Raw genomic sequence first — 288,358 nt, 5'->3', positions numbered from 1 at the left:
GTAAGTTCTAGTAATTCAACTGGGTTTACTCCCTGGTAAATGGGGTTAGGATTGCAGTCTAATTTACCGGCCTTGCTTGCCCAGCTCTGTAAATGGGAAAAAAAGGATACTCTATTCAACTCTGAAATAAATCCAGCTTGCATAACATTAGATCACCTCGTTATTCCATTAGGTAAGGGAATATAGGAATAGAAGAATATAACAGTGTTTATAAAACACATTAAAAGCATTAAAAAGATCACCAGTCACACAGATGCACAAGTGGGGTAAAAGAGCATGAATTGTGGTAATAAGTCACAGGTTTCGTTTTGGCTAAGGCTTTGCACCCAAGAAAAACATTTCATTCCCCTGGTACAGCATTAGGTGCATAGAGAAAATTGGTGTTTTGCTTTTTAAGAGGTGACATGGCCAGCTGGAAAGGTTTACAAAGTAAGGATGGAGCAGGAGAGGCTGGAAAGAGAGGGACATTTTGAAAAGTGGTCATGATGAATAGTTTTAGATGCCTCTAATAGTTGATCGTACTAGACTTGCATGAAAGGTGTTGTTGTTGGAGTGGGTCTTTTTAATGATACTGTTATTGATGTGTGTTTTTTGCCCTGGACTCATTTGGAGGGAAGAGAAGAATTTAAACTGAATAGATTGTATGTTAATAATAATCTGCATCCCACCCCCTGTCCAGTTTGGAACTCCACATGGAATCATGGAGCTTTCTAGGTTCCACAATACCTGAGAGGGCACTTAGAAGAAATCTGCCAGTAGCTCTCTGCATCTCGCTATTCCATAGTTGAGATGCTATGAACATTCAGAAATCCATCGTATTCCACACGTCTCTGTAAGATGGTCATTCTAATCACCAGCACTCCAAAGTTCACCGGGAAGTGTTCTGCTCATGACAATGGGATAAAAGGCACCCACCGTTCAGTAGATCACTGCCAATCCATCCTGTTGCAGAAAACAGATTGAGGGTATGAACTGCAATGTGTATCGAGTACACAACGTACTGAGGCAGACAGACATGGATTTGCCAGTATGTGATTGAATCCCACTAGGAAAATAACAACAATCTATGCCCTACAAATGGCAAATACACAGACCAAAAGAGAGGGTGCATGTATGTGTGTTTTTTGGTGAAAGAAAAAAATCCATATGGCTATGGTAAAGGAAATTTTGTGAAAAACAGAAAAAAGCATATGATTTTTGAGGGGGGTAAGAGTTCAATACCTGTTTTATTCCATTTTATGCTTGTGCTGGAAAACCACAGGCATGAACACATGGTATTCAAGGCATGTCTGAATTTGCCTACATGTCAGAATTGCCTGCATAACACCATGGTGGCAAACTAGGCAACTAAACTAAGGTGCCAAAATTCCAGGAGAACTTGACCCAGCAATGCAAAAATGTTTTGGAAAGTGAGCTGCTGCCTGCACTTTCTGGGGAGGTGTGTGGTTGGGCAAATCTCCTGTGTTCCAGAGAAGGCAGTCAAGAGATTTCTTACCTCTTTTTGCTGCTCAAGTCCATGGACACCGACTTAATGGGAAAGAGTAAAGAAGTGAAGGTTTTATACTCTTCAGTTGTCCTTATTTACCAGCAATAGTCCCACCAAGATACCTTTTACATTTTCCACAAGGGTTTCTAATTGCCTGTTGAGATGGTAAACACAACCAAGACCCACAATGAAGTATTGCTGTGTGTAATGCTTCTGCTCACTGTTCCAGCCTGCCATCCATCTATCTTCCAGGATATTGCCTTCCATTCCTCCTCCCCTCTCCAACAGCCAATCGGCATTCCGTTGTTGCTAAGCACCCTAAATCCTTATTGGGCTACATACACACCATACACTTAAAGAACATTAATATCACTCCCTCCCCCAAGAAAAAAAAAAAGAATCCTGGGAACTGTAGTTTGTTAAAGAAGAAGAAGAGTTTGGATTTGATATCCTGCTTTATCACTACCCGAAGGAGTCTCAAAGCGGCTAACATTCTCCTTTCCCTTCCTCCCCCACAACAAACACTCTGTGAGGTGAGTGGGGCTGAGAGATTTCAAAGAAGTGTGACTAGCCCAAGGTCACCCAGCATTGCATGTGGAGGAGCGGAGACGCGAACCCGGTTCCCCAGATTACGAGTCTACCGCTCTTAACCACTACACCACACTGGCTCTCCAATGCTCAGGATTCTCTGCAACTGTTAAAGTGGTATAATAGTGCTATAACTGCATAGTGTAGATGTGACCACAGTTCGGAAGGGTGCTAAAGCTGGTTGTTGTGTTTGGCTGTCCAGTGTGCTATAAAGGTCCTGAGTGTGCTATAAAGTGTGCTATAAAGGTCCTGAGAACCATGGCTCTGGGAGAGGCCATGTGCTATAAATGTGCTGCAAATGGTCCATGCATACACAGGTTGCTCTGCCAGTGTGCTATTAAATAACTACATAAATAAATACTGTTATGCTGCCCAGCATAAGATAAGACATGGGAATGGGAGCTCCAAAAATAAAAATGGGCCTGGCTTTAATAAAGGGGAAAGAGTTGGATCTTCAAAACTGAAAGGTTCTCAAATACTCTTAAAAACACACACAGGGATGTTACATAAGAATATTGAACTAGAATATTTCACACATTGGTGCCGAGAGTACTAATGTGGTTTTTAAAATAGAACTTTCAGTCTAACACCTTCTGTATCCTTGGAACTAGTTTTTGGTGTTTGTTTGGGAGAGTATATTTTCCGCCGGTTATACATTTAATTCTTGATGTTGGACAGGTGTTTGGGTATAAACAAAATCCCTGTTTATCCTCAGAGCAGAGTTGTCTCTGTCAATAAAGGCTGCCCTGTTGTCTTGTCAACAAGGGACCCTGAACAAGAAAAGGATTCCACCCCCTCCTGCTTTTCCTGCTCAGACTGCTAAGGAAGCCAGCCCACAGAGACAATGATTTTTTATGTTGTCAAACCAGCAAGGGGGCACAGAGCACTAATTTATGGCAATTCATCTCTGCCGTACATTGTGGTGGTCACCAATGGCAAATATGAAAGGGTATGGTGATGTGCCTATATGAAGAAATTAGTATTGTCCTCCTGGAACACTTCTCTATGCTCAACTCTAGCCAGATCTCCCCCCCCCCCTCTCTCTCTCTCTCTCACACACACACACACACACCAGGCTTCTAAAAACAGCAGCTATTAGGGCTATCACAAAAGGTTAAAGTGTCAGGGCTCCTCTGTTTCCCATCTTGTGATTTAAGCACCAGTACTAGAGTACTTCAAGGGACGCGGGTGGCACTGTGGGTTAAACCACAGAGCCTAGGACTTGCCGATCAGAAGGTCAGCGGTTCGAATCCCCATGATGGGGTGAGCTCCTGTTCCTCGGTCCGAGCTCCTGCCAACCTAGCAGTTCGAAAGCACGTCAAAGTGCAAGTAGATAAATAGGTACCACTCCGGCGGGAAGGTAAACGGTGTTTCCGTGCACTGCTCTGGTTCACCAGAAGCGGCTTAGTCATGCTGGCCACATGACCCGGAAGCTGTACGCCGGCTCCCTCGGCCAACAAAGCGAGATGAGCGCTGCAACCCTAGAGTTGGCCACGAGTGGAACTAATGGTCAGGGGTCCCTTTACCTTTACTTTTTACTAGAGTACTTCATGTCTGCAGCTAATAGCATCAGTTCAGCAATGTGTAACAGCAACTAAGAAAGAAGAAGTAGGGCATGAATGGGCAACCTTCAGCCTATGGGGCCAAATCTGGCCCACTTTATCCAGCAGATTATTTTGGCATTAATCCAAAATGATCTTGAGAGTGTCTCATTTCAAAAAATACAATAAAATAAACGAGCCACCTTCCTTCTTGCTATCAGAAGCACAAGGTGGCTGTTGTTGTTGTTTTATTGAATTTATATACTGCCCTATACCCGCAGGTCTCAAGGCGGTTTACAGAATAAAATCAAAATATAAAACCACAAAACACACACACCACATTTTAAAAGGGCACAGTATGTTAATCAAATAAACCAAAAGCCTGGTTAAAAAGGAACGTTTCTGCCTGGTACCTAAAGGTGTATGATGAAGGTGCCAGGCAAACTTCCCTGGGGAGAGCATTCCACAGACAGGGAGCCACTGCAGAGAAGGCCCGTTCTCGTGTTGCTGCCCTCCAGACCTCTCAAAGAGGAGGCACACGAAGAAGGGCCTCAGAAGATGATCTCAGGTAGGTCCATATGGAAAGAGGCAGTCCTTGTGGTATTTGGGTCCTGAGCCATTTAAGGCTTTATAGGTCAAAACCAGCACTTTGTATTGAGCCCAGAAACTAATTGGTAGCCAGTGCAGTCGGTTAAATTTAAGATGATGTAATGTATAATTAATGCCTGTAAACCAAGGATGCTAAACAATAACTTGTGTCTCTTTTGTTTAGGGTTGTGGGGGGGGGAATCATTACACATTAGTAAATTGGGTATTTTGTGTGCAGACATATTGAGTGACATAACTGGAAGAGAAACAGCAGATCAGAAAGAAATCTAAAGGTGCAATTCTAACCCTAGATCAGCCAGGAGGAGCAAGTTAGGATCTAGTGAATTTCTGGCTTAGGTGGGCTCTGCTGCTGTATGTCCCCAACCCCAGCTCAGTGGGAGACACACTGGCATAACTCCCTCATCCCAGCTCAGCAGACTCAGCTGAGCCCAGAGGATTTTATGCTGGTGTAAACCCTGAAAAATGGGTGGTCCAGGGATGGGGTGGGAGCAGGATTGAGCTGGGGAGGCACTTGAATCCTACAAGCAGTGGCGTAGTGTGGGTTGTCAGAACCCGGGGCAAGGCAAGTAATTTGCACCCCTAACCCGTGGATTTGCGTCCCCTAACCCGTGGATTTGCGCCCCCTAACCCTAACCCCCAGATGTTGCGCCCGGTGCGGCCGGCCCCCCCTGCACCCCCCACGCTACGCCACTGCCTACAAGACCTGATCCTTGCTGTCTATGTGGCTCATTTCACATGGCCTGAGAAGGCAAGGCTATGATTGACTCCAGCTACAAAGGCTGCTGCTGAAGGTACCTAGGTGAGACCATCAGGGTAGGGTGTTGCTGTTATTGTTTAACTTATATGCTGCTTAATTCCAGTTCTGGGTTCCACATTTTTAAGCAGAGCATTAACTAGAGCACACCCAGAGTAGGGTGATCAGATGGTGATGCAACTGTCAAAGTAACTGTCATTGAGCAGATTGGCTCCACCATTAAGGCCCTCTGAAGCCTGTTTGCAGGTATGGTTTGAATTCAAATCACACCTGCAGATAGACTTCAAAACAGTTCACTGACAGCAGTTATCAGAATACATAGTAATCCAGGTGAGATGTGACTAGCCCAGTGTGGAGGCAAAGCCTCATGGAGCTGTGCACACTTGGTTTAATTGAGACTTGAAGATGCTGAGACCAAGATAAAACTCATCTTTGCTTTCCAGTATCACCACATTGTCCTCCCATAATCTCTAACCCGTTCTTTTTGATGGTGGTTGCATATGTAGTTTTGATTGAAAACCTCCTCTTCCGTTAATGATCTTAACAAGGTGGTTTGCATCTCATTCTTCTCCCTCTCTTTAATTTGGGGGGAAGGGAGCCCACCACTCTTTCTAAATTATGCAATAAAATGAAAAACCACCTTAATTAACCTCCATAATTTGCTTCTCTTCACAGTTAATTTTAAACTTATGTGGTGAAATTGAATCAACCTTCATTGCTTATTACCTGCTGATTTAGGTTATTAAATTCTGTTCGTCATCACATCAAACAAAGAGGTCTCGTCCACTTCCTCATGACACACTCAAGCTGATGTGGAAATACCTTCAGCTTGCCAATGTACATTTAATGTTCTTCATGTACAAACATGACATTGTTATAAGCAGCCAGTGTGCTATGGTTCTTAAGTGGCACCTTGCCTTTTAAGCAGGCCCCAGTGAATACACAGGTGACAATGGTAGCCTCCCTTCCCTAAACCCCATGGGGCAGGACCATAAGGGGGATCCCTGAATCTTTGACTTACCTAGCCCCCTTCCTCCACAGGGAGGCATAAGAGGCCTGGACTTGAGTCTGCGAAGGCAAACAGCTTGGAAAACAGGCACCCCAGGAGAGGGGTGGCATACAAAACCTCAAAGTGGTTTGCAAAAGGAAGAAAAATATAACATGATCAGTAACCTCATCCTAGTTAAATGGTTGTTTTTAAGACATTTAAAAAATAACGATGAGCTAAAAAACAATTAAAACACATGTCGACATTCTAAATGTCTGGATTCTACATAGACGAAGAACTGGTGATACTCAGAACCCCCCACCAAGGAGGCAAAACACATATATCCCTCCCAAAACCAAATAAAACACTAAAAAAAATTGAGGATACAGATTTTACAGATTCTAAATTTTACAGATTTTAAATGATTGTACCCCATGCTACTTATGTTGGTCTATGACCATAATAAAGATTTGATTGATTGCTTCCGGTGCTGCCGCCATGGCGAACAGCGGATCCCACAATAGCGGGTGCCAGCCGTGCAGCTAATTAAGGTTAATCTGGGAGTAATTATCCTTGCAAGCCCCCCCCCAGGTTGGGGGGGAGAGCTTTCACTTGCGGATCGTCCAATAACTGCCTCTCGCTTTGATGAAATATGGGGGCAGGGACACAGAGGGTATAGCACTGCACATATTGGAAACTCACCAATGTGGTCGCCATGAGCAGAGGTACTTCTGTTTCTTTTAAGATGGATCTGAATTTGGACTTAAGAAACAGACGTGTTCTGATGAAGGAGAAAGATTACCTACTAAATGAATCAGCCACTGAGTGCCAAGGTTTTGATCTGGAGAGGACTCTCCTCATAATTGGAACGCTACGTAAGTGAAGGGGAGCCTTTTTTCTCTTTTTACATATATTTGCTGTCTATGATTTGGCAAGCCTTCATTGAATGGATTACAACTATATACGGAATGCAAGAGGGATTCAACAAGAACGTATAACTTTCTTTACGGAGTACTTGAAAGTATAGACTGTGTGAAATACTGTGGTGACTTCTGACATTGCCTACTAAAGAGGATTCTAATTCTGATTTATTATGGTTTTGGTGAGACACCAGCTCATTAGAAGGTTGGAAAGGACCAAAGGAGACAAATGCTGAAAGTAAGCCAGGAGTCATGGCCAGACGATGGAGTGCTTTTGGTTTTGGAGAGGCAAAACAGAGAAGTTGTGGCGTGCCAAGTAATGAGTTCTTGGAGGAGAGGCAATGTTGAAGAGAATTGATTGATTACAACATGAAGGAAAAGAAGAAGGTAAACAAATATTTCACAAAGATAAACACAGGATATGAATTCCCTCTGCAAGTTAATGAATATAGATTTATTAAATACGACCAAAAGTCATCACACCAGTGGCTGCTAAAACAAAGGCTTAAGATAGGAATTGTGGTATTTGGACTAATTAAGAGAATTGGAGCAGGACCAATTGAGTGTGTTGTGAACCCCAGGGCTGGACTAGTTGGTAGTGACTCTCCAGGATTTCAGACCAGCTTTCTTCAGCCGTACCTAGAGATGCCAAGGATTAAACCAGGAACCTTTTGCATGCAAGAGAAGTGCTCTGCCACTAAACCACAGGCCCTTCCCACTTCAATACTCCTCTAACAGTAACTCAGAGCCCTGAAAAATATAAGACAAATTCTGTTGGGTGAACTTTTTTCCACTCCACACTAAATGTCAGTATATCCTAGGGTAGTAAAATGACCACAAACAAAGTCATGTATCAAAAGAAAGCCCTGGTGCTTAAGTTTCTGGATCAGTTGTTGTTTGAGAAAAGGCTATGTGACATTTTTCATCCCAATACATTAACTTTGGGTGGGACAACAGTAGTAAAACAAATTTGGATTACAGTGGTACCTTGGGTTACAGACGCTTCAGGTTACAGACTCCGCTAACCCAGTAATAGTAACTCGGGTTAAGAACTTTACTTCAGGATGAGAACAGAAATCACGTGGTGGCGGTGTGGCAGCAGCAGGAGGCCCCATTAGCTAAAGTGGTACCTCAGGTTAAGAACAGTTTCAGGTTAAGAACGGACCTCCAGAATGAATTAAGTTCTTAACCCGAGGTACCACTGTATTTGGAGTTTGTTTTTTTGGGTCCCATGCTCTTTTTGGTTTTTAAAAAGAAATGTTTGCCTGCAATATTATATCAGTTTTGTTAGAAAGAAAGAAAACTTACCCCAACAGGTTACATTGTCTGGGACAAAATATGTTCAGTTGACTTTCTTGGGATTTTTTAAAAAAATACTTTTTGTGTACTGACAGAAAAATGGAAGCGTTAAATGGCTGAAATTTGGGGACATTGCTCCTCTGCCAATATATAGAAAGACTATATTTCAAGTCTGCTTTTACTGAAATTCTGTAATCCAAAAGTACCAGAGATTGTAATTTTGCCCCCTGAGTTCTGGGTTGTGACTATGTGAGTCTATTTTCGTGCAACCTTATGCAAAATGCTGTCTGTAAGCTAGAAAACCACAATTTCTGCAGCATCCCTTTTCTTCTTGGAGAGTACCAAACAGCAGAAATCTATTGAGAATTGATGCACAATTTTCCACCAGAGCCTTTGAAACCTGTAAAAGTTGTTCATTTCCCCTTGAGGTGTCCTTCATCTGAGAAATCACTTTCCAGATTTTTACGGCATATTGTGAAAGTGTGCAGTGTATTTCCTTCTTTTTTGCCTCAAGCGTTTTAGATAGGGATTATCTAGTTAAAGGGAATGAGGTTTTATGTTATCTTATGACTCATCCTCTCTAATCTTATTCATATATACAGAAGTTTGCTTGATGAAAAGGAGTCTGGATGTGGGCTATAGGAAATGCATATAGCTTCTTTCTGACTCTCATTGTCTCCATTATCCAGTGCATAGCTGTTAACTTTTCCCTTTTCTTGCGAGGAATCCTATTCGGAATAAGGGAATTTCCCTTTAAAAAAGGGAAAAGTTGACAGCTACGATCCAGTGGGGAGAGGGGATATAGGGATTTCCCCCACCATGAAGTCGGATGGTCCTCCCACCACTTTAAAGATTTCTCAATGTTTGGCTTCATCCCTTTAAGATATTTTGGCATTGACGGAATTATTTTGTTTGCTTCAGAAAACAAATCCAATAATTTCTCATTCCTCAGCCATATTCCTTTCATTGGCAAGCGGTGGGTGTGTGGAAACCCTCCTTTAAAAAAATAATAATAAAAAATTAGTAATATTTTTTTTATTTATACCCCGCCCTTCCCGGTTTAAAAACCGGGCTCAGGGTGGCTAACAGCAAATATAAAACATTGATTAAAATGTGACTTTAAAACAGCATAGAATACATAAAATGCAGCATCAATATCAATAAAATTAAAAAATTCAGGGGTCATTTTTGGAAAAACAAAAAACCCAGTCAGTAGACACTGAATGATCACCAGGGCTAACTGGCCAAGTTGGTCCTACTAGGGCCAGCAAGCAAACCAAGGAATAATTTAAATGTAGGGTCTCACAAAGGGTTTCTTCACAGAAGAGGAAAGGGAAAAGGGAATAGAGGATCAGGCTAATTCAAATTGAATGCCAGGCGGAATAGCTCTGTCTTACAGGCCTTGCGGAAGGAGTCTTGCAGGGCCCTAGTCTTGTGGGACAGAGCATTCCACCAGGTCGGAGCCGTCACTGAAAAAGCCCTGGCCCTGGTGGAGGATAGTCTGTCTTCCTTAGGGCCGGGGACCTTTAAACTATTATTATTCATGGACCTTAGGGTCCTCTGCGGGACATACCAGGAGAGGCGGTCCCGTAAGCACGAGGGTCCTAGGCCGCATAGGGCTTTAAAGGTCAAAACCAGAACCTTAAACCTGATCCTGTACTCCACCGGGAGCCAGTGCAGCTGGTAAAGCACTGGGTGAATATGCTCCCATTGCATATTTAGTAGCATTAAAGCAAATCTCACTCACAGAAAATATCAATTAAATATTTTCCTGGACTCTTTCAGTTCTGACTAGCAATGGCTAAATATCTCTGTTTCAGTTTCTCGTTATATTCTGTTCCGCATCTTTTGAAAATTCACCAACAATTCATTAGTGCTGATGTATCCAGCTCCTTCGCTGACCAGGTGGGGCTCGCTAGCTAGGTGTGTGATTCCTCAGCTGGAGTAGGCTTGGAGCAGGTGAGGGTCACATGCCTCATGAAACCCAGATGCTGCAATCAGCATGCAAAGTACAAAAAGGAACCAGAGGTGCTGTGTCTTGGCCATGTTGGTGGACCTTGGCATGGATGCTCCTGGATCTTTATGGGACTGTGGTTTAGGTTTGACTCTGGATTGTATCCTGACTGCTAGGCTTCAGACTTGGCTATTTGGATTGGCCCTGAACTGAATTTCCTGGACTTTGCTTGTGTGGCTTTGAACTTGACCTACTGACTCGCTGCCAGGTAGGCCAGGGGTTCAGGACAGGTGGTGATTGAAGACTCTGGCAATGCTTAGGGGATGGTGGGCAGCGGGGAGAAAGACATCAGTCATGGTGGTAGCTGCTGGGGCACATGAACCCTGGCAGATGCCTGAGTATGCTGGGTGCTAAGCTTGCCTTCACAGTGCTCATAGACAGTGCTGAAAAGGGGAATAATGCTGAATTTGAAGACAAGATTTGTTGAAGAAGAAGAGTTTGGATTTGATATCCTGCTTTCTCACTACCCGAAGGAGTCTCAAAGCAGCTAACGTTCTCCTTTCCCTTCCTCCCCCACAACAAACATTCTGTGAGGTGAGTGAGCCTGAGAGACTTCAGAGAAGTGTGACTAGCCCAAGGTCACCCTGCAGCTGCACGTGGAGGAGCGGGGAAGTGAACCCAGTTCACCAGATTACAAGTCCACTGCTCTTAACCACTACACCACACTGGTGGCCCATAGCTTGCCACTGTGTATATTTTGGCATGCAGGAGTACCCAGGGAAATTGGGAAGTCCACAACCCTGGGTCAAATTAGTAAGCTAACTTCTCAGTCTCTTACTTTGTTCTTATTGTTCCTTTGCTGCTTGTTTTGGCCTTCTGGCTGAGTTATATGAGCTGATTTATTTGCTCTGTATCCATCCTCCTTCCAGGAAAAGTGTGAGGCTAGACCTATTGCAATTCTAGTTTTGGAAAAGACTCTCCTCCCTGAAAGAGAGGGGAGTGGTTGTGGGCGGGAGCCCGAGCACCGCCCAGCAGGGGGCGTTGCCCCCTGCCTCCAGCTCACCTGGCTGGCGCTCACGCCTCCCCCGATGGCCACCCAACCAGGTGCCGTGGAGGGGGCGTGTTCAGCAGCCTTTTGCTGCAGCGCCAGTCTCTCCCTGGCCTCATTCCTCTCGAGGTGGTGTTTGAAGTTGGTGCACGAGGTTCAACACGCGGCCTCCTGTGCGAGGACGTGCAGTTGTCCGAAACTACCGTGACAGTGCGTGTACGTCAGTCCAAGACTGACCAGGTGGGTAAGGGTGTCCTAGTTAAGCTCACGGCATCGGCACAGCAGGGCCCATGCCCGGTAAAGGACACTAGGCGGTACCTCTACCTCAGACCGCCTGGCCCGGGTCCGTTTCTGGTCCACGAAGATGGGTCACCCTTGTTGAGGCACCAATTCACCAGAGTGCTTCGCAAGGCTATTGAGGCTTGTGGTCTATCCTCCCAAGAGTACGCTGCACACTCCTTTAGAATTGGCGCCGCAACCACGGCTGCGCACCTGGGGTTACCAGCGGACAGGATCAAAGAGATGGGCCGGTGGAAATCCAATGCTTATAAGTCTTATATTCGCTAGTATGCGACCTGCCGCTTTACCCTACTTACCCGCCTTTTCTTTTCTGTCTTTTACCCCTAGTTATGCTCAGAAGAAGCGTGTGGATTTGCGGCCACAGTATAGTTCATTGGGCCCGCGTACGAGCGGTGAGCTGCGGCCTTGCATCCAATCTTGGCCTTCCACATGGTGTTCGAGTTTCCTGGTTATCGAGAAGAGGCATGCGTTGGGAGGAGCTGATGCCATTGCTGTGGGAGAAAGTAGCCAAGTTCGGCCCTCCCGACATCCTTGTGATTCATTTGGGGGAGAATGACCTCGCTAACAGAAGGAGTGTGAACTTGTTGTGGAGCATAAAAAGAGACTTGAATGCATTTGCAGCCTTCAGAACGACGGTGTTCTGGTCCTCCTTCCTGAAAAGAACTGTTTGGCGCGGTGCGCAAAGCTGTATGGCCATTGAAAGAACCAGGAAACTCGTAAACCGGGCAGTAGCCCGTTGGGTGCGCTTTATGTATGGCCAAGTCATTTATCATGACCGTATCCGGATCGGCGACCAAGCTTTATACCGGAATGACGGTGTCCACCTATCGGATTTGGGGAACGACATTTGGTTAGCTAGTGTCATCAAAAGCATCTGGGATTGGTTGCAGCTTTGAGGGTATTGGCGGCGAGCCTTCGGCTCGGGTGGCGGTTAGGCATTGGAATAATGCTAGGTGTGGCCATCGCCTATGCCTTCAATTTTTAGGGGTATTCCGTTAAAGGAATCTGGCGGTCGTGTATTCTGTCCGATGCCTGTTTGGCGGGAGGCCATGGCACGACCCTCGGTGACAGCAGGGGTGAGCCTATAGTTGGATTAGCATCAACAGGCTCCACCTACTGGTGAATAAACCCACTTGTTTCGATCCAATGCCTAAGCCAATACCTTTTTCATTGCTGTAATCAATAAAGTTGTGGCCTTTTCTAGCCCATCAACCTTATATCACTTGTCCTTGTGTCTTCATTTCACTTCGCGGGGGTCGGGTCATCGAACCACAACATTAGCTTGCTCCAGACATGCTTCATTTATTTGTATTTGTTTATTACCATAACTAGTTGCTTTTGTACATTTTTTAAAATAAAAAAATAGTTTTTATTAAGGATTTTGTTGCTGCAAAACAGACAAGTAAGCGGGAAAAGTACAATTGGGGGTAAAAGAGGAGAGAGATGGGGTGTGTGGTGTTTTTTCCTGTTGACGTTGTGAGAGGTTAGGGAGTCCAGAGCGTAGTTGGTTGCAGTGTGGCTTGTTTGTATGTGTATGTTGGAGTAGGCTGTTGGATCTGGTTAGCCATATTCAGTGCTTTTTGGGGGAGAGGGACGTAGGGGTACGCATACCCCTAAACATTTTGTGAATCTAAGTTTGGCCTCATTGAGGGGCAGTATTTCAATATGAGTAGGAAAATTAGAGTATCCCTAAAAAATTTTTTTCAGGGAAAAAAAGCACTGGCCATATTGATTTGTATGCTGTTATGAGGGATAAGTCATTGTCCAGTTATGCTGTGTATGTGACAAAGGGGAACCACACTGGGGTGAAGGCATCCTCCTTTGCTTGTCCCTGTGCTAGTTTAAGTTTGTTGGATAAGTTTTCTAGTAGGGTGGTTTCCCATATCCTTTTAGTTACCAGTTTCTTTTCTACATTATGTTCCACCAACATCAAAAGACCAGTAAAAACAGCAGCAATGTTAGAAGAGAATGAAACAGCAGCGGCAAAATAAAGAGCACTAAAATCCCTTGGTAAAGCACACTAAGGTGAAAGTACTAATTCAGGATTGGCAAGTAAAACTAACGGAATATGCTGAAATGGCAAAATTGACAATGAAATTGAGGAATAGATGAAAATGAAGAATTAAGGAAGAATGGAAGGACTTTATTGTATATATACAGAAGCAATGTACACAGGTTAATACACTGGCAGGGTTTTAAGACTCCTAATTTTATTATGAATGGACAATAAGTAATTTAAATGGTTAAAACTTTATAATGGACATTTAGCACATTGATATACAAGGGAACCAAGGAAGGGAATAGGGGGAAGTCAATCTGCTTTGTTTTGTTTTTGTTATTACTGTTTTATTTTTGTTATTGTTGGAAAACTAATAAAATGTTATGGAAAAAATGAAAATACTAATTCATGACCCCAGAAGAATACAGATTGGCATAAAATTTGCATTTGCTAATTCATGATCTGAAAATGTAGATAGAATTACTATAGTTGGCAATACAATGCACCTCCCCATAGTGCGGGAAGCCCGTGCGTCTGCTCGCTCTGCTGACTGGATGGTACCTGTGGCTTGACATCTTCAAAGTTCCTTCTCTCCCTTCCTAAGGTTCTTTATCTGTGAACCAGACTTGATCCGGGCAGCCCTTCCGACAGAGGATGCCCTCAAGCAGAGGGCATCTGCCTACTATAAATGGCCACGTTACAGTAGCAAGCTATAAGGCCCGGACTGCCTATAGATTTAAATAACAGCTTCTGCAGCATCCAGCCGTAACAAAATCAGGACAACTGTGACTTGTGCATAGCAAAGAGGACGTGCTGTGCAGCACAAATGCTGGTAGGTTACTGTAACGGGCCTCATGTGCCAGCTGCCGTTGTCCCCAAGTGGGGTCAAAATGGGAGATGGAAGTGGGACCATGAAAGTTAAATGAATGCTGCTTGCTTCACATGTCAAAATACAGTGCTTTGCAGTATCCTGTGCGCTCTGGGACTTTAAAAGCCCTAGAGGAGGCCCAGAGAAAGGAAGATAAGGATAGCAGGACCAAATGAGGAAACACGGGCATATTAAAGACAAGACTCAAGATTCAGCTTTAAAGCCACCTCGGTGCAAGAAGCACAGAGAACTGGAGGCTAAATGTTCCTTTTTTGCTTTTGAGAGTTACAGAAGGAAAAAAATGAATTGTAGGGGGTGGGGGTGGTTTCGATCAAGGTCATTAAAATAATTATAGGGTGGAAAAAAGCACCTTTCAGTTTAAGTTATGAGTTGGTACTTGCAAATTCACGCATGTAGCAAAAACATGGAACTTGTAAGTTAAGCTTATTTATTTCTTAGATTTAGATACCACTCCTTGTGGTAAGATCTTGGGGCAGTTCGCAGAATCAACAGTTTGTTGCCTTAGAGTCCATGTCATGCAGGCAGACTTTCCATTTCTTATGCTGTGCTCACTAAAATCCACACCATACATTAGGCCACTTTGCATGCACATAGAATTTGTGTGTGACTGAAGGCAATCTGATTGAAATTGCGCAAGTTAAATCCAAGCAAGGCAGAGAGCTTAATAGTACATATGTACCTAATAAACACCTACATATCCTCCAACATTTCTTCTGTGAAAAGAGGGATATCCTATTGCATGATAATTTTATTATTTACACCCCACCCATCTGACTGAGTTGCCCCAGCCACTCTGAGTGGCTTCCAAGATCTATAAAAACATAATTCAGCATCAAACATTTTTTAAAAAACTTCCCTCTGCTGTGCTGCCTTCAGATGTCTTCTAAAGGTTGTATAGCTACTATCTCCTTGGTTCAGGTCCATACCCTCCAACATTTATCTGATGAAAATAGGGACATTCTAAGGAAAAGCGGGACATTCTGGGTTCAAATCAGAAATTGGGACGGCTTCTGTAAATATGGGACTGTTCCTGGGAAATGGGGGTGTGTTCCTAGGCTGTGTACTCACTATATAATTAAAAAGCACCTCCCAAAGAATCTTGTGAACCATAGTTTATCCCTCACAGGAGCTACAATCCCCAGATCTCTTTAGAAACTAGCTTCCAGGGTTTGTTTTTGAGGAGAAATGTCCTTTAAATGTAAGGTGTACACCCAGCCCTAGTGTTAAAAATGCTTCAGATAAGAGTGTGTGGTTCTGAGGCGATGAAAAAGAATTACTTCCATAAAAAGTGCCTACTGAGTTTGTGGCTGGTGTGAAATTTGAACTCTTGACTCCTCCCCACTCCAGCTCACCCTCTTATGCACCACACTACACCTGCTCCGGGGACGCAGGTGGCGCTGTGGGTAAAACCTCAGTGCCTAGGACTTGCCAATCGTATGGTCGGCGGTTCGAATCCCCGCGGCGGGGTGAGCTCCCGTCTTTCGGTCCCAGCTCCTGCCCACCTAGCAGTTCGAAAGCACCCCTAAGTGCAAGTAGATAAATAGGTACCGCTTTATAGCGGGAAGGTAAACGGCGTTTCCGTGTGCTGCGCTGGCTCGCCAGAGCAGCTTCATCACGCTGGCCACGTGACCCGGAAGTGTCTTCGGACAGCGCTGGCTCCCGGCCTCTTGAGTGAGATGGGCGCACAACCCCAGAGTCGGACATGACTGGCCCATACGGGCAGGGGTACCTTTACCTTTTTACACCTGCTCCCAAGAAAAAGCGGAGTTGAAAACACGGGATCATGTAGCTCAGTTGGTTACAGTGAGGTGCTGTTAACGCCAAGGTTGCAGGTTCGATCCCCATATGGGACAGCTGCATATTCCTGCATTGCAGGGGGTTGGACTAGATGATCCTCAGGGTCCCTTCCAACTCTACAATTCTGGAAGCCTCTGGAAAACTAATATAATTCTGCAAGATGAAAGAGCTATCCGAGTGAAAGCATTGCTGAAGCATCACACCGTTTTCTCAGTTGCACGTTAAATTCTTGGCACCCTTTGCAAACAAAAGCGTTTTAGCATTGCTTTGCTAAAACAAGAAAACCGCAGGAACGGTTTGCATATTGTATGTGGAAGCTGCTGGAGGGGAGAGCGTTCTTGTGCTTGGTTTCCACAGGCATCTTGTCAGCTCCTGTGAGAACAGGATGATGGACCAGATAAGCTTCCAGGCTCTTCTTTTGTTCTTTTATAATAAATGACCAAAGGGATGGATAATAATAAGAAGCAATTGCCTTGCATCACTGGAAGGAAACTGTGGTAAAGCATAAAGGCACACATGGATGGAAGGGTTATACTTAAGACTTTTTAAAAACAAATATTCAGCAGCAACCAAGAATGAATGGTGCCTTAGGCTGTTTCAACAGATCTTCTTTTGATTGCAGTTTTGTTACTTAAGTTGCATTGTATATTCATTCAGTACTGATAGAAGCATTAAAAAAATAAAATAAAGTGAGGCAGAGATGGGTCAGCCAGGAGCATGGCTGAAGATGAGGGGTGGGGGGAGGTTGTATGGAAGCTGCAGAATTGGTGTCTCATTCCTTGGGAATGCTGCTTGCCCCAGAAGGAATCTGCCCTTTCCCAAAGTGTCTGAGCTGCCCTGATGAAACCAAACACTAAAAACTCCCTCTCGGGGCTGCAGTATAAATGGCAAGTGAGTCTGAAAAGGAAACGGATGCTCTGGATTCTCTGCCTGCTGCCCTCCCGTGCTTCCAGCACTATATACTGTACCTCTGGTTAGATGGAAACAGATCACTTTGTGTCCTTGTGTAAGGCAGGGTCTGAGTAATTAGAACTGGACAGGAACTGTCCTCTTATATACAGGTCACCTAGTTCAATTCAGTATACAGTGTTACCTCGGGTACTTAATTCGTTCCGGAGGTCCGTATTTAACCTGAAACTGTTCTTAACCTGAAGCACCACTTTAGCTAATGGGGCCTCCTGCTGCCGCACAATTTCTGTTCTCATCCTGAAGCAAAGTTCTTAACCTGAAGCACTATTTCTGGGTTAGCAGAGTCTGTAAACTGAAGCATATGTAACCTGAAGCATATGTAACCCGAGGTACCAGTGTATTCTGCTCAGCCTGCTACTTACAGTTTTGCAGACATTGGTTCTAAGGAGGAAGGCTTTCCTTGACAACTCTCTCCCTGCTATAATAATAATAATAATAATAATAATAATAATAATAATTATTAATAAACCTTTATTGTCACTACACCACCTGTGCGCAGTGAAATTAAACGAGCCCCCCCAATATACACTCAGTCTTGTTCGTTCTCTGTGTGCTTGTTGGAAGTCAATTACACCACTATTTTTTCCCATTCAGCAGCCCACGGATAAAAACTGTCCTTTAACCTGTTGGTGCGCCTGACTATACTTCTGTATCTCCTGCCCGAAGGTAGGAGATTAAAGAAGTGCTGGCCAGGATGTGAGTCGTCCCTAAGAATTTTCCTCGCTCTCCTGAGGCAGTGGTCTCCCGTGATGTCATCTAGCGAACTCTGAGGACAACCCAAGGTTTCCTGTACAAAGTCCCTTCCCGCCTTCACAAGCAAATATGGGCTATGTGACAAAATAACAACAGACCAGCCCCCTGCTCTGCTGTGATCTAGATCCAGGCTGCCTATTAAAGTAGGATAATTTGGGTCACTCTGATTACATTGTTTCTTTCTGCACAAGAATTTTCCTCCCCCTCAGCTCAGCTTCTGATATGGGAATGTGACCAGGGTGACTAAACATGACTTAGTCTGCAATCCAAGGCACACTTACCTGGGAGCAGTGGCGTAGCTCAGTTGCCAGTGCCTGGAGCTGTGTGGAAGGGTGGATCAGAGCATGGGATAATAATAATAATTAACAACAACAACAACAACAACAACAACAACAACAATAATAATAAATTTATATTTTATAATTTATACCCCACCCATCTGGCTGTGCTTCCCCAGCCACTCTGGGTGGCTCCCAACAGAATATTAAAAACACGATAAAACATCAAACATTAAAAACTTCCCTAAACAGGACTGCCTTCAGATGTCTTCTAAAAGTCAGATAGTTGTTTATTTCCTTGACATCTGATGGGAGGGCCTTCCACAGGGCGGGTGCCACTACCAAGAAGGCCCCCTGCCTGGTTCCCTGTAGCTTCACTTCTCACAGTGAGGGAACCACCAGAAGACCCTCGGAGAAGGACCTCAGTGTCCGGGCTGAATTATAGGGGTGGAGACTTCAGGTATACTGGGCTGAGGCCGTTTAGGGTTTTAAAGGTCAGCACCAACACTTTGAATCGTGCCCGGAAACATACTGGGAGCCAATGTAGGTCTTTGTTAGCCGCCATCCATCCTCCAACCGCCTCCAGATACTCATGCCTCCAGCCAACTCCTAGGGGCCAAGAGGTCTTTGGTCCCCCCAATAAAATATTTGAGGGGCACAGGGGGCCCACCAAGTTGATGGGCATTGCCATCCAAATGTGTGTGCACCAGGTCATGTAATCAATTATGTTTGGTGGTGCTTACCTGGGCCCCCACAACATTTGATTCAAGTTGGCACCCCTGGGTGAGAGGGAGGGAAACAGATGGAGTATGCATTCAACTGCCTAATGGTGTCCGCATAACCTAGGAGATCACAGCCACAGAAGAGTCATTCCATTGTCTGGAGATGTCACTTCCTGGTTTACATGTAGAAGCCTTTTTCAATGGAGCCCAGCGACGGAAGCATGCAGCTATATTGAAACAGCATCGGGTATTGGAATTTTGTGCTCTAACAATTTTGTGCCCAGGACAGCTGCCCCTGTGCCCCCCCATACTATGCCACTGCCTGGGATTAAGTCCCATTAAACTCAGTAGGGCACCCCTAAAACTGCCCTGCCAGCTTTCCATATTTTACCAAAGGAACATGGAGCCAAACAATGGGGTAGCAGTGTTGGGAAGGCAGACACATATAAATTGGCTCTGAGTCGCATCGACAGCTATGTGGAAGTGTGGCTTACTTTCAAATGAGTGTAGAGAACTGGGGACGCAGTCCATTCAATGCTAGCAGGGAACAGCAGGAGGTATCATTGCAACACATCTTTGACAATGCGATGCAAGTACTAATAACATAAAATAGCAAGAATATTGCAAGAATCTCACCCTACACATATTAAATAGATTTTAGGCAGATTTTCTCCTAAGCCTTTGTGTGGGAATAAGTGATGATATATTTGTATAAATATTAGTTGTCTCCTGACCTTTACTGCAATATATCCTAATTACATCTACCCACCCCTCCTTCCAGCCCCCAAAGAACTAAAATGAGTTTATTAAGGATGAAAATAAAGTTAATGTTGCACAGATTAGGTTATCCGCTGCATTTTATTATTAATTCATTTTTACAATTAATCAAAGGATGCAGATTAGCGATCTCATATTTTAGGATATACAGAATTGCTTCTTAGAATGTCGCCTTAAGCCAAGCTGTTTCCTTGGCAGCTGAAAATGAAGTACAGCTGCCCTTTAGGTCATAAAAAAAATAAGCATCTTATTATTGCAGTAACCTACATTAACACAAGTGATTCTTCTAATAGAATCATAGAGTTGGAAGAGACCACAAGGGCCATCGAGTCCAACCCCCTGCCAAGATAGTAGTATACACTGATGGAACCAGGCAGTGTCAGGCTGAGGTTTGGGAATGTGGGCAACTGCAGAGGATTGTCAACCTTTTTAACATCTTATTTATTTAACAAAATTGACATACCACTTAATGGAACAAAACACATGCACATAGTTTACAGGACAGTCTAAAAAAATCACAAGTCAAAATTGCACGTTTGGCCAGACTTGCTGGAACAGAATTTCTTCCGAAGAGGAGTTGATTGTTAAACTACTGTGGAAGATGTAGTTCTGTGAGAGGAATAGGGGTCACCTAACAACTCTCAGATGCATTGCAGGGGATTGGACCAGATGACCCTCAGGGTCTCTTCTAACAATGACTGGGGCAGCCACAATGACTGTGTTCTACCTTCGCTGTCGGAGGCAGTGCGACTCTGAATGCCTGTTGATGGGAACCGCAGGTGGGCCGAGTGCTATTGCACTTATGTCCAATGTGCAGGCTTCCCACACGTGTCTGGTTGGTCACTGTGATAACAAGGATGCTGAACTAGTTGGTCCACCGGCCTGATCCTGCTGGCTCATCTCATGCTCTTATCCTTCCCTAAAACATCACTGCACTTTTCAGGTGTCTCAATTCCCTAAGTGGAACCACACCATAATTTGAAAACCATGTGAGACTTTTCCAGTTGTTCCTAATATCAGTATCCATGTGATATTGCACGCTAACAGAAGTCTCCTCAGATGTTTTCCCCCAATTGTGTCTTTATTGAATCCCGCTAGAATGCTTTGCTGTGATTGCAATCTATTCCTTCCGTTTCTCCCATCAGCTACCATCTTCGTTATCATCTTTTCAAATTTGATTAGCATAATCTTCACTCCATCCTAAATTAATTAAAAATATTCATTTATATTATTCCAGTGACAGCCCTCAGGGGATTGGTACATTTTGACATGATACCATTGATAATTGCTGTCTGTGTGATTCTTAGACCGTTGGGTGATAAATGAAAGCGGGGAAATTAATGGGAAGGGACAGAAGGGAGAATAGACGTTGAAGTTATAAGTGTAACGTACATAAAATGTTATATATTTTGAATATGTTTCAAAGCCTGTTACAAAGGGCTGGCACTTTCCCACTGGGGTGGGATAAATTGAGTCTTATGACTGAATCACAAGGTGTTTTTCCTGACTCATGCTCATGAGGTGTAACCTGAGCTTCTCTGTGTTTATATACCATCTGAGAAGCAGTTTGCTCTGTTGTTTTTTAGGTGGTGTCTGGGGTGCGTGTGTGTGTGTGTGTGTGTGAGAGAGAGAGAGAGAGAGAGAGAGCGCGCAGAGAGACACAGAAGCATTCACTTCTAAACATCATGCACTCACTCTGGAATCAGAGAGAGAGATTTACCGGACTTTGAAATACTGAGGCCCATTGCTAATATGCAAAGTAGCATTTTGTTGTTTTGCAACAATTATTGTTTGTTGGCTGGCATCCATCTGTCTTGGGAGACAATGGAAGAGTATGTCTTTGCGGGTGTAGTCAAACCCCAGGAGAGCTACAGTGCCTGCTATGGCTGAAGAGACCAATGTGGGGGACGGGGATGGGATAGACATATTTTGTTGCAGATGGAGGCATCCAGTTGTGCTGCTGCAGATGCACCATGGTGTTTCTTCTTTCTGCACTGCTCCTAGTGGTCATTCCTTCTCTGGTCACTGCTGTGGATAGACTACCTGACTGATTGTCTCCAGCCTCTTGATAGCCTGGTCTAGTTCCTCATAAAACCAGTCCTTAGTCTGTATGCCAGAGCACATAATGTGAGTGTAGAGTAGATGTTTAAGATGAATATGAGCCAATCGTGGGATAGGCAGGAGGACTTCTCCAGCATATAAGGGACAAGGCAGTCCATCAAGTATCTTGGCCCTAGACCATTTGGAGTTTTACAAATGAATAGTGATGTTTTGAACTTGGTTTGGTAATTTAATGGCAGCTTCAGCCTCGGTGTAGTTTGCCATTGACCAAATTCTGAGCCACAGCATTCCTCACTAGCTGTAATTTCTGAACAAACCTCAAGGCTAGCCTTATTTCAAATGCATTGCAACAGTCCAGCTTAGAGGTTGCCAATGCCAGTACCATTCTGGCCAAGCTGTCCCTGTTCAGGAATGGCAACAGCTATGTACCAGCAAAAGCTGGAAAAAAGCCACTGGGCATACCTATGCATCAAGTGACAGTGATGGATCTAACTGTACTCCCAAGCTATGTACCTGCTCCTTCCGGGAGGCTGCAGCCACATCAAGAACAGGCAACCTGCCAGTTTCCTGAACTTAATATCCCATTTGTTTAATCCCTAACCTGTTTGTTTGCATTTCTTATTTCATTTGCAAAAGTATCTCACTATTTGAATCTATACATTTCAAGTTTTAAAATACATTTTTCTCTTTTTTCCACTCGATTTTTTTTTAAAGTGCATATTTAGAAAGTTTGTTTTTTTAAATGCAATTTAGAGAAAAGGGCACTCTTACTATCACATATATAAAAGCAGACATACTAGAATATTAAAAGCAGCAATTAATTTTACAGCATCATGCAAGCACCTTCTCTTTGTGCATTACTTAATGCTGACATCCCTTTAAGTCTGCATTTATTCTTGCAAATCCCATACACTTTCAATGGTACAACTGGTTCTTGATAACACAGCAGACACAAGTGTATAAAAATTTCAAGTTGTTTAGTCGCCCACTCAGTGCTTCAGACCATTTCCCATGTTGGAACAGGCTCCCTCCTCCTCTTCCTCCTACAATATTTTCTGACATCTGTTCCATGAAGTTTATTGGCTTTAGAGGCCACTCTTCTTGCTCCTGGTTGCCCTGATATACCCCACTCTACAAATCAACAATATGCTTTGGGGGACAAGCCTTGTGTCACCGTGTCATCTTTGAACTGTTTGTGCAGTGGAGTGTACGGCTGCAGTGCTATGCAAATGATAAACAATAATGAAGTTAGGCTAGAAGTCTGCTCTCTTTTTAACACCTCCTACACTTGGTGATTAAGTACTGGGATCAGCAACATGCCACAAGCGCGATGAAGATAGATTTTCTAGCAAGAAACTGAGCTCTTATAGAGAGAGCTAGTTAGCAGTGTGCAGGCTGCTCCACCCGTCAGTAATCAATCTTAGCTGTAACAGAGAGGGTGATTGACGAGGTGAGTAGAAAGATGTCTCCACTAACAAATCCTTCTTTTGATGATATGGATTAGGTGGTGCATATTTTGGGCAGTCAACATGGAGGAAAAAACCTACATGGAATAACACCTGAAGAAGTTGGTAGGCCGTGGTGTTAATTTCCACCAGTTCCATATGTGTATAAAGCAGAGGGAAACTGACAGCTTATGTAACATTGATCTCCTGAATCCATATTCCTTGGACAACTGTAAGCATTATTTCACCTAAGGATAGCCCTTGGATTTGGTAATATACTACTGCATCTAATATAGTCAAAGGTTTAGATGGCCACAAACATGGATGGTGGTAGCAATAGCAACTTGATTGAATGGTTTTAAAAGAGAATTGGGCAAATTCAAGAAAGTTGAGGCTATCCATGGCTATTAGCTAGAATGGCTATGTTCTCTCCCCACTACTGAAGGCATGATGGACTTTGAATAGCAGTTTCTGGGAATCCCAGGTGGGGTAATGAAATGAATGACCATTCTGAAAAACCATAATAAAGTTCTACAAGAATGCCCATGCAGTTCTATCCCTGGCCTAAGAGTGCCCTATAGCATTGCTGGGTAACCCTGAAACCAGCTTTCATTGTTGCCCAAACCTTAACATTGCTTCCTTAACCTAAACATAATTTCTCACCTATTGAGAGACTTTGGGCGTTGTGAACTCCTTCAACCAAGACCTGGCCCATATACAAACTTCTTGGGTGTGTTGAGTCAAGTGTAATACTCTGTTGGCCCAAAGCGGTGCCAGTAGATCACTGAGTTGTATGTCATGCTGCCTTTACGTAATTCCTTGCAGATAGAGAGGAAACTACTGTCATGGAATGGGAGTGGCAGGTAACAGCTAATGTACTGTTTGAAGAAGTAGCCTAAGATGACAGTCAAGGCATTGAGGAAGTGGTTACCTCTCAGAGAAGTCTGCCAGTGTAGGTTCAGCAGTGAAGAGACTGAGTCTACAGGGAATAATCAAATTGGACTCTTGGTAAAACACGAAGCAGAGTAAAGCTGCAACATTCTTATCCCAAGCCGTGAACTGGGTTGGAAGAGCCAGTATTGGCATTTCTTATTTCTGTGGTAGGGGGAGGTAAGACAAGGCTGTTGTGGCCCCACATATTCTCATTATGGTTTTGTTTGGAATATGCCCTTTGGTGTCATGAGAGTTTTCAAATGGAGGCCAAAAAGGGCAGCACTGCAGAGCTGACTTTACAGTTGTGATATCCTGGGAGGGCCAGGTATGATTCTTGAGAACTACACAGAACTATGCAGATCACTTCTAGTCAAGATGGGGGTACACATACAAAATGGCAGGTTTGGGTGCAAAGGAGGCTAGCTGCCAACAGCTGACTTTCGGAATCATCACACTGTACACCACTGGGAAAAGGCACAAACCAAGTCGCCTACTGGTTTTATTTTGCTTTTTAACAGTAGTCAGCAGTTTCTTCTTCTTCTGCTGGGGGAGAAGCAATTTGGTCATATTCCTGCATTGCAGGGGGTTGGACTAGATGACCCTAAGGGTCCCTTCCAACGCTAAAATTCTATGATTCTGTGTGCTTGAGTAGCTAGGCATGACAGGGGCACTAACCTAGCTGATTGGAAAATGCTACAGTCTGGCCCCCGGTGCTACTCAGAGGTTTGCAGGCAAGGACCTAATTAAGAATATTACCAAGTTGAATTGAAGAAAGTCACAGGCCCATAGCCATAGACATTTGTGATGACAATGCAAGGACCCTAAAGGAAGACGTATATAATTTCAGAGATTTTTCTTGTTTTCACCCTATTTGCTTTCTTAGATTTTTTTTTATCATACTTTGTAGCCTTTTCATATGTCTAAATTACAAAACAACAACAACCCCCAACCTGTGGCTAATGTGACAATATAAGATTCTATCGTCCTTTTTGTAGATAGGATATATCTGTTGGGATACTGCCAGGGAGATAAAGTCCATCTTGGCCCCCAAGCTCGGTGCCGGACGATCCATCGACCTCCCATAGTCAGGCAATATCAGCAATTCAGCGACACTAAGCCTCAGGCTTAGTGCACACTATATCAGCAGAATTCACACAGCAGGAAGTTGCACAAGCAGAGAGCAGAACATGCATATTTACAGTTTATTAGGCATTGGTCAGAACAAAGAAATCATGACCGTCTCCTCCGACTGCTCAGGCAAAACAGGCAAAAACGAAACGAACTTACAACATAAACATCCTGTGAGACAGGAACTTACGCAGGCTGTTATACAAACATCCTGCTCCCTTTTAAGGTGGAACGGAAATATCCTAACATCCTCCCCCTTTCCGTGTAACCAGTAGTACCTGTGGTTCAACCCAATTGCAACCTTTGTGCGTAAACCTTCAGTTGTTCTCTGTTAACAACCTTAGACAACAGATCAGCAGGAATTTCATTTCCTGGCATGTAGGACACCTGAATGAGTCCTTTCTGAATACACTCTCTTGCACGATGTAGCTTAATCTGCAAGTGCTTGGTCCTTTGCTTGCAACTCTCTGAGTTCAGCAAAGCCAAACAAGATCTATTGTCTTGATACACATGTATAGGACATTTCACAGAAACCCCAATGTCCTTAAACAGTTGCATCAACCATTCACAATCAATGAGTGAAAATGACAGAGCATTGAGTTCTGCTTCACAGGAACTTAGGCTAACTGTCGTCTGCTTTTTGCACAACCAGTCAAACAGGCAGTGGTTGTACATGTAGCATACTCCAGAAGTGCTTGTACCATCCGTGGTGTCACTTCCAAAACTTGCATCTGCAAAGATTTCAAGACCTCCAGTCTTCTGACTGGTGAACCTCAGCCTGTAGTGCATAGTCCCTTTCAAATAGCGGGCTATGCGCTTCAGAGCTTTCCAATCCTGAACAGTAGGATTGTTAGCATGTCTGCTAAGCAGGTTAGTGCTTACAGCAATGTCAGGTCTTGAACATCTAGCAATGAAATTCAACTTGCCTAGAATGCATCTGTACAGCGTTGTGTCAGAAAACGCTTCAGCAGTACTGTCTACCTGGTAACCCGTCACCATCGGTGTGTCTGCTGGGTTTGCATCAACCAAATTCAACCTGGTTAATACATCAGCAATTTTCTGTGTTTGGTGTACCAGAAAATTACCTGCTTAGTCCCTCTCCACCTGCAGAGAAAGATAGTTGGATACCTCACCAAGATCCTTCATGTCAAAGTGCTCCTTCAGCTGAGCTAGGGTGCTTTGGTAAAAAGCCTGATTCTTCCAAAACATCAGAAGATCATCAACAAAACATAAACAATACAGTTTGTTTTGCCCCTCCTCCTTGACAAACACACATGGATCAGCTTTGCCCTGGTGAAAACCTAGAGAAAGCAACGTTTCAGTGAGTTTTGTGTTCCAACACCTGGCACTCTGCTTGAGACCATATAAGGATTTCCGCAGTTTACAGACCATTCCCTTCTGTATCTGCATCCCGTCAGGTGGGAGCATGTACAGCTCCTCCCCCAAAATCCCGTACAAAAAAGCTGTATTTATGTCATGATGGGAAACACGCAGTTTCTCCTCCGCAGCGATCTTGAGCATCAGCCGAATGCTCTCATATTTGACCGTGGGTGAGTAGGTCTCGTGGTAATCCTGCCCTGGTACCTGTGAAAAACCTCTGGCAACCAATCTGGCTTTGTGTCTGACAACCTTGCCATTCTGGTCTGTCTTGGCCTTGAAGACCCATTTGCTGCCAACCAGTCTCATCCCTGGGACTACCGGTACCAGCTCCCAAGTTTGGTTCCTGTTCAAGGAATCAACTTCAGCCTTCATGGCTTTAAGCCAAGGCTCAGCATCTTTAGAGGTTAACTCCTGGACCTCTTTGAAGCTTGAAGGTTCCCACACCTTCTCTGAGCTACTAAGAACAGCAGTTGCCATCTTAGCAAACTCATCAGCAAATCTCTTTGGAGGTTTGCCTTTGGTCGCCCTTTCAGACCTGCGAACCAGACGCAAGTCTTCTGGACTCATCTCCTCTTTCTTAGGAGAAAAGTGACCAATGGTGAACAGTGGTTCTTCCAGTTCATTGTCAGACTCATCAGATGGTCTGACTGAGGCCTTTGCGCTCTTGTAGTCTGCTGTGTCATCACTGTCACTGACAGCAGCAGCAGCGCCGCCCACTGAACTGGAATCCGAACTCTGATCATCATCATCATCACCATCATCATCATCATCCTCAGTTTCCTCAGCTTTCTCAGCATGATCTGCTTTCTTCACATCACCTTCGTCCTCCTCTGGGTAACTCTGGAAAATTCCCACATTTTCCCCCCACTTAGGATTGTACTCAACACTCCTTGTGAACTTTATGGATTTAGAGTCAGTCATCCATACCCTGTATGCACCTTTTTCGTACCCCATGAACAAACCATGTGCCCCACGCTTCCCAAGCTTGTTGCTTTGTGGGGTGTGTACCCACATGTCAGAACCAAAGATTCTCAAGTGCTTGACATTAGGTTTCTTACCAAACATCTTCTCATAGGGAGTGCAGCCAATAGGTGATGACAGTCTCCTGTTAAAAGAATAAACAAAATTCGCCAGAGCCTCCCCCCAAAACTTCTCAAGGAGATTGGCATCATGCAACAAGGTTTTTATCCCTTGCAGCAACGTTTGATTTGCTCTCTCCGCAAGCCCATTCATCCATGGCGATCTAGGCGTTGACAAATCATGCTGGATTCCCTTCTCAGTCAGGAAAGCTTCAAACTGCTGAGAAGTGAACTCCCCGCCCCGATCAGTAAACAGACAGCCAATACGTTTACCGTGAGCATTCTCCAACCAAGCACAGAATGCCTTGAACTTAGGAAATGCTTGCGATTTCTGCTCGAGCATAAACACATGAATGTACCTGGAAAAAGAATCAATTAGAACCATGAAGTACCTTGCTCTACCCAAAGAGGGCGCTAGAGGGCCTACCAGGTCTGCGTGAACTAGCTGGTAGGGTTTGGAAGCCTGCCTGCTAGACTCCTTGCCTTTTGGAGCAACCTTCACCTTGTTCTCTGCACAAGATACACATTTCATGTGATATTTACAAGGTTTGATGTCCAAACCTTCAACCAACTCAGGCATCTTGGCTAGCGCTTGCCAAGAGAGGTGACAAAATCTGCGATGTGCATCGTGAATGCAACCTGCATGAAGAACCTTGTTAGTTTGTGCAACACAACAAGAATCAGCATTAGACACAGCAACATCATCATAAGTTAGACAGAACAAACCATCCAACAACTTTGCATGCAAAAAGTCCTCTTTGCCTTTTCTGATGACACAGACAGTCCTCTTGAAGGTAATTTCAAAACCACGCCGATTTAGCTGTGGGACACTAAGCAAATTGTCCGCAGCTCCTGGAACAAAAAGTACATTACTAATGGTAGTATGCAGACTTTCAAGCTTCACAGTCCCAACTCCTGCAGCTTGCAAAGTCCTTCCATCAGCCAGGTGGATCTCTCCATCTTGAGGTGTGAAGGAGATGAACAGATGGCGGTCTTTGGTGATATGGCGCGTGCAGCCTGAATCCACAATAAACCTGGCTTTGGCTTTTGCCTTTGGTGAAGCAGTGCCAGCAAACAAAACCTTGTTTTCCACTGGCGTGGGCTTTTGCTGCTTGCCCCCCTGCTCCTGGCCATCAGACTTGCCTTTAGCCTTTGGTGAAGCTGTGCCAGCAAACAAAGCCTTGTTTTCCACTGGCGAGGGCTTTTCACCCCCCTTCTGCTTCGGGCCATCTGCAGGCTTTCGTCTCTGTTTACTTCTGGCCTTCCGGCCTCTGCAAAGTTGACCTTGGCTCCCATGGGAAACAGAGCTCTCAGCTGCCGACTCCTTGGCTCCCCCTGGAGGCTGGAATGCTGCCTGGGATGACATCACAGTCAGCTCCCCCTGCAGCTTGCAACAGGTGCCCTCGGCATCCCTGCATTCACTCGCATTCTGGGAAACAGCCAGGACCTCCGATGCAGTCAAACTCTGGGCTGGGATGACTGGCAGATGGGCTATCTTCAAAGCATTCCACATCTGACGTGCAGTCGTGTTGCCAGCTAGCGTAGCAATTTCCTCCAGAGAGACGGACAAGACTATTACGTCTATGGCTCTCGAATTCTGAGCCTGCCATTTCTCTGTCTGAGGATCTGGAGTGGCTTCAGAGACAGTATGCCAGACTCCAAACTGACGCAGCAAACTCTCACACCATTTTGCCCAGCTCTCATAATTGTCCCGATTTAATTTTGGGCACTCAGCAGCTTCAGAGGCTTGGAAAAACTCCATTCCACCTCTTAACGCCAGCCGTGAGTCTTCTTCACTTCAGAGACTCCTTATCTTGGCACCCATAAATCACGAAGCCTGCTTGGCTCGGTTCCCAGGCCAATTAGGCCAGCCGGACATCAAAGAGGCTGCCGCGGCAACAGAAAAGCCTCTGCTTTCGCTTTTCCCACACATACCTCAGCAGTCTGTCGCAGTCTTACTCTCCTGCAAGTGCCATGAATCTGGGCCCATAACCTGTTGTTGGGATACTGCCAGGGAGATAAAGTCCATCTTGGCCCCCAAGCTCGGTGCCGGACGATCCATCGACCTCCCGTAGTCAGGCAATATCAGCAATTCAGCGACACTAAGCCTCAGGCTTAGTGCACACTATATCAGCAGAATTCACACAGCAGGAAGTTGCACAAGCAGAGAGCAGAACATGCATATTTACAGTTTATTAGGCATTGGTCAGAACAAAGAAATCATGACCGTCTCCTCCGACTGCTCAGGCAAAACAGGCAAAAACGAAACGAACTTACAACATAAACATCCTGTGAGACAGGAACTTACGCAGGCTGTTATACAAACATCCTGCTCCCTTTTAAGGTGGAACGGAAATATCCTAACAATATCTTCTTCCACTGTCTTTTTACTTTAACCTTGTTTGTAACAATTGTACAGCACAATGCTGGTTTATTAATATAAACCGTAAACCTACAGCAAAAAATAGTAGCATATATAAGGAAAGAAATAAAAATGTGAAATGACATGTTTTTTGATACTGTAAACTGTGTATGTTTGCTTACCCATTCTTTATACATATTGTGTTGGTTGAATCTGTATTTTGCTGTATTGAAAATGGATAAACAGTATTTTAAACAAATAAGGGGAGATTTGCAGTTGGCTGATACCACTATAATCAGCTCCCCAAAAGTAGAACATTCCAGTTTCAGCTCGACAGAGCAGTGTTGTATGATGGTCAATTTCTCATCTGAGGTGGGGGTCATTAAGATATGTGGTGTCCTCTAGATAATTTTCTCTCTACACTGTATCAGTATGTAAATATATATAAAAGGAACCTAGTCCCCCCCCCCATTTAGCCCCAGAAGACACAACTATTGCCTTCCTTTCCAGCTTCAGATGTTGTAAGATCCATTATTTCCAGTTTTAAGCTAATGATGAAAAAAGGTGGGAAGGCAGTTCTTGCCTGGCTTTTAAAAAGCTATAAAGCCTTGGAGCATAAATCTACCATTTACTGGAATACTTTCTCTTTTTTTCATGTTTCTAAAAGGCAGCACATCATCAAGGCATTTCCTAACGCCCACGTGGCAAGATGCAGACTTTTCACTTATTCTAGTGCTGGCAGGCTTCTGGGACCTCACATTGGTACAAATAAGATAGCAAGCGATGAATTATTGTAGCCCCCAAATCAACCTAAGGCCAGTTGAGCTTTGGAGACTCCCATGGACTGATTGCAAAACTGCTCCTTAATTTCTGTTTCCAAATTGGGGAGCAACCAAATGAATGCATAAAACAAAGCAGGCTGTTCTTTGGAGGAGGAGGAGGGAACAGAAATGTAGAACAGATATGAAGGCTGCGCTTTCAGTTTTCTACAGGGCTCCCCAAAGGCTCCTCAGATTCCATTTTCATTTCTGTTTTCTACAGCTTTTTTCTACACCGCTGCTGCAGCAAGGCTAGATTTCAGTTTCCTCTATGTCCAGTGGAAATTCACAACTCTGTCCACAGCCCAATTCAAACACAGGGCCAGCCCTACCATTGGGCAGTGTCAGGCAGCAGGTGCTGAGGGGGCAGGAAGCACTGCAACCCACTGGAGGGCAGAGTTGTGTATGTTCATGTGGCCTGCCCTACACCCCCTAAGCCAGGCATGTCAAACTCCAAAGAGACTGCAATCTACTCACAGTATAAAAAGACCAGCTGTGATCTACCCATTGTCATTGCCAGGAGTTGTTTGGCCAAAAGTGGTCACTAAACTTCATGTCGCGATCTACCTGTTGGACATGCCTGGCCTAAGCTAACCAGATGCTCTCAGGTGCATTAGACTTAGAGGATGCTGTCCCATCACCAGTGTTGAATTCAGCTTCAGTCCAGTTGGCTTCTGTGCATGCAATGGGGGACAGGACCATATTGCCCTTTGCCTCTGGTAGCAAAGTGTCGTGCATTGGCCATGGTGCTTCGGGTCAGTGTGTTCACTGTCAATTTAGAACCAGACCCTAAACTTACAAACTAGGAATTGCCTCTGAGTTGCCCTCCTGTGAGGGAGCCAGAGCAGAGCAGAAAATTCTGATTTCTTAGCTAATTGTACACAGGAATAGAAAACAACAGTCTTGTCACTTGTGTAGAGGTTCTTGGTTCATGCTCATAGACTGGGATTTTTGAGTGGGTGACAATGTAAGACCTGCTGCTCTGTGAGCAAGAACCCAGAGTGGAAGGCGGGCAACATCAGCTTTGATTTGCCCTTTCTACTACTCTTCCATGTTTCAAAGGAACTAAACAATTCTTCACATGAAGGAAAGAGTTCCCCGCCCCTTTAGTTTCTTCATTATTCTGTAAACTTTTAGAAGTTCTATTTTTTGTAAGAGCATGAGAAGAGCCATGTTCTCACAATGGCCAACCAGATGCCTGAAAGCAGGACCTGAGAGCAACAGGGCCTCCCCTTATCATCCATGAATGTGTGACTTGTTCTCTCCCTCTCTCTCTCTTTCCCCAGTGATTTGTGTCTCTATCTTGGTTACAGTCTTTCCATTGTAAGCTTTTGAATGGAACGTTTACATCTTAAGGATTTTGCGGGAGCCTGAGAAGACTCCAGTCAAAAAGCAGGATACAAATATACTAAATACGTTTTTCTGGCCTTGGTCCAGGTGCTATGCCTGAACAGGAAATTTAAGTCCATGAAAGAGGCAGGGGGGCATGAATGCCCACCTCAGTCCCATCGCCTCTGTGATTGTTGGCTCTGCCCTCTCTTCTCACCCTTCCTGTGTTGACTGAAGAAGTTCTCAAGAGGGCTGTATAATCACATTTGCTTGATGTAGGACCCTTGATGTGTGGAGATTTCTGCTCACACTGAACTGAATGCCACTAGAAACCTCCTTTAGTTCAACATGGGGTGTGGGGTGTGTGGGGAGGTCACAGATTGAGTGGATGGTGATGCTGGTGGCAACAATGATGCGCACACCTTGTGCCCCCTACAAAGGTTTATATATTGCAGAGATGGAGCTCTCCAGGGTTGTTGGAATGTAACTCCCACCATCCCTAACTATTGGCTATGCTGGCTGGCACTGATGGGAGATGGAGCCCAACAACATCTGGAAGACCACAGGTTCCTCAGCCCTGATACAGTATGTGTTGCTGTAATGCCACAATGCGGGTGGTGCTGTGGGTTAAACCACAGAGCCTAGGACTTGCCGATCAGAAGGTTGGAGGTTCGAATCCACACAACGGGGTGAGCTCCTTTTTGGTCCTAGCTCCTGCCAACCTAGCAGTTCGAAAGCACCTCAAAGTGCAAGTAGATAAATAGGTACCGCTCTGGTGGGAAGGTAAACGGTGTTTCCGTGTGCTGCTCTGGCTCGCCAGAAGCGGCTTAGTCATGATGGCCACATGACCTGGAAGCTGTACGCTGGCTCCCTCAGCTGATAAAGCGAGATGAGCACTGCAACCCTAGAGTCGGTCACGACTGGACCTAATGGTCAGGGGTCCCTTTCCCTTTACCTAATGCCACAATGGGGTTTTCCTATCTTTCCCTAAACTGACAGGTGTCTTAGATGACGTCCACAGACTCTGATAGGAGAGGGACTCCTAGAGCACCAAGCCAATCTCCCCCACTTTTAAAAGCATTCTGATCACGACTTGCTGGATAGGCAAAGCCATAGCAATGACCTCATTCACGTGAGAGCTAATTCAGGAACTGAAACTCAGCCGGCAGGGCATACAAATGACTTTATGAAATGATTTAAGGGTTTAAGAAAAACACCAATACAGTCATCCGCCCATCTTTCAGCCAGGCAGATATGTCCACAGATGCTTCAGAGACTGATGTCATGCTAGAGCACCAGTCCCCCCCATCCCACTCCCACCTTGGGAATCAAGTATCCCCTGCAACAAGGTTCTACAGATGGAGCTGCTGGTTGTTGTTTTTAAAAACTCAAAACCACAATCCAGGGTCTCCTTCCAGCCAACCATCTGCCACTACCATCCTTTTAAAACCACGTGGCCCTACCTCCCAAGCACAAGAGCCTTCTCTTTTAATGACTGAGAAATGCTGTACCTCCTTATTTATATTTTTGGCTACTTCAGGCATATCAACACTCTCAGCTCCTGGACCGGATCCATTCTGCATAAGCCTGGCAATGGTATAAAGCTTGCTCAGCGAGAGCAGTTTCCAGAATAGCACAACCTCTCAATGGTCAGGCATGAATGCAGCCCTTTCTGTAACCAGGTGGTTGGCACAATCCCTAAGAACACGGCTGCAAATAGCCTCTGTTTCCTCTAAGAGATCTAAGGAGCAACTCCCATGTGCAGACATGAGTGATTCATTTACACAATGACACAGAAAAACAGACTACCTTTCGATTTATGAATGGGCTATTCTTTTTTGTCAGGCTCCAGAACAGAATGGTCCCCCCCCCCGCTAATTGCTCCCTGCTTTTATGTATTCACTCACTACATATATGCACACACGTATTACTTAGGGTTCAGTGTTTGGACGTCATTAATATGCTTCCAAAAATGTTTCTTCAGTTCTTTATATTTGCACATTATTTTTGAAGTGGGGGCCACCACTGCTTTTAAAAAGAAGCCAGTATGACAGATGAAATTTGGGTTAAAATCTCCACTCAGTCATGAAGCTGACCTTGGTCACAGGATGCCTTATTAGAGAAAAGTCTTGATTTAAAAAACGACCACCTATACCTGTTCCCTGAAAAAAAAGCTCTGTTTTGTTTACATGTGGAACTGTCCCTACAATCAGAGTTCTGTACACTTAGCTGCCTGTCCACACAGCTATGTTCATCTGCGGTTTCCTCAAGAGAAGCTGAAAATAAAGTGATGCCCTGGGCAACAGAAGCTTATTTCTCAGTTTTACAATATGGAATTGCACAGAAGTGATTTTGGTTTGAGGTGTGTGGTAGGGATGGGCAAATTTGTCAATTTCAGTTTCTCACTTTTTTCAATCATAAATTCAATCTCTCCACATTTCCACATAAGTTTGTGAATTTTTTTTTAAGTACGCATGAAAATTCACCAGCATTTTGGTGTGAATTTTAACTGATATACCTATTTCCCCTAATGTGCCTTTTCATAATATGAACTTTTATACACACTTTAGCACACACATTTTTGCATATATTAGCCTGGCTGGAGGATTGCAGTGCAAAATTTCGAGACCTGACAGTTTCACAGGATGGCAGTGTTTCAGTTTATGTACTGTTTTGGAATGAGAGAATTAGATAGGTCCACCTGTTAAATGCAAACTCAATTGCAACCCTCCCCTATCCCTGGAGGGCACACACACAAAAAGAGTAGGAAACTGGAGTAAAATGAAAGGCCTATCTTATTTCACCAGGCCAGTGTGTTATTGATTAAATGATATCCATGCCAGTTTTTTTTTTAGTTAGCTTTATTTTCTCACAGCTTACACATGAACCACTTGCTGAAGTGCATAGAAACCATATTGCATTTTCTTGGGCTTAAAGGTCAGAGATGTTGTATTACATGACATCAGCACAGGCAGTATTTTAAGAACACATACAAGCAATATTTCCTTTAAAACATATATTTTACATAGCAGAGCTATTATAGATCTTTTGCTTGTTACAGAACACCCTGGAGAAACAACAAATACTTGTGAAGGTGATGCGCAAAAGGTGGGATTTTAGATTTAACTGAACAAAATGCTTATTTCATATACTTATAAATACAACTTAAGTCTCCAAGTGGTATACAAAACAACAAATACAATATCTACATAGCAAGCAGTGAAACTGAAAAACTACAGTATAAATACAATGCAATAAAAGAATAAAATCCCTTTGAAAAGCAGCAGTGGAGGAAGCCTTTCGGGCACCTGGGGTGGAGCACCCAGGGGTGGGGTGAACCGCCAATAGGGGCTGGATGAACCGCCCACAGGGGTGGGACCAACTGCCTGTAGGCACCCATAGGGAGGGAGGAGACAGGGGTGCGGTGCCCATAGGGATGGGGTGTACGGCGCCCATAGCCTCGTCCCATCCACTGTCCGCTCGCTGCCTCCCCCCAGCTGTAGGGCAGCTGAGGCCCAGTGGCATGCCCTGTCCTGTCCCTATAGGTGTCCTTATCAGTGCGGTGTCCCCGCCCCCGGTGCAATCAGCACGGCAGCAATCCACCCAGGGGGGATTTTGTCCCACCCCTCAGGGATGACACTTGGGGCAGACAGCCCCCACCACACCCTTCTTTCTCCAGAGAGCCAGTGTGGTGTAGTGGTTAAGAGCGGTGGACTCACAATTTGGGGAACTGGGTTCGCGTCTCCGCTCCTCCACATACAGCTGCTGGGTGACCTTGGGCTAGTCACACTTCTCTGAAGTCTCTCAGCCTCACTCACCTCACAGAATGTTTGTTGTGGGGGAGGAAGGGAAAGGAGAATGTTAGCCGCTTTGAGACTCCTTAAAGGGAGTGATAAAGCGGGATATCAAATCCAAACTACTACTTCGCCGCTGCCGCCACTGGTGAAAAGCATAGCAGCACACTTGGAAAACATCCTAAGGGATGTTAGGAATCTCTTCCTCCTTCAGTTTCCCTCTTGCCAAGGCAGGCAGTTCTTGATTCACAACATACATACAACACTCACCCCAATAACACATACACACCACAACCAAATGCTTACATCTCTACAAGCTGCAAGATACCCACCACTCATCCAGTTATCACCCACATCACCCTCACATATTCAGCAATATACACAAACACACCATCCTTCCCAATATCCATTCAATACCTTTCTCTCATTCACCAAACTACTATTGCCAGTCTCTCTCGTCACTCTAGTAAATATGAGCATAGTGGTATAGTAGAAATGAGTGATCTGTAGTCAGTGCTCCCCCTTAAAAAAATGTTTAGGGATACATTTTGACTCAAGACGATCACCATTTTATAGTTCAAATCAGGGGAAAATAAATACAGTACTGTAAATGGAGAAAAGTACAAAGATTTTCAAAATGTTTAGGGTTTGCGTACCCCTGCATCTCCCCCCCCCTGAAAAAAGCACTGTCTATAGTAGTTCCAAAGCTATGATGTCTCTTGGGTGACCATTTATTCTGTCTGTTTTAATTCTCAGTAGTTTTTACAGGGGTTTACACACACACAGCACCACACCCATTGGGAAAAATGCATGTACAATTATGTACAAATCTATAGTGTAGATAGGGCCTATGCCTTGACTGGGCTGGGCACACTTGCCTCAAGCAGAAAAATGTATTTTCAATTGTGGCAGCCACACCTCTGAAATGCCCTCACTAGAAAAATTTGCCTGACAACATCTCCATTTTTCCATGTAGCAGGCAAATAAAATCTTGTTATAAATAAATCCTTCAGTACTGGGTGATGGGATAGCAGAGTAGAAATGTATCAAAGAAACAAAGATAATTAAGACAATTATAGAAATATCAAATGGTATAGTTTTTTAAGATAAATATTTCTATCTAGCTGGAATCAGACAGGTGTCTAAAACAATGAAGCACAGGTTTGTTTTCTTTGGCAAACAATCTCATAAGGAAAGAGATATTAATTTTATTTTTTCACATTTGTCATGGTAATCATATCTGCCATCATTTCACAAATATTTGTTGACAAGTTCATTGTTCTGAACTCAGCATATGGATTTTCCTGAAAGGACTATGGTACTGTGTAGGCAAAAACTGCCAAATCATTGTTAAAACATTATCTTAAAAATCCAGTGCTCATTTTAACGTTGCCTGAAGCACAATATTTTATAAATACGATCACATATTGAAAAAATATTATCCTACTCCCACATAACATCTGCAGTATCACAGAATTCTGTGTTTGTGTGCAACAATAATGCTTGTTATTTCTGCTGAAGTTCTCAATAGCAATAGAAAACTACAACATGGCTCATTTCTCATTCTCTGTGCTCCCACTCCAGTCTTCATCCTGGAATGGAAGGTTTTTTAAATGCCATATTTATTATATTCATAAACCATGTATTGGAGACCTTGATTTATTGCTCCATTTCTCATCACTTGACAACCCATAGTTGGAAAGGTTAACTGTCTCAATTGAACAACAAAATATAATCTGTGGTGTGATTGCTCATTTAGACATACAAGCTAATTCTTGCACCCATCCAGTGATACACTTCCATGTGTGATGAGGATAAAGACACTTTCTCTCACCTTCTGTTTTGCCTCCAGTTCTCTCCCCCCCCCACAACATGGAATTCTATTTTGTTTTGAAATAAAGTTTTATTAAAAAATAGACAACAAAATAAGAAGCATATGCATTACAATAAGATCATGAAAGAACTACAAAGTAAGTAGCTGTGTTGGCTCATAAGAAATAGACCAATTAGGGCAATACCTTTATTTAAAGGTAAAGGAAAAGGACTCCTGACAGTTAAGTCCAGTCGCAAACAACTCTGGGGTTGTGGCACTCATCTCCCTTTATTGGCCAAGGGAGCCGACATTTGTCTACAGTTTTTCCGGGTTATGTGGCCAGCATGACTAAGCCACTTCTAGCAAAACCAGAGCAGCACATGGAAATGCCATTTACCTTCCTGCTGGGGCAGTACCTATTTATCTACTTGCACTTTTTGGCATGCTTTTGAACTGCTAGGTTGGCAGGAACTGGGACAGAGCAACAGGAGCTCACCCCGTCACAGGGATTCGAACCACCGACCTTCTGATCAGCAAGCCCAAGAGGCTCAGTGGTTTAGACCACAGTGCCACCCGCATCCCGCTTACCTTTATTTAGCTCACCCAAAGGTCACAAAATAGTGTGCTGGGTTTTTTTTTTTTAATTCTCCAGAACTCTTCATCAAGCTAGATGGTAAACAGAGCAAGGGTGTGGAAGAGGAGGGGGGAAATCTGGTTAATGTTGAAGTTGTGGCATCTGCATTTAGTCACAGCCTTAAGCTGGAATGTAGGAGGGAGTAGCAGACATTCAAAGGAGACTGTTCAGGGCTGTGCAGGTTTCAGGTTGCATCAAAGGTTGCTTCTGGGATGAAGGAACATGCACTGCTGGATCCTCCTGATTACTACCTATAGGATAAGAGGAGGCCAGATTTGTATCAGGGGAAGGTCCATGGCTCAGTGGTAGAGCATCTGCTTTGTATGCACAAGGTACCAGGTTCAATTCCCAGCATCTCCAGGTAGGGCTTGGAGAGATCCCAGCCTGAAATCCATTGCCAGGCAATGTGGACAATACTGAGCTGGATTGACCAATGGTATAAGGGAGCTTCCTATTAGGCAGGAGTGGGAAATCTAACCAATGACTATGAATGCAGGTGTCGAGTTGGAAACAATGGGTTGATTTCATTGGGTCTACTCTGGCTAGAATAACCCAATGAACTCGTCAGTAAATATTTATGAAATGATAGCAACTGTGATAACTTGAAAAAATAACATTTGTAATCTTCTCTCTCTCTCTCTCTCTCTCTCTCTCTCTCTCTCTCTCTCATTTCATTATTTGTTTCATTTATCCTATCACAATTGGGAGCTGTACAGAACTTCCCACCTTTTTTATTCTTCTTCTTCTGAGGAAAAATAGCCACAGTTTATTGTGAAGTTGGGTAAGAATGTATCAAAGGTCATAACTGCCTACAGGGAGATTTTGGGTGAAAATTATAGTTCTGCTTATTTCCATTTCTGATATGAATAGGTAAGGACTTGTATAGATACTTTGCTGAGAAGTGTCATCTATTTCATCAAAAAGAATGCACAGGACTTGTAAATACAATTTTTTAGATGTTCTGAAACTGCTAATACTCACTGTGCAGTTGCTATTTCCTTGGGTATTTAATACAGAATCCATATTTACAATTGCATTTGTAAGAACTTAGTCAGGGTCACTCCAGTGCAGAATATCATGGATGTTATGAAACCCTGTCCAAAACGGAAGCTTTTTTTTGACATTCCTCTTTTGGCTTGAGGACGTATCCAGTTTTGCAGATGCCCTGTAGAGCTTCATTTATGCCAGGATTCAACTATGGCATATTTTTTTTATAATGCCAGATTTCAACTCTGGAACATCTGAAGTATGAATAAATAAAACAGCCCCTGAGCAGATGAGAAATGTATTTCACTCAGCTCCAAGTAAATAGCTATAAAGAACCCCCACATACCTGGGTTTAGAGAACCCGAATTTGGGGTCCTTGTGTAGAAAGTTTTGGATCTGTTCCAAAAAAAAAGAAAAAAAGAAAAAAGACACAAAAGGTAAGTGATGGATCAGGAGAAGAAAAACATGCAAACTCAAACATCGGTTCTTTGTAGAATTTCAGAGTTCTTATAACAGGCAGTTTATTTCCTGGGGTAAAATCCTAAAAGAAGGTGAACAACTAACTTTGGGGGGCCCTCATGCATGTTCACTTCATCAAATCTGGCCCTCTTTGAAAAAAGTTTGGACATCCCTGTGACTTATAATGACCAGTTTGAATGAAAACTGTTCAGGGAGAGGAAGGGCCAAATAGAGCTAGTATCTCAGCCAAGTGAATGGGATGTGGCCCCTGCTGCCTCATTTGTGCCTCTGCTGCAGCCAGATAGAAAGGCTCAGGCATGCCTACTCTAGGGGACCAAGATGTCTTCAGCCCCCTCAAAATTTTTTGGAAGGGGTTCAGGCCTCCTCAATGTTAAGGGGGTGTAAGAAGCCAAGTGAAGAGCCCAGCTTCAGTGTCCGGCTCCTCCAGAACGCTCAGCCTCCTCTAGACGGTGTGACATCAAACACACACAATGTGCACAATGGGTCAGCATGAAGCCGTTTTTCATTGTTTTGCTGAAATGTTTAGAACATGCAGCAAACTGGGGAGGAGATGTTTAGACCTTAGCAAATGCTCTTAATAACAATGCATCCCCTGGAAAATGCTTACCGGCTGGAGTTATCTGTCTCTCTGGGTAGTGGGCTGAAGACCTATTTATTATTGTTGTTTAATGTATTTATTTCCTGCTCTTTCTCCCAAATTGGAATTCAAGGCTACTCACAATATTTATCAACATCATTATAAAATACAAATAAAAACAAACTAATTAAAAACATTAATTAAAGGACAGTATAAAACAAATTTAAAGTAGAGTTTTCCCTGACAGTAGCCCAGTGGTCAGCATTGTACTCACCAGCATTATACTCAATAGCTTTCAAGGGCTGAGGAAGTTGCCTGAGGAAGCAGGTTTTAGCCTGCCAGCAGAAGAAGGGCTTTGTTTCAGTGAGATATATATTGGATATAGCACTATATAATCCAAGAAACTATAGAGTTTATATTACTTAAGAGGAGAAGATTCCTCCACAAATCTTCTGTGCAAGGCTTTTTTCCAAGCTGAAACTCACTAGAACTCAGTTCCGGCACCTCTCAGGTGGGCACCATTGCCATTATAAGAGAACAAGTGAAGCGTTCATGGTGAGTTCCAGCACCTTGTTTTCCAGAAAAATAGCACCAGGTAGAAGGATAAAAGGGAAGAAGTTATTTGCACTTCTCCTTTGCTCAGAATGGATGGGAGGGCAAGTGGCCAATTCTGGCATCCATTGAAATGTGGGGATGTTTAAAAAGAGTGTTCAGCGTAGGAAAAGCTGAGCAAGTGCAAACAGGAATGGAGCAGGCAGAACAGTCTCTTGTGCATTGTGGTTTCTTAAGGAATATTTACCAAGACCTTTCACTGGCATCATAGAAGTCTCTGGTGGGCACACTGAAAGCTGTAGTAAATATGTTGTCTGGCCTGTATGCAAATATTAAGAAATTTGTTGATTTCCTGCTTGCAAGACTGGTTTAAGAGCTCTTCAGCAGGTCAGATAAATGTTGCTAGCAGTTTTGGGTTTCTTTTAGTGGTGTTTTGTGAACTTAAGGCCATAAGAGAACCCAAAACCTAGATTCACCCATCCCTAGGAAAGAATATCTGTTCCGTTGAATTTCCTGTCTATCCTGCAGTCGTTTGGATCAAAGTAAAACCTTTTTGTCAGTCACCCCCAGTTCAGACTCCCATTAGCATATATATGAAGCTTGGACTTTTTGCTCTAATGTGCATTGCTTTACACTGCCTTACATTGAAAAGTATTTGCAATGCCCATTCACCCAGCTTGGAGAGATCCATTTGGATCCATTCCCAATCCCCTTGAGTTCTTACTATCCTGAACAATTCATGTCATCAGCAAACGTGGCCACATCGCTGCTCATCCATAATTCCAGGCCATTTATGAACAAGTTTAAAAGCAGAGGTATAAATGATGATCCTTGAGGGACCTCATTTATTACTTCCCTCCACTGTGATAATTTTCCATTTATTCCTACTATTTGATTCCTATTCTTTAACAAGTGCTAAGCGAAACTGTCCTCCTGTTACACGTCTGTTACCCTTATTTGTCAAGTGATGTACTTTATTGAAAAGGCTGTGCAGAGACACCCTGATCTGCCCTGTGGCCCAATTCATGGCCCATGGATTGGGCAAACCTACCCTGCACTGCCCTAGGACCACCTGTCCACATCCAGGCCCAGAACAACTTGGGAATGTGACTAATTGTGTAGTATCATAGATAGGTTTCATGGGGTGGGGGCAAGAGCGGTGCTGTGTCTTCTGCCCTACTCCCTGCTGAGAGCAGCTGGGTTCAGTTTATTGTCATTTCCTGAATCCCTCCCTCCAATCTCTTTTAAAACTGTTTTTACCACTTTTACCACTTTCCAGTCTTCAGGTATAGAGGGACTAGTTACATATTTCTGTTTGGAGATCAGCAATTTCACATCTGAGTTCTTTGGAAAACTCTTGGGTAAATGCCCTCTTGACCCAGTGCAGTGATGATTTCAGAGTTGCTAAGCACTATGCCCCCTGACAGACCTTTCCTCATTCAAGCTGAACCATGCTGAAAACACTTTCCCCCTCTGCAGAAAAATGTATGTTTCTATACAGAGTAAATTTCTTTAAATCTTCACCCGGAGTTTTACTGCATGCTGATTATTCAGTGCTTGAACAATGAAATGAGAAGCAGCTCTAGCAACCACCTACAGCAGCCCATAGATTCCTAACTATTCATTTCACAGTTGTTAATTTTTGCTCAAACGTCTCAGCAGAGGCACATAGGTGAAGTGTCTCAAATCTATTTCAAACAAGACAATGCCTCTGTGCCCTCTCCTTGGGTACGAGTGGAATAACGGGCCCATTAGAGCTGCACAAATTTATGTTCAAGGTTGCCCAGGGACATCTAGGAACACTGTGTCCAGAGTTTCACTGTGACCATTGCTGCATCCTGTCCTGCAGAACTGTGTGTCTGGAAATTATTCAGCTGCGTCAGGGTAGACCTGACCAGGACACCGAGGTTTAAATGTTTGCTTCATTAAATCTCCTCCTGTGAAGCAAGAGCAAGAAGTGCAGATTTGTGGAGGAAGTTAGTGTTATAGAGAAGAAATGCCTTCAGATGGGAACATACTGAACAAGATTGCTCTGAACCTCATTCTGCTGGTATATATAAAAGAGGCAGTCCCAAGCGTTTTATCTGGGCCTTGCTGAGTGTGACCAAGGCCACATTCACATTATATATTTAAGAAGTAGAAGAAGAAGAAGAGTTTGGATTTGATATCCCGCCTTTCACTCCCTTTAAGGAGTCTCAAAGCGGCTAACATTCTCCTTTCCCTTCCTCCCCCACAACAAACACTCTGTGAGGTGAGTGGGGCTGAGAGACTTCAGAGAAGTGTGACTGGCCCAAGGTTACCCAGCAGCTGCATGTGGAGGAGCGGAGACGCGAACCCGGTTCCCCAGATTAGGAGTCTACCGCTCTTAACCACTACACCACACTGGCCATGGTATCACTTCAAACAGTTGCGGCTTCCCAATCCTGGGAGCTGTAGTTGTTAAGTGTGCTGAGTATTGTTGATGCCTATTCCCCCACAAAGCTACATTTCCCAGAGTGATTTAACAATCATTTCCGCTGCACAGGAATCTCTGGGAATTTTAGCTGCGTGAGGGGAACAGATATCTTCTTCTTTCTTTCCTTGTTAAATATTTTTTATTAGTTTTCAATTTTATAACTTTACTCCCAATATATGCCACATTGTATCAATACCATATTATCCCTCATGATTCTCATGATTTGTTTCACAGTGGTACCTCAGGTTAAGTACTTAATTCGTTCCGGAGGTCTGTACTTAACCTGAAACTGTTCTTAACCTGAAGCACCACTTTAGCTAATGGGGCCTCCTGCTGCCACCGTGCCACCAGAGCACGATTTCTGTTCTCATCCTGAAGCAAAGTTCTTTACCTGAAGCACTATTTCTGGGTTAGCGGAGTCTGTAACCTGAAGCGTATGTAACCTGAGGTACCACTGTATTTAGGAACCAGAAGAGGGGGTGGAGGGAAGTCTGGGGATTTGTGGGTGGGGTAAAAATGTTTTCTCTTTAGTTATTCTTTAATGTTAATGGGAACAGATATATTCTAACAACTCTCAGCACCCTTAAAAAACTACAGTTCTCATATTGGTGGGTTTTTTTGGAGGGGGGCTATGACGGTTCAAAATGGTATCATAGTGCTTTAAATCTATGCTGTGATTGTGGGGTGGGCTGGGGCAGTGACAAAGGCAGAGGTCCCTTCAGTGGGGTAGGTAACAAAGAGGGACACCGGAAGCTCTCTTACACCAAGTAAGTCCATTGGCTCTTCTTGTTCAGTACTGTCTAGAACCTGACCAATAGCAGTTCTCCAAGTTAGGGACATAGGAAGCTGCCTTATACTGAGGCAGACCAACAGGCAATCCAGCTCAGTGTTGTGTACACTGACTGACAGCAGCCCTACCTGGAGACGAACCTGGGAATTCTGGCATGTGAGGCAGATGGCTCTGAGGCAGTGAGCTATGGCCCTTCCTCTAAGTTATCAGATGGGACCCATTGGAGGTGTCATAGATTGAACTTGGGACCCCTTGCATACAAAGGATGTGCACTACCCCTAGGTCCATGAATAAGGGGCCAGGGCATTTCTTTTTTGAATGTTTTAAATTAATTTTTATATAGCATGAAAAAGCAAGGGCAAAATGAACATACACAGAGCAGAAAATATAAAAGCAAGTGCAGAATCCAAAGCATTCCACAGCTTTTCAAAGAATGTGAAGAAAAAGAGCTAGCCAAATACTGAAATTATTATCTAATTGGCTTTATCCAGAGCTGGCTGTGTGTGGGAGGAGGCTTCCTTGTTGGATCAGAACTATTAACATTGCCAATGCATTTCTAAACAGCTTATAAAAGCAGTGTCCATACAAACAATCCATTTCAGCAAAATACTGTTCCTTCCCATCCAGCTTTTGGGACCAAGATTTTGAAGGGGAAAAGCAACTGCCCAGAAAAAGAAGGAAAAAACAAAAGCCTAAGAAATGCAATCAGCAAAGCTTTGGATCTGACAGTGCTTTTGTTTTAGATTCTTCTTCTCACATCCATTTTGGATTTCTCTGTCCATAAATATATTGATATATTGAAGTATGCAGCTTCAAATGTCACATTTTTCTCCTTTAATTCACAGCCCAAGAAAATTTCTGAAGTGTTAAAGCTGGGATCAACAAAAGAGAGGATATTCACAAGATGACAGATTCTGCATTTTTTTTAAAGAGAAAAAGACATTATGCCTTTTATTGCAGTAAAAAGAAACCAATATTCTGAAAGGATTCAGAGTTGAATCTTGCAGCTTTCACACAAATTACACAGGTGTCTCAGCATCTCCAGAATTCTATTACCAATGTTTTATATATTACACAGCTCTGAGAACATGAAATGTGTCATACAAATTTAACTGCTTGTAGTTACTGTTTCAGAAATCATACCATCCATTTTTGTACTTTGGAGGGAAACAAACTTTCCAATGGGCTGAGCCTAGTTTTAAGTTTTGGATCTCCTATTATATTTTACTGATGGGGCTGGAGGAGACTCTTGAGAGTCCCATGGACTGCAAGAAAATCAAACTTATCCATTATTAAGGAAATCAGCCCTGAGTGCTCACTGGAAGGACAAATCCTGAAGCTTGAGGCTCCAATACTTTGGCCACCTCATGAGAAGAGAAGACTTCCTGGAAAAGACCCTGAGGTTGGGAAAGATGGAGGGCACAAGGAGAAGGGGACGACAGAGGACGAGATGGTTGGACGAAGCTACCAGCATGAGTTTGACCAAACTGCGGGAGGCAGTGGAAGACAGGAGGGCCTGGCGTGCTCTGGTCCATGGGGTCACGAAGAGTTGGACATGACTAAATGACTAAACAACAACAACATTATATTTTCAGTTACACAAGGCTGTGGGGGCTTTTTTTCTAGATAAAAAAAATATGAGAAAGGTATTTAAATTACTAATGATTGATAACCACAAAGTGTTTGGGGTGTAAGAAAGGTTTAGTGCACATAATTTGGATGGAGATCTCTAAAACCATGAGGGTATCCTGTACTGCAGTGTGGCATTAAAGCATTTAAGAATCAGTTCACCAGATTTAATTCTGAGGATATGGTAGAAATAGTTTCTCTATTGTCAAATATATAATGTGGACTATGACTTGTCCTATAGCTCATGCAATTATTTAAATCAGGGATCAGAAACCTTTACTCCATCAGACACAGCCAGCATGCTCAATGGTCAGAGATGGTGGAAGTTGGAGTCTACCAACATCTTGGAGGCCTGCAAGTTCCACACCCCAGTGGTGGAGGAAGGGTGTGTGGTGGGGGTGGTCCATCCCAGGTGTCATCCCTGAGGGGGGTGACATCACCGCCCCACCCCCCTGGGACGCTCGCCATCCACTGTGGGTGGCACCCCCCTGGGATGCTTGACACGGCACCCCCGTGAGCAGCTAGCCCCACCCCTGATTTAAATCTTCTTGTCACATGGAAGACAGAACATGCCTCTTTTCTCCTGCTCCAGAGGGTAGGACACAAACCAATGGCTTCAAGTTATAAGAAAGAAGATTCCAACTTTGAATACCAGGAAGAACTTCCAGACAGTAAGAGCTATTTGACCATAGAATGGACTCCCACAAGAGGTGGCAGACACTCCTTCCTTGAAGTTTTTTAATCAGAGGCCATCTGTCATGGATGCTTTAGTTGAGATTCCTGCATTACAAGGGGTTGGACTAAAAGACACTCAGGATCCCTCCCAATTCTACAGTTTTACAGTTGTACAGGCACAACATGCTCTAGCATGTCAAAATATATCAAGGGATGTTTGGTTGGACTAAATGAGCTTGGAGAGAACAAAGCTTATTTACTTCTATCAGAGTGGAGCCTCTCGTAATTTTTTGTCTAGGAGTGAAGAACACACTGCTACACAGATTAAAATGACACACCAGCCAAGATTAATGTGATTGGAAAGCAGCACAAAACTTCCTAGACTACATTTTTTTTTAATGTTCGGTTATAATTCAGAAACAAGTAGATTAAAATTTGAGCATCTTCCCAGAGAGTCCCAGACAAGATGTCCCCAACTCTGATGACAACATTATACACTTCGGCATTGTGTTTCAACAGTGCATTCTTGGCTGCATCTGGATGCCACATGAAGATGGGGCTGGAAGTCCTGTCTCCTAGAGAGATAGAAAGGCACCTGGCTGGACTGCCATGTATCTTATTGATCTGTGGACAAAGTGGTGGAATGCTGTAAGCTAAAGGTAAAGGGACCCCTGACCATTAGGTCCAGTCATGACCGACTCTGGGGTTGCGGCGCTTATCTCGCTTTATTGGCCGAGGGAGCCGGTGTACAGCTTCTGGGTCATGTGGCCAGCAGGACTAAGCCACTTCTGGTGAACCAGAGCAGCGCACGGAAACACCATTTACCTTCCCACCGGAGCAGTACCTATTTATCTACTTGCACTTTGACGTGCTTTCAAACTGCTAGGTTGGCAGGAGCAGGGACCGAGCAACGGGAGCTCACCCCGTCGCGGGGATTCGAACCGCTGACCTTCTGATCAACAAGCCCTAGGCTCTGTGGTTTAACCCACAGCGCCACCCACTTCCTGGTGGAATGCTGAGGGAAAGGTTAATAAATGGGTGAATAGGCCAGTGGAGGTAGGCAAGTTAATCATGCCCCTGTCTCCTTCCCCACTGCACTTCATGCCCTGCTCATCTGGAAGCCCAACAGATGATGAAAAATGCTCATTTCCCAGATAATAGAGCTGGGAGGATTTGCATGCCTGATTTTGATTTTCCCTCCCAGACCTCAGTGATAGAGTGCTGTAGGATGGGCTGACAGTTAATAAACAGACTGGAGAGAGAGTACAGGAAGGACTAGCTTTCTGTGGGGAACCTGCAGCACAAATCAGTCAATTTCAGTTTCTCAGCATTCCAGTTCATCCCATTTGCATATCAGTTTGTGAATTATTCTTTAAAAAACGTCTACACAAACATTTTCATGCGTCTATGTGGTCTAAACCACAAAGCCTAGGGCTTGCCCATCAGAAGGTCACTGGTTCGAATCCCCGCGATGGGGTGAGCTCCCGTTGCTCGGTCCCTGCTCCTGCCAACCTAGCAGTTTGAAAGCACGTCAAAGTGCAAGTAGATAAATAGGTACCGCTCCGGTAGGAAGGTAAACGACATTTCCGTGTGCTGCTCTGGTTCGCCAGAAGTGGTTTAGTCATGCTGGCCACATGACCCGAAAGCTGTATGCCGGCTCCCTCGGCCAGTAAAGCGAGATGAGCGCCGCAACCCCAGAGTCGGTCACGACTGGACCTAATGGTCAGGGGTCCCTTTACCTTTACCTTTATGTGCTCACATCTCCATTTTACTCTATTTTTACACAAGAAATTTTGACCCTAGGCTTGGGATTCTCCATTTTGACTACGTATTATTTCTTGTCTTCTTTTTAGTGATGTCTGCTCAGCCCTCCTAACTGGGGTCTGCACTAGGTACGGAAGGCCATTTTGATGGGAATTCTTATGCACCTGGGCCCAGCCTTGCTTGACATAACACTGCTTTTGCCAATGCTATTTTTCTAGAAAAAGAGGTGCTGGAACTCACCATGAACACTTCCCTCATTGTCTTAGAATGGCAATGGTGCCCACCTGAGAGGTGCCAGAACTGACTTCCAGCTGGGGAAAAAAGCCCTGGCTTTTATCCTCCAGAACAATCAGGATTCAAACATTGGTGCCTGGGCAGCAGCAAAAAGCTTGCTCAGAATTGTTTTCATATGTTTAAGGTCACAAATAACATGTCAAGGGCAAATGAGTAAGCAGTATGCAAGTTGAAATAATTTCATTTAGAGTAATAACAGACGGTTGCTACTGAGTGCTTGTGTGAAGCATAACTATAGCACAGCAGCACCCAGCAGCTGGAGAACTAAATATGAAATCCATTTTTCTCTGGTCTACAAAGTGGGCATAAATGACCCAAACATATGACAGGTTTGTTAATTAAAATACTGGCAGACTTCCAACAGGACTACTTGGAGGTTTATTATAATGAAAGCTGTTTCCCAGTCTACTATGCATGGCAAATTACCATATGTCATTTCACCAGTCTGGAGAAAGAGGCTTCTTAATCTTTCCACCCCTTTATTAATGAAAAATGTGGAGGTTCGTTCTCCTGCTTAGTTTGTTTTATTAAGGAGAGTAGATAAGAAAATAGTCCTGGTTTCTGTCCTATACTTATATATAAAAGTATTTGTGTACCACCTTCTCTCAAAACATCAGGGCAGTTTAAAAGCTGTGCAGAACAATTGTTAAAATGACTGGCTACCCAAGAAAATCTTAAACAACTGCATAGGCCGTCTTCAAAAAAGGGCAAAAAGTCCAAGTGTAGGATGTTTGCAGAATCTCTACTGGAAGAGCAGTTCATAGCATGGGACTGATGACACTCAATGCTTGACTTCTCTTTGAGGCCATTTTGACCTCTCTAACATGGGGGACAAATAATAGTGCTCCTCCATTTGAACTCAGGGGTCAAACTAGGATATAAGGACTCAGGAGGTCCTTAATATATCGTGGACTTAAGTTATTCAGGGTTTGTTATATCAATACCACACAGTCCTTTCTGCATGCAAACAGTTTGTTCTAATACAAGGTTTCCTCATGCATAACAAATGTCTTTTCCCTTGACATTCTCATTCCAACCATTATAAATATTTGTTGGAGATGTCTGGAAGGCCTGGTGTATATACCACAGTTTTATTGAGGTGCAAAGTCTTTGTGTACAGCGAATAGCTGGCCAACTGTTATTGCACACACAATATATAGTAAAGGTTGGATCTGAAGGACGTTTGGTCACATGAGATGTGTACTGATAGCCTACAGGTGCATGACTGTGGTATTTTATTGTTGCTAAATAATGGCACGTCCATGTTACATTTTCACTGATGTGCTGTATGGTTGCCGCGAGCTTCTTAAATCAGCAGTAATGAGGAAAACAGGAGGTGGCATACAATTAAAATTAGGTTTGAAAATATGGTTGGGAGATGGTGCACTGTGTCGAAATTCCACTAACACACTGCACCATGTAGGAGTAGCTCTTCCTGTTAACTGCAGAAGGGTCAGATCCTGTGTGGTGATGCTTTGTGGGAAAGCAAGAATGAGAGGCCTGGTGGGAAAGGCACCCCCTACCTTCTCCTGTGAAGATGTGCTGTCTGCTAGGATCCTTGTTTTATGGTTTCCCCTTCCTGTCTGGTGCCCTGACAGCCCTGGATGGCTCTGGGCCACTCAGCCCAATGCGTAGTGATCAGGTTTCTCAGCCCAACTCGAATGAGGTCCAGGTGTCTCTGAATAGGCTTTTATTTGGCTTGGGATTCAGGCCTCAGTTGAACCCTGTGCCATAGCCCTTGCCTCTATCATTTCTCCTATTAAACCACAGAAGCCAAAGCTACAAAAACAAAACTGGCCTTACTCCAAAATCAGTCAAAAACTGAGAGGCCTGATCTACCTGGTGCTTGATCTACTGCCAATCACTTTCAGTGATGATTGGCATGTCCCTGACCTCTGCCACCATCTCCTGGTACTTGATCACGTCATACTGATGGATGGATAGTTCCAATTAGCAAACTGCTTCTTTAGCTGCCACAGGAGGTGTTAGCACTAAAAGAATTAAAACACCAAGTCCTCATCACATATGAACAGCTCTTCAGAGTCTCACCATTTCCCGACAGTTTTCCACATGGGGCAGGCAGCGCAGCCCGCAGATTCCTTTTACTTTTCATTGGAGGAAAACAGCAGCATTAAAGCATGTTAAGAATAACTTTGTATGGGGATTTGGAATATAGTGACGAATCCCCATGTGATTAAAGCTGCAAAATACATGCAAGATCGTAGGTGCTCTCTTCAGGCTTCTGAGCTCATAACACAGACCCTTCACTAGATCAAAGCAATTTAAAAAAAAGAGAAATGAGTGTATGCAAGCAGTTTCAAAACTCTCACAGTTCTCCTGCTGTTACCGACACTTTTGATGCTCTCCTTTTTATTGTGGGAAGATGCATCTCATCTTCCTACGCTCCCCCCTTCTGCAAAGCAAATAACTATGATCACACACGGAGCTTTCTTGGAAAGATTGCACATAATAACCCAGATAAGATAAGAGTGTCCTTTCCATTTAAATTATATGTTCAGGTTTTTTAAATAAATCTTGGAATGACAAGAAGATCTTTCCCCACTGTGGCCTGTATTTTGCAACAACCCATGGACTCAGAGGTCTTGCTCAGGTGAGCTGGGGGGGACAGAGGAGAATAGGTATGGCTGAGGAGGTTTGGGGATCACCCCTCCCACCCGGAACAAGCCATGGCTTGCACTGCAGCATGTGCTAAGCCACATGAAGCATCACACAACATGTGTCACAGCTTGGCACATGGAGGAGGAGGAGAATTGCTAGGAGGGAGCTTCTGAGAAGCATAAACAGGACTGTCAATAGATGGAAGGTGGAATGGTATGTGCTGCTGTGGTGAAGATACAAACTCAGCTCCTTTTATTACTAACAAGGGATGTATTCCTCTGGGACCGCTACTAATGAATTTCCAAGAAGAATGAATGTTTTATTCCAAATTTAATTAACTACTTTTTACTAATATCTTGAACCGAGCTGAACTTCTTTAACAAACTAAGGATGAAGATATGGGTATTTTGCTAGTAATTAAGGATGAGAAAGTAAGAACAACTAACTGATTAAAGGGTTTTGCTTGACTGGACTTTACGTTATTAACAAATTCTCAGTGTGAGCTTATCCCTAACACATTTGAGCCACCACTAACCTTGCTCTCAATATTTTATTTACCCGCTCTGCAAGATTAATGTGCACAAAGAATTATAAGGACTATATTTTTCCCTTTATTCTTGGAATTACTGTTTGAATCTAAAAGAGGATTTAGCATTTTTAAGAAGACTAACCAGGCAATCTTGCTGGCTAGCAGAAGGACATGACTAAATAGTGGAGTCCTGTTGCTCATGACAGTTGGGGCAGAAAGTGGGGCAGCCCAGGGCTGGTTGCAATGCTTGGTCTCAGATTGGGCTCTATGCCATCAAGTGATAGCAGTGGGGCTGGCAGTGGGGCTGGCTCAGGACCTGACAGATCCTGGACCAACTCAAACACTCCCTGGCCCTAGAACATCCCAGTTTCTGTACTTGGGCCTGCCTGCTTCGTAGGCAGAACTGGTAACTCCATGGATACCTCCTCCTTATCTATGCCCTCTAAGCTAAGGAGGTTTTGACTGCTGCATCACTGGCCTAATACTACTATTTTGCCTTTTGCTAATTTATTATTATTGAGTGTTGCTTTTGGTTAATCAACAATTGTGTCTTGTTGACATTTGGAGAGATAATGTGCTCAACCATTTGAGCAGAGTTTTACAGTTAATCTGCTGGATAGCTGACCAAATTACTATTTAGTTCTTTTAATATTTAGCTAGATTACTATCCCAGCCAACAAAAAAAACCCATTCTTTATTAATTATATGCATATGAAGAAGATGTCAGGAAAAATTAGGGGAAATTCCACAGTCAGGTAATGAGACCGAAACTTTGATTATCCAATGGGAAGTAAGGATTTATCATCAGCTACATCTTAACATCCAGTTTAGTAAGGTGATATGCCTGGATAGCTCACTTGGTTAGAGCGTGGTGCTGATAACACCAAAGCTGCAGGTTCAATCCTCGTATGGGACAGCTGCGTATTCCTGCATTGCAGTAGGTTGGACTTGATGATCTTCAGCTTCCCTTCCAACTCCACAATTCTATGATTCTATGACGTCATTACTCAACTGTGATGCTAATAACTTTGCTGCAACCATGGCAAGCTGGCTGGATTCACGAATGCATATATTAATGTACATAGACCAAACAAGGATTTTTCAAAAAGTGTAGAATTTTTTTAAATATTTGTAAAACGATAAACTAGATAGATTATATAATCCAGAAATCTGTGGCTATTATTAGTCTAACAGACAAATAAACTAATTTTAACAGCATGAAGTTGCCCTACCTATTCTAGCTGCCACCACAAATTGGGATTTGCCCTAAGCTAAAGAGACTGGATTCATAACATATATTGTTCCCCTCAATACATTGTCATAAAGTTTTGCTTGCAAAGGGGGACTCAACAAAGCTGTCTGTTAACTCTGATGATGACTCTTGCTTGCCTGGGTGGAAGCTAGATAGGATTGTTTGAGCAAGTGTAGACACTAGCCTACTGTACAAGGGTAAAATTCAATTTGTTGCTCCACCCACTTCTGCCCCAGGCCACACCCTCCATGGGCATATGGCTGCTGGAAGGTTGCCCAGAAGACTGAAAAAGGATCCCCACCCCGTTCTAGAATCTAGTGTTACAGCTGGTATTTATTCTAATAGTATGTCACAGCTCTGACCCAGATTGAAGCAGAGCATCAGATTTCAGTAAAGCCCAAACTGTGTTGCCAGTAATACACACACACACACCTCCTTCTATATTTCTCTATATATGATCTATATCTATATATTTTATCAACATCTATGTTTGCATTCTCCCACGTAGTTTCAAGAATATAATATCTTCTAAAACTTTGTAAGATGCTTTGATCCACAAGAGCAAATGTGGGTTGTTGTTGTTTTAACTTAATAGTAAAGCAGTAAATAGCAAGAGACCCTCTCACACTCTTGTTTGCACTTAGCCTCTCCCTGCTCTCACTAAGCACTGTTCCTCATTTTAACTGAACGCTGGCAGATTTATTTTTTTAAAAAGAGCATTTTAAGCAAAAGACATGAACCGGGAAGTGACAGAAGTACAGTCTTTTGGAATATGAATTTTATTTTTCGGAACTAACTCTGCTAGAGGCACTGTTGCTTCTTCAAGGCTAATTAATCAGCACAGGACAAGAGGGGGATGTCCATCAGAATGCCTTGTGACCATTATGCTAAAAGTTCTTTTTCTTTTTCTGAAGGTACAATGTCTTTCACTGGCAAACCTTAAAGACTGTCACACATGCCCTTTCCATTAGAAGACGTCACATCTAAACACTTCAAAGCCCAATGTAGTCCAGGTAAGCTGAAGTATTTGGATTTTAACCCAACAGTCATTGACTTCACAGGCATGTCTTGAGTTTGATTAGTTGCAGCATTCAGATGACCACCTAGTTTAGAATGTTGCTGCAAGGCAGGCTCATCCAAAGATTTCACCCATCAGTCGAACAAATCAGTCGAAATTCTGGGACACATTTCACATACAGAAGCAAGCTGACAGATCAACCTTAGTTCTACACGGAATACAGTCATACCTTACAAATGCTTCAGGTTGTGTTTTTTTGGGTTGCGGATTGCCGAAAACAGAATGGGTTACTTCCGGGTTTTGGCAGTCGCACATGCGCAGAAGCGCTAAATCACGCTTTGCGCATGCACAGAAGCACCGAATCACAACCCGTGCGTGCACAGACATGCAGACGCGGGTTGCAAACGCTGTGGGTTGCGAACGTGCATCCCTCAAGGATCATGTTCGCAACCCAAGTGTCCACTGTACAAGACAGCATCCTCCACCCCACCTGAGGTGAAAATGCTAGTTTGGGTAATGCAGGCCAGGCCATATGGCACACACAACTCTGTTGTTGCCAGATGGTTCTGGAAGGATGGTGGTGGGACTGTTACTGCTGCCCCCCCCCACTTCGCCAGTGCCTGGCAGTAGGGCCAGTCCTGGAGCTGTGGTCAAGCTCTGTCCAGAGAAAATAATTTATGTCCCCATTTTGAGACAAAGAATGTGAAAAGTGGGATACAGATGAAAAAGAGTTAGCATTAAGGATGAAAAACCACAAAGCAAAGGAGATTTAAAAAAGGGTGAAAGGTACGTATGAGGATATAAGGCTGTAGTACTGAGGCCTATAATAGAATAGGCATATTTTACTGCTAAGTGGAAAAGAAAGAGATACTTTGATACAGGGGTTAATAACTCCTTTTTTCAGTACCACATGCCCTCGTGGGCAACCCTCCAAAGTTGGGGTGGGGAAGAGGAAAACACTGCAGCTGCTTGAAGTAGGATTTATCCCAAGCTCAATGTGTGTTGCAGCAATTCCTTCCTCAGTGGCACATTTTTTACACACTTCTCCCGAGGTGCATGGAAACCTATTGGGGCAGTAGGCTACACAGATACCCCAACAGGCACGTTCCACCCTCCAACGAGTCAAGCAAGGACATGCTCCAGCAAGGGAAAGGCACCCGAGGAGAGCATGGAATGGGATTGGTTAGGTCTGAGGAGAATACTGAAGCCTGGACAGAGATGGGTCATGTTTGGCTCATAGGCCAGAGGTTTTCCATGCTTGTCTTAGGAGGTGGGATGGGCAATGAAATGGTGCTTAAGAAAGGGATAATTTTTATCCCACCTAACACATCCAGGGTAAACATACACGGTTTGTCATGCACCGAAGTACAGTGGTACCTCTGGTCATGTACTTAATTCATTCCAGAAGTCTGTTCTTAAACTGAAACTGTTCTTAACCTGAAGCACCACTTTAGCTAATGGGGCCTCACTTTAGCTACCGCCACACGATTTCTGTTCTCATCCTGAAGCAAAGTTCTTAACCTGATGTAATGCGTATAGGTTGCTCGTGCGTAAGCTGCCGCCTCTCCAGGCTAAATTGCCTTGTTAAACCTTTCTGACTGGACAGCCCTTCTCACCGTGGCTGCCTCAGTCGCTAGCAGAATCCGTCAGTGGGCGTTTCTTAAACCTCTCCCAACATAAAAGTTGTTTGACGCCCAGTCTCCTCCTACTCTCACTGCGCGGAAGCCTTCTGCGCAGGGAGGGCGTGGGTAGCAGAGGACCTGTGCTCTCCCCGCTGGTGTCCAGTGAAGGGTCCTGGTGCCCTCTTCTCCGATTCCCCCATCTGCCCCCCTTTATTCCTGGTGTTGCGCTGATTTGCTTCCCCCTCTACTGAGCTGCCTCTCTCCCTGCTTGGCCCTTCTCCAGCATCATCTGAGAGCCTTCTCTTTGCCTCTAGCTCCAATGTCAGTTCCCTGACACCTGAGGTATTATTTCTGGGTTAGTCTGTAACCTGAAGCGTATGTAACCTGAAGCACATGTAACCCAAGGTACCACTGTATATAATGAAATGCAGTATATGAATATTACTGTTAATGACAATGCCAGTTTATGTATCCACAAAGCAACCTATGAGGTAAAGTAGGCTGACTGACTTCTCATTATCCCTCTGAAGGCAGCCCTGTTTAGGGAAGTTTTTAATGTCTGCTGTTTTATCGCTTTTTATTATTATCATTAATAAAATCAGAGTGGCTGGGAAACCTAGCCAGATGGGCAGGGTATAAATAATGAAATAATAATAATAATAATAATAATAATAATAATAATAATAATAATTTGTTGTTGTTGTTGTTGTTGTTGTTGTTGTTGTTGTTGTTGTTGTTGTTGTTTTAATGGCTTTGGAAGCTTTCCTTCCAGTGCAAATATCATCAAGCGGAGAGGTGGGGGTTTCATTGAGGACAAAGTATGTAGGAGAATGTGGGGGGGGGGGACCATGACATGACATCTAAGCCTTGCCTCCAGGTGGAGGCAGTATGCTTCTGAGCTGGAAGAAGAAGAAGAGTTTGGATTTGATATCCCGCCTTTCACTCCCCTTCAGGAGTCTCAAAGCAGCTAACATTCTCCTTTCCCTTCCTCCCCCACAACAAACACTCTGTGAGGTGAGTGGGGCTGAGAGACTTCAAAGAAGTGTGACTAGCCCAAGGTCACCCAGCAGCTGCATGTGGAGGAGTGGAGACGCGAACCTGGTTCCCCAGATAACGAGACTACCACTCTGAACCACTACACCACACTGGAAAGCATAAGAAGGAGAATGCTCTTGTACAGAGCTCCTGCTTGCTAGTTTCCCATAGGCATCTGGTCAACCAATGTGAGAACAGGATGCTAGACTAGATGGGCCACTGCCTGATCCTGCAGGCTTTCCTTATGCTCCAAGCCCAATACTCTAATTCAGGGGCAAGGAACTGGATTTAGCTGGATACGTGTCTTACTCCCCGTGGACCAACTTTGGTGGTTGCCCACTTGTCAATCACCTGACGTCACAATGATGTCAGGTGACCTGCATGGTTAGAAACCAAGCTGCATGAATAAAGGCACCAACCTGCTGATTGGCAGTGCTTACAAAGTGATGGTTTTTTTCAGGCACCGAAATTCAGGGGACTATTCGTGCTTGCAAAGCATGGTGTCCAAGTGCCACTGATCAGTGGTGCCAGTGTGGTGTAGTGGTTAAGAGCAGTAGACTCGTAATCTGGGGAACCGGGTTCGTGTCTCCGCTCCGCCACATGCAGCTGCTGGGTGACCTTGGGCTAGTCACACTTCTCTGAAGTCTCTCAGCCCCACTGACCTCACAGTGTTTGTTGTGGGGGAGGAAGGGAAAGGAGAATGTTAGCAGCTTTGAGACTCCTTCAAGTAGCGCTAAAGTGGGATATCAAATCCAAACTCTTCTTCTTCTTCTTCCTGTAAACTCCACTTTTCAGCAGAGAGCTCTGCCTTTCCCTGCCCCAGGTAGGGCAAGTGGACATGGCTTGGCCCAAATACCCTAGTAGGTCTAATTAGATTTGCCACTTCTCTAACTGCTATACCTATAACACCAGCATGGTCTTTCAGATATCACCTTTGCCCAAGGGACCCTGCTTTCCAACCAAAATCAAATATCAGATCCGGCATGGCCTTCTTAGCAGGAACCAAGAACTCTCGGTTTCTCTTTAATACCTTGAAAATATTAAATGCAAAGTAAAGTGAGCAGAGTATGGAAATATTTCTCTGGAGGAAGCCAGACCGTCATTCCATTACCCCTTTGCTCAGATTAAGTGGGGTAGGGGGTCAGGAGATAAATCTTTTAAATACCACCACAGTCATTTATCTGCATGATTTAGCAATCCCCAACAGATTTTCCTGTCAACAAGATACTGCATCTCAGCCGGGCGGCCTTTCCTAGGTGCAAAATATCCGTGCAGATAAAGTCATGCAATTAAAATACAAAATTACACAACAGTGTTTGTATTAAATTCTGGTGGGGACACTTGCATTAGTTAGAACTTATCTTGCTTAAAGAGTTAAATGCTTCCATCATGAATCCCACGCTACCAATAAAATTGGTAATGTGCACACATTCTGGAAGCCCCAGGTGATAATCTGATTATATAAACATGGCGAGTGCCAAAGAATATTAAACTGAAGCTCAGAGTTAATAAGTTTTTCAATTACCTTCTGATTTTTTGTTTTCGCTAGTCAAAGGTGCTGCTTCTATTATGTGGGGATCACAGTGCTTTAATAATAAGGCAATGTAAATACTTTAAAACCTATTATGCTTGGAAATGTGTATTAAAAAAATCTCACCATTTAAAATATGTTGTTCGGGGTGAAACAAATTGGTGTGGTGTGGATGGAGTAACACATTATCATGTCTTCTTTAATATGAAAGAAAATATATATTATTAAATTATGTTAAATTTAGATCATTTATCCAAAGATCACAAGGCAGTTTACAACATAAAAACACAAAATATATAATCCCCTGCTGCACAGACACAGTTTAAAAGGCCATAGATTATCTAATCAGCCGATGACCTATTTGAAAGGAATGTTTTTGCCTGGAGAGCATTCCACAAACGGGGAGCCAACACAGAAAAGGCCTGTTCTTGTTGCCAGACCTGACAAACATTGCATCCCCCATCCTGCTATCGTGGCCTATGGGATGGAGACTTTCAGTAAAAGGACAGAAAAAGCACTTTATTGCCCTTCACCTCTTCATTGTATGCCTCTTGGCCTCTGCTTTAAGTGTCTAGCTCCTTCAGAGGTACCAGAGAGGGCAATCTGGGAACTGAGGCATTATGGGCCCAAGGAAGCCCTCCTGTCATCCGTGCTCATCAAGATCTGAGCCAAGTCCACTCACTCAGACCATCTCTCCTCACTGGCTTCTTTCGGTAGAACTCACCATGCATGATGGCAGCAGGGAGGAGTCTGTGGTTTCTGGTCAGTATCTAAACTAGTCTCCACTCTGCACAAACTCAAAAGGAAACAAGTTCTGCAACAAGAAGAGATGGATTCTGGAAGCTGCATACATTATTCAAATTCAGCCAACCCGCATGATCGTTCACAATTTTATGTGAGGGTTTACATGGAATACCCCATGGGTAGGCAAACTAAGGCCCAGGGGCTGCATCCGGCCCAATCACCTTCTAAATCCGGCCCGCGGACGGTCCAGGAACCAGCATGTTTTTACATGAGCAGAATGTGTCCTTTTATTTAAAATGCATCTCTGAGTTATTTGTGGGGCATAGAAATTCGTTCATTTCCCCCCCCAAAAAATATAGTCCGACCCCCAAAACGTCTGAGGGATAGTGGACCGGCCACCTGCTGAAAAAGTTTGCTGACCCCTGGAATACCCCCATCATGTATGCTTGACCCTCCTTAATGGGCTCTCCAGGGCCTCATACCCAGAGGCAAAAGGGCTTCAAAATCCCCTTCTTCTTCTTCTTCTTCTTCTTCTTCCTCCTCCTCCTCCTCCTCCTCCTCCTCCTCTTCCTCTTCCTCTTCCTCTTCCTCTTCCTCTTCCTCTTCCTGCTCCTCCATGCACTTTAACTAGCAGCTTTCCACCAAAACTGTTGGGAGGTCCTGCTTGGTCCCAGTGGCGAAGGAAGCCACTCAGGTGCCTGGGTCACCGTGCCCAGGGGTGGGGCGCGCCACCCATAGGGGTGGGGTGCACTGCGGGGCCTCCAGAGTCTGCCTGCCTCCTTCCACTCAGCCGCCCTGCAGCTGGGGGTGGGGGGAGGCAGTGGGTGGACCCAGGAGAGACGTGTGGCTTGGGTGTGCTGCTGGCCCTGCAGTGAGTGCCGCCTGGCATTTTGTCACCCTCCTCAGTGGTGACACCTGGGGCAGTCTACATCCACTGCACCACCCTTCCTCTGCCCCTGCTTGGTCCATACCCCTCTTGACTTTAAATCTCTGCTGGTAGGCATCTCCCCTTGCATGACTTATTGAGTAAAGTGAGCCAAGAGACCTGGTCCTATGGCCACAGTGACAGGGCTGCATCTCCCTGTGACATCACACTTCCAGTTGGATTGGGAACACCTCGCTCAAATGACTAAGGTACCCTTCACTGCAGTGCCTGGTTGCAATCTGTCAGAGGGATCAGTCCTGAGATACAGCCTAGGATTAGATCCCAGATGTTTCTCATAATTTATTCTGCTTTAAAACAAATGCTAATATTTTCAGGAAGCTTCCCCCACCAACCCACATTGCTGTGGTTTTTTTTTTGGGGGGGGAGGCTTTGGTAGAATTGCAGCAGACATAAGTAAAGGTAAAGGGACCCCTGACCATTAGGTCCAGTCGTGACCAACTCTGGGGTTGCGATGCTCATCTCACTTTATTGGCCGAGGGAGCCGGCGTACAGCTTCTGGGTCATGTGGCCAGCATGACTAAGCCACTTCTGGCGAACCAGAGCAGCGCACGGAAACGCCATTTACCTTCCCGCCGGAGCTGTCCCTAGTTATCTACTTCCACTTTGACGTGCTTTTGAACTGCTAGGTTGGCAGGAACAGGGACCAAGCAACGGGAGCTCACCCAGTCACAGGGATTCGAACCGCCGACCTTCTGATCGCCAAGTCCTAGGCTCTGTGATTTAACCCACAGACATACAGATTTTCTAATTCCTAATGTTCCTTCTCGAAAAACTGTTTGAGTTGCTGTTTGGAGAAATGATTTGGCCTTTCTCCTTTTTTTGCTGCTTCCTGCCTTGATAATCTTGAACACTGCTTTCCATAAATTGGTCATTTTCTTATGGCCATTTGAGCCTTCCTCAACTTGGTGCCCGCCCAATATTTTGGACTGCAATACATAGGCTGTCGGAGGCTGATGGGAGTTGCAGTCCAAAACATCAGGAAGAAACCAGGGTGGCAAAGGCTGGGTTACTGATTATGACACTGTCTTTTCTGATACAGTGGTACCTCTGGTTAAGAACTTAATTCGTACCAGAGGTCTGTTCTTAACCTGAAACCGTTCTTAACCTGAGGTACCACTTTAGCTAATGGGGCCTCCCGCTGCCGCATGATTTCTGTTCTCATCCTAGGTTAAAGTTCTTAACCCGAGGTACTACTTCTGGGTTAGCGGAGTCTGTAACCTGAAGCATTTGTAACCCGAGGTACCACTGTAATGTGTTTGATGAGAAAATGGCCGCCTTATGGTACACACATACATTCTATCTACACTGTGAATTAGACATGGCAACATTTTCATCGTCTCTGAAAGGCTGCTTAGAACTTACAATGCATGTGCTTTTGTAAAGGAGGAAAATCTTTAATACAAGTATTTTTTTTAAAAAACCCAACAACATAAAAGGAAATTGTGGCTGACTGGAGTTTGCAGGGTGTGCTTGCTTTGCAGCACATAGCTCTTTGATTTCACTTCACAAGCTTGACTGCCTAAAAGTAGCAGGCAATTTGGATAGTCTTCACCTGTTACACTCTTAAACATAAGAAATGACCCAGAGGACACCCAGAGACCCTCCATCAAGCTGCATCTGCTTGAAGAGGGACAGGAAAAGAGAAAATACACCTCATTTTAAATGAATATTTTCTAAATGATGCAGTTTGAGAGACTGCCGCATATAGGAAAAAGATAACTTGCAAAGATTTATTTCACAGTCAATCCATTGCTTCAGATACCTTGTAAATACTTACCTGGCCAGACTATCCCTGACCCATGAGACTAGGCCCTAAACCCTTGATTTATTTCTTTTTATAAGCTTTTATATTGTTGTGTTATTAGCTTTAGGTCACATTTTCATTGTAATTGTTTGGTTTTATATCAGAGATTTAAAACCATTTAAGGCTTTTAAATGATTTAATTAATGCATTTATTTATTTATTTATTTACTTACTTACTTACTTAATAAAATAGTGCTTGCATTTTAAACAAGCCCCTTTTCATTGAAAAGCCAAAACCTAGTGTCCCTCACTGTTTCAAAGGGATCAAGACATTCTCTTCGTGCTAAAATGCCGCCAGCAGTAATGCATAAAATAGGGCTAGCTAGTGTTCTTTCCCCACCCCAGCCCCACCCCCCACATCCCATTCTTGCCACTAAAACATTTGCCGGAGTGGCCTAGATATCTGGGTTTATTTTGAGCACAGATGAAGATCTTTAGTTTTTAATTAATAATACATAGCTGTAGAATCTGAAAGGCTATCTATAATTCATATATCAGTATCTCAGAAGAAGTCATTCATACATTATATATTCAGACAAGGCGGGGGGAAATCCTCTCTTTTATTTCAAGTTATTCTTTTGAATAAGGAACCAATTACGGTTTTATCGCAGGCCCTCCCTAAAAGTAGAGCGGATTGACCTCCAAGTTTCACAGCTCTCGGTTGTGTCCACACAGGCATTACAAAACCAGCAAGAAGTATATCGCAGCAAAAAAAGATAAATCTCCCGTCTGTGCTTGCAAGGCTCTCTGAACAACTTTCAAAAGGCTCACTTCAAATGCACAAGGGGCATGGAGAAGCTGTGCAGAGACAGGTGAGAAGAGTGAAAAATCAGAGCAGGGGTGGTTGGGGAACATTTTGCAGTCCAAGGGCTGAATTCCCTTCTGGGTGACCTTCTGAGGGCCACATGGCAGTGGTTGGTTAGGGTCAGGAGAAAAACTGGATCAAGGTTGCTTTTGTACAATAGGTTAGCTTGTGTACATGCTTACCTCACCCTCTCAATCCTCCATCCAGGCAAGCAAGTGGTATTCTTAGAGTTTCAGGACACATTCCAGCCAGGCAAAAGCACTTGGGTGTGAAGCAGGACCAGTGAAGTATGTGGTCTGGGCCAGACAGCAAAGCCTGGAGAATCCAAATGGGACAAACTAGCTATTGGGGGAGGGGAGAGAGACCCTCCACTTAAGGATAGACCTACATTACTAATGTCATGTACAGTTCGACCCTTTAAGGGAAGGAGTGTAGATCAGAAGTAGAGTACATATTTTGCAGCAACTCAGCCTATGTCTGGAGGAACCTTGGAAAGACTCCCATCTACAATCCTGGAGAGCCATTGGAGAATCAAAGTAGGCAATTTGTTGTTGTTGTTTAGTCGTGTCCGACTCTTCGTGACCCCATGGACCAGAGCACACCAGGCACTCCTGTCTTCCACTGCCTCCCGCAGTTTGGTCAGACTCATGCTGGTAGCTTCGAGAACACTGTCCAACCATCTCGTCCTCTGTCATCCCCTTCTCCTTGTGCCCTCCATCTTTCCCAACATCAGGGTCTTTTCCAGGGAGTCTTCTCTTCTCATGAGGTGGCCAAAGTATTGGAGCCTCAGCTTCAGGATCTGTCCTTCCAGTGAGCACTCAGGGCTGATTTCCTTAAGAATGGATAGGTTTGATCTTCTTGCAGTCCATGGGACTCTCCAGAGTCTCCTCCAGCACCATAATTCAAAAGCATCAATTCTTCGGCAATCAGCCTTCTTTATGGTCCAGCTCTCACTTCCATACATCACTACTGGGAAAACCATTTGTTGGCAAGGTGATGTCTCTGCTTTTTAATATGCTGTCTAGGTTTGTCATTGCAAAGTAGGCAATACTGGTCTACAAAGACCTGTTATCCGACTCAATGCAAGGCAACTTCCTGCGCTTATTTAGAAATATGCAAGTTGTGAACAGGGTGAGTAGGAAGCCCAGGCCAAGAAAAGTAGTCTTAAAAGCAGCAGACTTTCACAAAAAGTAACAGTGCGCAGACAACACCTCTCTTAGGCTACTTCTCGCCATCTAGCTGCAAAACCTCTTTCTACTTCACCGGACATATTCAAAGTTGCTGAACTCTTTCAGATCCCACCAAAAAACCACATGTGATATGTCCGCCAGCTAGCTGCTTACCATCAACCTTCAAAGGCAATTTAGTAGCAACCAAGTTGATAACATGGTCACTTGGCACAACACAATAATATTCCTCCATATTGCATCCCTGCTGAAAGACCTCCAGCTTAGTTTTTTCTGGGCAAGTAAGTCCTTAGCGTATATCGTTGTATACCATAGCAGAAGTGACTTGATAGCATTTATGTTTTCACAATATTAATGCCTAAACCACAAAAAAGAAGAAGTGACAGCATTTGCTCACCTAGCGGGACATCTCACTTCTCTTTTCTTCCGCATCGCTGTTTCCTTGCAAATAGTTATGACTGTGTACCGTAAAAGGTTTTCACAGAAGTTGAAGACCATTGTGAGCCACACATACAGTGAGAGATTCCATAATGTGCTGCTAGCAGGTCAGTCACCACACAGAGCAGAGCAGTCCCACACTCAGCAAGAAGAGCAAGACGAGGCCTACAGCAGTTGTCTCCTGGCGCCACAACAGCAGCACACATTAATTAGGCTGGAAAGGAGGCAGAGGTGTTTCAGCTTATTAGTATGTAAGAATCAATAGGTTCAAAGAGGCCTGACAAGAATTCAAGAGTCAAATATAGATTAGTGTCAAGACATCCGATACGGCTTCCTTGACTTCTTTGGGTATTCTGAGCTGTCTGGAACTTCTGCTTATCTGAGGTAAACTGATGAACAACCACAGAAAATATTCTCCTGCGCACCCTTTGTTTCTTTAGGCCAGTCCTAAAATTAAGAGTCCTTCCTCAGAAGGAAGCATTCTGGCGGAGGAGGCACGGGAAAATGTCTGTGTCACCATCACTACTTTTCCTGGGTGGTTAGTCATTCTTAAAAATGTAAAGTTACTTTAAGTAACTTTTTTTTTAAAAAGGTAGCACCATGTGAGTGGGGCCAGTCAGCTGGCTTCTTCCCACACAGTGATTGCCCAACCAGGATCGTGGAAAAGAAGAGTAGAGGGTAGCCATGCCTATGTGATAGTTTCTCAGGAAGATTTCAGCAGCATTGTGGATGAAAGCACAGAAAACATCAATTCCCACACTACTGTTGTAGTGGGCACCACCACTGTTTAGAATGGGAGTGAAATCTACTTTGAATTAGGAGCCCAGTACTCCCTACTTTAAGCAAGAGAGGGAGATGCAGCATTTTCTCAGATTTTAAGGGATAAATAAGTTGCATGTTCTGTTTCTGTCTGTAAGTGTCTTTACTTGCTAAGAGGAACCTCAGTCTCTATCCAGCCACAGACAAACCAAATGAAAGAAAGAAAAAGTTAACATTCTGGATCGACACGATTGCTTTACCTGCAAGTGGCGGCATCCTGTCTTATCTTTCTTTGTTCTGCCTGATCAGTGAATAGTTCACATTCCCCTGGTCCACTTCAAGTCTATGTAGCTGTCAAAGCAACATCTTGACTTTTACTCATATGACAGGTTTGGGCACGTTGATGAGGGCTTCCCAGTTGCCATAACCTTTGCTTCCTCCCCTAAGGTCATTCACAGAATGCGATACATGTTTTTGCTGTGCGAGCTGTACAAGATTATTGGGCTCTCAAGCATGTCACTTATGCTATGTATGTATTTAAGGTCAGAGGAGACCACAGAAATATTTATTTATGGCAACTCTCTAAAGGAAGATTGCAACATTTCCTTACTTTTCCACATCCTCAGTGCAGAAGAGATAAAAAACAAGAGGTTGGTTTGCTTACTTAAATTTTCTCACAGTCTATTTTTAATCTTGTTTTGGAATCCTTGAATTGCCCCAAAGTCATGTTTTGTTGGTGGCTCTCTATTTATTTCTGCAAAGTGCCATGCTTGCTGATGGTATATAGGCCATCACGTGGACTACTGGTAATTAGGACTAATTAGTGTAATGCCTTGGTAGGATGGATGGGTATGAAGTAGCATGAAGCTTGAAGAATAGGCTGGGGTTCTTAACATGGGAGATCACAGGCAGGATTTAATCTCTGGCCCAAAGAGAGAACCTCAAAAAACCCAGCCAGAACAGCAAACAACCTTTTCAGCAGCAATAGGTCAGAGTGGGTCATGCAATATACAGTATATCCTCCTGACTGCTTCTAAGGTCAAGCCTGCATTCTGCTATAAGCAACCAGGAAACTATGTTGCTACTGTACCAAGATCTCATCTTCCTTGGCTTCCCTTTACTCCCCCCCCCCACTTGACCAGAGCTTGTCCTGACAGCAAGCAGAATAACTTGCTACATTTTGTATATGGTGGTCAGAAAGCTATAACTGGCAGCAACTATCACTGGCACATGTGCCACTCTACAAGCCAAGTGAATTATACCCTGGAAGGATCTTAATTCATGGTGATCTACATGTGACTTTCTATTTGTGTCCTCCATGCAGAAATGTTTTGTGCTAAGCAGCAGCAGTTCTCAGTTTGGCCCTGGCAGCTAATGGCAAACAAAAATACTGGAATGCAGCCAATGCAACCAACCCCACCCACCCAATATGCCTGCATCTAATTTATAGGTAGCCTCTGCCCTCTCACTTTTGCTGTGTTGTTTAGTTGTTTAGTCGTGTCCGACTCTTTGTGACCCCATGGACCAGAGCACGCCAGGCACTCCTGTCTTCCACTGCCTCCCGCAGTTTGGTCAAACTCATGCTGGTAGCTTCGAGAACACTGTCCAACCATCTCGTCCTCTGTCGTCCCCTTCTCCTTGTGCCCTCCATCTTTCCCAGCATCAGGGTCTTTTCCAGGGAGTCTTCTCTTCTCATGAGGTGGCCAAAGTATTGGAGCCTCCAGCTTCAGCTTCACAATCTGTCCTTCCAGTGAGCCTCACTTCTGCTGTTCTCTCCCTAACTTAAGTTCACACCCAAATATGTGGTAGAATCAGCAGGGGATGGCGTGGTGTGGCTACACTGCCCACCTGGCCTCCACCTGGCCAAGTTGCTGCTTCATACTGGGGCAGAAAGGAGGAGTGCAGTGGCAGCGCAGTCAGCAGACTGCAAACACGCTGCTCCTGCCATTACGATTGCACCATGTCAACCACCATACCTTTCTCCAACCTGATATGGTGCAATGAGTGAGCCGGATGAAGGTCAGGTGAGTGGCAACACCGGCCACACCATCCACTGCTTGGAAAGTTCACATGCCCTCGGAGTTCCCTGCTCTCACTAGGGAGCACCCATTACTCCTCACGATAGCCCTCATAACAAAAACAATAGTGGGTAGCACCCTGCTTTGCTAGTTTTCCAAATATTCAGCCCAAGTCTGAAATGCCTATTTGTGTGGAAGGGGAATCACATGATCATAACGAGAGGAACTGAACTAGGCTTCAAGGAATGAACTAAAGAGTTGATAACCATATTATGTAACAATCTAATTATTATATGCAGTGGATTCCTGTCATCTTCTAATTCTATCATAATTCTACTGAAAGAAACTCTTTTGTCTGTCTGGTGTGATCTATTCCTTATACACCTAGCGTGCCTCTAACTAATGATTTTGCATTCCCCACTCCCTGCGCAGTTGCTCCGTACTTTTTCAACGGTTGATTTTTAGCTCCATTCCCTGCTGGAATGGAAAAACAAAACCTAAATCAAATTAAGAGAACAAATATGCAATCCTGAGAAGAAGGTGTTGGGAACCTTTTGCCCTCCCATCAACCCAACAAGCATGGCCAAATGGCCTGGGATTGTGGTAATTGTAGTTCAGCTGGAGCATCAAAGGTTCCCAACACCTGCTTAAAAGGAAGCAAGGTCCGCTGAACTCAATGGGACTTACTGCTAAGCGACATTTAGGACTGGGCTACAGAGGCACAGTTGGCTGTATAATTGGATCAATTCAGCTGCAAAGCCAAAGGCCTAAAACTTCAGGGTCTCCAATCGTGCAGTCAGTACCTACATATATGCAGTCTACCTAGCAGTTGGCTTCATTCACACATCACACTGGACATAATATTCCAAGGGCAATTGCACTATAGTTTTGTACAATGGCATTCTGAAATTGGCAGTTTTATTCTCAGATCCTTTCTTAATGAAACCACTTAATTCTTAGCACATTTATATATATGGGAGCAAGAGCTGCAGTAGTCCATTGCCTGATCCCTCCTCACACAGTTCATCTTTAACCCATTGTTGATAATGCCTGGTAGTGTGTCTCTTAGGTTTTCAGGCCATTTCCATCCCTACCTGGAGATAATAGGGATTGAACCTGGATAAAAAAGCAGATGTGCTACCAGTGATCCAGGGCCCTTCCCCAATACAGAAGCAATATGCTTCCTAGAAGCTGATTTCTTAAGCGTATACCTCCTCTATTCCCATTTCAACATAGGGAATTAATATAAGGCATAATAGCCTGGAGGTGCTAAATCATTATGATTTTGAACACCTTCTAAGGCAGAGCATTAAAATTGCATGGCTGAGATAAAGATCCTTTTCTACAGGAGGGAAGACGTCCAAAGTCCCATTCAGTCTTTGTGCTCTTTAAAACGTTTTGAATAATGTAACATGTTGAATTTCTGGGATTAATGAAACCCGTAACCTGTAACCTAGATGATGATCACATTAGCCTTCACTGACCTTGTGCCCTGTAGATGTTTTGGTCTACAGCTTCCATCATCCTTGAGCACGAGCCATGCTGACTGGGGCTGATGGAAGTTGTTGTTGGCATCTGTCTATCTGTCTCGAGAGACAATGGAGTGCGACTCCAGGGGTGAAGTCAAATAGCCGTGTTAACAGCACCAAAGTGACCTCCTCGGGGTGCAATCCTGTGTGCATGGAGGTCCTGGGCTGCCCAGACAACAAGACCCCCTTCTCAGTCTCATTGAAGTGGTTGAAAGGAAAGCAGGGCAATACGTTTGGCACCAACTTAACCATAGGATTTGCTGGAAAGAGGCGTACAATATGCCATCCAACTGCCAGCAATGATGGTTATCACAAATATACATATTTGTACATCCTTGATATGGGCGTTGGGAGGAAGCCCAACAAACCAACAGTGTGTGAGGCTCTCTGGAGAGTGATTTCACTTCTGCAGTGAAGCAAACTTCCCCTTGAAGAGTCAAGCCGGGGGCAGACTGTGAGGAAGTGAAGCGCCGGTGATAGGAGCTGCATCAGTTCAGCTTCTGTAGCCTATACTTAGTGGAGAAACTTCATAGCAAGCCTTTCCAGGCATCTTCTTTGGGTCTGCTTCTGCCTCCACCTGCTCTTCAAAGAGGGAGGGATAAGGTCTCACCCACCAAGGGGACAACAATGGCTGCCAATTCAGGTGGGTGCTGCTGCTAGTGCAATATAAGCCTATGCATTGAGATGGAGGGGAGGCAATGTTTACTAGGAAGTACATCCCATTGAATTCAGTGGTACTTGCTTCCAAGAAAATCTTTTTCAGATACTATTATTCTTCATGGTTTCTAGGAATAGATATATTTATCAATTTACGTTCCCTCCATTTCTAATTTTCCCAATCTCAGATTCAGTTACCGTATCTACATTTATGCAGCAATTTGTGAATTTTGCTTAAAACTATTCTCATGAAAATTCACCAGCATTTCCATGTGAATTTCTTCCAATCAAATATGTGTATATTTGAAAGCAATTTCACCTGATATAAAGAATTTTGAAATGTTAATTTTTCTAATCTATGCATTTATATGCACACTTTAAACTAGTTTTATGCATTTTTGTACACATTACGTGGCTGGAGAACAGTGCAGATTTCAAAGCATGGTAGTGTTTGGTTGGCATCTTGTTTCAGAAAGTGTGAATTAAGTTCCCCTTAAAATGTGAACTTAATTAAATTTCTCCTCCATACCTAAGTACCTGAACCTCGCTCCATGGTGGGGTGGGGTGCGGGGAGAGGACACTCCTCTGGACTTTCCAGTAAGGAAAATAGTGATGGAGATAAAGGCATTAGATTAATGCTGTTTGGAGGTATAATTTGGCCTCCTGAGAGTTATCAGCTGGAGTTGGGAAATAAATAAATCACTGACCCTCCACCCATCACTCCAATCTCATAGTGGTCCTCCAAAGAAAATGAACTGGTGACGATGACGTTAAAGACAGAAGTTGGAAGAGAAAGGACAAAAAGGGGACAGCTGTGATGCCAAGAGATAACCTCTGCCAGATATTTTCCAATACTGTAGTCCTTTTCTGGTTTGCACATTTTCTTGGCAGTTTAAACATATGTATTTAAAAATGTATTCTTAAGAGAAAACACACACACACACACACACACACACACACACTTAAATACATATTAAAACACACTTTAAAAAGGTATTTTGAGTTCTTTTTCAAAATGGCAGATTGTTGTGGATATGGAAGGAATGGAAAGATGGGTGGAAATTTTGAAAATGACACAGGTAGGAAACAGATTCACCCATCACCAGTCAATTCAGAGTACTTGAAGAAATACAAATATTTTCCACTTTCTTGACACTATGAGTGCAATAATGACTGGAAGTGAATTGGACAGAGATGATTAAGGTGCTGATGTTAAGCTGGGATTTGGCCGATTTGCTGGCTCCTCAGACACTTAGTGAATAGTTCTTACAGGATCCATTTTGCCTATTTAGTGCTCTCTGTGCACCACAGAGCAGTCTTCACAAACTGGTCTCCTCTAGATGTTTTAGACTACAACTCCCATCAGCCCTAGCCAGCATAGCTGTGCTGGCTGGGGCAGATGGGAGTTGTTGTCTAAAACTTCTAGAGGGCACCAAGTTTTTGCTGAAGGCTTCCATAGAGGTTGTGGCAACAGCTAAATAGATCCTCCTTTCCCAGGGTTTTTGAAAAACCTAAGGCCAAAGAGACCTCACACCTGCATAAGACTGTGCTAGGTTGTTAGCAGTAAGTCATTTCTTTCCCTTCTTTGCTCTGGAGGTGAAATGGTGTCTTGGACACCTGAAATATATATTGATGAGACACACTCAACTTTTGTGGTTGTTGTTTGCTTTGAACTTTTAGTATTGCATTTTAAATGGTTGACATATAATAATAATAATAATGTCATCCATGTATCCATTTTGACTGTACAACAATCAACATTGCAAGGCAGTCGGACTTCTGGGTTAGTGCCATCAGCTAATGGCGGATTCCCTCCGAGCTCCGGAGGGAATTGGCTCCGCAGGATTCGGGTCTTGCCGCTGCGGCGACGCGGGGACCCTCAGAAATCACAGGCGCTGAAGCCTGTGAACTTGGTGACTCGGCGGGCACCATTTGCGCCCCCCGACCCGCGAAGGAGCCTTTTTAAAGGCTTTGGAATGGGGGACGGGGTGAGCGGCGCGGTGCTGAGAGTTGACTGCTTCTCCTGCGGAGTGAAGCCGCATGCCATGGTCGGAGAGCGCTGACTTCTTCTTGTGAACAATTGGACTCTAAAAGTAACAACCCGTGAGTAATACGGAAATTGGATTTGTAAAGAATTTTTTTTTTTAATTAGGCACGATCGGGGAAGGCGCAAACAGGAAGTCCGTCTCCCCGTCTTATAAATAATCTAAAGCAAGGACTAGCTAACTAAGGTCGAGAGAATTTCTTCTTCTTTATTGGGTAAAAGACATTAATTTCACGATTTGGCAGTATAAGTAATTTCACTGGAGGATAAGAGCTAATTTTGAGAGCTGAAGTGCCACCCCCCCGGACCTGGGAGTGATCCGCGAGAGAGCCTGTTGAGGAGATATAGAAGAGTTTGACAGCTGTCAAATTAGCTGTCAAGAAGGGAAAAGAGAACTTTGTTTCTGCTATCTCTGCTGGATATATTTGCTACAATTTGGTTATATTTTGTGGAAACAAGGAAGAACTGATACAAACTAACTTGATTTTTGGATTTGAACTGGAAGGAAGATAAAGTAACCAAAATCCCTCTAGAGGGGATTTTGGGACATTCCAAGAATGGCTGAAGGAGGAAAAATTCAAGCTAAATTGGACAGAGTGTTTCTTCTCTTGGGAAAGTTACAAGGCCAAATTGATGTTTTGGCTACAAATGTTGCAACTCTGGACTTAACAGTAAACAAATCCATTGAATTTGATAAGGACTTGACTCATGAAGTCCATGCAGCTGGACAAGAAGAGAAACTTGAAAGATTTGAGAGTGTGGAGAAAGAGATATATGTTGTTTCTGGAGGAGATGTAATGTTGCAGATGACAAAGGAGAGCCAGAGGCCTGACATGATGGCTACAAAGGAAAATAAGTACTGGATGATGAAAATCTGTTTTGAATTGAAGATTGAAGAATGAAGAGATCTCCTTATGTGGAGATCTGAAGACCTATGGATTACAAATTTGATTAAGGTGAAAGTTGGAACTTTTGGGACATTTGGACTTAAAATGAGTAAGAAACAAGATTCAGGCTCCACTTTTAAGTATGGAGGTCTGGCTGGAAGAAATATGGACCCTATCGGGACAGAGCTTCTCCGAGACTACCAAAAAAACTGGCAGAGAGGAATTGAGAGAGAATTAAGAGCCTCGGGCGTGAGGTCTCCAGGCTGATAGTAGACTAAGACCGATGGACATTTGTTGGGGATTGAAACCGGGAAAGGGTGGGGTGGGGTTTGGGAATCCAAAGGGTGCAGAATACTAATCTGTTTTTTTTTATTTTGTTTTGTTATTAGTATGAAAATTGGGGAATTCGTGGAAGGGAATTTGGGTCGACTTTAGAAAAAAGTTTTAAGAATGAGCACTGATGTTTAAATACTGATGTTTATAAGTTAAAATTGGTTTTTTTTTAATGAATTAAATATAAAAAGGTCAAAAATTGGGGACAAGAACTTGTTGAATTAATAATTTGAATTGGAATATAAGAAGGGGAGGTGTGGGGAAGTCAGGGAAATATGTTATTGAAAATAAGGATTGTAAACTTTATGTGTTTTTAACTTTTTTGTTTTTTCCTTTTGGATTTTTTAATGTATAAAGGTGGAAAAACTCAATAAATATCTTTTAAAAAAAACATTGCAAGGCAGTCTTGCATACAAGCACCCCAAAGTACAATGATCACAGTGTTCCACATTTTCAAAACCACAATTCAGGACATAGTAATTTGCATTCTTACTAAATGTGAATCCTTTCAGTTTCAAAAATGTTCATGTGATGTACCTTTTCAGTGACACTGTAGCCACAAGGGAACTGCTTTCCCATAAGCAGCTCTTCTGCTGTACAAGTGTGATATTTTAAAAACTGAGTCATGTGGCGGAGGCCAATTATTTGGATAGTCTCCATAGAAAAAGAACCTCCATCGTTCTGTAATTAGCAATTCTGTTCAATATCCGGTAGCCTGTAGGTTCAGCCCAGGCAGTCAATAAGATCCAGATTCCAATCGAGAGACGACAGAGCATTAGGCTCCAAGGCAGAGGCCTGCCCAGGGGCGCAGGAATGGGGGCACGGGGGTGTGGTTCGCTCTGGGTGCCACCCTGACAGGGGGTGACAAAATGGCTGGTGGCCCTGACTGTGGGGCCTGTAGCGCACACAAGCCACGTGTCTCAGCAGCCACAGGCTCCGCACTGTCCACCAACTGCCTCACTCCCCCAGCTGTAGGGGGGCTGAGGCCCCACGGCACGCCCTGTCCGTAAGGGCGCAGTGCACCCCATCCTGTCCCTCCCTAAGGGTGCCCATAGGGACGGCACAGGGCACACGCCACCCATAGGGAAGGCACAGGCCGTGCCATCCCTATGGGCACTGCCCCCTGCCCCTGGGCATGCCACCCCAGGCGCCCGAGAGGCTTCCTCCACTGCTGGGCCTGCCACTTTTTGAAAGAGGTGGAGCCTGAGAGCATGTTCATAATGTCAAGGCATCAAAGACTTTAGTCTGGTCTGAAGCATTACCAGAGCAAGTTGCTCACTGGCAGGTCTCCTTGCTGTTCCGTGCCCAGTGAACTGAAGAGGCTGGGATCACAAGAACTGAAGAGGCTGGGATCACATTTTAAAGGCTCTCGAATGAAGCTCAAGGGCAACTTTTTGAAATGTGAAAGTGATGCTTGCCCTATGCTTTTCTGACTGTCCCTCGAGCACCCCCTTTAAATTGGAGATATACATTCCTTGGCTTTTAGTTGGAGTTATTTACTGATCATGCTTCAGACATTTAACTTTAAGACCCCCCCTCCATAAGCCTCAGAATGATAGGGCTGGCAACGTTGTCCTTGGCTTTGTGCCAGGCCATTGTCCCAATAATTTGGCTCTTTGGCTCCTTTATCAACAGGGATCCTTGAAAGTTATCTGGAGTGAAGTCATCAGAATTAACCTTTCAGCAAAAGAGTTATAACAGAAGGCTTTTAAAAGAGAATACTTTCATTAAGTAGGCAGTCTCTAGGGACAAATGGCTATAATGTTTCCTTAAACTAAATGAATGTAACTGGCATTAATGAATAACAGTGTGACTTTAACCTAAAGTGAGTATTATTGCACATTTATAGTGCAGAAGAATGAGTTATTTGTCCCCGGGCTGAGTCTGTCCAGTCCAGCCACCAGACTCGAAATAGGCAATCATCACATGAATGCAAAACACAGTTGCCTTTCTCACTTACTTCTAAGGCTGAGACAACGTCTCTAAAAATGCTGTGTGGAAAAGGCCCCATCGCCTATGATTTGGATGGGCACACTCGTTTCTGTTCATAGCTTTTGAGGATTTTTGAGCGCTTCGAAAACCTGGGAAACTCTGTCCATTAATCAGAGGCAATATAGTCAGATAAGCTCTCAATACCTTCAAGAAATGCATGCAAGGGCTCATGGGATTGCACAAGCTAAGCCTGTCCCTCCAGGTGCTGTGGTCATCCTCTTCTTCCCACACATTTGGCACATGTGAGGGGGGACTCTGTGTAGGGGTGTTCCAACGTGTGTTTGTAGAATTCTTGCCCATAAGAAATCTAAGATCTGCCCTGATGTATCAAAACATGCTAATGTGACACTGGCAGGGCCCATGATCCCCTCATATCTTTGAGGAAGCCTCTGAAACCCCCTACATGACATGCTAAATGTGACACTGGCAGGGCCCATGATCCCCTCATATCTTTGAGGAAGCCTCTGAAACCCCCTACATGACAATGGTGTCCCCATGACATCATTTTCCATTTCCATAAAAAACAATGGCCTCTCTCTAGACTGTAGCAAATTTGCTGGAGCAAATTTCATTCAGTATTTTTTGTTACATGTTGCAATTATGAGAACGTGTCAAATTAAAGATTTCCTGTATTGATAGCTTTCCTAAGGATAAGTAACACACAGTCCCATACTCTGCATATTTATTTTATGCAGGTGTAAATGTTCACAAGGCTTAGGACGGATGAAAATGTTGATTTTGTTTTCTCTCAGTTCCTTGTTTTTTCAATCTTATATTATTCAGTCCTCCACGTTTCCACATCAGTTTGCAATTTACTTACTTACTTACAAAGTCCTCATGAAAATTTGTCAATATTTTTGTGTGAATTTCTCCTACTACATGCATTTTGCTATTTCTCCTGTTATACACAATATAGCTTTTTATGAGGTCATTTCCCCTAATATAATGCAGTTTTGTATGTTATTTTCACTAATATATGCATTATTATAGCATATTATAGTATAACTGTTTGGGTACATGAAATCTGCAGAAGTTTTAGCTGGAGAACTGCACTGCAAAATTTGGATGTGTGAATTTTGAAAGACAGCTGTGTTTCAGAAAATGTGGATTTTATAAATTCACCTTTAGCTGTGATGTGAATCAAATCCTCACCACCATCCCTAGCTGAGGACATCTGGTTTGGAAACACTACTGGTTCAGCCATAGGGCTATTTTGCACTCGGCTCTGTGGTACATGGACTCCAGGGATCTAGTAAATAAGCAAAGGAGATCCTGAAAGCCTGAAGTCTGCCCATGCCTGGAGTATAGGATTGTAGCCCAACAGTGCAATCCTATACATGGATTGCTTACTCAATAGCAAGTCCTAGTTCATTCAATTGTCTCTGTAATTTTGGTACAACTGAATGTGCTCTGTAAATAAATCTGAAGCATACATAATGACTCATCTTTTATGACATCCATCTTCAGTTTACATGAGAGGCAATGACAGAATACTTCACTAATGGTTATGCCACACTTGAGTTACTGCTTCTCACCACCTTCATGAAGATAAATGTCATAATCGCAACAGCCAGACATCAGACTTACCTTGTTTTGTATTGTTTTTCAACCTAGAAACATAGTCACAATTTTAAAAAGTCGGTAATTAAAATTCAGCTGCTTAACTGTTTTAATCTGCATCTTGGAACAGAAGTCCAGAGTGTTTAGCATGCCCTGAATCAGGGATAGGAAATCACTCAAGATACTAACTTTTGGAATGCTGCATAAATGGAGAACCGTGACCCTCCAGACATTGTTGGACTACGATTCCCATCATCCCTACCTACTGATGAGGCTGATGGGAGTTGTAGTAAAAAAAATATGTCTAGAGGGCTATGGCTGCTCAGTCTCATTCTCTGTGTAAAGCCTCTCCCATTCATGTAGCTGCATAGCTCCATTGTTGCTCCCATCCTGGTCTGGGTACAGCTAGAAACCTTGGCTCATCCTCACTGTGTACTTGCATAACACAGAAGGAACATTAGACCTTTAGCAAGGTGTGCCACTTACCCAGTGGGCTATACTTTCCCTGCAATCTGGCCCATTGTATGGAAGCGAGTGAGCACACACTATTTCTCCCTTTTCACCCAATGCACCAACAATGCCTTTGCATTTCCAAACATGGACAAGGAGTGTTCAAATGCCACCTGCACTGTGCCAACATAGAGATGAAAATCTCACGGCTGATTTACAAGCAGTCATTTTCTCCTAGGTGATTCCTATGTGAATCTTAGGGGATTCAGACATTCTGTTCCCATAGGTACACCTGGGGATGGTGGCAGCAGACATGGCCCATTGGATGGCTATGTACACCTTCTCCACTCCACCAAGTGGACCAGAAATGAGATGTATTCTCTGTTCTGGCTCTATGTAAAACTGGAGTTAGAATGAAACATATGCTATTTACATACTTGCTTTGACCAGATTCCAAGAATTACGCAGGCCATTTCTATGTAGTACTGGAGATCAGATGCACACTCCTGTGTCTGCAAAAACTTCCCTAGTTATCTGAATGGAAGTCACTGACTTAAACCTGTACCTGTTCAAAGTTCTGAAGAGGGCTTCTTTCAGATTTACCATTTGAAGTCAGGCGCAAGTGATTTTTCTTTTTAAAAAGTTGTGAATTAGAAAATAAAACAATAACACAATAAAACAAAATAAAATCATGCTCTCTTGGGAGAATAATAAACCCAGTTTCAAAATGGTCGTGCCACTAATAACGGAAAGAATATGGAAATGTGTGAGAAATTCTTACTTTACTTCAAACACTGCACATTTTATCTTAGGACTTCTGTGTTCTATGTCATTCTAACCTCAAAAGGAAGGTCAATTCCTGTGGGTGGGTGGGTGGGGTAGATAGAGATGTTGCCATCCTCCAGCTTTCTTTGTTACTGTAAGTAGGAAACACAATGCATGCTTTTAAATTAGCCCTATTAGAGATATATTGTTTGAGACTCCTGAGGATGGAAATGCCCCAACATCTTTAGCTCTCTGATCACAGACTGATTTGAAATATTTTATCAGTGCTTATTAAGAGTCACAATTTACTGCTTTGATTTTCTGTAGATTACCTGTCTGGGTGTAATGAATAGATATGTTCATTATATGGCTGAGTTCCAGAGAATGACCTCAATAATGCACACGAGAAACAACATTAGTTATCAAATAGCTTTCTAAAATTGATCTCTTCATCAAAAAAATCATTTAAATTAGAAGTTTAGTATTCTGAGATACAATTAAACTACGATATACCTTAGAGAGGTACAATTTCCAGAGCTTTCGGGGAAGAGGGATTGATTGTTAAACCACACAGAGAACTGTAGCTCTGTGAGAATAGGAGTTTCTTAAGAATGCTCATTGTGAAATATTTTAATTATGTTTGCTCATTGTAATTTCTTAGAACCTAAGTCTGATGTCAGAAAAGATCTGATACAAGACAAGATTTAGAATTAATAATCATAAGTGCAAATATTCTCCTTAAAATTCACAAGCTATAATGTCGTGCTTCCAATAATTGTACAATTATCCCCTTTCTACGTGCTTCATCTTGGAGAATCCAGTGGTTTCACTGCATGAAGAGCTGACTCTAGAGTAGTCCCACATATGTCAGACCCTCTAAGTGTCCCTATTTCCCAGGGATGTCCCTGATTTAGAGCAGCCGTTCCAGTTTCTGATTTGATCCTGGAATGTCATGCTTTTCCTTAGGATGTCCCTGTTTTCATTGGAGAAATGTTGGATGGTATGGAATTATCCAACACACCCGCCTCCCAAGCCGAATGAAGACAATCCTATATAAGGAACTTTTTAAAAATGTTTAATGTTTTATTATGTGGCTGGGGAAACCCAACCAGATGGGCAGTGTATAAATAATAAAATAATAAAATAAGAATTATGTTTTTATATGTGTTGGAAGCTGCCCAGAATGGCTGGGGCAACCCAGTAAGATGCATGTGAGGTATAAATAGTAAAATTATCATTATGGAAAGGGACATCCCTATTTTCATTGGAGAAATGTTGAAGGGTATGATACGTAAAGAGGATTTTAATTAACCAACTGCTACTGTGTTTGCCAAGGAGCAACTCTTGGTCTATTAAACTCTTAATGACTTGTTGTCATGGTGGGAATGGATTGGGATAGTCCAGGGGTCTGCAACCTTTAAGACAAAAAAAGCCACTTGGACCCGTTTCCGGAGGAAAAAAAACTGGGAGCTGCAAAACTCGTCATTATAAAAATAACTTTTTTGTCACTTTTTTATTATTTCTTTGTTTGACACCTCAGAATTACTCCTCCTCATAGAAATAAACGTTAAATTAACAAGTTACCTTTTTGTGTGTGTGTGTTCTTCACTCCCCTTCAAAACAGTGACCAGCGTACATGCCCCCTTTGAATGCAGTGACCAGCGTACATGCCCCTTACAATGTAGCAGGCGGGCGGGAAGGTGACGTCGGGACGGTGCGTGACTAATGCACGCACCGCCCCCATGCGATGTCACAGCCAGTACAGCGCCCGCCACAGTGGGGAGTGTCGGGGCGCACAATGCGCCTCCTCCCCTCGCTAGTATCCACCCCAGAGCAAAGGTGTAAAAGAGCCACATGCGGCTCCGGAGCCGCGGGTTGCAGACCCCTGGGATAGTCAGATTCAACCCCTAAACTGTTCACAATTTCATCTCTAAAACCAGACTAATCATTTGCCCCCCAAGTCATAATTATGTAATAAAAAAGAAGCTAGCGGGTTAAAATTAAGACACAACCAATAAAAGAAACAAAAAAAAAGTCTCAAAGAAAATAGGGCTTCCAATGCTATCTCTAAGTGTCAGAGTTTGAATTGTTCTCTTGTAGCTGCTTTCAGAGGGACGCGGGTGGCGCTGTGGGTTAAAGCCTCAGCGCCTAGGACTTGCCGATCGTATGGTCGGCGGTTCGAATCCCCCGCGGCGGGGTGCGCTCCCGTTGCTCGGTCCCAGCGCCTGCCAACCTAGCAGTTCAAAAGCACCCTCGGGTGCAAGTAGATAAATAGGGACCGCTTACTAGCGGGAAGGTAAACGGCGTTTCCGTGTGCGGCTCTGGCTTGCCAGAGTAGCTTCGTCACGCTGGCCACGTGACCCGGAAGTGTCTGCGGACAGCGCTGGCTCCCGGCCTCTAGAGTGAGATGAGCGCACAACCCTAGAGTCTGTCAAGACTGGCCCGTACGGGCAGGGGTACCTTTACCTTTACCTAGCTGCTTTCAGAAAATTTGTCTTGGTTTCAAGCTGTCATGACAGAAAAATAAAAGTACAAGTCGTGTCAGTGGTTCAGTTGGTGGAAACGATAATTATAACAAATGTTTGTTTGCTGATTTCCTCAAACCAAGGTTCTGGCCCACTGTCTCTAATAAAAAACTCCAGTTAAATTTCATACTTGCTTTCTGCATTTGTAGCTCTGTAATGTTATTGCTGAAGGCTTTCAACCAGTTCTGTTCACAGATCAAGATTAACCAATTTTAGAAAGACTGAATCTAATTTTTACTAGAATTCATCAGCTGCAACTCGAAGTGACTGAAGTGGGGCAATATATTTTCTGTGGAAGCATTCAAGGCAGCTGCTATATATGTTAGCTTTTAAATAATATTCTTTTCTGCTAAGAGTACATTCAGTAGAGTTTGTATATGTTTATGCATTTGCTTCATTTATTGCTGATTTTTCAGACTAACTATAGTATAAATCAATCATCCAATCTTTTCCATCTACTTCACCCTCGAGACAATAAATTCCCGGAAGCAATAGCGATAGGGTTTTATGCATGTTGCATAATGTGCCACACCAGTGAGTTTCTGTACTGGGGCTACTCATGCTTTGCATTTACATTTTGCATTTACAAGATGTGGCTGAAGTCTCTTCAAAAGTATTTACAAATGTGGAACAACATAGATAAATTATAGCCCAGGAACACTGCTCAAATGCATCACTGGCCAATGACAAGAATTTATATTGGTAGAGGTGGCTTTCAGTCAAGATGAGAAAATGACAGAAGCAAGCCAGGAAGGATAACAAGGCATAAACAAAGATACTTTCTTACCGGGGAAAAAGTGTGACTGGTGGCAAGTTCATTATCAGCATTTCCCAGTAACCTTCATGATTCAAGCAGAAGCCAGAAAACAAGTAGAACCCAATAAAGATAAACCAGAAGAGTACCTAAATAAGTATAGTGTTTCCTGTTAAGATGATTAAAATCAATCAGAAGATGAGAATTACCTGGAACAGGTCTAGGAACTAAAGTTTGCAACAGTCTATGCTAACTTCAGTTGTATCACTGTGGCCAGAAGGAATAAACCACTTAGTATCTTACAGTCCAGAATTTACCATCTAGAAGTTACCAGTTTCTCTTCCTTTTCTTTCCACTGACTGTATATATCTCAATGGACTGAGCCACTCTGCTTCCATCCAGATTCTGTGCTGACATCTTAGGCAAGTTGTTTTTCATACAGCCAAAAATATATCTACTATAACTACATTCCAGTATACAATTGTACTGATGAGCCACACTTAGCAAGCCACAATAAATGTAATACTGGTCTGAAATATCCCTGGATGCCTCACGGTGTTAGTTTTGTTTTTCCCTGAACTGAATATACAGAAAGGACACTACAGTGGTAGTAGCAATGGCGGCTGGTGCCCATTGGGATTATAGAGGTAGAATGCAGGGAAACCAGCAGCAGGTGAAGCCAGAGTCAATGACAGGCAGAACCAATTAATTCAAGTTTTGTCCCCGTCATCCCTGCTGAGTCCTACAAGGGGGAACACAGAGACTAAGGAAGAAGAGGAAGTTGACAGCCAATGCCACATCTTGAACTGCTTGGAAGAAAGAAGGCAGATAGTTGGAGGCTGTCTGGGGGCAGGCAGAGGTTGGTGGGCTGTGACTCATTTGCCCTAATAGATCAGTCTCCACTGGGTAGTAGTGATACACATGTGGTTATATCATTTGTATTTGTGCTTTGCTATGTTCATTTAAAGCATCCCAACTGTGCAGGAAAACTCAGGAACCAAGAAGACCGAAACTTCAATAAAGAATGGGGAAAATTTATAATTTACTTGAGAGACCACTGTAAGCAGATGAAAACATTAGCAGGATTGTAATAACACTTGTGATGTAGAAAATATTGTGGACAAAATGGAGAGATATAAAATTTGGATGATGAAATAATATGCAGTTGAAAAGGTTCATAACAGGACCCAGGGAGGGGAAGGTGGGGAGTCTAGAGATTCGGAGAAATCTCTAAATATGGATATGTATTTTGTATTGTAACTCTACACTTGTAAAATCAAATAAGAATTAATTCATAATAATAATAATAATAATAATAATAATAATAATAATGGCATCCAAACTGTGGACTGCTTCCCTGCTGCTGGCTGTTCTCTACTGCTCTGCTACTACTGAATGAGACGGTTTGCCTATATGTGTGCATACACACAGCTTTGGACCTCATTTGACCTAATATTTGACCTTAACTTTCATAGGCTGTGGTCGAGAGAGACGTTGTTAGCATACACCAGAAGTTGAGCAATGACAGTGCTGAACGTCCCTGTTTGAGATTTCCACACTTTAGCAGCTGCCACAGAGAAAGCCTTCTCCTGAATTTCAATTCGTTTCACTTTTGAGGGTGGTGGAACTACCAAGAGAGTCCCTAAATCAGGATGGAGGCAATCTTTCAGCTATTTGAAGCCTAAGGCATTTAGGGTGTTAAACATCAATGTGAGCACCTTGAATTGGCCCTGGTCCTAATCTGGCTCACCCATCCACTGGGCACTAGTTAAAGAAAAGGCAGCAGCAGCAGTAGCTATGCAAGAACAGATTGTGGGATGAACATGCCTCGTTTGGGCCAATCTCAAGTCCCACTTGATGGACGTGTGTCATTGGTGCTGGGATGCAATCATAGTGGCAGTGAGCTAAGTCAGTATCACTTTCATAAGATTAGCCTCTGCAACTCTCTTTCTGCCTTTAGCATGTCAGAATTTTTTCTTCTCATTGCACTGCCATCCTCTGTTTAAAGGAAAATAGTGGCTTAATAAACAAAATCAAACCAAGCAGAAGACCTAATTCTGAGAGATGTTAACTACTTCATCTAGAATTCAACCTGCCCTTCCCTCTCATTGGCTACATTAGGAAGCAGAGAGATAGTAGCCCTCAAGACTAGCCTTCTGGTTGTACTTAAACATCGTGGCTTCAAATTTTGATTTAATTTAATCAGGGAAGAGTTTGTAGTTTTCATTATCATTCTTGTGCAGATCTAAGAGGAAAGTTTCTGCAAGTGTGGAAAATCAAATCAAATAGGGAGATGTCTGCCTTTATATGCAATTTGATCTTCCAAAAGTAATTAACTGATGGAAGAAATTGATATGGTCAAGCCAACACCTATTAAAAGTTTATTATTTTAATGTAAATGGGTAGGGATTAAGAACCATGGCAGAAATCATGGAATCACATGAAACACTGAAGGTCAAAATAGCTCAGTCAGTAGAGCATTAGATGCTAAATCTCAAAGTTGTGTGTTTGAGCCCCATGTTGGGCAGAAGATTCCTGCATTGTGGAGGGTTGGACTAGATGACCCTTGTCATCCCTTCCAACTCTACAATTCTGTGATTCTGTCTACATGCTATATAGAATGAATAGTGTGCGAACATGTTGCCAGAGCTTTAAAATATTGAATGTGAATGTTCCAAGGCAATTTAAATGGAGCTTTCACACTGTTAAACATGATGATGGACTTACTAGATACAAATAAAGTCTTGTATCCAGCGTAGAGGTTTATATGAAAGTGCCATGGACTTAAGAATTTCAGCTTGTGCCACAAAACAGTATTCTTCTCTCCTCCCCATGCTCCCTAAATCTGTTCTAGGGGTTCCCCTGTCTCTCTGGAGTAGGACTGGGGAGGGCACAGTGGCATGTGTGGGGAGGAGAAAAGGGAAAGTCCTGTTGTGTAAGCATAGATGCTTGTGTTGATGGGCACATTGGTTGAATACTGCCCAAACAAATCTAATCTAAACCGAAGCAGCAGTTTAACTCTTCCTTCCCTAGGCATGATCCAAACTTAAATCTCTCCTCTCCCCAGTCCAATGGCAATTAGCATTAGAGACAAAACTCAAATTAGTTCCAGTGGGAGCTTTTCCCCTAACACTGATTGCCACGTGAAGGGATTTTCATTGGGATTGCAGTTGCTGAAAAATTGCTAAACTTCTTTTTCATGTGCACTGCAGTCTTGCTGAAAATAATGTCTACGTTTGTATTAATACTAATGAAATATAATGACAGATACATATTTAAAACAGCACGTCATTTGACCTTTACTTTGCAGGGCTGCACCAAGACATTTTGCTGTCCAAGGCACAGGCAGGAGGGTGCCTCCCCAATTCCATGTACAAAAACTGACCAGACTAGCAGCTTCAAAACTAGCATTGGTATCTCCACTGCACTTGAAAGCAGCATGTTAGCTTAGGGGGGCACAGAATGGCTTGTCCATTCTGTGCTCCCAGAAATGTCAGCTCAGGAAGTCACCTCACTCTGCCTAATGATAGGGCCAAATTTCTGAGAGTAACAAGCTCTGAGGTGAGAACTGTGTCCAGGTGGACACAGATTGGCCTTGGGGTCAGCCGACTAGATGGTCTGGCAGGTTGCTACTGCCTAAGTAATATATGTTGGAAACATCTTGTATTCAGAGCACTGTCTGTAAGGTTCATGGGGAAGCAGTGTGTGAATGGTGGAAGCTACTAGAAACTCCGGTTCAAGATGCACACACACACCCAGCTGTTGGCTATTTGCAGTATGGTAGCGCTGCAGAGAGCTTGCTGGGGAGACCATGCATTAAAAAGGGACTCAAAAATAACTTAAACAAGGTTTTAATAAGAAAAACAAAAACTCCATTTACACTAAATACATCAACAAACCAGACCCAACCACCAACCCATCCCCCAGGGTAATGGGAGAGCTAGGTGCTGCTCCTTATATACTACACTCAATTGCTGACACAGCTTAATCAATACAACTCAGCAGCACCTGCTATGTTTCACAGCTGTAAAGCTGGGTCTCATTATTTTGCTCTGGCCCTTGCTCTGGCCCCTTAAAGACATACACATCAGGTTGGAACAATGATGAACATTTACATTTAAAGAAACCATTCAACACCAGCACCTATTGAAATTCACACAACCTCTTTTTGTCCCAGATTTAAAGCCGGACCTTCAGCACTGACAATGTGGAACCAAGTCCTAAGCTGACTCCAATTCTAATTCCTAGTCCACAAAATCAAAACCTACTCGTTGAAAATACACACAGGAAGCATGCCAGGCAGAAAATCCCAAGGACACAATGCACATGAATTATTACACTTTGTAGAGTGTATCAGAGTGCACTTAGTAGTCCTTTCGAGCTGTTCCCTTCCACCCAGTATTGATGACTGCTGGCTGCATAGCCTGTTCTTTAGCTATTTGGTGGGTAATAGGGTTCCCTCTCCATACCACAATTGATCAGTGTTAAAGTCACTTTGAAATCACCACATTTCTTTTCTAGATCCTTGAAAATACAGAAGGGATGATAGTGCTACCATTTGTGAGATAATTTAACAAGCAGCATGTCTTATGATAAGGGGCAGCTCTTGGAGGTCAACGGGTCATGCAAGAAGCAAGGGAAGTGGTCCCAAAACTAGTGACTATATGATTAATATGGATTCCACTGTGTGCCGATTGATATGAACTTTCTGTCTGTGTTGCTCTATCTGTGATGCCCCATTCACACAGAGAAGCTATCACTTGAAGTTGCAATACACAAGTGATGGTTGTGCAGCACTGATAATCGAGTGAGCATGCAAGTGTGAATTAGACTTGAGACTTTGGATCTCAAGCCTTCTCCTGCATCTTTCATTGACTCGCCCTTAGTTGCTATCAGAAAATGGGTTGTAGAAAAAGTCTTCTTAATACCACTTACCATGGAATTTACCATTTCCATGACTGCCATAAACTGGCTTGATGCCCAGGACTGCACCTGAGACCTTCTGCATGCAAAGCTGATGTTCTACCACTAAACTATAGCACTTTCCCCAGATATGGAATGGCTCAGTTGGTAGAGCATGAGACTGTTAATCTCAGGGTTGTAGGTTTGAGCCACATGTTGGGCAAAAGATTCCTGCATTGCAGGGGATTGGACTAGTTGAACTTCAGGGTCTCTTCCAACAATTCTGTGGTTCTGTGATATGGAAAGCAACCACTGGGTGCTTGGAAGTGAATGTGTCCATCTGCACCTTTTTCAACCAGACTAACAGGAAAAGGCAATATTAATCGAGTTACTTTTCTTTTCCATTCTATTCATCTTGCATATTAAGAAGTATTCTCTCTGGCTGAGAACCAGGAACTGCACGCTATCTAAGGAGGAGGAGAAGCAACCTTACTTCTCACCACTATTTTTCATCCAAAAAGTAAACACATGTATGCTTCTAGCATCTCTAGGCTGGTGGACTGTTAGATGGCAAATTCATAAAGCAAAACCGAAATCAATTTAGGGTATGGGTAGAATAACCCAAAGCACTTTAGCAGCGCTCTCGGATAATGGGAAATGATGCGGGTGGGGGGTCTAAGTCATATGGCTTCAAAGAAATGTGCCACTAATGGAAAGGAAGATGATTAAAGGCTGCTTATAAAACTTCAGAGTGCTCTTAGTAATCAAGCAAGGTGCTGGCTGGAGAACACTGCTTTCTGGAGCCAAGACTGCTGTGTTCTTATGTTGGGAAATTCTTTCTTTAATCTTATAAAGACATGGGTGATTGAGTTTATAGACTTTTTAATGCATGGGAGAAATGCCTATAGCATCATGGTAGAGCATAGGGATGGGTGAGTCTGTGGATTTTGGTTTATCTCAGTTTTTTGTTCCTCCAATCTTAAGAACGGTTTTCCACATTTCCACATCAGTTTACAAAAGTTTGTTGTCTTTTTAAAGAGAGCCCTCATGAAAATTCACCATGTGCATATTTTTGTACGCAACTTTGTCCAACGTACACATTTTTACCAAGTAATTGCTTCCAATATGATGCGTTCTGTATATTATATTTGGTGATATATGCACATTATTGCCTATAGCATCATGGTAGAGCACAGTTTTTTTGTACATATTATAGGCATTTTATATTATAGGCATTTCTCCCATGCATTAAAAAGTCTATAAACTTGGCTGGAGAACAGCATTGCAAAATTTGGAGAAGTTCCAGTTTGGGAGGACTGCTGTGTTTCAGTTTGTGTATTGTTTTGGAAAGTGCAAGTGAGATAGGTTTGCTTTTAAATGCAACCTACATTGAATTTGTGGCCCATCCCTAGCTGCCGGCCTGCTCCCATCACCTCCTATATCCCCTGCATATATCACAAAAGAAAATGCTCATGTATTTCCTCAACGTCACAGAATCAATATTTCTTTCTGAGCAATGGTTAGATGGCACATTTGGTGGTTCTGTTATATTACGCCTTTATGGGTGGCCGCGCACCAGTAACCTAGAGAATGCTTTACCTTGTCAGAAAGCTCCTATTATGCTCTGGATGACAGCACACAATTGCCTCTTGTTCCTCATTGCAGAACTAATAATACATTTTTATTCCACAGGGCTTCCAAGTACAAAACAGATGAAGCATAGCTTAATTTTGTCAAAGTGTGATAGGTTCTATTAAGTTTTAAGAGGGCAACATTCCCCTTAACTTACATTTTATACATGAAATGCAGGAGTTGCCTGTTACTGCAGCAGCAGCATGTAGAGGTCAGTGCTGAAAGAAGAAGAAGAAGAAGAAGAAGAGTTTGGATTTGATATCCCGCCTTTCACTCCCTTTAAGGAGTCTCAAAGCGGCTAACATTCTCCTTTCCCTTCCTCCCCCACAACAAACACTCTGTGAGGTGAGTGGGGCTGAGAGACTTCAAAGAAGGAAGAATTAGGGGACCATTACTGAAATCCATTGTCTACCCTTCCCCATTTTTTAGCCCTCTTTAGCCTTCAAAAACTCTAGTTAATGGGCCATCACAAAAGCTTGGGGTGATCCTCCTTTGCCTGTCTCCTGTAATTCAAACAATGGTAGATGATCCTTTATTCAGTACCTGGAATCTTTAGGTAGGTCTCTTGTCTGAAATCCTGGAGAGCCAATACCCATTGGGCAGACAATACTGAGTTAGATGGACCAATTCTCTGATGGGTTTAAGACAGCTTCCTATATTCCTGTGTTCAGTGGGGCTTAAGTCAGTGTTCCCCAGTCTTGTGCCCTCTTGTGGACCACAACTCCCATCTGCCTTAGCCAGCATGGCCAATGGTCAGCGTTGATGAGATTGGCAGTCCTAAAGATCTGGATGGCATGAGGTTTTGAAAAGCTGGTGTGTGGGATTTCAGACATGCTTACCTAGCAGTAAGCCCCGTTAAACTCAATAGGACTTGCCTCTGAGGAGACATGCCTAGGCTAGTGCATATTCCTACACGCAATAATGTGTAAATATGTCCTATTATATTATAGTTGCAGTTAATTATGTGGCATGAATCTGAACTAGCTATATGACAATTCTAGTAGAATTCTACCACCAGTAACCAAGTAAAATGACAGTATTGTAGTCAAGAGCAGGGTGTATTTCATGACCTCTTTTTAATTTTCTTTTTTAAAAAACCTTTACAAAACATGGCTTTGGGCTGCTTTTCTTCGCTGTCTCCAGCTGTGGTACAGTGTGACAATTGCTGTGGGAGCACAGTCCTATTATGCTTCCTGCAGAAATAAGCCTGGAGCAATTGAACTACCTATATTCATTGTTGTGTCACATTGTGCCATGCAACACATTGTTAATGATCAATAGACCTAGTGCAGCTAATAGGCTCTTATTCTCTACAGTAGCCATGTCACAGGTAAGATTATGCTTCACATGTCACTTCATTTTACCTCCACACAATGCAGCCAAGCTCCCAAAAATAAATAAATGTGAAGCCTGTCTGCTTTAATTTAACGTGAGATTATTAAAAAAAAATGTTTATATGCAGACCTATAAAAAAGGAGCACAAGACATCCCAGGAAAAGTACAGTCCAGAGAAGGAACTCAGGATTAACTCTTGTCTGTACAGTATTGTTCATTTTCAGTTTATTGTGAAAAATCTCACTGCCTTGCGTCAAGGAGGAGTTCCAATTGCAGCTGTCCTGCTTTAGAATCTTGTCAGGCTAGAACAGGGATAGGGGTGGGGATCAATTCAGGTCACATTTAAAGATGAATCTACCTAACTCATACTTCTTCAAACAATACAAACTGAAACACAGGGCATCTTTTGAAATTCACACTTGTACATATTTTACAGTGCAGTTCCCCCAGCCATGTAATATGTACAAAATGCATACAATACGTGTGGGTATCATTGCAAAGAAGCATGTGTGTATTAGGAGAAATTTTTACAGGAACACTGATGAATTTTCACGAGGGCTTTAAAAAATAATTGCAAACCGGTGTGGAACTGTGGAGACCTAACGTTAATATTTGATTGTTATTTTTTAATGAGAAACTCACTTCCTGCCTGCAAGCAAAGAGGATCCTGGGAAAAGCTTCACAAAAGCTAATGCATGAGCTTCAGCAACCGCCTCCCTTTTAATATTCTGAGAAGCCCAGAGCCTGAACGTTCACTTGTACTGGAGAGGATGAGGCCCTTCAGATGCCTCGACCTTCTGAGCACAGTGGCCATTTTGGCATCCCAACCCCACTCCCCAAAAAGGAGAATGCATCAACAAAAAAGAGAAGAGAGATTTATATGAAATTTGTGTGTGTTAATATATAGATGCAAATTAAGAAATACCTTAATGAGTATAATTTCACCAGAAATAAAATATGTCTCACCATAGTGGGGAAGACTAGAATGGCTGGGGAGGCCTGGCAGATGGGTGGGATACAAGTAATAAATTTGTTGTTGTTGTTGTTGTTGTTGTTGTTGTTGTTGTTGTTGTTGTTGTTGTTGTTGCTATCACCAGGTAATCTGTATGCCTGCTCATTCTGTTATTTAGATGTTAGCTGTTGATGGGCAGCTTGAAGACTCCTGGCTCTTATGGTTCTTTACTTTTAAACTGGACATGGTTTCGGCATCCATTCAACTAGAGGACTGTCAGATGACAGCCTTTCAAACAAAATACAGCCATCTCTCACTGTGCATGACCCATACAGCTCGGTCTTCCAACAGAAGAGAATAACTGGTAGGGTCAGGAGGAATTGTTTGGTGCAGCTGCTGCTGCTGCACTCATGGTCAACTCATTCTGGCTAATAGTATGTCTGCCCTGGATTTTGCCCAAGATGAAATTCAGTGTGAATTTGGAGGTCCTTGCTCAGGTGAAAGAAAGCTTAGCAAGAGACTTTGGAAGGCTACCAGCATTGCTCAGTAATATTCAACTGCCAGTCCGGTTAGCAGTTGTACATGGACTGGAAGCTGCCATTTTGTCCTTCACCATAGGCAGCAAAATCCCCTGGGCTCAGTATGGTATTTTCTAAAGATCACCAATGTCAATGGATATATCAGGTCTGATCCAAACATGGCAATTTTTCATGCAAGTTTCAAGCTAATTTCTTCATGAATGGAATGCGTTTGGGCTTGTGTGAACCAATCTTTAATCGCATCTGAAATTATTAGCCACTGATATAAAGTAACACTGTAAATCTTTTTCTTTTTCTTCTTCAGAAAATGCACAGAGCAGTCTTGTTATTATCCATGAAGAAGATGCAGAGGAATGGGCACTGTATTTAAAAACAATTTTCAAGCATCTCTTATCAGAGGACAGAATCTTGCTTTACAACATGGGATCTCCATTCATTCACCCCCTGGGATTGCCATCCCTGGGATCTTACAGATGTAAACTGCTGATACTTTCAAGTGGACTTGTTAATTGTCTGAACAAAAAGAAAAGACGTTTTCTGGACAAGATCCTTCAGCCTCCTGAAAGGGTGGTTGTTTTGCTTTGTGGGATTGAAAGTTCAGACGCTATCTATCAAATACTGAATATAGACCCACACAATCCATTGATTACCACTAATCATGATCCAGAAGTCTACCTTGCAGTGATTACTGGCATTATTCAACAAGGTAACATCTTTCTTTCTTTCTTTCTTTCTTTCTTTCTTTCTTTCTTTCTTTCTTTCTTTCTTCTTCCTCGTCCTCCTTCCTCTCTCTTAAAAATCCACTTTATTTTCAGGGACTGGGGCACAGCAGATAGGTGTGCTTCCACATTTTTTGAGAGAGTCTTAAAATATTCTGAAGCTCAGCAGTTGGCTCAATAAATAGTTTAAGCCTAATGATGATTTATTTGTTGTATGGTTTTGTCCCAATAAGCAGGAATGGTTTTTATATTCTTTCCATCTCAAAAGCAACTTTGATGTGATTTGCATATATTACAGTAACATGGAAGGTTGGGGGGGGGGAGAGAAGTGAACTGAAAGAACCTTTTATTGGAATTTTGTAAAAAAAAGAAAAAGAAATGCATGTATACATGCACACACTCTTTTCTTGCATTTTTTTTGTAATTCAAACAATGGAGAATTCCTAATTAGGTGTCACCAACCTTTGAAAGTCACATTTGGATTTTTCAGTGATGGGGATTTCTGGACACTTTTCTCCTCACTCCCACAGATCACCCATCCTTGCCCAAGAGAGTAAACATGCAGACAGATGTGTCACTTTGTTTTTTAAAGAGAGCTCAGTAAAACTTGTATCCGATAGAATTCATCTGAAAGAGGAAGTGGGAAAGAAGGCCACTCGTCTCACTTCCTCTGTCAACTCTATGCATTTTCAAGGGAGGAAAGGGTAACAGAACTCATCATGACTAAGGGGACAGTGAGTGGGGAGCTCAGAGGCTTCGTAGGCACCAGGTGAAGACCTGAAGTGCACCATTGGACTCTTTAGAACTTCCTTGTTATTAGTGGGCATGGGGCGGCTAACAAGGGCATGGACAGTCTGAGCTTCTCACAAGTGTGGATGTTAGGGGTGTGTTGTCAGCAATGTGTCCCAGCTCCCAGTGATCATGTGGTGCTTTCTTTGATTCAGTCATGAAAGGGGCTTAGGAATAAACAGTGATGGAAGTAGCAAGATGCTCCATAATCTGAGAAGTCCCTTTCTCTTGTCTCACCCCAGCCATGCCTCAACACTCAGTGGGACTCATGAAAAAGCCACTCCTCCTGATGTTTGGGAGCAGACAGGATAGAATGGGAAGTCATCCCTAAGATATTCTAATGACCTAAGCCATTTAGGGCTTTTAAAAGAATATCATTAGCAGTATGAATTGTGCTTAGAAGCAAATGGGCAACCATGCAAATTGGACCCAGGGAAGTGAGCTCACCAAGATCTTTGCAGCTGAATTCTGGACCACATGAAAAGTTCTGAAAACTTTTCTAAGGTAGCCCCATGGTTGTCCTTAGTTCTTACATAACGACTCAATTGGCCACAATTGTGCATATTTTATTTACCCCTTTTCCTGTTGCAGAAGAAACCTAATAACTTAGGAACATAGGGAGCTGCCTTATACCAAGTCAGGTCATTTAGCTCAGTACTGTCAACAATGGCAGTGGCTCTCTGAAGTTACAGACAGAAGTTTTCCCAGCACTACATGAAAATGATGTGGTTTGAACTTGAGATCTTTTCCATGCAATGCATGTGTTATGTTACTAAGACACAGTCCTCTAGGTCTTCATTCTTCAATATTTGGAATATATTCTTCATATGATAGTTGCTGTTGTTATGTAAGTTGGCAAGTCTAGCTAACTCCTGTGCTTGGTTCTCTTATATAAAATAATAATAATCAAAAGCTTCAAATATTGCACAAATTTGTACAATATTCCAGCAATACTATAAATTGCATGAATGGCCAAGTTCACTATAGATCAGTGATGGCCAAACTTGGCTCTCCAGCTGTTTTTGGACTACAACTCCCTAGCTAACAGGACCAGTGGTTAGGGATGATGGGAATTGTAGACCCAAAACAGCTGGAGGGCCGAGTTTGGCCATCACTGCTATAGATGATAGAAACGTTTTCTTTCCTCTCTACTTTTGCAGCATAAAGGATTATAAGTGCCAGGAACTTTAAACAATATGTCAACTAAAAAAGGTAAAGGGACCCCTGACCATTAGGTCCATTCATGGCCGACTCTGGGGTTGCGGTGCTCATCTTACTTTACTGGCCGAGGGAGCCGGCGTACAGCTTCCAGGTCATGTGGCCAGCTTGACTAAGCAGCTTCTGGCGAACCAGAGCAGCGCACGGAAACTCTGTTTACCTTCCCGCTGGAACGGTACCTATTTATCTACCTGCACTTTGATGTGCTTTCGAACTGCTAGGTTGGCAGGAGCTGGAACCGAGCAATGGGAGCTCACCCCATCATGGGGATTCGAACCGCCGACCTTCTGATCGGCAAGTCCTAGGCTCTATGGTTTAACCCACAGCGCTACCCAAAATATCAAATCATTATATTGTAACCATATCCCCTTAAAATTACTATAGAGCAGTAAATGGTTACCATATATCCAGATATTTCCTCAAGTGTATCCTAAATGTATTATATTTAAGTTTTTAAATATAAGGCAAAAGGCAAAATGTGTCTCAAATTAAGTACCTCTAAGTCAATGGAAGATTTTAGCATTGGTCTAACTCTCTCCAGTTCAGATCAATGGGACTTAAAAGTACTTAATGCTGGCTATAAAAAAATGTGTACTTCATTAAAAATGTAGCTTCCCAGTTTAAAGTATTCAGCCATGCTTGAAAACCAAAGATGTCACAGGAAAAGGAACTAATTGTGATGTATCTTCATTCTCTCTGCACCACATCACCCCTGCTATAGTAGGAATACGGATAGTATCCATCAAGAAACTGCAAAAGGACTATATGAACTAAGAACATTTTAGTAACACTGCAGATGCATAAAGATTAGAGTTGCTCACAAATGTCCCCCAAAAGTAGTTCAGACATGGGGGGTGGCAATAGAACTGTCTATGCAAATCCTTACTTTTCTTCTCCTATGCCTTATGGTTAAATTCTTGTTGAAAATACTCTTGAAGCATATAGTTAAAGATTTCTGATGTGTATCTGTTGGCTGAAAGAGGAAAGTATTTACATGCAGTAACAAAGTGAAATAGACTTTGTCTCCCCCCCACCCCCAGTTAAAATACTTGGCAAGCATGTTTTCTTTTTCCATATGCAAAGGGCCCGTTCTGTGAGCCTAAAGGTAAATTAATGAGAGCGTGTGCAGTACAAATCGTTCGGCAACATCCAGCCCATAGCTTCTCATTATGGGTTTTTCTTGTCCCTTGAAAGCTTGCTAGAAAAAATATTATGAGTATAAAAGAAGCACTCAAAAGCCATAAAAAAGCATTTTAGTTTGCATGTGCATGAAGACTAGGTCCATTTGTCCCAGTTTAATGCTAGAATACGCCCAGGGAAATGTAGGAATTATGGGTCCACTTGACCTGTAAGAAGCTTGCAAAGCACTGCATGTACCTTAATTTCCCAGAATGGTGGTATACATAATGTTTCTGGTAAAATAATATTCTGCATGCTATTTCGTTCCAGCAGTAACTTGGAATGAGAAACTTGGAGGACCTGTAACAAAAGCACTGGCATATTACCTTGAAACACAAGCAGGGTTTACTTGCCTGGCTGTTTAAAACTGGATGTACCAAACTCCTGCAGCCATAACATCCTGAACATGTCTGATCTTAGAAGCTAAGTCGGATTAGGCCTGGTTGGTACTTGGATGGGAAACTGCTTGGGAACACTGAGTGCTTTAGGCTAGGCATAGACAAGAGAATAGTTTAGTTATTGTGGTGGGTTGCCATTTTTGGCAGCATCTGAACATACAGTGAAATTTCTAGTTCAGTCTTCCTGAGAACAATGGAAGAGCCCTGCTGGATCCTATTTCCCACAGGGGCAAAGCAGAGGCATTTGGGAAGCCCAGGAGTAGACAATAACTCTCTCCTGTTGTTGTCCCCCATCAATGGGTACTTTCAGGTTGGAATGCTTGAACAATTTGCTCTTTGTGGTAAAGGTAAAGGGAGCCCTGACCATTAGGTCCAGTCGCGGACGACTCTGGGGTTGCAGTGCTCACTTTACTGGCCATGGGAGCCAGCGTACAGCTTCCGGGTCAGGTGGCCAGCATGACTAAGCCGCTTCTGGCGAAACCAGAAAGGTACACGGAAACACCGTTTACCTTCCCGCCGGAGTGGTACCTATTTATCTACTTGCACTTTGATGTGCTTTCAAACTGCTAGGTTGGCAGGAGCTGGGACTGAGCAATGGGAGCTCACCCCTTCACGGGGATTCGAACTGCCGACCTTCCAATTGGCAAGCCCTAGGCTCTGTTGTTTAACCCACAGCACCACCCGTGTCCCGCTCTTTGAGGATTCCAGTGCAAACACATCTGATCAGCAGCTCTTGGACTAATGTCTAAATGACAACACAATTATCATTTGGATTTCACATTTCTCTGAATTTGGGGGAATAAGGACCGTAGCAGAAAGTCCCAGGCATCTCCCTTGGCACCTCCAGGTAGGACTTGGAGAGACTTCTACCTGAAACCCTGGAGAGCTCCTGTCAGTCAATGTAGACAAAGCTGAGCTAGGTGGACTCAATATAAAGCAGCATCCTATGTCCTTCCTGTGTGATGCAGTTCTTGGCTCAAAGCCCCCTACAAATAGTGTAAGAAACAAGAGAGAGGGGTGCAATCAATTAATTAATATGCCACAACTGCCAAAGTGGCTTCTAAGTGGGTGACAAGTATAAAAGCAGCTACAAAAAAATGAAAATAAAAATAAAAATAGAAAGATGCATAATAAGAACACAAATAAAACAATTCAGTTGAAACATTAAAATAAACATTCGCAACTAAGGTTTATGATAAGACAAGTCTATTAAAACAGTGTAACAATTTAACAATAAAAATAGGAGATGGGGTAATGCTGATCTGGACAAAATGCTGGTTTGGGACACTATATGCATTTAGAATATGCATGTTTTCTGAGAAAATACTTCAGAAATGCTAATTTTCTGAGAATATAGGTTAAAATGCATATTTAAATAGGAATTTCATTCTTCTGTCTCTGACTCCACCTTCTTTAAAGCTTTTTCTGAAATAAAAAAACAAAAACAAAACCCAAATCTTGGTTCCCGCCCCCCCATCTCCAAGAATGCAGTTCATTTTGACTAGAGAACCTGTCTAATACACAATTGCTTCTTGTTCTAGCTGCATTGTCTTTTTAAAATAACCTGCTTGTCACCAAACTTTTATACCTCTTAGTTCCGAACACGAAGAAAATAACTTTGCACTGAAGTGAAATGAATCATCTCTCGGGGTTGAGAGAAAAGCCAATTATATACCCATGGGATATATTACCAGAAATTACAAACATTACCTTGAATGCTAAATACAGATAGTTACTTAGAAGCAAAAAGGTTTCCTTTCTCGATTGACATTTCCCCAAGTTTCTGGCTAGAGAGTTTAATTGTGGAGGAGGATTATTAAGAAAGAGCCTTGCTTTTCTACATTTTTATTCCAATCGTCTTTTGAAATGTCTACAGGAGTGCAGACATACATGTGGATAGATTCTCAATGCAAGAGAAGAAATCCCCATTAAGCCAGGCCCCCCTCTCTGTGGAGGAACTTTTGAGGGAAGTCTATAGGATCTGCAGTCTAGGCCCCACCAATGAACTTTTGCACATTCTGCATGTGAAAGAAGCCTATGAGGCCCGAAGACTAGGGTGGGGAAGAAATTAGATCCAGCTGGCATTTAAAGGTGCTTTGTTCCCTAGAAAAATGGTGCAGGAACGTTGCCCTGTCCCTCCTGCTTCTGCACCAGCAGAAGGAGGAGGGCTGCTCTGTGGTTAATGAATGAGGAAGACGGCTTCCCTGAGCACCAGGTCTGCAAACTGCCTGGTTCCTCCTGCTTGCGCAGGCAAGCCGAAGAGGCAGGGCAGTTTGCAGGGCTAATGCGCAGGGAAGACTTCTTCTCGCACCTCAGCTGTTAGCCCAGGAAGCCGAAGAGCCTCATTAAAGCCCCACTCTGGCTCATGACTAGACCCTCTCCAGAGCCCACAGAGGATGTCCTCTTTGTGCTCCAGGGAGAATCTTCTCGTGAGCCAGAGGCATGGCTGGGGAAATGTGCTGGAACCATGTTCTGGTGTGTTCCGGCTGATCAGAAACCCTGGCTCTATCTGAGTTACGCTTTCCAAAACAATATGCACACTTAAACATGGGCATCTTTCAAAATCCACAATTCTCTGAATTTTGCAATGCAGTTCTCAAGCCAAGTAATGTGTACAGAAAGGCATATGCTAGGGTAATGTGTGCATAAATGTGCGTACAGTCATACCTCTTGTTACGTTTGCTTCAGGTTAAATCTTTTCAGGCTGCGTCCCGCAGCAACCCAAAAATACTGGAAAGGGTTACTTCCAGGTTTCTCCGCTCATGCATGCACAGACACTCAAAATGACGTCACGTGCATGGGCAGAAGTGGTGAATTGCGACCCGCGCACGCGCAGACATGCAGACATGTTGCGAATGGGACTCCGGAACGGATCCCGTTCACAACCAGAGATACCACTGTATATTAGTGAAGAGAACATACAGAAATGCTTTGCATTGGGCTGAAACTATAAATATTAGGAAGCATATGCTTGACAGCAGCGGGTGGCACGCGGTGGCGGCACATGGCAGTGGCAGGGCCATTGGCTGGGCACCCACAGCAAAAATATTGTAGGTTCCAGGGCCCCCTAGAGTTGGTGCCAGTACCCTGGGAATTCCCTCGGGGGCTCCCCATCTGGTTCCTCCCACTACTCCTCTACAACCAGCCAGTTGATGACAGTCTGCATAAGCTTTCTGCAAGAAAATCAGAAGGAATGCTCAATAAACAGGTCACACATAGAAGTCCCGAGTAAGGTGGACTAGGGTTATTATCGCCATATTGCAGATGAAGCCTGATGATGGATGACCAAGGGTCATCCCAGAGAGTTCATGGCTCAGCTGGTCCCTAAATAAACCAGGGATGTCCAGCTCATGGATCTTGCTCTTAAACAAAATGCTCCAACTGGCACCCAGACACCCTTGTTGTCAAAATATCCATTTCTTGGTGAATAAATAACTAGAAGATTAATTTGAAAGAAGAAAGTATGCTTTTGTCCCCATGCTGCCAGCAAAGTGTCAAGTTAATAAACATTACATAGTGATGAGAGGTTATGAGATACTGGGATTAAGGAGCAGAGACATGGGATAAAGCACACCTTTTGAACTGTGTTTTCAGAAGTTTGATTGGCTTGAAAACTGAGCCAGCATGAATCACTTGGCACTCAAATCATGATATAAAGAGAAACAGGATCCTCAGTGTTGGCTCAGCAAAATGTCGCCATAGTTATGCAAGCTCAGAGCATTGAAAAAGAGTTTGCAGAAAGCTTGCATTTTCCCTGTAAAAAACAATATCCTATAAACATATGCAGGTGGGACTTGCAAGAAAATCCTTGACGTCTTTCAATTCCAGCTGGTCAGTACAAGAATTTTATAACTAAGAAATATTGCCTTAATTAACTTTCTCCCTACCTGCTCCCGATCCCCTTTTCCTTTCTGTCGTTCAGATTGTGAGCCTGACTATCTTATCCTTGAAGTTTACAAGTCTCTCTCTTTTGGACAAAAAGTGGGATAAAATGATGCTTTGAATGCAATACATAGATAAAATGTTTCAGCGCAAAGTCTCTGTTCTGGATTTCAAAGAGGCATGGCTGGTGGTGCAGTTCGCCTTGGGCAGAGCTGCATTGCTGACTAGGTTTTTCCGTGCCATACATCTTTGTTAGTTGCCAAGAGGGAGAGAGGGGGAAGGAGCATTGAGTTTGGGGCAATGTGGGTGCAACAGTGAATGTGGTGGATTGGCTGAGGTCCCTGCTGCCTTGCTCCCCCCTCCCCCTGCTCTACCCCTTAGGATCTGGCCATGACACTTGTCAAGGCTTCGGGAAAGCTATTCCTTCCCCGGTTGCAGCAAGAGCAGAGAAAACAAAGCAGAGTCCTTTTTAATGAATTTTATTCAATCCTAATAGCAAGAGAGGGACGCGGGTGGCGCTGTGGGTTAAACCACAGAGGCTAGGGCTTGCCGATCAGAAGGTCCGCAGTTTGAATCCCCGCGACTGGGTGAGCTCCCGTTGCTTGGCCCCTGCTCCTGCCAACCTAGCAGTTCGAAAGCACCTCAAAGTGCAAGCAGATAAATAGGTATCGCTCCGGCAGGAAGGTAAACGGTGTTTCTGTGTGCTGCTCTGGTTCGCCAGAAGCGGCTTAGTCATGCTGGCCACATGACCCGGAAGCTGTACGCCGGCTCCCTCGGCCAATAAAGTGAGATGAGTGCTCACCCTCTTGAGTCCAATCCCTGGCAACACCTGACATTAGGAAGCAAGGTCAGCAACACAGCCCTGTCTGGGTTGCCCCACCAGCTGCTAATTATTCTGACCATTCCATTCCCTCTCCCTACTTTATTTTTATATTTATTTTTCTCCCTACTTTATTTTTATTTTACTTCCTACTGCATTTGAGTTAGTATTTGATAGCTGCAGAGCATGCTCTGTCTCTACTGGGCTGCTTTTTCCCCTGAAATTTTTTGCACTGCTTCAGTCCTTGGGCCTCCCTCAAGCCTGTTGATTTCGCCCTCTAGTGCATTGAATGGTGCAGTTTTGGCTACATAATCAATGCCACTTGCCACCTACAATAAAATAAAATAAATGATGTTTGCCCCTATATTTCTGCAACAGAATAAATATATATATATATATTTAAAAATTTTCATAGCCCAGTAAAGAATGGTGAAATCTGTTTTCTGGAAACATACATTAGCTAACTTGTTTCCACATTTGCTAGAAACAAACACACTAGAAACTATGAGAGCAGGGACCGCTTCTCAACCAAGGTCAGACACTTAAATGCTAAGTATTAACAAAACCGCAGTGTTTAATTTCCCGCAGTTTCTTGGCAAAGGAGAAGGATAGGGAGCGAATCAGAGCAGGCGAGGCCCAGCAGAGAAGCTCCTATGGCAGCAGGGACCCCCTTCTGAACCAAAGTCAACTTTTTAGTTTAGTAAGGTGCTATTTGTAAAATTGCAATGCTGAAGTGTCTTCAGTAGTTTTGCAAGGGAAGAGGATGGGGAGGAAACAGGAGCAACTTGGCCACACCACTGTGACTGCTCATTGGCCATGCCCTCATGACACCCTAGGAGCCCAACAGGTCTAGTGAGCACCACCCACCATGACTGGTGGGCCCCATAGCACTTCCGACATTTTACCTTGGATCAGCAGCTACAATGCAAGACCTCTGTGTGTTTTTAAAGGCATGTGTGAGTAGCAGGGATTGTGAGCCAATCTTGGTACATGTCCTCTACAGCACCATGTCATTATTTTAGAACAAATTCACACATTTTGAGTGCGCACAGGTAAAAAATACCCAACGACCACTAAACACTTTAATCCAAAAACATTTCTTACTGAAGTGTGAAAACACTTCTTACTGAAGCATCTGCCTCCTTCCAAGCACCACCTAGTCTGATCACTTGTTGCACAGTCAAGGAAAAAGAATATGGTTTCTTCTCCTTCTTTAATTCCCTTTGGGTAGCATCATGTGTAGCAGAATGTGTTCTTCTGGGTTGAAATAGCACAGAGTCTCCTTTGTATACGAGAGCATTTTGCTGGCATGAAGCCATCAGAGATAGTTGTTGTGTGCATGCCAGAGAGCTACTCCACATATTAGAGTGAGTAAGAGTTGCGGAATGAAATCTACACTGACATAATGTTTTAGTGGCTTCAGTGACTGCCAAATAGGTTGCTGACTATTCAAATGGATTGCATATAAAGACCTGAGTGGCTAGGACTCCAGTGGATCTCGTTTGTTATGAGCAGCAGGAATTGCCCTACCCATTGTCTGAACCAGAGGCTCCCAAGCTGTGGTCTGCAGACGATCAGTGGTCCATGAGCTTCACTGGGGTGATCTGCAGTGTGTCTGCATGAAAAAGTAACTGTGAATGGTGGGCACAACACATTCAAATGATTTTAATTGTATATTTATTGCTTCTTTAATTTCTTATATTTATATTCCATTTGTCCAACAAACTATTGGTCTGCTCTCCATAGGAATACAGGAAGCTGCCTGAGAATTGGACCATTGGTCCATCTAGCTCAGTTTTGTCTACATTGACTGGAAACAGCTCTCCAGGGCTTCAGACAGGGTTTCCCAAGCCAGCTTGGAGATGCTGGGGATTGAAATTTGGAGTTTCTGCATGCAAAGCAGATGCTCTATCACTGACCTACAGCACTTCCCCTTGATATAGAAAGCAAACTCTGGATGCTTGGAGATGGATGAATTGGTCTGATCTTTCCCAAGCCAGCTAATAGGAAAAGGGTCCTATTAATCCAGCCAGTCTCCTCTGCTGCATATGAAGGATTTTCTCCTGAGCACCATTTCTTTCTTTCTTTCTTTCTTTCTTTCTTTCTTTCTTTCTTTCTTTCTTTCTTTCTTTCTTTCTTGTTGTTATCTGATTTCTAAAGAGCCCCAGGCAGCATTGAATGAAACCCAACAGCAACCAAAGACTTATGGATAAGAAACAAGGGTTTTTACATGACTCCGTAGATATTTATGGGCCACAGACATTTAAAAGCTTATTTCCATGAAAGAGTACCCAAGCATTCCACCTTTCCGTCTCACACACTGAGCTTATGGAAGAGTGTCAGTTCTGTTACCACTGAGAAGCCACTGCCCTTTTACTCACACTCTGGGCATTCTCCAAAACACCCCCAATTTCACCACCAGTAAATGGGGCAGTGAAATTGGGAGGGGGGTCAGTCTAATCTTAGTTCCTCCTCCCTTCTATACCCCAGGTTATCTTGTATACCACAAGTGGACCTGGTCATGGGTCTCTCCAGTACTAACAACCTGATCCTTCACCATCTAGTAAAGAGTGGTATGAGAGGTTTGTTATTTAAGGGATGCTTCAGACCTAAGTAGTGCTACTTGAGAATGTACAAAAGCAGAGTTGGTGATCTGGAGGTAAAGGACCTTATATTTAGAGGGAAAGAAATGGATGTAATGGTATGCTCTTTGTGAACACTTCAGAAAATAAACAAGGGAAAGGCTTTCAGTGGGGTAGTTGTGTTAACCTGTTTTAGCAGCAAGAGTCCTGTTAAAAGATTAGCAAATCACTATGAAGACCAGTTTAGGAAGGAAAGTCCATTGACTAATGAGGAAATGTAACATCATGCAGTTTTTCTTAGGCTCAACTGCATCAGAATGAGAGAGAATCATGCTTGAATTCTCCTTTACACAAATGCCTTCCTGCACATGGACAATTATGGACACAGGCTAGCTTAGAGTGCTTCTCTCTGAAACACTAGTTTCTGGTATGCAGGCAGAGAATTTTTGTGTGTGAAGGAAACATAAAACGTGTGATACCCATACAGGAGTCTGATATGGTACAGTTCAGAAGAACCTGTATTGCATGATTCTGTACTGCACAATCCTGTCTAGATCAGTTTAGGGTTTAGAATTTCAAACCACTGCTCAGTAAACAGACATTCATGTACCTTACTTTCCAATTACTTCAGTGGCTTCATATCCATGCAGTTGTATTCAGCATTGCATCTTTAATTAGATTTTTTTTTGGGGGGGGGGAGGAATTGGGATGCCTTTTTGCCTTGGAATCAGCCAAACCTCCTCATGTGATTGATGACATTTATCTCCTACAATTCTCTCTATTTGATTTGCAGATGCTGTTAGTTTTGTTTAAGCCTTTGGCAGATGCCATTAGGTTAATGCGCTTCCATAGTTCAGTTTGCCCTAATATAGTGTTGAGAAAATGAAATTGGGTCGATGTTTTTCCATGACTGTGCCTGAACAGCAATTTCATACAACAAGTACCTCTGCTTTTGTGACACCTGTACCCATTGTTTTACCATTGGGCCTTAGGGCTGTACTCCTGATAACTGAGACAATGGTGGATGGTGGGATGGTGCTGTGCTACTCACCTGATTTCCATCCAGCTGAGTTACTGCAGGATTGCAAGTCAAATTATTCTCCAGGTGATGGAGACAAGGACTCTGAAGCTGAAGGGGAAAGGCATGGAGGGCCAGCTCCAGAAGTAATGCTATCCTCTGGCTCTGATGACTCTACTATAGAAGACCCTGGAAAGCCTGAGTTTCTCTTGCTCCATTGTGGTAGCAGGCCTCTGGAGAGGGATGTGCCTTGAATCCAAGCAGCATCTTGCAGCACAGGTGGTGGTAAGAGTTAGGCTGCACCTGCTGCTATCACTATTTAAGGGCTCAGTTTCAGCTTCTCATTGCTGGGGAAGCATCAGAGCACTGTATCTGTCTGAGTCTAGCCTGAACCCCCCTTTGCCTTGAGCCCAGCAGGAACCTCACCTACATCTGGTTGACCCTCACATCACAGAGAAGGGCACCTGGATAAAGAGGGGCAGGGTGAGATCAGCATGGTGCAAATGCAATGACAGAGACAATCTGGCACTCCTGGAGGCCCAATTGCACCATGCTGAACTCAGTGCCACTGCGTCCCTCCCTCTCTGGTGTGCCGCAGCAACTCAGTCAGAGGACAGGTGAGTGGCAAAGCCCTACCACACTGTTTGCTGTTATACACAGATTACTGCTGAAATCATTACAGCATACTCTGTGGTGCCTATTTTTCAGATGGACTTTTTTTTTTTAAGGGCCAACACCAAATGAGTGTTTTGAAGCCTCTTACCAGTTTGGCTCATCCCTAGTTTTGATCGTCTTGAAAACCACAATGCATTGCTTGCCTTTCTGATGCATTGTCTTTTTGCAGCTCATGCAGAGGTCAATATTTATGGGTACCGGAAAAGCAGTCCAAAATTTTACAATAGTCTCTTTTTGTGTGAAGTTCCAGAATATATTCATGCTTCGTATTCTCAAGAGTGCCTGCCAGACAAACTGATGCTCCTGCTCCTCTCCTCTGCTCCACAGAGATATTGGCTGGTAGAAGGACTGTGTGGGTGTGTGGCACATTTGGTATGTGGTGACATTAATATGTATGCATGGTGACATCACAGCATCTCATTTCTGGCTCATGACTGCAAAGCAATTTTAATAAGGCATGGTGGATGTGAAATTTTTTGGACGTTCAGTTTGTGGCGTGATCTGAGCCTGAGATGAAATTTTCTAGAGAGTGTTCAAAGCAGCCCTTGCCTTACCAAATGTATTTTCAGTTAAGTGTTGCAACTTGTTGGCTGGGATGTGCATGGTCACAACTTAGTGCACCACCCAAATACAAATTCTATATTGGATTCTGCTGTAAAACTTTCCCAATTAATCTGACTTCTTTCTGAGGTGATAATATATGATATATACTTAAGCATAATGAGCACTGTATCACACAGATATGAATTTGGCCACTGCAAAGGGAAGCATTTGATATTTCCCCGGCATGTATTAAACTACTAGGTGTTTTTCCACATATTACATTGAGTTCAGAGGATTTGTGGCATCTAATAGTGTTTGACTTAGGTGTTGCCATAAAAGTTCATGAACATTCTATGTGACCTATGCAGTACGTACATTCTGAACATGTTCTGGCTATGTAAAGAGTTTTGTTGTTGTTTAGTCATTTAGTCATGTCCAACTCTTCGTGACCCCATGTACCAGAGCACTCCAGGCACTCCCTGTCTTCCACTGCCTCCCGCAGTTTGGTCAAACTCATGCTGGTAGCTTCGAGAACACTGTCCAACCATCTCGTTCCCTGTCATCCCCTTCTCCTTGTGCCCTCCATCTTCCCCAACATTAGGGTCTTTTCCAGGGAGTCTTCTCTTCTCATGAGCTGGCCAAAGTATTGGAGCTTCAGGATCTGTCCTTCCAGTGAGCACTCAGGGCTGATTTCCTTCAGAATGGATGCGTTTGATCTTCTTGCAGTTCATGGGACTCTCAAGAGTAGCACATAAATATTCTCCATATTCTGAACACTAAAGGGTTAGGGAAAATAACCCACTGCTCTTCATGGCAACAGTGCTACCTATTTCGTTCTGGGCAGGGCTTCAGAGCCAGAGGAGGATTTAGGGGAGCATGACCGGTTCGTTTACATTGAGCGTGGAGCCTTGGGGTTGTGACAACTATGCTGTAGAATGGAAGGTGAGAGGTGGAAGACTGTTGGTTTCATACAGGATGTTTCTGAAATTTGAGAGCCCAGTGTCCACTCCTGTGGGAGCTAAGAACAAAGGAAGAGTTCTGCTGGATCGATCCCAAAGGCCCATCTATTCCATCTCCGTATTTTCATAATAGTCAGCTAGAGGCCCCTGGGAAGCCTGCAAGCCGGGCAGGAGCCCAATATCTCTCTCCCTTCCGTTCTCAAACAGCAAATAATAGGTGGGGAGCCCCACTGCTTCCAGCAAATACAGGAGTTATAATATACATACAGTAAAATCAACTGCTCACTACAGGGTCTCTATTTTAATTAATTGGGAAGTTGTGTGCATCCAGCGAGTTCCTACTGTGCTCTATTGGTGTTTCAGGTAGTGTAGTGCAGTTTGATCCTTGCATAGTGGACACCCTCAGCGTAAAGCTGCCTGCTTGCGGGGTTTTGATGGAGGGAGAGCTGCTGGGATCAGACCTGCAGAGCTTTTAACAGAGTACTAATGGCTTTGCTCTCTGTTCAGCCGCAGCTGCATGACAGCTGCAGATCATCTTGTTTTGGGCACCCACCTTCTCTTTTGTTGTACTTGCACTGCAGCTGCAGCAGCCGTGCCCCCCAGCACTTCACAGGTGAAAGCAAGGATATGCTTTTAGCACTGGTGCTCATACCAAGGATCACTTTGCAAGTCCCACCTGCTCCAGGTTTGCACATTGTTCAAGGCTCTTCTCAAGTTCTGTATGTTGTATTCATCTACCGTAGCATTGGGAGTCTCTTTGGGGTAATGGGGTTGGTTAAATCTATTGAACAGCAATATGTTCTAGGAGCACAACACTGATTGCTCAGGTTTGGGGATGCTTCCAGAGGGGGACCTTATATCACAAATGGGCCATTCAGTTCTGATATTTTTTTCTGTGTATGTGTTTTACACACCTAACACCTGCAACCAGTGCATTGTTTCGTCATCAAAGGTCCATGAATCATGGTTCTGCTGAGTAGCCAGTGTGGTGTAGTGGTTCAGAATGGTGGACTCATAATCTGGTGAACTGGGTTCGATTCCCCGCTCCTCCACATGCAGCTGCTGGGTGACCTTGGGCTAGTCACACTTCTCTGAAGTCTCTCAGCCTCACTCACCTCACAGAGTGTTTGTTGTGGGGGAGGAAGGGAAGGGAGATTGTTAGCCGCTTTGAGACTCCTTAGGGTAGTGATAAAGCGGGATATCAAATCCAAACTCTTCTTCTTCTTCTAGACAGTTGTCAGTTGTGGCTGTTGCTGATGTGATATTTGTATTGGGCACCTCTGACACCTGTGGTGCACACAAGCAGCTTGTGGAGGGGGAAGAGTCAGATCCCTAGCTCATCCTTCTCCCTTTGCCCACTCCCAAACCCAACACCAGGTAATAGTCCAACTTTGGAGGTATGGGTAAGATATTGTGCTAGGCACTGAGTACAGGGGCAGTTTCTAAGGACAGGGAACCTGGGAACCTTCAGATATTGTTGAACTACAACTCCTATCATCCCTGACCATTGGCTATGCTCGTTGGAGCTGATGAAAGTTGGGAGCCCAACAACACCTAGAAGGCCACAGCTGCCTCATCCTTCTCCTAAAAGGAGAGGGAAGTTGCCACTGCTAACATAGTGACCAGATCTGTGCATCTCTGTTCCATCATGCAAATCAATTAAGCAATTATTTCAGAGGCAGAAAGAAAGGGGAGAAAAGTCTAATAAAAACAACAACACCCCAGGTAAACGAAGCAATCCTCAGAGCAGCAGTTAAAAATTCTTAATAACTATCTCCTACCTCCTTTCTATAACCCCAAAATATCCAAGAGCCTCTGCTTATCAGATAACCAGGCTTGCATAGCATTCTGGCAGTTTAGGTTTTGATGTGTCTAACCATTTGCGGTGACCTGTGCTCTTGAATAATGAAGGCTGCATATGAGGACGTGATGTGTTTCTCTTCCTCAAGACACTAATTGGATGAAAAATGCTTACACCTGGTAAAGCGAGTGGACTGGTGCAATAGACTCCTTTTGTGCATAAAGCAGAGCTCATATCAGTACCAAATTTTATTGTTGGTATCGCCCATCCACACAAAAATGTAATGGTTGATCTCATAGACATACACAATACAAAGATTCTTTTCAAGTTATCCATGTGATTTTTTAATGCATGTGCTTCGAGAAAGAGAAAGAGAAAGAGAGATGTTTTATGCTTGGCAGTAGACCTAAGTGCATTTATGGGCATGCTGCAGGCTGGTGGCCCTCTTACATTTAGAAATATGGTGGCAATGCGTCCCACTTTATAGAAGGCAACCCTCTGTTTAAAGGTGCCTTCATAAGGGGCTGTCTGGTCCAAGCTCAGTTTAAAGATAAAGGACCTCTAGAAAGGATAGCAAGAGGGGCCTTGAAGCTGCCCATTAACAGTTAGCACTTGGGCAGTAGACTGAGCAGGTGGACCAGGCCAGTCTTCCCCAGTATGGTGAGAGGTTTGTTATATACATTTAAATTATAGTAATGATGTCTAGATTTGCATTTATATCAATAGCTAGTAAACGAACGTTTTATGCAAATCTGTACTCTCCCGTATCCTTCATTTTCATGGTGTGTAAATGGCTACTCTGTTTAGAAACAGTGTAACACACACAAAATTATACGTAGTTTTAATTTTAAAAATATTCTCTTCAGTGCTAAAATATCTCTTTGCTTCCCTGCGTGGCTGGGCACTCCGCGCCACAGCAGGGCCTCGATCGCAAACTCCATTCCGCATGCGGATCGCGACGGAGGGGGACAGGTCTGCAGAGGCAGGAGGGGCCGTGGGGGTCGGTGGCAGCTGCTCCTGCCATGAGGGCTGCAGGGTCCCTTTGGTGCCCAGGGTGGCCTCCTTGACCCCCAAGGCCAGGCCAGCCCCGCTGGCAAGGGAGGGTGCCTTCTGGCCACCTGACCCCAGCCAAGGCAGCCTTGGCTTCCTCGGACATATCCCACCTCCAGCGAGGGCCCACTGCTTGGTGGGCAGAGACCTGGCTTGCTCCAGTGCTAATGGCTTAACCCCACAACTATTGCACAGCATCCCAGCTGGGCTCCCCGCCAGGCCCTGCCCCTCCTCGCAAGAGAGTCGTTCGCTCCCTGCAGGAGGAGAGGGGGTGCGTGGACCTCGTGGTTGCCCGTTAAGTGCTGACAACTCCTCTTTCCCTACGGAAACCTCCCAAGGGGTCGCCCCCCGGAGCCACAAAGAGGGCAAATTAAAAAGCAGACAGGAGCAGCCCCAGCAACGCCTTGTCCTTTAGGCATGCGGGTTGGGAGGATGTGGCCAGCTGGCTCCGAGGGGCATCGGGAAAATATTGCACGGGGTGGTAGGGGGAGAAAGGCGGCCTCTGGAAGGGCCATGGGAACAGCAAGTTGATTCTTGGAGGGGAGCGGAGGTGGAAGAGGATGCCGACTTTGAGAGAGTGGCATCCTGGGGGTGGGGTGGCTCTTGGGACGGGGCAGAAGCGGGCGAGCTGGCTAGCTCTCGGAGGCCACCTGGCACGTGGCATTCTGGTCTGTGCAAAATCGCTTGAGCGGAGGCGCGCCGGAATCCTCCTCTGTGCCAGGCACCTCAGCCTCCAGAGGAACCGGCTCTTCTTTCGTGAGAGTTGGAGGCTCATCGGCTACTTCAGAGGGCGGAAGGGCAGGCTCTTCCAAGGGCTCTTGCCCCAGCGTGGGCGGCTGAGAGTCGTCAGCCTGGAAGTCGGAGGCGTGGCTGGGGCTCATGGACTCACTCTGCTGGGGGCTGGGGGTGGAGGCCAGGCTGCTGTCCGCCTTGAGTGGGTAGGTGTCCAAGAGGGAGCTCTGGTTGCTGTTCTCATCCTGGAACTCCAGAAGGAGCGAAGAATTGGCCGCCCCTTCAGCTGGGAAGCCGTAGTCCATGGTTAGTTGCACTCATAATGGCATTTTTGTCTCATTCAAATAGCAGAGGCCAATGAGCTTCATGAAGCCTTCTTGCTTTTGATTCTGATATTATTAACATTGCCATCATCAATACAGTTGTGGAATATGCTCCGCAGTAGTGCATGTTGGCTGCCTTAATTCTGGAGAGTCTTAGATCACAGTAATTGATATCCGTTAGCTTCCTTCCATGTAAGTGTGCTTATGAGCTCAGCCAAAGTGCTGGAAGACTAATCATATGAGGGGAAGCTTATGGAAATGGGTATGTTTTTTTAAAGGAAAGAAGAATGGATGTGTGTGCGTTGGCAGCTTTCAAATACTGAAAGGATGCTAGAAAGATAAAGCAAAACAATTGTTTGCCCTCTGCACTGAGGATGTGACTAGGAGCAATCAGTTAAGCTACAGGAAAGCCAATCTGAGTCAAACATTTGGAATTCTGTTTGTACCGTAAGAGGAACTTAACCACATTGTGGAATCCCTGGGTACTTTCAAAAAAAGTTTGGAGAAGGCACATTAGGAATTTTTAAATTTTATAACAAATAAAAATACAAATCTCAATCTTCATATTATATACATTTATTCTCCCTCCCCTCCCCCTGGACTTCCCTCAACTCGCCCTCTACTGAATTATCTGATTTTATTTATTGTCTCCTGCATTTTTTATATGTAAAAGTAACTTCCCTTACCATTTCTTTAAATTATATGTTACTGTAATAAAGTTGTGAACGTTTATTCAAAACCTGCCAATGAATCCAGTCCGTTTTGTTGTTTCTGCAAATAGACTGTAAATGGTTCCCAGACTCTTTTAAAAAGTCCTTTTTGTCCTTATCTCGTAGTTTATCTGTTAGCTTAGCCAATTCTGCATAGTTCATCAGTTTTTCTTGCCATTGTTCCTTTGATGGTATCTCAAATCTCTCATTGGGAAAATTTCAAAGGTAGTCTCTCCTTTTTTATATTAGAATTCTATGATTAAAAAAATAATAATCATAAGGAATTTATGCAATATGTCCATTAAGCTTAGTCTGAGTTTCCCTTCTGAGTTCACTGGCATTTTTCTGTAGTTTATAATGGAATGAATTGATATACAACAGTTAAAATTATTCTTTACACAACTATCTTCTCATTTCTTTTCCTTTTTAAACTAAACTTTTCTCTTTCAAGTTGGGGTTATTCCATTTACGCATCACTTCCCATTCAAAAAGTTCCAAAGTGATTTACACAGTGAAAAATGCCTTAGAAACATATAAACATGAAAAACTGTTTTAGGAGGATAGTGGTGTACTGTTGCTACTGCCCAGAAGAAAAAACAAACAGACTAAATTGCATTTGCCTGGTGCCAAAACAATGTCAAGGTTGCAGCCAGGCACACCCTTAAATGTGGGGCAGGGGGTGGGCTTCTACAGAGAATCCAATATGCAACAGATTTCAAAAATATTGCATTTTTTTCTGTTTAGAAAGAAAATGTTAACCTTTACCAGAAAGGAAAGAAAAATGATACTGAATTATGGAGCAGCCTAATGTCTTTTACTATTGCATTTGATTTGCATTTTTAGAAAACAGCACTTTCTATTGAATTCCCTTAAGTCTAAATCATGTAGGAAACACTTTCCTCCTTTAACAATTCTGTGTCAAGCCACTGAAACTGTGGACCTAAGTTCATCTTGTCTCTTAGTTTCAATATGTCTCCTCTGTGTAGGATTAACATTGGCAACAAGCTTGTGTGTATATAATAATAATAATAATAATAATAATAATAATAATAATAATAATTTATTATTTATATCCCACCCATCCGGCTGGGCTTCCCCAGCTACTCTGGGCGGCTTTCAACAAAATATTAAAATACAGTAATGCATCTAACATTAAAAACTTCCCTAAACAGGAAGCTTTTAGCTTTTTAGCAGTCGTCACAACTTTGGCAGCTTAGTAGAATAATCTACTGTATATCTTAAACACCTCACTAAGCTCTTACTGCCTCTGAGCAAAAGTTAGGGAGCTCAAAATGCAATCGCTTTGACAAAGAAATGTGCTCAAGAGTAAAAGGATGCATTGTGTTCAACCACATGAAGGTGCATGTTCATAATGACATTGCAATGCTCATCCAAACCCTAGTTACTGAGTATATCTTTTGATGCTCTGAAGAATGAGCACCTAGGGTTACTTGTCAGTACATGAAACTTGCCCATGACTACCAACACTGCCCCCATCCCCAATGCCACCCCCACAGATCTTGGTCCCTGCCCCCTCCCTGCCTCTGACATCATGCCCACACTACTGCCAACTCTATCATCACAACTGTACCCTTACCCTTATTTTTCACCCCACACTCATACTTTATCCTTTTTAATGAGATCAAGGATTAGGATGGGGGGAGAAATTTGATTCAGTTCCCATTTAAAGGTGCACTTGCCTAACTTGCACTTTGCAAAGTCATGCACAAACTGAAACACAGCCATCGTTTGAAATTTGCACAGCTCCAAATTTTGCGGTGCAGTTCTGCAGCCAAGTAATGTGTGCACAAATGTGTATAAATTCATATATTGGTAAAAACAATAACATGCAGGAATGCATTACCTTAGGGGAATTGCTTTGCAAAAACGTGTGTGCATGGAGAAATTTGCACTGAAATGCTGATGAATTTTCACGAAGGCTTAAAAAAGATATTTTAAAAAACTGGTGTGGAAATGATGGGAACTGAAATTAAGATCAGAAAAATAAGACACTGAGGTTGACATATCTGCCCATCCCTAGCAAGGCTCGAAGCTGAAGCCTTCTGCACTCCACCACTGAATTATGGTCTTCCCCCACTAGCAGAATTAAGCTCAGAATGAATCCTGAGACAACCAGCAACCGTGACAAAGCACGAAAAGGAGCCCAGTATTCTAATTCCAGAGCCACTGAGAAGCAACCGTACATATTCAAATCAGCTGTCATCACACCATTTCAATATGCCTAACACTCCATTCCTAAGCGTTTTGTGTTGGCAGAAAGACACGGTAGCATGTATCACGAACGCTGTTTTATTTGACATTGTGCTGGCACAGCTATTGGGACTAGTCCTCAGAAGCAATGTACTGGCACAGCGACACTTCAACCGCACCTGCAGGACCACGTTTCGGGGAGATGGATGCACATTCAATCCCTGAAGTCAGGCCACAGGTGCACCAGTCTTCAGCTGACACTGGTTTTCCACTTGTCTATACTGCAAACACAGAGGGTGATAGTGGGACCACTGTAGCAGATGGAGCCTGCACTCTGGCTCAAAGATTGTCACTTCCTATCCATCATTGAAATCAAGCATGCCTAACTCCATGTCAGATTTAGGGCTGCTGCTCTTTGAGTTCAGCGAAAGGTGGTGTGTTAGACGCTGGGCCAGGGGGCTGAGCCCCAGGTTTCTCTGCCAATCCCATTTCTGTCCCTTAAAAAACAGATACATTTGCTCATTGGGGGTTATCTGCCATCTTAATTTGCCAGATACATAGAGCAATCTCTCAAAATGTGCACTTCTCTGAACTTTTCAGTGCCGTTCCCCAGCAAGGTAATGTGTACAAAAATGCATATACTGGGGGAAAGTGTGCACAACAATGCATATATTTATGAAAGCAACATTATAAAAAATGCATTATAATACGGGGACATTGCTTTGCAAAAATGCATTTATTAGAGAAAACACACAGATAAGTGAATATTAGGAGAAATCCACATCAAATGTGTGTGAATTTTCAATTGGACTTTAAAAAAATAAAAATCACAAATGGATGTGAAAATGTGGAGCAACAAATTTAAGAGTGGGAAAATGAGAAACAGAGAGAAACTGAAATGGATAGATTCCCCCTTCCCTAGACAAGAAAGAGACCCTGAAAAGTGCAGGAGATTCATGTCAACAAAGAGGACAGCTCTGTATGCATTTGTGGATGGCATCATCTGCCGAAGTGAGCAAATAGCCTATGAGGATAGAAGACTACTGCACGTGTAACACAGCTGCAACAAAAATGTGTACATAACAGCAATATAGCTTGCTTTTCCCATGCAATTTTCTAGTTCAAAGTAGCAACCAATGAACCAACAAATCAGCAGCCTGCAGCATTTATCCTCAAATCTTAGTTACAGAAATTATTCTGTTTTCTGCCTACCTTAGCCTGATCGATTCCTTAATACTACATTGTCTCAGGTTGTTTCTTTTCTTTTTTTAAAGTTAAATCTATTCTGTATAATGATGGCGCTCATTAATGAACCAATCACCCCCTCCCCACCCAAGTGGATGCTACACCTTTCATTCACACCTAAGCCCTTCAGATTGAAGCATATAATTAAACATTCTTTTATTTAAAAAATAATAATAATGCTTCTTCTTTTTTACTTCCCACACTACGCCTCCCACCCCAGCTTCAGTGTTGCTCTGAGAAAAAGACTGCAGAGTGAGGAAGCAAATGAACCGTGCTCTCCCACCTGCCAGAAAAATCCTCCAGCAGGGCGAGCCTTGAATTCTCCAGCGTCAAGAGTGTAAAAACGGCTTTCAGGCTTTTGTGTTTCTTTCATTTCATTTGCATCTTGTCAGAACTAAAAAGAGGAGAATGGGTGTTTTCAGAATATGGAACAGTGCAGGGGCAAGATGCCTGTGTTCTGCCGCCCACGCATTTTCTGCCCACCCACCCTTTCCTCCCGGGGCTGTCAGAAACAGAAGGAGCAAGCGAACAGCTTAGTTCTCCTCGCTCCCCATCAGAATTATGTGTAGTTTTTAAGTGAAAGTGCTGGTGTCCTACTCCTCTTATTTCTTTCGAGTGGCAAAACTGGCTTATCCTCCTGTTCGTTGATGGACAGGGTGATCCAGCTAGGGGAAATGTAATATTTCTTTACAAGGGAATGGGTGCAGGGAAGGAAGACGATGGGACAGTTCTCGTTGCCATAAGATGCCTCTGCTGCTCCATCTAGTGGCAGGAAGCCTCGAACAAGCCAGTGTCTTCTTAAACACTGCGGGCAGTTCGCTCTTCAGGAGGTCTCCTTACATAATCCCTGAGATGTGGAACCATCAGATTTGGCTTTATCAATGCATGGCATTTAGGATTATCCTAGTCAGTTAGTCTTTAGACCTGCATACCTTCCGAATGCTTTTTTATTTTATTTTACGGTTACATGATCACCCGATGCATAGTGAATTTGTACATAACAAGGGGCCTGATATGAAAAAGATGTCCTTCCTCGTACCCTCCAACATGTTGCCACAGAAAACTGGGGTGCACATCTTCTGGGATGCGCTTCCACACTGCGAACGGAAATATGTGGTTTTCAGCACTGCGACCTCACACAAGATCACACACCAACGTCTTTCGGGGCCGGGACACAGTGACAGACATTTTTGGGTGTCGTGCTCTCAAGAGCACACCCTCCCCCAAAATGGGATGTCCTGATTTAGTTTTGAGCAGTTGAGGTGTATGTGTTTTGGGCAAGGGAAGTTATAGTGTGGGAGAAGCAGCAGAAGAGTTTGGATTTGATATCCCGCTTTATCACTACCCTAAGGAGTCTCAAAGCAGCTAACAATCTCCTTTCCCTTCCTCCCCCACAACAAACACTCTGTGAGGTGAGTGAGGCTGAGAGGCCTCAGAGAAGTGTGACTAGCCCAAGGTCACCCAGCAGCTGCATGTGGAGGAGCGGGGAATCAAATCCAGTTCACCAGATTACGAGTCCACTGCTCTGAACCACTACACCACACTGGCTCACTGGGAGGTGGGGCAGGCTGAGTAAAGGGCACATGCCACAGGCAGTTAGTGACTGTGTCATGTGCCAGCCCCATCTCCAATATGGGAAATTGCAGTTGTCCCATCAGCTGGCCCCCAGGTCTGCGACTGCGATAGCTGAATGCCAGGTTGGCTCTGAGTAAGACTTCCTTCATCCATGATTTCCTTATGGAGACTGATCTGGTCCATATCACTGAGATCTGGGTGGGAGAGCTGGGCGTCTGTGCCACACCCAGCAATGTTCATCTGGGTACTTGGTGCAGCATCAAGGCAGACTTGAGCACCAGGAGGGGGGAATTGCTGTGGTCTGTAGAGATTTCACCACTCTCTCCAAGCTCTATTCAGTTGGGGGGAGTGTTTGTTCCTGACATTGGAAAATCAGGACAGATTAGGGATTCTGCTGGGTTAATTTTCTTCCTCTCTGTCCAGCAGTCTCCCTGCCTGAGCTGACAAAGCTTTTTTTTTCTTTTCTTTTCAGAAAAGCAACATATAAAAATGGGGAAAATGGGAAGGAAGGCATTTTTGGTTGAAGGGAAAGGCATGTCTTCAAGGTGATCATTCAAAAAGGGGTTTGAAAATTGAGTGACATATGCTATCAGACTTCCAGGACATGGCTTAGAATTTTTTTTAAAAAATTAATTTGTTTATAAATACTTTAAAATAATGTTTTCTTTTTTAAAAAAATGGATAGACCATCTTCACAAGCTGCATTCACTTCACTGATGTGCTTCACATTCTGATTAACTGCAAAAGACTTCTTTGCACATTATATGCACTGTGCAAATGCACAGACATTATTCTACTGTAAATCTGAATCACTGTTGCTTATCTGTCATCATGCACTCACTGATCCCCCCCACCTTCTCTGCAGATCTAACAATAATTAATTCAAAACCTCATAAATTCATGTTTGAGCCAAGATTTCAACGGGGGGCACAGGACACCATCGTTAAATCAAAGCAGAAGTTTCCAAACTCCTCCTCTTGGCTTCACAGGAGGAAGAAAGGGGTGGCATTAACATGCTTAGATATTTACAGAGACATTGTAAAGGTGACTTCATAAACTATCAAAGTTTTAGGGATGAATGGAAAGCACAGTCTGGTTAAGTATTTAGGGCTGCAAGTAGGAATGGGCAATAAATTGTATTTAATCTGCAATTAGAGGCAAATGTATCCCATTTGTAATTTCCAAAACTATATCAGAACTGAAACACAACCATCCTTTGAAACTTACACTTATCCCAGTTTTGTGATTCTCCAAAGTTTACAAAAATGCATACATTAGGGAGGGCTATGTGCACAAAAATGAATATATTCATGAAAGCAACATACCAAAATGCATTAATTTAGCAGAAATTGCTTGCAAAAATGTGCACATTAATCAAACTGGCATACAATGATACGTTTATTCGAGGAAGTTTGCACTAAAATGCTGCTGAATTTTCATGAGGTTCTTTTTTTTAAAAAAAGTAAAAATCACAAATTGCTGCAGGAATGGTATGGAGAGCTTCATGCAAGATTTGAAAATGAGAAACTGAGGGTACCAAAACAGACAAATCCTCCCATCCAAATCCACAAGAGAAAAGAGGGGGGCATATCGCTGACCACATAGATCAGGAATGAAAGTTTACTCTCTCAGAGGTACAACACCTAAATGAAAAGGTGAGACAGCAGTACTAGAAAGAACAGAACAAGCCCTTGACAAGACAAATGGCCAGAAAGTAAACAATATATCCAATAACACAAAGATAGATGGGGAATGCTCCAGACTCAACAATCAATGCTGAGTGATTGACTAAAGTGAATTGTGCAAAGCCTGGAGGGTGAAGGGGAGGGTCAGCTGCATGCAAGTAAGAAAATGGAAAAACAATATGATCTCTGGAATCCTTTGGGGAAATATAAGGTGCAGGCAGATGTGAAAGCAATTGATTTGTTAGGGCCAAGGAGGGATGAAAAAACACCTGTTAATGGCATTCTAATCATGCTGATGAGGATTTATGATGCTTAATTCCAATAAATAATGTGAGAATCATCTGATAGGCAATTTTATGTCACCATAGAGTTATATATAGCAAAGCGGTGTCCCTCTGAGACCAGCCACTCTTAACTGAGCTGGTGAGAACTCACTGCTGTTGCTTTGCCAATGGTATTTTGTAGCTGTGTTTTTCCATTTCAGAATTTGGGTTTTTTAAAATAAAAACAAACAAAACCCAAGCTGGAGAATGTTGTTTAAAAGGGCATCATGGTGATGTCAGGTGTTTCACAGGTGGACAGGGGCCAGCAGGGTGTGTGAGGTGTTAGGATGCGGCCTGCCAACCTCATCCAGTTTCCCTGCCTTAGGCCATTTGTTATCTCTCCGCTTAACCTACCTCACAGGGTTGTTGTGAGAAGAAACTTTGTGTGGGGTGGGGAGGACCATGTCTGCCACCTTGGGTTCCTTGGAAGAAAGGATGGGGTAGTGAGAATTAATTAAATAAACAGTGCGATTTTGAAGCTGTTTCATCTGCTCATGTGGAAATGTGGAACTTGAAAGTCATAATTCAGTCCAAATGATTTTGCATAAGGCTGGCTGAAACGAGGTACTGAGTAATATGAATTAAGGCAAAAGGCTGAAATAAAACTCAAAGCCTCAGCACAATACTCAATTAAATGCATCACTCTTACAGTAAATGTATGTAATGGATACTGGGCTAATATTTGATTGCTGAGATATAAAGTGCAACTGGAGATTAATTCTTTTGGCACGAAGAATGGCAATAGATATTTGTCAAAAGCATGCCAAAGAAAGCAGCCTCAGAGAGAGCATTACCCTTTGTGATCGACTATAATTCTCAGCAGCAGTGTACCTTAAATACCTGAGGGGATTGGGCCATAGATTTTTCTATTTAGTTTCCAGCTCAGAACACAGTCTAAGCATCATTAGATACTGCTAATGAGTTCAGATGTTTGAATCCTGAAAGAAAGGACCTGTGTTTAAGGCCCCATTATTCAAAGTGCTCCTCCCACAAGGTACAAGCTTACAGGCCATTGGCTATATGACAAAACAAAGCAATTATGTGGTCTGTTTGCTAGAAATGTCTCTGAAGGTGAGAAATTGCTTTATTGTTCATTTACATTTAGAAATGGTGGTAAAGAAGGCCAGAGAAACAAGCATCACCTCCAGTCCACTGTTATTTAGCTGCATGGCTGTGAAATTTTTAGCTCTGGTATTAAAATGCCACTTTGAAAAAGACCACTGGTTTTGAAAGAACTCTGTGTAAAACAGAACCGGGATGGAGAACATGTGGCTCTCCAGATGTTCACAGAATCATCAAATGGTACATTTGGAAGGGGATCACAAGGGTCATCTATTCCAACCCCATGCAATGCAGAAATCTTTTGCCCAATGTGGGGCTCAAACCTGTGACCCTAAGATTAAGGGTCTTATGATCTACCAACTGAGCTCTCCATCATCATTGACCATTGATTATACTGCCTGGGGCTATTAGCAACTGGTGTCCAACAACATATGGAGGACCACAGGCCCCCATCTCTGATGGAGAGGTAAAGAAACATGGTAATTGCAGTTCAGAAATTGGTGTCTATGGAACATCATAGACTGCTAAAACCAAACACCTACCCTCAACAAAGCCTTTGACTGTGTCGACCACAGCAAACTATGGGAAGTTCTTAAAGAAATGGGAGCGCCTGATCACCTCATCTGTCTCCTGAGAAATCTCTATGTGGGACAAGAAGCTACAGTTAGAACTGGATATGGAACAACTGATTGGTTCAAAATTGGGAAAGGATTACGGCAAGGCTGTATATTGTCTCCCTGCTTATTTAACTTATATGCAGAATTCATCGCGTGAAAGGCTGGGCTAGATGAATCCCAAGCCAAAATCAAAATTGCTGGAAGAAATATCAACAACCTCAGATATGCAGATGACACAACCTTGATGGCAGAAAGTGAGCAGGAATTAAAGCACCTTTTAATGAGGGTGAAAGAGGAGAGTGCAAAATATGGTCTGAAGCTCAACATCAAAAAAACTAAGATCATGGCCACTGGGCCCATCACTTCCTGGCAAATAGAAGGGGAAGAAATGGAGGTATTGATCAGACCTGAGTGCTCACTGGAAGGACAGATCCTGAAGCTAAGGCTCCAATACTTTGGCCAGCTCATGAGAAGAGAAGACTCCCTGGAAAAGACCCTGATGTTGGGAAAGATGGAAGGCACAAGGAGAAGGAGACGACAGAGGACGAGATGGTTAGACAATGTTCTCGAAGCTAAAAACATGAGTCTGACCAAACTGTGGGAGGCAGTGGAAGACAGGAGTGCCTGGCGTGCTCTGGTTCATGGGGTCACAAAGAGTTGGACACGACTAAACGACTAAACAACAACAACAAAACTCTCAACACCAATAATTTGAGGGTTGATGATTCTTTATGCTACTCCTTTTTATATTGCTTTGTGCTCTTTTCTATGTCTTTATTGTTATTCTAGCATTTTAATTATGTTAGCCACTCTGGAATTGTTTTCTTTTTCATCTGAAGAGCAGAATATGCACCTCTTATGTAAACAAATATAACATTAACAACAACAATGAGAAATTGTTCTGCTGTGAAAATTTAAGAAGCACTCTTGACCTTGCCAAATAGCCAAGCTCATTTTTAATGCTTTGCAAGCAACTTTTAAAAAATGATATAATTAGCATTAACTTTAATATTCTGAAATATTAAATCGTTTTCCTAAAGTTTTCCTAACCGAGAGGGTTCCAGTACAGCGATGTACTTGCTATTTTTTGACTTGCAATGTGATTTTTTGGGGTATGTTCTTATATTTTCTATTGTCACTGTTTTCGTTGCTATGTTATTGTTTTGCTATGTTGTTATGAAATTCTTTTTGCGGTATTTGTTTTAAAAGCATCCCTGTTTCTCTGTTGTCAGCCACTTTGAGCATGATTTTGTGTGTGTGCAAAAGTGCCATACAAATAAAATGAACGGGTGAACAAATGAATTTGGGAGACTTGACTTGTGGAAGACTCACCATCCCTTAAAGTAATTGGTTCCATTGTCAAACTACTCCTGTAACTTAAGCCCATGAGGTGCAATCCTGCCCTCTCAGGTGGCAGAAAACAAGTGTTTGTTCTGTTCTAAGTGACAAATATTACAGATATTTGAAGAGGGCTCCAAGTGTGTCCGGTGGGCATATGAACACAGCCCACATCTATGGAATTCACCATTTCAAGCAGATTCCACAGCAGTGGCATGTGGTCAGTGGACTAGGGGGACTAGGCTAGTCCACTAAATATTCCAAAGGCCCCATCTGCTCCTCACCTCCCTCTACAGCGCATGCAAAAACCATCTTGTTGACTGTGAGACCCACCATTGGTCTTGTCCACTCAGTCTGCCGGAGCTTGTCTTCACAGGCAGGGGAAGTCCCTAACTGACTGAGGGTTTGAGACCCATTGGCTACCCTCACCTGGTTTAGTCAGTCAGTCAAAAGCTGTTCCCAGGGTGTGGCCGCTGTAACATGCTGACAGCTTCTAGGAGCCACAGGTGAGAGTTGAGTGCAGGGTGGGGACCAAAGGTAATCAAACTACCTCAGAAAGAGCACAAACTCCTGGTGTGCTTATTATGCTGCTTTGTGGCGGCCTTTTAAGGTGAGTAATTAATTGGATGTTGTAAATCCTTAAAACTTGTATTGGTTGTGTTATCTTATTTGCTACTTTATGGGAAAAAAATCCCCTCATAAAGCCTTTAACTGCCCTTTCCCTTCTCCCAGCTAAACAATACCTAGTTCCTTCAACTGTTCCTTGCAAGATTTGTTTTCTTGCCGCTGTCCATCTTTGTTGCCCTCCTCTGAACTTAGTGTAATTTCTTTGGCAGATGAGGCCTTGTCTTTGGATTTAAAAAGGAGCTTAAAGCTAGAAAACCACCGTGTGGAAACTGAGGCAACCTCTGAAACATTAGAAAGCCCAGCAGTCTTACTGTTGCCAACAAGGATATCATGTGAGGTAAGACCTATCCATTTGTTGTTTTATTTTTATTTTTTAAAAGAGGGATAAAAGCACCACTCTTCAAATGTTTCTATCCCAAGAGTGGCTCAACGTATAGCAGTGGTGGCTGGGGATGATGGTTCTATGGAAGAAGATAGCAAGTGGGGGCTATCTGAGGGCAGATTGGTAGGACAATGCCCCATTTGCCATAATGGACTAAGTAGGCTGTCAACATTTTTATATCCTTATGTATCCAGACAAAGCATGCCTCCTGGTAATGTTTCAAGCGACGTACATGAAAACCCACAATGAGAATTTGTCATTTCCCATTGGTTTGGTTTTCATTTCCTGATGTGAAAGGCTAATTGGATGTAACTGTTACTTTGTAGAATCCTGGAGAAATTTTCGTTCTTTTGAGAGGCGAAGTTCCTGATGACTCAGTGGTGATTGAATTTGTGACAGAGAACAAATGGATCAGGACTGAGCCACACTTTTGGAGTCAGAAGGTCAGGTATATGAAAGCTTTAGGTAAGAAATGGGGGCAGGGATATTTCATATCAAACAATAGTTCTTGTCTCCTTTCCAGTAGCTTACTGGAGGTAAAATTCTGACTCAAGAGGCAAGTGAGTGAGTAGTGTTAGACGATGTACTAAGGAGGTAGTGCTCATGTCACCTCTGGTTACTGCTGTTTATTGGGAGGTGGAGGGGGTGGGGAGGCAGTGGTAAGGTTGGTGCAGTGCAAATTCACTGGCAGAGTTGATCACTATTTACCTCAGCAGGGACACAACCAACCTGAGATTAGGTGAGCACCACCTTCCAGTCCTTCTCTCTTCACCGGCCTTTTGACACAGAGTTTTACTTCCAATCAGAACACTGCATATATTTATCCATTTTGGTATTTGTATACTACCTTGCAAAGGTGTATAGCTGTTTCACATCATAAAGCAAATTAAAAGAATAAAACACAAATTTCTACCAATTTCAAAGCACCGCTTTGTGGTGATCCTGATCCATGAGTTTTGAATGCAGGGTGCTATTTTATTAATGCACAGACATAAAAACACAGGGCTTATGAGAAACTGGATTTATTGGGTTGTTTATGTGTGATAAAATGGCAGGTGGCAGTCTTTTAAAATGTCATTGATTAGTCACAGACTGCTATTCTCAATCTATTCCCTCTATAAAATGTGGATGCACATATTCTCTTATTACTATATGAATCTTAGCAATATGTTCTCTTGCTTTACAGAAAGTTGCTTGGGTATCTCCCCACCCCTTTCTGATCTTTTGCCTGACAATTATTCATACTGAATTCTTCAACCATTTTTTTTCCTTTGGTGTTTAATAGCCTCTAGAGTTCTTTTGCACCATTTGTACTTCTCTTCCCAAACAATGATAACCCTCCCCCTCAAAAGAGAAATTCAAAGTGCTACCAGTGCTTGAACTTCAGCAGGGCCAGCCCTACTGTTAGACACCATGAGGCAGCCACCCCAGACAGCATGTCCCCTAAAACAGTCCGCTGCCCTCAAGTGCAGAGGAGAACATTGCCCTGTCACCAGTGTTGAAGAAACTAATCTGGTCAGTTTCTGTACAGGGAAGGATGTGTGGCATCATATTTTTCCTTCACCCCAGGCAGCAAAATGCTTTGGGCTGTCCTTGGATTTGAGATATGAAAGAACACATTTATCCTCATGATCCCCTCCACCCCAGTTTCTGTGCAACTGCTTTGCAGCTCATGAGCCTTGAGTTCCTTGCATGTTTTAAAGCCTCTTGTACCTTGAACAGCTTATGTGCCAGGCAGAAAGTCAACAGATCAAGGCTTTTCTGGTCTGGAAATGATATTTCTTTACCTGTTGCCATTCTGTCTCTAAGACATGTTATTCCTTGTGTGCGACTCCCAATTTATGCCATCCACAAAAGTGGGCTCTAATTTGCATATGGAGCAATACATATATAATTTTTATGCAAATTCGTGCCTTTTGTGAGCAGGGCAGATGGCCCAATAATAATACCATGTCTTGGGAAGTCCTATTGGCATCGTTGATGATACCCTCCCAAACATTTGACAGAAGAAAATAGGTGGTACACTTCATCTATGTTAGGTGGCCAACTGCTAAAAGAAGCTCTTGTTAGACACAATTAAAAGTACATCTTGTAGTCCAGCCACGTGCTTCTGGGAAGCTTACAGTCTGAAGGCAACAGTTCTCTCCTGCTGTTTGACCCTTGCATCTGGTATGCAGAGGTCAATTATGCTTAAATGTAATAGTGAGTGACTCAGATGAATCAGATCTAATGGCAAGGGAACAAGGCATCTATTGGCAGCCTTGCCCCCAGCCCCCTAATAATTAGTCTGGGATCTTTTAGGAGGAAGGGTGGGATATGGATTTAATAATAAATAAACAGTATCATGCTTTCTACAGGAGATACTGATTGGCACTGTCTCTCCCGGCTTTCGGACTGGAATACTTGCCAGCCCTACCTGGAGATACCAGGAATTGAGATACCTTTTGCATGCATGTGCTCTACCACTGAGCTATAGGTTAGCCTGTGGCTATATACAATAAAATGATGCGCCTTGATGCTTTCCTCTCCCAAAATATTCAGGCAATCATGCATGCTGCCAAGGTTATGTGATTGACATTCCTGTAGTTGTTGTACCAAACAGATAAGTACAGCTAAACTATAAGCTATTAGATCCCTATCCAGTATATAAAACCACTAAAAAAATGTGATACAGTGGTACCTCAGGTTACAGACACTTCAGGTTATAGACGCTTCAGGCTACAGACTCCACTAACCCAGAAATAGTACCTCGAGTTAAGAACTTCGCTTCAGGATGAGAACAGAAATTGTGCTCCAGCGGTGTGGCGGCAGTGGGAGGCCCCATTAGCTAAAGTGGTAGCTCAGGTTAAGAACAGTTTCAGGTTAAGATCGGACCTCCAGAACGAATTAAGTTCTTAACCTGAGGTACCACTGTATTGTACTAGGCTCCTTTCCTTTTTCAACATAGGATTGTATTTTGAAATAGAATTTTAAAAGATACAGGAAGTGAAAACACAAACATTCATGTCACACTGCAGCAGAGATTAAAAGAATAAAGAAAAGAACTAGTTACAATCCTTCATCAACCCAGTGTCTTCCAGATGGTTTGAACTACAACTTCCATCAGCCTTGGCAAGCATAAGCTGACTAACTGGAGGGCTATAGTCCAAAACATCTGGAGTTTGTGAAGGCTGCCTTACTATGGCCACATTTGCACCATACATTTAAAGCAGCATGATACCACTTTAAAGTACCATGGCTTTCCCCTAGGAATTCTGGGACCTGAAGTTTATTAAGGCTACTGAAAATTGTTCGGAGGCCCCTATTCCCCTTTCAGACCTACAATTTCCAATCCCTCTTCACAGGAAACTCTGTATGGGGAATGGGGGACTCTTAGCACCCTTGACAAGCAGCAGCACTCTTGGGGGAAGTAGTAGTAGCAGCAGTAATAATACCGGTATTTGTACCCCACCCATCTGACTGGGTTGCCCTAGCCACTCTGGGTGACTTCCAGCATATACAAAAAGATAATGAAACATTAAAAACTTCCCTTTACACTTTGAGTCACTTACAGAAAGGTAGCCGTGTTGGTCTGCCATAGTCAAAACAAAAAAAAATTTTCTTTCCAGTAGCACCTTAAAGACCAACTAAGTTAGTTCTTGGTATGAGCTTTCGTGTGCATGCACACTTCTTCAGATACACTACTTCTTCAGATACACTACTTCTTCAGATACACTTTGAGTCACTGTGATTCATTTTATGTACTAAGTGTAAAGGCAGCAAATAATAACACCACAGTTGTTCCCAAACTTTCTCTGTTTCTGTGCTGCTCGCATTTCCTGTGGGATGCTCTTGAGGCTCAACAGGTCTGGCAACCTCTCCCTGTAAACAGAGGGCAGCGTTCACCTAACAAACCCCATCAGCAGAAGCCCAGAGCAAGGACTTCTGCTTGTGCAACAGGGCTCCCGCCCCCCCATTTCCTTCCCCCAAGCCCCACCCCCATTGGCTCTGGGGGATGGGCAGGAAACTCTCCAAAACAGTGCAAAGGGGGATCTTTCCATCTGGCAAGTTGGAATGCTTGGGCAGACAGAATGATTGGAGGAGTACAAAAATAGTGTCATAGTGCTTTAAATGTATGGTGCGAACATGGCCTATATCTTGCTTGTGGGACAATGCACTGACCACGTTGATACATGTAACAGTTAAATAGGTGAAGCCAGAGGGTATGATAATTTGGATGACCCAAATGTCTCCTGCCAGTGAATTGTATTCATTGTACTTGATGGGTGGAAAAGTGTTGGTGGTGATGATCCTTCTATTTTTCTCTGTCCTCTTATTATCCTCTGTGCTTTTTATTTCTCTTTTATAAGATTTTCCTGCTGGCTTTGTAAACGTAAATGTCTACTGTGAGGGAGTCATTAAAGCTTCGACACAGATTGAATACTACACAGCCGTTGAGGAGATTGAAAGCATTCTTCAGAAAGTGGCTGATCCAATAGTCTTTGCTTGTCAGGTAAGGATGATTGCAGTGTTAAAAGTTAATAAAAGGAAGGTGGGAGGAGATGTGCCAATATGAGATAAGAGAATGTACATTGTGTTGTAAATGCCATACGTTGATCTAATAAGAATAATGAGAATGGATCAATAAGAAGCCACAGTGATGAAACTAGTTGATAACAGGCCTAGGCATAACATCTCGCCAACAAAAAATATATTGTTGTTGCTTAGCTGCTGTTTGTTGCTGTCTGTCCAATGCTATAAACATGCAGGATGCTTCCCAGATTTGAAACATTTGTTCCTCCTGACTCAACAGTGCTTATTTATAATAAGCAATCGGTTTAAGAACTGAAATCAATCACAACCTTGACATAACAGCAAGAATAAGGCTTATCCTTCTGAAAGTGTGTACGCAGAACCCACACTTCTTGTTTGTTTTATTTATTAAATTGCTATCTTTCCTTCCCTCTCCATTAACTCAGCACAACAGTTGTTGGGTTCTCTTCATACACAACTTGCTGCCGCCACCACTGTATTTTTTTGCAACAATTCTGTTCGACAGATTAGACTGAGGGGGAATGACTGTCTTGAGGTCACTCAGTGAGTTTCTAGACTGAGCAAGGATTTGACTCCCTATTCCAAGTCTAGAAGTCTTTCAGCTAGACCCCAATGGCTATCTATAGGGCAGCGGTGGTCAATGGGATCCCTGCCAGAGGTTGCTGGACTTTGACTCCTCCCTGACCATTAACCATGCTGGATGGGGTAGGTAGAAGTTGGAGTCCCGGGTGAGAGATGGGAGGAAAGTGAGTGTTGTGTGCCAGATTTGTATGATTCTCCATACTTTTCTTCATGCTATGGTCACTATATTGTGTGGTTAATGGGTATTTTGTCAGTTGGTTGCAACGGGAAAGTAAACTGGGTTCTGTCCCTGGGGGACAGCTTATTGGTTGAACCTGTCTCTCAAAGTGAGAAACAGGAGAGGAGGGAGTACACCTGAGTACATTGTTTACAAAGCACCAGCTAGTTGAGAGACAGGGATGGCTTGATTGGAGCTTTTTTTCTGTTGCTTGCCACAAATTTAATTGGTTTTCTTAACATATATTAAGTGTGATTGATTGGCATTTTGTGACTTTGCTATTTTACGTTATTAAAAAAAATGTGTTACTTGACCTTGTCTGCCTTGCCAGCTTCTTGGGGATTCCTATTGGTTTATTGGTTTGTTTTTATCCTTATTTTTATTCTGTGTTTGTGGTTTTTTATATTATAATTTTATGTTGCGAACCACTCTGTGATCTACAGATGAAGGATGTACAGATTTAATAAATAAATAATGTTTTGACTGATTGGTTATCTTTATTGTACTTTTATTGTCTATTTATTTTATATTAATATGTTCACTGCTTTAGGGAGCTCTGGACCAAGAGGTTGCATATAAATAATGCATTTAACAGCTTCTGGAGGGCAAGATGTTGGCAGCCTCTGCTATACCCAATGTGCCCATCTATGTGGTGATCTTTGTTGTTGTTGTTGTTGTTGCACCTGATAATCCAGAGTCCCGAAGCTAAGGCACAGGTACCACCCAAGCTGTTGAAAAGGGCCAATTATTGACGCTTAGAAATAAAGAGTCCCAAAGCTCTTTGATATCCCTGTGATCAGTGGATCACAAGTGGCTCTCTGAATGGGGTGGAGCTGCTATGCTAGCTTCTCAGCAGATGGGTCACTGTTGCTTACTGGGAGGGAAAGGGGGTGGCTTGAGAAGGCAGCGCAGTCAGTGCATTGCAAACACACTGGCAGAGCCAATGTGGTGCTCCTGCTGATGCATTTGCACTGTGCTGACTTCCCTGATGCCTCACCTCTCCCCCTACTGATGCTAACTTTCTTTGCCATACCAAGGCTGGCGTTATCAGTGCTTCAAGTGGCACTGTGTGCAAAATTTGCTGACTGCCCTTTGGAGAATGTAGAATGAGCTTGACATCATTATTGAATCACTGTGTAGTAGTTTTTCATGTCATGAAAGATCATGCTAAAGAGGAGTGGAGCATGATTTCCTTAAAATAAAATAACAGTCTAACATCAGACTTCTGGAGAGCATCAGGGTTGCTCGGCTGCTTTCATAATGCTGACTCTGTTGTCTTTTTGCCCATAGTCCTACTGGAGAAAAGCCAACTTGTGTCTTGTGCAGGCAGCATTGTATTTTGTAGGCAAAGAAATACTGCCAGTATGAGCTTACTGAATGGCACAGGAGGCTTCACCTGCAGTTCAAACTTAGGACTATGCTGCCTACACTGATCCTGCTAGTCCCAAATCTGCCATCTGAACTAGCAGGGATCAGCAGAGTCATACTTCAGTGCCCGCGTGGCTTATGGATGCCAAGCAGGCAGCATTTCTTTCTTCCGCCAGCATTTACCTCGTGCACAGCTAATTCATCACTTTTCACCATCTTCCCATTATGCTCTGACCAACTTTGGAACATGCTTTGTTTTAATTTTTTTGCCGTGGATCAGATACATTTGGCATCTTAAAACGTTCCCTTTTTTTGCTGGCTCACTAAATCATCTACTGTTTCTGACCTTCTACAAAAAATATGCTTAGCGTCATTAGACATATAATATTGTGACATGATTTTCCAAATACATGTACACTTCAAGGACTCTAATGTGGAAAGATAGATAACAGTGTCATTCTTTTTTAAAAATGCTCTGCTTGTCTAGTTGAGGAGAATCTGGGTGCGTGGATTTGATGTGCTTGTTAGTTTTCTTGAAAATCTTTATGTCATTCTTAGTCAGCGCATAAGGAAATGTTCATACCAGCCTTATCCATCCTGGTGCCCTCCAGATGTTTTGAACTACAATTGCCATCATTTTTGAGTCAGCTGTGCTGGGTGGAATTGATGGGAATCACACTCTAAAATATCTGGGGGGAACCAGACTGGGGAAATCTGCCTTATACTAAAATGGTCTCAGCTGAAAGTTCATCCTTAACAGGCAGTTCCAGTGTCACAGAATTCACATCTGAAATCTATGATTGATAGATTGGCCAAGTCCAACTAATTAATATATGTTTTCAGTGAAAATCATTCACTTGCAATGCATATATATGATGTGTACCAGGTCCTGACAAAATTGCACTGAAGGAGCAGGTCATAGTATGGGGGTGCTCCTAGATCCATTGTCATTACTAGAGGCCCAGGTAACCTATTACCAACTTAAGTTGCTGCGCCAACTAAGACCATTCTTGCATAGGAGTAACCTTCCCACAGTGGTCCATATGTGGACAGCTACACAATAAGACTAATGTGCTGTGCATAGGAATGCAGTTTGCTGTTCAGTATCTGTTCATCTTTTGATCACTCGGTCCGTTGCAGTTTGCAGTTTGTTAAATCGTGTCCTCCCTAAAAGAGGGCACATGTTGCGGTGAGACCTGGAGAATGACCACCTGTGTTGTGGGTGGGTGAGATTGGTTAGCCACAACACCCGATTGGTAGGTCCCTCAGTCAGCGCTGCCTGCAAGGGTGCAGGGAGCTAGTCGAACCAGAGCCTATGCAACCACTCACCTTCTGTAATCAATAAAGTTGTGGCCTAAATTCTGCCAAAAACCAAAACGAAAATTTGAGTCAAGTGTGACTTTATTTAGGGGGGAGGTCTCTGGGTCTGAACACACAAATTTGTGTGATCTTGGCCTGGTATGGCAATTTGTGAAAATAACCTTGGTTTTGTTTCTCCTGACAGTGGCTTGATAATGTTACAGAATTGATATCATTATATTCCCCCCCCCCCCCGTTTACAGTACTGTTGTAAATCATCAAGTTGCTATCTGTTTCCAGGCAGATTTACTATAAGCCTTGTTTAATTGGGATAGGAAACTAAGGTTTCAAGCCATTGTCTCTGTGTGAATGACCCTGATTGGGCAGGGAGGGATCATTGAAACACAACAGCAAATCTAGTCAACAACCTCACTGTCCCATCCTCTTCTTGCAAAATAATGAATGGTCATATGCAGTCAACTTACTACATGTCTGCTTTTGTGTGCTATACTCATAAATTTTATTTGAAACAGTTGTGTTTTGTTTTTATCTAATTTTAGCAAATTGTATTGAATATTGTCGCATTTGTATTGTTTTAATGCAAACTGCTTGGGGTTTTTTTAAAATATATTAAGAGGTGCAAATTGTTTTATAAAGCAATAATTTAAATCACATGCAGCTGTTTGATCCAGCAAATGATTTGCCATCCAGATACCTTATTCTACGCTTCAGGAGTGCAGCCATACCATATAATAGAGAATAAAGCTTCTGTAGTGCACAGGCTGCCTCTGCCAATGTCATGTAATGGGAAAAGAAAATCTATTGTAAGAGAGGAAAGGACCTGAAATATCATTTGTCCCACAGTGGCCAGTCTGCGTACACTTGACATGTCTATATCGTAATTGCAAAGCAAGAACAAAAATAATAGCTGTGTTTGTAATTCAGACAGTCTCATTTTCCTGTGACAAATCTGCCATGTCTGCCGCCTAAGGCATTACGTTCATAACAAAAGGATTAATAAAAAATGATGCATTACATTATTAGCACTTGGTTAAGGGCAGTAGTAAATTCCTTTCAACCGCACATTTTTAAGGACACTATTATTCTGTTAAAAAGTACATTGCCATAAACTGAAAGCAAAATGGAACTTCCAGAGTTTACTCACCTCGTAAAATCGTTATTGCATTAATAATTTAAAACCCCAGAATTAAGGGACAGAAGATGAGCTTTCTTTGGATTTTAGAAAATGTTTAAAGCAGAAAATGTATTAGCCATCGATGTTGGCAAATATCCTGACAAGGTAGAAGGCAGCTTTTTATGCCCAATTTATAATAGCATAGTTTACAAGTCAAGCATAAATCCTTCCCAAGTATTTTCTCCAATTCGGACTGTGAACCATATGCCTGAGGGCTCATTGTACCTAGGATGCAGTTGTCAGATCCAGAAAGGCTGGGAGAGTTAGTTTCCTTGGCACTTGACATCCATACTAGATAAAATCTTAGGCACCCTGGAAAATGACATTGCCCAGGGTCTCTGAGACACAGCCTTTGCACAATTCAAGGCAGCAAACAGAGAACAATGCAGACCTTTCAGAGCCAATTCGTGTATTTAGAGTAATTTCCATTCTTTAATGCAATAATTCTACCCTGACTTTTGGGTTAGATTCTTAAGGCATCAGATTAAAACAATAAAATATACGTAATCAAGCAATAAAACACCACCAAACAGCAACAGCATAATGGCAGTAATAAAACCGCAGGAGCCAGTAAACTATTAAAAGCTGTTTTAAATGCCCTTGGAAAATACAACTTTGCCTGGCACCTAAATGCCACCCAATTCCATACCGTGCCAACAGATAACGGGAAGGAGTTGTACAAATTGTGGCGCCACTACCAAGAAAGCCTCTCTCTGGTGATCACTCAATTCAAGGCAGAGGCATCCAGAGACAGGTCTCCAATGACAGCATCCAGGTGTACAGAGCTGAAAGTGATTATGGTGGAGATGTTGCAGTGGAGAGTGCTGACGTTTTCATCCCCAAAAAGTTTTTTATTTGAGTTTCTACTGAAATGAGGCTGCATTTTAATGTTGTATTTTAATCTTATTTTTATGTTGTATTTTAATCAATTGTTTTATACCTGGTGTTAGAGCCTGGTCTTGACTGGGGAGGGCAGGGTATAAATAAAATTTATTATTATTATTATTATTATTATTATTATTATTATTATGGTTTAAATGTCTCAGGGCTGTAATACCTCAAGGATCACCTCTCTCCCTATGAACCTATCTGGATGTGGATATCATAATCTGAGGCCTTTTGTTGTGTGCATCCTCTACACGAGGTCCAGAGAATGGCAACATGAAAACGGGTCTTTTCCGTAGAGGTTCCCTGTTTGTGGAATGCTCTCGCCAGAGAGATTTAGCTAGCATCTTCATTGTACACCTTTAGGGGCCAGATGTAATCATTCCTCTTCAACCAGGCCTTTGGATGATTGATATCCTACATGCTTTGAAATGTGTTTGTGGAATTATTGTTCTGCTTTCATTTTCATTATGTATTTTGCTTTTTTATCTTGTATTTTTCTGCTGTGAACTGCCCCGAGATCTATGGATGAAGGGTGGTGTCAGGGGCTCAGGAGCAGAAGCACAAGGGAGAGAGGAAATGGAGAGCGAAGGGGAAGAATCTGAGGGCAGCGTAGGGGAGTATGACAGTGACCCGAGAGATTCCATGAGCTTCTCCAGCGAATCAGAAGATTCCCAGAAGGGGGCGCCAATGGTCAGGGCAAGGGGGGTCCCAGGGGGGACGCACCAGAAACAAGGGGCCAGCAAGGACTCCCAAAGCAGCAGCGGGAGATCAGGACCAGCTTCCCCACCAGAGCGTAGTGGGGGGGAAGAGTCACATGTGTCAGGACCAGCGTCTCCTCCAGCGGGGAGAGAAGATGAGTCAGGGCTGACCACACCTCCATCGGAGAGTGGGGGAACGGAGGGGAGGTCAGTTCCAGCTAGCCTCCCCAAAGGGGGAAACAGTGACAGCAGCAGTGTAACGGTCAGGAGGAAGGTTGCCGGCTGGGCGCGCGCGCCAAGTTCGAATGTACAGGCGCGCGGGACAGCAGAAAACCCAGATTGGGAACCAGGTCCTAAAGCCCGCCGGAGGCAGGGGGAAGACTCAGGGGACTCAGCGTCAGAAGAGTCTAGGAAGGGCGAGACCCCAACGGACAGGCGGAACCAGAGGAGGAGAGAGCAAAGGAAGAGGTGGAACAAGGCTAGAGTCTTAAACTGGTGTCTGGGGGGAGGAGATTCAGACGGAGCTTCAGCGGTCTAGAGTTTGAGACGTAGAGCTGCACGCTGCGGCTGTGAAAGTGAAACTGAACTTCAATAAAGACTTTCATACTTAGCAACGAACCGGCGTTGGTCCTTTGTGAGCTGGGACCTCGGGCAGCTCTGACAGGTGGTATACAAATTTAATTAATAATAATAAGAGTGCAGCCACTTATCCCACTGTCATCTCTGGAAGCAAGCTTGGCAGGATTTCATAGTGTTCTTGAAAGGAGCAAAACCATTCAAAAGAAGTAGGGACCCATTCAGACACTGAGCAGCCTTCAGAAGCTGAGGTCTACTTGTGTAGGTGGCTCAGCATCAGAAGACCTCTTCCACAGAAGATTGCAGCTGCTGCTTTAGTAACCAGAAGGTCCTTCACAAGCAGAAACATTTTTCTTGAAACTGTGATCTTCTGTGAGATCTTCTGCCCATTGTAATCCCTGAAACCCATCTAGGAAATTATCCGTCTTCTCAAACCACCTCAAACCTTTGACTGTTTCCAGCCTCAGTGATGTAAAATGCCCCAAATGAACTTGTTTTTGTTCAGTATATTGCTTTTGGATGATAAAATGAATGTGCACCTTCCCTCATGTTACTCTGCTCTCTTCTCTCCTCCTCACTACACAGGCTTCCAAGTTTTCCTCTGCTGAGAAAGTGGATAATCTTCTCACATTCTTATTGAAAAGTCCAATCATTTCTCACAATTTCAGCGCCTTTCCAAATGAAGTCATGGATCATCATCGACAGACTGGTAAGTATTGTATATAGTTCCTTACTCTCTTTGGTTGCCAAAGAAGACCTTTCTTAGGGTGGCCATTCAGATACAGTAATAAGGAACTTACTTTCTGATCTGTATGTAGCCCAAAGCATCCATGCAGAAAGAGAAAGTCTTAGCAGGACTCCAGGAGGGGGCGGGGGGAGAGAGATAAAAAACAAGCCAATGAAGACTAAACGTGCTCAGTTGCCAAAGGACATGGAGTGCTCTCTTGAGGGGAAACAGAAAAGGAAAGGGGGAGAATGAATTGGTGAATCCTAGAAAAGGACAGGGCTGGTTGGATGGCTGAGCTCCTCAGTGTGGCATTTTGTTGCAGGTTGAGCTAAAAGTTGAATGTATGGTGGTTTCTCATGGGCAGGGGATTCATAATCAATACTAAATCAATACGTATAATGAGCTAAGACATTCTATCAGGGGGAGGCATCTTCTGAGCATGCCTGTGTCTTTGGAAAGTGACAAATGACTGGATGTCACAATGAGAGTGACAATCATGTCTCATTTAAGCCCGACGCTGTGTCAGGGATGAGGAAACTATGGTCCTCCAGATGCTGTTAAGCTACAAGTCCCATCAGCCCCAGCCAGTGGTCAGGGATGATGGGAATTGGAATCTAGCAGGATCTGGAGGGTCATGGGTCCCTCACCCTTGCATTCTGTGCTCCTAGCAAACACCCGACCAACTTCTTGAGCGCCCATTGTACTTCATGTTTTAAACTGTCCCAAAGGTAAGAAGCATTGTGTGGTTCAATTTCACGATGGATAGTGTCTGGAGCCACTGTGTTTTAGAAGAGATAGGGATCGTAGCTGGATTGGGAACGTCCCTGTCTGAAACCCTGAAGAGTCACTGCTAGTCACTGTCGACTGAAGTAGGTGGGCCAATGCACTGACTCAGAAGAAGGCAGCTTTCTTCACTCATATGTTCTTCCTCCAAATACATCCCACCTATCATAACAATTTCTACTGTGACTAAATAAATGCAATGTACATCAAGCACCAACTCTGAATGTTCAGTGTTCCAAATTCAACCTCAGAATCAGCAGCAGAGAATTTTTTTGAGGAGGACTCAGGACAGCAAATGCATTTTAGCCATGTTGCAATTAAGAACAGACTCAAGGAGTAAGACTTCTGCAGTCCCAGTAACTCTTTTCTTTAAAAGGGAGGTGCAGAAGAATGGGGTAGGGTAAAGATAGCTGGATTCTCTGAAACCCCGCCTCCAGATGTTCCTTGCTGGCTCCTTAACACAGAGCATCTGGATTCGAAAGGATTGCAGCGTCATGCAAGTGCCTCATGCTGTGGTGAACTGTGTTTTTATGGAGATAATTGCTGCACATGCATTCAGATTCTCTCTGCTGATACTCAAGATGTAGGTTTACAAGGTCAACAGTAGTAATTATTGGTAATTACAATGGGTTCTGAACAAGGGAGGGAAATAAGCACTGTCCATTCAGTAAGAGATAACAACAAGAAAATGTGCATTTTGCTTAATAAGTAAAACACATGTGTTGGCTCTTGAACTGATGAAGAAAATAAAGAAAATAAAGGACATCTCTGAAATAAATGTGGGTTTGCCACTCACTGGGTTTGTAAGGGAGAGGCTTTTGAAAGCCGAGAGATAAGTCTAGAAAAAAAACTTTGCACGTTTGGATACAACAATAGCCCTATCCAGGAGATCCACTAACAATCAGGGAGCTTATAATGTGGGGATGGGGACCTTGAGGTGGGGTTTGCATGCACAACTCTCCCCTGCCATCTTCACATGTTCATTTTGAATGCCTGAAGAAGATTGTTGTTGCAGTGACCTAGTGAAGCCTTCTGTTAGGATGCCATAGGGAACACCCAACAAGATTTAAGCACTTTTCAATGAGAGGGTTAAGCAATGACTTGCACCTAAGTTAAAACAATGGATAGAAAAGGACTGAACTGCATTGGAGCCCCAGGTCCTGCCTAGTTCCCTTGATTATAGGATTATATCAGTGCACTGATCAAGCAATCTGATACAAAAAAAAGCTCATTTCCTCTGCTTGGAGTAGCTTCCTCATTTGTTTCACTGGAGGGAGGTGTGCCTGGATTATTTGCGTGTAAATAAAACAGATTGAATTCTTTGGATTAGGTAAAGGTAAAGGGACCCCTGACCATTAGGTCCAGTCGTGACGGACTCTGGGGTTGTGGCACTCATCTTGCTTTATTGGCCGAGGGAGCCGGCATACAGCTTCCAGGTCATGTGGCCAGCGTGACTAAGCCGCTTCTGGCGAACCAGAGCAGCTCACGGAAACACCGTTTACCTTCCCACCGGAGTGGTACCTATTTATCTACTTGCACTTTGAGGTGCTTTCGAACTGCTAGGTTGGCCGGAGCAGGGACCGAGCAACGGGAGCTCACCCCGTCGCAGGGATTCGAACCGCCGACCTTCTGATCGGCAAGTCCTAGGCTCTGTGGTTTAACCCACAGCGCCACCAAATACAACATGAATAATACATAAGAAGCATGTGAATTCCTGGCTCAAGGACCATCAGCACAGAGGGAGGTGGTGAAGCTGCGACCCTCCAGAGGTTGTTGAACCACAACTCTCAGCATCCCTGACCATAGGCCATGCTGGCTGGTGCTGGTGGGATTTGTACTCCTACAATATCTTGAGAGCCACATGTTCCTCATCCCTGCTATCGGATCCAGGGAATATGGAGCACAGCAGGAGGTTTTGCATTCATTGCTGCCTTCATAGACCCTCTTCCTCTGAACAGATAATGAATAATACAGCATTTGACAATGCTGTTTTGTCGTCTGGCCCGGCCCTGTTTCCCCTTCCCTTGTGCTTAGCAAAGACTGCCTGACTCCTGAGTTGATGCTGCTGATCAACTGCTGCAATGATGCATGCACAGCAAACTTTCTGTGCCATAGGACATACGTCACAGGGGAGATATGTGGGTTGTGGGTGTTTCTTTCTAGAAGGCAAACGTCAAAGTTAGGTCTAATTGCATATAATTATGCAAGATTCTTCTACATAGGAAACATGTTAGAGATAATAGCTCAAACTATATTGCTTCCTAGCGTTTCCTACATGAAATGCTGTTTTTTTGTTTGAAACACTTAGAGCGGGGGAGTTAAGGGGCAGGTGTTTTTTATTGTTTTTTAAGAGAAATGTGGATAATAAAAGAATATCAGTTGCAATCCCATATGCACCTATCTGGAAGTAAGCCTGGATGAACTCAATTGGACTGAGTAGACATGCATGGGAATGTGCTGTAAATCCCCAACTTGGTTCATCCTAATATCATCTAAACCTGTGGTCCTCCAGATTTTGTTGGACTACAGTTCCCATCATCCCTGACCATTGGCCATGTTAGTTGGGATTTGTGGGAGCTGGAGTCTAACAACATATGGAGGTCAAATGCCTTCTATAGTGAAGGTTGCTTAATCTACTGCACTCTAAAAATGTATTTATGCTCCTTCAAATTAAGTTTGAAATACAGTGGTACCTCAGGTTACATACGCTTCAGGTTACAGACTCCGCTAACCCAGAAATAGTGCTTCAGGTTAAGAACTTTGCTTCAGGATGAGAACAGAAATCGTGCTCCGGCAGTGCGGCAGCAGCAGGATGCCCCATTAGCTAAAGTGGTGCTTCAGGTTAAGAACAGTTTCAGGTTAAGAACGGACCTCCGGAACAAATTAAGTACTTAACCTGAGGTACCACTGTAGTAGGATACAAGTGCAAAAGAGGACTGTAATATTCTGATAAAAGTCTTACATATGACACTGTCTTCTATTGAGCCAGATCATTGGTCCTTCTAGCCCAGGCTTCCTCAACCTCAGACCTCCAGATGTTTTTGGCCTACAACTCCCATGATCCCTAGCTAGCAGGACCAGTGGTCAGGGATAATGGGAATTGTAGTCTCAAAACATCTGGAGGGCCGAGGTTGAGGAAGCCTGATCTAGCCTACTTTTCGTTGGCAGTGTTTTTCAACATCAGCTCTCTGAGATCCATTTAACTGTAGGTTCTTCTTGTTGTTTATATAGTACCTGTGTGACTACAACACTTAACGAAGAATGAGAAAACAAGTCCCTATCCCAAGGGGAAACAACTGAAACATAGGCATCCTTTGAAATTCTCACATTTCGAAATTTTACAATGCAGTTCTCCAGCGAAATGACGTTTGCAAAATGCACACCTATGGGGGGGGGAATGTGCATTTAAATGAATGTTTCAGTGAAAACAGCAAACAAAAATGCATCACATTAGGGAAAACTGCTTGCGGGGGGGAAATCTGTACATTACTCAAAGTTGCATACGAAAATATGTTTAATAGGAAAAATTCACACTAGCATGCTGCTGAAATTTTATGAGGAGTTTTTTTTAAAAAATAAAATAGCTAATTGCTACAGAAATGTGGAAAACTGAAAAATGAGAAAGTGGGAGAATCAAAATTGACAGATCACTTCCATCCCTAGGGGTGTATGCTTGAGGGCTCAGTTTTGATCCATGATGTCTTGAGGTAGGTCTGAGAGAGACTCATGCTTGAAACCCTGGAGAGCTGCTGCCAGTCAGTGTAGGCCATACTGAACTTGATGGACCAAAGGCCTGACTCAATTTAAGCCAGCAGGTGGCGCTGTGGGTTAAACCACAAGAAGAAGAAGAAGAAGAAGAGTTTGGATTTGATATCCCGCCTTTCACTCCCCTTCAGGAGTCTCAAAGCGGCTAACAATCTCCTTTCCCTTCCTCCCCCACAACAAACACTCTGTGAGGTAAGTGGGGCTGAGAGACTTCAAAGAAGTGTGACTGGCCCAAGGTCACCCAGCAGCTGCATGTGGAGGAGCGGAGACGCGAACCCGGTTCCCCAGATTAGGTGACTACCGCTCTTAACCACTACACCACACTGGCTCTCCGATCAGAAGGTCAGCGGTTCAAATTCCTGCGATGGGGTAAGCTCCCGTTGCTCGGTCCCTGCTCCTGCCAACCTAGCAGTTCGAAAGCACGTCAAAGTGCAAGTAGATAAATAGGTACCGCTCCGGCGGGAAGGTAAATGGTGTTTCCGTGCGCTGCTCTGGTTCGCCAGAAGCGGCTTAGTCATGCTGGCCACATGACCCAGAAGCTGTACGCCAGCTCCCTTGGCCAATAAAGCGAGATGAGCGCCACAACCCCAGAGTCGGTTACGCCTGGACCTAATGGTCAGGGGTCCCTTTACCTTTTACCTATGTTCCTAAATTGAACATTTGGGTGTGGCTCTTTTATTGCATTGCGTGTCATGTCGGGCATTCGATTAGGGTAGGGAAGGTAACTTAGATGTTTTATGAACAAAACACAGGTTATCATTCCTCACTGCCTTCACCCTGAAATCTACCCATGCTATTGTGGATTGTTTTGTGCAATTATCCCTTGTTTTTAAAAATGTGTCTTCCTAATGATGCTGAGGAAGAACTCTGCCTTCCCCCCTCCCCACTGACACTGCTCCAGGTGTTAACAATTAAGTGCTATGTAACAATCAATTGATTTCAGTTTACCTTCTTCACAAGCATCCCAGGCACAAAATAAAAGGGATACTTTGAGCTCTTGACCTGCTATTTTGCAGCCGTGCTTAACAACCCCATCCCCAAATGCTCAGCGACTATTACAGCCCTAAATAATCTGGATGCTTAGCAAACCGATATTCTTCACACATTTTAGCTGCAGTTGTAATTCTGTGCCATGGAACGAAGCTATTATATGCCCAATTATTACAGTGTATCCCCTCTAGAAATGTTGTGTTTAACTAGGCAACAAAGGGGAAATGTGCACTTAAAACTCATGGAGAACAAATATCCATAGCCTGCTTACGTTGTAGAACTTCTTTCCTCCGTTTTAAAAATGAAGGAATCCACATTGCTTATCAGCCATATTAGCTTTTAAGATATCCTCTACCTGAGCATGCACCACCATCCCTATCCTTTTACAGTATACAGTGGTACCTCGGGTTAAGAACTTAATTCGTTCTGGAGGTCTGTTCTTAACCTGAAACTGTTCTTAACCTGAAGCACCACTTTAGCTAATGGGGCCTCCCACTGCCGCCGCACGATTTCTGTTCTCATCCTGAAGCAAAGTTCTTAACCTGAGGTACTATTTCTGGGTTAGCGAAGTCTGTAACCTGAAGCATCTGTAACTTGAAGCGTCTGTAACCCGAGGTACCACTGTAGAGTCTATGTGCTTTTGCCTTGCATTTCAAGGATGAACACCCAGAGATGGTAGCTAGAGAGGATAGTTAATCTGGAAACAGAGGGCAATTTAGAAAGTTCTGATTGAACCACACGCAGATATCGGCAAAAATTTTTAGCAGCAGGCCGGTCCACTGTCCCTCAGACCTTGTGGTGGGCCAGAGAAGTGGCACCGGGGGGCGGGGAGCTGGAAGAAGAGGTGAGGGGGCAAGTAGTCCTCCTCCCCACCCCCAGCCTTCCTTCCCTGGGGCTGCCACCCCCACCACCGCTGCTGCTGCTTCTCGTGGGTAGGCAGAGCTAGCTCGTTGCCTCCGCTCTCTGGCCCCCAGGAGCACCAGGGCGGTGGCGGTGGCGGAGGGAATGAGTGGTGTGAAAGGGCTGGCTCTGGAGAAGGGCTGCTTAAAATGGCGCTCAGCCAGCTCAGCCCAGCCCCCTTCCTCCTCTCACCCTGGGCCAGCAGGGGGATACTGTAGATAGTTTTCACTAAGGTCCGCATATGCAAATAAGGAATTGAAAGTGATGTTCAGGGATTGGATAGTTACAGAAAGTTGTTACTGTTGCTTTGTAGTTGAGCTCTATATAAGCAGGTTGGCTGAACCCTTCAGTTCAGTTCTGTTCTAGCCTGTGAATAAACAAGAGCTGTCTGAAGAATCGCTGTGTCATCTGATATGTTCACCCACAACTTAACAGCGGTGAGAAGCCAGGAGGAGGGGGGGGTGAGGGAGAGGGGGAGAAATTGAATGGCGCAAAATCCCGACGCTGATCTATGGACCATCCACAGGCCGGACCCTGAAGGCAATTGGGCCTGATCCGGCCCACAGGCCTTAGTTTGCCGACCCCTGAACCATAGCTTTTTTTATTCTTCATTTATCACATTTGCACCCCTCTTCACTCTCCAAAGAGCATGAGATTTTCCCCAAGTTACCCTTACAACAGCTGTGTGAGGCAGGGCCAACGTCACCCACATAACATCATGTCTTATCAGGCATTTGAATGTGGGTCTCCCAAGTCCATTGTCTACCATACCACATGACTCCTTCATTTGTGAATGACCTTCCCCATACTCTCAAGTTTGCAATATGAACTATAGATGTAAAACAATTTTTTTTGAAAGTGTTGTTTATGCATGCTTTTTCACCCAATGCAGACTCACATTTGGAAGAGCTTCCTACTCTTCTCCACTGTGCAGCTAAATTTGGATTAAAGAAGCTTACTGCTTTTCTTCTCCAATGTCCTGACGCAATTCGGGCTTGTGGGATAGCCAATAAGTACAGAGAAAACCCAGCATGTATTGCAGAAAAGTATGGCTATAAGGAGATTCAGAAAATCATCACCGAATTGTCAGTAAGTACCTACTTATCCATAGAACTCATATAAAATGTGTAACTAACTTCTTACAAACTCACAGTGCAGCCAGTTTTGTTCAAAAGAGGTGGGGGCAACTGTCCTACTTAGGGATTCCAGGAATATTGATTTTCCTAAAAAAAGGGGAGCATATTCATTGCTGTGGAATTTGCATTTGGATGTCTGAACAAGAAGGAGACAGTGATATAATCAGATATATGTTGGCTTTTACTTCCACACACTGAGGTTCTGCTAATGGTGCATGTAGCATAAAAGAACAGCCCAGTTTCATAAGAATATGTATTGTCCCAGGTCTCTGTGCTTTGTGAGATGTGTGCGGTAGTGACTTGGATCCACTTGCAGTGATTGCAGTGAAAGTCAGTGTGGCGCAGTGGTTAGACAGCCGGACTAGGACCTGGGAAACCAGGGTTCAAATCCCCACTCAACCATGAAGCTCACTGGGTGCTCTTGGGCCAATCACTGCCTCTCAGCCTTACCTACCTCACAGGGATGTTGTAGGGATTAAATGAGGTGGTGGAGAACCACTTACACCACCTTGACATTATTTGAGGAAGTAAGGTGGACTATAAATGAATATTCACTTTTCCAGATTAAATGGTCCAAATTTGCAATGCCAGCCTGTGGGGTGACAGATATACAGTATTCATGAAAATAAAGAAACAGGCTTTGTACAACTGTGTAATTTTTCATGACATAATAGGATATTGTTTTTCCTTTAAAAAATGCAAGCATGATCTATCCAAAGTTAAGCACTTTTTATTTTATTTTATTATTTATTTATTAAATTTGTATATCACCCTTTATCTGAAGATCTCAGGGCAATTCACAGCATAAGAATGCAAGATAAAAACACAAAGTCCATTATGAAAACAAGAACAAAAGCAAAACAAACCAATGACTCTCCCAAAACACATTTAAAAGGATATAGGATGCTAATTCGAGCTTTTTATTCTATGCATGTCTACTGAGGAACAAGTCCCACTGAGATCAATAGGGCTTTCTTCCAGATATGTGTGTGTGGGATTGCAGACTTAAATTCCCACTTATTTCAGTGGGAAAGAAAATAGAACCTGTGCTCAGACCTTTCACATTGGAGTCAATGAGACATAAATGCACTTGTGCCCCCTAAGTGGACTGGTGTTGCCAAAGACATTTATCTCCTTCTCAGCTTCTTGCATTATGCAGCCAGAATGTCCATATTCATTTCTTAATCACAGAAGGAGGAAAGGAGAAAGAACAGCTTGCCCAGCATGTGAGCTTATTATGGGAGTTCATCTAGGCTGGCCTCAGGCAGCGTAAGGCAGGGCCTGTTCTCTACTGAAATGGTGTGGATGCGATCTAAGTACAAAGAAAATAAATCCACAGTTAAACAAAAAATAATAATGTGGGGGTGCAGGGGATGGAAGCCACCATATTGTTGTACGTGTTAAAAACCACATCATGCAGATTGTTCAGTGTATAACAGGTAAGCTTCCTGTCTCTTTGATGCAACCCTGGGAAATAAAGAAAGGCTTTGCTTCCCAAAGCTGAGGTTGAAAACGACAGTGTAAAAAAGGGGATTTCATAGATCATAGCTCATGCTAGCTAAGTCACTTAGACAAGGCACATGGAGTCCAGAAAGAAAAGTCCTGATAGCACTTTACTGAGCAAACTGAACAAAACCAGTGTGTAATTTGTGGAGAAAGGGACAGAGAGGTTTTTGTCTTTCTTAGATCAGGCCTTGTACAGAGAAAGGAGGCATTCGGCCAAACTTGCAGAGGAAAAACTCTATCAGCCAATCAGAGCACATTCTACCTCACTGAAAGAGATTTCGCCATGCTGCCTGGTTGCTAAGCAACACTGTGACAGTGTGGTGTGTGACTGGGTTGTGGGTGTGGTTTGTGTTGGGATACTGCCAGGGAGATAAAGTCCATCTGAGCCCCCAAGCTCGGTGCCGGACGATCCATCGACCTCCCTTAGTCACGCAGTATCTAGCAATTATAGCGACACGAAGCCTCAAGAAAAGATAGCCACATTCTTGGACTTGTGCACACTCTATCAGCAGAATTCACACAACAGAAATTGCACAGCATGAGAGCCTGACTACGGGAGGTTGATGGATCGTCCGGCACCGAGCTTGGGGGCTCAGATGGACTTTATCTCCCTGGCAGTATCCCAACAACATCTTACGCCATCTGCGTAAGTTCCTGTCTCACAGGATGTTTATGTTGTAAGTTCGTTTCGTTTTTGGCTGTTTTGCAGTGGTTGTACATGTAGCATACTCCAGAAGTGCTTGTACCATCCGTGGTGTCACTTCCAAAACTTGCATCTGCAAAGATTTCAAGACCTCCAGTCTTCTGACTGGTGAACCTCAGCCTGTAGTGCATAGTCCCTTTCAAATACCAGGCTATGCGCTTCAGAGCTTTCCAATCCTGAACAGTAGGATTGTTAGCATGTCTGCTAAGCAGGTTAGTGCTTACAGCAATGTCAGGTCTCGAACATCTAGCAATGAAATTCAACTTGCCTAGAATGCACCTGTACAGCGTTGTGTCAGAAAACGCTTCAGCAGTACTATCTACCTGGTAACCTGTCACCATCGGTGTGTCTGCTGGGTTTGCATCAACCAAATTCAACCTGGTTAATACATCAGTAATTTTCTGTGTTTGGTGTACCAGAAAATTACCTGCTTGGTCCCTCTCCACCTGCAGAGAAAGATAGTTGGATACCTCACCAAGATCCTTCATGTCAAAGTGCTCCTTCAGCTGAGCTAGGGTGCTTTGGTAGAAAGCCTGATTCTTCCAAAACATCAGAAGATCATCAACAAAACATAAACAATACAGTTTGTTTTGCCCCTCCTCCTTGACAAACACACATGGATCAGCTTTGCCCTGGTGAAAACCTAGAGAAAGCAACGTCTCAGTGAGTTTTGTGTTCCAACACCTGGCACTCTGCTTGAGACCATATAAGGATTTCCGCAGTTTACAGACCATTCCCTTCTGTATCTGCATTCCATCAGGTGGAAGCATGTACAGCTCCTCCCCCAAAATTCCGTACAAAAAAACTGTATTAATGTCATGATGGGAAACATGCAGTTTCTCCTCCGCAGCGATCTTGAGCATCAGCCGAATGCTCTCATATTTGACCGTGGGTGAGTAGGTCTCGTGGTAATCCTGCCCTGGTACCTGTGAAAAACCTCTGGCAACCAATCTGGCTTTGTGTCTGACAACCTTGCCATTCTGGTCTGTCTTGGCCTTGAAGACCCATTTGCTGCCAACCAGTCTCATCCCTGGGACTACCGGTACCAGCTCCCAAGTTTGATTCCTGTTCAAGGAATCAACTTCAGCCTTCATGGCATTAAGCCAAGGCTCAGCATCTTTAGAGGTTAACTCCTGGACCTCTTTGAAGCTTGAAGGTTCCCACACCTTCTCTGAGCTACTAAGAACAGCAGTTGCCGTCTTAGCAAACTCATCAGCAAATCTCTTTGGAGGTTTGCCTTTGGTCGCCCTTTCAGACCTGCGAACCAGACGCAAGTCTTCTGGACTCATCTCCTCCTTCTTAGGAGAAAAACGACCAATGGTGAACAGTGGTTCTTCCAGTTCATTGTCAGACTCATCAGATGGTCTGACTGAGGCCTTTGCGCTCTTGTAGTCTGCTGTGTCATCACTGTCACTGACAGCAGCAGCAGCGCCACCCACTGAACTGGAATCCGAACTCTGATCATCATCATCATCATCATCATCATCCTCAGCTTTCTCAGCTTTCTCAGCATGATCTGCTTTCTTCACATCACCTTCATCCTCCTCTGGGTAACTCTGGAAAATTCCCACATTTTCCCCCCACTTAGGATTGTACTCAACACTCCTTGTGAACTTTATGGATTTAGAGTTAGTCATCCATACCCTGCATGCACCTTTTTCGTACCCCATGAACAAACCATGTGCCCCACGCTTCCCAAGCTTGTTGCTTTGTGGGGTGTGTACCCACATGTCAGAACCAAAGATTCTCATGTGTTTGACATTAGGTTTCTTACCAAACATCTTCTCGTAGGGAGTGCAACCAATAGGTGATGACAGTCTCCTGTTAAAAGTATAAACAAAATTTGCCAAAGCCTCCCCCCAAAACTTCTCAGGGAGATTGGCATCATGCAACAAGGTTTTTATGCCTTGCAGCAACGTTTGATTTGCTCTCTCCGCAAGCCCATTCATCCATGGCGATCTAGGCGTTGACATGTCATGCTGGATTCCCTTCTCAGTCAGGAAAGCTTCAAACTGCTGAGAAGTGAATTCCCCGCCTCGATCAGTAAACAGACAACCAATACGTTTACCGTGAGCATTCTCCAACCAAGCACAGAATGCCTTGAACCTAGGAAATGCTTGCGATTTCTGCTCGAGCATAAACACATGAATGTACCTGGAAAAAGAATCAATTAGAACCATGAAGTACCTTGCTCTTCCCAAAGAGGGCGCTAGAGGACCTACCAGGTCTGCGTGAACTAGCTGGTAGGGTTTGGAAGCCTGCCTGCTAGACTCCTTGCCTTTTGGAGCAACCTTCACCTTGTTCTCTGCACAAGATACACATTTCATGTGAAACTTACAAGGTTTGACGTCCAAACCTTCAACCAACTCAGGCATCTTGGCTAGCGCTTGCCAAGAGAGGTGACAAAATCTTCGATGTGCATCATGAATGCATCCTGCATGAAGAACCTTGTTAGTTTGTGCAACACAACAAGAATCAGCATTAGACACAGCAACATCATCATAAGTTAGACAGAACAAACCATCCATCAACTTTGCATGCCACATGTCCTCTTTGCCTTTTCTGATGACACAGACAGTCCTCTTGAAGGAAACCTCAAAACCACGCCCAGTCAGCTGTGGTACACTAATCAAATTGTCCGCAGCTCCTGGAACAAAAAGTACATTACTAATGGTAGTATGCAGACTTTCAAGTTTCACAGTCCCAACTCCTGTAGCTTGCAAAGTCCTTCCATCAGCCAGCTGGACCTCTCCATCTTGAGGTGTGAAGGAGATGAACAGATGGCGGTCTTTGCTGAGATGGCGCGTGCAACCTGAGTCAATTACAAACCTGGCCTTGGCCTTGTTTCCCACCGGCGTGGGCTTTTGCAGCTTGCCTTTAGCCTTTGGTGGAGCTGTGCCAGCAAACATAGCCTTGTTTTCCACTGGCGTGGGCTTTTGCAGCTTGCCCCCCCGCTCCTGGCCACCTGCAAGCATCTTGCTCTGTTTACATCTGGTCTTCCCGCCTCTGCAAAGGCTCTGACCTTGGTTCTCACGAGAAACAGAGCTCTCAGCTGCCGACTCCTTGGCTCCCCCTGGAGGCTGGAATGCTGCCTGGGATGACGTTATAGTCTGCTCCCCCTGCAGCTTGCAACCGGTGCCCTCAGCATCCCTGCATTCACTAGCATTCTGGGAAACAGCCAGGACCTCCGATGCATTCAAACACTGGGCTGGGATTATTGGCTGGTGGGCCTTTTTCAAAGCATCCCACATGTCACGTGCCGTGAGATTTCCAGCAAGCGTCTTTATTTCCTCCAGAGAGACGGATAAGACTATAATATCCACGGCCTTCAAATTCTGGCCCTGCCATTTCTCTGTCCGAGGAACTGGAGTGGCTTGAGAGACAGTATGCCAGACTCCAAACTGACGCAGCAAACTCTCACACCATTTTGCCCAGGTCTGATAGTTGTGCCTATTTAACTTTGGGCACTCAGTGGCCTCTGAAGCTTGGAAAAACTCCATTCCAGCTTTTTACGCGAGCCGTTATGCCTTGGAAGACGTGTTATCTTGGCAGCCCATTAATCACGATGCCTCTGGCTCGGCTCCCAGGCCAGTTAGTTTTGCCGGACATCAAAGACTTCTTCCGCGGCAAAAAAGCCTCTGCTTTCACTTTCCCAGCACATACCTTTCAGCAGTCTGTCGCTGTCTTACTCCTGCAAGTGCCGTGAATCTGGGCCCGAAACCTGTTGTTGGGATACTGCCAGGGAGATAAAGTCCATCTGAGCCCCCAAGCTCGGTGCCGGACGATCCATCGACCTCCCTTAGTCACGCAGTATCTAGCAATTATAGCGACACGAAGCCTCAAGAAAAGATAGCCACATTCTTGGACTTGTGCACACTCTATCAGCAGAATTCACACAACAGAAATTGCACAGCATGAGAGCAGAACATGCATATTTACAGTTTATTAGGCGTTGGTCAGAACAAAGAAGGCATGACCGTCTGCTCCGACTGCTCAGGCAAAACAGCCAAAAACGAAACGAACTTACAACATAAACATCCTGTGAGACAGGAACTTACGCAGGCTGTTATACAAACATCCTGCTCCCTTTTAAGGTGGAACGGAAATATCCTAACAGTTTGAAGTTCCCCACCCCTGATTTAAATGATCAGGGTTATTTGTTATTTGTTGTTGTTGTTTTTTGTTTTTTAAAAAATGAGCATTGGTTGTCCTATTTGTGGTATTCTAAATTTATTTTAATTCCAGTCACAGTGACTGGCACCCCTAATGTTTCTCTTTTGTTTTGTTTTTTTAATATATAGTCCGAGTGAAAATGACTTCTTCCACCCCTCCTTTCACTATCCCATTTGCAGGTTAAAAATGGAGGGGGGCGTGTTAGATAACGGAGCAGGGTTAGACAATATTTCATGGTGATTAATTGTATAAAGGGGTTGCAGGAATGGGCTTACCATTGGTGGGATCCTAACCCACTCCTTTTAAACAACTACATTTCATCACAGAATGTGGTGGCAGCAATGTCCGTGAATGAAATTTTCATTATGTCTCTAATGAAAATGCCCCCTTCCTGAATCCCATTAATCCTCTGACAAATTCCCCATGGAAAATTGCCCCCAGCTTTGGTAGCCCTTTTCACCCCCACACAACTCAAACTGAAAATTCTCTCCAAAACACTTTCAGTTCAACACAAGAGTTCCTGTTCTTTTATTTTTTAAAAAATGCCTTCCCTCGCAGTATTCAGATTAGTTCTTAGGTCTGAGGCAATTATAGCTGTTTGTCCTATAGTACCTTCCTGCGGTGTTCATTTCAGTTTGCCAACCAACCAGGCAGGCAGGAAACCGAGCCTAGCTGGGTTTCAGACCTCTAGGCCGGTTGCCAGAAGTTTTTTGACTAAAAGGCAGAATTTTGTGCTCTTGCCAGAACAATTTTCAGTAAAGCTGGGAAGTTTTTCCCCACTTAGTTTACATATTTGAACAATGCAACAACAGTCACAGTGGGTCATTGTTCTCATGTGGTCTACGTATAGGCATCTGATTGGTCACTGTAGAAACACAATTGGATTTTACGGGCCTTTGGTCTAATCCAGGAGGGTCTTCCTTATGTTCTTATGCATACCTACTAAGGCTGCTCCTCCTCTCCATTTTGTGTTCCAGAGCTAGATTTGAGCTAGAAGTCCTCAGATGAGAATCTGTTGCTTGGAATGGTGGTGGTGGATAGGAACGTAGGTGGGCAAAATGGCTCCCCTTTTGCTCACTGCTTTTAAAAAAAACATGGCTAGTTTTGTAGAAGCGGTTTAGTCATGCTGGCCACATGACCCGGAAAACTGTCTGTGGACAAATGCTGGCTCCCTTGGCCTGAAGTGAGATGAGCACTGCACCCAATAATCACCTTTGACTGGACTTAACCGTCCAGGGGTCATTTACTTTTTACCTTTACCTTAATACAGGGGTGGGGAACCTGTGACCCATCACATGTTGTTGGATTCCAACTCCCATCATCCCTGACCATTGACCATCCTGACAGGGGCTAATGAGAATTGGAGTGAGTCCAAGAGCATCAGGAGATCCATAGGTCCATAATACTTTGGATTTGACTTGGGCAATAGGCTCAAAAGGAGTTGGCTAACACACACACCCCCCCTTAGAAATCTTATTGCAAAACTGCAACCAAATGTTAGGCTAGAACTACAGGTCCTCTGGAAATTGTGAGGTTGGAACGCACCAGCTGAAAGGAAAATAGCTGATCTATGCTATCTTCGTTTGTTTACGACTGCAGAATGCTTTCGTTTCACTGTACTAATATAATGCAGAGGAATATGGAAAAGCAGTCTCTCTTTCCTTGTGGCCTGGAGCCAAACTTAACGATTCATCTTATCCTTCCAAGAATTTCCCCATTAGAGTTTTAAAGCTGGTCCTCATACATAATGCAAGTGGTTTTGAACCTGGGGCTTATTTTAACATCAATAGCAATGCTCAATTTTTCTGCCATGGAACAACTCAAGATGCACAGGTCTAATGATATGGTGAACTTCTCCTAAGCTAGGCTCATAAGCAAACTTTGAAAGCCCAGGAAAACTGTCTCAAAGGCTGAACGGTGCAGGGATTCTTGGCAGTGCCCATCCTCCACGCAACAATTTGAACCATCCTCTTCCACCACTGAAGCCCAACCCTGCCACTGCCCAAACACATGTCATCCCTTCCTTTTGGGGCAGTATGGTTGTTATAAGAGTAGTGTCAGGGAACTGCCATCTGAGGAGCAGGAGGTGAAAGGGCTCACAGAGGGTGAGAGAGACCATTCAGCTGAGGAGGGAACCAGCAGGGGGAGAAGTGGAGTTCCAAGGGAAAGTGAGTCGGAGGGAGGGCTCAGAGACACTTCAAGCGAGAACAGTGGAGAGGTTTCAGGACCTCCCATAGGGACACCTACTCCTCGCCAGAAACTGTCACGCCGAGAGTCCAGAAGACGCGTTTCCGTTAAGGAGCTTTTATGCTGGAAGAAGTTCCGTAAACGCCCACTGTCCGATTCTACGAGCGACTGATGGAGCCATGCTTAAGGAGCTCCGTCACAGACAGAGGTTTGTGGACTTAGCCAAACTCTGAGGGACTAGGATTTTACGCACAAGCAGCTCACCATCCCATCACAGCAATCGGACAGTCCCTGAAAGCAGCTTGTGCAGAGAGGCATCATGAGCAACCCAGCCGGAGCCGGGGGAGCAGGAGGAGCTGGAGAGGGTCCAAGCCTGGAAGAAAGGTACAGGGTGTTGGAAGTCCAGCTAGCGCTGCAAACGGCGAGGCTGGAGGAAAGGAGGGCGCAGGATGCAGAAAAGGCAAAAGGCGCTACACTAGCAAGAAAGATGCCAGGATTGGTGCAGAAGTTTGGGGGGGACCCCAGGAACTATCAAGCCTTTAGGACAGAGATGCAGTATGCTCTCGAGCTGCAGTTTGACGACTTTCCCGACGAGGCATCGCGAGTGGCGTTTGTGATTGGCCATCTCGAAGGGGGGGGCGAGAGACTGGGTTAGACCCCTGATGGCAGGGAATAGTGAAATGCTGAAGGACACGAGGAAGTTTTTTCGCGCCATGGATTTGATGTTTTCCAGCGAGATTGAACAGGGACTGGTGCGCAGACAATTGATGGCTTGTAAACAGGGTAGCCGATCGGTTCGTGAGTACTGGACTGAGTTTACAATGTTGATACATAAATTGGGGTGGGACCTATCGGCGGAACCCATTCAAATGCTTTTGAAGAGGGGCTTTCTTCGGCGGTGAAAGACGAACTTTCCCAGGTGCCCAGGGCGGAGTCTATGGACCAGCTGACCAAATCAGCGCTGACCATTGGAGCGCGCCAGGAGGCAAGAGCCTTGGAGAAGCGGGAGGGGAAAGGAGAGCGTTGGAGGGATTTCCGCATTCCAGAGATTCCGGAGCCAAATTTCCCGCCAGGAGAGCCGATGGAAGTTGGAACAGCGCGCGCGCGCGCAGTTTCAAATCCCAGTGAAGGGAGGAAGAAGGAGGGAAAGAGCACCAAGAAATGTTATCTCTGCCAGCAGCCAGGTCACTTTGCCAGAGTCTGCCCGCAAAGAAAGGAATGGCAAGGGATGGCGGGAGCTGTTGGGGGGAAGGAGGAGGGAGTCCAGGAGCCAGTAAAAGCCAACGCCTGGCTGCCACCGTCAGGGCACTGCAGCCAGGCCAAGGAGCAGTAAAAGTGCCCACTCCGGAACCTCCAAGACCAGCCCTGGTAATAGAGGTGTTGCTAGAACTGGCAAACGGATACCCACTAAAGACAAAGGCGCTGTTGGACTCAGGCAGCTCCTGTAATTTTATGAGTAAGGAGTTTGCAGCTGAACACCAGATACAGATACTCCCTTTAAGCAACCCCCTGCAGGTGACCACGATCGATGGGAGGGAGCTGTTGGGAGGAGAAGTTAGCCTACAGACCGTCCCAATGGTTATGAGGGTGGCCAGGCACACCGAAAGGATAGCGTTCAATGTGGCCACCCTGGGAGGGGCTCCCGTTATTTTGGGAATGAGCTGGCTAGCGTTGCATGATCCGCTAGTGGGCTGGCATCAGAGAGTGGTTTCCTTTAGGTCAGCACATTGCCTGGAACACTGCAGAGAGGGAAAGGTGCCAGAAGGGGCAAAAGCCTTTCTAGCAGGGACGGAAGTGGCGGACAAAGGGAAGGTGCCCAAACAATACGCTGACCTGAGCAAGGTCTTCAGCGAAAGGGAAGCAGATAAACTACCACCGCATAGAGCCTTTGACTGCCAAATTAACCTGGTCCCTGGGGCCCAGCTCCCCGTGGGCAAGCTGTACGCCATGTCAGACAGGGAAATGCAGGAGTTAAGGGAGTTTATTGATAAAAACCTGAAGAGGGGCTTCATCAGAGAGTCCAGAGCGGTGGGGGGGAGCCCAGTGTTTTTTGTGGACAAAAAAAACACGGATAAACCCAGGCTTGTAGTGGACTTTAGAGCCTTAAATGCAGTGTCAGAACCAGTGGCTTTCCCCATGCCCAGAATTGATGACATTTTGACCAGGGTGAGGAAGGCAAAGATATTCACGAAACTGGACCTGAGAGGGGCATACAACCTGATACGAATAAGGAAAGGGGATGAATGGAAAACCACCATGTTCACCCCTTTGGGGGCTTTTGAATATTTAGTTATGCCATTCGGATTACAATCAGGCTCCGCATGTTTTCAATCGTTCATGAACCATGTCCTGGGACCTCTGCTCTACAAGAATTGCGTGGCCTTCCTCGATGACGTGCTGATATATTCAGAGAATGAGGAGCAGCATGTAAAGGATGTCAGGGAAGTGCTGAGCCAACTGCAAGCAAACCAGCTGTGGGTGAAATTGGAGAAGTGTCAGTTTCACACCAAGGAGGTGGAATTCCTGGGGTACCGCTTATCAGACAAGGGATTAGCCATGGATCCAGGCAAGGTCCAGGCGGTGCTGGAATGGAAGACACCGAAAACGAAAAAGGATGTGCAAAGGTTCTTAGGGTTTGGGAACTTTTACCGTAAATTCATCAAGAACTTTGCCCACTTAACGGCTCCCATCACGGACTGTCTAAGCAGCAAGAAGAAATTCGTTTGGACGGCGGAGGCGGAGCAAGCATTTGAGGAATTGAAAAGGGCATTCGCTTCGGAAGAACAGCTCCTGCATGTGGATTTACAAAAACCCATGAGAGTGGAAACGGATGCCTCAGACCGGGCGGTGGGGGCGGTGCTGCTTCAGCCGGGGAGCAATAAGTCGGAATGGAGACCGTGTGCCTTCTTTTCGCGTAAGCTGAACAAATCCGAGAGGAACTACACCGTATATGACCGAGAACTACTCGCCATTCACGAAGCGTTCCGGAGATGGAGACATTTACTAATTGGCGCACAGCATAAGGTGCAAGTGTGTACGGACCACAAGAATTTGGAGTATTGGAGAACGGCACGAGTGCTCAACCAACGACAAGTGAGGTGGGCCCAGGAGTTCTCCAAATTCCATTTTGAAATTTGCTATGTGCCAGGTCCAGAAAACATCAGAGCGGACGCTCTCTCACGCAAACCTGAATATTTGGAGGGGGAGGGAGCGCCTGAAGAGAGACATATTATCCCAGAGGACCGCTGGGTGTGTGGGGCGGCCTGGGTGGGGCAAAGGGAACTGGTAGAGGGAACGGTAAATGATGAATACGCCCAGAATAAGCTCAGAGGTTTAAGGAGAGAGGGAGAAGACCCCGGAGGTTTTGAAGAAAGAAACGGGGCATTGTATTACAAAGGGGCACTATATATACCCGAAGGGGAATTGAGGGGGAGAGTACTCAAACAGCTGCACGACAACCCCACAGCGGGGCATTTTGGGCAACACAAGACCATGTGGTTGGTGACCAGGGAGTTTTGGTGGCCCAAGGTGAGGGAGGATGTACGGGAGTATGTGAGAGGGTGTGACCAATGCCAGAGAGCCAAAGGAGAAAGGCGGGCGCCAGCGGGGTTATTAGAACCGTTACCCACACCAGAACGACCGTGGGAGGCGGTATCGATAGATTTTATGACTGATCTGTCTAAATCCCAGGGGAAAACCGCCATACTAGTCGTAGTAGACCTGTTAACTAAGATGGGTCACTTTGTAGCTTGCTCACATGCAGTCACGGCGGAAGAGACAGCGAAATTGTTTGTAGAACATATTTTTAGGCTGCATGGCGCCCCCTTGAGGGTGGTCTCCGACAGAGGGAAACAGTTCACGTCCAGATTCTGGAGGAAACTTATGAGCTTGTTGCACGTAGAGGTCAACTTTTCGACTGCCAGGCACCCTGAGACCAATGGGCAGGCGGAGAGGGCAAACGGTATCCTCCAACAATACCTGAGGTGTTATGTCAATGACAGAGAGAACGATTGGGTCGAAAAGTTGGCGCTAGCGGAATTTGCTTACAATAATGCGGAGAATGTGTCCACCGGGATGAGCCCCTTTTTGGCTAATTATGGGTGCCACCCCAGGGCGTTTCCAGGGGGAGGAGGGGAGAGATGGAGTGTCCCGGCCGCTGAACATTTTGTAGAAGAAATGGAAGCGATCCATCGTCAACTCCAACTCAACTTAGAAAGGGCCAAAGAAGAATATAAGAGGCAGGCAGACAAGAGCAGAAGGGAAGGTGAAACCATTAGGGTGGGGAGTCAGGTCTGGCTATCAACCCAAGGGTTGCCGTTCAAGGGGGGTTGCAAGAAATTGAGACCCAAAAGATTGGGACCATTTGAGGTCATCCAACAGGTCAACCCAGTGGCTTTCAGACTCCGGTTACCGAACCACATGAAACTGCACCCAGTGTTCCACAGGTCATTACTGTCACCATATAGGGGGGAAGGTGAAGGGGTATCCACACGGGGGCCAGTCTTAGAAGAAAGGGAAAGCAGCAACCATGTGGCGGAGATCATCGACTCCAGGTGGAAGGGTAATCAGGTGGAGTATTTGGTCGCGTGGGAAGGGGAACCGGAGTCGGAAAACACCTGGGTGATGGCAGAGGAGGTCAGTGACGAGATCTTGATCGAAACGTTCCACCAAAGGTTCCCCAGGAAACCTCAGCCAGTAGCGAGGTTCCGGAGGGAGTACTTTGGCACCACCGACGATGAGGAACTGGAAGGATTCAGGGAATCGGAGTTGGAAGAAGGAACAGACTCCGATGAGGAGGAGTACTTGGAAACCGGAAACAGCAACAGGTGGAGGGAAGTGTTCGAAACTTCGGAAGATGAGGGAGGTTCTTTCAGGGGTTTTGCTCCCTCGCCTCCCGCAGAGGAGGGGAGGGAAGGGGGTGAAGGGGGCCCTGGAGGGGAGGTGGATGTCAGGGAACTGCCATCTGAGGAGCAGGAGGTGAAAGGGCTCACAGAGGGTGAGAGAGACCATTCAGCTGAGGAGGGAACCAGCAGGGGGAGAAGTGGAGTTCCAAGGGAAAGTGAGTCGGAGGGAGGGCTCAGAGACACTTCAAGCGAGAACAGTGGAGAGGTTTCAGGACCTCCCATAGGGACACCTACTCCTCGCCGGAAACTGTCACGCCGAGAGTCCAGAAGACGCGTTTCCGTTAAGGAGCTTTTATGCTGGAAGAAGTTCCGTAAACGCCCACTGTCCGATTCTACGAGCGACTGATGGAGCCATGCTTAAGGAGCTCCGTCACAGACAGAGGTTTGTGGACTTAGCCAAACTCTGAGGGACTAGGATTTTACGCACAAGCAGCTCACCATCCCATCACAAGTAGATATAGAAGAGATGAAAAGTAAGCCTTTCCCCTTGTCTTAGGCAAATTTCCCCAATTTACTTCCAAATATTTCTAAGTCTCTATAACGCATTAAGGACCACAGCTCAGTGGAAGCACATCTGGTTTGCATGCACAAGGTCCCAACTTCAATCCCAAGCAACTTTAGATAGGGCTAGGGGAGACGCCTGTCTGAAATCTTAGCCAGCCACTGACTGTTAGTGTCGAGGATGATTGTGCTAGATCAGGGGTCAGCAAACTTTTCAGCAGGGGGCTGGTCCACTTTCCCTCAGACCTTGCGGGGGGGGCAGACTATTTTTTTGGGGGGGAATGAATGAATTCCTATGCCCCCAAAATAACCCAGAGATGCATTTTAAATAAAAGCACACATTCTACTCATGTAAAAGCACGCTGATTCCGTCCGCAGGCTGGATTGAGAAGGCGATTGGGCCGGATCCGGCCCCCAGGCCTTAGTTTGCCTACCCATGTGCTAGATAAACTAGAGGTAGCTAAAGTGATGCCCTTCAGTTGTCATTGGACTACAACTCCCATCAGGCCCTGCTAGTAAAATGGTCAGGGATTATGGGAGTCTAGCAACAACTGAGATAGACCAATGTTCTGACTCAGTACAGGACACCTTCCTCTCTTCCCTTAGTCACCCATTTTTTAATTTTAAAAAAGTGGTGGTTAGGGTGGCTGCAGTTCTTCCAAGGTCTCCTGCAATTTGCTCAGAAGGACATAAGATGAGCCTGCTGGATCAGGCCAATGGCCCATCTGGTCCAGCATTAAGTTCTCCATGGCCAACCAGATGGTTATGGGATGGTCAAAAGCAGGTTCTCAGCACAAGAGCACTCTCTCTTTCCTGCAGTTTCCAGCAACTGGAATTTGGAAACACAACTGCCTCCAACTATAGCTCAATCTAGGTGTGGTCATGTGTCCTACATTGTAGAGGACAGTTCTCTTCTTAAAGGATGTCAGAGAACATACCTATCTGACCCAAGTCCAGTTTAAAGATAAAGAACCATAATTAGGAGGGAGAGTAAGAGAAGCCTTGTCCATCAATCCTTAGCTCATCCACGCTTGCTCTGAAGAACGGACATAGGTCACCTGATCACAGTCTTCCCCATCAAGGTGAGATATATTGTATTACTATTTAAATTACAACAATTATGCTGTGATTCTCCCACAGTTTGACTTCATCCCCCGGAGGCACACTCCATTGTCTCTCTTGACAGATGGATGCCAGCACTTATTTCCAAATTTACGCAGAAAGTAGCCTATGGAAATCTTTGTCCTATTTTCTCCTATTTTCTCGGTACTGCATTTCCTTTTGAGGGAGACGCATGTGTAAACGGGTTACCTTGGTTCCTGTAAACCACCACACTCCGTCATGCTATTAGTGTGTGAATACTGACTTAGAGTTTTCTTTTAAAAAAATAACTAGGCTAGTTAAAACAAAAAGAAAAAAGAAAAAAAAGAAAAACAGAAACAAATTTGATATGCAAATTCCCTCTGGATAGATGTTTGTTTTGTCTAGTATGAACAAATTGTTTTAATTTAGCCAATTTGGCAGTACTCCACAATTCATTAGCCATTCCTTAAGTGATGGGATTTGTAGCAGAGCTTTATTTTATATCTGCTGAGATCTGTACAGTCAACAACATATTGCCAGTGAATCGATAGGAAGGTATTTTGACATGATCTTTAGCATAAAGCTGAAGAATAACATTGGTAACAACTGACTTTCTCCCCTTGTGCCTAATCATTTGAATCACCTTCAACTAGACCTCTGCAACCTTTATGCAATTCCCCCAGATAAGGTGAGAAAACCTCTTTCATCATTCCTGTACCAGCAGCTTTCTGACTACACAGTTTCTGAAGTGTTTATGGGCTGATAGGCCAAGATTTTATGATGCTCTTCAGCATCTCTACTTAAACATTCACGAAATAGTAAGAGACTTGAATTTGGACCACAGTGCAGGGAGACATCCTTTGCACCAAAAGTAATAGCCCAATCCATACTACTCTAGAGGGTCCCTAGACCTGAAGGAATGGGTTTCCCAAACCCAAAACTGACTGTGCAGGCAGTTTTAAACTGCACCAAAATCCCTATTTTTCCTTAGCTAAAATGCATAAACTTGAGCCGTTGAGGAAATGCCTAACAAGAACACAGCTCTCTCCTTCATCAGTTTGTGACAGCAAGGCTGGCCTTGATTCTACCAGTAGAATAGACACAGACACGTCTGTGCCTTATCTTATATCCTCACCACAAAAGACTCACAGACCCAGTCTGGGAACAGTGCCAGAGCGTGTTCTTGGAAATGGTGACCTCTGGCTTCCTTCCTCCTGTCCGGGCGCAACGCAGACCCAATCGGTGAACTCCAATAAGGCTACAGACCCTTGAGTGGATTGAGGGAGCATAGTGGTCTGCAGAGGGGTGCAAGAAAGCACAATTACACAATTGCAATTTTATACATACTTCTCTGGATCCAGCCCTATATAGTCTACTTCATCTGGCAGCTTTGGATTGGCAGTTTCAACCAGAAAAATGGTGGGATGATAGGATTAGACTATCTGACTCAAAACCCCCAAAACACATCTTTCTTTCTTTCTTTTCTTTTTTTAAAAAAGAAGCCCACTGGATATTTAATTGCCTCCTGTAGCTACACCTTAAATATGCAACGTCTGAATTTCGAGTCATATCTCTTATCCAGTATTCAAATACAAAATTAATTTGCACTGAGATAACATAAAGGTGAATCATTTTTTGTTCAGTGCTCAAAGAGTGATCCCCAAATGTGTTTCTTAAATGGCTACACTCAATTGCAAGCGGACTGGGGAGTTAATCTCTGAGTTACCCTAGCAACTGCCCCCAAAGAACACAAAAATTAATCAAAACTGCTTTTGCAGTTATCCACTTGAATTTTCTGTTATCCACTAGAATTTGTAGCATGGAGGCATTGACCAGACCCAAACCTGCTTAGCTTAAGTGTGAGGTGGTGGCCTCATGTGCCTCTTTACAAATGACTGCATATTATAAGCTTGTAATTACCATTGCATGGGTTAAACCACAGAGCCTAGGACTTGCCAATCAGGTCAGCGGTTTGAATCCCTGTGATGGGGTGAGCTTCCATTGCTCAGTCCCTGCTCCTGCCCACCTAGCAGTTCGAAAGCACGTCAAAGTGCAAGTAGATAAATAGATACCGCTCCGGCAGGAAGGTAAACGGCGTTTCCGTGCACTGCTCTGGTTCGCCAGAAGTGGGTTAGTCATGCTGGCCACATGACCCGGAAGCTGTACACTGGCTCCCTCGGCCAATAAAGCGAGATGAGTGCCGCAACCCCAGAGTCGGCCACGACTGGACCTAATGGTCAGGGGTCCCTTTACCTTTAATTACCATTGCTGTTCATCTTGGGTTTTCTTTTTTCTTTTTGGCCAGTTCTGACATACTTGCAAGTGCTCATAAATATGCTATATTATACATTTGTTTAATGTCATTCATAAGACAGTTATTCCACCAGTCGTTCCACAATGTTCCACGTCTTGTCCTTGATTTTTCCCCAAAGGTTGTTGAGTCATTGCAATGTGGTGTCCATGTACAGACACTTACATCATTGAGATGTATGTGTATGTGGGAACTAGTTTCTCATGGCTGCTTCATGCAAGAGAATGAGAGAGGGTGGAGCTTGAGAGTTTGTTGGGAAACCACAAAGTGTATTTTCCCCTATCTGTTAGTCTCAACTGTGCCCTCTGCTGTGCAAGGCATTCAAGGTTGCTTATACCGAACGAAGGATGGACAGGTTGATATGAGAGTAGGTGCTTGTATTTGTGTCCCAAGCCACTATCTTAAGTGGTATGGTTTGAAGAGAGTTCACACACACATATGCATACATTGATTGGACCAGAGTTCCCCCGTTGTGTAGGGATGTATGTACCTTGGTATGTTCATAGGGCACCATCCAACATGATCTTCTGGGCACATTGGCTGTGGGGATGGGGCTAGCTCACACCACCCCAGGACCATTCTTCCACAATATTTCCATGCACAAAGGGGTCATCTGAACCTTTTCCTCCAGCATCATGTATCCTCCAACCATTCCAAGGCAAAGACAAACATTCGCATTGCTCTCCCTGCCCTTTTGAGGGAAGCTTGTAATGGTAAACTTGAGAATCTCTTATTGAGGCTGCCATCCTAAAGACTCTTGGTAGGCAATAAGTCTCACTGAATACAGTGAGGCTTATCTCTGAATAAGCATGCACAGGATCACCACCGTTATGCGTAGCAAAGTCCTCTATGGGCAGCTACATTTCTTTCCCAAGTTTTCCTGGAGATATCTCTTTTTCTTTTTAGCTCACACTGATTCTGGTATGGTTAATGTTCAGCAAGGGAAGACAATTTGCTATGTGCAGGCATCAAGATTCCAGCTAAAATGCACTTTTGAAACCTGTTACTGGTAGCTTAATGCAAATCAGCCCATTGACAGTCCTCCATAATAGACCTTGAAATGGTGTCCTGGTGGTTAGCAAAAGAGCCATTTAAGTGCAATGATTGCCATACTCATTAGAGCATGGACCAGTGTAGGGCCTGCATGACGTGGAGAAAAATCCATAACATGCTTTGTTTTCTACTTCTTACCCAGCTGCCTAGTTCAGTTTGAGAAAATGACGGGTCCAATGAGCCTTTTGGACCTGCTTGAGCCCCATACTGGGCATTGGAATGTTTCTTTCTACATGTACCTTTGTTTAATTAATCAGGCGAGACTGCACTGATGAGACAGGTACACTTACTGGCAAGCAATGACTTTTTATTAACTGTTGCTATTGCATAAGGAAGCATAACAGTTTACACAGCTCTGGCCAAAGGCAGGGCTATACCCTTAGGAGGCTGAAATCCAAAGGCCATTTCACACAACAGCAATTTCCTGACATGGAGCAACTCCCACAAGCATGATGTATCAATGGCTCCCCTACACAATTTGTTATTTGCCAATACCATGCCCTTTATGCATTGACAACATGTTTAGACTGCTCTCCCTGAAAGTCTCAAAGCAATGTGCAATAAAAAGATGTTCACAACATCATACAGAGGTGTGTCTGGCTTCTTCACAATACAGCTTTTGGTAAATGCTGAAGAGGCATTTCTTTGCCCTGACATTTGACACCCGAGACATGTGTTTTCAGGGCCCACCCTATTCCTGTGCCTCTAATCTGTTTTAACTGCTTTTAATTTTGAATTTTAAATTGCTGTAACTCACATTGGAACCTGCTGGCGACAACAGCAAATTGTTGTTGACATCCTTCTGTCTCAAAAGACAATGAAGTGCACCTCTAGGGTTGAAGTCAATCTACTGGAGAATCACAGTGCCTGCTGTGGCTGCAGAGACTGGTAACTCATAACTGCTTCTTCCCGCATTGTTTTTGCTGTGTTTGCAGCACTGAAGTGACCTGTCCTGGGCAGTGTGCATGGAGGTAAAAAGGTAAAGGAGACACAGCTGGCGCTGTGGTCTAAACCACCAAGCCACTTGGGCTTGATGATCAGAACGTTGGCGGTTCAAACCTGTGCAATGGTGGTGAGCTGTTGTTCTGTCCCAGCTTCTGCCAGCCTAGCAGTTTGAAAGCACACCAGTGCAAGTAGACAAATAGGTACCGCTATGGCAGGAAGGTAAACAGCATTTCCATGCACTCTGGCACTCATCACAATGTCCCGTTGCACCAGAAGCAGTTTAGTCATGACCCGGAAAGTTGTCTGTGGACAAACGTCGGCTCCCTCGGCCTGAAAACAAGATGAGCACTGCACCCCATAGTCACCTTTGACTGGACTTAACTGTTCAGGGGTCCTTTACCTTTTACTTTCATGGAGGTCCTGGGATTTGTGTATAGCCAGTGTGGTGTAGTGGTTAAGAGCGGTGGATTCGTAATCTGGTGAACCAAGTTCGCGTCTCCGCTCCTCCCCATGCAGGTACTGGGTGACCTTGGGCTAGTCACAATTCTCTGAAGTCTCTCAGCCCCACTCACCTCACAGAGTGTTTGTTGTGGGGGAGGAAGGGAAAGGAGAATGTTAGCCGCTTTGAGACTCCTTTGGGTAGTGAGAAAGCAGGATATCAAATCCAAACTCTTCCTTAGCCTTTTTTCTCCCTGCGAGTGCAGGTTTTTTTCTCAGGGTTTACTCCTGAAGCCTTTCTCATTCTCCTGAAGCAGAATTTTACTATCAGGGTTTTCCTTCTCCTAGATAGGCTGCCTTCCCAGGTTGATGAGCCCCTTCTGCCACTCATTTCCCTCTACAGCATGTGCAGAAAACACATTCCTGACCATTGGACCTCCTATTGGTCTTGTCTGCTCAATCCACCAGAGCCTGTCTTTGCATGCAGGGGAAGACCCATTGGCTACCTTCACCTGGTTTAGCCAGCCAGTCAAAGCTGTTTACCAGGGTTTGGCCACTGTCGCATGCTGACAGCTTCTAGGTGCCAAAGGTGAGAGCTGAGTGCAGGGTGGGGGACCAAAGGTGGATACTCCTCTTAAACAACAGCTATTGAATTTTCATAAAGTCAGGTTCAGATGAATCTCTTCGAGGGGAAAATCTGAGCTGTGAGACAATGAATATGCAGGAGATGATATGTGGGGTAGGTGGGTTACAGGGAACATAATGAGTTTTGCCCTTGCTGAAGCTGCTCAGAAACTAGTTTCCATATCTTGTCCATCTTTCACATCATTCTTCCTTCCAAGCTTGGCTGATAACCTGCATGGACACTTGGGATCCCGATCCTGTTATATAACTGAGCACATAAACTACCGGGTTCAGAGGAGAGGGGAGCAAGTGGGACATGCAACAAAATGTTACAGTGTGAAATATGCAGGGTTCGAGCCATGAAGGATACTCCATCTCATTCTCTGAGTTTTCTGTGCAACAGGGTTCATGAATGGCAACAATCTAGGGAAGCATGGATCTATCAACTTCAGTTTGTTTTGCTCCATTTTTGCATACATTTGCTTTTTCTTAGCGAAGAAAAGAAGGCTACATGAAAATTGATACTCATTTTTGCATACATTTCCCTTACTAGTCACATTTGTGTTCAATTTTGCTTAGCGGGTGCATTCTTGTAGGCAGTTATTGTCACATAACATATTTTTTTGCCTGCGCTTTTCAGTCATGTACACATTTTCATATGCATTCTTTGCAAAATTCGGAGAAGCACAGATTTCAAAGGAGAGCTGTATTTTGGTTTGCTTATTGGTTCAGGAAGTGTGCATTTGGTAGTGTGGCATGAACATGTGATCAAATTAGTTCCCCCCTCCCCCAAAGCATTCTGGCCTTGGTGGTGCCAATGGATGTGAGCATAGATTCCTATGCTACCTCTGTACTTTGGTGTCTGTGCTGTGAGTCACTTGACAGTCTGGGAAGTATATTTGCCAAAAAATACCATCACAATTATTGACAAAAGGCTCCTTATTTGCTCCCCCACTTTTATCCAAACCGTGACCTGTTCACCCATACTGTTTCTTATTAACCTTCCTGCACCTCTGCTTATTCTCAGTCCCGCAAGCCCTCATCAGTACATTGATTCACAGGGGTTGTGGTGGCCTCTCTGCTAATTACTATGAATGTAGTTTGGGGCTTTCCCAGATGTGCCCTGATTAGTTTGTGGGCACTGGGCATCCATCTGTGCTTTCCAAAGCTGCCAGTGAAAATTGCTTATTGGAGAGGATGGAGTACATTCAGAGCCAAAAATAAGGGCGGGCGGAGCAACTTCCTGACACAGAAGAACTGGAAGTCTTAAAACTAACTCTGATTTTAACAGCCAGGTAGCTTATGAATTTGGCAATTCCATGCACAACACAACCAAATATTTGCTAGACACATAGCATACAGCTACATAGTTTCTTTTCTTATTCAGTTACAGGCATGGGGCTATGTACTCTTATTAATTACAGGCATTGGCACAATGGTGGCTATAGTGCCTATGCTCTGTCTCCACAGTGGAGGCTGCATGCTTCCAGATACCATTTGCTAGAAACATAGGAGAGGACAGTCCTGTTGCGCTCAGGTCCCGCTTGTGAGCTTCTCTTGGGCATCTGGCTGGTCAATGTGAGAAGAGCATGCTGGACTAGATGGGCCAATGGCTTGATTCAGGAGGGCTATTCGTATGCTTTGATTTGGGTGATTGTTATCCTCCACACATCAGCACTGGTGACCACACACTTGAGGGAGTAGACAATTTTGTCTACCTGGATTCCACCATAGCCAGCAACTGTCAGGAGCTTGTCCTACTCTTGAGTAGGACCCTGGCAGAGACACATGCCCGACTGGCATGTTCTCTCCCTCCTGGTCGATTGTTTGGGAGCTTCAAAAGCTTTCTTCAGCCCGAACATCACAGTGACTGATGCCAACAGACATCAACACACTTAGGGATCCACAGAGTCTTTGCAGCTTGCAGAACAGACCTCAGCAACTCAGCATTTTGGCTAATCTACATTTATTTACATATAAACACACATGGAACACTGCAACATGGCTCCCTCTCTCTCTAGCATCAGACAGCAAAGAGAAAGAACAAAGGACAATAGTCCCACTTCACGGAACACAGTAACACAAACATCCTGTCTCCGTCACTTCCCACCTTGTGGAGTCAAAACATACACCGTCATGTGAAAGACAACAATCCCATGGCTGCAGTCACAGAGCAGGAATTCTAACAGCAACGTCTCCATCAACACTGAAGTAGACAAGCCTATTGGCAAGGATGCTATGGCAATGGCTCGTCGCTCCTAAAGGGTATGGGAGAATGTGATGCTAAGGATCCAAACAAAGATGAAGGCCTATCAGGCTTGCATGTTGAGCATGCTGCTTTATGGAAGTGAGTTGTGGGCAATGTACAGCCATCAGGAGCAGAGGCAAAGCATGGGCATTGCAAGGGAGGCCATTGCCCGGTGCACAGTTTCTTCAAGGGTGCATTTTGCTCTTCACACCTCCCCTGCCAGCTCCGTACTGCTTTGTGAGTCCAATCCCACATCCCAGCTTCTCAAAGCAGTATGGGGCTAGCAGGGCATCAGGAGGACGCAACAGGCATGTGCCCTTCCAATCAGAGCAATCAAGCTGGTTGGAAGTATGTGTGCCTCCCTGCTGCATCTCCTCATGTTGCCCTTCTTGCCTGCACTAGAAGCAGCAGCAGAAATAGAGATATCCATTTCTTAGTTGAGCTGAGATTTTGTTGCAACAGCATAGCACCAAAAATAAATACAAGCGGTATAACTCCAAAGTGAGGTATTATATCTGAGTCTATCCATATTAGGAAGATGGATCATCCTTCATTATATGCTCATCTATTTGCTCATGTCATGATATTGACTCTTTCATCATATCTGCCTAGAAGAAGCGGCTTGGCAGACTCATGGTGCTATAATGCTAGTAACAACCCATCCACACTGGAATCGTTCTTCAAAAAAAAAAAAAAAGGCGTATTCTAGAAAACATATTATGGTGGCCCTTAATAGTTGTGGGAGGCGTATTGTTGTTGGGCAAATATCTCTTTCTCTCCACTTACTATGGTCACTGAAAAAGAATGGACATTTGTCTTGAGTCATATCACCTGCTAGATGGACAGAAGCAGGGCTATTCTCTGGAAGCTTATTTATGATGGTCCTGGGACCCTCATCTCTGCAAGTCACCCATCAGTTTAATTAACAATAACTCCTAGGCATTATGGCACATCAATATGGTGCAGCCTCCTCCCCACATTGGGACTTGCCATTTTAATTACTCACAATGTCCAATTTCATGCTACATCAGGGGCATTGTGGGTAATTAAAATGGTGGGAAGCTGTTCGCAGCCAACAGCAGGCAAACCCCCCTATGGAGAGGAGCACACTGGAGGTGATATTGCTGGAGGATCCCTCAAAACTGGAGCCAGTCCTAGGCACTGGCAGAGGAACGGGAGTGCAGAGGGAGCGGACCGCCCCCGGCACCACTATTCCGGTAGGGTGCCATCGCAACGGCTGCCCCAGACACACATTGCTGACCCCCTGGGCACCCTGGGTGCCACACCCCCCCAGGGGGTGCACCATGCCCCCAGAACGTGCACCATGCCCTCGCGGGCGGCATACCATGCCCCTGGGATGCGCACCACGCCCCTGGGTGTGTGCCATGCCCCCTGGGGTGCCAGCCACGCCCACGCCTTCTCTCTGCATGCAGCTTCACCACTGGTCCTAGGCAGGGGCACTGAACTCTAAATTTGGCTGGCATGAAAGGGAAGGGAACCACAAAGAGGCATTGTGGAAGGATATGTCCTCAAGCCAGTCATTCACCCATAGCCCATCCTACATCACAGGGTTGCTTTGTGAGAATAAAACGGGGAATGCGAGAATTCAAGGTGCAAGCCACCTTGAGGAAAGAGCAGATCTAAAAATAAAAATGTTATGTACACTTTATCTCATTATATGCCTGTTTGCACATATTTTATGGTAAAAGGTAAAGGACTCCTGACAGTTAAATCCAGTCGCAAACGACTCTGGGGTTGTGGTGCTCATCTGGCTTTACTGGCCAAGGGGATTCGAACAGCCAACCTTCTGATCGGCAAGCCCTAGGCTCAGTGGTTTAGGCCACCCGCGTCCCATTTTATGGTAGGTTCACATTAAAATCTGGGCCTAAGAGAAAATTTCCTCAATCCCTACCCTGAACTGCCTGCTTCTCTCCATCACATGACATAGCACAAAAAATATGTTTTCCTAGATCTTCTGCTCTTCAACATGTGTAGACACTTAGGCTATGCTCGGAGGCTTATTCACACACTACACTGAACACAGGTACTAGCTGTCACTGCACAAGAACCCAAACTGTATCCTTGTTGAACATTAAATCTGAATAACTGTATGACTGTGCAGCTTAATTGTCTGTATGCACAGGTAAACACCTTTTTCACTCGTGAACAGCTTCTTATTCTCCTCTTATTGCAATAACAAGTTGCATTACCTAAACAATATCTGCACATGATTATGCAGCGTAACTGGAAGGGCAAGACAGGTTTTCATTTGTCATTTTTTAATTCCCCAGCTGAGATATATCATAGGCTCTTGACTTCCACGTTAGATATTGCACTGCAGTGTGATTGTGTGCATTCTCATTTTCCTCTCTAGTGGTGTTCTTTGTTTGCTTGTTTGCCCAACAGGTAACAACTTGGCTAGTCACAATACAAAATCAATTTTGGAAAAAAACCAGGCTAAAAAGAAAAAAATCTCTGGGGTCCCCTAAGCACTAGCGTTCTATCGATAAATTACAGAGTTTGCTGACCACCTGCAAGAAATAAGCCATTTATAGCCATCGGGACTGCGGCACACTAGATAGCATCATGATGTAACGTGCTTCAGAGCCTGTGTGGATCAATAATTGGCTTCATTTGTCTTTGTAGCAATGGCATTATTTCTTCATCTGACTCCATTGCAGCTCAGACATGTGCATTCCCTGAGGGGTCCCAGGACATGAATAACAATGCAATCCTAACTGTGTCTATTCAGAAGTAAGTCCTACTGAATTCAGTAGAGCTTACTCCAAAGTAAGTGGGCTTAGGTGTGTAACCTCCCCATGGGCCAAGTTGCTTTTTAATCAGAGCATTTCCTCTACTGTGAATGATTGCTGTTAGTTTAGAGCACTTGACTTAAGCACTATGTCTATTTAGAGAAAAAAGGTAAAGGTAAAGGACCCCTGACAGTTGAGTCCAGTTATGAACGACCCTGGGGTTGCGGCACTCATTTCGCTTTACTGGCCAAGATAGCCGACGTTTGTCCACAGACAGTTTTTCTAGGTCATGTGGCCAGCATAACTAAGCCGCTTCTGGCAAAACCAGAGCAGCACACGGAAATGCTATTTACCTTCCCGCCGGAGCAGTACCTATTTATCTACTTGCACTTTGACGTGCTTTTGAACTGCTAGGTTGGCAGGAGCTGGGACCGAACAACAGGAGCTCATCCCGTCATGGGGATTTGAACCGCCGACCTTTCGATCGGCAAGCCCTAGGCTCAGGTGTTTACACCACAGCGCTACCTGCATCCCAACGTCTATTTAGAGAAGGAAGGGGCGATAAGACTTTCAACACTACCCCCTCACATGCTGCATTAACCCTATGACCAATGCATGTGCCACCATACATCTACAGGCGCATGATTGGCCTAAGTGAGAAGAGACATTAGAAGCATACACCAAAGGGCTTCTTGGGGTTTTCCACTCCATAGAGAAGCCTCTATGTATTTAAGGCCCCTTCACATTGATACATGGCCCCCACTGCATGGCCTTCCATCATCCCTGCTGTGGGAGGCTGTGATTCTCTGGCCTGGTGGGCCCCTAGCCAACCATCCAGCCAGCCATGCCAAATAACAACAAGAAGGAGAATCTGGATCCAAGTGAAGGAGTGGGGTCAAAATATGCTACCTGTTTCAGATGCTGGAGTCACTGCATGGAAGGGCTGAGTTTATCCCATGTCCAACCATTATAGGAGGAGTGCAGTGTGTCCTGGTGTACAGGCATTCCACAATGGCATTCCACAATGTGTCACTGCAAGAAATAGAGTCAAAACACACACACACACTTAACCTTCTCTCTCGTCAGAATGATGGTCATTTTAGTAGTTAGACACTGAAACCTTGTTTAGCTGTCTAACGCCTAACAACCCCAACACAAGGCAAGAATGGATTTTTCTACAGCGCACACACCAGGTTTTCACATAATGGGCTCAGTAGCTTTGAACAATGTCGTCTCTTAATGGTTGATCTATTGTTGCAGAGCCTAAGGACAATTTTCCTAATTAAGCAATAAATCACCCTTGCAGAAAAAAATGTGGTACCTCATTATTAGAGCTGTACCAAATTCTCTTAGTTTAATTTGCAAGACTCTTGGTGAATAAGCCTGTGAAGGGAATAAAACTGATCTTTCCATTCATTTTGGCAGCCTGCCTTCCCCCTCCCACCCCCGCCAGAGAAGTTTTTGGCATAGATCCTTTGTGGTACCTGGCACTGCATTTCTCAATATTGTCCACAGTTCAGTTTTGTTGGGTCTGTTCTAAACATTTTTGCATTTTAAATTCAGATACCAGGGATGGTTGGAAATTAGAGGCAGGGCTGGCCCTACCATTAACCTGGCTGAAGCAGTGGCCTCAGGCAGCAGGCTGGGAACAGCTGGGAGAGGCAGCAGGTCAGAGAGAAGGGCGCTCCTCTGGCTGTGGGTGCAGCAATTTCAGGATCTTGTGGCTGCCTGCCTGGGCAGGACTCTGGACAGGGCTCTGCAAGCTGCTTCCCATCACCTCAGACCATGGCTTCCCTGCAGAGTCCACCATGGGGCAGTGGTGGTTGAGGAGGCAGTGGCAGAATTTACCCTAATATATGCATTTTTGTATGTGATTTTGCCTGATATACACAAAGCAATTCACCCCAATATTTTGTATGTTCTTTTCATTAATCTATGCATTTACATGCAAAGCAATTTCCTTTGGTATATATATGCTTTTGTGCACAATTATTCGGCTGGAAGACCACATTGCAAAATTCAGAGAGCTGTGAATTTTGAAGGATGGCTGTCTTTCAATTTGCATATTGTTTTAGATATTGTGCATTAGGCAGGCTCAGCTTTAAATGCAAGCTGAATCAAATTTCTCCCTGATCCCCAGTCTCAGCTGCAATGTATGGCTGCTCCCAAATATGTTTACAGCTGCCATTTCTTCCCAGGATGGGTGGGAATTGTAGTTTCCTATAGTGATGCTGAAGAAGTTCAATGAAGAGGGGGAAACTATGACCTGGCAGCCTGTGTTCCTGCTCAGTCTGCTGACCAGGTGCTGCTACCTGCTGATGGGGAGCTTCAAGACCCTCTCCCTTTCTCCCTTCTTAGGGTTCTTGGTATTTAAACTGGACTTAGACCGGAAAGACCTTCAAGATAGGATCCCTTTGAAAATAAGAGTGTTTGATATGAAGTCAGGCACATGTCCACCCTGATTCAAGTCTAGGTCTGGCTTGAAATGGGGATCAAGCCCGCTCCAGCCCCTGCTGTTAGCCTTTAAAGGTAAAGGTAAAGGGACCTCTGACTGTTAGGTCCAGTCGCGAATGACTGGGGTTGCAGCGCTCATCTCGCTTTATTGACAGAGGGAGCTGGCATACAGTACAGCTTCCAGGTCATGTGGCCAGCATGACTAAGCCGCTTCTGGCAAACCAGAGCAGTACACGGAAATGCCGTTTACCTTCCCACCGGAGTGGTCCCTATTTATCTACTTGCACCTTGACGTGCTTTCAAACTGCTAGGTTGGCTGGAGCAGGGACCAAGCAACGGGAGCTCACCCCGTCACGGGGATTCGAACCGCCGACCTTCTGATCGGCAAATACTAGGCTCTGTGGTTTAACCCACAGCGCCACCCGCGTCCCTCTGCTGTTAGCCTTTACCCTTGGGCTAAAGTGGAAATGGAGAAAGCAAGGGGGCAAAAGCATTAGAGAAGGGTATACAGAAAACCATCTTGGGTTTTGTGTGCAATCCTCTGACATGCTCAAAAATACCTTCAAGGGTTCTTATCTGTGGATTCAGTATGATAAAGAACAAAACAGACAAACAAACAAAACAGTGCAGGGTGGTTCTTAGATCACGAGCTCTGTATGCTTCTGCTTTCAATAAACTGGGCCGGGAGACAAAGAAAATGTGGTGTTTCTGGCAGGAAATGACACTTGAGGATGAAGTGTAGGAACATAGGAAGCTGCCTTATACTGAATCAGACCTTTGGCCCATCTGGCTTAGTATTGTCTCCAAAAGTTCCATTTGTTTAATATATGAACGACATTTGGTAAATAGAGGCAAAAAGGGTGCTGAAAATTCTCATTACTTTGCCCACCAAACACCCTGTGTATTGCTAGCCTTTTAATTCCTCATTGAGTGCAGAGAATGAAAGCAATCTACATAATGTGTATTCTGAGGCTGCAGCTTTATTGATTAGATTGAGTTTATACTGCATTTTCTACAGGTTAGCACTTTGAAAATTTGCTGACTATAGCTTTCTGTGGCTCCCCCCACCCCATTATTATTACCACCATAATTGACAATGGACTGCGTTGCTGAGGAGTTTCTATGACATCTTTTCCATAGGCTCATCTCTGGGAGCTTTTAAACGGTGTTTCACAAGATGTACTTTTCACCTCTTCATCACAATCTCCGTTTTTGTCTGATTATTAGACCTAAAAAATGTGGAGTGTTCTATTAAAGTAGCATTTCAGGAATGGTCAGAGGGGTATATTAGCTACTGAATTATACTCAGTAAGAGACAGACAAGCAGACAAAGACACAGAGAATTGTGTAATGTAAATTATCATCAGCTGCATGGTACTTTTAAATTTATTATTCCTAACCTTTTTATCTCACTCTTCCTCTGAGGAACTCAGGATGGTACACATAGGTGGGGTTACCCCATTTTATATTTGAGGTAGGTTAGGCTGAGAAAGGGTGACTGGATAATTGTCATTCTCTAAGGCTCAAACCCTGAGTGCTCACTGGAAGGACAGATCGTGAAGCTGAGGCTCCAATACTTTGGCCACCTCATGAGAAGAGAAGACTCCCTGGAAAAGACCCTGATGTTGGGAAAGATGGAGGGCACAAGGAGAAGGGGACGACAGAGGATGAGATGGTTGGATAGTATTCTCAAAGCTACCAGCATGAGTTTGACCAAACTGCAGGAGGCAGTGGAAGACAGAAGTGCCTGGCGTGCTCTGGTCCATGGGGTCACGAAGAGTCGGACACGACTAAACGACTAAACAACAACAAGGCTCAAACCTAGGCTTCCCTAGTCAAAAGTCTAACACTAAACTACACTGGCTCTATTTGCCAGGCACATTTGTTCAATAAGCTTTGCACCAATTTGCCTAGCCATGATAATTGCAAGGCAATAATTTGTTGACAGAATGCAAAGCTGAAAGGGCTCCGATAATACAGGGTTGAGAGAAGCACATTGTTCTGTGCCATTTCTACCAGCTGGACATTTAACAGTGCTTTGGTGCTGGTCCACTTTCTGCATCAACTCCACAGGCTGCCTAGCTAATTGGTGATCCGCTTCCTGCTTTTTAAGTTGTGTCAATGTACCTTTCCCCACCTATGCAGTTTAATTAGTTGGTTTTAAGGCTGTTTTTTTCTGTTTCTTGCAAATAATGCAAGCTGTTTTTATACTGAATGCACTTTACTGCCTCTTACGTCAGTGAAAGATATAAGTTTTGGGCAGAACAGTCCAAAGCACCTGAGCCAAGAGTTTCAGGACAGAATGGAATGGCAGATCCACCACATTATTATTATTATTCAGGTAGGTAGCCGTGTTGGTCTGACACAGTTGAAAAAAAATTAAAATTTGTCCAGTAGCACCTTAGACACCAACTAAGTTTGTTCTGGGTACAGTGGTACCTTGGGTTACATACGCTTCAGGTTACAGACTCCACTAACCCAGAAATAGTGCTTCAGGTTAAGAACTTTGCTTCAGGATAAGAACAGAAATCGGGCTCTGGCGGTGCAGCAGCAGCAGGAGGCCCCATTAGCTAAAGTGGCGCTTCAGGTTAGGAACAGTTTCAGGTTAAGTACGGACCTCCAGAACAAATTAAGTACTTAACCCGAGGTACCACTGTATAAGTTTTTTCTGGGTATATGCCTGAAGGAGTACTTTCAAAACACACAACAACAAGACAAAGAAGAACAAACAGCATCTTCACAACACAACATCTCTCAACCTACTGGGGAACAGCTACCACCCTCCCAACCCACCAATGAACAGAACATTGACCACCAACTGCCATCATTATCATTATCATTAATCATTTATTTATTTCTACCCCACCCATCTGGCTGGCTCCCAACAGGATATTAAAAACTGCATTCCAAGTCAGACTGGTTTTAATGGGACAGATTTAAGAGCACACCTGCCTCTGCTTATAAGTGTTTTGCATTGGGTAGGCTGTACCCCAAGTGTTTAATAGAAATATGGATGTCATTCATATCATTTTTGTGCTTCATGTCCTAAAATGTTGATGCTTTTGCAAACCTTGTCCAGAGCTGTATTTTCTCATTGCAAGCTGGAGGCTATTCGCAATTCCCTCTGCTGTCACTGCTCCTCTCTATAGTTACGGTAGTGACAAATGAATTTGTAACTGCTATATTAAAGCTCTTGTAGAAAGAAGGGGAGAAGGGGGACCCTTTTGGGGTAGGGGAGTCAGCCAGTCTTTCTTTCTTTCTTTCTTTCTTTCTTTCTTTCTTTCTTTCTTTCTTTCTTTCTTTCTTTCAATTAAACACTAATATTAGCAATCTGTGCTACTGATGAATTTTCAGAATACAGACTTAAGCAAAGTTCAGTCCAAATGTCATAACTTGTTCTGTAGCTGTCAACATACACTATATTACCTATCTCTCGCATTCCCATGCTCTTTAAAAAAAATGTTAATGACAGTAATTTACACGAGGAACCATTCAGTCTATGGGTCTTCCTTCAGACTGAGATACAATCTACTAATAGATATATCATGTGATGCCAATTGTCATGCGTTTTGTCTATGATATATGGGCAAACATGTTTAAAATTTTGGCTGAAGTTCTCCATTGTCTGAAGTCTGGCTATCCAAAAATTAGTAGGTAGGTACTGATACCCTAAGGGATGCGGGTGGCGCTCTGGGTTAAACCACAGAGCCTAGGGCTTGCTGATCAGAAGGTCAGCGGTTCAAATGCCCGTGACGGGGTGAGCTCCTGTTGCTCGGTCCCAGCTCCTGCCCACCTAGCAGTTCGAAAGCACATCAAGGTGCTTCCAGCGGGAAGGTAAACAGCGTTTCCGTGCACTGCTGTGGTTCGCCAGAAGTGGCTTAGTCATGCTAGCCACATGACTCGGAAGCTGTATGCCGGCTCCCTCAGCTAATAAAGCGAGATGAGCGCCGCAACCCCAGAGTTGGTCACGACTGGACCTAATGGTCAGGGGTACCTTTACCTTTACTGATACTCTTACCGCGTGCTTCCACTGTCATCCTGTGGCAATGTAATTATATAAGGAATTTTAAGGGATACATTTCTTAAGCAACCAACTCTCCCGCTCTCAGTTTAGGATTCTTCCCACCAACCCTTTCAAATATATTTGCATTTTCATCATGCTACTGATCTGTGGATGGAGAAGGAAATGTGCATCAGTATGCAGAATCCATTTTGCAATATCCCTCGGACGTACTTTATACCGACATATGTATGTGGAACAAAGATTTTGTTGGAATGTCAAAATCATGATTGTTTTAAAGAGGTATGTGGCAACAGGTCACTTATACGCCCACCATCCTTTGTGGCTGAAATGTCAGGATCTAATTTGAGTCGACACTTGGCAGAAGGCATCCGTCGTCTCTTGTTCTTATCACTCATTCCCTTTTGTGTGAATTAGAAGTCATACAAACAAACTGTGAGGCTTGAAATGTTCTGGCAAAACAAAACAAAATCATCCCATCTAACCTTGAGGCTTAAAGCTGCTTTCTTTTAATTCTCTCTTCTGTCTTGCCTCCAATTATCTAGCTGATGATCACAACACTCCAGTGAGGTCAGTGAGGTTGGGAGAGGCAGCCCAGCAAGCCTATCAGCTTAGCAGGGATTTGAAGAATAGTATTTGTATTTATTATTTCTATAAAGATTCTACACTATGCGCTGTGCAAAAAGTTAAAAGGAGGAAGCCTTTTGAACAGTCTCAGAACCAAGGAGGGAAGGGCGCACCTGTCAATTTAGGTTTCTCTCATTTTTAAAACATTTTTAAAACATTGTCACATGAGTTTGTGAATTAAATAAGCCCTCATGAAAATTAACAGGAATTTAGTGCATTCCCCCCCCAGTACTTTTGTATGCAATTTTGCATGCCTATTTTGCCACCCTGGACTCCTTTGGGAGAAAGGGTGTGATATAAATTTAATAAATAATAAATATATTTTGCACAGCAATTTCCCCTATTATAATGCTTTCTCCCCTTGCATAATACCCAGGTTTACCTCAGTTTGGGTCTAAGATCCTTGCTACTAGCAGGCTTTAGGGTGCAGTGGGGTGAGAGCATTTGACCACCACAGAGGTGTTGCTGCTGCCAAACATGCAGTGAAGTAGCTGTCATAAGGCCCCGAAACAGGGCAATACTGGCATGGGATAGAGTTGGCACCAGATCTAATGGATGGAAGCTTGCCCATTTAGTGTTGGGGTTTCCAGTTTGGGCCCTTCTGCTGCCCCAATCTGGAGCCGACACAGGAAAAAAATGTTAGAAATAATGGGATGTTGGTATAGTGTAGTGGGCTAAGAGGCTAAGCTGACAAATCAGGAAGGTTTTGGTTTGAATCTCACCTCTGCCATGAAGTCTCTAGGTGGCCTTAGATAAGCCACTGTTCTCTCAGCCTCAGCTCTGCCCTCTGCAAAGTGGGAATAATAACAGCTACACTGCAGAGCTGTCACCACAGAAGCTTACAGCAAAAGAATGAGAAGTGCTTTGAATCCTTGAATGTGCTATGTTAATACTACATGCTGTTTATCATCATGGAAGGGAAGCAGAAGATCAGGCTGAGGTCAGTGCCTGGAAGAATGACTTACGCAGGGGTCATCAAACGTTTTCAGCAGGGGGCCTGTCCACTGTCCCTCAGACCTTGTAGGGGGCCAGACTATATATATATTTGGGGGGGTGAAAGAATTCCTCTGCCCCACAAATAACCCAGAGATGCATTTTAAATAAAAGGACACATTCTACTCATGTAAAAACACGCTGATTCACGGACTGTCCGTGGGCTGGATTTAGAAGGTGATTGGGCCGGATCCAGGCCCCCGGGCCTTAGTTTGCCTACCCATGGCTTACAGGTTCTGGAAACAGAAAGGGGTACATGTTCTTAATGCAGAAGAAAAGAAAAGGCGCAAGTTAAGCTAGAGATGGCCAAGGCAGTAGAGGGGCAAGGAAAAAGAAGCCTATTATTAGTAGTATTAGTGTTAGGGAACTGCCATCGCAGCCAGGAGTGGAGGAAGGGCTCCCAAGCGATGCCGGAGAAGGTCCCAGCAGGAAAGGAGGGGACTCAGCGACCGGGGAAGGAAATCAGCATTACACCAGGGAGAAAGGCGGGCAGAGGCGGGCTTCGGAGAGGTGGCTCCAGGACTCTTCACCAGAGACTAGCGAGGAGAGTACGGGTCCTCCACTGCCCATGCCCACTCTGCGCAGAAGACTTCCGCGCAGGGAGGCTAGGCGGAGACTATCCGTCAAGGAACTTTTATGTTGGAAGAAGTTCAGGAAACGCCCACTGACGGATTCTGCCAGTGACTGAGACAGACGCGGAATCTGGACTGTCCAGCCAGGGAAAGGTTAATCCAGGCAACCTCACCGAGAGTGGCGGCAACTTACGCACGAGCAACCCCCAATTCCCATTACAATTAGTATTAGTATTAGTATTAGTATTAGTATTAGTATTAGTATACCCCACCCATCTGGCACATAAGTGCATACCTTCCAACCATCCCTATTTTAACAGGACATTCCTGGAATCCCAGAAGCTATCCCAGCTTTTGATTTGACCCCGGGATGTCCCGCAGGTGAACTGGTGCTTGCGGCAGCGCTTGCACTCGCTGTGGTGCTGCGTTCTTGCATCTTGATTTTCAATAGGGGACTGTTGGAAGGTGTGTAAGTAGAGTGGCTGGAGAAAGGCAGGAAAAGCTGCTTTTTCAGCTGCAGCATGGTAACAATGGGAAAACTGTATATTGTTCATTGTGCTATTTTTTGTAGTCCGTTCTGCTGGACACCTGTGCATTGTAAGAGAAAAATTAATTATAGTAGACTTCATCTCGACTCCATGTTATCAGCTGTCTTTTTTTAATTGATATTTTATTGAAAATGTTTCAATTGTAAAGCAATAAAGTGATACAAAAAGAAAAAAGACAAAAGACACAAAAAGACACAAAACTTTGTAAAGGGGAAAAAATTATATGAATATATACAAAAATACCCTCACCCATACATTCTTTTATAAATCTGATATTATTATACTACTAATGTAAATATTAATAGCCTATTACATTTTGTACAAATTCATTCCAAATATTATCGTATTTATCCAAGCAGAATCTACATCTGTAAGCAGTCCATTCGTAATTTGAAAGTGTTATCATATTATCAACCCACTGATTAAAGGAGATCATGTCTTTATTCTTCCAGTTCAACATTATCAGTCTCTTGGCTACCATGAGAGCACGTAAAATCCCTTTTTGTTGCCCCATTGTTAACTTCCATATGGTAGGTATATGATTCAGTTTACTTTCAGCAGAAAATGAGACAAGCTGAAGTCATCCCTGCAAATTGCCCAAACCTGTTGCCACCAGTTGGGAAGAAAAGAAGCAGTAATTTCCTCACTGTTTCCTTTCAATCTTCTGAATCTTTGTACTGATTAGCCTAATGTCCTTAAGCATACTGCAACGAACGTTAATAAAACAGAGATGGGGGAATGCTTCAGAAATGATGCATGAGTCAGCTTTAATCTGCTACATTTCACTTGGATACCGTCGGGATTCAGACCTGCCAAGGTTTGTCTTTAATTTTCTTTACCGCAACCTCAAAAGGTTTTTTGATTTTCACTGAACTTGGCAGAGTGCACTTATCTCCAGGCAGTGAACAATGAACAGAGAGTTAGCAACAGAGCATGTCTCATTGTTCTGAGTCTCCAACTAACAAAAACTCAATATGCCCAGCTCCTGCATGCGGGGAAGGCTTTGACTGAAGCAGATCGAAATAGAAAATAGCAACGAGAAAGGAAGCAGCTTTCAAAATTGTGCACGCGACATTGTTAGTTTGCATTACAGTATTTGCATTAGTTCAAGTGGCAATTGGTGGCTAATTGTACAAATTTCATTTTGTATCTGAGTCGCTTCCCATTAAATATCCTGAAGCAACCAACAATTAAAGCAACTGCAAAAACATTAACGGGGGGGGGGGGAGGGACCTGCATGAAACTATTTCAAATCTAATATAGACTTCAAATTGGAGTTATACCCACATACACGTATGTATCTTACCAGTGCTTTTTGTTTTTCTAAAAAAAATGTTGAGGGGTACTCTCATTTTGACTCAAGAAGATCACCATTTTATAGCTCAAATAAAGGAAAATAAATACAGTAAATGGACAAAAAGGGACGCGGGTGGCGCTGTGGTCTAAAACCATTGAGCCTCTTGCACTTGCTGATCAGAAGGAAGGCAGTTCGAGTCCCCGCAACAGGGTGAGCTCCTGTTGCTTGGTCCCAGCTCCTGCCAACCTAGCAGTTTGAAAGTATGCCAATGCGAGTAGATAAATAGGTACCACTCTGGTGGGAAGGTAAACGGCGTTTCTTTTCACTGCTCTGGTTTTGGTGTTCTGTTGCGCCAGAAGCGGCTTAGTCATGCTGGCCACATGACCTGGGAAAACTGTCTGTGGACAAACGCTGGCTCTCTCCGCCTGTAAAGCGAGATGAACGCCGCAACCCCCGAGTCGTCTGCAATTCAGGGGTCCTTTACCTTTACCTTTTTAAGTGGACAAAAGTACAAAGATTCACAAAATGTTTAAAGGTATGTGTACCCCTGTGCCCCCCCCAGAAAAAAGCACTGTATCTTACTATGTAATATTTTGGTAATAGAAAAGTTGTCCTGCTGCAGTGAGGGTATTGTTGAGCAGTGTGAGCAGGGGCAGAAGCCCCCAGTACACAAAAATCCACCTACACACACCCACACATCTTACTCAGAGTTCCTGGTCAGAGCGAGAGTCTTTATTTTTTTATTAATTTATCGAGAATTTATATTTCAAAAATATAAAATAAATACCAAAGTGGCTCACACAGGCATAAAATCACAATGCCGATCAACATAACAACAAAACAGCAGTGGTACACCTGTCCCAGTAACCAATCTACAGATATTCTAATGCCCACACATAAATCAGGCGAGAAGCCTGTAGCTACAATCCCACTTTTTCCTTTGTCCATCCCACTCCTGTTGAATCTCTGAGGTTGAGATAATACATATCAGGGAAGGTGCACCTGTTGAATTTCTGCCTTGCACCACTGTAAAAAAATAAAAGGCACAGTGCTTCTTTCAGAAAGGGAAAAGTGGAACGATAAATAAATAAATCCCTCTAAACTGCCTTTAATCCACAATTTAATCCTGCCACTCTGCTGACACAAGTGTTTTGAGAATCATCATTTCTAGCATGTTTTGAGTTTCTTCTTCAGCGCAAGTGGCATAAACAGGAACCTGAATTATTGCTAAAAGGAACAAAAGCTCTTTGTCCTCCACCCTCTGCCCCAGAACCTTGCTTGAGCTACAAAATCTTCATACAAATTGATATTTTATGGTGATGCATTCATCTTGATTTTGTTGTAACAAGTTAGCACTGGTTGGCATTGCGTTTCTTCATGCTTTGGGGTTTTAGCTGGCATCTTTTAGATTTGGGGGGAAGGGGATATCAGTACAATAAGAAAATACGTAGTACTTTGAAGCTTCATTGATTTTAAATGGAGAAAATTAAACCTGGGAGTGGGGGCACAATGCTACAATAAAAGAGGGAAGTCTCCACTCACTAAGAATGTTCTATGCGCATAGAGTTTGGAAATGGGCAGTAGATTATTATCTCTATTAGAACATGCTGCTTTCGGCTCTCTCTGTGTGTGAATTTTGCTGGCAATTTCCTCTGTAGAGTTCAGGGAGGGATGGAATCATGGCTGTGCTGAGCCTGAATCATAAGTGCAAATTAAAAAGAAAATTGTGCTTTATAGCAAAAGTAATGAAGCTATAAATTAATGACACAATGCTGACCTGGTATAATGTAATAATATTTAATTGCATCCTTTTTAATATACACAGTATGGTTTCACGAATTAACTTCACCCAGTCCGTGAAAGTAGGGCAGATTTCAGTTACAGGCTAATTCCAGCAGCTCTCCTCTGAAAGAGGGTCTGCCCCCCCCACTACTCTGTTTATGCTACCCCCGTTAATTTAGAGAGGCAATCTGAAATCAGGAAGCCATTTCCTCTTCCATTAGTGGCATCTCTGGGCTTAGGATACCCCATTCCATTTTGCACCGTTGCATCCCTCAGCCAGCATTCTGTGCTCACTGAACAAGCTGTGTTCTGACTGGGCAGTTTGGGGGTTCCTTCTTAAGGTTCCCCCCAAACAATATTTTGTTCATATTTGTGCAAACCTTGGGGTTCCCCTAAACCTGCTGATACCTTCCAAGTGTGTGTGGCTATATTTGGGGATGACTTGACTTCTGGTTGGCTGCATTGCTTCTGCTTACAGGGACAAACAAGGGGTGAGAGTGAAGGCAATAACCAGAACCTTAGAGGGTTCAAATCCCTACAGTGGTACCTTGGTTTTCAAATGCCTTGGGACTCAAAGAACTTGGAACCCAAACACTGCAAACCCAGAAGTAAGTGTTCCGGTTTGCGAACTTTTTTCAGAAGCCGAACTTGCACCGTTTTGAGTATTAGGCTTCCGTTTTGAGTGCCATATTTCCATTTTGAGTGTTACACTGAGGTCTGTCTGTTTTTGCTTTTTATTTTGTATTTTTGTTTTTGTGGCTCTCTCTTTTTTGGGACTGAGTGGAACCCAGTTCAGCTACAGTACATTGTTTATTGCTTTCATTTTATGGATCAATGGTCTTGTTAGAGAGTAAAATTCACGTTAAATTGCTGTTTTAGGGGTTGTTTTTAAAAGTCTGGAATGGATTCATCCATTTTGCATTGCTTTCTATGGGAAAATGTGCCTTGGTTTTGGGACGCTTTGGTTTTGGAACGGACTTCCAGAACGGATTACGTTTGAGAACCAAGGTATCACTGGATTCGGCTGTGAAGCTCACCTTGGTACAGTCACTGCCTCTCAGCCTAATCTACCTCACAGAGTTCTTGTGGGGATTAATTGAGGAGAGAGAGAACTATGTGTACCACTTAGAGCTGTTTGCAAAAAAGGGCAGCACCTGAAAGCAGCAAATAAATGAATAAATTGTGGCACCTGTTGGTCCAGCATAATTTCTGGAAAAGCCTGTGGATATAGAAACTATATGTGCATAGGCTTGGTCTCCACAATTAGAGACACTTCTTTTTGCTGAACCACATGTACATAAGGCCAGCAGTTGGAGGTGGGAGTTAACACCAGTTTTCCTCCCCTCGTGCAACTCTGAACATCACACCTGTGCCATGCTTAAATTAGCCATGAATGGTGCTGAAATTGCCCCACTTAGAAATGCAAGTGATATGCTAGATTGGCTAAATGGAGGCACGGGGGGGGGGGAGAGAGCAGGGAGAAAATGTCATTAAGATAAACAAAATTACCTATGGATGCAGAAAAAACTTCAATCTTAATTTTCTTAACACTGCTCCTATTTAAGATAGCCACCATGTGGAGCTGAAATTTAAATGGACATAGGAGCTGCTCTCAGTCTCTCCACCTAGTTTCCATACCATTGTTCCCAATGTGAAGGAAATCATGGTGTTTTTGTTTTTTTAAGAGTTGCAAAATGCAGGAGGGCAAGAATGCTTCTCTGCCCTCACAGTTAAACACCCTATTTGTATGCATGAATGAGAGTATTGTTTTCACATCACAGCACGGGAGGTGTTGCAGCAATGTTCCTTCAATTACTGCTTCAGTAAGATCATAGGAAACATAGGAAGTGACCTTATACTGAGTCAGACCAAATGGTCCATTTAGCCTAGCATTGCCTACAGCAGGTATAGGCAAACTCGGCCCTCCAGATGTTTTGACACTACAATTCCCATCATCCCTGACCACTGGTCCTGTTAGCTAAGGATGATGGGAGTTGTAGTCCCAAAACAACAGGAGGGGGCCGAGTTTGCCTATGCCTGGCCTACACTGACTGGCAGTGGCCCTCCATGGTTTCAGAGAGAGTTTCCTACCATTCCTTTCGCGAGATGCTGGGGATTGAATCTGGGACTTCTGTATGCAAAGGAGATGATGCTCCACTGCTGAGCTATGCCCTTCCCCTGATGTCTTCCATCCAGCAGAAATTTTAGAGGAATATGGAAATATACTCGGAGTTGAGTGTGGATTTCATGCTCTTTATTCAGCTCATAGTAGTGAGGAATGAAAGTTCCCCCAAAATATCTGCTTTATATACATTATTTACACAATGGGCCGCACATGGCTAATTCCTGGATTCTCCTGTAGGCCAATCAGGTTGCAGATTCAATTCCACCTGGAGCTGGATTGGGTGGCTCCTGCGGAACAATCATACTGCTGCATTGTTCTAGGACCAATCAGACTGCTGTATTTTGGATCCTATTGTTCTAGGACCAATCAGACTGCTGCATTTAGATCCTATTCAACTCAGTACATAACAAATATAGATAAGGGAAAGAAGCATTAATTTTGTTAAATATACTAACAGAAGCATTGGTCAGAAGCCCTGGAGCCCACTGTAGTTCCCCCTCAACTTGCCAATGTTGGATACAGCAGTTCAGCTACCTTCATTTTTAGCTTCATCACCAAAATCTTACGATTTCTTAAGGATATTCCAACAATGGGGAGCCCTCTGCACATCTAGGTAATTGGTTGCCAAACTGCTGTTACCATCTACAAGTTTATCCTGGTTTTCAGCCAAAATCTATCCTCACTTAACTTAATCCTAAGAGATCTTGCCTCTTGCTTAACACAACTTAATGCATGACATGCTTTTTGAATACTTACATCATTTGTTTTTCTTTTCTACTTTCATGAAGTCTAAAAGAGAAACCCAGTGCTCTTAAAATACTCCCTCCCAAAATATAATTCAAGCTTGAGAAGCAAGACCTTGTTGAATCCTGGCCGCATTCCAAGAACACACTATGGAAATATGAAATGTTTTTGGTTTTTTTAAATAATTTTTATTCATTTTCCAAACAAATTTTATACAATCAACAAATTATTTTGCACTCATTCTTCAATTTTTGACTTCCCTCAGTTTCTCTGTCAATCTTTCGTAAAATTTCTATTTATTGACGCATTTCTAAACATGATATTGCCTTTCCCAACTCCTTTTCCTCTTACTCTCTTTTTTGCAATATTTCTTACTATCTCACAGAGTCTCTTCAAAACCAACAAGCGTTGTCTGTACATCACATATATTTTTCAGATATTCTGTAAATTTCCCCCAGTCCTCAATAAACTTTTGGTCTTTCTGATATCGAATCTTCCCAGTCAATTTGTCCAATTCTGCATATTCAGTCAATTTCCTTCTCCATTCTTCCACTGTTGGAATTTCTTCCTGTTTCCATCTTTGGGCCAGAAGTATCCTTGCGGCAGTCACTGCATATTGAAACAGTTTACAGTCTCTCTTATTAATTTTGTTTCCTACCATTCCTAATAGAAAGGCTTCTGTTTTTTTAACGAACGTATATTTCAACATCTTTTTCAATTCATTGTATATCATTTCCCAGAAGTCTTTCACCCTTTTACACTCCCACCACATATGATAGAAAGTACCTTCATTTTCTTTACATTTCCAACACTTATTGCATGTTTTATACATTTTGGCCAGTTTAACTGGCGTTATATACCATCTGTAGAACATTTTCATTACATTTTCTTTCAACGCAGTACATGCCGTAAATTTTAACCTTTCATTCCATAATTTCATCCAATCATCATACTGTATATTATAACCAAAGTCTCTTGCCCAGTGTATCATTACTGCTTTTACCTCTTCATCTTTTGTATGCCACTCCAGCAACATTTTATACATTTTAGACAGATTTTTATACTCATTATTCAATACCTCCACTTGGAATTTTGATTCTTTACCTTCATACCCACACATTTTACAATCTTTTTTAAACATTTCATTAATCTGAAAGTAATGTAACCAATCGTAAAGAGATTCTTTCACCTCTTCATAAGTTTTCATTTTCCATTTCCCCCCCTCTCTTGTTACCAATTCTCCATATGAAATGTGAAATGTGAAATGTGAAATGTTTTCCCCAGTTTATATCTCCTGCTCACTGGTCAGGCTGCCAAACGCATCTTCATATGCCCCTGAACTTTTCTGCCATACCAATCATGTTTAGAAATGGAACAGCCTAAATAGATGTGAAAGATCCAGCCTCAACCATCAATGAATTTTGAACTCCTAGGGGAAAAACCCAGTGGAACACAGAAGACTGATATAAGGTACAGCAAAATAAATTATCATTCATCATCATAACAGCTTTCATTCAATGTACTTGGCAGCTGTCCCGTTCAATTCTTTTTTATTCCCCTTTATCAATTTATTCTTGAAAACAGCATTATTGGCTAAAGCAAGGAAACATTAAACATTTAGATGTTTTTCTCTTCCATTTTAAAGAGAGAGGAAATTATGTCTATGGCTGTGCAGGAATTTTATTCGAGCCGCAGTTCCCCAGCAGACTTTCCTGGGTGTAAGCACCATTAAGTACATTGGGACACACTTATGAACACACACACACACACAAGATTGTACTGTTAGGCTCTTACTAGGGCTATGTACCAAATTTGGCTTCCGTACCCAAAACAGGCTTATTTGGAGGGATTTGGGCCTCAGGTTGAGACAGCCACAGATCCCTGTGTGGTGGGGTAGATGACCCAGGGAGATCTGGGGCTGCCAGGAGGTAGGGCACTGGCAAGCATCACATTTCATGCCGAAAGGCTGTGACCTACTGACCACCAGCTGCATCTTCCTGGAAGAAGGTAAAAGCCTAATGGTGCCTGAGGAGCAGAGGCATTGATCCTGTGGAGAGCAGGTATTGCTTCAAAAGTACCATCACACATAATTGACAAGAAGCACCATGCATTTGACATTCCCCACTGGCTTGGTCAGGGAGAGGGAACACAACTTCAGGACCATATCTGAGGCAGGCCAGTTGCTCCCCAGGTTGGCCCAGGGTAGCTTAGCCTGTGCAGGGCCTCCCAGATCAGAGGCATGGAGTGGCTCATGGTAAGAGGTGAGGCTGAACACAGCCCTAGTTCTAACCCACATCTATTTAATTGCAGAAGCTTCCCCCCGCCCTATTGATTTTCACAGGCTTCAGATATTGCCTAATACGTTCATGACACTTGCAGTCCTTCCACTGTGTTGTTCCGCTTCCATAAGCAATTCCACCTGCTGATTGCTTTGATCTTACACCAAAGAGTACCAAAGGTCTTTATAAATGGCAGCCAATCACACAGGTGCTTACAAATGTGATCTGCCATTTTTAATTGGTGATGCAGTCCCCCCCAAAAAAGAAACAAAAGTGGGGCTTTGGAGGCCAAAATGCTGGGTTTGTGCATTGTCCACCCCATTCATTCCTCCTTTTTTTAAAAGGAAGGAAGGAAGGAAGGAAGGAAGGAAGGAAGGAAGGAAGGAAACACTCTCCCCCATGCTGGCTATGAGATCCCAGCTTATCCCAAAGTATCTCAGGAAGCAGAGATTTGGGGTATCCACTGCTACCTGTACAACATTAAAAGATATAACGCCACAAAATATTGTAAATTCAGCCATATTAAATTTGTGGTGTTGCTACTTCAAGGGATCAGAATAGGAGATGCGCTGCAGAGGACACTCACCCTAATTTCTGTGCACCCCTCCAAATGAATTTGCATACTGCTAGATTCCCGCCCCCCCAAAAAAAGAAATTGTAAGGTAGGAATGGCTAGAAATGAAGAAAGCTAGAAGATATATTTCATTTCATATTATTAATATTTTCTATGACATTCCATAAATGTTAAAATTGTACCTATATGTTAAAAGGTTAAAACCGAATCTATAGAATTTATGTTAGGAGAGGGAAGGTCATGGTTCGTATGGTGCTTATGCAAAGATGTTGACACTTTTCTTTCTGCACTCTGGTCCACGCAAACTGAAACTGGCTTTTGTGTATGTGTAACTTCTCTGTGGCTACCAGAAACATAATGTGCACCCCATGCAGCCCATGACACCTGGTGTTCTAATATAAATCACTTTCTCAATCACACCACAACTCCCATTAATTTTAGTATGGCTTCACATAGGAAGTTACTGCTGGAGAGAGCATCCACGGGTCCCAAATCATACAATGCTGAAACTGTACAATAGATGTAATCAGAAATCCTGCTGAGTACTACAAAACACTGATTACTTCCACAGCTCATCTACTTCTAGCATGTGCTCAACTGTTTTTTCATTTTCTGAACCCTGCTTCATCAGAATTATAGGAAGACTGCCATCAGCATCATTACTGCTCCTTGTACTGCACTATGCCTGCTGGTGCCCTTTTGTTTGATGTCTAGGGACGGGCAAATCTGTCAATTTCAATTTCTCTTGGTGTCTAATTTTTCCCAGTCTTCAGTTCTCCATATTTTCTTCATGAGTTAAGCTTTTTATTTTAAAAAGTCCTCACAAGATTTTGTTAGCCTTTTAGTGTGCATTTCTCATTTTTTTTAAAAAAAACACATTTTTTTGCAAGCAATTTCCCCTAGTATCATGTATTTCTGTGTGCTTCCCCTCAGAGGTATAGGCATATTTATGCACACTGCCCCCCAATATACACATCCTTGTCCACATTATTTCGCTGGAGCACTGCGTCACATTTGGCAAAGTGTGAATTTCAAAGGCTAGCTGAATTTTGATCCCTGCATTGTTTTGGGAACAGTGAATTAAAGTGCATATTACAATATGAACCTAACTGAATCTCTTCCCCTCCGACATTCCTATGGGCTTGTGGTATCCCTAGTCTAGTAGCTTCACTGGCCGCCACCCCCTTCCATTTGTTCCTCTGTGTTTACTTGAAGGAAGGATGCTTTTCACATACAATGCTTTTCCAATAGTTATGGATTCTTGCTTGACTCTTATGGTTTATTGTTGTTGTTTTTTCATTGTTAGCCATGCAGAAAACATTGTTAATGGGCAGAATACAAATAGTATGCATATATATGTACATACATAAAAGGTAAAGGTAAAGGGACCCCTGACCATTAGGTCCAGTCGTGACGGACTCTGGGGTTGCGGCGCTCATCTCGCTTTATTGGCCGAGGGAGCAGGCGTACAGCTTCCGGGTCATGTGGCCAGCATGACTAAGCCACGTCTGGCGAACCAGAGCAGCGCACGGAAACGCCGTTTACCTTCCCGCCGGAGCGGTACCTATTTATCTACTTGCACTCTGATGTGCTTTCGAACTGCTAGGTTGGCAGGAGCAGGGAGCGAACAACAGGAGCTCACCCCGTCGCGGCGATTCAAACTGCCAACCTTCTGATTGGCAAGTCCTAGGCTCTGTGGTTTAACCCACAGTGCCACCCGCGTCCCTATATACATATATACATACATACATACAACAGGAAGTGTACACATGTATCTTTTTTTATAAAATATTTTATTAAGATTTTACAAAAACATAGGTTTACAAAATACAAAAAGACATATAAAAAGAAAAAGATACATAAAAAAAGAAAAAAGAAAAATACAAAAAACGAATAGATAAAAAAGAATTAAAAACAAATCCATTTTTGTTACTTTAAACTCATTAGCTTGTTTCCTTGACCTCCTCACACCTCCCCTTTTTGTATTCCCATTTAAATAATCAAATCAGCAAATCCTTACCCTCTTTCGTTTATCTTAACTCTATATCTTAACATATTATAACTCTATATTTTCATCCATTATCAATTCATTTTTGCATATTCTTATTAACTTTGTTGCTAATGCCGCTTATTTTCAATCCAACATCATTTTAACATTCATTAATTTTACAGTGTTTCTGCAGATTGTCTTTAAATTTCTTCCAATCTTCTTCCACCAACTCTTCTCCCAGGTCTCGGATTCTGCAAGTCATTTCCGCCAATTCCATATAGTCCATCACCTTCATCTGCCACTCTTCCAGGGTGGGTAAATCTTGTGTCTTCCAATACTTTGCAATAAGTATTCTTGCTGCTGTTGTTGCATAAGGAAGTGTACACATGTATCACACATGTTTCGATATTAGATTGAAAGGGCCATAGCTTGTGGTAGAGCACATGTTTTTGATGCAGTTAGTTCCAGGTTCAATCCCTGCTGACTCACATAGTCAAGGATATTATCTCTACCTCAGCATCACTCTCTGAAGTACCTGGAGTGTGGAACAAAACCCTGATCCTTCAGACATGATCTCAAATACCAGACCTAGAATTTGTATTTTCCATTTTCATCTCTGCTTAGTCAATATTGAAGGTTTGGTGACTCCTGATTTGTCTCCCACGCACTGGGGGCACTATGTTCATCAGGACAAGGATGGGGTGCAGCTGCTTGCTCCCCATCCCACCAAGTCACTGCTGGCTCCATCCTTGCTATAAAGGCACTTGTTCTACTCTTTTGGATGCATGCTTCACAGCCCAATCTATTAAAAGTGCCAAAAAGAACTGGCATTTGCTTCAGCTATATACAACTATTCTCTCAGATCTAGACCCAATCTTCCTGGTCCTACCTTTCATTGTAATAACTTTGAAGCACATTGATTAATTTGTCATGTATCCTATAGCTTCATTCAATATGCCACACTCTTGCTTTGTGGAACCTACCAAACTTTTTCCTTCTTCTGGAATCAATAAACTTAATTAAGATGGGATTTGCCAACCAAAGGCTTTTTCAATAAACTCCTGGAGAAAGAATATAACCTTGCAACGTATGATCTAGCTAGACAAAATGGAGCTCAACCTCCTTATTATATAATGTAGCAATAGCTATTTTATTTTGCTTGGGATTCATACTTTTGTTACTCGTTTCCAGCTCATATGCTGGTTAAATCCACCTTTTCTTTACAGTGTGATATAATGATATCATTTCTTGAACCTGATGGTATTTGTTCTCTCATATATCCTCCCCAAAAGGTCAGTAGCTCTAGTAAAATGTTGACTATGCTTCTCCAATACCTCAAATTGAATCATATCAGCTTGACGGATATAACCTGTTTCAGGTCTTTGGATGGATTCTGGCTGCATTCTTGTAATGTGCAGGAGGAGTATAGTCAGCTGAATTTGCTCAGGATACATTGACACTACAGAATTAAATGAGTTTGACATCCATCTCCTCTCCCCAGAAAGTCCAGGAAACGAGTTTGGTAAGTGGGCTGTAGGGATGTCTAGCGCAGAACTCCAGGTGCCTTTTCCAAACTACAATTCTCAAGACCATGGAAAGAAACTTCATAAGCAAACTTTGCAATCTACTTCCCTCCTGTCCCTTCCCCAATGCAAACCTCCGAGTTGCATACAGCTGTATTTTAACTACATGGAGTTTGCCCCAGAGTAGTTCTATAGACATTAATCCAGTTAGCAGTCTTATGTAAGATATAATGGACAGGGGAGGAATGAGACCTTGTAATATGCATGTATGGCTTTCAGAAACAGTGTTGTTTTAAAAGTTGTAGCCCTAGGGGCAATCTAAATGTATTAAGGTACCTTAGATAAGTGCTGGGTTTTGTTTTTTTTACTGTTTGGTTTATTAAGGCTCTCCATTTAAGTCCCTTCACAAGAAGCTGTTTGGCTTTTTGCTTAGAATCTTCGAGAGATTAGCTTTTGAGTGCCTACAGCCTAGTACAACTTCGAAGTAATTTTATTTTATTTTTTAAGAGCCAGGCATACCACACATTATACAGCAATGAACAGGCTCTGCTTGAATAGCTTATGGCAGCCTTTACCAACTGGACATTCTTGAGATTTGTTGGACTACAACCCCCCTTGCCCCTGATCATTGGCTATAGTAGCTGGGACTGATGAGAGCTGTTGTCCAAAACATCTGGAGGGCACCAGGTTGGAGAAGGCTGATCTAGCGCTGAAAGAGGCAGTGGCCCACACTTAGGACCACCAGAATGACCACAGGGATGGAACATTTTGGAATTGCAGGATTTTAGCATAGAGAAAAGGCAGGTAAGAGGTGGCATGATAGATTGTAAAATTATGCACAACATGAAGAAACATGGATAGAGAAAAAGGTTTTCTCCCTCTTTCATATCGTTAGAACTCATTGACGTCCAATGGAACTGAACATTAGAAGACGGAGGACAAATCAAAGAAAGTACAGTTGTACCTTGGAAGTCATACAGCTTAGTTCTTGAACGTTTTGGCTCCCGAATGCCGCAAACCTGAAAGTGACTGTTCTGGTTTGCAAACTATTTTTGGAAGCCAAACATCTGAAGGGGCTTCTGCGGCTTCCAATTGGCTGCAGGAGCTTCCTGCAGCCAATCGTAAGCTGTGCTTTGGTTTCTGAACGTTCTGGAAGTTGAATGGACTTCCGGAACAGATTCTGTTCAACTTCCAAGGTACCACTGTACATGAATGCATAGTTAAACTATGGAACTCACTCCCACAGGAAGCAGTGATGGCCCCCAACCTAGATGGCTTTAAAATAGGATTAGGCACATTAATGGAGGATAAGACTATCAGTGGCTACTAGTCAGGATGACTGTGCTCGGCCTTCATGCTCAGAGGCAGCGATGCTTCTGAGCACCAGTTGCTGGAAAGCACAGGAAGGAATACTGCTCTTGTGCTTGAATCCTGGGTTTCCTACAGGTGTCTGGTTGGCCATTGTGTGAGAACAGGATGCTGGACTAGATGGGTCATTGACCCAGTAAATAATAATAATAATAATAATAATAATAATAATAATAATAATAATTTTATCAAATAAATTTATTTATACCCCACCTCCACTCTCAGGGCAGCTAAATCCAGTAAAATGACAGTAAAAGCATAAGAGGGGGGGGGGGGAGAGAGAACCAATTTAAAATACAGGTTAAAATGCAATTTAAAATGCAGCCTCATTTTAAAAGTAGCCCATAGATCAAAACCATACAGGGAGGGAACTATAAGGGTCAGACTGAGTCCAAACCAAAGGCCAGGTGGAACAGCTCTGTCTTGCAGGCCCTGCAGAAAGATGTCAAGTCCCGCAGGACCCTAGTCTCTTGTGACAGAGTGTTCCACCAAGTCGGGGCCAGTACTGAAAAGGCCCTGGCCCTAGCTGAGACTAATTTAACCACCTTGAGACTTGGGACCTCCAAATGTTGTCATTTGTGGACCTTAAGGTCCTCCACGGGGCAGAGGCGGTCCTGTAGGTACATGGGTCCTAGGCTGCATAGGGCTTTAAAGGTCAAAACCAGCACTTTAAACCTGACCCTGTACTCCACCGGGAGCCAGTGCAGTTGGTAAAAAGGATAAGAGTAATGTGCTACACAGGAAACCTAAACATTCACAGTGTCAGGAGTCACCATTTAAGTAGCCAGCAATCCAAACTCGCTCCTGTCACTGCCAAGGCTCTGGAGAGCAGTGGAGCTACTGTTGCATGCACAGTCCAGCCACTCATGGTGACAGGAGGCAGACTGAGCTGGCAGAAGCAAGTGGAGGAATGCCTGCCCTCAAACCAATATCTTCACAGTCCAGTGTAAGGGGAGTTTCAGTTGCAGCCATAGGGTCATGTCCAATGCTGTCATTCTGCTAGTGCAGCAGAATTCCACTTGTGTAATTCCTGGTGGACTTTCAAAATCTGCTCCAGATTTTGAGGGTGTGCAAGGAGTGTGCAAGGAGATGAGATGAATGGGAAATCCCATTACATGAGTGGAATTCCATGCATACAGTATTGGATATGGGGCCTGTTATTCATGATGATTTGGGGGGAGGGTGTTGGCAGTTTGCAGATTCTATCAAAGTATTTTTAACTATGCCAGAAGTCTGTTAAAAACTTCCTACAGCATCTGGATTGAACCACCCATAGAAAAATATTGTTCAGCTGTGTAAATCTTTGGTCTGACATAAGCAAGCATTGATACACACAGAGAGAGAGAGGGAGAGGGAGAGGGAGAGGGAGAGGGAGAGGGAGAGAGAGAGCTTCCTTTTACAAACACTATATCATATTTTTTTTTGTTTTTTTCCATTGCAAAATTGTGTAGCTGATCACTGAGAACAAACATACAAAAAATGTAACAGGGCTTTTTCTTTCTTTCTCTGCATCACATCCATAGGAATGCTGAATGACGGAGGGGGGGGGGGGAGAACCGCTATTAAAAACAAAACAAAAAACAAAGAACCCCCAAAACATAATTCCATTAATTTCAGTTTACAGCCTGTTTCAAATAACTTAGTGAAAGGCAGCAGCAGAATTTTACATTACACTGTCAGACCTTTAAAATTAACTCATTGATCACTTTGGATAAACTGAGTACCTGTGTCAGAGCATTCAGAGGGGAGCAGATATAAGGAAGATTTGGGTGAGGACTCATCTAAGCAACGCTTGTTTCTTCATCATTTGATACACACACTTGAAACTTTAACAGAGTGGACTCTCAGGGTTCATAATGGTATTGATGGCGGCTGTTTCTGTTTAACCGCAGTAGCACTAAGCCATAGTATGTAAAAGGTATAAATTAGTTGTCACAATTCACTTAAATAACATCAGTGGTTGTGTGGGGCTCCAAGAACATGGTCGTGTTTTGTGTTTGATTGTGTAGCTTTCATTTGAGGATGAGGGTGAAGAGCTCTTCTGCTTCTGCATTCTATAGATCAGAGATTTAATTAAGGCATAAGGCCAGAAATGAGCAGAGTGATGGATCTACCACCACATCCAAGCTCTGCCAGCTCACGAGAGCCAGGACAGAAGTGGGGGTAGTGTCATTTAATTTTGCACTGCCCCAGCTTCAGGGAGGCTACAGGACCCAAAGAATGGATCCTTCCAAGGACCTGCAGGGGTTTGGATCCAGCATATCCTAAACCACAAGTGCTACACCCTTTCACTATCCTGTTTCAGTGCTTTCCAATTGCTATTGCTGGTAGCTTTCCACCTGCCCGGGCAAAACTGGGGTTCAGCTGTCAGCACATCATTATGCAAGCTGAGAGTGAACCGTATAAAATCCTACCCTCTGCTCACAGCAGCCATCAACATGGAGGGCGGGATCATACTTGTAGTCTGCTTGGATATTTTGTATTTGTTCATTGTTTTTGGATTATTCTTTTTCAAATGTTGATGGAAGCTGCCTTGGGATTCCTCAGAACCTAAGGTAGAACCTCCCATTTGCACAGCCTTTAAAATATTTAAAGCATCATCATACAACTTTAATCAGTCCTGGCTCCCCACCAAAAAATAAAATTAAAATCAGATTGAGCTTGGAGGGTGGAGGGGACAGATTTTTAGGGAGGAGGGTGGCCCAAACAAACTTACTACTGCGGAGGCAGCAGCCACCATTTATCCTTTTCTTGGAAGCCACACAACATCTTGTGATGACATAGCATTGCTTTGGCTTTGAGTGGGGTGGGGTGGGGTGGGGGAAGCAAACCCAGCCAACACCAGGAGGAGCTCCCAGCAGTCCTGGTGAGCTGCTCCTATCAAATCACCCCTGCCCCCCAAAAACACCTGATCATCTGTTCTCTGACCCAATGAATTTTTTGATAATTTGAACCAAGATCTCTTTGCTCTAAGCCCGGAGCTCTTATCTGCTGTGCCGCAGTGATTCCAGGGCCAAATGATTCTCTTCTTTGTACATCGCATCCAAGTTTAATTGCTGAGTAGACCAACAAGTGAAATGCTTGGTTGATTTTCAAATGCATTAGATCATGTTATAACCATTGACAGCTTCTAGAGTTTTGTTGGCTGTGAGACAGTGATTTAGTGCTAATCAGATTGCATGCTTCAAAATGTTAATTGCTTGTCTGCAGCAGTGAGGAAGAGAAGAAGGAAAAACCGCCACTGTGTTGTCTCAACACTCTTATCACTTGAACTGGGCTAAACTGAGAAAACTCTTATATTGTTCACACAGTTACGATACGATAATCTTTATTGTCATTGTCCCATACAGAACAACGAAACTGAAAAATCTACAAAATCCAACAAGCCTGCTATCCCAACCTGGTTAGCCCCCAAAAACTCTGATACCCCATTTTTAAATACAATATACTCCCATACAGACTCCTTGCAATGCGTTTAAAACTAAAATTGCATTTGAGTAGAAACTGTTTCTCAGGAGGCTAGTCCTAGTTGTGTGAGATTCTGGCAGCTTGGGGCCTAATTGCATGCTATGGAGGATGCATGACTATATTGCTGAATCTTGCCCCAACCCCCACACATCAGGACTGCCACAAGACATGGCACTGCCTGAGGTGAGGCAAGATGCCACCGCTTCTCTTCACTCCCCCCCCTTACTTCTAATATTTTGTTATTGATAACATAGGCCCCATCTGCACTATACATTTAAAGCAGTACCATAGCACTTTAAATAGTCATGCCTTTCCCCCAAAGAAACCTGGGAGCTCCAAGGAAGAAGAGCCCACTGCCTTCTGAGGTAGGCTTTGAGTCCCAACAGTCTCAGCCAGCATGGTCAATGAGTTGAGGTTGTGCAGCATCTAGAAGGGGACCTCATTGACTATCTCTGGCCTAGAGGTTTCCTTTCCTGTTCTCAAACTTCATTTGAAGAATGAAGCATACAGGACAAACTGACAAAGCAATGTAGTCTGGTTCTGTTGTGTAAAGAATTGTGTATACATTGCCCAGGGCATTGTGATATAGTGCCTGCATAGATCAGGAGACTGCTAAGCTTGTGCTATTAGTTCAAAAGGAGCACTTGCAATACCCTGAGCACGCACATCCTCTGTTGCACTAGGATCACCATTTTCAGAAGGTCACATCAATAAAGCAAAAATAAAAAAATAAAAATACAATAGCACCACCTTATGGATTTAACCCAATTTATGTAAAATTTCTGGTCCTCATTTTGCTGGATGTCTTTAATTTTATAAAGCTATGAGAACAATTATACACATTTCCTGTTAACCATCACATGTTTTGCAATGTTCATTAATGTAATGATTAGTTTAGGGGGGAAACATTAAGATTAAGCAATTGCAAGGAGACAGTTATATTCTTTTTAAACGCTGTTTTAAGCCTCCTTCACTCAGTTATTTCCTTGTGCAATTAACATTGCATGGAGAAGGAGGTAGAAGTGAACTTGCGTGTCACTATCATCTTCCATGAGTTGGGGGGGATGACTTTCTACAGAGGGAGCCTGCTGTATTCATGGAGGCTCTTGGCCCAATGTAAAACTCTGGAAAATCAGGATTCCACGTTACGCTGGGAACCTACAACAACAAGATAGACTCCACACTGCAACTGGTCACTTTCTGGTCATGGACAACAAGAGAGATGTAGGGCATGTGGCAGGTGTACTCATCTCTGTTTCCTTCTTCATGCAATGACCACTCATCAGTTTCATTGGTAGGCGACTTTTGCAACCCAGCGTGGGCTCCCTGGGGCCCCAGAGTCACACAATAGCTGCCTGGCCATGGCTCCATTCCCTGGACTGGCTGCCCAGGCTGCAGGGTTCCTGCCTGGCCCTGGTTCAAATCAACCAATCGGTGGTGGCTTGGGGGCAGAGCCAGGGCCAGGTAAGGAGGCTCCTGTCGACACAGGCCATTCAGTCGGTTCAGAGCATCACATGGAGAAACAAATACCTGGGGAGGACTTTACATTTTCAGAGTTAACAGCAGTAGATGCTCCAAGAACAATATGCAACACTCATTATCTACCCAGGCAACCTTTATTTATTTAAACCAGATTTGAGGAATCAGTGGCCCTTCATATGTTATTGGACTCAAGCTCTCATTGGCCCCAGTTAGCAAAGAGCTGATGGGAGTTGTAGTCCAACAACTTCTGGAACACCACTGTTACCCCATTTGAACCCTATTTGATATATAACTTGCCTTTTCCTTGTTGAGCAGTGTGGGTAGCTCCCATGATGTAGTCTTAAAATTACTATTTCTAATCAAACTTAAATTTTTCTGGAAGCCGATGTTGGAAGCTACCTATTGTTTCAGGGTGGCAGCGGGTTGCACAATCTACTATCCTGATTGTGGTAGGGGTACTTCTTTGTAATTTCTGCTTTCTTACAAGGCCAAGTGGGATTATAAATTCATTATTTATGAATGAAAACGAGTGTATCGATTTTTTTAAAAAAATCAACACAAATGATTCTCTTGCTGGTACATGGTAATTCTCCTTCAGAGTATCTACAAAAAGATTAATTCACAAGTGTAGAGAATATAGTGGCATGGTTTTAGTTATAAGCATCCCAGGAGGACATGAACACCATGCATGAAACATCGGAAATATCAAACTTGCATGGTTGGCCATGGCTGGTCAAGGTCTTATGGGCTTCCCAATGAAATACAACTTCTCCTTCATTGGATAAAATTATCAGGGCACTATCCAAGATTCACCAGAAGTGAATTGGAATGTGGCAGATCTCCAACTCAGCCAGTAGGTTCCCAGCCCAGCCAGGCTATGCTGCCATAAGTCCCCAGAGCCAGTACAACCACAAGTAATTAATCCAGGTTGCCTGGGGAGATGCCCAGAGCTCAAGAGAGGAATGGATAGAGAGGTGGAGACATATTTCATTTTGATGTACAGGTCTAGCTTTTAATAACCGTGAATTATTTTTCCAGGGTACTCCAACCATAGATATTTCAGGGAGGAATTAGAAACAGTGTTTGTTTTTCGCATGCCTCTACGCCTTCCCTTTCCAAGTCCAAGTCAATTAAGAGATGCCCATAGTATTCTCAGTAAGCTGTCTAGAGCAGAAACCCACCCCTCACTGGGACAACAGGGATTTTCCTTTCTACACAAGCCCTTCTCCTATGCAAGTCAATGGAAGAATTTTTCTCTGCTAGGAAAAAAAGATTGTATCCCAAAAAATCCATGGGAGATGAAGGAGGAAGCAAACCCACCACCAGTGAGCCTTGAGATAACATGGTCATTGCTGGTGTATGTGGCATTGCATGACCAGGCAGCGACAGCCCCAGCCCCCAGGGATCATAAGGAAGGAATAAAGACTCTAACAACATTATATGGAATTAAAATGTGGGAAGACCTTGGCTTAGGCCTTGGGCATGTATCCCTCACAGTCCCCCAGCCGGGGTGAACTGGGGCTCATCAAGGTAAATGGGATATGGGGGTGCTCTGCGAGACATAAGTGTAGCAGGCAGCCAAGCCCCTATCCCCACACGCAGGGTAGTTCACTGATGACTTTTCAGTGTATGGCTAGTGACACCCATATATATAACCCCTTTAAGAGGGGGAACCTGAAGTCGCCGCCGCAGGGGGGTGAGTCACTACTTTACACACACAGCCCAATATAGGGAAGAAAAGACTAAAGGATTCCACCCAATGCCATAACTGCCAAAGTTGTGACAAATTACTACGGGGAAGACAAAACCTGCCAATGCAGGAAAATTTCTTCCCGGTCCTTCAACAGCAACCGGTCAAAGACTGTAGCAGCACCTGCTAAACAGGAAGAAAAGTTAACCTGCAAACAAGAAACATGAAAGAAAGGGAGGGTAAGGGAAGGTGAATCTCCAGAGCCGAATGCCTGGCTATTGTCGGCTCCACCCCCTTTTTATAAATGGGCCTGGCCCCACCTCCCAGCAAGAAACCTGATTGCTGAGGCTGGGTGTGAACCTCCAAAAATTAACACTGAGAGGCAAGCCAGCCCCTGTTTGCCAGTAAGCTGCCTGGGAACTGTAGCACCACACGTGGACCCACAAAGGGCACCCACAGTGTAAAGTGTGAGTGCTCATTTTCCACACCCGTGTCTTTCCTGAGGATCCATGATCATTGTAATTTATTTAATCATTTTTTCAATACAAACAACAACCGCAAAGAGTCACATACAACAAAAACAATAATCATACTAATAACACAATTTGATATTTCAGCTTTGAATACACTGATATACCTATGATATACCTTTTTAACAATATTTTCCCACCTCTTCCCCTCCCCCCACTTCCCACCACTATCTGCCTTATCACTTAAATATTCCTTCCAGATTTCTTCATATTTATCCATTCTTAATTTGCGTTGACACGCAATTCGTTCGTATGCCCATATTATCAATCCATATGCTCAATGGAATTTTTTTTGCGGCTCTTCCAGTTCATCAAAACAAGTTTTTTTGCTTCTAATATAGCACAGTACATCCATATTTTTTTTGACCCCTTGTAACCTCCCACATTTCCGGAATATAATTTAGAATTCAACTCAATTCCTCTAAATAACAATTTCTTTTTATTACTCTTGCTATAAATATCCTCACATTATCATCGGGCAGTTAATCAGCATATGTACTAAATTCACATTTTTACTCCCACATCTCCAGCAGTTGTCTGCACTTGTTATTTTCTTCTGGTATAGATTTGCTGGAGTCCAGTGGACTCTGAATAATATTTTCTGCTGAATAAGTCTTAGTCTTAGATCCATAGAGGCTATTTCTGTTGATTTGATACTTGACTCCCATATATCATTTGTTATCTGTACCCCTAACTCTTGACTCCATTTTTGTCTATCGTATTCTAAATCATATTTCTTCCTGTTGAGTAGGGTTTTATATAGTGCAAGTGTAGAGTTTTTTGTTTTTGTTGCAGAGTTTAAATCTTGTAGCAGCATGGGTGTTTCCAATGCTGCTATAGCGTCAGGGCCAAACTGCCTTTCCAATGATCATTGTTTGCACTGCGCTGACCTTGACCCTCCCTGTAAGCATCACTGACTCAGCAGCACTGCTGCCCCACCATAGCATCACCTGCTGAAACATTGCATTGTGTTTCTGAGAATACTATATGATCTGTCTCATACCTGTTACATTACTTTATGGTTTAAATCTAGGCTGCTAAACATAAGAAGCTGGGAGCTTAGCAGGTCAAGCAATTTCCCAATTGAATTTTTAAAGGAGTTTTAGTTGGGTCCCGTTTGGACCCAGTGATTTCTTTCTTTGTAATTTGTCATTAAGGGCTAGAACTTTGTCTCTTGCAACCATTGTTTGCCTCCGTTCCTCCAATCTCCTTCCTAAAACTTAGTTCAGGGACAGGGATGTGCCCTACACCTGCCACATCCAAGACAGATGTAAATAATTCATTCAGCTTCTCTGCTGTATAATTTTCTTCCTTTAACACATATTTGACTCCCTTGTCCTCCAAAACTCCAGTCCCCTCCCTAGCTAGATTCCTGATTCTGATGCACATCAATACTTTTTATTGTTGGTTTCAATGTTTTTAGCAATATGCTCCTTAATGTATTTTCAATGCCTTTCTGCTATCAATTACTTTTGCCAAAGTTTCTCTTGGTTTGGGCAAAACTTCCATTTTCTGAAAGAAATCTCCTCTCTCTAATAGCTTCCTTGATTCTGCTTGTTAACCACACTTGCATTCTCTTCACCTGGTTGGCATCTTTCCTGTACACATACCATTATTGTGGTTTTAAATCACCTCAAGCATTCTAGAGAGATTTTACCTTTTACTTCAATCTTTCATTTTTGGAGAAGTTTCCTCTTTTGCAGTCACTCTGCCTACAAAGTAATAGGCTGACTTTGTGATTTGGGGACTAGGCTGTCTGCCCACATTCTAGCACCAATTCCCTGTGCAGATCTACCATTGTATTATTACAAATACACCAATTAATAGGTCTCTAACCATCTCTTTTCCAAACAATGTTGACTCTGTCAATACCTGTGAGAAGGCACCTGAGATTTCCTGTCCAATGCCTATCCAAGTGATGTAAGAATTGGAGACCACACTCTTTCCCTCAAAAGGTCAACATTTTGTCATGGAAATATGGTTCTCTCCAATGTATTAGGATCTAATCCGAGTCAATAAATAATTGGCTCTGGCTTCTACTTTGTAAGCTTGTACAAGAATCTGAAATGTGCAAGCTAGCTGTATTCTGTGTTGAATACAATCCAATAATCTTCCATCTCCTCTTCTCTGTTAGACAATTGGCTAGCTACAGGGGGGGGGGAGTTTACTCAGCTGTTTTTTGTATTTTCTATATTTTAAAAATGATGTTCTTTGCTTTGTTAGTGCCCTTTCACTTATGTGTCACCATTTATCCCTAGTGTGCACAGAAGCGCTCAATCGTGTGCGCAGAAGGGCGCCTCTGGTTACAGACTTTTCGGGATACGGCCGGGCCTCCAGAATGGATCCCATCCGTAACCAGAGGTACCACTGTATTTACTAAATGCCATATGTTTTTGTGGCACAGACCTTCTGAACTATATTGGTAGACCTTCTGAACTATGAAGTACATGCATTGTACCCAGACCAGGACGGTCTGGATGATTCACCTCTACCTCTACTTTCAGTTTCAGCTCTTTTGCCCTCTAGCAAAACATACTGAAGGGGCAAAAATATCAAACAGGGCTTGTGCAATATGAGGAAGGAACTGTAAAGTTGCAAAGCTAGAGGGGGGTGACATGAGACTGCCTTATGGCAGGGCAAGAAATCAAAGTTCTTGCTTTGGTGTTCTAGACAGGTCAGGAGTTTGCATGTTGCCTGGATTTGGCTATCAAAAGAACAAATTTGGCTGTCAAAGTAGCTTTACCTGTAGCTCAGTGGTAGACCACATGATAGAGGGTTTGCAGAAAATCAATCTCTGGTATTTCCAGGTAGGGACTCTTACCTGAAACCCAAGAAAGCTGCTTTCAATCAATGCAAACAATATTAATTGTGTGGGCTGACTCAGTATAAGGTAGATTCCTGTTTACTGGTCTGCCCTACTTGGTAGCATTACTGAATTTTAATGAAGGCATGGTAAGATATTTTGCTCATCATTTCACTTGAAAGGAAAAGAGCAATGAATTCCACTTGCAATTTGTGTTAAAGTGGCATCATAAATCTCATGTGTATTCCAGAAAGGATCATTGCCAAACTCAGAAGCTCCACTCCTCAATACCATCACCAACCATTTAGCCCCCTCTCCTGTTCTGACCATGAGAGGAGCAAATGGGGTGTAGTAAACATCACAGGATAACTTAATTAGGCAGCAGGTTGGATAAGGTTTGAGTTTCAGTACCTTGGAGAGCGCCAAGCAGACCACTTGCTCCCAGCAAGAGCTCTTCAGATGAAACAGTCCTGCACTGCATGAACACTTCAGCAGAGAGTGCGGTCACGGTGACTAGCCCCACCCCTGATATCATGCATATCAATTTGCTCTGCCCCTTGACTGGAAGGAATCCTTTGTGTGTATCTCACCAACATTCCCATTATACACCTGGACCTCAAGCTGGATACAGCTAATTAGAGCAGCTTTAGCTCATATGTTGATTCAATGGGTGAGTGTTTAGTCTGAAGCTGTTGTAGTCCAGAGCTCCATTTTATCCCTCTTGGACCAGTCTATCCCTCCCAGGTTCTGCTACCTTCCTGAAATATGAGGATCCTTAAATATAGCAGTGGACAGTGGGGTAGCAGGGAGGTTGGGGCAGGGCAGCCACAGCAGCAGAGTCAATTCAATGTTCCCAGTGTGTCTCCACCAAATTGACCTTCCTGGCACCTTGTCCTTCTCCCTCTGTATTCCCTGCAGCAACCTCCATGTTGGGAAGTAAGGTGAACAACACTGCCCTACCCCATTCTGCCAGTCTCAACAGATTAAAAGGGTAGGCCTGGAAGAGCCTAGCGCTCCATTGCTTCTCAGTCACTTCCTACATTTTGTTGTTGTTGTTGTTTAGTTGTTTAGTCGTGTCTGACTCTTCGTGACCCCATGGACCAGAGCACGCCAGGCACTCCTGTCTTCCACTGCCTCCCACAGTTTGGTCAGACTCACGCTGGTAGCTTCGAGAACACTGTCCAACCATCTCATCCTCTGTCATCCCCTTCTCCTTGTGCCCTCAATCTTTCCCAACATCAGGGTCTTTTCCAGGGAGTCTTCTCTTCTCATGAGGTGGCCAAAGTATTGGAGCCTCAGCTTCAGGATCTGTCCTTCCAGTGAGCATTCAGGGCTGATTTCCTTAAGAATGGATCCGTTTGATCTTCTTGCAGTCCATGGGACTCTCAAGAGTCTCTTCCAGCACCATAATTCAAAAGCATCAATTCTTCGGCGATCAGCCTTCTTTATGGTCCAGCTCTCACTTCCATACATCACTACTGGGAAAACCATAGCTTTAACTATACAGACCTTTGTTAGCAAGGTGATGTCTCTGCTTTTTAAGATGCTGTCTAGGTTGTCCTACATTTTACATGCCCTGAATAGGTGAGCAAACACTAAGGAGTGTGACACCTGTTGTATAAAGGGGTCTGGTTCCTCTGAGAAATTTGGCTCGGGGTGTCTTGTTTTCAGGTAGCCCCTTTCAGGATCCTCTGTCTCAAGCGTTAAGGCTCAAGGTCAGCAACTGGCTCTGGAGGTTTCCACCACCAAGGACCTGTTGTGGTCTTCAAACCTGACCAAGGGTTCTCTAGGGCTGGTGACAATGCATAAGAGCCTGCTTGATGTCAGTGGACCAGAGCTGCATCCTAGCACCCTCACAGATTGCTAGGCCTGGCACCTGCCTCTTAGATTACACAGAACAGCCACTTTGGGATGCAGAATGCCCTGGGACACATCTGATATTCTCTCAGCTATTCCTCAAAAGTATGCAAAGTGCCTGGATGAATTTGTGGTGCAGAATAGCAAAGCAACTGGAACTGTAGATGCTGAGTGGCAACGACTATACCATACTAAAAGAACGACGCAAAAAATTAGCATGTTTAAACTGTGCAGGCTTTGGACGCTTGCGTGCATTTTCTTGCACAACATACCATAGAGGTCATCGCTTGACCTTATATAAATAAGCACTTATAATAATTATAAACACGTAGTAAATAATGCAACTTTTCTAGTACAGTATATGCACTGTGCCCTTGCTTGTTTACTGAAGGAAGGAGGTTTTTTTCACACCACTGTCAGCCTAGCTATAAATAATGCATGGAGCCGCATTTGCATAGTCCTGCATCATAAGTTAACAGTATGCTGTTAGATTATGTGAGTGACAGGAGAAATAGTCTGCCTTAAGTAACCACAGATAGCTGCTTAATGGTTGCACTCTTTCCTAATTCAGGGTAAGTCTGGTCATGGCGCTGACTCCTCCAAAGGCACCTGTATGAAATAGAGGTGGGGTACTCTTTCTCCCTCTCCCATAATTGGGGGGTCATCCAATGACACTGATTGGCGAGTGATTCAGAACAGGCAAGGAATGTACTTGTTCATGGTCATTCTCCATTCTTGACTCATAAGTGATGGAATTTGCTGTCACAATACATGGTGATGGCCACTCACTTGGATAGCTTTAAACGAAAATTGAAGAAATTCATGGAGGGTAAGGTTTATCTTCCAGATATAATGGCTATGCAGTATGTCTAGGTTCAGAGACAGGAGGCCGCCAAATACTAGTTGTTACAAAACAACATTAAGAAAGTGCTATTGACTTCATGATCTGATGGTAGGCTTCCCAGAGAGAACTCATTGGGCACTTTGGGAAATAGAATGTTGAGCTAGGACAGGCATGGGGAACTGGTGGGGAACAGGCATGGGGAATCAGGTGCTGATGGACCATAACCCCCATCATCCCTGACCATTGACCATGCAATCTGGGGTTGATTGGAGTTGGATATCCAGAGGGCTATATGTACCCCATCCTTAACTAGAAGGATATCATCCGGCAGGGTTCTTCTTATATATGAATGAACCCATGGTATTGGGAGAGATCTGAAAGTTCTTCCAGTATCCTGTTGCAAGGCCAGATGACTAATGGCATACTATCTTTCCTGCTCTCCTGCATAGTAATCTACACCACCAGTCTGAGTTAAGTACCATATTTTTCCGTCTGTTAAGACATCCCCATGTATAAGACGCCCCCCATTTGGGGGGACTCCGATTTAAGAAAATGGGGGGAATCTATCCATGCATAAGACACCCCCAAATTTTGGACGTTATTTTTTAGGGAAAAAACCTAGTCCTATACACGGAAAAATATGGTATTTCTTTCCCTGACAGATTTAATTTACACTTGAGATCTGAATCTTTTTTTTCAAATTGAGACGAAGGCTGAAATCCTATATACACTTACCTGGGAGCAAGTCCTACTGAACTCAGTGGGGTGTACATATGAGTAGGCATGTATAGGCTTCCATTGTGAATCACTTTCTGCTACACATGTTGTGTGGTGGGCTAGTTTGACAGCAGCATGGTCTTTGCTTCTTGTTGAATTGATTTGCTTAGAGCTGACCTTTCAAAAGAGAAAGCAGCTGAAGTGTACTTGTGCTTCTGCCGAACACAACTGAATGTGAGAAACCATGCGCACACATTTCAGTGCCGTCTGGATTGGCAAACAATGTGCTGCCATGGAGTTCAGCAGAATATTGGAAAGTGTGCAGTGATTATATTGTCTCCTAAACAGTGGCATATATGTCCTCTGTCTTAAAAAATAGTGCAGATGTCTGAGACGAATTGTAGTCAAAGAAGAAACAGGAGGAAATGAATCTAGGGAAACCTCTTTTTTTCTGAATTCAGGCTTGCTCCCTTGGTATTTGGTTTTCATACTATAGAATGAAAGAAACACTGAGAAAGTATTGCACTTCAAATAGAGACGAAAGCTTTCCCTCTAAGTTAATAAAAATGGCTCCCCAGCATTAGCATTTCTGTATATAACTGTAAATTCAATTTGCCAATTTCAGCTTTCTTTTTCCTTTATTGTTTCTGAAGGCAATGGTGCAAAAGCATCAGCAGTTATTTGAATTGCTATGCTATATAACAGATGGCCACTTAGGATGAAAAGCCATATCTCATCTCAGGCATTTGGCTGTAGGAGCGCAAATTGAAGTCGTATACTGAAATTAAAAACTGATTGGGACCTGTGTTGAGCTTACTATTCTTCTTTGGGGGTGGGACTTCATCAAAGTACACAAACTTTTATCTGCATCTTTTTGTGACTCAGATAGCAGGGCCGGCCCTACTATGTGACAGATTGAGGCAATCACCCAAGGCAGAAAATCCTGGGAGCAACACCAACAGCCCCTGGGTGATCCCCCTGAGCCACCCGCTGCTCCCCAACAATTCTTTTCTGGTGCCACATTCCCTGTCCTGGAGCCCCTAATCTGTCTTGCTGCCTCAAATGCAGACAAAGATGCTGTTGAATCACACATGTTGAAATAAGATACAGCTACAAGTCCAGTAGGATTCTGTGTGTGGAATGGGCAGTGGGTGCCAACTTTTCTGTCACCCCTTAAAGCAGACTGTATTGGGCTGGCCCTAGTAGGGGGGGAAATACTTCTAACTTCCCCTTTCCTTCCTTCCCTGATCGTTGGCAAGCAGAAGGGGGAAGAGAAGGCATGGGCAGCCTTCTTGAAGGTTCAGTTGAAAAACTCAAAAAGCCCAGGAAGTCAGAGAATGAGGAAAAGGGTCAAACAGAAGCTGGATACTGGATACTCCTTTCCAGTGCTTTTTTTTTCTTTAAAAATGTTTAGGGGTACTCTCATTTTCCTACTCCTATTGAAATATTGCCCCTCAATGAGGCTAAACTTAAATTCACAAAATGGACTTCCGGGTTAGCGCCAACGGCTAATGGCGGATTCCCGCCGAGCTCCGGAGGGAATCAGCTCTACAGGATTAGGGTCGTACCGCTGTGGCGATGCGGAGACCCTTAAAAATCACAGGCGGTGAAGCCTGTGAACCTGGTGACTCGGCGGGCACCATTTGCGCCCCCCCGACCCGCGAAGGAGCCTTTTTAAAGGCTCCGGAACGGGGGACGGGGTGAGCGGCGCAGTGCTGTGAGTCGTCTGCTTCTCCTGTGGAGTGAAGCCGCGTGCCATGGCCGGAGAGCGCTGACTTCTTCTTGTGATTTGGACTCCAAAATAATAACCCGTGAGTAGTACGGAAATTGGATTTTAAAAGAATTTTTTTTGAAGAATTAGGTACGATCGGGGGAGGTGTAAACAGGAAGTCAGCCTCCTCCTCCTGTAAATAATCTAAAGCAAGGACCTGCTAACTAAGGTCGAGAGAATTTTTTTTTCATCATTTGACAAAAGACATTAATTTCACGATTTGGAACTAGAAGAAATCTTACTGGAGGATAAGAGCTAATTTTGGGAGTTGAAGTGCCACCCCCCCGGACCCGGGAGCGATCCGCGAGAGAGCCTGCTGAAGGTATTGTAAGAGTTTGACAGCTGTCAAATTAGCTGTCAGACGGAAAGAGAGAACTTTGTTTCTGTTGCTTCTGCTGGCTATATTTGTTACAATTTGACTATATTTTGTTGAAAACAAGGAAGAACTGATACAAACTAATTTGATTTTTGGATTTGAACTGGAAAGAATACTAAGTAACCAAAATCCCTCTAGAGGGGGTTTTGGGACATTACAAGAATGGTTGAAGGAGGGGAAATTCAAGCTGAACTGGACAGAGTCTTTGTTCTCTTGGGAAAGTTACAAGGCCAAATTGATGTTTTGGCTACAAATGTTATAACTCTGGACTTAACAGTAAACAAATTCATTGAATCTGACAAGGAATCGACACAGGAAGCTCATGCAGCTGAACAAGAAGAGAAACTGGAGAGCTTTGAGAGTGGGAAGAAAGAGATATATGGTGTTCCTGAGAAAGAGGAAGGAGGAGCTGTAATTTTACAGATGGCAAAGGAGAGCCAGAGACCTGGCATGATGGCTGTAAAGGAAAATAAGAACTTGATGGTGAAAATTTGGTTTGAATTGGAGACTGAAGAATGGAGAGATCTTCTTGTGTGGAGATCTGAAGACCTATGGATTACAAATCTGATTAAGAAGGAAGTTGGAGCTTTTGGGACATTTGGATATAAAAAGAGCAAGAAACAAGACTTAGGCTCTAATTTTGAGTGTGGAGGTCTGGCTGGAAGAAATATGGACTTTATTGGACTAGAGCTTCTCCGAGATTTGGTGTTTAATACTAAGGATTATCCAAAAAGCCGGCAGAGAGGAACTGAGAGAGAATTGAGAGCCTCGGACGTGAGAGCCCCAGGCTGAGAGTAGACTAAGACTGATGGACATTTGTTGGGGATTGAAACCGGGAAAGGGGGGGGTGGAGTTTGGGAATCCAAAGGGGGCATAATTATAATTTGTTTTGTTTTTATTCTGTTTTATGTATGAAAATTGGGGAAATCGTGGAAGGGAATTTAGGTCGACTTTAGAAAAAAGGCTTTAAGTATGAGAACAGATGTGCAATTATTGATGTTTATAAGTTATAAGTTATAAATTTACAAGTTAAAAGTTTAAAAGTTAAAATTGGTTTTTCTAAAAATGACTGAAATGTAAAAAGGTTAAAAATTGGGGATAAGAACTTGTTGAGCCAACAATTTGAACTGGAATACAAGAGGGGGAGGTGGGGGGAAGTCAAGAAAGTATGTTATTGAAAGTGAGGACTTTGAATTTTATGTGTTTTTAAATCTTTTTTTTGCTTTGTTTTCTTATTTGTGTTTTTGTGTTTTCCTTTGACTTTTTTGGATAATGGAAAAATCTTAATAAATATCATTTAAAAAAAACAAAACTTAAATTCACAAAATGCTTAGGGTATGCGCCCCCCTGGGAAAAAAACACTGCTCCTTTCCCATTCGTGGGAACTCTCGTTCCTGTGGAGTTGCTTCTTCATGCTAGCAGTTTCAATGGTAACATTTCTTTGCAAGGTTGTTTGCATTTCTCATTAATAAGTAAAAGCTAGCTGGATATCCTTTGTGTTTCTCTGTGTGCTTTTACAACCTGAATTTATTCTGTAAACATCTAGTCTTTGATTCTGTTAGCTGATTCTAATGCATTGGGCATTATACTATGTGTTGCTTCTCTCTGGGGGACATAGGCGTGCATGTGTATACTTTTGCACAAGCTGACCTTGCTGCCACCTCACCCTTCCTCCTGTCTCTCCCAGTGTATGGCAGCAGCAAAGCAGGCAGACAGAGGTCAGGTGTGCACCTGCCCAGTCTAGCTTCCACTACTGCTGTGATGCAAGCAAAGGGATACACTAAGGCTGTTGGTACCAATAACACCAAACAGCAATAACAACAAAATTAGATGTATTAGTGATGGATTGCCTTTGTATATGCTTGAAAAGAGACTATGCTTCTGCATTTGTCATCTCCAGCAGCCTGGTAAAAAGTCATATGTTTTAAGCATACTAGAGATTGCAGAAAGAACATAATGTTACAGAAGGTCACAACTGCTGGCTACCGTGAGACCCAACTGCAATGACTGGTGTTCCTTCGAATTGTCCTAGTGTTCAAATTATTGAAATGATTGTAGGTGCTGAAATGTGGTTATTCATCTTGAATATTAGTTTCTTTGCTTCTTAACTGCTGTGGCATGACTTCAAACAACTTCCTTTCAGCTTCCCTGGTTACAAGATGCTAATTGCATTATGAACGTGTTGGGCTCTTTCACCGGAGATTACATAATGAGGGATATAAGTGCATTCATCTAAAAGAGAGAGAGAGAGAAGAAAATACAGGGAATGTTTTGAGGCCACATTTATTTCCTGACTTACATTATGAAGTCAATGTGAAGTCCATGCAAAATCACACCCATTTCACCATGACTTGACTTAATGATTGTGGACTTTTCCTCAAGACTTCAGCTTCTTTGCACTTCCTCTTGGGCATTAAGATCAGCAGGGGGTGGGGTCTTCACTGCCCCTGCTTTCCACCTTCCTTAAGTCTTTTTGCCTGGTAGGAATATGCCCTTGAACTCTGATAATGCACTTTGTTTGCCTTGGTGGAGGGTAGAAAGGTGCATGTGAGTGAAACTAGCCTACTGTAACAAAAGCAACACCCACTTTTCTCTCTGGTCCCATCCACCATTGTCATGTGACTCCAGGAAGGTTGTGCAGAAGGGAATGCAGAGCTGGAGCTGAAAAGCATTCCCCACCTCTAGCTAGTACTATCAGTCTGAGTGGTAATTACAGCTTTTTATTGCCTTCCCCACATCAGTGACCCTGGGATTGGCAAAGGACGGCAAAGCCATCATAAACTGACAAACTAACAAATTATTCCCACCCTAATAATGAGCAAAGCAAAAGTGGCACCTGAAAGCAATCTAAGGAACATGACAACTGTGGCTGGATCTTTCTTCCGCTTGGAAACCACGCAAATGCTATATAAACAGAGAGGCCATTTTTAATCTAACTTAATTGTATTTGGAACAGGTGTTATGAAACCATGGCCTGGAGCACTTCAGTGGTCTTAAACAGTTGATAAAAAGTATCTATTTTCTCCCAAGGGAGATGAATTTCCACATCTCTGCTCTAAAGAAGGGATTGGATAGATTAAAGCTTCTGGAAGAAAGGAGCAGACAGCTGGAGATTGTTGCTAGCATCTGTCTTTTCCTGTATAGAGAAGCAAATGCTTGGAATGTTCCCCAGTGGCTATTGTCACTTGATACCACCACTCACGAGCTGTGCTCCCTAAGCACTCTAATAGAAACCGCTACAGTCCCATGCATGGGCAAATGGATAGATTCTCTCTCTGTCTCCTGTGGAGAAGAGTCCACCAGTGACATAGCATAAGGGGGCATAGGGGCAGTTGCCCTGGGCGCAAAATTGTTAGGGGTGTAAAAATTCAACACCAGGTGCTGCCTCAATACAGTTGTGTGTTTCCATTGCTGAGCTTCAATGAACATGGCTTCTCCATACGAACCAGGAAGTGACCTCTCCAGACAATGGAGCGGCTCTACTGCTACAAATCTCCTGGGTGATGCTGACACCATTAGGCAGCTGAATGCGCATGTGTACTCAGTCCGTTACCCTCCATCCCACCCCATTCTCTGCATGGCCCTGGGCACTGGCAACCTCCACTACGCCACTTGCCCATTCAGGACAAGTCACCCACAACAGCAATAGTCATTTCCAGAGTGAACATAAGAGCCTCACTGGATCAGGCCAAACAGCCATCTAGTCCAGCACCCTCTTCTCAGAGTGGCTGAGTAACATATGAAACAACCTATTGGCAAAGAGATTGGAGAAATAAAATCCCAAGGAATATTCTTCCCACCCACACATCAGTTACAGGGGGGGGTCAAATATGTTATTCAGGTGTTTTCCTAAGCGCAGGAACTTACTGTTGCAATTGGGGGGACACCAGATGACACACCTAGACATTGAAAGCAGGCAGCATTATTGCTGTTAGTAAATGTTTGCTACTCCAGTTGTTAAAAAGTTTAGCAGTGTGGAGAAATAAATAGAGTGTCAGACTGCCCATTATCAAGGGCAGCCCCACATAGAGTGTAAAGAATTACTCATAATGAATTACTTCATCAGCCTTAAGCTGTGCACAGCCCTACCCGCCATCCCCACCCCTGCAGCTTCTCCTCTCTCTTCCTGCCCAACTTTCCTTCCCAGCCTTCTTCCTACCTGATGTCTGCTTCTGTTTCCTGACTGACACCAGCCCCCCTGACAGCCCTAGATTGTTCTGGGTGACCCAACCCAGCTCAGGGCAATCCGGGGTTGTCTCTACCCAAATCAGCCAAAGCCCAACCCCCACTCTCCCCCTATATTGGCCCAATTGTTTCAGGATTTGGCCGGATCTGATGCACAGCCCTTCATCAGTTCCTCAGGTGTCTCCTGTTCCCTGTACTGACTCTGCATTTTGTCCTTGGCTGCCTTCCATAATGCCTCTTTAGACCCCTTCAAATCCCTCCTAAAATTTCACTTTTTCCCATCCATTGGAACATCCCCCTAGACTGTGTGTAATGGAGACAATAGCACAGTATTACTTGTTCAGCCCAGTTTCCTTTTCCAATCCATCCATCCATTCATCTCTTGCTTCCTCTCATTCTTCGTCAAGTTCCTAGATTGTGCAACAGCATCATCACCACAACGTCATGCTGCTTTGTTCACAGTTCCCACATTCTTCTTGGCTGACAGGACCAATCAGACAGGATTGGAGAACCATAAATACTCTTTTGGATTAATTTCCCCAAAGAACAGAGTTGAGCCTGTCTCTAGGCATGTGAGCAAATGGATGGAGCTAATTTCTTCTGCAGCTTATGGGTACCCTCGCTACTGTGAAGAAGCAGGGTCAGGTGAAAATGAATAATAAATACTTAAACATTTCCAGTTGCATATTTCACTGAATATTTTACATTGTAGAGTGTGTGTATATTAGCAACATGAATGCAGAATTGAGAGGAGGCACAATGCTTAGATCCACAATGCCTGGTTGCTAGGTGACGGCATAGAGATCTGCGATATTTAATGAATAAAAGTGTATATCTACAATGCTAACAGCATGGCATTTCATTTAGGCATGGGTAAAAACTCAAGTGGAAAGAATGTGTAGGTTAAACCCAGCCATTAGGATCTTCTGGGGATGGAGCCAGATATGGCAAACCAGAGATGGTGGTGATGATGCAGCTTGCTGTATCACAAGGAACATGGAGTGTGTATCTAAAGAAGGGAAAATATATTGTTATTGTTAGTAGTAGTAGGTATTCAATTACTGGTCCTACTGAAGTCCTACTGAGTAGACCTATTGAAACTAATGGACATTACTGACTTAAGTCCATTAATTCAAGTGGGTGTACTCTTGGGTAGAAGGCAACCTATTATTATAATTAAATTTATTGCCCACCCTTCAGGTAATACCCAGGATTGGGTTGCAACAATTTAAAATTCAGTATTAAAAACAGTTCAAAGAAATTACAGTCACAGGAACAGGGTGGGTCCTGAAAACACATACCTCAGGTATCAAAGGCCAGGGTGAAGGGATGCACTCAAGAGCTGCTTTGCAACATTTGTAGAAAATGGAATCCTGTGGGGAGCTCAGTTATGGCCCATGTCCCTGAGGTTCAGGTGCAGTTATTTCACAGAGAAATTTGCAGAGATGAAATTCCTCACACATTCATGAGGGCTGCTCATCTCAGAAGAATAAAAAACTGGAGGAATGAACCTGCATATTTAAATGGAGAGAAACTTCAGTACCTCCACACAAGCTTTCATGGGGGATAAGACTATCAATAGCTGCTAGTGTACATAACCTCCACAGTCACAAAACCTCTTGCACACATTTTGAGGTAGAGGAAAGAGGGCTCTTGTCAGTTCCTCCAACAATCTTCATGACACCCTGAGTTATGAAAGACAAACTGTATGCTGTCTTCCGTAACTGAAAACTGCCAAAGTCATTTCAATGAATATAAGGCAGTCAACTCCAGAAAGGTCAAGGAAGCGCTCACCATTATTGTATCCCGTTATAAAAATAATTGCTCATTTTGTCTTTCTGTGCAATTTGGAGAAAACATTTCTTCTCTGTGCCCATGACCCTTCCTGTCACTGCTATCATTCTTGGGAATGTGGAATGGAAAGTATTTGGAATTGTTTTAGTAATGTTCACAATGTTCTAGAAAAAAACAAGATCTATCTAGAGATGCTCTCTTTTCCCCCTCCGGAAATGGTTTATTTTGACATCATTTTCATATTATCCTCACAGAGTAATCAGGTTTTAATATATGCAACATTCTCCTTCACTATATGGCAGAATGCTCTTGTGTTCAAACATTAAGAGAAAGGGGGCAGTGATGTTTTCCTCAGCCCATGTCATTGCCAATCATTTTGAAATGAAGGTGGGGAAATGCAGAATGTCATGACATCACAAAACGAAGTAAATTCTACTCGCCTCAAGGGAAGGAGAAATTAGACAACTGGCTGTTGTTTTCAGTGGCAGCTCTGCATTTACAAGAATGTCCAGTTTTGTCACAAAACAAAATACAGGGGTGTCTGTGTGGTACTCAATCATGCAAGCATAACCAAAGTGTGGAAATAGTTCTCCAGGTGATGATCAGCCCTTTGCAGCTCTATTCATGCTGTCCAAATATCTCAGGGAATACCCTTGTATCCTGCCTCCAAGAGTGTGCTGATGGTGTTCCTACACCACATGTTGTTGTTGTTTAGTCGTTTAGTCGTGTCCGACACTTCGTGACCCCATGGACCAGAGCACACCAGGCACTCCTGTCTTCCACTGCCTCCAGCAGTTTGGTCAGACTCATGTTTGTAGCTTCGAGAACACTGTCCAACCATCTCGTCCTCTGTCGTCCCCTTCTCCTAGTGCCCTCCATCTTTCCCAACATCAGTCTTTTCCAGGGAGTCTGCTCTTCTCATAAAGGTAAAGGTAAAGGTACCCCTGCCCGTATGGGCCAGTCTTGCCAGACTCTAGGGTTGTGTGCTCATCTCACTCTATAGGCCGGGAGCCAGCGCTGTCCGCAGACACTTCCGGGTCATGTGGCCAGCATGACAAGCTGCATCTGGCGAGCCAGCGCAGCACACGGAACGCCGTTTACCTTCCCGCTGGTAAGCGGTCCCTATTTATCTACTTGCACCCAGGGGTGCTTTTGAACTGCTAGGTTGGCAGGCGCTGGGACCGAACGAGAGGAGCGCACCCTGCCGCGGGGATTCGAACTGCCGACCATGCGATCGGCAAGTCCTAGGCGCTGAGGTTTTACCCACAGTGCCACCTGCGTCCCTGCTCTTCTCATAAGCACTGCCAAATAATTTATTGGAACGGGAAGCTCCAGGAGACCCCAGTCTCCCTATCTTCCTGCAAGAAGTGATTGCCCTCTTATATCTGACACTGTCGGTCTTCTTTATGATAGAAGTAAAGCTGATCTGAAAGTTCTTCGAAGAGAAATTTTGGCTGGAAACTAGTGGAGCTTGAGAGCAAAAGGTGCCCCCAAACTAACGATAGATAAATCACTCCATTTCCAGTCTGTGAACACTTGTGCTCTCCCATAAGGCCATTCTTCTCATTGGCATTGAAATCCACATTTAACATATTTTAATGTGGTTGTTGTTGTTTTTCTTGTTGTTAGATCCAAGAACTCCACCGCAATATTTACTCCACTGATAACTAAGGCTGCGTGCACACTGTATACTTAAAGCACATTTAAAGCCCATGACCTTCCCCAGAGCATCCTGGGAACTGGATTTTGGGAAGCGTGGTGGGAAGTTTAGCTATATGAGGGGGTAAACTTCGGTCCCAGGAATGGGACTGTAGTTTTGACCTCACAAAGGTGAAATTTCCAGCAACCTTAATGGATTGTGTGTCAAATGTGTTTCAAATGAATAGTGTGGATCCGTCCAATGACAATTAAGCCAGCTGAAATCTGTAGCACGGATAGACCTGGGGTGTTTATGAAGGTGAATCATACACCCCTGTCTGACTTCCTTAATGCTTCATCTACTGAGTTGTTAATACTAGTCAACATGATAAACCCCCTAAGAATATTCTAGCCTACTTATTGTAGACAGCTGCTTCTTCACAATAAATTTCCCCATGCAGTTCGCTGCAGGAACCCGAGACAAGTTTTCACTACCGAATATCTGTACCTGGCTTTAATTAGCAATCAGAAACACCTTCTTGGATGTCTTTTTTGTCTTCAGCTTGAGCAGCAGAAAGAATTCATTGTTGGGAAAGGGCACTAAAACACACGAAATTACATGACTGCTATTAGAAGCTAAAAGTGGCTGTCAGCGCTGCCCAAGGTCCCAGCTCACACAAGACCAACGCTGCTTCTTGCTCAAGTTAAAAAGTCTTTATTGAGGTTCAGTCTCATTTCCAGACGCGCAGCGCGCAACGCTACATCTATCCATCAGACCGTAGAAGTCCCATCTGAATCTCCTCCCCCCTGACACCAGCTTAAGATTCTAGCCTTACTCCACCTCTTCCTCTGTTCCTTCTTTCTCTGGGTCCTTCTGCTAGTCGGAGTCTCAGCCCTCCGAGATTCTTCTGACGCTGATTCTCCCGACTCCTCCCCCCCCCTCTTTCGGGCTTTAGGACCTGGCTCCCAATCCGGGTTTTCTGCTGTCCCGCGCTCCTCCACATTTGAACTTGGCGCGCGCGCGCAGCCTCCCACTTTCCTTCTGACCGTTACACTTGTGTCACTGCTCCCCCTTTCGGGGAGGCTAGCTGGACCTGGCCTTCCCTCCGTCTCCCCACTCCCCGATGGAGGAGAAGCTGGTCCTGACTCACGTGACTCTTCCCCCCCACTGTGCTCTGGTGGGGGAACTGGCCCTACTCCTCCGCTACTCCTTTGGGACTCCCCTCTGGTTCCTTGTTTATGGATCGTCCCTCCTGGGATTCGCCTCGCCCTTACCATAGGCGCCCCCTCCTGGGAATCTTCTGATTCGCTGGAGAAGCTCATGGAATCTCTCGGTCCACTGTCATATTCCCCTACGCTCCCCTCTGATTCCTCTCCTCCGCTCTCTATTTGCTCTCTCCCCTGCTCTTCTGCTCCTGAGCCTCTGACATCCACCCCCCCCTCGAAGCCCCCCCTTCCCCCCTCCCCCTCTTCGGGTGTGGGTTCCAGGTGCTCCAGCGCTGGGGGTGTGAGTGCTGGCTTCTGTTCTTTCCCCCTGGTGTGCAACCGGCCAGCGGGATCAGGCCCCCCCACGATGGGTTCGTCGACGTCGACTTCCTCTGCTTCCATTTCTCTGCTGTCGTGCTCAAAACCAAGATCCTCCCCCCACACGTCCATGTCCACTTCTCCACCCGGTCCCTCGGGTGAGGCTGTGTGCAAGGGCCCCCTCAGCAGTTCCCTGCTCCACCCCACTTCTGGTTGAGTGTCCCACCAATAGGAGCGGTCCGTGGCAAACCCCGAGAGCGACCCCTCCGGGGAGCTCATCCCCGGCGTCGGCTCCTCGTCTGAGGAGAAACCTCGGAACGTGCTGGCTGACAGTGTGGGTGTGAAAAGCCAGTCGTCGAAATACTCCGCCGGCATGGGTCTGTGTGGGAAGATCGAATGGAACTCGTCTTTGAGATAGTGCTCCTCCACGGCGTAGCACGGCACCCACTCATTGGCGCTGGCCGGAGTACCCTCCCTGGCGAGGAGATATTCAACTCCCTCTTCCCCCCATCTGGAGTCCAAAATCTCTGTGACCTCGTTGAGTGGCATCGCCCTCTGTGGTCCCTCCCCTGTTGGCGATGGGCTACTTGGAGCTGGTGCGGTCCCTGGCGCCTGAAACCTGTGGGGCGCCTTGTAAGGCGTGAGCAGTGACCTGTGAAAGACTGGGTGCATTCTGGAGCCCTCCGGGAGTGTCAACCGGTAGGCCACTGGATTGATTTGTGCCGCGACCTGGTAAGGTCCCAGCTGCTTGTGTCCTAGCTTCCTCTTAGCTAGCGTTCTGGCCGGCACTGCCTGAGCTGCTAACCAGACCCAGTCCCCTACCTGTATGTCTTCCCCAACCCTCCTGTGCCTGTCTGCCTGCATCTTGTAGGCGTGTTTCGCGAGTTCCAAGTGCCTTCGGAGTTGCTCATGGACCTCCTGTAACTCTGCGGCTAAGTGCTCTGCCCCCCGTGGCTCCCCCTCTGCCTCGGTCTCCAACCCCGGGAAGGTTCTGGGGTGGCGCCCATTGTTGGCGAAGAACGGTGTCACCCCTGTAGACCCGTGCTTCGTGTTGTTGTAGGCAAACTCGGCTAGCGGTAGGTAGTCCACCCAGGTCGAGGGCTGTTGATTGGCGTAGCATCGCAGGTACTGCTGCATGATGGCGTTGACCCTCTCCGCTTGTCCGTTGGTCTGCGGGTGTCGTGCCGACGCTAAGTTGATCTTGACGTTCAGGATGCCCAGCAGCTTCTGCCAAAAGTTCGAGATGAATTGGCGGCCCCGGTCGGACAGGATGGACCGCGGCAGGCCGTGAGCTTTGAAAACGTGGTCTATGAACAGCTTGGCGGCCTGTTCCGCTGTGGCCACCTTCGCGCACGGAATGAAATGCGCCATCTTGGTGAAGAGGTCTACGACCACGAGTACCGCTGTTTTGCCGCGCGAACTGGGCAGATCTGTAACAAAGTCCAGGGCCACTTTCTCCCATGGTTCGAGCGGCGTCTGCAGCGGTTCCAGCAGACCCGCCGGCTTCCTGTGTACTGGCTTGGCCCTTTGGCAGGTGTCACACCTGGAAACGTAATCTGCAACTTCTCCCCGCACCTTGGGCCACCAAAAGTCCCTGGTGACTAATTCCGCCGTCTTGTCCTTGCCGAAGTGCCCAGCGCTGGGCGCGTCGTGCAGCTGCTGCAAGACTCTCGCGCGAAGGTCGTCTCCCGGTACGTAGAGAGCCCCTTTGCGGAGTTGGTCAATCTTGCAGTCGTAGGGTCTGTGGGGAGGCAGCTTGTCTGCTTCCTTCTCGCAGAAGACTTCCAAAAAGGCCTTGTACTTGTTGGGCACCGCTTGCACCATGCCTAGGTGTAGCTGCGGTGCATCCTCTTGCCCCTCCTCTTCCTGGCAGGTCTGGATGCAATGCGCTGCGCAGTAGGAAGAGCAGAAGGTCAATTGCCGCTGGTACCACGCTAATGCCGGGCTGTGCCTATCCAGCCAACTCATGCCCAACACTATGGGCGTGTCCGACAGGTGGGTGACGTTGAAACTGATGACTTCACGGTGGTTCCCAATTTGCATCACCAGAGGCGGTGTCTGCTGTACCACCTCTCCTCCCAGTATCTTCCTGCCATCTACCGTGACAACATTTAGGGGCGTCTTGGCTGGCAGGAGTGCTATGCGATGCTGCTTGACGAAGTCCAACCCTACAAAGTCTGCGTTGCTACCAGAGTCAATGGTAATAGGGACCTCCAGGGTGAGCCCATCGGGCAGCTGGAGCGATGCAGTGAGTTGCACCACTGGTTTGGGTGGGAGGGGGTCTGTGGGCTGCAAAATCTCTGGGGACTGCTTCACTGACTCGCCTGGTTGAGCCCCAGTGCCTCCATCTCCAACCAGGCGTCGCCGTTTCCCTGCTGCTCTACTCCCTGCTGAATTGCTCCTTTAACAGTTGCTGAAGCTGCAGTGTGCTTCTGGAGCCTCTGGGGACACTCTTTGGCCATGTGCAGTGCACTGTCGCAGATGTAACACTTCCTGCTCCCTCTAGGAGCCTTCGCCTTGACTGCTCCTGGTGTTTGGGCTCTGCTTGCTGTCTGAGCCCTTGCACCTCCGATTTCCATTGGCTCCTCTCCCCTCATCAGAGCAGGCGTGGACTGAGCGCGCTCTGTCTCTCTGGGTAGGAAGGGAGTCATTCTAACTGGCGTGTTTGCTCTCCGCCCCTCCTCCTTGCTCCACGGGCGTTCTTCCAGGCGCACCCCAATTGCGAGCGCCCTTTGCACTACTTCTGCTGTATTTTGGGGTCTCTCCCCCCTCGCCAGCTCATCTTTTACGGCTCCATTCAGCCCCTCCCAGAACAGATCCCTGACAGCAGCTGAGTCCTTCTGCCAGCCCAGCACATTTACTAACCCAAAAAAGCGGGAATGATACTGGCGCACCGTTGCTTTTCCTTGCCGCAATCCATGCATTTCCCTTCTAGCGACATCCACATCCACCGTTGATTTAAAGCAAGCGTCCATGGCTTCAATAAAAGCGCTTGAATCTTTGAGGGCGGGGTCATTTTCGCGTAACAAGGTTCGCAGCCACGACTTAGCTTCCCCATGCAGATGAGTGATTATGAAACCCACTTTCTCCTCCTCATCTCTAAAATCTTTCCGAAGCAAATTGATCGCGAAAACTACTTCTGCTCTGAAGTTAGGGTACTGCTGCAGGTTCCCGTCAAAATGGGTCACAAGGCTCGCTCCCCTTTTCCCGAGGCCAACTCCCTCCGGCTTGGCTCCCAGCTGCCCCTCCTTTCCCCATCTGTCCCACCTGGCTTGCAGATCCTGGCAGAGCGCAGCTGTGTCTTCTTCTTTTTTCTTAGAGGCAGCCAATTCTGCGTAGAGCGTTGAGACCGCTTCCTGCAATTGCTTGACCCTTTCCTCTGTAGTCATCTTTGCCTATCTTCGTGAGCTTGCAGAGATCTAGGGATGGGACTTACTGTCAGCGCTGCCCAAGGTCCCAGCTCACACAAGACCAACGCTGCTTCTTGCTCAAGTTAAAAAGTCTTTATTGAGGTTCAGTCTCATTTCCAGACGCGCAGCGCGCAACGCTACATCTATCCATCAGACCGTAGAAGTCCCATCTGAATCTCCTCCCCCCTGACACCAGCTTAAGATTCTAGCCTTACTCCACCTCTTCCTCTGTTCCTTCTTTCTCTGGGTCCTTCTGCTAGTCGGAGTCTCAGCCCTCCGAGATTCTTCTGACGCTGATTCTCCCGACTCCTCCCCCCCCCTCTTTCGGGCTTTAGGACCTGGCTCCCAATCCGGGTTTTCTGCTGTCCCGCGCTCCTCCACATTTGAACTTGGCGCGCGCGCGCAGCCTCCCACTTTCCTTCTGACCGTTACACTTGTGTCACTGCTCCCCCTTTCGGGGAGGCTAGCTGGACCTGGCCTTCCCTCCGTCTCCCCACTCCCCGATGGAGGAGAAGCTGGTCCTGACTCACGTGACTCTTCCCCCCCACTGTGCTCTGGTGGGGGAACTGGCCCTACTCCTCCGCTACTCCTTTGGGACTCCCCTCTGGTTCCTTGTTTATGGATCGTCCCTCCTGGGATTCGCCTCGCCCTTACCATAGGCGCCCCCTCCTGGGAATCTTCTGATTCGCTGGAGAAGCTCATGGAATCTCTCGGTCCACTGTCATATTCCCCTACGCTCCCCTCTGATTCCTCTCCTCCGCTCTCTATTTGCTCTCTCCCCTGCTCTTCTGCTCCTGAGCCTCTGACAGTGGCTTACAAACAAAGAGATTTTTGTCCTGAACAATCATTAAATATCTAGGGAGCTGCATTTTTGAATGTTTATTATTAATTGCAAGGCTTGATTGCATAGTTCATAGCTACACTATGATTCTGAAGATGTCACATTTATACAAGAGCTGCCAATCTTTTTTGATCTGTGGGTTTGTCTTGAATTTTGAGAAAGAGCCATGGGCACCAGCCACAACATGGCTGCCCTGGGGGCATGGCATAACACAAAATTTAGAGAGTTTGCAGTTGATGCTGCTCCCCCAACCTGCCCTGGACAACCTCATGCAGTCAGATACATCCTGCTGGTCCTGGTTGTGAAGTTCACACAGTGATGCTGCTGCTGTCTAATAATGACAAGTACTGAGTAAAAGTTCCCTGGTACCCAGTGGCAAGGAAAATATGCAACCACACACACTCTCACACACAGCACATGCATGCACTCACCACATACATTCAGACCACATCACACATGCATCTCTCTCATACACACTCATGCAGGCACACTTCATGTGAAAAGTCACATACACATCTATTCCTTTTTCTCTGCCCTAGTGCGAAGGTTGGGGAAGTGTATACATGTTAAGGAGCAAATATACTTCTTCCTAGGAATGCGGGTGGCGCTGTGGTCTAAACCACTGAGCCTCTTGGGCTTGCTGATCAGAAGGTTGGCAGTTTGAATCCCCTCAATGGGGTGAGCTCACGTTGCTCTGTCCCAGCTCCTGCCAACCTAGCAGTTCGAAAGCACGTCAGTGCAAGTAGATAAATAGGTACCACTGTGGCAGAAAGGTATACGGCGTTTCCGTGCGCTCTGACTTCTGTCATGGTGTTCCATTGTGCCAGTAGCAGTTTAGTCATGCTGGCCACATGACCCAGAAAGCTGTTTGTTGACAAACACCGGCTCCCTTGGCCTGAAAACGAGATGAGTGCCACAACCCCATAGTCACCTTTGACTGGACTTAACCGTCCAGGGGTCCTTTACCTTTTTACCTTACCTATACTTCTTCCTGTATACACACTTCTGGAAACCCTGGTTCTATCACAGTAGGGTTTCCAGAGGTGTGCAGACAGGTGTTTAAAGATGTATGCCACCCAAGCTGCAGCAGGAAAAACTGGTGTCCACATTGCAATTACACTTACTCCTTGATGCGTACATAGATGTTTTAAAAATGTGTTTGTTTATTTCATTATTTTTTTTACTACTTGATTGTATAAAACCTCAAAGCGGTTTATAAAATGTTGTTAATGCTGCTTCTGGACACACTGGGCTTACCGGAGCAGGTATCTGCTAGATATCTGCTGTGTAACATGTAGAGCTGCCAAAATGTTCTACAAAGAAATGTTTGGCATCTAGAAAAAAACTGCTGAAAATAGAAGGCAAAATACTTCACCAAGAAAATAAAACAAAACAGGAATTGCTAACATTTTTCCCCCCAGTTGTGCTTTCTGTGTACAGGGTGATTCAAAATTCTCATTTCAGCTCCCTTCATTCTGTTTTGTAGACTCTGTGAATAAGGGTGAGTGCAGAATTAGTCCTCAGTCTTTAGAGAAGAGAAAATGAGAATTGGGAGACAATAGGTAGATGTGTATCTATATTGCATCAGATATGACTTGCTTTCCCGTAATAGCAAGGAGCAATCTTAGAGAGCCATTGCTAACTTAATAGGAAATATTGTTTCTGGGTTGATTAAGTTTGCAGAACCAGATGATGCTTTATTTCTGAACAGTGGGAGTGTTATCCAAGGCTAATAGCCATGCTGGGGCTGGTGGATTTCATGGGAAGTCAAGAATTAAATCTTCTCTCTCTTCATACTGTGGACATGCTAAACATTGAGGGGTAGTAGTGACATGCCTATTGATTATTGTTTAAAAATCCTGGTGTGGTTTCTAACAACATGTTTAGTGCAAGGATGGTGACCCTGTGCCCCTCTAGATATTTTTGAACGTGGCTGATCTGTGATCATCATACTAAAGATTGGTTGGTTGGCTAATATTGCTAGATAACAGCTCTCATCTTCCCTGAGCAGTAGCCATTAGTGTTGGATCAACTCCCATCAGCAACAACATCTAGAGTGCCACAGGTTCCCTACTCGTAGTTTAGCATTACTTCTAGCTTGGTTCTTAGTTTGGAGGAAAGCGCTGCAATCCACCATTACACCGATTTAAACTACCCATTTCACTGTGGGACAGAAAATATGCCACTGTTGGCTTGACTGTATACATTTATTTTACCAGGATAGCTCCTATTTTTTGAAACCTGCTGTTATTTTTGGAGATGTCTTGTTACCATGAGCAATAATTATTCAAATACAATACAATATATCTGACCATAGAGAAGACAATGACCACATGACCTGTTTGTCTGCTCAGTTTCTTGTCTAGGTGCTATAGCTAGTGATTGGCCCTCTCTGCTCTCCCTTCTTACCTCTTTTTTTTAATCTTGTGCATTTTTATGCATAATATTATCTTATGCATAATATATGCGTTCTTATTTGCAGATATATTATTTGGCTGGAGAATTGCATTGCAAAATTCAGAGAAGTTCAAATTTTGAAGGACAGCTGTGTTTTGGTTTGCATATTGGTCTGAGAAGTGCAGATGGGGTAGCTTCTCATTAAAATGCAAACAAAAGTGAATTTCTCCCCTCCGTCCTTAGGCAAAAGCCTGTGCAGTTTTAAGGGAGCCAGTTTGGTGGCTTGGATGTCGATTGAAAGAGAAGAGGGAAAGAAAACATAAAAGATTTGGATTCCGTTCAAGGTTTTAGATTTAACTGTACTCTTCAAACAACATGAAGTGCATGAATTACTGAGCAGAACTGAGTGCAAGTTTTAATGGGCTAATTCCAGAGACCTTTCATTTGCGGAGGGCTGTTTTTGTTGTTGTTCACTTTATTTTAAAGGTCAATATAGCACAAGAAACAAATTAATCAACAGGCATGGGAAATGTTTTGCTTGTTTGGTTGAGGAAGAAGAAACTTGCCATACCTGGCAAGTTTTTAGAGACCATTCATATTTATGAGCTGTATATTGCAGCACTTTGCAATACAAACACCGCTGGAGTGCTATCTGGTTTGGGCATTTGTCAAAAATAATAATACTGATACTGCATTTTTCAGACTAACAGTGTGATCCTGTCTTCTAGTTATTCCAGCTAGGATGGATAGGGTTATCTGTCATGGAGACTAGTATATGATAGAGAAAGCTGGGACTCTTAATGGACATCTTAAAATGGTTAATGGATTACATTGCGTTTACATATCGCAAGGCACCCAAGGTGGTTTACAACTTTAAAATGCAAAAAATAAAATTAAAGTTGATATCAAATGTAGAGCAGTGGCGTTTGTACAGACAGTGACTACTAGCCACAATGGCTATGATCGACCTCCACTGTTGAAGGCAGTATGCCTCTGAATTCCAATAGCTAAGAATGACAAGTGAGGAGAGTGCCGTTGTGCTTGTTTCCTGTCTGTTGGTCACTGTGAGAACAGGATGCTGTGCTAGATAAGCCATTGACTTGAGCCCCAGAATCTATGTTCTGATGTTAACTGGGCCTTGAAATAGATTGAAATGTTGAATTCTTGAGCGTTATGCATATGAATATGTGGATCTTGATGCCACCTCCTCAGGCAGAGAAGGGAGGCTGTTTAACTCTTTCTTTCCCAGCCATAGTTCCACTCTATCAACCATATTTTCCTCCCAATAGATACTTCTTATAGAGATATGTGTCTTTTCTCTCTTAGGGAAAAAAGCCAAACAGCTGAGGTGGGATTCTTCATCATTACCAGCGCCTGATGTGCCAGAGCAGAGGCGCTTTGGTGTGACTTTTACAATCACCAAAACGTCTTCTGGGAAGGTCACTGATGAATGATGCTTTGACATTGTTTGGGGGGTCGTGCCAAAGCAGCTCTGGGAGGCTGTGCTTGCAGTCGTGGGAAGCAGCAGCGATGGAGGAGGAGGAAGAAGCAAAGGGGGGGTAGCAGGCAGTTGGTGGCGGTGAGGTGGTGGCAGGGAGAACAGAGGTGGCGGTACACCATGCCAATGCATACTGACAAAAAACAACAACACTGCATGTAATCTAATCACAAGATGGGACTGTGGGGACAGGTGTGCTAGCTTCACTGCCGTTGTCATCTTTCTCATCACCCTCCATGAGCTGGAGAGCCTCTTGCACTCATGAAGGTTCCCAATACATTTTAGAATCCTCTCCGATTGCTCAAGAAGCATGAGTTGAGATGGATAGGGATACGGAGGCACTGCTCTCTGTCATGAGCACTGACCTCAGCAGAGAGGATGGGAAGATACCATGGACAGTTCCATGCAGGGCTCAAGCTGGAGATATCAAGAGAGCAGAGCTCAGATGTTGCTTCAGCAGCAGACTGAGCCTTAAATAGGAGCAGCTGTTGACTCCGATGGAGCAGGGGGAAAGCTAGGTTAGGAATAGGAAGTTTCTTACAGCCCAATGGCCTCATTCATTTCTAGGCCACATGCTAATGGTGGGCACAGATGAAAGTGGGTGGAGCAACAAATGCACACACCTCTCTCTAGCCTTCATCCAATCAAACTAGAGGTGTTATCAGAACTCAGTGGTATGTGCCAGTCAGGCAAAAATGCCCAAGGAGGGTGCAAAGTGGGATTGGTGAGTAGAAGAGACTTGAGGGCCAGATAGAGAGCCCTGGAGGGCCACTTGAGCCTGACCTCTGTGCTAGGACATCTGAACTGGAATCCTCAGAGTCAGATACGAGTGAGGTACTGTAACAATGGGCCTCTCTTGTGCTACTTGCTTTCTAGCCCTGAGGGCAATTCTCACTAAGAATTCCCATGCTCCTCCCCCGAAGGAGGGGAGACCAGATCACTGGGTGGGGTGGAGCAGATGGGACATTGTTGCTTACTGGGAGGGTGGTGATATTTATTTATTTATTTATTTATTTATACATACATACATACATACATACATGCATGCATACCCTGCCCATCTGGCTGGGTTTCCCTAGCCACTCTAGGCAGCTCCCAACAAAATTAAAAACACAATAAAACATCAAACATTAAAAACTTCCCTGAACAGGGCTGCCTTCAAATGTCTTCTAAAAGTCAGGTAGTTGTTTATTTCCTTGACATCTGATGGGAGGGCATTCCACAGGGTGGGTGCCACTACCAGGAAGGCCCTCTGCCTGGTTCCCTGTAACCTCACTCCTCGCAGGGAGGGAACTACCAGAAGGCCCTCAGAGCTGGACCTCAGTGTCCAGACTGATCGATGGGGGTAGAGACACTCCTTCGGGTATATTGGGCCAAGGCTGTTTAGGGCTTTAAAGCACAACACCAACACTTTGAATTGTGCTTGGAAACATACTGGGAGCCAATGTAGGTCTTTCAGGACTGGTGCTATACGGTCTCGGCGGCCACTCCCAGTCACCAGTCTAGCTGCTGCATTCTGGATTAATTATAGTTTTGGGGTCACCTTCAAAGGTAGCCCCATGTAGAGCGCATTGCAGTAGTCCAAGCGGGAGATAACTAGAGCATGCACCACTCTGGGTGAGAGACGTGGCAGTGGGGAGTCTGGCACACAGCAAATGCATTGGCAGGAGGGCCGGATCAGCTCCACCAGTGTGACTGCACTGCATCAACCACCCCACCTCATCCCGCCTTCTCTCATCAACCCACCTGACAGGAAGCTAGTGCAGCAGCTCTGCTCAACACAGCAAACCACTTCTGAGGGACTCCTGGCAGTCTCACACACAGCTTTCTGACTCCCATAATGGCCTGATGTAGTACTGAGTGAGAAAAACAGGGGAATTGTTATCCTGTGGATATCCCTTTGCTCTCATGTATTTTGCTGGCCTGGGAAAGAATTGTGCTCATATAAATGATCCTGGGGAGCAGCTCAAAAGGTGAGCAGGTATCAAAGCCTGACAGCCAAGGCCAACCTGAATAGAAAGATCTTACAACATGTCTAAAAGATGTTCAGGCTTTTGGCAAATTTCCATAAGGGAGGGAGTTCCAACATATGCTCCTTAAATTCCAGCCTTGAAAATGTCTTCTCTTTTTTCAAAAGCAAATGCCAGGCAGTACACGATGCACTACCTTGTTAAAATGAAAAAAATAAAATATAATGTAAGCCCTCACAGAGTCGAACAGAGAACAACAAAACAAAAAGGCATTGAGTTGTACACAAGTAGGTTATACTGAGTGTGGACCCACTGAAATTTTTAAACCTAAGTTAGTCATTATTTTCAGTAGGTCTGCTGTAAGTAGAATACAACCTAATGCAATTTGCCGGTGCACTGGATAGTGGACTAGCACCCCTAACAGATAGAATATTCAAAGTGAGTACAAAAAGTAATTTGCTACCTACCTATCCATCATGGTTCTGCCCCATTGGGTAGTGTTTCAGCAGGGTGATTTCATAGAAGCAGAGACATGTTTCTAGACCTCATGGCTGTAAAAACAGGTGAAATGTACAAAACCATAAAGGGGGTTTATTGGGATCGCCTTGGGGGGGCAGGGGGTTGCTTTTGTGCCTGCATAACTGCTTCTCCTCTCCCACAACTAGCAGAGAAAGAATAAAATATGCAAAACAAACAAATGTGTATACAAGTGTAGTGTATCAGTCAAATCATTCAGCTGCTGAAAGCAGACTTTATTTTTTGTTCAGAATGTGTACACCTTTTGAGTATCAAGAATCTTGCATCCATATGAGATTGCACATGCTATACAACCAGCTACTGGGGTTCTGCTCTTTGGCTCATCAATAAAAGCTTTTGGGTAGTGGCCAAAGTCACTCTCCTGGGAAATATATATGGTGCCATCTTTTTTCCATTTGTAAGGGGTGTGGTGAATGGGAAAGGCACTTAAAAAAATAAAAATCATGAGATCCAGTCAGAAATCTTCTATCCAGAGCTTTTGTATCACATGAGCGCTGGCCCCAAAATCAGAAAGGGAGTGACGTCAAATGGCCCAGGGCCAACATTGATTCTGACAATAGAGGGATCCTGATACAGGGCAAAGACAATCAAATCAAGTACCTTGACTGAGAGTCAAAGAACAGAGTAAAGTGAGGGCCAACCTCAGCAATATGTTAGCTTCTAGTATATTGGTAGTGGGAATTTAGAATTAGATTTCATAGATATGTTCTGGCCAGGCAAAAAAACATCCAAAGGGGATACAAAGCAAAGGGCAGAGGGGTTTGTGGCTTGGGGAGAGTCCTAAGGACCAGTTACAAAGGACGGGAGAGCCACACTGACCCACATGCCTCAGCTTCCCTATTCCCAGATTAGTTCCTCTAGCCAAAGGGACCTGTAATGCGTATGGGGTTGCTCGTGCGTAAGCTGCCGCCTCTCCAGGCTAAATTGCCTTGTTAAACCTTTCTGACTGGACAGCCCTTCTCACCGTGGCTGCCTCAGTCGCTAGCAGAATCCGTCAGTGGGCGTTTCTTAAACCTCTTCCAACATAAAAGTTGTTTGACGCCCTCCAACTCTCACTGCGCGGAAATCTTCTGCGCAGGGAGGGCGTGGGTAGCGGAGGACCTGTGCTCTCCCCGCTGGTGTCCAGTGAAGAGTCCTGGAGCCCTCTCGCCGATTCCCCCATCTGCCTCCCTTTATCCCTGGTGTTGCACTGATTTGCTTCCCCCTCTACTGAGCTGCCTCTCTCCCTGCTGGGCCCTTCTCCAGCATCATCTGAGAGCCTTCTCTTCGCCTCTAGCTCCGATGTCAGTTCCCTGACAGGACCTTGGGGCTTATGCTTATCAAATAGAAGTTCTGCTGCACCAGGTATGCTTGGGCACTCCTAAAATAGCTCTTTGGATTTTTGCTGTGGTCTATGCTTAGTGTTGCTTGCAAAACAAACCAACATACACACACAAAAAGCTGATTAATTCCTGTGCAAACATGCCAACAAGTTGTCAGCTTTAACTTATTGCAATTAGGGGGTCAACCTTTTATGTTTTCTCCCTGTGTTCCTTTGTCTCCTGTTACGCTTTTTACAGAACTGGATTGTGTTGAAGCAGATGTTGCTAAGGAAAAGCTCATTCAGAGGGAAACCAGTTCTGCAGAAAGTAGGGGACCAGATGGGATATCTGCATGGCTGGCTCCAGAACTGTGCTCTCTGGCCTGCACTGAAACCCTGATGGACACTCCTGCTACTGAGCACTCTTTGGTCTTTTCCCTCCCAGATAAAAGAAGACAGCAAGGAAAGCAACAATCAGGAGGAGGAAGAAGTCGAGACAGTAGATGATACTTACGTGGTGATGATGAGCTCAGAATCTCTCTGCAATGGACTTTGTACGTTTCTGGTATAGAGATCTCCAACACTGCTTCTTCTCCACAGTGACAATATAAATTTATATGTCCTAATGCGTACATCCACAGGGAAGAGCTACAGTTTTGTGAGCAGCTTCTACCTTAGTTAATTTAAAGCACATTAGCTTTTTGCCATTAACCATTTTCTTCTCCCCTTGAGCACACTCCATCCTCTGGTATTCCTGGTGTTTTACCACTAGCATCCCTTGCCCTAAACGGCACACAAGCACCAGGACTCCACAGGTACTCCAGTGGCCGTCTTGAAGACCATCTCTCCTTATCTGAGTCTAGAAAGGAGCACCTTTGGCTATGTAGCAAAAGGAGGCTGGTACCAGTCCCTCCTTTGGACTAACCTAGGTTCCTCACTGCACTGCATTGTCAAAACAGCTGTCAGGAAGTCCATGTCCCTGGCAGCCAGTCCTAACCAGCTCCCCAGGAATTCCCAAAGGGTCATCCACTTCGGGTGGTCTGTGAAGAACCCCTACCATCTGAATTCGATGGAATTCGATTTGTGATACTGTAAGACAGAATATAAGAAGTAAAAAGAATAATAATAATATAATAATATATTATTTATACCCCGCCCATCTGGCTGGGTTTCCCTGGCCACTCTGGGTGGTTCCCAGCTGAATATTAAAACGCAATACAGCATTAAACATGAAAAACTTCCCTAAACAGATGTCCCTTCAGAATTCTTTTGAAAGTACGGTAAGATAGTTACTTATTGCCTTAACATCTGATGGGAGAGTGTTCCCCGGGGCAGGTGCCACTACCAAGAAGGCCCTCTGCCTGGTTCCCTGCAACCTCACTTCTCACACACAGTGAGGGAACCGCCAGAAGGCCCTCAGTGCTGGACCTCAGCGTCTGGGCTGAATGATGGAGGTAGAGACACTTCTTCAGGTATACAGGACCGAGGCCATTTAGGGTTTTAAAGGTCAGCACTGACACTTTGAATTGTGCTTGGAAACATACTGGAAACTAATGCAGATCTCTCAGGACCAGTGTTATATGGTCTCGGCAGCCACTCCCAGTCACCAGTCTAGCTGCCGCATTCTGGATTAATTGCTGAGTCACCTTCAAAGGTAGCCCCATGTAGAATGCATTGCAATAGTCCAAGCGGGAGATAACTAGAGCATGCACCACTCTGGCGAGACAGTCTGCGGGCAGGTAGGGTCTCAGCCTGCTTACCAGATGGAGCTGGTAGACAGCTGCCCTGGACACAGAATTGACCTGCACCTCCATGGACAGCTGTGAATCCAAAATGATTCCTAGGCTGTGCCCCTTGTCCTTCAGGGGCACAGTTACCCCATTCAGGACCAGGGAGTCCTCCACACCAGCCTGCCCCCTGTCCCCCAAGAACAGTACTTCTGTCTTGTCAGGATTCAACCTCAATCTGTTAGCTGCCATCCATCCTCCAACTGCCTCCAGACACTCACACAAGACTGGTTCTGATTTAAAAGAGAGGTAGAGCTGGGTATCATCCGCATATTGAAGAACGCCCAGCCCAAACCCCCTGATGATCTCTCCCAGCAATAAAATGCAGTTAAAAAGTATACAGCATCTATGCTACAAACAGGCAGTGAAATCACTAAGAGGTCTACCAAGACCCATAGCCATTTTCAAGTGGTTCATGGGTGGTGGGGAGCCACTTTATTATATCTTTATAATGACCCTTAGTTTTGCCACTGTTGGTAGTTGGCCAGACCTCTCAAATGAAGCCAGTGCCAAGTAGCTGGGTCATATCCTAGCCTCAGATGTCGGCAGTTCAGCTATCAATGGGCAAAGGCATGTTAACTGCAGCTGCAAGCAAATGGAATGCACGAGGGGCATCATTTCATCCAAAATAGAGACTGTCTCTAAAAAAACCCAACTATGTGGAAGCCATTTGCCTTCCCCACTACCCTGGATGGCTTCATCCTTTATATGTGTGCTCAGTGAGACACCAGGGCCTCACAAACCCATTAAAGGACCATCTTTGCAGCAATTCTAACATTTCTTCTCCTAAGGGCAACATTTATTCCATGTTAAAGAATGCCAAATGATAAGCTGGCGAGTCACAGTCTATTAAAAATATATAACCCCATACAGCTGCATAAGTTATAGCCTGCTCGACTCACTCCTATGTGCTGTGCTGCATTCATAATTGAGCAATTTGAGCTCGGAGTGGGGGGGGGCGCATGAAGGGGAGCAGACACAGTTCTGGGTTTCCACCACCATTTGGAGAAAGCCTAGCATTATCACAAGCATGAATATGTTACACAGGAAAGTTACAAAATCTAATAAAAACCTCCACCATTCATTTAATAAATATTTTAGGTGCTTTTTCACTGGAGTTATACATGTGTCAGCTTTTCCACTGTATTAGTTCATGAAAGTTTTATAAGCAGTGCTGCCGTTGCTTCAGTGGAAATCTGTGAAATATGAAATGTTTCCAGATGGCATACTGTATTTTAAAATGAAATAATGATAATATGTCCTCCCCAGCATTAGCCGCCAGGCCAAACCCAAGAGAACAGCCTGGAGCTTGCTGGAAAATCCAGAAGGACTCGAGAATGGTTGGTGATGGAGAGGAACAGGAAAGAGAGGCTAAAACAGGAGAAGAAGAAGAAGAAAATAAATTAGGGGGAAATCCACAATGCTCAAGTGAGGAGGAGGAGGAGAAGGCTCCTAAAGGAAGAAGCAGAAATGTGGTCTACCCTGAGAGGCCACCTTTGCCGCCTCGAATCCCACTTACCACCGCAAGACAAGATGAGGTTTTCAACTGGACCCCAGGTACGGAGTCATGAAAGCAAACAAATCCTCCCAAAATATTTGCAGTATTTATTTAATTAATCTAGATATTTCTGTGCAGCCATTTTATGCTGTCTGTTGCTGGGGATGGGAACAGACTACCATAAGTACATGGCACCAGCATTAAAAGACCTGCAGTAACTTCCCAACTGCTTTGGGGGCATGTTCAAGGTTCTTGCACTAGTGTATAAAGCAACTTTGGCCCAGGATTGCCTTCACCAGTACGCTCCAAGATGATCACTGAGTTTGCCTGGGGGAGCACCAGTAGCATTCCTGCATTGACCTGAGCACGACTCTGTGGAATTCTCTCCCATTAGAAACCAGGCAGAAACCATTCCTGTTAAGGGTCAGACATCGGGTTAAAGTGGTTTCATTTCAGAAAGCCTTTGCACCATGAGTGCTGTACCGATGTTCTGCTCTCTGATGTTTAAAACTCATTTTAAATTTTGCATGTTGCACATTTTATTTTTTTCTGCATTGAGACATATGGTGAAAAGTGAGGTCTGCACATGTGAAGCATTTAATGCCCTCCCACAGGGGCCTCCTCTGTAGTAGCTCCTTGTTTATTAAATGCTCTCCATAGGGAGGTCTGCCTGGCACCAACCTTGTCATTGTGCCAGCGTTGACTGGGCTATCTACACAATGCTGTCAATGGGGTCACCCAGTGTAAAGCAGAATAATTTTAGAACAGGAACAGGGAGCCAGATCTTGTTCGACTTCATCCCCTATCAGCTCCATCCACCATAGCCAATGGTCAGGGGCAACACATGTTGTAATTCTGCAATGCATGGAGGCCTCCAAGTTTCTGAATGCTATTGTACATGGGTAGGCAAACTAAGGGCTGGGGGCCGGATCCGGCCCAATCGCTTTCAAAATCCAGCCAGTGGATGCTCCAGGAACCAGCGTGTTTTTACAACAGTAGAATGTGTCCTTTTATTTAAAATGCATCTCTGGGTTATTTTTGGGGCCTGCCTGGTGTTTTTACATGAGTAGAATGTGTGCTTTTATTTAAAATGCATCTCTGGGTTATTTGCGGGGCATAGGACTTCATTCATTCCCCCCCTCAAAATATAGTCCGGCCCCCCACAAGGTCTGAGGGACAGTGGACCGGCCCCCTGCTGAAAAAGTTTGCTGAGCCCTGCTATTGTAGAAAATATCACCTGAACCAGCCCTATCAATATTGGATCTAGATATAGATACAGGTATAACTGGTTCACATAGAAATGCGCAAAGTGTTGTGACAAAATAGTCTGGGGGATTTTTAACTGCCATAAAATATGGTGGGTGCTGCTGCCCATGATAAAGATATTGTTCTCTTGCCAAATCACCTTTTGCGTGGCTGTACCCTTGAAGTGCCACTGTTCCCACAAGAGCAGCCGACAGAGGAGGGGAGAAGGGATCAAAGGATTTATTGGAAAGGGTTTGGAATGGCTCGTTGGCCCGCCAAACTGGCACATGGCGACGCCACACATGAATAATTCTATTGCATCACGGATGTGTCTCTAAGCAGGCAGACGTGCGCACTAACTCCAGGCGGTGCCAGTTAATATCCTGGGGATGAAGTAGAATCCCTCTGAAGCGCTTTCTGTATGAATCTTTCAGTTTAATTGCGCTGTGTTTCTGTGAAGCATTAGGTTGGTTTCATCTTTGGGAGGGGTGCGATCGTTTCTTTTTCAAAGAGAAACTGTAATGAGTCATCCATCCACATTCTTTAGAGGGTCATTTGCTGCTGGTACTGCAGGAGAATAGCTGCAAAGAAACCTGGAGTCAACCCACTGCTGCCATCCTTTGTTTGCCAGTGGCATGAGTGCCCCCTGTGGAAGCTGGGAGGTCAGAGTGCTAACATAGTGGAGTAATAATAATAATAATAATAATAATAATAATAATAATAATGGCAAGTTGGGAAGGGACTCTTCTTCATATGAAACACAGGATGCCACACTTGTTTTTCTCCAATGCTCTCTGTTTTAATTTGCCTTTCGTTAACAGTCATCAAGGAAATATCTCTGATTGTAGGTCTTTTCATGTGCTGCATTCAATGGGTTTACTATCCGCATTGCTCTGTATGCAGTAGCTGAACTGAATGGGCACTTGGAGCTTCTTTCACACAAACACTTGTACATAGAATCATAGAATTGTAGAGTTGGAAGGGATTGCGAGGGTCATCTAGTCCAACCCCCTGCAATGCAGGAATCTCAGCTAAAGCATCCATGAGAGATGGCCATCCAACGTCTGCTTAAAAGCCTCCAAGGAAGGAGAGTCCACATCCTCCCAAGGGAGACTGCTCCACTGTTGAACAGCTCTTACTGTCAGAAAGTTTTTCCTGGTGTTTGGTCAGAATCTCCTTTCTTGTTACTAGAAGCCACTGGTTCGAACCCTACTCTCCAGAGCAGGACAAAATGTGTAGAGATAACAAATGGCTGTGTGGTGTGTGAAAAGTCCTTGTGTGTATGAGGCATTTCTTTCAATACTCCTGTAATAGCCATTTCCTAAAACAGCCTTCCCTAGTACAGTGGTACCTCAGGTTACAGACGCTTCAGGTTACAGACTCCGCTAACCCAGAAATAGTACCTCGGATTGAGAACTTTGCTTCAGGGTGAGAACAGAAATCACACCACGGCAATGCGTCGGCAGCGGGAGGCCCCATTAGCTCAAGTGGTGCTTTAGGATAAGAACAGTTTCAGGTTAAGAATGGACCTCTGGAACGAATTAAGTACGTAACCCGAGGTACCACTGTACAATGGTACCTCGGGTTACAGACACTTCAGGTTACAGACTCCGCTAACCCAGAAATAGTACCTCGGGTTAAGAACTTTGCTTCAGGATGAGAATAGAAATCGCACGGCAGCAACGGGAGGCCCTATTAGCTAAAGTGGTACCTCAGGTTAAGAACAGTTTCAGGTTAAGAACGGACCTCCAGAACGAATTAAGTTCTTAACCCGAGGTACCACTGTACTCTAACTATTAGAACCATAGAATTCTATGAATCTAATAGCTGGGTTCCTTGGGGGGGATTCAATGTTCTACCAGTTCCAGAAAAGGGAGGAGAGATGCTGACAGGAACCTTGGTATTGCTGAGAGGAAACCTTCTGTACAGAGCATCTGTACTTGAACTGGCTTAATAAAAGGCATCGCCACTCCACAGGGAGCTCCTGGGGACTATGGTTCTGCAAGGGGAGGAAATCAGGCATCTCCAACAGAAGCCCTTTTCATAGGATACTCTTGTCTAGGGCATTTTTGTGTTGAAACAAGACCAGACTCTTAGACCTGAAGTTGAATACAGGTGCTTGCCAAGGAACCTCAATGAGCAAGCAACTGTTCACGTGCAGGGGCTTAATGAGCAGGTGTTGGTGGAAGAAGCCCCAATGGGAAGGGTAGAGCTAAAAACGTGGTCCCACTCCTGCTTCATCACAGAATGGTTCTCCACACTAGTGGCTCGTGTGTCGGGCTAGAGCATTCACCAGATTACATTCCACAGGGTTCTTTGGGAGTTCGGGCAGGGGAAGCTGCCACTAAACTGCAGCACAAGCACATTCAGTGAAGATTTCATTCCTCAGTAGGATATATCTGTTCTTGTCCCCTCTTTTAAAAACAACTGGTAAAACAAACACTTGGTGTAGTGACAGTGTGGGAGAAAATCCCCTTTGGAAGTTCAATATGGAGACTCAAACCAGATTCCCAATCAGTCAGATTTCTTATTCAGTAATGCATTACAGGGTAGAGTGCAAAAAAGGGTCTGTGAAAGAATTTCCCTATATAGGAAAATTGGCTGTTGAACCACCTTCTGTCACCTTCTGCCACCCCAGCACCTCATCATCTCTACCTCCTTGGAAACACTTACTCAACCCAAGGATTTTCGTGTGTGTTTTTTACTGTACATGCACAACCCTTCTTGCATCTTATCTGTTGGTTGTTTTTCACTCAGTCAGAGCTACGCTTCTCCCATGATGTCCCCCCACCCCTGCAGTTTTGAATCTGGGCTTACTGAGAATGGTTTTTGCAAAATTTCTATGTCAACAGTGCAAAATATCTGCCCTGGTGAGACACCAGTCCCCCAAAGTCTTAATTCAACCAGAAGCCCCTGTTCATACAAATTAGTACAGTATATGCAATTTTTAGGCAAATTTGTGTTTCCCAAAAGTCCTTAAAGTACCCAGCAATGACTATGTTTTTCGCACTGTTTAACATCCTCACTACTCTTTTGAGCTTAAAGCGAGAGACACACCTCTCCAGATTACACAATTATAAGGAGCCCATAATACTTTTTTTAGCATTTATATAGCAGTTTACAAGAGTTCATCCCGATGAATTTGTATTGTTTTTAAAAGGCCATTTTGCCTCTAATAGAAATGGCAGGCAACTGTGGTCTTAAGGGAATAAATTTGATTTTGAGCTGTCCAATTTATAGAGGTATACGTGGTCTTTGTATGCAACGTGCAAAGATTTTTACTAAGGCTTATTTTAACAGGCATATGGTGGTGTTTTCATTCACCCTGGAAACCCAGGAGCCTGGATAATGATGTTGCTGTTGTGCGTGTTTTGTAGAATGGGAAGCAGAGAAAGAACAAAAGAAAACCGATGAGATACACGAGAAGGAGAAAGAAGAAGGTGAATCTGAGAAATCAGAAGAGGAAGATCCATACAGCTCTGCTCTTGTGGATGATGGTGTGTACGATATCATTTTTGACAACGACAACAAAGAGCGAAGAAAAGGTGGCAGGTCCTTTATTATGAACCGGCCACCAGCGCCTGCACCTCGTCCTTTGTTTGCACCTACAAAAGAGGAGAGCACTCCTTACATAGCACAAGGTAACTTTGTTTGCCATTCACTTTTCCTAAAGTTCCATTAATGCCCAGCGAATATCTGTTGTAAATATACAGAATAATCTCAGTCTAACATTCTTTGTACATTCATGTTCAGCTCTTTGCAGAAAAACACGACACATAAAAAACTTAAATATTATGGTTTTGTTAGTGGATAAAGAGTTAGTATGGGTTGGAAGGCAGAGCTATGTGTCCCTTAACACCTGCTCAGGATATTGTCCTGTTGCCAGTGATGAAGTAAGATTCAGGCACCAAAGCATTTTTGGTTAACTCTGCTTTTTAAACTCTATTCAAACCAGCCACAGGCTCCATTAAGTGCCTATCAGGAGTCCACCCATAAAGCAGAGTACCCAATGCTAGAATCCAGGCATTATTACTATTATTTATTAAATTTATATACTGTCCTTCATCCAAAGATCACAGGGAGGTTTGCAACGTAACACAACAGCATTGATTTGCTGCAGTAGCAATCCTGCCCTCGAGGAACAGGAAAAGAGAAAGCATCAGTGCAGACTGGAAACAAGCAAGCTGACTAATGTTTCTTAATTTTATTTTATTTTTAAAGACCCCTGAGAACTTCTAAGGTACTTACATCAGTTTTATACCAGTTTAACTGTCATGATTTGGTGCCAGAGGCACCATATAGACCATGTTAAGAATCATTAACTGGATATTCCTAGCTCACTTAAGGAACTACACTTCACAAGGCCTTTGGGAGAAAGCTTTTTTTCTTTTTTTGCACTGAAAACATCAGCGGATGATCTGTAAACAGATTCTCATTTAACGAGGAGTTCGGCAGTGAATCTGGGGGTGGTAGTTATCTCAAGGCTGTCATTTATGCGTAATTAGCTAGCAAAAGGCAATGAACAGTTGAAGACTAAATGTCTCAGTTCAGGAAATGGAGTAAGCTGAGATCAAGCTTTCTCAACCTGGTGTCGTCTTGGTGTTTGGGGTTATAATTCCCATCATCCCCAGCCAGCAAGGCTACACATACGAAAATGGTTAAAGCAGGGAAATGTTTCCCCACCAATGTTTAGTTCAATTGGCAATAATATCAGGTGCACATTGCAAAACATGTTGTCCCCTTCAGGAAAGAGTGGGATCTATTTCTTACTACGTATACACCTCCCCCTGCCCTCAATCATTGCACCATCTATACTCAGATAAATATTCAGTAACATAGGGAAATTTCATCAAGATGAAGCCACGCCGTCGTGCCAAATGGCTTTATGTCCAGATGGCGTGCACTCTCGACGCGCTTCCTTCCTGTTCCTTGGCTTCTTAATATTCCTCACCAGGTTATTTCAATATGCTTCCAATTACACAATGTCAGAATAACTGTTAAATAAATGCATGAGAGCATTTTGTTTCGTAGCACATAGCAAAAGGTTTGTGCTCATTAAAGGCACAGGATCATCCGCCCAGGAGACTGAAGTTAGCACAGCTTAACCACAGAGACAGGTGCAGTTTTGCTTACAGTGATCTGCCATGTAGTTCAGCTCTGACCTTAGAGAATTGCCTCAGGCCTAAGGGGGATACTTCAGTCTCTGTGCTTGCTGACTCATTGGCATCCCTGGATAAGACTGCCAAGGAAGAAGCCTGCTTAGCGCTGTTGTAATTCCCTGCCCCTCTTTGATTTGCCACACAAACACATTCTAGTAGTCAACATACTTTACAGTAAAGTCTTGTTGCTTTCCATGGGATGTGCACTGCAAACCTGTGCGTGCTTCTTCAGAAGTAAGTTCTACTATGTATGATGACCTCTGTCAAGAGAGAGACAAGGGAAACATGTCCCTGTTAATTCTTCTCAACTTCTCCAGTGTGGTGTAGTGGTTAAGAGCGGTAAACTCGTAATCTGGTGAACCGGGTTCGCGTCTCCGCTCCTCCACATGCAGCTGCTGGGTGACCTTGGGCTAGACTATGGAGCCCAATGGCGTCCGGCACACTTCTCTGCGCGGCTCTGGTCTTCCCCAGGGACCTTTGACTCCAGCAGCAAGTAAACACAGCGGAACAGAAGCAGGAACGTTCTGTCGTGTGGTAATAATTCAGGCTGAAACGCAGCAGTCTCCTTATCTTTAAAGTCTTTATTCCTTAGCAAAACACAACAGCTATAAATTTCCTGGCGACAGAGCGCACATCTTGCTGCTCTCTCCTCGGAGCAAACACACACACTGAGAGACGCAGTAAAACCCTCCCCTCAGTGTTCTAAACCCGCCTCAAAATGTGAGACGTCACTCAGAACTCTTAACCCTGTGAGTTCTGAGCCTCTCTCCATATAGACATGCTTCTTTGAAGTCTCTCAGCCCCACTCACTTCACAGAGTGTTTGTTGTGGGGGAGGAAGGGAAAGGAGAATGTTAGCTGCTTTGAGACTCCTTCCGGTAGTGATAAAGTGAGATATCAAATCCAAATTCTCAGTGGCTTTTGATACCATTGACCATGGTATCCTTCTGGAGCAACTCTCCGAACTAGGAGTGGGTGGCACCGCTTTGCAGTGGTTCCAGTCCTACTTGGATGGTCACTCCCAGAGGGTGTTACTTGGGGAGTGCTTTTCAGCTCTGTGGAACCTTCAAAGTGAGGTTCCACAGGGCTCAATTCTACCCCCTACATTGTTTAACATCTACATGATGGGTGGGGTTATCCGGAGGTTTGGAGTATGTTGTCAGCGGTATGCTGATGACACTCAGCTCTATTTCTCCTTTACATCTGCAGATGAGGCAGTGGAAGTGCCGGACCAGTGTCTTGCCTCAGTAATTGACTGGATGAGAGACAACAAACTGAAACTCAATCCAGATAATACTGAGGGTGGATTAGTGGGTGGTTTCCTAGAACGGATGAGTGGGAGATTGCTTGCTTTAGATGGGGTTACACTTCCTCTGAAGGAGCAGGTTCATAGCTTGGGGGCAGTCCTGGATCCTTTGCTGTTGCTTGAGGCTCAGGTGGCCTCAGTGGCCCGGAGTGCCTTCCATCAGCATTGGCTGGTGGCCCAGCTACACCCCTATCTGGACAGGGATAGCCCAACTACTGTTGTCTATGCTTTGGTAACCTCAAGGTTAGATTACTGCAATGTGTTATATGTAGGGCTGCCTCAGAAGATGGTTCAGAAACTTCAGCTGGTGCAGAATTCAGAGGCCAGGTTCCTCACCGGAGCAAGATGATTTGAGCATATTACACCGATCCTGGTCTGACTGCACTGGCTGCAGATTAGTTTCCAGGCCCAATTCAAAGTGCTGGTTTTGACCCATAAGCCTTAAACTGCTCAGGACCGCAATACCTCAAGGACCGCCTCTTTCCATATGAACCTACCCAGATCCTGAGATCATCTTCTGAGGCCCTTCTTCATGTGCCTCCTCCTTGAGAGGTCAGGAGGGTGGCAACATGAAAACAATTCTTCTCTGCAGTGGCTCCCCATCTGTGGAATGCTCTCCCCAGGGAAGTTCACCTGGTACCTTCATTATACATCTTTAGGTGCCAAGCCAAAACGTTCCTTTTTAACCAGGCCTTTGATTTGATTGACATCCTATGACCTTTTAAAATGTGGGGGTTTGGGGGGGGTATTGGGTTGTTTTTTATTCTGATTATATATTTTGTGGTTTTATATTTTAATTTTAATCTGTGAACTGCCCTGAGACCCCAGGGTATAGGGTGGTATGTTAATAATAATAATAATAATAATAATAATAATAATAATAATAATAATAATAGAAACAGAGCTTATTCTCAAGTAACTTTCCAAAAAATGCAGCCTCAAAGCAAAACTAGGTACCATGTTCTCCTGCCACCATGACAATTCCATTAGCAAATCACTTCAAGACATCACGCCACAGCTGCTATTAGGCAATGAAGGGAAAACATAAGTGGTCAATACAGGCTCATATGCAGGCCTGGGGTCATCATTTGCTCCAACCCAGAAGTGATGGTCCCCAGTGGCTCAGAGGGGCCCCTCAGCAGTCCAACTGGGGGTAAAGGGAGGGCTGCATTGTGCAGCAATGTCGTCTTCATAGTAAATGGAACCATGTTGCTAGCGTTTCTGTAGCATTAAAATAAGCAGCAAAAACAAGCACATTGAACAACTTAACCCAGTCTCTGAGTCTGCCTTCACTGGCCCGTTCATTGGCATTCAGCTTTATTTGTTGGGATGCAATGTATTTCAGGGGCACATCTCTTAACCTTCCACCCACCAGCCTGAGTTCTTGCTAGAACTGCAGTTTTATTTTGATGGTCTGATAGCAGGCACATTCTCATTCAAAGCACAATTTCCCTTAATGTTGTTTCATTCACATCGAGTGTTTCCTTCAAGTCAACAAGACTTGTATAATGTCATCAATGATATTTGAGGGCTTTTGTCATAACAGGTGGTGCTTCCAATGGAGCAAATCAGTTTTTTGCTGCCTCAACATCCTACATTAGATAGTGAAAGCTTAGAAAATAAGATCAGAGAGAAGGAACTGAATTCACCAGAGTTAATGTTTTCTGAATGTAGTCTCTATAGCTCTTTCTTGCTTTGGTTCACTATATCATCTGAAACCATCTCATCAGTGCGTTATTCCCAAAGCAATTCTGCACTGAATCAATATATAATAAGGTGCTTATGTACTAGGAACCAGATTGAGTCCAGCAGGACTTGTGCTTGCTCAAAGATCAGCTCTACCTGAAATGATGGCGTAAATTTTCAAAAGTTTCATTGGAGTCAATGGAAAGTGGCAGATGACTGCCCCCACCTGCCTCCACGGCCATAGGAAGTTGCCTTACACTGAACCACACCTTTGGTCCATCTAGTGCAGGGTTGTCCACACGGATTGGCAGTGACTCTCAGGGCTTTCAAGCATAGGTCTCTCCAAATCCTACCTGGAGATGCTGGGGATTAAACCTAGATTCTTCTCCATACAAAGCAGTTAAGTGGATTTGTAGCTGGTTGTTCATGCCATCCTGGAAAAAAAAGTGAGAAGTGGGGTGTCACAGGGTTTTGTCCGAGGCGCTGGGATCCAGTATGACCTTAATAGAATGGAGAACTGGGCCGAAACTACAAAATGAATTTCAATAGAGGCAGGAAGAACCAGTTCCATACAAACCCTTGCTTGCAAGAAGTACATGTGAAAAGGATCTCAAGGTCTTAGTAGACCACAAGCTCAACATGAGTCAACAGTGTGATGCAGCGGCAGCAAAAAAGGGGGGAATTTTATTCTAGGTTGCATCAACTGTTCAAGGGAAGTAATAGTACCACTCAATTCTGCCTTAGTCAGAGCACACCTGGAGTATTGTGTCCAGTTCTAGCCACCACAGTTAAAGGAGAATATTGACAAGTTGGAATGTGTGCAAAGGATGACAACCAAGATGATTAAGGGTCTGGGAACCAAGCCTTAGAGTTGAGGGAGTTGGATATCTTTGTCCCAGAAAAGAGAAGACTGAGGAGAGATGTGATAGAAATCTTCAAACATCTAACAGGTTGTCACGTGGAAGATGGAGCAAACCTGGGTAGGACCTAAACCAATGGCTTCCAGTTACAAGAAATGAGATTCTGACTAAACATCATGAAGAACTTTCTGACAGTAAGAGCTGTTTGGCAGTGGAACAAACTCCTTTGGAAGTTTGTACTCATTGGAGGTTTTTAAGCAGAGATTCAAGCATCTGTCATGGATGCTTTAACGGAGATTCCTGCATTGCAGGGGGTTGGACTAGATGACCAGGTGTAACGTCCAACTGTACAAATCTGTGATTCTATGGTTCATCTAGTCCAAGCCCCTTATCAATAAAGAATGTACAACCCAAGATAAAACTACACACCCCTAACAGATAGTCACCCACCAGCCGCTTAAGTATCTCCGGTGGATGAAAGATCCTCAGCTCTTGGGCAGTATGTTCCACTGCCAAACAGTTTCCACCCACTTCCACCCATAGGTCCTCTGTGGAGCAAGAGCAGGGTCCGCTTGCCCATGAGACAGGGTGAAACAGCCACCTTGGGCAGCGGAAGCTCAAGAGGTGGCACCCCTGTGGGCACCTCACTCATCCCACCACTTCAGCCCCTGGTGAAGTATCAGCAGCTTCTGGCAAGATCTTGCTGAAATCTCGCAAGAACTCATTGAATTCTTGCAGAATCTCACAGAGCCCACAAGATCTCACAGAGAGAGAACAAGTCTGCTCCATCTTCTATGGGGCAATGCAGGCATGCCTTCCCTTAATCATCTCTTCTCCAGGTGAAACATACCCAGCTCTTTCACCTATTCCTCATAGTTTTCCAGACCTTCAATATGCTGTCCATCCACTGGATGTGCTCCAGTTTGTCATTGCCAAAATCGGGTGCCTTGGCTTGTTAAGTGTTGTGAGAAATGTCAACATGTTTCTTCACTGTTTTCTCCTCAAATCATAGCATGCCCGTGTGCCTGCTGTGTTGCAGTTTAGTTACATGTTTTCCTAATTCCGTCCAAAAAAAGTGAATAATTTATTTTCTCTTACCTCGCCCGCTCAGAGTGTTTGTTGCCAGCTGAAAATGATTTTCAGCAAGACGCTGAATGTAAAGTGGTTCTAGCAATTTGACTTTGAACAGCTGGAGAAGTAATTCCATTTATTTCATTGCTGTGGCATTGCAAAACTCAGCAGAAATACCCAGGCCTATCAGTTAAAGTACTTCCTAATCAGGGACATTGTTGAATGTATCCCTGTCCTGGACCCAATTTATTTTCTCTTCGGGTAATTTGTTAGAGGACACACTCTTCATTTTCCTGCCCTTGGCCATTAACATTTGGCCTGTCCATGACTTAACATCCATTGGGTAGGATAGAATTCCCTTCAAACCCTGACCCCTTTGCTGCCAGCAGTCAACACTAGACTGGAATGAAACATGATGGCATTGCAGGAGCGGCCATGTTGGTGGGGTGGCACTGTGGAGCCTGTCACCTGGCAGTAGTGGCTGTGCCACATACTGGGTTGATGTGGGCAGCACAGCAATATGGTCCGGGCAATGCAGACACATTGGTGAAGACAGCCTGGCACTCCCATTGGTTCACCTTAACCTCATTGCTGCCCTGCCCTGCCCTTCCCTGCCCCCTGAGCATAAGCAAAATTTCCTGCCAAAACTGCAGCACACTTCTCCAACCAAACAACAAATAGAAAAATATGTATATTAGGGTAGACCATGGGTAGGCAAACTAAGGCCCGAAGACCGGATCTGGCCCAATTGCCTTCTAAATCCGGCCTGCGGATGATCTGGGAATCCCTGTGTTTTTACATGAGTAGAATGTGTGCTTTTATTTAAAATGCATCTCTGGGTTATTTGTGGGGCATAGGAATTTATTCATTTGTTTTTCTTTTCAAAATATAGTCTGGCCCCCCACAAAGTCTGAGGGACAGTGGACCAACCCCCTGCTGAAAAAGTTTGCTGACCCCTGAAAGTATGCATACAAATGTATATATTGGTGAAAATAACATACAATATGCATTATATTAGGGGGGAATGCTTGTGCCAGGCGGCAGTAAGCAACTCCCACAGCTGGTTGCCAGGAACATACAAGACAAGTTCTTACCATCTGCTTTTTATTCAATATTTACAGAGAGAGGCTTGGAACACAGCCTCTTGGGATAGTGGCGCTGTCTTGAGTGACTCTTCACCCCCCCTTTCCTTCCACTTCCTCTTTTGTCATTGTCATCATCTCCCCTCCGGGTGGCGCTGAGGGCCCTCTGCTTCTGAGCTCTTTGCCCTCCTACTTTCAAGGCTTGCCGTGTTCTGGGAGAGGGGAGTTCTGGAATGCTTTCTAAAGACACTGTCAGCTGTCACCATCCTGGTGCTTCCTCTCCCTCCTCTCCCATTATTTCCCTCTACCATTCCTCTTCTGCCCAGTGCCTGACAACTTGCAAAGATGTGCATGTGCATGTTTATTTTTATTTTTTGTTTATTATTACATTTCTACCTCACTCAAGAAGTGTCTACAATTCCCCCTCTTCACATTTTATCCTCACAACAGCCCTGTGAGGTCGTTTAGGCTGAGAGAGATAGTGACTGGACCAAGGTCACCCAGAGACCTGAGTGGGAATTTGAGCCCAGGTCTTAGTCCAGCACTCTAACCACTAAACCACTGCATACAAAAAATGGGTGTCTTGTGGGAAACATTCCTGCTAGAATGCTGATGGGTTATCATGAGGACTTCTATATGTGTAAAAAGAAATCACATCCTGGTGAGAAAATGTGGAGAACTGAACTTCAGATTTGAGAAATGAGAAACTGAGATAAATCAGCAGATTGACGGATATGTCCTCTCTGTTTGTTGACACAACCAAGCTTCCTAACATGTGTGGCCAAGTGTGGTCTGGGGCAGTGGAGAGCTGGACCAGGAAGGGGAGGGCAAGTCTTCAGGGAGGTGCTTCAGTTTGAAGAGAATGGTGTGCAAGTTTTGTTATGGACAAAGGAACTTCAAGGAAGAGGCGACTTAAGCTGCTCTGAAAAAAAGATATTGATACACTCCAAATCATTCGCACAGAAAATAGTAGATCTATCTGAAAGGCAACACAGAGAGATCTGCATTACAATGCATCCCTAATTATTTTTATTATTGAAATATTATAAGATTATTGTATAATCTAAGACACTTGTATAATCTTAGTAGGGGTGTGACTTTGAGGGGGTGCGGCTGTAAGGAGGCATGGCTGTGAGCATCATGAAGGGATACTGCACTTCTGAATTTGCCTCTGCCCAGAAGTATTCCAAAATAATGCCCATTGACACTGTGAGAGCTCATGCTATTTCCTTATAATCTGTTTTCAAGGTCCTTGGATGCTCTTGTGAGGCACTGGAGTTCTGAAAAGTAATCACCATACTTATTCTGCTGCCATCTTTCATTTCCTAATTTCCTTTTCGTGTAGTTTTTCAGCAGAAGGCAACCAGAACTCATGCTGGTAATGAGAAGTTGCTGTGCGCTGCCAGAAAACCAGGTATGATGATTTTGTTGATTTATATATCCATATATATATATGGTCCAGAGAGGCTGTTCATGGCAGTATAATAACCCAATGCAACAATCTGCAAAAACTCCCATTTGCTGGTTCCCTGACGCAACTTGTGGCAGGGTAAGTTTACATTGTCAGTCTAGGACTGGATGTTAAATGCATCTATTCTTCTACAGTCCTTTCTCATTTCTTACTGTTCTTTGCCAGGTTGCACTGCCAATGGTAGCAATCACAAGGCAAATGTGACAGTTACGGAGCTAGACTGAGACTTAGGGCACAATCCAACCAGCCAGCAGAGCTTTCTTGAGTGACAGGACCAATGCCATAGCCACAGCCCAGCCACTCAGAGGAGCAGCAGTGGAAAGGAAGGGCAGAATAACTGGTACAGAGATCAGGTCCAGATCAGGCCTGACACCATCATCTGATGATAGCAAGACTGGTGCAGGATCCAGCAGATCCCAGACTGGCTCAGTCCCACCTTCTCCTTTTCCTTGGAACATCCCATTTCAGGGATTGTTTTAGTGCTCCCCACCAGAAATAACACTGTTGGAAAGAAAGCTATGCTTGATCTACTACTTTTCTACTTGCAAGGCATTAGAAAAGGGCGCCTCCCACTTCCAGTGGTATAGTTCTCAGTCAGTAGCTGTGCTGTGCAACTCTACTGACCACCGAGCTCAGGTCTTAAGTTCTAACTCAGAGAATCAGAAGTTTCCAAGTGGATGCAGTTTAGTTTTTGTAACTTCCTTTACTGGGTAAAGGTAAAGGGACCCCTGACTGTTAGGTCCAGTCAGGACCAACTCTGGGGTTGCGGCACTCATCTCGCTTTATTGGCCGAGGGAGCCGGCGTACAGCTTCCGGGTCATGTGGCCAGCATGACTAAGCCGCTTCTGGCGAACCAGAGCAGCGCACGGAAACACCGTTTACCTTCCCGCTAGAGTGGTACCTACTTATCTACTTGCACTTTTGACGTGCTTTCAAACTGCTAGGTTGGCAGGAGCAGGGACCGAGCAATGGGAGCTCACCCCATCGCAGGGATCGGCAAGTCCTAGGCTCTGTGGTTTAACCCACAGCACCACTCGCGGACATGACAACAATTTAAGGATACAGAGCTATGCACAATTAGCAAGGGGAAACCTCCAGTTCAGACCACTGGGACTTTCTTTTGAGCAAATATGTAGAGTTGGCGGTCAGCATATTATCTTGTGCCCTGTTTAGGACACCACTGTGTTCATAGCCATTTAATCAATGAAAAGAGAATTCCTGACTGTTTGTTCCATTTTTATGAGCAGTGAGTTTACTGTAACCTTCAAGCGGCATTATAACATTTTCCTAGGAGATGATTAAATATCGGTATTATTGACACTGCTGGTGCACCAATGTCCAAGGTTACTGCTCTACAAGTTCAAATAATTTCTAAGCATCAATCACCTGCTGAAATAAATGCATTTTTAATAGGCTGGCCAGATTCTCCATGCTACCATGCTACATGTAGCCCACAATAAAAACTGCAAATCAGAATGTTGATCTTTTAAAGCTTTTCATTGGTACAAGACAATAAAATGAGGATCCATATATTGTTGGTTGAGGGACCACAAAAGAGCCCTCACACAAGAAGGAAGCATTAACATGACGGAGGAGGTACCATGTTATTCTACAGAAAATTAGTCAGAGCTCATCATCACCAGCTTATTACTACAGGGTTCCTATCTAATCATTAATTGGCCATTGTGCTATTAATTGAACCAGCACTTCTGATGTGTTTCAAGGTCACTTCCATGGGGAGTTTTGGCACATCATCCTTCAGTTGCCAGGCAGCACAACCCCATATATTTTCCCTCCAAAGTAAGTTCCACTGTGTGCAATGCAGCTTACACCTCGCATATGATTGCAAACTGAATGTCTGATCTTCATCCATGCGGAATACAGTGAAGGCCAGGCAACTGTAATGCAAGTGAGCTTCCTGGCCAACCTATTTTACCCTCCCAGCACCGACTCAAGTGGATGTCGAGCTGCTTTAAGCTGTATACAGTCCAATGCTGTAAAGAAAAATATTGCCAAGGACAGTGTTCTCGAAGCTACCAGCATGAGTTTGACCAAACTGTGGGAGGCAGTGGAAGACAGGAGTGCCTGGCGTGCTCTGGTCCATGGGGTAACGAAGAGTTGGACACGGCTAAACGACTAAACAACAACAACAATGGTGTACAGCTCTAGTATAGAGATAATTCAGTATGACACAGAGTTTGTCTTCAGGAAAGTGTGGTGTGCACACTGGTTGCTGTGGAAAGCTATCTTGGTAGTGCTAAATTTCCTGTCTTTGCTTATGAAGCAAAGCGCCTGGCCTAAATGTAATGTGTCAGTGATTCCTTTCTTGAGTTTCATAATTAGTTAATGGTACAGTGCTGTCTTACAAAAGGAACTCCAACGACAACTAAATTCAACAGAGAGTGAATTAATCAGGCAAATGGCCATGAATGTGAATGCTTTGTGTACCAGGATGAAACCCTCATCGCAGCTAGATATTGGAATCCCTGGCAGCACTCGTCTCATTTATCAACATAGAATTTAATCCTGGAGCTTAAAAGTTATTGATATTCCAGTTGGGATCCAGATTCAAATCTGACCTAGCAGGTAGGGGAGAAGAACAGAAGAAGAATTTGGATTTGATATCCCGCTTTATCACTACCTGAAGGAGTCTCAAAGCGGCTAACATTCTCCTTTCCCTTCCTCCCCCACAACAAACACTCTGTGAGGTGAGTGGGGCTGAGAGACTTCAAAGAAGTGTGACTGGCCCAAGGTCACCCAGCAGCTGCATGTGGAGGAGCGGGGAATCGAACCCAGTTCCCCAGATTACGAGACTACCGCTCTTAACCACTACACCACACAAGGTCCTAGGGAAAGGTCTACCTGTTACTCATCTCTTGGTACAGGGATGGGAGATATGCATTTATCCAAATTTTGTATGTCAGCAACTTCCATCATTCCTCACCATTGACCATGCTGGGGCTAATGGGAGCTGGAGTCCACTATCATCTGGAAAATTACAGGTTCCCTATCCCTGTCTTAATGGGAGTTGTGGCAAAGCTCTGATAATACAAAAGCTGACCAAGGAAAATAAGCTAAATGTTCTGGTGTCTCTAAGGAGTCAGGGTGAAGCAACATCTTCCCCCCATCATTGAGACTTTTACCGTTTGGATTTATGTATTTATTTCCTTTACATCTTGCCTTTCTTCCAGGGGGCTAAAGGTGGGTCACCCCCTTCCATTTGCATCCTCTCAACAACCCTGTGTGGCTGAAATATAGTGAAATTAGCCTAGGCAACTAAACTGTGCCTCCCCACCCCTAGTCTGATATGATAACCATTATATCATTTTACCACTACACCACACTGAAAAGGTATCTAGTAATTGCACTTAGGCTGTCCATTTTCTCTGCTTCAGAAATCTAGATTTCTATCATATATGCAGCTCAAAAAGGGTTTTTGCTTCTGTCCTGAATGTTTGCATTTGCTCCCTGAAGATAAAGCTCAAGGTGAGAGGACCACATACAGTACCGTCAAGCCAAGCATCCCATTGAGGCAAGAAGAGCTCATCCTATTGCAGGAGCAGGTGAAGAAGGGGATACTTTCTGTGGATGAAGCTCTGGAGAAATTTAAAGAATGGCAGAATCACAGAAGTGGATTAGAAGCGACCCAGCAGGTAGAAGCCTCGTGTATTTTGTGTGGTGGTTACAAGCTAGCTGCTATGTTTATCAAGATATCTCTGCAGTTTTAGTGGGTTTCACATTTTCCTTCTTCTCCTGAGTTGTGTGTTTTCAAACCTGAGTTGGGTGTACCAGTGTTAGACACATAGGGAGCTTCCTTGTGCCAAGCCAGTCGCTTTGTCCATGAGGTCCAGTATTATCTTCTCTGGCTGTCAGCATCCCTCCAGGATCTCAGGCAGTGTCAGAGACCAGGCTGAGGAGTGCTGCTCTGATGAGGAATGGTGGGAGCCTCCCCCTCCCCCTGACCAGGATCCTGAAGCTGCCCAGGAGCAGCGGAGCAGTATAGATTTGGAGCAGTGGTTTGCAGAGGAACATAGTTTGGAAGACAAAAGCTGGGCAGAGTTGAGTGGGGAACAGCTAGGGGAAGAAGAACTGAGAAAAAGAGAGTTAACAGACTCTGGTTCGCTAGAAAGTGTCCAGCCGCTCAGTCCAAGGTCAAAGAGATTAGATAAGGTAGCTACACAGAAGGCATAGTGGTTGCGAGATCAGGTTGCAAGACAAGGACGTGACAAGAGTGACGAGGGGGGAAGTAGGTGGAAACCTTAATCGGGAGCACCTTTACTTCGAGAATGGACTCTTTGTTCTTTTGCTGTGATAATTAAAATATCTTTAAATGGTAAGAGACTCTCTTCGCTTTGTTCTGCTTATCCACGGTCAAAGGGAGGGAGGAAGCCGCTTCCCCCAAACCTGACAAAGGCCTTTCCATCCCTTGCCACTTGATCTTTTTAACTGGAGATGCCATGAACTGAACCTGGGATCATCTGCAGTCAAAGCAGGCAATTCTGCCACTGACCTGCCCCACGCTTGTGAATAGTTCTACATATAGCCAGGATACAAATAAAATCTTAGGACTTTCGTGACATGCATGCATTTTTAATGACCACATCCACATGTGCTTCTCATAGTTAGGGGTGGAGGAGAAATTTGAGTCAATTCACATTCAAAGGCAAAGCTAGCTAATTCACACTTTTCAAACAATGTGCAGGCAGAAATTCAACCATCCTTCAAATTTTGCAGTTATCCAAATTTTGCAGTGTCGTTCTGCCACCCAGTAATGTGTACAAAAATACGTCTACCATGCAAAATGTTGCATAAAATGCATACATTGGTGTAAATATCCTACAAAATGCATGACACTATGGAAAACTGCTTGCAAAAGTGTGTATATTAGGAGAATATATTGGGGCTGATTTTCAGAGTGATCATACTAGTGATGGTAATGCCAAACAGGAAGTGACAGGGGAAATCCCTCAAATAAGTCTCCATGGTTTACAGTGTCCTTGATTGAATGTTATGGGAAAGTTGGTTTAAGGAACAAACATATTTTCACCAAAACTAGGTTCTTAAAAGAGGAAAGGGAGGAGAGGGACAAGAGTACATGGGCAAAGGGCACATTCCCCATCTGTTAAAGCATAGTTTATTAGACCAAAAGTGCAACATCTGGATTGGATTTATATCTGGGATTTTGCAATGTTCTTAATGAGTGTGGGTTTGGGTTTGGCCACAATTGCTGCACCACCTACATTGACTCTCTTAGTTTATTTGTAATATATGTAACATTGCAGAAGTTTCTTTCTGGAGTCCACCTCACCATTTGCATTTGAGTGTTCATAGAGATTAGCTAGATTTAAAGAGCTCTGAAAACACTGAGACTTCACATAGTTGCAATTCATTTTCCATCATTGTCCAAAGAGACAAACTATGGTGAATGTTAACTCTGGTTGGAAACAAGCCAAATTCAAGCCATGGTTTAGCATGACATCCAAACCATTATGAGAAGACTTGACTTGTCCTTCTCTGAGACAACTGGAGTGATTGGGCAGCAAAACTAAAGTTGACAGAACAAAGCTGAACAGGTTCTTCCTAATAACTCATTGTTCTTGGGTGGTTACAAATACTTCTTTCTTATTCTGGCCATGAAATTCAAGGTAGCTGCCCATATGGATGGCAATTATTGCCTCTTGAGGGAGTGGGTGGCAGCTGTGGAGATATTGCATTTGCTCTTAGAGAAAACTTTCCAGAGATCTTTATGTATCATAACTCTACCAAAATTCTCTTTTAAAGCACAGAGAGAGAGAGAGAGATTCCGCCCCCCAATGTCTTTTAAAATGATTTCCTGTGCTAGGAAGCTTAAGTGTGCAGAATACTAAAAAGCCCAACTCCTCCAGCTACTCATTCATTATTTTTAACAATCAACTGCAGCTATTGATTTTTGTTGTTGTTTGTGTGTTTGTTTCTTACTTAAGGAAAAAATACGCCAGCTCAGAGACTCTATTATCAGAAAAAGACCGGAGGAGGAAAGCACGTATGGTAAATTACATTTAACTAGCATTTCAATAAGCTGCAGAAGGGAACTGTATATATATATATATATTTCAAGGCCTGAACCAAAGACTAGTGAAGCCCATGGAAAGATTTTGAAAGGCTTCTCCATAGTTTTGTGACGATTTGTCAAATGTGGAGACCTGCCTTCCCATAGAAGAACACAAAATGATTCATAATAGTAATTATGAGCAGCTGTGTCGAATGCCAAAATTATAGGCGATGGAATCAAGAAACGTGTTTTGAACAGCAATTCAGTATTTTTGGACCAGGAAATCCTCTGTTTATACCAGGGATGCTCAAAGTTTGAATCAGGCCTCCCTAACAAGTTATAGAGAGTTGTCAGGGGCCGAACAATCCCTGCCCTGAACTACTCCAGTTTGTGTCTTAGTTGCCACAACTCATCAACAAAAACCAAGCACTACAGAAAGGTTGGCAGAAACATGGAGAGGGCTGGAGGGAAGCTTTCTATGGTTGCTCCCAGACAGGAGAAGGAAAGCAGTGATCACTTTAGAGGTGATTCACAGTACTCTGTATCCCTCACATTCTTGATAAGAGACTGTGAAAGAATACACTCTGCATTTTTCAACATGAAAAGTGTTTGTTTGTTTTTCCATGGGAAGGGCATTTGTATGCCTGTGGGACCTTTCTCTTACCCGGCCTTCCACTAGAAAGAGTTTAACTTTGTTTCCATTTCAAGGTGAACTTAACTAGTTCACACTTTCTGAAAGAATATGAGAACCAAAACACAGCCATCCTTTGAAAGCCACATGTCTCCGAATTTTGCAATGCAGTTCTCCAGGCAAGCAATGTGTACAAAAACGCATATACTAGTGCAAAGCATGCATATAAGTGTACGTATTAGTGAACATAATGTACCAAAAAGCATTACATTATAGGAAACTGCATTCAAATTGGGGGGAACTGCATACAAAAAAATGTACATATTAGAATTCACACAAAAATGCTGATAAATGTTCATGAGGACTTTTTTTAAAAAAAAAATTCAAACTGATGTAGAAGTGTGGAGGACTTGATTTAAAATTAGGGAAAAGGAGAAAGTGAGAGAAACCAAAATGGATATATTGGCCCAATCCCGATACACCAACTTCCACTTTCAGTGCCACACTAGTGTAGATAAGACCACAGTGCAGGGATGCAGAGCCCTTTAAGTATCATTGGACACCAATTCCCAACATCCCCATCCAGCAGGGCTAATGATCAGGGATGACAGGAGCTGAAGGATTGCAGGCTCCTCATCCCTGGAATAATGGGAAAAAATATGAAATTCTGAGGTAGATCTATGCTCACAATTCTATGAATGCAGATCAAATGGCACTTGGGGAAAGACTGGACTAAAAAAACCCCAGATGACCAGTTGTTGTAACCACATTTCGGCTTATTTTTCTTCCTAACAGACAAAATCACCATTATTCACCATCCAGATGGTAAGTTCCAATACCTTTACCTCATAAATCATGCCTACAGCCAGTCTACAAGGTGCCTCCTGAATAGGCATCTACTGAATAGTATTTTTTTGGTTAAAAAAAATAGAGGTGGTGCTGGTACTCACTGTTCTGGTGACTACCATCACAAGAAAGCAGTTTGTTTGTTTGTTTGTTTGTTTGTTTGTTTGTTTGCTTGCTTGCTTGCTTGCTTGCTTGCTTGCTTGCTTGTTTGTTTTAGTGCTGAGCCAAAGATTTTCCACCCACCTCCATTTTGCCAAATTTGAGATGGGTAAAATTTGATAATGCCCCCCCGACCCTCAAAAAAGGACTGGTCAGTTTTAAGTGTGGTACATAACCTTAGTAAACTTCAGGGTGGGGGGGAATACCAGGGAAGGTCATGGGACATCTTCTTCCTTCTCTTTCTCTCATTCGTTTATCCATCATTGCAAATTAATTGAGCTCTTCCCTCCAGTAATGCACTCTTGGAATGATATGATGTCATTTGTTAATTAAAAAGGGGAGGAGAACAGGCATCAGGTCTGGAGTATAATGCAAATGTCCCCCTGAACCACCCTCTAACAAAGCTGGTATTCAGGTGTCCCTTCCATGCCAAAGAGCTCAACAACTAGGGTACCACACCTAAGGTAGTCTTGGGGCTGTTCTTTTGACAGCAGAGGTGTTCAGAAGAGGGCACCTTCAGGAGATCTCTTTTCATAAGAAAAGATCTATGGGAGGAAGCCTTCCTTCAAGTAGACAAGGCCCATATTATGTAAGGCTTTAAACCTTGTGTATGCTAGACTCTTATCTTAATTGGATTGCCTGCTGTAAGACAAATATATCAGTACCAAACAGCTCCAAACCAGCTTGACGCTAAAAGTTGCAAGCCTTTTCTTATTTTGATAGTTCCCGTGGCGAGACGAAAAGCAAGTCTTAGTGCTGAAGGCATTGTGTACACCCATCCATTTCCAAAGCAGGTATGTATCAAGATTTCCCCAAAATTGTGTGTTTTAGTTCTGAAGTTAAATTTCAGAAGTGCTGGTTCTGAAGCATATGTTTCCCCATATCGATCGTTAAATGATAATATGTTGGAATGAATGTCCTACAGTCAATTAGGAACTGCTGGAAATAAATGCCATCCTGATGTCAGACCTCAAAACATCATTCTGTGCCCCCATGTACCATTTACTGTATACCTCCAATGGCCTATTCCATATGAGCATTTATTGCAGAATTTGTTGTTTAGTCGTCTTAGTCATGTTCGACTCTCCGTGTCCCAATGAACCAGAGCATGCCTTGGAAACTCTCACTTTCTTCTCAAAGCTTCTCCTTTTTTTAAGTCCATGGAATTTTCTTGGCAAAATACTGGAGTGGTTTGCCAGTTCCTTCTCCAGGTGGATCACATTTAGTCTATACTCTCGGCTATGACCTGTCCATCTTGGGTAGCTCATAGCACGACGTAGCTCATAGCTTCTTAGAGTTACTCAAGCCTCTTTGCCAGGACAAGGCAGTGATCCATGAAGGGGTATTGCAGAATGGCCGCACTTAAATCCTATGATGACATGAAGAAAGCACTCCTCTCTTGTGCTTTCCTTGTCCAGGTCCCCACCCCACTCTTCTAAAGCAATTATATTTAATGTCATAGCATCATTACGGAGAAAGGAGGATAGGCAGCTTCCACCCAGCAACCATTTAGAGATGCTCAAGTAGTAGCAGTAAGCTTTATCCTCCTCCAAATTTTGCCCCTGCCCCTGAAATTTGGTGGTGGGTTTTGTCCCGCAGCTTTTTTACCCACACCCCCATGCTCCAAAATTGGAGAGGTGTGTTCCATGTTGCTTGGCAGTCCCATTCTGGACCACTTCTGTAAGCTTTTCAAAGGCAGACCCACATAGGAAATCCAACAGTAACAAGTCACTGGGGCATATGCCAGATGCTTGTTTGGTTTTAAATTTTTATTAAAAAGTTTATTATGTCAATAGCTACCACTTCCAGATCCTTAACAGTGTTCATGAACAGCATGTGTTATTTCAGACTCTGCTTTGAAACCCACCAGGGAAAGAGCAGGCGTCTCCTGATAACAGAGGTAATGGCATATAAACAACACACTTTGCAAACGGACATCGCTTAACTCCCTATGCTTCTTTGGTTCATTTTCATTAATAAACCAGCTTCTTTCCTTTACTTTATTTAACGCTTGCTGGATATTTGAAATGTTTAAGGCAGGGGCAGGCAGAAGATCAGAGCGATTTTCAGTAGACTTCTTTTATTATTTTACTTTGTATTTCAGACTTCTAAGCCACGTCGCAGCCAGGAGTTATCAAAACAGGGTACAGTAAGGTAACCAAGACAGACAAAATGAGAAAGAGAACACAGTTCTCTGGCTCCAAATTATTTAGCAATAAAAAGTTTCCCCTTCCCTAATTGGGTGGTTGAAACAAAGAAAAGCTAAGTTCTCCCTCCGCTGCTATAGGCAGTAAGCCTGTGGATGCTATTTGCTGGGGGTGACAAGTGGGGCGGGTGATGTTGCAGGCAGTTCCTGCTTTGGGGCTTCTCATGACATCTGGTTGGCCACTGTGAGGACAGGAGGCTGGACTAGACAAGCCATTGGACTAATCCAGCAGATGGGCTCCTCTTATTTTCTTATGTAAAGAATGCCCGGGGTAAACCCAGAGGTGGAATTTTGTGTGAAAAAGGAACATGGGCTCAGTTCTGCTACTGAAAGGAAATTTGCTTGGTGGTGGTATTAAGGTAATATAACTACCAGCATATGCTGTGAAACATATATGAGCCAGTGTACTGTAACCTGATTCAATAAAGGAAAATGGGCATCCGTATAAATTACAGTGGTACCTCAGGTTAAGAACTTAATTCGTTCTGGAGGTCCATTCTTAACCTGAAACTGTTCTTAACCTGAAGCATCGCTTTAGCTAATGGGGCCTCCTGCTGTAGCCGCGCCGTTGCTGCACGATTTCTGTTCTCATCCTGAAGCAAAGTTCTTAACCCGAGGTACTATTTCTGGGTTAGCGGAGTCTGTAACCTGAAGTATCTGTAACCTGAAGCGTCTGTAACCTGAGGTACCACTGTACTGGCTGCTTCAGGGCCACTATAGTGCATGTGTGGGTGTCGGTGTCCTTTTACATGGCTGTATTTTCAGCCCACCAATGGGTTAAACTGTATTGTCTTCCAGAATTTCAAAGGTTTGGAATTCTGAGAATGGCTGAAACATTAATTAACTATCTGATCAGTGCAGGATGCATTAGCTGTCATTTAAAAGCTGTGCCTTACATATCTTAGCTACCATTGTCTTCCCCTCCAGCAAAATTTTTCCCATGGTCTTCTTAATGAGGATGACCTTCTTACTTGGGGCATCTCATTATTCCATTCTGCAGGAATTCTTCTTCCTTTTTAAAATAGCTTTCTCCTCCCTGCCACTGTACATTGCATCAAAGGGGTGTTGTTTTAAATTATTAGTCCTGCTACCTGTGTCTCATTTTCTAATTATTTCTTTTCTACATTCATTATTCCATCAGGTAAACATCCCAAGAGATATAAATTATTAGATTTGACCACACAAGGGAGAAAATATAGAAGTTGTATGCTGGGTGCTTCTTTCCTACAAATTTTGACCTGTTAGTTGACAGCCTTATATTTAAAGGTCTAGATATTTTGCACCCCCATATTTATCTGTGTTTCTAATGCTAACCCAAAGAATCAACAACAGTTTAAGGGTGCTTCCAGAGGACCTATTTATTCTGCCTTCATTCTGATTTGTGTGCCGGGAGATTAAGCAACATTCTCACCTGAATAAACATTCGTTCTACTTTGTTTGCATGGAGGTGAGATGGCTTTGCATAAGAGCAACTGCTATCCTACACTCTCCAGGACATTTTACCACCACATCTGTTAGCACAAAAAGTCCAGTCTTTTGAGGAAGCAGGTTTGTTGCACAAGACCACCCCTCAGCTATAATTGTGCAATTATAATTTCCTGGTATGTGCTTGCATCCCACTCCAAAATAGCAATAGTCTAGAACCTGAGAACACATCCCATGCTCTGAGTTTATGTCGCAGAGCATAATATTATATGTATAACAGTACATATAATAAAGAATATAATACGCATTTTTGGGTATTTTTAGCAGAACCTAGTGGGGAAATCTCACTTCTCATCAGCTTAAAAGAGCAAGACAGGAATTAGAAATCCATGCAGACAAACTTGCCATTGAGGTTTTCAGCAAATTCTATTACTGAGTGGGGGTGGGGAGCTAAGCATTGAAAGCTTTGTTTTATTCTTATATGCTGGCCTGGTAACAGTTTGTCCAGTAATTGTGTCTTTTTCACCATTCGCTTTAGAGCAGATTGTTGGACCCCTTGCAGCGATCATTCTGCATCACCAAGAGATGATCCTTCTTTCAGCAAACTCTGCTGCACTAAGCTGAGCCTTGAAGACTGGATAAGCAAAAGTCCCCACCCAACAGGCCTCCTTTTCAAATGTTCCTCTTGCCTTTGTTTTGGTGGATTCTGCAAACAACTTAACAGGGGCAAAACAAATGCTGTTTTCATTCTGCTGGGGAACCTCCAGCCCTCAGGCCTCTTGAGGCTTGTCAGGCAACCCCCACTTAGCCAACAGGGCACTTTCGGCCGAGCCACACCCACCTAACCTACACCTGACACCATATAAGGCATGGGGAGTGGAGCAGGTAGAACCCTGCTTCAGACAAAAGGGGGTTTGCAAGCACCACCAATCAGCTGATCAGCAGTGCCTGCAAAGCCCGATGCAAAGTGCTCTATAATATAGCGCTTTGAAAGGAGCTTCCAAGGTCCTCAGAAACCTATTTCAAAGCGCTTTCTTGCACAGTGCTTTCCAAAGTGATCATAAGTTATTGTACAATTGTACAATTTGAGCTCTTTAAAACAGCAAAAACCTTTGTCACCAATAAGTTCAGAGGCGGAACTTTTTTTAATGGTTCACTGCTTGTAATTGTCATATGATTGCTGCCACCCCATCATATCCCACCAGAACTTAAGTGTTAAATGACCTTACTGGTACCTGCCTAACTGTCCTGATACATGCTGCAACATGGCTTCTGTTTCAAGCAAGAGAAATGAGAGACGTGTCAATTAAAATGAACAGGTCAGGGAATAAGGCACGAGAGCTTTGCCATTGTCAGCATTTTGTATACATTTTTCCAATTGTTTCACGTGCATTTCATTTCTGTATATTGCAATGTGCCCTCGTTGACAAAGAATAAGTAAGTATACATGAAACTAAATAAATGATTGGTCCTGCTGTTGACAAACCACTGTAATAATTCCTTTCATTTCCCATCTTTACGGGGGTGAATGCTGTTGTTTCTGTAGCCAAAATGGTAGCACCCATGCACAGGAAGGAGGTGTCAGCAGCACCTGGGAACTTTAAGGTCTGCAGACGCATGTTGACTCTCAAAAAAAGAAAAGAGGGTCCAAAAACTATCCCTACTGCCCCCCAAAATACATAAACTACAGGGTTTATACAGTGCATGTGAGCATGCACACTGAAGCTGTCAAACCAGTGTCCAACCAGCCTGTCCCAACCTCATCTCCTTTCCCCCACCTCCCCTATGCATGGTTACACCCTTCAAAGTTCTTCCAGCTGAGGAAGGGTGCCTCTGAAAGCACACATCTCATCAGGTGGCCTGCTCTGTGCCTTCAAATCTCTTCTCAGATGGAGTCAGGTCAGCTCTGTGACTCTAAAGACTCTAAACATCAAGCCTGTGGGCCAAACATTGTCCATTTGGAGTTCCAATTTGGCCCAAGAAGTACCCCCCCCACCTGTCAATCAAGTGGTGTCCCCAGACATCACTTGCCAATGTTTTGGGTCTTTAGCACCTTGCCATAGATCAAGATTGAGCTTTCCGCTGCTAGCAATTGAGCCTAAGTACTTGTTCGCCAAGGGACGCGGGTGGAGCTGTGGGTTAAACCACAGAGCCTAGGACTTGCCGATCAGAAGGTCGGCGGTTCGAATCCCCGTGAAGGGGTGAGCTCCCGTTACTTGGTCCCTGCTCCTGCCAACCTAGTAGTTCGAAAGCACGTCAACGTGCAAGTAGATAAATAGGTACCGCTCCAGCGGGAAGGTAAACGGCGTTTCCGTGCGCTGCTCTGGTTCGCCAGAAGCAGCTTAGTCATGCCGGCCACATGACCAGGAAGCTGTACGCCGGCTCCCTCGGCCAATAAAGCGAGATGAGTGCCGCAACCCCAGAGTCGGCCACGACTGGACCTGATGTTCAGGGGTCCCTTTACCCTTTACCTTTACTTGTTCACCAAGTACTCAGTCACATCTCTGAAAAAGACTTTGCCTACAGGCAAATGTTGATCTATCCCTTCCAAGTGCCCTCTTTTCTAGTAAGAAGTGGGCTTCCCCACTATAGACAGGTGCCCCCCCTCCAACAACATTTTGTTGCGGGGCCTCGTTTATTTATTTATTTATTCAAAATGGTAATTTGTGGCACCTTACAGGAATATCTCCCATTCACCAAGAGGAATGATTACATTCTAATTTTAGCTCTTTCCCCCCTAAGAACATCCAACTGCATCTTTGTACATTGCATTTGCATGTAAATCAGCACTAATTATCGACACCTATTAGCATGATTACAAAATACAATGTTTACATAGAGTATATGGATTTCGGTGTTTGTTTAATAGGATTCCCAGGATAAACAGAGTGCTAAATACTACAGGTGCAGCCTCCATTTTATTTACTAAGTAGTCCCCCTATGTTCAGTGATGTTTGCTCCCAAAAAGGATGCCTTGGTTATGCACATGGAATCCAAGTAAGACCAACAGAGGCAAGAAATTGATACAAACCAAGCTCAATTTAAGTTAACACACACACACAATTTAAGTACAGTGTGATATAGTTGGACAAGGAACTGGGAGACCAGGGTTCAAATCCTCACTGCGTCATGAAACTCTCTTGGTGACCTTAGGCCAGGCACAATTTCTCAGCCTAACCTACCTCACAGGGTTGTTGCGAAAATAAAATAGGGAGAAGCATGAATATACCTTTGAGCTTCATGGGGAAACATTAGGATACAAATGTGATAATAAATGAAAGAAACAAGTTCATTTTTAACTTCTAGCTTTAATTTATGATAAGTGACCTTGCAAATTGACTGATTGAATTAGGGAAGGGTGACTATCATATATGCATTTGTATGCGCACCTTTACCCTAGTATATGCATTTTCTTCACATTATTTGACTGGAGAACTACATTACAAAATTCAGAGAAGTTCAACTTTAAAGGGATAGCTGTGTTTTGCTATGTGTATTATATAACAACAACAACAGAATATACTGCCTTGTTATTTACAGAAATGAGCATTCGGTTCTGAGGAAAAGGCAGGCTTTTTATTAATTTATTATTATTATTATTATTATTATTATTATTATTATTAAATACACAAAGCAAATCTTGTGCTCTGTGAGAACAGGATGCTGGACTAGGTGGGTCATTGCCCTGGTAGAGCAGTGCTCTTCTTATTTTCTTAATGTCAACCATGCATTGTCAGGGAATGTGCTTAGAATGGACGCCATCTGTCAGGAGTGCGCACAGGAATCAGGCCTTGTGACCAGTAGGGCTTCACAGGACTGGGGCCTTCCTAAGTTTGTACTGGAGAGGCAAGGTGCGGCCACACAGGTGAGTCCGCTTGGTAACTCACTGCACCTGGTGGCAAGAGCCAGGAAGGGATATAAGGTCAGCATTTCCCTTCAGCTCTTTGCCACAGCAACACATTTCCTGCCTTGCTGCTTTTGGCTTCTTGCTTCCTGATCCTTGGACCTCGGCTTCTTGACCCTTGGACCCTTGACTTTGTGACTCCTTGCTTCTCTACCCTCGAACCCTTGACTTCGTGACTCCCTGCTTCCTGATCCTCGGATCCCTGGTTTTTGGACTCGCGTTCCTGCTCCCACCCCACCATCTTGCCCCCGGTCCCGACGTCCTCAGCCGGGACTTCGATCGCCCGTAGACCGGACTGTGACACCATCTTTGAAGGGATAGGCTCACGCTTTGTGTTCCCACTTGCCCCTCCTTGCCTTCATGCTGAAGACCTGAAGAGGGCTTTTATGAAATCGCGTCTCAAATATGAGACAACTGACAACCCAGGTTGGTAAACTCAGATTGTACACCAATTCTAATTTAAAAGCAATTTCACAACTGCATAGCTGGCTGAACTGCTATGCACAAGGATTTTGTTCAAAGAATAACCCTGCCTCCCTTCTTGAGGGAAAGCTTGAAAGAAACCAAAACATTTCCCTCCAATCGTTTCCTTTCTTCTTTTTTAATTGGAGAAAACAAACCCAGCTTTTCAATAAGATGGGTAGGCCTCCTGGTTGTTTACACGTCATTGGAGAGCTCTCAGTGAACCGTTCAATAGTCCAAATCAGTGATTCACTGTCTGTTGTTGGTTAACTAAATACCACAGTATGTTTTCCCTTCCTCGACTAGATAACAAATGTGAGCACTTTCCCAATGACACACATGGGTCAATAAGTATCTAGTTACATGAATAAAAATTTACCATCCTCTACCTGCCAAGCTGAAATCGACTTTCTAACATAGTTGGAGGTTTCCAATCTCTTGTGTTTGAAGTATTTGTGAAAATATTTATTGGGAGTCCATGTGTCCTACTTTACAGAGGATGGCCCTCTATACGAAGCCATCCTTTCTTTAAAGAGTTGTCTAGCCTAAGTCCAGGAGGAAAAGTAGAGATCTTATAACTGCCCATCAATACTTAGCACCAAGGCAGCTGAATGAGGAGGCAGACTGGTCACAGTTTGTCCCACTGTGAAGAGATGGATTATATTTCCATTTAAATCGCAGTAGTTTTTCAAAATCTGCATCAAAATCAGCAGGTGCACATTTTGTGTAAATCAATTTTGACCTCTTGTTTTGGTGATGCATTTCCACCTTTTTGCTAATATGTAAGTGAAAACCCTAGTTCTATAGTTCAACAATAGAAGGATATATACAGTCATACCTTGGAAGTCAAACGGAATCCATTCCAGAAGTCCATTCAACTTCCAAAACATTCGGAAACCAAAGCACAGCTTCTGATTGGCCGCAGAAGCCACACTGAACGTTCAGCTTCTGAAAATCGTTCAAAAACCGGAATACTCACTTCTGGGTTTTGATCACTCGGGAGCCAATTTGTTCGGGAGCCAAGGCATTTGAGATCCAAGCTACGACTGTACAGGCCAAAGGAAAGGTCTTTGTTATATTCTGCTTGAAATATATATATTATTGTGTAGGGGTACAACCTTTAATCAGTTAACTTAGATGAAGTAGGGCAACATTGTTTTTAAAACATGTATATTATTTGTAATATAACTGCTACAGTTGGGCACCATCTTGGAGGAGTCATTGCCCTTTTACTTTCACACAAGAAGCAGTACCTGTTCTAAAATGTATCATCGCCAATTAGTAGATGGGCCTAAACTTTTTCCTTACTAGATCATTTGTAATGGCAGGGCCGTCTTACCCATAGGTGCTAGGGGTGCGGGGCACCTGGGCACCGGGCTCTCAGAGGCACCAGGCCGAGAGTCCGGGGCCTGAGAGTTGAGTCCAGGAAAGAGCCCGCCCGTCGGTCAGAGCGCTGCGGTGGGCTCTTCTGCTGCAGGTGGCTCTGCGCCATGAGTTCAGGGGCAAGCAAGCCAGTGAGACACTGAGGCGGGTGGCCAACTCCGCTCTCCTGCATGCCTGGGACTGGGCACCCCAACGCCATATATGCTTAAGACAGCCCTGAGTAACAGTATGTGTATTTCTGGAGTGCCAGCCTGAACAAAAACATTTAGGCTGGCCAGTCTGCCAGCTTTGCTTGTCTGATGCACACTTGCAGCATCAGTTGAAGCTGATGCTACAGCATTTGTATCGCTACAACAGGATTAAATAACAATTATATTATTAGATAATAATTATATTCTATTATTAGATAATAAGTTCCAACAGTGCTCATAAGTGTTGTTTCTAGATTCAGGTAGGTAGCAGTGTTGATCTGACGCAGTTGAAATAAATTAAAAAATTAAAAAATTGTCGAGTAGCACCTTAGAGACCAACTAAGTTTGTTCTGGGTATAAGCTTGTTACGAAAAAGGAGCAATGCAGAAGCAAGCACCAGGTAGCTGGAATGGTAAACAGGATGTGGATGTTATTGGATTGTACCGTGGGAACCAGGGACAGTTTGTAAAGTGCTCTGAGAGCCGGATGTTACCTCAGAGCAGCACATGACCCTGTACTGGAAGTACATGGGTGGAGTTTATTCTCACTCTGCAGTTGGGAATCAGAGTGTGCAGACATGTTTCTCTGTACTGCTGAAAGACAGGAATAAAGACATGTAAATATATTTCTGTCTGTCTCATTCCCCCCCCCCTGGAGATGGGAGGGGGAGGAGTGGTGTGTTCTTTTCACGTTTGAAAAGGATCGCCGAAGAGACCTCCTTTGATCTTGCCGGCAGACGCTGGCAGGGGAGGTCAACAAGGATTCAAGCCGGGCACCTGGAGGGTGGCCAAATTCCTAAGAGCTGGAGGCTCTGCTCGCTTGAATTCCGACATCTGGTAGCAGACCGATGGATATCTGATCTATGAGAATCTGCATGAGAGGTGAGAGGTCAATGAATCGTTGCCATCCTCTGCACCTAAGGAGATAAAGAAATGCGTCTGCCTGCAGCCAGAGGCTAAACAGAACAGACAGCTGGACACCGAGAAGAGTGTGTTTCAAGGCAACGGAGCCAGAAAAGGTATGCTGCATTTCAGGCTAGAAAGAATGAACGCAGAAAGGCTTATTTTCTGGTTCACAAGAAAGAGCTGCGTTTGAAAAAAAAACAAGCTCTGAGGGCAAGCTTGCATACCAGGAATTCCTGTGGTTAGATAAGGAATTCCGTCCTGAGCAGGTTGCTAGGCAACGTCTGCCAGCACTTGTTAAGTTACTGAGTGGCCTAAAAAGAGCCTGGGAAATCGAAAGTGTATCTGCGCAGCTGTGCAAGGGTTTTAAAAAAAAACAGCCCAAAGGTTTGCCTGCCAGTGAAGCAGTAAACAAAGACTTTTGGAGTATACTGGCGTGAAAGTGAAAGCTGGCTTGAGAAAACTGACCCTTGGATTCAGCATGGATTCCAAGAAGGCGGGAGGTTTGCCCTATCCCCCTCCCCTCACTAATGACAATTATTCATCTTGGTCTATAAAGATGAAGGCCCTGCTGCAGAATCAGAGGGTCTTTGATGTGATTGAGAACCCCATCCCAGCAGCACCAACCCGAGGTTGGGAGTCACAGAATCTGAAAGCCAGAACGGCTATAATTCTGTGTGTGTCAGATGACCAATTGGTGCATATTCAGGGTTTGGAATATGCACGGGAAATTTGGGAAATGCTGCGAAGAACACATCAGAGGGATGCTGGTTCTTCAGCGTTGCTGTACTTTGAGAAGCTGACCAATCTGAGGCTTGCGCCTGATGGAGATGTTCAAGCGCACCTGACGGAGATGAAATATCTGCGCCAGCAGATGGTGGAACGCAATTTCCGTCTGCAGGAGGAAGTGTTTTGCTTCATGATGATCAACAGCCTAAATCGGACTTACAAAACCGTTGCCAGTCAGCTTGGTTCCCTCCCGGCTCAAGATTTGACCGCGGAAAGGGTGTGTGCCGTAGTTCTGAATGAACAGGACAGACTTGCTGCACTGGAAGAAAAGGACAGGGGGAGGGAGGAACGGAGTTCTAATTCCCCCGCAGATGAAGCTACTAGAGAAAAAGCTCTAGCTTTGAACGCTGTCCGATATTACAATTGTGGACAGGCTGGGCATCTTCAGCGGAACTGCAAGAAGCCACATCAGCCTAAAGGAGCGAAGGGCCGCTCAGCAAAGCCTGAGGCGTCAGGCAAAGGTCACACCAAGACTTCGGTGAAACCTGGAAAAGCTTTGATGGCGACAGGAACCACGCCAGACGTTGGGAACTCGTTTGTTATCGACACTGGATGCACGGTTCATATGTCCCCACACAGAGGACTCTTTTCAACGTTTAAGAAGCAAAGCTTCACTGTGACACAGGCCAACGGTCAGGAGCTGGAAGCGACCGGAAAAGGGACTGTCTATCTTAAGAGTCTGGACTTGACAATAAACAATGTTTACTTGGTTCCTGAATTGAAGTTCAATCTGCTGAGTGTTTCGCAGATTGCAAAGAGAGGACTGAAACTGTCCTACGATGCTGAGAGCTGCAAGATCTACAAAGATGGAGAGTTATTTCTTTCGGCCAGAGAGAAGGATGGACTATATTTGTTGACTTTTGCACAAAGTGATTACATGGAATGTAATTCATCTGTGTCTAACCTAGTTTCTCTTGCAGGTGTGAGCAAGAAGAAGACCGGAGTCAACAGAGCATTTCAGCGGGTGTATGCTGATGTGATTGGTCCTCTAGAACCATCTAGAGGCAATGCAAGATATTATCTTGTGTGTGTGGATCATTTCTCTAACTATGTCTGGGTTTATGTGTTGAGAAAGCCACAGGAAGCCTTGGAGAGGTTTCAGGAGTTTTGTGACAAAGTTAAGAGTATGCATGATGCTAACATTGATTGTCTATTCACAGATGAGAAGCAGATTTTTCTTTTACAGGATTTCCAAAGGTTCCTGCAGAAGAAGGGAATAAGACACAAGGTTTCTCTTTCAGCGGAAGCGTGGAACAGGGGTGTCTGTGTACGGGTGAACAAAGAATTGCAAAAGGGGATGGAAGCGCAATTGCTTAGTTCACATCTGCCACATGAGTACTGGGCCGAGTCTCTAATGTCGTTCTGTTATACGAAAATGAGAAAGGTTTCAAAAGAGTTGGGAAGTTCTCCTTTTGAGAAACTGTTCCACAGAAAACCTTCTGTTGCCCATTTCAAGGTTTTTGGGTCTCATGTGAGAACAGAAGCTCCAGGTGGAGTAAAGAATGCCAGAGGCATTTTTGTGGGGTATGAAAAGGGTCTCTACAGAGTAATTTTGTCTGAATCTGGTCAGGTGATTCTCACAAAATTTCTAGAGAGTGCTCCTGAACAGGAGAGAGTGATAGTACACACATTTCCCACTGAGGACGATTCAGATGATGATGATTTTACTGATTACAGCTGTAATGAAAGTGATGACACTGATAGCTCGGAGAGCTCAGTTGTCACAGTCATTGAGAGGAAGTCTCACACAATAGATAGGCCTTCACAACTGAAGGATGAACCACTGTTTACCATTGGAACTAGTTCTCCAAAGAGTCCTGAGACTGGACCAGTGAGCAGAGAGGATCAGCACCTCATACGTAGGTCTGAGAGAGTTACAAAGGGTCAACCCCCAAGAGGTACTCAAAAGAGTTTGCTAGCTTAGCTGTTGCATGTGTTGCTGTTGTAAACAACCGAGGACAGGTTGGAGCTGTGTCTAAGTCAGAGACAAAGACACAACAGAGAGTTGCTAGCCAAGGTAATGCAGATGCACTCATTCCTTGGAAACCAGACAACCAGAGAGGTACACTGGGGAAACCAGTGGCGGGGAGTTCCAAGGGTGGAACTGAAACAACAGGGGAGTGTTATGTGTATAACAACTGTTTGTTTTCTTCTCTGGATCATGCTTTGCTTGCTGCAACACGCATTGATTCTTTTGGGGGAGGATGTTACGAAAAAGGAGCAATGCAGAAGCAAGCACCAGGTGGCTGGAATGGTAAACAGGATGTGGATGTTATTGGATTGTACCGTGGGAACCAGGGACAGTTTGTAAAGTGCTCTGAGAGCCAGATGTTACCTCAGAGCAGCACATGACCCTGTACTGGAAGTACATGGGTGGAGTTTATTCTCACTCTGCAGTTGGGAATCAGAGTGTGCAGACATGTTTCTCTGTACTGCTGAAAGACAGGAATAAAGACATGTAAATATATTTCTGTCTGTCTCATTCCCCCCCCCCTGGAGATGGGAGGGGGAGGAGTGGTGTGTTCTTTTCACGTTTGAAAAGGATCGCCGAAGAGACCTCCTTTGATCTTGCCGGCAGACGCTGGCAGGGGAGGTCAACAAGGATTCAAGCCGGGCACCTGGAGGGTGGCCAAATTCCTAAGAGCTGGAGGCTCTGCTCGCTTGAATTCCGACAAAGCTTTCATGTGTTTATTAAGTGTTGTTTATTAGGCATTGTTGGGAAAAGAGGCCAAAACTGTTGACCTATTTGAAGGCTTTGGTTCTTAATGACTTCCCTCTTCACACTCGGTGGCTTTTTATACATTCAAACATTATTTGTTAAATTTTGTAATTTCATCATTATATCACTATGTGACTTCTGATTGGCTGGGATTTCCCAAATGACTGTTGCTGGGGTGGAAATGACAGAAAGAGAGAGAGGAGTTGGGAAGCTCAGAAGATGGGAGAATAGTGGCAGTAAACAGACTCATAAAGTGAACATAAAGTATTTCGGGCAAAATAGTTAAGGGGAACAAAAATACTACTTTTGCTCTCAAATAAAAATGGGCAATCATTCAGTGTACTTGTAGCTGTTACTAGAAAGTGCAATTGCTTGTGTCTCCAGGCACTACTTGACCATTTCTGCCATGTACCTCAAAATGTATGGCTGGAGTTCCCACACTGAGCAATGTTGGTATATGCTGAATGGCTCGACCATTCATGAATCTAGTGTACTTTATTATGGCCCATTTTCCCCCATGCTATGCTATCTGAGCCACTGCATTTATTTTATCACAGGGCTACAAACCTTGATGTAAACCACTTGGGCTTCTGAAGATGGATGTCAGGAAGGAGATTTCTGCCTTGACAGAAAACACAGGGTGATGGGTCTGTTACTGACGGTCTTTGGGGGAGCATTAATAACAACTGAGAGCCACCACAGCACAGACTGATCTCTTTCACCTTTAATTTATTGTGGCCAGCAGTCAAGGTTGCTTCTCGCAGCAAAGCTGCACGGAAGAGTTGTAAACTCAGGAGTTCTGCCAGTACACCAAAGAGGAAGCAAATAGTCCTTCCAGCCATTTCAACAGGGCCAGCTGCAGCACTGGGCAGAGTTAGGTGGCTGCCTCAGGCGGCTGGTCCTAGGGGTTAGGGGTTGTGGAGGCCACAGTTGTATGTGCCATGTGCTATCTGCTCTGCCATCTCCTAAACTAACCTACTGCCTTTGGGTGTAGTGAACAGCACTGCCCCATCACCGGCATTCTGTATGTGAATAGTGTGTGGTGGGGTTAGATTTCTCTCAATTTCTTATTTTTCCAAACGTCAGTTCAGTTCTACATATTTTCATCTCTTAATAGAAAGAGCTGCGGACTAGACTTCCTTAGGAGCTGGTGTGTGCTCCAAGACTGGGTGTATTTAACCAGAGGCTGGAGCATCTGCTAGGCATGCCAAGACCATATAACACCGGTCCTGAAAGACCTACATTGGCTCCCAGTATGTATCCGAACACAATTCAAAGTGTTGGGGCTGACCTTTAAAGCCCTAAACGGCCTCAGTCCAGTATATCTGAAGGAGCGTCTCCACCCGCATCCTTCAACCTGGACACTGAGTTCCGGTGCCAAGGGCCTTCTGGCGATTCCCTCCCTGCAAGAAGTAAGGTTACAAGGAACCAGGAAGAAGCCCTCTCAGTAGTGGTACCCGCCCTGTGGAACGGCCTCCCATTAGATGTCAAGGAAACAAACAACTACAGTCATACCTCGGGTTACAGACGCTTCAGGTTGCGTGTTTTTGGGTTATGGACACGCCAAAACCCAGAAGTACCAGAACAGAGTACTTCCGGGTTTCGGCGCTCACGCATGCACAGAAGCATGTGCAAAAGTTCACGCATGTGCAGAAGTGCTGAATTGCAACCCGCGTGTGCACAGACGCAGCGCTGCGGGTTGCAATCGTGCCTCCCGCACAGATCACGTTCACAACCCAAGCGTCCACTGTATCTGACTTTTGGAAGACAACTGAAGGCAGCCCTGTATAGGTATTTTTTAAATGTTTGATTTTTATTGTGTTTTTAATATTCTGTTGGGAGCTGTCCAAAGTGGCTGGGGAAACCCAGACAGATGGGCAGGGTATAAATAATAAGTTGTTTTTTATTATTATTATTATTATTATTATTATTATTATTATTATTATTATTTATTATTATTATGCATCTTGCATTGCAGATCTTGTACTGGCTTACCCTAGATGACCTCTACCAAGGTTCTACCTCACTCAAAAAGTCTGTTCTTCTATGGGGATTCTTTAAGTCATTACCATGCTTAGCACAATATATGGACAGTCTTCGTCTGATTACTGACCCTTATGAGCATCCTTTATAACCTTTTTTAAATAGAATATATCCAGGGTGCCAATGCTATGCATAAGCATGAACCTACTAAAATTCAGAACAAAAGAAAGTAAACTTTTAAAACAGAATTCCCCACAGTACTGGCATTTCAAAGGAGACCTACACATGCTATGAAAAATAAAATCATTAAGCTTAGCCTGAGGAGCTGAATGCAAATGAGTTCCTTAGAAACCTTGTTGATAGCCCAGAACATCCTTCAATAAGCCGCAGGTCTACTCTGTCATATCCACAAGCCAATAATTACTACTTTAATCTAAAACTTGCAGACTCTTTGGGGCCTGGTGCTAGGAAGGCAAAAGTCCCTCGACAGGAGAGTAAGAGCCTCCGTGTAGGACAAATTATCCTCTTCCTTGTTCCAAAACAAAATTTATCTCGTTGTGAGGTAGATGGTTTTTCAGAGTGGATAACAGGAATGCTTAAAGAGTGAAATCATACAGCTTAGAAGCTAACTTTTCAAAAGTGCTATTGGGACACAGGTCTATTTAGGTCCCAAACTGATGTACAGCACCATCCAAACCCAAGATCCCTGAGGAACATAAAGTTTGGATCAGACAGCTCTTGAGTTGTCCCAGCTGAACTGGGATTACACTGGCATAACTCCCTAATCCTGGCTCAGGCAGGACTGAGAAGGCAGATCTTAAATTTATGAAATTTACACAGGCTTAAGTTCCCAAACAACTGGGGTTCTGGGGGCAGGATGAAACAACGATAGACTTACACCTATTCCAAACCACTTTCATTACCGTCACATACCGCCATATTGGCTGATGGAAAGGGAAGGTGATTTTGCTTGGTCCAGGTGGAAGGGAGAGCTCATGGGGGACGATTCTCTGTCATCATGAGCATCTGCAGTACGAAAACCTTCACATCAATGGCTGAAATCCTGTGCAACATAAGTAACCCATCATCTGTATGCTTTCACACATACAGCTAAATGTGCAAAAGCTTCCTTAATCTTCAGCCCCGGTAATCATGACCAATGGCCATGAATGATAAGAATTGTATTTCAGCAACATCTGGAGGACAAAAAGGTTCCCCATCCCTGCTGTAGATGTTCATTATGAACATGCAGTTGCCAGGCTGCTGTCGGTGGATGTCAGTGGAAGACCTGGTCATCGTGGCCCTGCTCCCATGTTCTTTCAATACCTGAGCACTATTTCTGAATAAGGCTCTTTTAAAAACATAGAAACATATCTGCACTTAGACTTTATCCATACTTCCTGTTGTCCCACAGCTTTCCCCTGAGGAAAACCACTCTTTAGTGCTCATTGGGAGCTAATGGCAACTTGGGTTTCCTCTGGATTGACATTTGTTCTGATTTAGCACTACAGAGAGGGTTTTCACTGAGAAAGGATTGGGGAAGAGGAGGGGACTGCTCAGGCCACTGCCTGGAAAGCATAGGTCAAGCAGAAAACCATTTGGACCCATGCTTTTTAGGCATGGGACAAAAAAATAGTGGACAAGCCCTTACAAGAAGTTATAACCACCAGGTATTAGAGTGCAAAAGTGAAATTTAAAAGTACAGTGGTACCTCGGTTTACGAACTTAATCCGTTCCTGAAGTCCATTCTTAAATCAATCTATTCTTAAACTAATGAGGCCTCCCACTGCCGGTGCCCTTCCACCATTTGGCTTCTGTTCATAGACCGAGGTAAAGTTCACAAACCGGAACACTACCTCCAGTTTTGCGGAGTTTGTAAAATAGTTTGTAAATAGGACTGTTCATAAACCGAGGTACCAGTGTATTACCAGTGGGGGGGATGTGACTGCTGCTTTTAAGTAGAATGCATTCACATTAAGCCACAGTTAGTTTTTAACAATGGTCTAATCTAATGTAGGGTTGCCATAATTCAAACAGTGAAAATCCGGACAGAAAAGTTGTTGAGTTCTTATGGCAACCCTAAATGCAAACTGGGCCAATATGTCTCAAGTGAGTGATCAATGCTACTGTTATAACAGCAGAGTTAATCCTACCATGATTTTCAAGAGGGATGGTCTGACTGCCATAATAATAATAATAATAATAATAATAATAATAATAATAATAATAATAATTAATAATAATAGCCACACCATGAAGTGTGGCTGTTGAAATATGGGTTGTCAGCATTGGAGCAATAGAAGAAGTTCAACTGAATCAATATCACTTTGCCAGTCTATGCAGAAAAGGCTAGTACTGCAATGCCAAAACAAGTCAAAAAAGTAGCCCCAAATTATGTCCTTAAACAGGATAGCAACATAATCTGCATTCTCTATAATAACCAAATGAACAACGGATGGCAGTTCCAGAGAAAAGGAAGCATCCCGCCTGGACCAATATGGAATATTGTTGCAAACTACAGTGTTTGGGCAGCAAAAGCAAGATTTTTTTAAAAGAAGCTTGGTTCCTATTGGTTACAGAAATAAATGCACAATAAGGGGGTCTCTTTCAAGAAATCCATGAAAAGTTCAAACTACAGCTCTGCTTTGTTGCAGCTCTGCTTATGATAATTGCGAGCACTCTGAGGCCAGCCAAGAAATAACAGGCAATTTTATATAACCTACTAAGGGGCCTTTATTTCCCTAATGTCAACCTTGGAGTGCAAAATTGGAGGCCGCAGCCTGTCTCTTTTCTGGAGCACTTTGTAGAGGGGTCCGCAGCATCGCGCCCAGTTACAGACTGCATCAACTTCATTGACAAATTTCTTTTCCTTTGAAGCAGTAATCAGCCCCTGGATGTGCTAAGATAAGATCATGCAGCTAATCCAAAGCCTATGAAAACCCCACAGAGGCTGGAGCAGTTAGTCACACAGTTCCCACTTACTGCAAACTGTACATGGCATAGGCATTGTACCTGGTGCACTGGCTGTTTTATGATTTGAAGTGATGTCTATATTGTGATTCGTTCGCTATTTAAAAAATTGGGTTTTGTCCCAGAGGCAAATTAAACCAATTTATTACCTCTCCATAACTATTTCCAGAACGATTCAGTTCTGCTGTTTTGCAGAGTATATAATAGAATCTCTAACTATTAAGCGTCAGCATTTTTTATACATTCTCTGTTCCCTCCTAATATAAATGAATATATATATATATATATATATATATATATATATATATATATATATGGGATGGGGGCGTTTGGAATTTGCTTCAGTTCAGATTTCAGAAACCCCCTAATTTGCACTTCCTGAAAGAATATGCAAATCGAAGCACAATTATCCTTTGATATTGTTTCGGAACATGCAAATTAGGTAAGTTCAGCCTTAAATGCAAAGTGAATAAAAGTTCTCTCACACCCCTACCTGTCACACAAGGTGGGCAGGCCATTTTAGCTCAGCAATGTACCAATTCTTAAAGATCTATCAGTTGAAAAGACACCAATCCAAGGCATGTAAGAAACTGAATCAATTGGGTATAAAGCTGGATAAACCTGTAAGAAATCACAGTAACTAAGGGTTGCCATATTTTTTTAAAAAAATGAAAATCTGGACACAAACATTGCTTTTCTTTTTTCAAAATCTGAAAAAAATGAAGTTTTTGAGCTATTTTTAAGGAAGTTTGCCAAAATATAGACTTCCGACATGGGTTGCCATGCATCTGGGTGTTCCTGGATGTTTCAGTTATTTTTGTCTGAACTCTGTTTTCAACTGCCGTATTCCAGCTATATCCGAGAAATTCTGGACATATGGCAGCCCTATAGTAACTTCTTAGAGGTTGGCACCTGTAGTCTTATGTATAATCTGAACCTATAGGCAGAAATGTCTATATGTTATATTTTCCAGGCAGCCATAGAGCCTTCCTATCATTCTTCATATAGCGACTGAGCTTCACTAGACCTTTACCAGCTATGTAGATCTTGTCTGTAGTATCCCATGAGTTTGAGAAGGGTGCTTGCCATATGGGGAAACCTTGCAACAAGTCTACCCTATTTTATTCTTATTTTTAATTTAAAAATATTTATATACCGCTATATCATTAGAAATATATAGCTCAAAGTGGTTTACAGCAATAAAACATGTTATTGTAAGACTAATGCCAGGAAGCAGCAGGAAAACTGATATTTGCAACTCAGAATAGCAGATGGGATGATTTCGTCAAGACTCCCACACTGCCGGGGGTTAGACTAGATGGCCCTCAGGGTCCCTTCCGACTCACCAATTCTAGGATTCTATGACTTGCCAGTACACAGGAAAGACTAATGTTCTAATTAGTTCTCTTTGCACTGTGGAGGACACCACACCCAGAGAGGAGAGGGGAGCTTCTATTACAGACCAGGCGCATATCTTAAAGAGACGGGGCAGTCTTCATTCACTAGCTACAAGCAGATGGTGCTGCGCAATGTAGCCCAAAGGTAGTTTCTAAACATAGGAATGATATATTGTTTGTAAAGGTTAAAACAGACTATAGAAACCAGACATTTTTTTAAAAAAAAATATTAGAGGACCAGCAACAACAACATTTATTTATTTATTTTGAATATTTTTATTAGGGATTTCAACATAACAATTTATCAAGAACACATCCTCATTTTTTTCCCCATTTCCCCCCAAAAAAGAAAAAAACAACCTCCCACTCACCCCCCAGACTTCCCTCAGCTCCTCTCTCTGGTTTTTAGCACATGTTATTCTCTGCATGTTATAAAATTGTAAAGATCCTTAATTTATCTATCTATATATTACCAATAAAAAGTTTGTGAATGTTTATTCAAAACCTGCCAAGGAGTCCGGTTCATTTTGTTACAACAACATCATTTATATGCTGCACATCTGACTGGGTTGCCCCAGCCACGCTGGGCGGCTTCCAACAAATTATAAAACCACAGTAAAACATCAAATTTTAAAGGGCTGCTCTGACAGGATTGTGTTCCCCAGGACAGGTGTAAATGCTGAGAAGGCCCTCTGCCTGTTCTCAAGGGGGTGCAGTATGCAGGAAAGAGGAGATACCCCCCCCAGCTAGCAGTTGGGTGCCCAAATGTCTTACTTTACAGAAGACAGTCCTCTGTTTTATTTGAAGGTGTCTGCCCTTTGATAGCTGTCCAGTCCAAGTCTGGTTTACGCATCTGGAACAATACAAAGGGAGAAGAGGAGCCATGAAGTTGCCCATTACAGTCAGGAGCACCAGGTCAGCAGACTGAGCAGGCACACAAGCCAGCTGGTGTCTTCCCCACTATGATGAGACGCATTGTATTTCTATTTTAATTATAGCAATTATTTCCAAATTTGCATTTATACATATAATTTATCCCATGCAAATTTCGGGCAAATTGGTGTTCTCTTTTGTCCTTGTTTGTTTGTTTGTTTGTTTGAGAAGATGTAAATCTTCTTTTTTGGCAATGCAAAACTGGCCACTCTAGATGACTGAGCGTTGCAAGACAGTGCATAGATCACAAGAACATGCTTTACACTGATCCATCTCTAGCTCATTTGGTAGTGTTGTATGGAAGTGAGAGCTGGACCATAAAGAAGCCTGATCGCCGAAGAATTGATGCTTTTGAATAATGGTGTTGGAGGAGACTCTTGACTGCAAGAAGATCAAACCTCTCTATCCTTAAGGAAATCAGCCCTGAGTGCTCACTGGAAGGACAGATCCTGAAGCTGAGGCTCCAATACTCTGGCCACCTCATGAGAAGAGAGGACTCCCTGGAAAAGACCCTGATGTTGGGAAAGATTGAGGGCACAAGGAGAAGGGGACGACAGAGGACGAGATGGTTGGACAGTGTTCTCCAAGCTACAAACATGAGTCTGACCAAACTGCTGGAGTGCCTGGCGGGAGTGGAAGACAGGAGTGCCTGGCGTGCTCTGGTCCATGGGGTCACGAGGAGTTGGACACGACTAAACAACAACTGCTCATTTGGGGGGCAACTCAAACATTCCAGCATTTCAAACAGGGGTATCTCCCAGCCCTAGGAGGAGATGCCCAGGATTGAAGTTGGGCCCCTCTAGATGGAAAACCGCCACCATTGGCTTATGGCTCTTCTCCTTTGTAGAGTGCTTGAGTACAATGTGCTTGAGTACACACCATACAATTGTATGCAGCTCTTCAGTCTGTCCTCACAGTAGCTAGCTAGCCAGCAGCCATGTACCTCTGCCTCTCCCAGCACCTCATGCTGCCCACAACTAAAGATGTGAGCCCGTGGTTCACTGCTCAGTAGTGGCAGCTTCTTCCTACAAGCCACATGTCCCCTGTGAGCTACTGCTGTGATGGGAAGGCAGCCAATAGAGAGAGGGCCTCAAGGATGCTCTCATCTGATACTTGCAGGCCTTTCAACATTTTAACTTTTTACTATCTTCATTTTAGTTGAAAATTAAAGGATAAAATTGAATAATGGTGTGTCTGTGGATAGTCACGGCCCATTAACGAGGGTTTTTCTCTTTATGCGTTGTTATGAAGTTTGAATAATTGTCTTGGTGGACACTGAATGCTTAGTATGTGTTTAATTATGAAGAAGCCATCAATCATTTTCTCCTGGATCCTGTTTTGCAGCAAAGTGGTTTTAATAACCGCTATGAGTGTGCTGGCAAGTTTGTAAAAGTTTCGTTTCAATTATATATGTTTTTAAACCCGCGGTGCAAGATGCAAATTACAACCAGTGCTAGCATTCAAGTAATTACGGTTTCTGCCATTGAGACTGTGTTGTTACATTAAACGTCTCTCCATCTTCCATCCTTCCAGCAGTGCCTCTTTAGCAGGTGAAGTCCCTCATTCCTCATTTCCCCCCACAATGTTTACAGATTTCAGGTACATACAGTACTGGGTTTCTCTTGAAAGTTGCAAACTGTAACTAAGAGGCTTAAATGCTTGGAAATACCCTCTCATACAACTCTGCAAGACTGCAGAATTCTGGAATTGTTAGTGCATATGAACATACAAAGCTGCCTTATTGAGTTTTTATCGAGTTGTTGAATTTGACTGAGTTGAGTATTATGTATACTGACTGGGAGTGGCTCTCCAAGAGTTTCAAACAGGTATTCTTAGCCCTATGTAGAGATGCTGAGGATTGAAGCTGGGACCTTCTGAGTGAAAGGTAGATGTTCTACTATCAAGTTACAAGCCTTTCTATCAAGCTCTACTATCAAGTTACAAGTAACCGGATAACTTGATGTGATGAAAATCTACTTCTGAACCAAAATATGACAAATGCCAAATGGCACATTCTGAGAAGTATTATACTCCAGATTTGGAAGGCCTTGGGAAAGATGCTTTCAGTGTGACCTTCTCCCTGAACAGGCCCACCTCCTTGCCATTATGACAACTGTCCCACTTATGTCCCACTATCGGAATGACTTTCCAGAATCCTTAGTGGGGAAAGCCTTCTCAAAGGGCCTTCCAAGCTTCTGGGACTAATAAGCAGTCTCCCGCAGAGAAAGATGCTCCACGTTGGCCCTGGCAATGCCTGCCCCTGTCACTGCTGTCTTCACTGACACTTTCCCCAAATGTAAGCTCTTGAGAAGGGTGAATTGGAGACAAATGCCCTTGAACTGGCTGCTAGCAAAAGGCTCATGATTTTGCAAGTGCTCAGATGGAGAGCTTGCAAAAGCTCAACGCTTTTCATGCATCCCAACTTCTCATGCACCCCTACTTCTGAGCAATCATAGCTAAAGCTAAGGAATAATAGCCACAGATTCATATGAGGTGCTTGGGGACTTGAGAACCACCACCCTTGAGTTGGAACCCTAGGTCAAAACCAACTCAGAGGAAAAGTCTCCATTTTAAGAAACAATCATTGCAGGGCTAGCAAAGTATTGCCCTGAAGATGGCATCTTCCTATGCCATTGACCATGTTGGCTACCACTGATGGAAGTTACAGTCCAAAACTATTGAAGGAACCCATGCTGGCTACTCCTAAAATAATACATTCTTGGGTAGTAAGGAGGTGTGCCTCGTCAAATATGTAGTTTCTTTAGAACCTGGGTTGTTGTTTTTTTTCAACAAAAAACCCCAACCCACGAAAACAAAAGTTCCCCTCATTTTCCTATTGATTCCCCACCCCGCTACAACCCCATGTCTATCTTTCCCCTTTGGGGAAGAAGGTTATTATAAAGATGGTCACTCTGCAGCTTCAGGCATCCATCGGGCAGCTCTGCACTTTAGGTATGCTTTTGCAGTTTTGGACATTTGCCAGTCTTGCTTTTCATCTGATCTGGTCACTTAAATGTTTAATGTTACAAGACTGACATTATGGTGGGGAACTTGGGAGGTTTTGTGACCAGGGCGGATTTCGGAGAATGCAATAGTCAGCTTGGGGAGATGTTTTACTGCCTTAGGTGCACTCTGTAGAAACCCAGCTGTTCTCCTTTCTATTTTAGCCTTTTCTCTTTTATATATTGCATGTATATATTTCCCAATTAGTACTTGTGGTCATTGTTAGGTTATTGGAAGACTATTTAATAATAATAATAATAATAATAATAATAATAATAATAATAATAATAATGTTTACTGCTTTGCATTTCTTGTTCCAAAATTTGCAGTCTCACTGCTGAAGAAGCATTTTGTCTGCAGTGTACACCTCATCCAATTATTTTCCTCTTTCCATGCCAGTGGTTACATAGTTTCTCAGTTCAACAAGGATATAAACTATGCTGCTTTTGTACCTAGTTATGCATTTGTTTAACATATATTTAGTCCCAACACCAGTACAAAACACAGAGGCGACAGAGCGCCCCTGCCCAGACATTTTATGAGCTACTATAAACTACCTGTAGTGCAATCCAGCAAAGGAGAGCTAATTGTAGAGTCATGCTTATTTTTCTTTTATTTTAAAAAAATCAATTTATTAATATTATATTACTACACTTTGCAGCCAAGATCATTATACATCGAACAAGCTTGCTTGTAGAGTGCAAATCACTGACGTGAATGTGAGTGCATAACAGCAACACTGTCACAATTGTCATCTGCGTCTCAATATATAAAATAAAATAAAAGTGATAATAATTAATAATGATGATGATGATGATGGGATCTCTCTTGGGACCACTACATATTTCATGAAACTAGTAGTGTGGATGACTACAACAGCTAGCCACTGCAGTCTGCAATGTCTTTGAAATGGACGTCTATAGTTTATGTTTTGAGTTTGGAATATTAAAAGCTCAACTATAATTTACTTCAAAGCATAAATCATTAAAGTTGGGGGGGGGGTAAACTAAGGAGTAGTTTTTACAAGATGAAAGTTTAAATGTATTGTTGCCATAAAGTATCCTCCACTAATTATCCAATTTCTTTAATGATTTGCGTGCTTTAGAACTGCTTAAAATTTTCATCAAACTTTGGTTTAAATAAATGATAGATCAAGTCAAATTGATGAAGTAAATTCACTACAAGATGCTTTTGGATGTCGAGCAATTTTTTATCCAAGACATAAAAGTAATTGTGTAATTAGGATGAAATGTATCACTTCTGTAAGGGGGTTTCTTTCTTTTAGAATGCTAAATTAATTTCTTCTTCCTCCTTTTCTTCCCATATTATTGCCTACATTGTATGTGTCTTTCCCATCCATCCCACTTTATGGCTAACAGCAGCTTCAGGATGAAAAGATTTAGATTGGAGCTGTGATGTAAGGGAAAGAATTGCATCACCTCCCAAGACAGTGGTGTCAATCCAAGTTCGGCACCAGTGCAGCTACTTTTAAAGGAGAAAAGCAGATGCTAAGAGAGCCAATCAGATTGACAAATCCATACAGCTTCCTATAGCTCATGGATGCTCTTTATATCCATGGGCTTTGTGTATGACAATCTCCTGGTGGGTTGTGTTCTGAATCACTCATGCCAAAAATACGCTTTATACTTTTGTGGAAGGGTCATAGCTCAACAGTAGAGCACCAGCTTTGTGTGCAGGTTCAATCCTTGGTGACTTCAGGTCGGGGTGGGAACACTGCCTGGAATACTGGAAAGACACTGCCAGTCAGTGTAAACTAGTATATACTTGTGTTCTTCAATCCTGGTTCCCCATAAATTGCGGGATCATCCCTGAATATTTGTTGTAGTCCTGTGCTGCCAGCCACAGTAGAGCTCAGTGGAGGGAGAAGTCAGCCAGCCAAGTCTCAGGGGGGTACTTGCCTGGTGGCAGAGTCCATATACAAGGTCCAGTCCAGTCCAGTCCTAAGGTCAGGAGTATCTCAGTTCACATAGGCAGATGATCCAGGAGTCAAGAAAGCCAAAGGTCCAAGGTTACAAGAAGCAGCAACGTCTGGTCAGGAATGACGAATGTTGTTTCCAGCAACTGACTGAGGCTGGAAATCATGCTTAAGAAAGCTGGAGACAGCTAGTTCTCATCAAGACCAAGAAGGCTGATCAGCAGCAAGTGAAGCCAATTCCTGGCCCATAACAATATTGGCTAAACTTGCTAGGAATGGTTGGAGTTGTAATCCAACAATAACTGGGGACCCAAGGCTGAAGAACACTAGTGTAGACAATACAAAGCTACACGGACCAATGGTCTAACTCAGTATGACGCAGCTTCCTAAAATGGGGGTGCTGGTAAAATGGCACCCTTGCATCTAGTTCTCACCCTCTTCTCCATATAATGTTTCCCCATCTCTGCTGAAAGTCATTGACTGCCACTGGTACCAGGGCAAAATGACATGCCATCTTGGGGTAAGCATTCCTTCACAGTACAGAGGAAAGGAGAAGGACTGAGCACAGCTGCCATTTTGAAACAACCCCAGTGGTTTACCTAATGTGATACCTAACAAGAAACCTGGGCCTGAGTGATAACATTACAAGCACCTGTGTTGATAGGTCTTTTATGATTGATTGGCTTAATTAAAACTGTTATTCTTACAGCTTGTTTTTACTGAGTTTCCGTGAAGGCTTACCAAACACAATAATTAAAAACCTTCCAACTTGCTAGAGGGCTTAATTGAAAATTCATTGTATCTGTTACACAATGAGAAAACTCTAGCAAGGTATGCGGCAGAAAGTTAACATTATCTGATAAATATCGCCTTGAAGGTCTAAAATGTCCCCTCCCCTTATGTATTATATTTATTACATGAGACTAAGAGTACAGGTGACCTTATGGCTATTTTGTGGGTGGTTTTTAGAGGAGAATATTGTGGAATGGTGGTGTGGGAGAGAGAACTATAGGAAGGTTTTAAGTTCCTCCGCTAAGTCTAATTGTTACTTCAAGGGCAAATGTAGGCGTGCTGCGGCCAAAAATGATAGTCATGCACCTCACTCCCCCTTCTCCCTCTGTTGCATCTATTACAGCTCAATAAGAACCAACTTATACAATGTCAGACTAATGGTCCATTGCTTAGGTGGACTGGCAGCCACTCTCCACAGTTTCAGACAGTATTTTTCAGCCTACCTGAAGATGCCGGGAATTGACTCCTTGCATTCTACATGCAAAGCAGATGTTCTGCCGTTGTGTGTGTGTTTAATTCAGCATGTCCCCAGGAAACTGCATAGGACAGCATTCTCAGATCTTACCTGTGTGCTGGCATTGTGACAACATGCATTGCCTCCAGCAACCAGTGATAGCTTGAAGACTGGAGTGAGACAGCAGCATTCTCAGACAGGTGTGGACATCATGGTTGCCCAGATTATCAAGCAAGATGATCATGGGTTGCAGAAGATAGTCCTTTATTTCAAGGGCTGTCCAGCCCAAGTAAATATGAAGAACTGTAAGAAAGAAGGCTGCCCATCCATTGTTAACACCTGGACACTAAGCAGATACACAGTTTACCTGGTCACAGTCTTTCCCACTATGGTGAGATGTAGACCATACTGGTTTTGTACAAGAGTCACCTTGTATCTGTAGCATCTGAAAGCAGCCAAATCTGTTTCAGATCCATGGAGTTCTAATTCAAGTCATTATTCTGTTCCAAATTTGATCTCTTAAATCTGGAGCTCTGCTTCAGGCTATAATGGGAATTTTAAAATGGCTATAAACTTGCTCCTTTTCAAATGGATGAAATAGGCAGGCTAAGGAGCTCCTCCTGAGTGGATTATAGCTAACATATTTTGGACAGATTCATCCAGGGCTCTTCATGCAGGAAACCTTTAAAGTTTATTTAAAGACTAAAAATAAAAAGTCTTTAACTTTTTTTCGTTTTCTGTCATTTGTTTATTCGTTTAGTCGTGTCCAACTCTTCGTGACCCCATGGACCAGAGCACGCCAGGCACTCCTGTCTTCCACTGTCTCCTGCAGTTTGGTGAAACTGATGTTTGTAGCTTCGAGAACACTGTCCAACCATCCCGTCCTCTGTCGTCCCCTTCTCCTTGTGCCCTCCATCTTTCCCAACATCAGGGTCTTTTCCAGGGAGTCTTCTCTTGAGGTGGGCAAAGTATTGGAGCCTCAGCTTCAGGATCTGTCCTTCCAGTGAGCACTCAGGGCTGATTTCCTTAAGAATGGATAGGTTTGATCTTCTTGCAGTCCATGGGACTCTCAAGAGTCTCCTCCAGCATTTGTGTGGGGATGAAGCCTGACAAGGTTCAGAAAGATTGGAGGAATGGTTCTCCCACAAGAGCAAACATTACCATTAAGGGGTGGTAAAACAAAAATTACATTCCATCCCCTAATTGCTTTTCTTGGGGGGGGGGCAATCAGTTTGGAAACTGGGTACATAAAGTAGGTGTCGTTGGGGAATAAGCCTGCCAATGTTCATACAAATAGGTCCAGGGACTATCCTGCTCGGAGGCTGGGGTAAGCCAGCAGATGGGCAGCATATAACTAATCAAATGATGATGATGATGATGATGATGAAGGAGGTGCACCTTGCAGAATTGAATCTCAACTCCCCCTCCCCACCAGGCCTCCTTGAAGCCTGTCCCCAAGGCCCTGTTGCCGTGGCAACCTCCCAGGCCTACTTCCATACAGGCACAGCCTCCACAGCAAGACCTGGGCCAAGCCAAGGCTCTGCTGGCTGGAGCTCCTGGCTCACTTCTCCGCAGCCAAGGTATGGCTCCTCTGGGAGTGCAGACTCCTGCAGCCCAGCTGTGGCTGCTTCTAGGAGGCCTGGGCAGCTGCCATGGCAATGGGACCTTAGAAGAATGGAGGCCTGGTGTGGAGGGGGGAGTTGGGATTCTGCAAGGTGCTCCTTCGCAAATGCCTTTGGTGTGTGGAAGGTACTTGCAAAGCTGGTGGGAGGGTGTCTTTCATTTTTTGTCTTCTTATTCTGTTTCTTTTGTTTTTTATAAAAAATCTTACATTAAAAAATAAAAGCTCCTAGCGATACTGTGGGGAAGGGCAATCTCCATGGTGACTGGGGAGCTAGAACCCTGAGCTTGCCCATGACAAGGAAACAAAGAAATGAATATTTATACCAGTGGAAATAATGGTAGCATCATACTATCCACAAGCCCAACTCACTTAAACTATTTTCTTTCCATTCTGAATGCTTTGAAATCTGTTTGACCAAAGGCAATAATGAGACCAAAGAAATGAGCTTGTTTTTCACAGGCATCGATGGATGGTTCTGTTCTACCATCCAACTCTCTTAAAAGCCATTGTTCATCTCTAGCCTTTATGCTCCCAAAATGTAAATTTCAATGGAGACATGAACAATGCTCTAAGACTGCAACACTACAGCATGGAGACTTTTCCTGAGGGGAAATAACCCTATTATTTACTCATTGGTATACAATAGCTCCTGCAGAGTCAATGCAAACTAATGGGAAGATACAATCAATTGCATTTAGAAAGGTTGAATTCTCTCTCCCCCTCCCACCGCCGCCACCCTGCAGCCTTTCATTATACCATGAATCATCTCCTTGTGTCTAGTAGTCATTGCACTCATATTCTAAGAGTGCAGATTTGCATGCTTCATCCAGGATGTATTGCAACTGAGAAGAACAAGCCAAATCACATTATAGTTCATCTCACTAGAACATTGTTAATACCTTCATCCACATTTAAGTACCTTGGCACGAATTCCTCAGTAATGGTAGCCCTTAGGTAAGCAAGAAGTGTTAAATGCCATCACAAGTTCTCTACTTTTCTTCAAGATCACATGCCTATGGTGTTTTTTTCTTAGACACATGTTCTACTTTAGTTAAACCCAACCAGCAAGCTAATGAAAGAGCAGAAAAAGAGGAGGATTAAAACTCCCCATCTAAGAGCACAATCCTATCCTGGTGTCAGGAGCAAGCAGGCAGCAAATCACACTGTGCAAGTAGGAAATAACTCTTTATTAGCAAGAACATGATCTGCACAGACTTGGTGGAGTGTCAGGCCTAATAAGCACAGCAGCTTATCCCTAGTAGATGTTGCCCCATGGATCAGTTGCTGAGATTGAAAATCCCTGTTGCAAATTAACAGGCTGAAAGGAAAATACCACGCTGTTGCATGAGACGAACAAAGGAACATTTATTGTTTTTGCTGACCAGACAGACAGGCTCAGTGGATTAATATCCAAAGGACTGAGCACCCTTCCAAAGAAGGGGACTTCCTAATATACTTTTCCATTATCTGTTAAGACTATACATATGTATGGATTACCTTCCAATCATTTGGGATAACGCCCAACTATGATTCCACATAAGGACTCTGGTTAATTGCATATTAATTAAGCAAGCAAGCAAATTAAGCAACTCCCATGCAGCAACGTGGGCCTCTTCTGTATTATGCATACACTCTGGTGTGTGGTAGATAAGATAAGGCCATTCCTGGTACCTTTAAGGACAGAATATCTCCTGATACAATGGGGAACTCTTTGGTGCAAAATTAGCTGCAGGTCTCTAATTGCCGCATCCCCACCTCCCCACAGCCATCTTAAGTCCCCTCCTCTCCAGGGTTTTCCCCAAGCCCTGTCACCTCTCCAGCTTCAGACACCTCCTCTTCCTAGTCTTACCCTCTGACCGCTCACTGTCATCTCACCCCCACTCCCCAGGCTCTGAGCCTTCTTGCCTCGGTGGTTCCCCAGCTGATTCCTCCCACCATTGCTCTGCATCCAACCAGTCCCGAAACGGCCTCGGCCCAGTATATCTGAAGGAGTGTCTCCACCCCCATCATTCTGCCCAGACACTGAGGTCTAGCACCGAGGGCCTCCTGGCGGTTCCCTCACTACAAGAAGCAAAGCTACAGGGAACCAGGCAAAGGGCCTTCTCGGTAGTGGTGCCCGCCCTGTGGAACGCCCTCCCATCAGATGTCAAAGAGATAAACAACTACCTGACATTTAGAAGACTTCTGAAGGCAGCCCTGTTCAGGGAAGTTTTTAATGTGTGACATTTTAATGTATTTTTAATCTTTGTTGGAAGCCGCCCAGAGTGGCTGGGGAAACTCAGCCAGATGGGCGGGGTGCAAATAATAAATTATCATTATATGGAATTACCCTGGTTGAGGGTTTTCATATTTTGCAAAAGCCTCACTTTGCTAGAGGAACCCCAGATATTCACAAATACATGGCGTGGCCAAACAGAATGCAGAGCTGGAGACAGCACAGGGAACCGGCACATATGCACCATAGTCTATTGCCCCCCAGACTATGGCCTCACATCTAACAGTGGTACAATTTTGTACCAGGCCTAGGCATAGCGCAGGAAATTTCCCTCCCATTAACTTCAAGTGGTGGTGGAGAGGTTTAAAAAACTGTGTTGGCAACTGCTCTACCTACATGACCACAGTAAACAGAAGATATAGTACAACTCAGGGATAGCCAATATGGCAAACTCGGGATGTTGTTGGACTCCAACTACCATCATCCCTGACCATTGACCATAGCTAAGGCACAGCAAAGCACCCTTTGGACAGGACCATGGAGAGTTCCCTTAAGCTATATCTGGCCAGCAGTACTTCAGAATGAGATGCTACCTTGTCTGCATGTCCTCCTGAAGTCTGGTCTGATAGCTTCTCAGAAGGGGTGGAGCCAGCAGGAGGTGTATGTTGTTTAATGGGCCACTGTCCTATTCTGCAGCCACTCGTTCTTATTGTGCAGAGGGCTGCCTAGGAGAGATATCCCCTGAATCAGAAGAGTTGGGCAAGGTGACATCCTCTGGCCTGGAGGATCCAGGAGTATGGAAGGGAGGTGCCAGCTGCCCTGGCACTGCCTCCACTTCATATGGGACCTTCTCTGAGATGCGTTATGGATTGAGATCCAAGAACACAACAGGGGCTGATGGAGTGAAGGTGCTATGGTGTCAGTGTGCTAGGGGCATTTCCCTAGTTTTGTGAGTTTGATGGCTCCCTCTATGTCTGTGTGGCATGTGGATGTCATTGCTGACACCTTCACTCAGTGGTAGGCACTGGTGGGATTCTAGGGCTACACAAACACAAAAATGCAATGAATCCTCATCAATATAACACACGATCTCTTAAGTTTCTTATACCAGAGTAGGGTCATTAAAAATCAATGGAGTGAGTCTACTCTGACTATGACTAATGATGGATATCACCCAGTCATTCCAATAGGGGTCTCTTTTTCAAAGCACATTGGTGTGCGGAGTTCTGAAGTTAACTTTTTAAAATCAACTTCTTATTGATGTTTACCCTTTGCAAGACTGGTGTGTCTTGTTAAATCACCAGGAGTTAAGGGATGCACTGGTCTTCTTTTTTCTTCCTATTCCTGTTCTGAGTTTTTATCACATACAGCTTTTGCTGATATTGAGTAGAGATATGAAGACCTGGAGGTGGTGGAAAAAATGGAGGGGAAATCAGTTTTTCAAAGAACAAAAACCTGTTTCCCCACCCAAGCCTTCACATCTCTAATATTGAGACAGGAAATAAGAAGTTTTAGAAAGGGACATTCTTATGCATATGTGGGGGGGGGGTTGCAGGGGGCATCTACAAACCCTGACTACAAGCAAGTCCCAGACTTTCTGCAATTTCTCCAGAAGTGTATATTCTGTAGTGTGCTTCTGCCCTTTTTTTTCTGCAGCTGAAAGGATTTGGCCAGCAGCATCTCGAGTCTCAAGCTAAATCATTCATTAGCTTTGAGAGAAAGGGAGTAGCTTTAGGAGAGAACAGTCCTTGAATCATCTCTCATTTTGCATGACACAAAGCAAAAGGTGGTCATCACATTAATTGCAGCATTTTGCATAACATTTGAATGTATGTAAATAAAAGTAATTATGATAATCACCATGACATTAGAGGAATGATGCTACTTTGTAATTATGCCCTTTCTCATAACGAACTGTCCCAGTAATTTGGGCTTGAAATTGCCATGGCCCCTAATAAGTTTATGCCCAAGGGAGCAATGTCAGGTTTTGTTGGTAAGGGGTTCTCCAGCTTTATTGAAGAGCCTCCCTGGAGCAAGAAAAATAAAACTGTTCAGCCTTCTCACAAGTTCAGTGTAATCATCAGCTGGTATGTGCAGAACATTTTATGAGACATGCATACCATCAAGTTTCAAGCACCATCCCCACCATGATTTGGTAGCCCCAAGACTGCTACTCCTGTGAAAGTAAGAGGATGCTTTGACTTCACAAAAAAGATGTGTGAAGGATGGACTACTGCACATCTAGCATAGGCCCAATGCTGTAGGTAAGAGATGGGGGCCTATGGCCTTCCGAAAGTCATTGGACTAAAAAATCTATCAACCCCAGCCAGCGTGGTCAATGGTCAGGGCCGATGGCAGTTGTAGTCCAAAAACATCTGGAGAACCAGAGGTCTACCATCTCTGGTATATATGCTATGGACAGCTATTTGAATGAGTTTTCTATCTGATGGGTGCTGTAGTGGTGCGTGTGGTTGCCTGGAGCCACCCTCCTCACTCCAGCATTGGCGTGCTGCTGCTTACCTGGACTGGAGTAGGATGGCAGAGAAATTGGGGCTGCATGGCTGCACTGGCAGTGGTCCCACAGGATGCAGCAACACATCCCAGCTCAACCCTGGCCAGGTTAAACAGTAGTGACACCATTGCTAGGAGGACAGTCCACCATACCACACACTGCTCTTGCATGCACCTGGTTGCAATCTTCCACACTATGGTGAGGTGCCCTTCCATTTAAATTATAGGGCTGGGTTCATATATCTGCTTCTGCTAGTGGAAGTCTGTGCAAGGACTTCTGCTAATGGCTTTCCCCCATCCCTCCCCCAACTTGACTCAGGGAGGTTCAGGAGGGAACAGGAGAGTAGAGACTATTCCATCAGGCAAGCAGAAATGATTGTGCTGATGGAACAATCTCCCTTAGCACTGTGCTGCATCCCTCCCATACAATTGTCTAAATAATGCTGAAGTAACCATCCTAGGCTGGAACAGGTAATAGCTGGATGAGATAAACTGAAGCTGAGTGCCATGAAGACCAAGGTGCTAACAGAACAGGAATTCTATTTAGCCATATTTTGGATGGAGCTGCACTCCCACAAAGGCATCAGGTGCTGTTCAGCTTGGGAGAGGTGTGTTGCTTTTAGACCTGGGCCTGACAAGGGAGCGCTGTTAACATCTCCACCTCTTTATAACCTCTGACCACTTTCATCTGGCATGACAAATGCAGCCTTTCTTGGAAAGAAGGAAATCTAATCACAATTATTCATGCTCCAATAACATCCAGGCTCAATCATTTCAGTTTTGGGGGACTGCCTTTGAAGCTTGCTCAGAAACTTCAATTGATTCTGAACAGAACAACAAGATTCCTAATGGGTAACAGCAATAGGGAACACACAAATCATGAAAAAAACCACAGCACTCCTCTGGCTTACAATTTGTTGGCTGCCTCAATCTGAAGTATTGGTGTTGGCCTATAAATCCCTCCAAGGCTTGGAACCTGGAAATCTGAAGGACTGTTTGCTCCCAGATGAATCTGCCTGGCTAGTAAGATTTCCAGGCACCCCTCTTAGATCACCCACATTTCAGTGTCCTCTTATGTATAATTCAAAAAGAGGAAGCACATCTCCAAAAAAATGAGGGCAAAATAGGACACAGATTTGCATAAAATGTGCATCTGCTAATATATATGTATAGATGCACATTGTGAAATAAACTACTCCAATTTATGTGGAAATAGAGTATCTCTCATCGTAACAGAGAAACTGTGGCAAGATTACCTGTGTTCCTGCTCGGTTGATGGGCAGCTTCCAGATATAAGAAAGAACTTGTTTTACAGAGTCCCTTGGAAGGTGATGGACTTCACTGGGGAACTGAAGCAGATGTTGGATTGTGATCTGTCATGGATGCTTTAGTTGTGATTCCTTCACTGCACAGGGTTGGACTAGATGACACAGGGTCCTTTCCAACTCTGCCATTCTATGCTTCTATTATTTAACTTCTTATGATGCGTTATCTTAAATCCAGATCATAGCCACAGAGTCATTCCATTGTCTGGATAGGTTACTTCCTGGTTCGCATGAAGAAGCCATTTTCAAGACTTGGTCCACTTGATCTGATCTTGTCTATTGTGACTTAACTTTGCCTAACTGGACTTGACTTTATCTGCTGGACTTGACTTTCCCAGACACCACCAGCTTCCCCTGTGAGGCTCAAGAAGCCACAGAGCAGGACACAAGCCTATTGTTGTTCTTCCCATTGTTCTTCCCAAGAAGGAGAAGCTGTAGTAGTGGAGGCAGGTGCTGTATTTGGAGGAAGGTGGAAGGTTGGAGCTCTCCCTCTGCGAAATCTCCCAGGCCTTTAACTATTCGATAATAACTGCTTGATATTTGCTCTACGAATCCACAACGAAATCCAGGCTTTCGCTGTGAAATGTAAGGTAAACAAACATAAAGTTAGGGATCACCAAACAAGTAATAACATTTCATCTGGGGGATTGCATCCAAAGGAAAATCCCAGTGGAAGGGCACATTGTGGGTTAGTTTTTATAATGCCGGTGTGTCCAGGGAATAGAATATAACCTATGAAGTCCTGACCAAGTCAAGTGCAGTGAACAGTTTGATTTCATAACTGTGCAAAGAAGGTGAATCCCCACAGGAAGGACTGTGAATGCTGGGCTCTTTTTATATATTGGCACAGACAGAATGAATTTCTTTTTCAGTGGGGGAATAGCTATTACAGTTGACTTTATTTTCTTTTCCATCTGCTAGGGGGAATATTACAGGAAATCGAAGACAATGATGTGGACAATTTAGCTTTAATAAAATAGAATCCATTATGCAAAGTAGTATCAATATATCCCTAGTCTCCCTTGCCTCACCCCGCCCCCCTAAAAAAACCTCTGGGGATTTGTATTATTTTTCTAGAACTGTATTATCCCAAAAATCAGTTCTGGGTGCTTCATTGAATGATTAAATTTTAACCAATACTGTAGAATTAAGGGAACTAGACAAGGAATGTCATGTAAAACTCTTTCTTTCAGTGAGAAAGCAGTGTAGATTAGGACTGAAATGTAGGTTTGTTGAAGAACTGTAGCTCAGTGGTAGAGCAAATGCGTTGCATGCTAAAGATCCCTGGTTCAGTCCTCAGCATCTGCTGACAGGGCTGGAGAGTTACTGCCTGTCAATGAAGACAATATTAAGCTAGATAGACCAATAGTTTGACTTTGTGCAAGGAAACTTGCTCGGTTGGTAGCCATTCTTCTGCTCTGCATGGATGGGATGGGGAGCGAGAACCTGCTTTTATATTATTATTATGTTTTGTGCTTGGGATCACGCATATGGGCTGTTTCTGTGTTCTTCTCCTTGGAGCCATTTCTTTCTGCTTCTTTGCCCTCAAGTACCTCAGCTTCATTTGCCCACAGTGCTGTTTCATCCTATTGACTGTGAAGACCCATGTGACTTTACTGATGACACCATATTTCTGTGTGGTGTGGTAATGTCATGAACTCGCATAAACAAAATCAATGCCACATTGAGCTAGAATCAGTGGTGGCCAACTCCCAAGAGACTGCAATCTACTCACAGAGTTAAAAACTGGCAGTGATCTATCCCCCTTTTGGGGATTTCAGGTCAAAGTTTTTGAGCTTTTTTTAGGAAGGAAAGCCCTGTTTTGGGGGGTTCAGGTCTAAGTTGCTGAGCTTTTTTTAGGCAAGCTAAAGTTGTTGAGCTTCTTTAGGGGGAGCCAGTGATCTACCAGTGATCTACCACAGACGTCCAGTGATCTACCGGTAGATCACGATGCCTGACATGCCCAGACATGCCTGAGCTACATGGCTGAGTGGATAGCTCATCATTATAACAATTCCACCAACAAGAAGTATTAGCTCTGCTTCTACAGACACAATTATCTGTGTCAACCAGCTGATTGTTTGGCGTAACAGTGAGCACAGGATTGCTCCCACCAAATCTTGCATATTCTACTCTTGTCAAGGTAAGAGGTGGGGCTGATGGATAATAATAGGAGGCTGGTACACTTCAGAATGAGCTCCCGTTGTTCGGTCTCAGCTCCTGCCCACCTAGCAGTTCAAAAGCACCCTTAAGTGCAAGTAGATAAATAGGTACCGCTTTATAGCAGGAAGGTAAATGGCGTTTCCATGTGCTGTGCTAGTGCTGGCTCACCAGAGCAGCTTCGTCACGCTGGCCACGACAGCACTGGCTCCCGGACTCTTAAGTGAGATGAGCGCACAACCCTAGAGTCGGACATGACTGGCCCATACGGGCACTGGTACCTTTACCTTTACACTTCAGAATGATGTTCTACCTGCTGCAGTTACAAATTACTCAGGACTGTTTAGCACAGTTTCATAGTAGCGTTATTCAGACATTCATCAGAATGTGCATATAGGTGAACTGCACCACTCTTTCAGTTTGGTGTACTGAAAGGGTATACACACATTCAAGCTGTGCATCTGTATAATCTGTCAGCACAAACAAATAACTTTTGAAGAGGCATGATTTCCCTGAGCACATGGCTTGTACATGCACACAATTTGTATGTAGGCCCATATGCAATACCAGGACCTCTAACTCTGGCCTATACAGGTTTGGCAAAATGGAGGAAAGAAGTGGTGCCCATAGACTACATACACAAAAAACTCTTTTACATATTATGCTGACCATGCATGGAAGTGAGGCCAGAGGCTGCAACATATGCAATCCCATCCCTCCCCCTTATATGTGTTGAGATGAATATCTGAATAGCAGTATTGATATATCTGGAGGTTCTTAAATCTAGAATTGCTTCATCACTTCAGCTGCCTGCTTTGGCACTGAAATCACTTTTTGTCTGTATTGGTCAGTGTCTGGTGGTGGTTGCAAAGTTCCAGAAGAAATGTATCTTATCTAAAGTTAAAACAAAGTATGGAAAAGGGGGGGATCACAACTGATTTAAAGTTCTGTCACTGAATTCTATAACTGATCCCACTATTCATAATCTGAGTGTCTTAAACTTGTTTCACAGCATCTTGATTGGGTTTTCTCAGATGTCAAATATCATAAAGCAAGAAAGTGTCTTTCTGAGAGTTAAAGACAGACAAATTTATTGTGGCATAAGCTTCTAAGGTGCCTCAAGGCTTTTTGTTGTTTTCGGTGCAACAGACTTAACACGGCTACCCCTCTGGAAATTACATAAAATGTCAGATATCAAAAACTATACAAATTACATGTCAGCTGTAAATCTATATTGTATTGTGTTTGTGGCAGTGTAGCTTCTGGCATCCATTGGCTGAGCAGGTGTGATTGGCTGAGCAGGTATGGAATGCTCGTGAACATTCCAAATGCCCAGGCAGCAAAGCCAACGG

General features: G+C 44.0%; 2 protein-coding genes across 2 annotated transcripts; one reads left to right on the top strand and one right to left on the bottom strand.

The window, feature by feature from the left end:
* The first annotated feature begins 89,735 nt into the window (after positions 1–89,735).
* Positions 89,736–254,801, top strand: BANK1 (B cell scaffold protein with ankyrin repeats 1). Its single transcript, XM_053403349.1, has 17 exons — positions 89,736–89,919; positions 90,118–90,519; positions 120,104–120,231; positions 120,603–120,741; positions 124,626–124,768; positions 132,218–132,341; positions 139,690–139,886; positions 225,337–225,445; positions 227,948–228,235; positions 232,799–233,062; positions 241,930–241,998; positions 245,530–245,708; positions 248,019–248,082; positions 249,513–249,542; positions 250,446–250,516; positions 251,571–251,622; positions 253,892–254,801. The coding sequence occupies exons 1-16, from the start codon at positions 89,736–89,738 to the stop codon at positions 251,580–251,582; spliced, it is 2,403 nt and encodes an 800-aa protein (XP_053259324.1). The 3' UTR covers positions 251,583–251,622; positions 253,892–254,801.
* Positions 107,245–108,483, bottom strand: LOC128421033 (B-cell CLL/lymphoma 7 protein family member B-like). Its single transcript, XM_053403260.1, has one exon. The coding sequence runs from the start codon at positions 108,481–108,483 to the stop codon at positions 108,079–108,081; it is 405 nt and encodes a 134-aa protein (XP_053259235.1). The 3' UTR covers positions 107,245–108,078.
* Positions 254,802–288,358: the final 33,557 nt, after the last annotated feature.

The sequence above is a fragment of the Podarcis raffonei genome, chromosome 9 (genome assembly GCF_027172205.1).
Source record: "Podarcis raffonei isolate rPodRaf1 chromosome 9, rPodRaf1.pri, whole genome shotgun sequence".
NCBI lineage: Eukaryota > Metazoa > Chordata > Lepidosauria > Squamata > Lacertidae > Podarcis > Podarcis raffonei.
This window is presented reverse-complemented; position numbering and strand designations above follow the sequence as displayed.

Excerpts from the sequence above, each read along its gene's own strand:
- LOC128421033 (XM_053403260.1), bottom strand. The coding sequence starts at position 108,483 with ATGGACTACGGCTTCCCAGCTGAAGGGGCGGCCAATTCTTCGCTCCTT.
- BANK1 (XM_053403349.1), top strand. The coding sequence starts at position 89,736 with ATGAAATTCAGTGTGAATTTGGAGGTCCTTGCTCAGGTGAAAGAAAGC. Across the intron at positions 120,232-120,602 it reads CAACAAGGATATCATGTGAG|AATCCTGGAGAAATTTTCGT; the intron begins GTAAGACCTATC and ends GTTACTTTGTAG. Across the intron at positions 228,236-232,798 it reads GGTTTTCAACTGGACCCCAG|AATGGGAAGCAGAGAAAGAA; the intron begins GTACGGAGTCAT and ends CGTGTTTTGTAG.